At 40.0% G+C, this 288,358-nt stretch overlaps 4 protein-coding genes and 1 non-coding gene across 14 annotated transcripts; 3 read left to right on the top strand and 2 right to left on the bottom strand.

The window, feature by feature from the left end:
• The first annotated feature begins 17,006 nt into the window (after positions 1-17,006).
• On the top strand, positions 17,007-17,735 carry LOC131247113 (protein MIZU-KUSSEI 1-like). Its single transcript, XM_058247553.1, has one exon. It carries the CDS (start codon positions 17,007-17,009, stop codon positions 17,733-17,735), a length of 729 nt encoding a protein of 242 aa, XP_058103536.1.
• A 15,549-nt stretch (positions 17,736-33,284) lies between these two features.
• On the bottom strand, positions 33,285-50,079 carry LOC131246371 (uncharacterized). The gene is made up of 5 exons (XM_058246434.1): positions 49,671-50,079; positions 40,092-40,639; positions 36,276-37,187; positions 35,509-35,800; positions 33,285-33,630 (listed from the first exon to the last, which is right to left on the bottom strand). The coding sequence occupies exons 1-4, from the start codon at positions 50,058-50,060 to the stop codon at positions 35,533-35,535; spliced, it is 2,118 nt and encodes a 705-aa protein (XP_058102417.1). The 5' UTR covers positions 50,061-50,079; the 3' UTR covers positions 33,285-33,630; positions 35,509-35,532.
• Positions 50,080-66,447: 16,368 nt separating this feature from the next.
• Positions 66,448-217,183, top strand: LOC131246372 (eIF-2-alpha kinase GCN2). Of its 9 annotated transcripts, XM_058246443.1 has the most exons (33): positions 66,449-66,635; positions 67,189-67,460; positions 68,048-68,119; positions 68,227-68,286; positions 68,408-68,513; positions 81,167-81,271; positions 81,620-82,123; positions 82,712-82,843; positions 82,926-83,012; positions 83,102-83,188; positions 83,312-83,426; positions 95,852-95,969; positions 117,688-117,742; positions 121,130-121,296; positions 124,537-124,721; positions 135,033-135,181; positions 135,361-135,610; positions 146,387-146,669; positions 146,845-146,938; positions 155,586-155,666; positions 155,858-155,914; positions 164,433-164,564; positions 164,652-164,735; positions 175,161-175,269; positions 175,359-175,495; positions 180,855-180,962; positions 183,224-183,309; positions 183,413-183,515; positions 184,274-184,396; positions 199,292-199,430; positions 199,835-200,047; positions 200,170-200,221; positions 216,797-217,183. In XM_058246443.1, exons 2-30 carry the CDS (start codon positions 67,330-67,332, stop codon positions 199,400-199,402), a joined length of 3,831 nt encoding a protein of 1,276 aa, XP_058102426.1. In that variant the 5' UTR covers positions 66,449-66,635; positions 67,189-67,329; the 3' UTR covers positions 199,403-199,430; positions 199,835-200,047; positions 200,170-200,221; positions 216,797-217,183. The 9 variants fall into 9 exon arrangements, with proteins under 9 accessions (XP_058102419.1, XP_058102422.1, XP_058102426.1 ...); XM_058246436.1 differs by lacking the exons at positions 155,586-155,666; positions 184,274-184,396; positions 199,292-199,430; ... (1 more) ...; positions 200,170-200,221; positions 216,797-217,183 and having other exon boundaries at positions 66,448-66,635; positions 183,413-183,608; XM_058246437.1 differs by lacking the exons at positions 164,652-164,735; positions 184,274-184,396; positions 199,292-199,430; ... (1 more) ...; positions 200,170-200,221; positions 216,797-217,183 and having other exon boundaries at positions 183,413-183,608.
• Positions 217,184-237,048: 19,865 nt separating this feature from the next.
• Positions 237,049-237,120, top strand: TRNAT-UGU (transfer RNA threonine (anticodon UGU)). The gene has a single exon. It is a non-coding gene; the product is annotated as a tRNA-Thr (tRNA).
• An 840-nt stretch (positions 237,121-237,960) lies between these two features.
• LOC131246374 (serine/threonine-protein kinase-like protein CR4) lies at positions 237,961-241,789 on the bottom strand. Of its 2 annotated transcripts, XM_058246445.1 has the most exons (2): positions 241,450-241,789; positions 237,961-241,041 (listed from the first exon to the last, which is right to left on the bottom strand). In XM_058246445.1, exon 2 carries the CDS (start codon positions 241,028-241,030, stop codon positions 238,409-238,411), a length of 2,622 nt encoding a protein of 873 aa, XP_058102428.1. In that variant the 5' UTR covers positions 241,031-241,041; positions 241,450-241,789; the 3' UTR covers positions 237,961-238,408. The 2 variants fall into 2 exon arrangements, with proteins under 2 accessions (XP_058102428.1, XP_058102427.1); XM_058246444.1 differs by having other exon boundaries at positions 237,961-241,789.
• Between the last annotated feature and the right edge of the window lie 46,569 nt (positions 241,790-288,358).

Genomic DNA, 288,358 nt, shown 5'->3' on the forward strand with positions numbered 1-288,358 from the left:
CTGAAAGGGGCAACTAACTTGAACGGGGAAAGTGAAGGTCATGTTTTTAGGCCCGTGCGTCGTTACCAGTCGGGTTTCGCAGTCAATCTCGGCCCTCATTTCAATAAGCCAATCCATGCCAAGGATGAAGTCGAAATGGTATATCGTGGTGACAATCAGGTTAATGCATATGGTCCTGCTCCCTAAATCTATCAAGCAATTCTCACACAACTTGGTAACATCTGTAAAAGTTCTCGGTGCTACGATAACTCTCACCCCAACCATCGAGGTCGTATTTAGCCCTAAGCGCTTGACTACAGAACATGAAATCACTGAAATAATGGACCCGGTGTCCACCAACAGAAATATTGGGGTACCTTGGATGTGGGTAGTGACCTCGAAAGCTAAAGGCAGCGTAACTGCTGAATCAGACGCTTCGGCTGGAAGAGCATGTACTCGCGCCTGCTGAGAACGATTGGGCTACGACACCATAGGTTGCTGAGGCGGTGTAAATCGAGGTGCAGGCGGCTGAAAAGATGGTGTGCTGGTCCTGACCATAGAGGTAGAGCTACAATAGCTTGAGGAAGCTGGCGGTTGAACCTCTAAGGCGGCGAGAAGCCATTGTCCCTCATCTTGGTGAAACAATACGTATCAACGTGGCCAGACCTCTTGCAATAGGTGCACCACAAGTCTGGTCACATCAGCTGAGCCGGTGGAGCCGCAAGCCTAGGAGGTGAGTCTACACGGGGTCTCTTGCCGAGGAACAGTCTGTTCGGTAAGTCCGGTCAAGGCCTAGGAACCATAGGCACAAGTGTATGAGATAGCATGTCCCCATCCTACTTTGCGCATAGAGACATGCTCACCAGCTCAGCATAGTGATGCATGCTAGCACAGCACATCTTCGAGCGTATCTTGGGTTGCAGACCCTTAAAAAATCACCGCATACACATTGACTCATCCGCTAATATCAATGGAGCATACCTAGCCAGCTCCATGAATCTGTTCTCATACTTCGCAACTGTCATCCCTCCCTGTCGGAGGCGTAAAAACTCTTCGTCCTTCTCATTGCTGTAGGTGAGAGGAAAATACTTCTCGTGAAAGCGCGTCTCAAAAGCCTCCCACATCCATACATAATCAGCAGCCACGGTCTGTAGGATGCTATCCCACCGGAGACTGGCCTCCTTTTCAAACATGTACGTGACCACCTCAACCTGCTCTGGCTCAGTGCAGTGTAGCGGCTTTAGCATCTTAGAGATGAGGTCGAGCCAATACTCGACCTCCTCGGGTCTGTGAGTACCCGTAAAAGTAAGAGGTTGAAAGTGCTGAAATCGCTCGTATAGGCCACTAGCACTCATATTTCCAACAAGGTACACTGGCGGTGCAATTGGGACCATGTGTATATTCTTAGTAATGACCCCCACAATGGTGGCCAAAAACTGTTGTTGCTGCTGATGCATCAAGAGTATCATCTGCTCCAACCTATCAGGAGGAGGAGCCGACCAAGGCTCGTGTGGCATCGAGGTAGACGCACGATTCTACTCTTGAACCAGTAGTGCAACAGGTGTCGGCCCATTAGTGGGGCCAGTGGCCGGCTAAGAATCCGGCATAGTCTCGTGAATCGGGCCCAAACTGGGGTCCGTATGGTTATCGCTTAGGGGAGGTGTCCAGTCAATCGAGTCGCCAAGTGTAAGACGTGCCGTACTCCGTGTGGCCTTAGGTGGCATCCCCTATATACAACATAGGGTGCAACCCGTGTCAGATTCAACATAATGACATACAGTCACCCACACATCCTTCACATTACAAGCAGAAGAAACTTCGTGCATTTCATTTACCAAAATTATCACAATACATGGGATGCAGATTCACATGAGTCATGACAGAAGATGCATGTGAGCTAATTTTTTTAACAGGCTTTTAACCACTAAACATACTAACGACCAAACAAACCTGATTGAGTACTGGTGACCATTGAATTAAAACTGGTCCTCTACGGTCGATCCATAAATCCGGACTGAAAACTTAACCTGACCTAGATCCAATGTCAGAAAATTTTCTCTGGACCATATGCAGAAAATGGGCCTCCAGATGAGCTCCGCTAGACCGAAACAGCCGCTCTTTGGCTATAACCTAAGTATATCATGGCCTTGGGGCCATTTAGACCAGTTCTAGGCCTATATAAGGACCTAAACTCACCCCTCTCTCATTCTATACGAATTTCAAATCCTAGTAGAGAGAAGAAAGGGAAAAGAAAAGGAGAAAATGAGAAGAATAGAGGGAGATAGGGAGATCATTGCTGGGATTCATTCCCACGACTCCACACGTCGTTTTGCCTCCCCACCATCGCTACACTATCTATTCTAACTTCGATTTGGGTAAGGAATCCTAACACTACTCTTGTTTGAGAAGTCTAGATAGGGTGATCAGTGAAATAACTAACCTATTTTTATGATTTAGGTATTGTCATTCCGTATTCGGGTGCGTAGGAATCAAACCAAGTTCGAAACGAGCAATCCGATGAAAGGTGAGGACTATAAACGTTTAGGTTATGGTTTTCAAGGCTTTCAATGTCAGTAATGATTTATGTCTGACTTGATTGCCGCCATATGACCCTAGTTACGATGTATTCGATGAAATATATATGTGTGGACTATGTAAATATGAAATGCATTCTATTTGTTTGTTGAAATGTTTGAATGAATGAAAAATCCTGATTTGTACTTATTATGATTTTTAATTTAGATGCACGTATGTTATATACTTTATGATCGATGTGGTGGAATGAATTGTCATAATTCACGCCGCAGTAAGTCTAGCCTATATACTTGGAAATGTGTAGTCTAAGTGTTTGTTAAAATGTTTGAATGAGATTTTGTTGATGGATTGTACTTATTAAGTGTATTAGGATAGGATTCTTACATTCCTTAGTCATACAAATAGTTTCCTTCATATAATGTAAATTACTATTATGTGATATATGTATAAAATGCTTATGTATAATAACATATGTAATGTATGGGATGAAATGCTCAAATGATTATTGTATTTGAATTGTTTGTAACATGCTGTTATGATTAACGTATGTGATTCTTTATTGCATCTGAGTATGTTTGGGACTACCACCTAGTCCAGGCAATCGGTAACGGATCCTGATTGAGTGGCTGAACTAGTCTCAACACAGTTGATGCGTTCGGTGAATCCGAGTCATACGATGATCATCGATAGTAGTACCATGTCAATGAATTTAGCATACGCTTGTACCAGTCGAACCTATCTAATAAAGCGATTGGCCTATTGTGTGTTTATCATGTGTGGACACTACTTCTTGAATCTAAGGTACCACTTACCAATGTAAAACTCACTTCAACTATGGTACCATAATCCGCTAAGACTCATAAGTCGGGCAGGTGGTATGGGACACCGTGGTCAAGTTGTCGGCCTATGCTGGGGCGACGAGCCTCCCCGTAGTGACCAATGAGCAACTTATACTTGTGAGCCGAATACGGTGGTATGGGACACTGTATTCGACTTGTCGGCCTCCATTGGCACAGCCTGGCTGTGGTACCCAGTCGGGTTAGTGACGAGCCTTCGAAAATAGACTATCAGTTGGCAGGACATTGGTGGAGTAACCTCAAGTACAAAATAGGCTTACCCTGACGCAGGCTGGCTGTGGTCCCCAGTCGGGTTGGTGACGAGCCTTCAAAAATAGACTGTCAGTTGGTAGGACATTAGTGGTAGCGACCTCGAATGTGAATTAAGCCTATGCTGAGGTGACAAGCCTCCCGTAGCAACCTATGGTATAAACTCGTAAACTTGTCTATCGTATGTGATTAACTAGGACTGACGACCCTAAATGGATCATTGTTTGGGTAAATGATATAAAGGGAGGTACCTTAGCTTCCCAAACCTGCTATATGAATAAGTCTAATTAGGAACTTGGCTAATCACGTACATGCACTGCATTTGCATGTGCCTTTAGCGTTGGAGTTGAGCACAGAGGAAGGAGTGCATGCTGCGATCGTGAGATGATGTCGCAGAGGGAGTGCAGGCGAGGGCATGCATCATTAATACATATCATCCCTACATTAATAAGAATAGCTAGGATTGTTTGATGTATCACTTTATCATTACCGCTTGACTGAATTGATAATATGTTAACCTTTGTTTTATAGTTCCACTGAATTAGCTACTCATTCCCACCTGGGACGGTGTTCTAAAACACCACCCAGACTCTGGTTTAAATGCAGGTAATGGTGGAATCTATGCAGCTGAAACGGACTTCATAGGTGAGGAAGAAGAGTTCTCCTACATTCAGCTCTCCAGCGGGTCTATGTAGACCCCATGCTGATTTGACGAGTTTACAGGGACTTATGATTTAGTCAAACACCTTACATTTGATAATTTCTCTATTTTGAACCAATACATGTATATACTCAGCCCGGTATCATACTCATACTCTGAAAATTATGAAACACTTATATACTTTATATATCTATCTCAGTCTTCCGCTTGCCAAATTACATTTACTCTGGAGTATGACATACTATTTTAGTATAATCCCACTCATGTTTAAATGCATTAATATGGACAACATTCAAATATCATTATCTATATTGTATAAGTGATGTCCTGAACCTCAGGAGTTGAGATTTGCTCGACCTCTGATTTTCAGGGTGTTACAGCCCTTGTCCTACATGCAACACGGGATAGCCTTCAAGGTGCGAGACACCTTTTTGAACTTTTATTTCACGAAGGCCTAGGTCTCGCTGACCTCCTGTCGCAGGGCGACCTAGCCCTCCTCAAGTTGCGCTAAGCGGGCTTCGATAACAGCCCGACCAGTGTCACGCTCCTGTGTAGCTGGAGGAGAACCCCCATCAGAGTCTTGGGCCTCCTCTTCTTCTTCCTGATCCCCATCCTCATCACTACCCTCTTCTTCACTGCCATCCCCACCACTGCCTTCTTCTTCGTCGCCACTTCCTTCCTCACCATTGCTTTCTTCGACAGCGTCAATTTCTTCTTCTGAATCATCGCTCTGCTCCTCAAGGCGGACTCGACGTCGCCTCTGGCCAATGCTCATGTTGTCGAGCGTGCTTTCGCTAATAATGTGGATTAGGGCGACGTCTTCTATATGGAGTCAGAAACAGTAGTGGCGGGCAATTTTACAAACAAATCGACCAAAAGGTAGCGAGGAGCTTTCCCTTTCAGACCGCGCAGTGCGGATGATCTGGGATAGGACAAGCGTATGCAGGCACACTTTTTCTCCTTGCCTAACTCTATATAAGAAATCCACCATGAACCTTGTGCATTCAGTGTGATTACTCCACCTAAGATACACGTTATACGTGCATATGTGGAGCAGGCGGAAGTCGGCTGTCATCTTGGATGAAGCGAGACTATTTCCTCGCCTCCAATTCTCGAGTCAGCCGCATAGGAAATGCGTGCGGAGTCTCTTCTCTCACTCATTAGTGAGGTTCTTCTCACTTACATGCACCACACCTCTTTCAACTCCCATAATGAGGGCAATCTCGTCTACCCCAACTACGACCTCCTATCTTCCCAGAGGGATAGTAAACTGGAGAGGCTTCAATAGTGGATTCTGAATGAGGGCGTAGAAGGTGCGCATGGTGTGTTCACTCACATGAGTGTTCCCTTCAAATATGGGACCCCACCCATTTTTCAAAAGAAAGTCGATGGCTGGATACATCCTAAACATCTTCTCATCAACATGTGCCTCAAATATGACCTTGCGATTGTGGAACTTGCCAAGGTCGATGTTTGGAAGTAGCGATCTCTCCAACAGAATTTGAGGATCGAGGTCCTGCTTGGACCTCCATTCATGCTCAGCACTGGTAGAGGCTCCGGCATCCATCCTCCTCATAGCACGGCCTGGTCGGCTCGGCTCGGCCTCATCCGGGGCCGCTCTCTTCTTTTCCATGAGAGAAAGGAGCGTTGAGATTAAGAAGATGGCGGTGACTAGCTCAAAAAGAGCCATTGAGTTGACAAAGCTTGAAGGGTGAGATGGGTTTGTGAGTTTGGAAGGATATGAGACACCAAAGAGGGCTTTTGTGCTCAAATGTGGAGAAATAGGAAAGATGAAGAGATAAAAATGAGGAATAGCGAGGTAAGGTTGAACAAGATTGAAGATTTGAGGGTTAGAAGTGTATGGAAGAAAGGATTTGAGAGGTAATGGGAGCTTTAGAGTGTTTGAGAGGGGAAATAGAGTTGAGAGGGGCATGAAATGGGACAAAATAACCTAAAAGAGGGTTTAAGGAGTAGTGGGGTGGTCCCACACGTGTGCATAGGCCCACCTGGCCCGGCGGTGGGTGGCGCACCGCCCATCGGGCGGTCCCACCGACAGGGCATTGTGGAGCTGGGCGGTGCGTCGCCCGGACTCTGGTCCGACCGCGGTGGCTCTGCCTGGGGCGGTGTCCACCCCTCCCCGGGGTGCTAAAAACATGTGGGACATGCCTTGGGTCCCTCTGTAAATCATGGTGTGGCCCCCACTTCCATTTGAGACGCTTTCGGACTATAACTCGCACATATTCATGCTTTCAGTGTGTTTTGTGTGTGGAGTTCGCTAGATTATCGCCCAAACTCGTCGATTGACGGTTTAGAAAGGGATCAGGATCATATTTACATGATCTTATACGTGTACGGGGTGAAATCTAATGGTCAGTTTCACTTCAACGGTGGTAGGATCACCGACGGGCGAACTTGGGATCCTAGGATCGTTTCTATGTTTTCATCGCACCTTCCTAAATCAAAGTACGTCAGTGTGCATCGTGTTACCATAACACAGGTCCATTTTAATCCAAATCATGCTTTGATACCAACTTATAATGCCCTGAAAATCAAAGGTCGAGCAAAGCTCAACTCCCAATTTCCGACACATCACTTATGCAACATAGAAAATGATGATTTAATGTCGTCCATGTTAGTGCGTTAAACATGAACGTGATTAAGCTAAATCAGCATATCACACTCCAGAGATGATTAAATTTAAGCTAGCGGAAGACTATGATAGATATATAAAACATATAAACTGTTGTAGGCCTCCAGAGTGTGAACATGTTACTAGGTTAAATATATACATGTACAATTTCCAAAATATCAAAAATAAATATACATGTGTGTTCCAAAATACAAAATAATGAGTGTAATGGCATCTAGTCAACATCCCTATAACCCTGTCGATCAGAACAAGGTCTACATAGACTCGCCTAATAGCTGCATATAGGAGAACTCCTCTTCATCATAGAAGTCAGGCTCCATCACAAAAGCCTCGTCATCATCTGCAACTACAACAGGGTCTGGTTGGTATTTTAAAACACCATCCCAGAGTGGGAGTGAGTGATCAACTTAGTGGAGCTATAAGGCAAAGGTTAACATGTTATCAATTCAATCAAGCAGTAATGATAAAGCAGTACAACAATCATATCGTGAGTACTCTTATTAATACAGAAATGGTATGCGATAATAATGTATGCCCTCGCCTGCACTCCCTCAGTGACATCATCTCACGATCGCGGCATGCACCACTCCGAACACATGCATTTCCTCGCTAAAGCACCATGCAATGCGGATATATGATCGTGTTAACCAAGTTTTTATTTAGGCTTAGTCATACAGCAGATTTGGAAAGCTAAGGTACCTCCCTTATATCATTACCCAAATAATGATCCATCTAGGGTCATCAATCCTAGTCAATCACATACGATGGGCATGTTCCAGGTCACCATGGAGAGGCTCACCACTTCAACGCAGGCCTGGTTTATACGCAAGGTCACTACAGAAAGGCTCATCACCTCAATGTAGTCCTAGTGTATACTCGAAGTCACTATGGGAAAGGCTCGTTAACTTAGCGTAGGCCGACAGCTCGAATACAGTGTCTCATACCACCGTATTCAACTCACGAGTATGGGTTGCTCACTGGTCACTACGGGGAGGCTCGTCACCCCAGCATAAGCCGACAGCTCGACCATGGTTTCCCATACCACCATGCCCAGCTCATGAGTCTTGGCAGATCGTGGTACCACGGTTACACAGGCTGTCATTGGTAAGTGGTACCTTAAATTTAAGCAGTTACGTCCATACAAGTTAAGCATACAATAGGCCAATCGGGTTACTTAACAAGTCCACGAGCGCATATTGAATCAATCGATATGGAGCACGTAAGCACTCCGCGTGGCCTAACCATTGTCGACAATTAGCGTACGACCTGGATTCCTCGAACGTGTCTAGCGTGGCAAAACTAGTTCGGCCACTCGAATAGGAGCCATTACCAATTGCCTGGACTACATCATAGCCCCAGTCACACTCCAAAGTAGTAACATTCACATGTGATAGTCAAAGACAACATGTGATAATCAATCTAAATATAAATCTCGTTTGAGCATTTTAACAAACACATAGTGCACATATCATCATACATAAGCATTTCATACATGGATCACTAAGCCTAATGTAAATTACATTGAGAAATCTATTGGAATAGCTAAGGCAATTGAGAATATTATCTCAACATCTTTAATAAATACATTTCATCAAACAATTACTCATTCAGACAATTGATCAAACACTTAGACTATACATTACAACACATATGTAGTATATTAGTTATAACAAATATTATGGCGAATCCTTTCGCAAAGGAGTTGCCACGCATACAACGATCATATATTCTCAATTACTAAGCATGGCAAGCACAAATCATAATTCCATATTCATTCAGACATTTCTATAAACGCATAAAATGCATTATATTCAACATAGGTTATATATATGTGTAACATATGGAAACATCGTAACTAGCACATGTGATAATAAACAAGTTAGTCATAAATCATTAACTGACATTGAAAGCCTTGAAAACCATAACCTAAACGTTTATAGTCCGCACCTTTTGCCGATATACTCGTATCAAACTCAGTTTGAATACCACGTCTTTGTCTATGACAAAACGGTTACCTGAATCACGAAATAGGTTAGTTATTTCGTTGATTCTACTATTTGGATTCCTAAATCAGATTAGGGTTAGGATTTCTTACCAAAAAATGGATTCGGAATCGCCGGTATAGCGACACGGAAGCGGCGCTTCAGCAAGTGGAGCGGCAGAGAAGAAACCCAACAACTAACTCATACTCTCTTTCACTTCTCCTCACTTTCTCCTTTTCTTTTCCCTCTCTTCTCTCTCTTAGGGTTTGAAATTCATATGGAATGAGAGATGGGTGGGTTTAGGTCCTTAGATAGGCCCAGAACCAATGAAAATGGCCCCAGAGCATGATATACTTAGGTTATAGCCAAGGAGTGGATGTTTTGGTCCAACGGAGGACTTCTGGAGGTCCATTTTCTGCATACAGTCTAGGAAAACTTTCTTGACATTGGATCTAAGTCAGGTTAAGTTTTTGATCCATTCGGATTCATGGATCGACCGCGTTGGACCTAATTCAGTTCAACGGTCGTCGACACTCGATCAAGGCCACAAGTACATGACCTATGTAGGAAAATTTTTCTGATCTGAGGGTGTAGTTAGGTCAGAATCTGACAGTCTAAAATCTTAGGTTTGGCCTGTAAGCGAACGGCCTAGATTACTTAAGTTTGAATCTATTTTCTAAAGATACTCGCGTTTCTCACACACTTCACTCCAGGCTCAAGTTGTGCGTTTTGGGATACTATTTGGACTTGATTTCCAAGATGGTTGTCAAGTCTAGTGAGGCAATCATAAGCGTATGGTTTCGCGCTAATCGGACTTTCGACACGCGGTACAGGTCCGATACGGAGTTTCGTGATGCTCCCAAGAACAACCGGGTTTTAGGATTAATCCTAGGTTTCTAGGTAATGTAGCATTAGCGATTCTACTAGTTTTGGATCTTGTAGTTCGTATAGAAAGCAGTTCAAGCTAATCTGCTTATTAATTTAGTTTAATACTTAATTAATTTTCGTCTAATTCTTAAAGAATTTGGTCCTTAGTGATTTCTGCCTGAGGTGTTACTTTGGTCTTTGTATGGATTTTTTCGAGACATTACATCATTTGAGCATTTTATCAAACACATAGAACATGTTAATGTATATATGCATCTTCTGTAAAAATTACATAGTAGCAATATAAATTGCATGAAGGGAACTATAGATATTCGTAAGGTAGTTAAGAATCCTATCTCAATACCCTTATTAAATACAATTTGTCGAACAATTTCTCATTCAAACATTTTGTCAAACACTTAGACTACACTTTACTACATACATGACTAAGTTAGTCATAGCATATATTATGGCAAATCCTTTCACAATGGAGTTGTCATATATACAACAAACATATATTTTCAGTTAATAGTTATAGCAAGCACAAATCATAATTTCATATTCATTCAAACATTTCAACAAACACATGAAATGCATTATATAAACATATAATTTATACACATATATAATCTATCGAATAAGATCATATGGCAGCAATCAAGTTAGACATAAATCATTGCTAACATTGAAAGCCTTGAAAACCATAACCTAAACATATATAATCCGCACCTTCCGTCGGTAAACTCGTATCAAACTCAGTTCGAACACTACGTCTTTATTTACGGCACAACGACTACCTCAATCACGGAATAGGTTAGCTATTTCGTCAATTCCTCTATTTGGACTTCTAAAATGAGATTAGGGTTAGGATTCCTTATCCAAATCACAGTCGAAACGAATTGAGTACCGTAGCAAAGAGGTGATCTAGTGCGTATAGTCGCACGAGAGAAACAATGCCTCGATCTCCCTGACTTTCACTCTTCTGCTTACACTTTTCTCTTCTTTTCTCTCTTCTCTCTCGTAGCATTTAAGAAATTCGTATGGAATGAGAGAGGGGTGGGTTAAGGCCCTTATATAGGCCCAGAACTGATGTCAATGGCCCCAGGGCCATGGTATACTTAGGTTATAGCCAAAAGTCGTCTGTTTCGGGCCAACGGAGCTCATCTGGAGGTCCATACCTCACATACGGTCTGGAGAAAGTTCCTAGACAATGGATCTATGTCAGGTTAAGATTTCGATCCCATCAGATTTGTGGATTGACCATGGAGGACCAGTTTCAGTTCAATGGCTATCGTCACTTGATATGGTATGTCACCCTCAGTGTGCTGGACGTCAATCACTAGAATGTCAGGTTCTGGGATTGTAACGTCCTGGATTTTCACTGTTTTAGATTTCCAAAAATCCTTGAAATTTTTTTTATTAATTAACTTATAATATCACTTAATGACCATCAGCACTCAATGTTAGTTTATACAGGGGTGGTACCAGTAAAGAACCGCACAAGTCTGATTAATCAACCGTAGGAAGCCAACGAATTCGCCGATCACTTGAACATCAAGTGTGGCCCCATGATTCACTCACATAGGACCCAAATCTAAGCGACCCATCGCTAACTAATCAAGACAATCATGACTACATTAAAGATCTAACCGAAGCCGAATCAGATAAGGTCCAGATCTTGGCTAATAAACTAAATCAACCCCGTTACTCTTTTAGCCTAAAACCGACGGTTTAGAATAATTATGACCAAATCTCCACTTTCACTAGCTATAAATAGGCCACACTATGAACATAGTTCATCTAAACCCTAATCATTGCCCACGTGAAATCTCAATACCTAATTCATTCCAGAAATGCTCTGATTTTTCGAACAAGCTCTAAACCGCTCGTTGGTGGGCCATTAGTTCCAAAGTAATAGAATAATGTCCATCTTACTGGGCTCAACATCCATCGCGGGGACCTGGGTAGTATCCAAAACCGCTCAACTTGAGCCAAAAGACGAGTGCATAAAAAGTGCAAATACCCTAAAGGAAGAAGCTGGAACTTAAGTGAATTGGGTTGTCCACTCTTATGCAAAGTTGAGAATTTCAGACCGTCAGTTTATGACCAAACTTCACACGTAAAGTAAGGATATTTTCCTACTCATATCTGCATAGCCGCAGCCCCGATCGACCATTGATGACCATTGAATAGACTTCTAATCATATCTGTTGATCAGCGCATCCAAATAGTGGGCCAATCATGTCCATATATAGATCATCATTAGGACTAACTATCCTACGGTGTATATCAATATGTATACCCCATAGTGGGCCCTAAAGCTTAGAAAAATTCTCCCATAGGTCTAATATAGTAAAAATCTAGCCCTTGAGACCATTTGCACCAAATCTGGCATTATAAAATGGCTTCATTTGGGCACCCCCTCTCCCCATACGATTTTGCCCTAGAGAAAAGAAAGAGAGAAAGAAAAGAAGAAGAGAGAGTAGGGCGTGGGGGAGGCTTTAGTGCTCCCCTTCATCGGTCTCCTCCAATCAAGCCCTAGCGTCGATCATTTTCCTCCGCCAAATCCGCCTCATTTGCTATTGGAAGGTAAGAAACAAAACCTACTCCCCAACCTAGGTTTTTCTAAATTAAATTGCATGAATCTTACCTAATTGCTTTTTGATATAGGAATCATTTTCTCCAATTTTCTAACCTAAGGAGTGTCATGAGTTAGGCGAAACGTCACAAGGTGCGGACTATTATGCCTAAGTGGCCTAACACCAATTTTACTATGAATCTAATGATTATGATTGCTTGGGTGAAGTATTTGGATAATCTAGTGAAAACCTAGGCAAGACCTTAGCTTTTAGATCCTCCCAATTAACATGGAATGATTATGGCATGTTTGATATTTCTCAACATGATTGGGCATGAATTTGGTAACTTGCTTGTTCATTTCTTGCTTGATTCTTGCGCCATGATTCTTTATAGCATGTATGTTCCATTAACCCTTATTATAATTTTGTACTATGAGATATATATATAATGCTTGGTCTCTTCGTTAACCCCATACACTACACATACACATTTAATCATGTTATTGTTAGTAGTCGCAATTGTAGAGAAATCCGAAATCTATATTTGATGAATGAGTGCATGATGTCACCTGTGTTAGTTGATAAATTCTGAATTGTTAAAGCATTATTGAATACAATTAAACCTATGGGTTGGTCAGGAAACTGAGGTGAGAGAAGGTGGTCCTGCTAGTAAGACCATACTGCGGCTAAACCGGCAGGTTTGGGCGGATGCGAATGGGCGACAATAGTTAGACTAAGTGGGTCGCTTATACCCGATGTCGTTTGTCACGTACTCGCTTGGACTCACACGGTTTAGCCTAATTACTAACCAACTATGATTGTTAACCATGTCTGCTCACACCTGAATGGAACCTGGAACACCCTTCGCCCACTGAAGCCCATTGATAACCATTTGAAACTGATCTACCATCTCGAGAGCCGGGCATGGTGGAATAGGACATTGTGTCTGAGCTATCAGCCTACGCTGGGGTGATGAGCCTTCCTATAGTGACCGCGAGTGATTCCTTTCTCAGCACTCCCCATGTGCTTGAAATCGGAAATGGGAAACCCGATGGGATCAAGGATCGCGGGGTCTTAGCCTAGCGCATTGAGGGGCCTTGGCCTCGCAACTAGTTAAGGGCATTGATATCGTGGGGTGTACCAGTTTCTCCAATCTGCTAGATGAATGGAATTAACTAAATACTCGGTTAACATTATTCATGCATTACATTAGCTAGGTTTTAGCGACTCGGCAGTTGAGGTCGTAATGAGGAAGTGCTGGTCATGTGCGATCGTTAGATGGAGTCACTCGAGGGAGTGTTGTGGCGAGGTCATGCATCATATCATTTATCATGCATATGCATTAGCGAGATTAGTTAAGGATTATGGATGTTCGCCTTTCATTAAATTTAAAATATAATTGATGCTTGTTGTAACTTAAGATTAATAGCACCCACTGAGTTGATCACTCACTCTCACCCTGGGACGGTGTTTTAAAACACCAACCAAACTCTTTAGTAGTTGCAGGTGACACTGAGTACGAGGAGCCTTTTGGCGCGAGCCTGGATGAGGAGGACGAGTTGTCCTATTTTCAGTTGACGGGCGGTTCGTCGTAAATTTCGCAGGCGGACTTGAGTCACTAAGTAGTGGACTCAGCACACTATTCTTTTGGACGTATTATTCCTTTGTATTTTTGTTGGGCGACGCCTTATGCGTCCCATCGATATTTTTAGACATTGTATATATTTGGTCATTTCCCTTCCAGTAGACTAGTCGTGAATTGTGATTCATGTATCTAGTAATTCCATGCTGCTCAGTGAACCGGATTAAACGCAAAACAATAAAAATTGGTTTTAAGTGATACCTGGGAACTTGGGAGTCAAGTGTATACACGACCCCCAATTTCCAGGGCATTAGACCTTAGATTTAGCCTGCAAGCGAATGGCCCAATTCACTTAAGTTTAAATCTATTTTCTAAAGATATTCGCATTTCTTACACACTTCGCTCCAGGCTCAAGTTGTGCGTTTCTGGATACTATTTGGACTTGATTCCCGAGATGGTTGTTGAGCCCAGTAAGGCGGTCATAATCGTATAATTTCGGGGTAATCGGACCTTTGACGTGCGGTCCAGGTCCGATACAGAGTTTCAGTGTGCTCCCTAGAGCAACTGGGTTTTGAGATTTCTCCTAGATTTTTAGGTGATGTAGAGTTAGCGATTTTACTAATTTTGAGTCTTGCAATTTGTTCAGCAAGTGGTTCAAGCTAATTTACTAATTAATTCAGTTTAGTACTTAATTAATTTTCATCTAATTTCTACATAATTTGATCCTTAGCAGTTTCTGCTTGAGGTGGTACTCGGGTCTTTATATGGATTTTTTTGGAGATGTTACACTCTCAGTGAGCTTGATGCAGAAAAGTGAAAAGTGGCTATGGACGATGAGATGAACTCGTAGCACAAAAACCATACATGGGAGCTGGTGGAGCTTCTACGGAGAGAATATTCACACTAGCATGAATCCAGCAGACATGCTCACCAAGGTTGTTTCTATGGAGAAGTTCAAGTTCTGTGCAACTTCTCTGGGCTTGGGGATGGCGTAAAAGAAAAACGGAGTGTGCACGAGAAGCTTTAATTGAAGCTATGATGCAATGCAAAGATAAGAGGAGGTCAAGAAGCTACACAGTTGAAGATTGAAGACATGGTAGAGATTATTGAAAACGGATGTCTTAAATCTGTCTTCCACGCTGCTCGACCAGTCGAGAGGCCTGCTCGACTAGTCGAAGATCCCGTCGACCGGTCGAAGTCAGTTCGACTTGAAATCCAATAACGATGTATTTGGAGTTCTGCATGCTCGACCAGTCGAGGGACTGACTCGACTAGTCGAAGCCCTCCTTTGACTAGTCGAGGGTTACGCAAATGCTGCACGGATTCTGCGTGGACTGCATAAATTTGAGGCGTTTTCAGATGGGTGCGTAAGTGGAGTTTTCTAAACTATAAATAGGGGTCCTTAGGGCCTTTCTAAGGTGTTCTAAGGTTTCCTAAAGGTATTCCAAAGGTTTCTAAAATCATTCTAAGGTTATCAAAGGGTATAGCAAGGGTAAGATTCGAAGTTGTTCGAATCTGGTAAGTCCTCTCTCTTTGTAATTTCTATTTTCATAATGAAGATTTGTCGCTTTATGCCGTGATTTTTTCCTGCAAGGGTTTTCCACGTTAAATTTTTGTGTTCTCTTGTGATTGCTATCCTAGATCCATATCTGTGTGATTCCACAGCACAAGTCCCAACAGAACTCCACTCCTTCAGACACAGAAGAAAACAATTACCACTTTACCTTTAATTCGGATGTTTTACTGCATTTCAAACAGACGCTCAGACCATTGAAATGATGCAGCTCACTCTGATATGTGCATGACATTTAACTAGTGCATGTATGTTTTAAAAAAATTAAAAATTAAAAAATTAAAAATTAAAATTGTGTTGGATTGCATAAAAACATAGGCACTCACAAATCATACAAATGGCATTCTTAAATTTAAATTAAACCAACTAAATTATGAAACCACTCTTACTAAGTCATAGTCCCAAAGTTAAATTGGTTGAAATAAAACGATTGTATTTTTTTCACTTTTAACTGTCCAATAAATGTCCACATCAGTTAGATATTGCCACAATCCACACCATTCAATTGGATTACTTGCATGCCACATGCAATTTCCAAGTAATTTCTAGGTTCTTACTACTAGATCATAATGCCCCACACACGAACCAACGGTTGACATCTCATCCCCATCGTTCCCTGTGGTGGCCCACCCAAGATGTAGATCTAGATGACTTTTGTACTAAGAGCTTGCGCGCCTGACAGAGAGAGTGATTTCACTGAAACAAGATGGTAGCCCAAAGAGGGAAACGGATTGGTATTGGACCAAAATGATGTATGTGTTTCATCCATGCCGTCCATCTATTTTTGTAGATCATTTTATGCTATCGGCCAAAAATGAGGTATATCCCAATCTTAAGTCGACACATTATAGGAAACAGTGTTGAATGAACGTTGACCATTAAAAACTATTTGGGGGCTATAAAAGTTTTGGATCAAAAGCTGATCTTTGTTTTTTTCCCTTCATCCAGGTCTGTATGACATAATCAACAGATTGGATGTCAAATGAAAAGTACAGTGGGCCTTAGGAGGATTTTAATGGTGGATATCCAATCACTATTGTTTTTCAGTGGTGTGATCCACCTAAGATTTATATCCCTCTCATTTTTGGGATCAAGCCCTAAAATGATCTTTAAAAATGGATGAACGGAATGGATGAAACACATACATCATGTTGGGTCCCACAGAGCACCGACCACCAGCCATTGGGAGGTGGCAGGGGGAGTAGCCAATCCGGAAAGAGCTTGGGTGCTGTCCGGACCCTTTTCAATCCAACGTGGCAAACTCCCAACCATCCATACTCCAAGAGAAAAATAAAAACGAACCCAGCTAAAACAGCTCCTATATTTAGCTAACAAGCCTAAAGTTAGTTACAAAAACTAATCTTACAACCCTGTTTTCTGCACCAGGTTTCATAACCATGCAGAATCCATTCAAAACTAATACAATTTCATACCCAAACACCCATTTCTTCATTCTCATTTACAAAAACAAATTTAAAAAAAACATCCAAACATGGCGCATTTTCTATCAAAGTTCCGGCCAAAACGTCCGCAGCCTCAACCTCAACCCCAGCAGCAGCAGCAGCAGCAGCCACGCCCGCCCATCTCCCTCCTACAACCTTCGAAAAAACATTCATGGAGAACAGTACGGATACTGAAAATCTTCCGTTCGGCTTTCCGGTCATTCCCAATCATCGCACCTAACAACTGCAAGCTCCCTTCCAGGCACCCACGTGACCTCCACATCAGCGGCGGGATTCGTTTGAGCGGTACTCTCTTCGGCCATCGAAAGGCTCGGATCACCCTCGCAATCCAAGAGAACCCTCGGTGTCTCCCGATGCTGCTGCTGGAATTGGCAATCCCAACCGGTAAGCTTCTCCAGGAGATGGCGTCGGGTCTGGTGAGAATCGCACTCGAATGCGATAAACGACCTGCAGACAAGACCAAGCTTCTTGACGAGCCTATCTGGACCATGTACTGTAATGGCCGGAAAACGGGTTACGGTACGAAGAGGGATCCGAACGAGGAGGATCTCAATGTAATGGAGTTGCTCCGTGCAATGTCGATGGGGGCTGGTGTGCTTCCGAACGGTGAGGAGGGAGAATCTCCTGATGGGGAGTTTACATACATGCGGGCACATTTTGAGAGGGTTATCGGGTCTAGAGACTCCGAGACTTTTTATATGTTGAATCCTGATGGGAACAGCGGACCCGAACTTAGTATCTTCTTTGTTAGGGTATGAGGTTTGGAATTTCGAAACAGAGATGGGATGAAATGATGGCCCTCCATGTAAGAAGAAATCTTGTACGAGGGGAATTTCAACGAGAATTGTTTTAGGAAGAGAATGGACGGTGGTGATTATTGCAGGCCTAGTTTGGTCGTGATGCTCTTGCTCGGTCTTCGTGCTCTGGGTTTTTTAGGGGTTGAGAATTTCCAATAACATGATTGTAATTCAGGAAGTGAAGAAAATGAAATGAATATACGAGTTCCTCATGGCACTCATCGGACGGGCCGCATGTACGTTGGTGGATGTGGACGATGGTTTACGTGTGACAGGGCCTGTTGATACGCTTGCGTAGATTACCTCACCCAAAAATGAGGACGGCCCATTCATCGAGTACACGGAATTATACGCTGGCCATCTTTCGTATTAAAGGGTATGATGATGCCCTGGCCCACTCATCAAGTACCAGCCAGCGTACAATTCTAATTTTTCGGCCAGGGGACTAATGAACGGCTTAGATATAGTATGCGTGTGTCATACTGGCACATGAGCCAACAAGGTCCGTCCATTGACAAAAATACCCGTGTGCCATGCAAGAACTGGATGAAGGGAAAACATACGTATCAGCTTGATCCAAGACATTTGTTGCTCTAAGAAGTTTTTAACGGTGCACATTTAATTCCTACTGTGTGGTTCACTTGAGATTTTAATTTGCTTCATTTTTAGGAACATGCGCTAAAATGGGCTGGAAAAAGTGATGGACGGTGTGGATATACAACAAATATATCAAGGAGGGATTCACGGTCAGGGCAACAACCACTGTACGTGATACCGGGATAACACCTAATCCGCTCCCCTGAGAATATGGGAACAATTACCATTGTAGACCCCATCTTTTATCCAGCGTCTTTTGTGAAGAATCGAAACCTTACCTTTCCAACTTAGACTTTTCATGTATGGTCAACACATTTGACTATGAAAATACCCCTGCTCTTCACTGTCATTGCTTTCACTCTCTTTCTTCACTCAATTTCCACTGAGAAAGACAAAAAACCTTTTTTTTTCCCGCATGAAAATCTCTCTATTGGATCGCACCATTCTCCCATTAGATTGCATCCTCTCCATACATCAGCATTTTCTAATCTTCTAAAAATGGTCAGTCCACTGAAGAAAGCACGCACCACAAGTATATTTTAATATATTGCCTGTTGGATGAAGCTTGCATCTGGGTTTTTGGTTCATCTATGTATACATCATCCAATGAACATGATGGATTACAAATAAAACATCATTGTGGGGCGTAGCAAGCTTTCTACAATTGAATCACTTTCGTATGATCCACCTAATATTTGGATATGCTATGATTTTGGGCTCAAACCCTTAATATAGATGGAAAAATGGATGAATGTCGTGGATAGTCCACATACATTCAAGGTGGGCCCAAATCAGTTAACTCGGTACGATAAAAGCGTACTAATCAAACTGATTTCAAATTTCAAGAGTTCTTGGTCTATTTGACCTACTTCTCGACAATATCCTCGAGTTGTCGCCGACATTCCCGGTTCATGATTAGTTCAATTCCCTAAGTAATTCATGAATTTGACAGACAAATGATAAAGATATGACCGGGAACATCCATAGATTCATGTGATGTAACGGAAAATCTATCAACTGCTTTGTCATTTTCATTAATTGCTTGGTCAACTTCACCGAAGTACTCGTTGAATTTCATGTGAAGCTCGTTCAATTATGTGTTAAGCTAGTTCAATTTCATTTCAAGTTCATTGAAATTCATGTTACCCTTGCTGAATTTCATGTTAGCATCACTGAATTTCAAGTTAGTGTCGCTGAATTTCATGTGTCTCTTGCTCAATTTCTAGGTTGACTCACTCAAATTTCAATTTGCTTCGCTCAATGTTAAGTTTGCCCCACTCAATTTCCAGTTTACCCTACTTAATTTCTAGGTTTTCCCGCTGAATTTTCAGTTTGTCCCGCTCAATTTTCAGTTTTTCCATCTCAATTTCTAGGTTGCCTCACTTAATTTCAAGTTTGCCTCACTCAATTTTAAGTTTGCCCTGCTCAATTTTCAGTTTGCCTCGCTCAATTTCAAGTTCGACCTGCTTAATTTCCAGTTTACCCCGCTCAATGTCCAGTTTCCCCCACTCAATTTTCAGTTTGTCTCGCTCAGTTTAAATTTGACTTGCTCAATTTCAAGTTTGCCCCGCTCAATTTCTAGTTTGCCTGGCTCAATTTTTAGGTTGCCCCGCTCAATTTATAGGTCATCTCGCTCATTTTGTAGTTTGCCTCGCTCATTTTAATAGTTTGCCTAGCTCATTTTGATAGTTTGCCTCGCTCATTGATATTCAAGATAAACGTCTCCATCCCACATTATCTTTTGCTTAATTCCAGGTGTTCTTTTTGCAAATCTCTCAAACTCTACTCTCACGACACCAATAAATTTATTGACGAACATGTTCTCCCCAGGTCCATATAACATGAAGTTTGTGATGGTGCCATTAGGCAATAGAATTCGGAACTTGAACACTTCCTCTCCTGCTCATCCGAGGATTATACTTTGCCTCGCTCAATTTCAAGTTTGCCTCGCTCAATTTCAAGTTTGCCCCACTCAATTTCCAGTTTGCCCCACTCAATTTCCTTGTTTGCCCCGCTCAATTTCCTTGTTTGCCCCGCTTAATTTCCAATTTGCCCCACTTAATTTCAAGTTTGCCCCATTCAATTTCCAGTTTGCCCCGCTCAATTTCCTTGTTTGTCCCGTTCAATTTCAAGTTTGCCCCGCTCAATTTTTTGTTTGCCTCGCTCAATTTTCTGTTTGCCCCGCTCAATTTCAAGTTTGCCCCGCTCAATTTTCTGTTTTCCCCACTCAATTTCAAGTTTGCCCTACTCAATTTTCTGTTTACCTCGCTCAATTTCAAGTTTGCCCAGCTTAATTTCCTGTTTTCCCTGCTCAATTTCAAGTTTGCCCTACTCAATTTTCTATTTGCCCCGCTCGATTTTCTGTTTTTCCCACTCAATTTCAAGTTTGCCCTACTCAATTTCCTGTTTTTCCTGCTTAATTTCAAGTTTGTCCCGCTCAATTTCCTGTTTGTCCTGCTCAATTTCAAGTTTACCCCGCTCAATTTCTTGTTTGCCCCGCTCATTTTTCAGTTTACCCCGCTCAATTTCAACTTTGCCGCTCTCAATTTCCTTGTTTGTCCCGCTCAATTTCAAGTTTACCCCACTCAATTTTCTATTTGCCCCACTCAATTTCTAGGTTGCCTCGCTCATTTTTTCAGTTTGCCTCGCTCAATTTCTATGTTGGCCCGCTCAATTCATAGGTCACCTCGCTCATTTTCTAGTTTGCCTTGCTCATTTTGATAATTTATCTCAATTTATTTCTAGTTTTTCCTCGCTCAATTTCTATCTCAATTTCATATGAAGCTTATTCAAATTCATCAAGTGTTACATTGTTTTCAATTATGTCTGATTTTGTACACTATGATTCACTAAGTATCTTGTGAACTTTATGTTTAATATGTTTTCCAATTCATGTTTGCAGGTAACGAATCTTCTGTTGTAATCCTAAACCCAACCTTTAGGTGTACACTGAAATAGTGGTTTGAGAAGGTGAAGGGTGGAGTAGAGAAGAATGATAGGTGGCTAAATTTGTTTAGCCAATCCACATTTTCATGTTTATTGCATATTACATCCTTTAGATTTATAAGGGCTTTATTTCACATTCTTTTTCTCAGATATAAAGGTGATCTAGTATTTGAGATTAGGGAGAGACGATTGCAATTCATGAAGATGGACTTCACCCTTGTTATGGGGCTTAAGACCAGAGAGCTTACAATACCAAAAAATTGTCCGACTACGAGTACATTAAAAGACAAATACTTTAAAGAATATCCAGTTTTAAAGAAGCACTTAATGGATGTGTTTGAAAGATTAGTTGACACTAATAAGCATGAGGATGTCATGAAGGTTGCCCTACTTATGATTGTAGAGTGTTTTGTTAGGGGAACCGAACTGAAAACCATGTGTAACATGGATTATATACACCTAGTCAACTCACTAGATGATTTCTATAGCTATCATTGGGGTAGTTTGGCATACAATATAATGTCGCAAGAAATGAAGCTAGCATTGTCATATCAAGTGCCCCTCGCTACACTGTATGTGGCTGCGCCCTTCCTTTATAAGTAAGAACACTTCTTATTTTCTATATGATTACAGTCTATAGTCAATTGTGAATTTTTAACTTGGTGCAATTTCATTATAACAAATATGGGCGGTAGAGAGATTACCTGCCCTACGAGAGTGTGTTGTTTCGTATGTTACCCATTAAATTCCACGCTTCATTCAATATCGAGGCTGGAAGAGTTGGAGGTACAACAAAATACATGTTATTTTTGAGAGTAAAGTTGTAAGTATATATATTTCTCCGTCATTTACTTCGTTTAATTTGACATATATACTCTTTTTATTAACATTAGTCTTTGTTCTTTTGTAGACATTAGTAGTAATGACCTTAGAACCCAACCTACGAAAATGGAAAACGGATGTTGTTCGCTTGGTCCATGACAGTTGCTAGGTGAGATGTTATGAAAAATGAACAATATTTTTACTACTTTAATTCGGCCGGTCCATAATTCCAATGCCATTATAAAAGTATCCCGACTCTTACATATCCATTGATATATTTTGTAAGTCATTGAAACCCAGGAAGATGAGGAGGAGGGTAATGAGGATGATGGAGAGGATGAAAATGATGAAAAAGATGTGGAGGGAGAGGGACCGGAGGGATATTATGAAGAATGTTCTTTTTATGGATGAATTCAGGGTTGAGAGGGAAGAGTTGAAGAAGGAAAGAGAGCAATTGAAGAAGAAGAGGGAAGAATTAAGGAAAGAGAAAGAAGGGTTAAGAAGGAAAGAAGAGAGGCTCGATGAGAGGGAGGCGTTGCTGAAAGAGAAAGAAGCATTGAAGATGGAGAGAGAGTAGTTGAATAAGAGAGCGCAATTGAAGAGGGAGAAGGAAAAGTTAGCAAAGGAGAGAGAGGAGTTCAATAAGGAGAAGGAAGATTGTTGTACACAGAGGGAGCATTTTATGAGGGAAAATGAGAGTGAGGAGTTGGAGAAGAGAGGAGAAGTAGATGATATTGAAGTGGGTAATGTATTGGATGAAGCACCTATTTCTCCTCTCATTTATCGAAGGAGAACTAAGAGGGTACTAAAGCCGTCATATTATAAGGTTTCTCTGTACATGTCCCTGTCTGCACTTGATACAACCCCTGGTTTGGTTCCCCAAACCCGAGCAAGCAAAGACTTTTGCTACTTCCCCGATACAATTTCTTGTACAGATGGATCCATTCTGGATGTTATCAACAAAGGAATTGAAAGAACTAGAGGACTGGTATGAAGCGAACATGACCACGACGGTGGGTTGTTAGTTCAGTACCATATGGGTGAAGGATGCGTGGGTTGATAGCACGGTAAACATTACTAATTCTGATGTTATATGCATTGATTTACATATATTTATTTCTTATATTAAATTATGGCTAAATCATACTATCCTATGGATTAGGCTAATGACAAATATGTTGATTTCCTTGAGGAAAGGCAGTTAGACCTTTCAATAGCATATCCTCATGATTGCAAGTTCTGTCGCACATATTTTATAGTAACTGTTTAATTCGAACAATCCTTAATCTATTTTCCTTTTTTATCTTCTTACTTATATTGATCTTTGATCATGTTTGTAACGGTAATGTCTTGAGGCATGTTTGCCGATTTTGATCGCATACCGGCACTCTAAGTCAGCGTCAGAACGTGCCTCGCTAATAGGCGAGATGAGCACGGCCTACATAGTTGCTGGGCAACCGGACAAACTATATGGCAAGGTGATTTGGTGTTATGAACGAGTAATGCATTCGTCACAAAACATCAACTCAGGTTGTAATGTGTTCTCTCATATTTTGACTAATATATTATTTTCTGAATTATGGACAGGTGTATGCACCCGTGAACCATGATAATTCGCATTGGTTCTTAATGGTCATTGTAACGTATCGAAAAAAATCCGTACAAAGACCCGAGTACCACCTCAGGCAGAGATCACTAAGGACCCAATCCTTTAGAAATTAGGCGGGAAGTAACTAAGTGCTAAACGAGATTACCTGTGAAATTAGCACTAATCACTTTAAATACGATCTGTAAGACCCAAAACGAGTAGAACTATGAATGCTACATTACCTTAAAACTTAGAATCCAACTCAAAACCCAGTTGCTCTCGGGAGCACATTAAAACTCCGTATCAGACCTGGACCGCGCGTCGAAAGTCCGATTACTGCGAAACCATATGGTTAAGACCGCCTTACTGGAGTTGACATTCACCTCGGAAACCTAGTCCTAATAGTATCAAGAAATGCACAACTTGAGCCCGGAGCGAAGAGAAACGCGAATATCTTTAGGAAATGAACTAAAACTTAAGTGAATTGAGTCGTTCACTTGCGGGCCAAATCTAAGGATTCAGACCCAATTACACCCTCGGATCAGAAAAAAATTTCAACACATGTCAGTGCACTAGTGGCCCTGATCAAGTACCGATAACCATTGAACTGAAACTGATCCGCCACGGTTAATCTGTAAATCCGATCGGAGCGAAAACTTAACTCGACCTAGATCCAACGTCAGGAAGCTTAAGTCCGACTGCATGCAGAAAAGGGGCCACCAGAAGTGCTCCGTTGGACTAAAACAGATGCCCTTTGGATATAACCTAAGTATACCTTAGCCATGGGGCCATTTCCATCAGTCATGGGCCTATATAAAGGCTTAAAACCCCCCCTTTCTCATTCTATACGAATTTTTAACCCTAGGAGAGAAGAGAGAGAAAAGAGAAGGAAAGAGAGAGAAAGTATGAGGAAAGTTAGGGTTTTGCTACAGAGATCGTTCCCTGCCTCTCTAAGTATCGAATCACCACTACCGTGTCGCTATACCGACGATTCTGGTTCCATTCTTAGGTAAGAAATCTTAACCCTAATCTGTTTTAGGTTTCCAAACGGTGTATGAGATGAGATAGCTAACCTATTTCATGCTATAGGTTGCCGTAGTGCCGTAGACAAAGGCTTGGCATACAAACTGAGTTCGATACTTATTTACCGGTGTAAGGTGCGGACTACAAACGTTTAAGTTATGATTTTCAAGGCTTTCAATGTCAGTCAATGATTTATGACTAACTTAAGTGCTATCACATATGCATAGTTAGGATGTTTCAACATATTACACATATATGTAGGCTAGGCTATTTCGAATGCATTCTAAGTGTTTGTTAAAATGTTTGAATGAATATGGAATTGTGATTTGTGCTTGCTATGATTATTGATTGCTAATATATGATCATTGTGCGTGTGGAAACTCCTATGTAGGAGGATTTGCTATAACATATGTTTTAACTGATTTATTACGTGTATGTAATATGTGTAGACTAAGTGTTTGATAAAATGCCTGAATGAGAAAATGCTGGTTTAAATGTATGTAATGAGGGTATTGAGATAGGATTCTCAATCCCCTTAACTATGGTTATAGTATCCTTTATATAACCTATCTTACTACTATGTGTTGTATTGATGAAATGTCTGTGTATTGTAATATGTGTAGTATGTGTTTGTTAAATTGCTCAAGTAGGAATTATATCTGATTTCAGTTGTCACATGTTGTTTTGGATTACTATATGTAAATGCTATTGTTTGGAATATGATTGGGGCTACGATGTAGCCCAGGCAATCAGTAATTATCTGTGAACGGTGGTTGAACTGCTTAACCACGACAGACACGCCCGATGAATCTGAGTCGTACGCTACTAGTCGATAGTGGTTAGGCTACACGGAGTGCTTACGCGCTCTATGTCGATCGGCTCGACGTATGCTCATACCAGTCGAGCTTGTCAATCAACCCGGTTAACTTGATGTATGTTCACCATGTATGGACGCTACTGTTTAAATCAAAGGTACCAACTTACTAGTGCCAAACTCGTTTAACCTTGGTACCTTGATCCGCTAAGACTCATAAGTCGAGCATGGTGGTATGGGACACCATGGTCAAGCTGTCGGCCTACGCTGGGGTGACGAGCCTCCCTGTAGTGACCAGTGAGCAACCCAGACTCATGAGCCGAATATGGTGGTATGGGATACTGTATTCGAGCTGTCGGCCTACGATCAGGTGATGAGCCCGTAGTGATCTCGAGCATACACTAGAAACTACGTTGAGGTGATGAGCCTTTCCGTAGTAAACTAGAGTATAAACCAGACCTACACTGACGATGACGAGCCTCTCCGTAACGACCTGGCAACCATCTATCGTATGCGACTACTAGGATTGACGACCCTAGATGGATCAATATTTGAGTTATAATATAAAGGGAGGTGCCTTAGCTTCCCAATCCTACTGTATGAAAAGGTCTAATAAGAACTTGGTAATCACGCTCATGCACCGCATTGCATGTGCCTTTGGCATTGGTGTTGAGCACAGAGGAAAGGGTGCATGCCGCGACCGTAAGAGGAAGATAGCAGGAGTGCAGGTGAGGGCATGCATCATTAATACATATCATTTTTGCATTAACCAGAGTACTTAGGGATGCTTGATTGTATTGCTTTATCATTACTGCTTGATTGAATTGATAACATGTTAACCTTTGCCTTATAGCTCTACTGAGTTGATCACTCACTCCCACGTTCTGGGACGGTGTTGTACACACCAACCAGACTCTGTCTTAGCTGCAGGTGATGGCGATGCTTATGAGGCAGAGCCAGATTATTACGATGATGAGGAGGAGTTCTCCTATATGCAACTCTCTGGCAGGTCTATGTAGACTTGGAGTTGCGCTGGTGAGGCTACAGGGTTTTGGATAGAGAACATTACACTTTCTCATTTTATACATTTTGGAACTAAACTTGTAATTATTTATCCTAGTGACAATCATACTCTAAGGGCTTGTTATTACTCTTATACAGTTTATATACACATCACAGTTTTCCGCTTGCGTAATTTAATCTGTCCCTCGAGTATGATATGCTGTTTTGGTATAATCTTATTCATGTTGAAGGCACTAATACGGACAATATTTAATCATCATTATCTATGTTGCATAAGTGATGCGTTGGAACTCGGGAGTTGAGTCTATGCTTAACCCCTGATTTTCAAGGCATTACAGTCATTTATCCTAGAGAAAGAGATATCGTTATTATGGATAGTTTGCGCACAAATGCATTGTTAAAGTACAAGCAGAAGATTAAAGCGATGACTGAGGCGCTCCCTATTATCTTCCATGCCACTGGAGACAACACTGCGCTCGAAGAGAAGAAGTAGACCGCCAAAGTTGATGAATCGGCGCTGAAGCAGGACAATGGTTATGACTGCAGCATATTCGTAATGAAATTCATCGGTCGGATATAATAACAAGACCCGGAAGAGACCCTAACGCATCGTTAAGATAGTTAAGGAACCAATTCCAACTGCTGTTATTCTCGGATTTCCCGATGTCAAACGCAACTGGAAAAATATGATTGTCCACATCTAAGGCCGTAGCAATAAATAGAATACCCTTGTATTTGCCCATTAAGCGTGTCCCGTCGATGGCCAATACCCTCCGCATACAATTTTGAAAACTTTGAACGCATTGTGCGAGCGCTATAAAACATCTCTTGAACCTGAAAGTGTCTTGGTTAACAAGCGCAGCAATCACCGTCCCTGGGTTGGACATCCTCAACTCATGCAAATACAAGAGGAGTTTCTTCATAGGACCCCATAACGCAATTTATTGCAAGCTCCTTAGCTTTCCATGCCTTCTTATAACTGATAAGAATATTATATTTCTCTTGCATAGCGAAGATAATATCACTTGGCATCAACCCTAGGCGTTGCTCAATGCGGCTAACAACCAGATCACATGCTAACTGCTTGCTTGCCAGTGATTGCTCTTCATCCATGATATGCCGCACGTGTGTTTTGACGTATAATTTCGTATCTTGAATATCCCCGCATCATTCACCCGAGATGCGTGAACCCTCTATTCGCATGTATCTTCGAAGCACACTATGGTGAATCTCGTAGAATTTGAGTACAATACCCTATACTGGAAGTTATTGCGAATTGCAAATTAGCTCAAAACATACTGGCACCAACTCTTGTCCTTAAACATTTACCCAACGGCTATATCGATCGGTTCACCCAACGAATCCGTATATTCCAGCATTTCTGCATTTGTGAATGCAGCATCTTCGAACGGCATGAGAACTTGATGAGTGATGAAGTTTGATGTTTCGGTAAGGTCTGGAAGCAGAATGTTGCTTACACATACAGATCAGGTGGTGGATGATGATGGCAGATCTGTTATTGTTGCTAAACGTGGTGCCATGTATTCATAAATGAGGTTAAGGTCACGTGCACCACTGACTTGCCTAGTCACAACGTTTGATGTTTAAGGCGGCCCGGACAGTTGATCGTTACTTACTCCCACTTGTAATGGACCTGGATTATATTCAAATTCCACGCCATGCTCCTCAACCACACTATCCACGTGTATTGTCTTATTAATATGTTGCATTATCCCGATGACTAAAGGGATGAATTTATCCGAATGCTCTAACAGTGTTCCCAAGAACTCTCTCACGTCATCATCGTCTTCGATTTCGGCTGGAGGGATTGATTCGTTTGAGTAAGGATACAATACTTTCATCCTAATATCACAATCTGTTGGTCTACTCTTAATAATCCTGTAAATTCTAGATAGAAGCTTCTCGTACGTAGTCTCGACACATAGCATAATAGTTTTCGAACTTCCACCCGTGTACGAGTATCTCTTGTTTTCAAATTCTAACTCCCTGCCATAACAGCAAATGATTCTCATAGTCATTATCTAAAAACCAATACAATAACATATTATCAATGAATCGTTAAACAATGGAAGCTTGCCATAAGATAAAACTCGATTAAATAATAGAGGACCGAGAACTCATTTTCCATTATAGATGAGGATGATACAGAGCTTAAGGAAATAAAGAGTAAACAACGCGTTAAAATTTCAAATAAACAACTAGATCTTATACGGATTAGGCTTTCAAAGATACGAATGATTTCATGTGGTGCTCATTAAATTTAGCAACGCTATCTATCATGACATTGAGCAAGGCAAGCATGAAAATTGAGCGAGATAAACTAGAAATTGATTGAGGGAAGCATGAAAATTCAACGAGGCAAACATTAAATTGGGTGGGGCAAACTGAAAATTCAGCGAGCAAATAAGAAATTGAGCGGGGCAAACTAGAAATTAAACAAAGCAAACTAAAAATTGAGCAGGGCAAACTATAAATTCAGCGGGGCAAACTGGAAATTCGGCGAGGCAAACATGAAATTCAGCTATGCAGGCAAACAAGAAATTGAGCGAGGCAAACATGACAATGAGCAAGGCAAATATGAAATTAAGCGAGGCAAACTGAAAATTGAGCGAGCATATCATGAAATCGAGCTAGGAAAACATTAAATTGAGCGAGCCTAGCATGAAATCGAGTTGGGCAAATATTAAATTAAACAAGCATAACATAAAATTGAGCTGGGCAAACGTTAAATTGAGCGAGCATAGCATGAAATTAAGCTGGGCAAACATTAAATTGAGCGAGCCTAGCATGAAATTGAGCTAGGCAAACATTAAATTGAGCGAATCTAGTATGAAATTGAGCTAGGCAAACATTAAATTAAGCGAGCCTGGCATGAAATTGAGCTGGGCAAACATTAAATTAAGCGAGCCTGGAATGAAATTGAGCTGGACAAACATTAAATTAAGCGAGCCTGGCATGAAATTGAGTTGGGCAAGCATTAAATTGAGCGAGCCTAGCATAAAATTATTGAGGCGAACATTAAATTGAGCAAGCCTAGCATGAAGTTGAGCTGGGCTAACATTAAATTGAGCGAGCCTAGCATGAAATTGAGCTGAACAAACATTAAATTGAGCGAGCCTAGTATGAAATTGAGCTAGACAAACATTAAATTGAGTCAGCCTAGCACAAAAATTATCGAGTAAACATTAAATTGAGCGAGCCTTGCATGAAATTCATCGAGGCAAACATTAAATTGATCTTAACTAGCATGAAATTAAGCTAGGGAAACATTAAATTAAGCGAGCCTAGCATGAAATTGAGTTGGGTAAACATTAAATTGAGCGAGCCTAGCATGAAATTGAGTTGGGTAAACATTAAATTGAGTTAGCCTAGCATGAAATTGAGTGAGCCCTAACATGGAATTGAGCGAGTTTCATATGAATTTGATCGATCAACACATAAAATTGACTACGCCTAACATATGAAATTGATTACGCCTAACACATGCGCATCAACTTGCATTAAATTGACCTTAGCTAGCATCAAATAACTCTCCCATGAAATTCACCAATCCTAACATGGAATTGACCGAACTTGACATGCAATGAAATTGTACGAGCCTAGCGTTTTTTTAAACATCTATACCACAACCGTAGTACCGGTCAAATGCAAGTTGAAGAAGGTTGTTTTGGAGTGAGAGAATATTTTGAACCTTTTCAAGGATTGCTGATGCAACCAGTTTGTAGGATTTCACGTAACCCTAGCCAAGATGGAAAATGGCAAATGTAGAATGATAATATGTATATGTTAAATGGAGATTTTAGTAAGGAAAATGAAAAGAAAAACGTGCGTGCATGGATTTTTCGTTGCAAGGGAGTGAAAGGTAGGTATTTTGAAAAGGCGCGCATGGATTTTTTGTTAAAGGCAGTGAAAGCAACGCCAGTGAAAAGCAGGGGTATTTTTGTCCTCAAATGCTCTATCTGTGCATGAAAGGTCGAAGTTGGGAAGGTAAGTTTTGGACGGCTCATTAAAGAAGCTAGATAAAAGGTGACGTCTACAGTGATAATTTTCTCAAGAATAGGTGTAAGGTCTTAACACTCTTTAGTCATTACTGGGCGCGGCTTCGGTGTATCCCCGATCCACCGAGGTGGGTAGGACCCACTGTGATGTATATTCCTTGTATCTACGCCGTCCATCCGTTTTGAAAACTCATTTTAGGGTGTGATCCCAAAAATGAAGCAGATATAAATCTCAGGTGGACCATAATACAGGAAACAGTGATAATCAACCATTAAAAAATTCTCGTGGGCCACAGAAGTTTTGGATCAAGATCATATTTGTGTGGTCTCTTCATCCAGATCTTTGTGACCTTATCAAAAGGTTGGATGGAAAATAAACATTCCGGTAGCCCCCATGATTTTTTTAATGGTGGGGATTCAATCACAACTGTTTCCTTTAGTATGGTCCACCTAAATTTTGGATCTGCTTCATTTTTTTTGGATCGTACCATAAAATGATCTGCTAAAATGGATGGACGGTGTAGATGTAAGGCACATATATTACAGTGGGCCCCACAGTTAGAGATCCACCCAAACGGCGCCCCTCATTTCTAGTCCTTAGCTCTCTTTTTTTAATTTAATTATAAACGTCCACGCAACCAGTCATTAACTTCCTTTGCCCTTTTTTGTCATTCGCTGGTGACAAAAAGACGGTAATGCTTTATGATGACAGGTGTTTTACTGGTTGTGACGGAATCAGAACAGATTTTTAACTAGAAGTTACGAATTTGTAATTGTTCATTCATTTACAAACGGCAAAGGAAGTAGCCAATCCGGGCAGTCCGAATTACGTGGCAATGTACAGGGTTCAGGTATCACTAGGTATTGCCAATGTATCAATATTGCTAATTTTTTCAACTACCTAAATTATAGGTATCGCTTATATTGACAATGCATCAATATTATCAATATATCACTAATATTTTCTACTATATAAATTCTAGGTAATGTTTATATCATAAGAATATCGACGATATTTCAATAATATCGATAACGTATTATTATCATCAAAATTTTGTTTATTAAAAAAAAAATTATTTCATTTTTTTTTATGGGCACATGGTTGCATGCAGTGTTCAATTTGTCGTTGATAATATTAATAATATTTCGATATTATTGATATCGCAACATAGCGATGGATGGTTGGATGGAAGGTTGGATGGTTAAATAGGCCGGATGGAATGGTTAGACTGATTTCTTACAGCGGCACATGCTTTTAAGGCTATATTAAATGAAAACTTATTATATATGCATTTTTTTGTAAATTTTTTATTTCTAAATATGCAAATATGTATATTTTAACATCTCATGAAATTTTGTTGAAAATTCCACCATTTTTCCATGTTTCCCCGCATTTCCGATTATCAACGATATTATCGGCAACATCAATTTTATTTCCGTATCCGCCAGCAAAGCTTGAAGCGATACCGATACTCAAACACTGACCACATGTTCTAGAAATTGAGCACGAGCTCCCTTGTGTAAATATGAGAACAGAGATGCCACCATGCGTCTCCTTGCTGCATGCATCGCAAACATGTGCAATGATGGGGACCCGATGAACTGGTGGGCCATCATGTGGTGGGGGCATGGGCCAAAGATTTGCTCTGGCCTCTCCGAACATCCGGTTGTGAGTTTGCCGGTTGAATGCGGAGCCTTGTTCACACATTTACATTCGGCTAAAACATGTCCATCCTCCCCCCGGGCTTAATCTACATAGTGGGCCACCAGATCAACGGTCTCGATCAGCATGCGTTTCCTGTGTACTGTGAGGAGAGAGTTGCATTCAATACAACTTCTATGACTAAGAGGGATGGAGTTGGGTAGAGGCCTTGCACACATTCAATAAACCAACCCCTAAACAGTCTCCAGCAAAACTCCATATTTAGGAGACTCACCCCATAAACCCAGTGAGATATAGAGCGCGCACTTATCATGTGGTCGACAAATGAACACTGAATCAGCAATCAGATTCATTGGCTATCTTTTTCCCAAACATTTTTTTTTCTTTTTGGTTCCCATGTGGTCCACCTGCTGAGGGGCGCCAAGCATGTCTACCTGTGGACAACTAAAAATGAAATGTTCCACTTTGTCCACGTATGCCTTAAGTGCAACAAAGACATTGAGGCTTGGTGCGTCCCATGATACCCGGGACACCGGATACCCTTGACCTGTTCTTGGAACCTATTCTAATGCAATTACCTGGAATTGAAACCATTATTATACAATGATTATATGTCTAGAAATACCATTGTATTTTGACTGTCCAATCTCATGGTTGGGATCAATTTCTCCTCTGGTAAAAGAAAAACTATATCAAGTGAAACCTACATGTGGTGGAACATGGAATTGTAATCAATGGACCATATTTCACAACTGATGCCAGTCACTTGTATGCATATGCAACTCTGATTGTCACATGCAGTGAATTTCAAAATCCACTAGAAATCCCACCTATCCCCTACTGCGATTGGATGATATGATACCTGGATTAATTTAATTCTTCTCATCGGTTCCAAATGCTAGGTGGAATTTACATTGGACGAAATGCAATTCCATACCACCTAATCCCATGTTCCAAACAGCCCCTTTAAGTCTACGACTTATAAATAAATAAATAAATTTGAAAAGGATCCTCATCCACAACCAATTTTTCTCATTTTCTTTTCACAGGTACAAATGCAACTATGATATAATATCAGTAAGAAGTACAGCATTTACTGAAAATCGCTATTATTTGATATTTTCCAACATCAAGAAACTACTCAAGTTAAAGATAATATACTTCCGTACACTTGGCATGCATGGGCACACATCATCCATTTGTTAGAGCTTAGGCATACCCAGAATGAAAAAGTACCTCTGCGATTATCTCCTCCTCTTGCAAGGTTCCCATGTCATCTTCACTAGCACATGCAATTGGGTGCTTCCGCGTCCACATAGCATTTGCTCACAAATTCAATCAACCAACTAGCAGCCAGGAATCTGCAAAGCAATGGCCAGAGGAAGCTGGACCTTTGAGTTTCTGCCTATGAACTGAAAAAGGAATTACTGAATAATGTAGTCGAATTGATATCGACTGTTATAAATGGTCCAATGCTGAATAAACGAACATCTCCTCTTGATGGTAGAGGATCCAATTTGAAAAGTAGTTTGGTCCCATCTGCTAGAGCTTGAGGAATTCCCAAGGGACCAGCATATTCAGGTATCTTCTTAAGATAATGATAAAAAATATATATGGAGGGTAAACAAATTTTACATCTGTATTTATCTGTGAATCCGTTTGTATTTTAATCTAGTGCTCGGGTAAATCAGTATATTTCCACATTGAGTGTAATTCATCCACTAGACTCAGCGGTTCACCTTCAGCTCCAATCTCATTGCATGCATCTCTCTCCCTGTGATGTTCGGGTGAGTTCACAGATGTGCTCTTCTCACCCTCAATCAAATAAAATTCAGAACACTGGGTGTAGTTATGGGTTTGTTCATTAATTGCTTAAACCGAACTTGATCCCAAAACACACCTCTATCACGTGCATCAGATGTGGAGCAGCTACTAGTCAAAGAAAGCAAGAACTTCTGTGTCACACGCACAGCCTTTGCTGTCATTCCCCCTAAATGCTTTGGGTTACTGAAATAGTTTTCCGAGTTGATTTTTTTAGACTTAGCTGCTGTTTCCAATCACCAAAGTCTTACCACGATGCTAATAAGTGGGATCGTGTCTCCCAAAAGCTTCTTGACTGCAACATGAATTGCAGAAAATATTTAGGTATCCACAGAGCCATGAGTTTGTACAAGTGGGCCACATGCGTCAGAAAACCATACCATTGATACGATGTGTTACACAATGGATGGACCATGGCTCAACTTCAGTAAGTGAACTGCAAAATGGACACAGCTAAGAATACAGCAACAGTCCGCATCAGATAGAGGGAAGATTGGATGGGTAGGATCTGCTGCTATGGGAAATCTTTAGGCACGGTTCATCCACAGTGGGTCAATCTATCAACCGTCTGGATCCCCATGGCCCCCACATTACACAATTCCAGACCAGAGGATACAATTCATATACTTGACAGGGCTCATTGATCCAAGATTATAGATGTCAACGCAGACATTTTCCAAAGGGCATGTTTCGAAACGGAATCAAAGGGAAACGAAAGGGAGAAGGTTTTCCACTGATGTGACACTTTGGGATTTTTAGATAACAAAGAAGGATTCCACCTAGTAATCATTGTACTTTTCCATAATAGCAGAAGAAACCATGTGACTGGTTATCTCACAAATATGAGATTTTCATGTGCCAAATAAACAAGACCTCTAATGTTGGAATCCAAGAAAAAATAGTGCTCATCAAAATAATGATTAATTTCCTTTTCCTTTGCTTGACATTTCCAATGCAATTCAAACATGCCCTAAGGCCCTGTTTGGTAGACACCTAATAATGAGTTCATCCCATTTCAGTAAACAGTAATTATGTATTAGATATCTTGATCTCTAATGCATAATGAGTTTTAGTTAACAGTGACTGTGCAGTAGGGTTTTTTTTTTTTTTTTTAGATAGAGAGAGAGAGAGAGAGAGAGAGAGAGAGAGATTATGCATTAGAGATCAAGTCTCTAATACGTAATTACTGTTAACTAAAATGAGATGAACTTGTTTTTAGGCATCTACCAAACATGGCCCAACGTTTGAACTAATAGAGGTATTCGCTATAGCTAGAAATGCTCTAATGCATAATCACTGCTAACTAAAATGAGCTGAACTCATTTTTAGGTGTCTACCATGGCCTAAGGTTTCCACTAATAGAGGTATTTGCCATTGCTAGAAATGCATAGAGTAGGATAATCTCTAAAGATGCTGACCTGCATTAAGATCACCGGTAGAGATCATTCTTCATTGGCTTCAGCATTATGATCCATCTGATGGCCATCCGCATTGTCTCCATAATGGATCCACGGAAGCACCGATTCCAATAAGACCATCATTGGATGCCGGTTCAGGACTTCACGTGGAGCACGGGCTCCCTCAGGATTGGCAGCTTGGTCTACATTCTGCATGGCATGTGCCATATGTGGGTCAATCATCAAGTTCCGCAGGTCATCAGGCATTGTTGAAACTGAATCGGAGAAATCTGAGATCAGTAGATGGGAATACCTGCCAGATGAGGGAAAAAAGAACTGTTAGGGGACTGCTTCAAGTATAGCATCTCAAGAAAATTAACAATGACTTGGAGCAGAGAACTGAAGAAGTGTGAAGTGATGTCATATGTGGAAATACAATAAAAGGTTTGCTGGCACTGTTTCTCACCTCTTGCACCTTGCAGCATTGTGACCTGGACCATTACCGTTCATCAGTAGGTCCCACCATTGATGGGCCACGTAGCAAAAGTTCCTACTAATCAGAGATATTTACCATCCCAACAAAGAACTGTTACAAACAGCACCGTCCCTCTTGAGGATCTCTGATCAATGGGATTTTCCCCATGTGGCCCACCACTGTACAGCCAACCAGATGAATGGTCTGGATGACAATGAAATGAAGCATAATAAATAGGCAACAATGGAATGGCGAGCAATGCCAGAAAAATCTTAATTACAGATGATACGGTCAAAGATAGTCAATAACTTACTCATTTTTTTCTGATAGGAAAGTCTCTTTCCTGACACAAGCCCAATCTCTAGCTTCGCTGCCATTAAGATTCAAAGATTCAATCACTAGTTGAGCAGCCTTTTTCAACAATTTCTGCAGATCTGGGAACCTCCACAAAAGATAATTCCTTTCTACATATATACTAATCAGGTGATCCAAGGAGGGGCTTCCTGCCTTAGCAGATCCGAAAAAGGCATGCTTGAGTATTTCTGTCCATGCTGAATCCTTTAGGGGCACCTTCTCAACTAATTTTTTCAGGACTAAAGGGTGAAGCATCAAAGCCTGCCTCATGAGATCCACCGACGTAGCCTTTTCAGTATGTGCAGTGGAAGCTTCAGATGCAGCATCACGTTCGAGATAGAAACGACAAATAGCAAGGGAGTATGAGAAGTTGGGGAACAGCCAAAGAGAGTTGTCACTTCTATACTCCTCAGCAAACCGTTCCAACCATGCATATTCATCTGCCCTCAGAGAGAAGTAATCAATGCAAAAGATTGCTCCCATTGGATCATCCGAATCCAGTGAAAGCAACAGCTTGCAGACCTCGAGAGCTGATCGGTGGCAGCCACGCCTGTCCATGTTTTGCATGTGACTGAAAAGAGCAGAGAATATGGGTTTATTGGTGTCATGGCCATATTTCAATTGGCAGTTTCCCTGCAGCGGGCTGAACAATGGATGCCATGCACACTCCAATGCGAATAAACACTTCCCAATAGCATCAGCAGATGACTGATGTTCTCCTGAAAACTTTAACACATCTGCAATGGCTAAGAGCGACTCAATGTGGTAAGGGTGGTATGCTAAGATGCTTGCAATACCATTGAGATCATGAATGGCTTTTGCGGCTTCAAATGCTCTCTGTGCTTGAATGTAGGAAGATGAATGCACATATCTGTATGGTATACATTCACAGCCAAATAATGCTAATTAGAAAGAAAATAAACAATAATAAATCATTTCAGACAGACAAGTAATATGAATAAATTTCTGCCCAAAATGTTATATGATGTCTCTATATATTGCAAAAATAAGAATTAAAATGGAAATATGTAAATACTAATCTCCAAAAGAAGCAGGAAGGTGATTGGAATAAGTTTCTTCCCAAAAAAAAAAAATCATTGATGTTTCAAATCTTGCAAGATAGGGATACAACTTGGGTTGAGTCAACCCAAACCCGATTGGCCCAATCTGAACTTTGGGCAGTGTTGGGTTGGGTTGGGTTGCATTGGGTTGGGTTGGGATTGAGGCCTCCTGCAACCCAAACCCAACCTTATATGCAGTACATACATGTGGGTTATGACCAATATACATCATGTAAATGTAAAATCAGTGTTTTAAATAGCGGTAGCGTGATGTGTAGCGCTCAGCCCTCTATAGCGTGTAGCGTAAATACGTAGCGTGTAGCATAAGCTACACGATACTTCTATTTTTTTAATTTAAAAATAGGACAAATATAATAAATAGTGAAAAAAGAAAGAAAATATATATATAAATGCCTAAAAGATGATTCATTTTATCAATTATAAGCATGTACAAAAAAGTTATTAGTTATCATTTATCAAAAACCAATCTACATATATAAGCCAAATCAAATAATTATCACATCAACAACTTTCTAAGCAAACCACTTTAATTAATAATGTCTAATTGAAACCACAAGTCACAATTATGAAAAGAAATAAAAATCCCATAGGTTAAAAGTATCAAGTATAATATAAGTGTCACATTCCTCTACATTAGAAACAAAGAAAACGTGAAAAAAAATAATAATAATAATAATAAATAAATTAGTAAAAAAATACATTGTAGCTTACACTACGGACGCTACGAACTACGTAGATGTAGTGTACGCTACGACCCCTGTAGTGTACGCTTCAAGGGATTTACGCTATTTGGGACGCTAGGTAGCGCTACGGCCACGCTATGCTACGTAGCGTACGCTACAAACGCTATTTGAAACACTATGTAAAATCATGGCTAGAGGTGCACACGAGTCGATTTGAGTCGAGTTGTGCCTCGGCCACTAGCTGACCTCAGCTAAAACTCGACTTAGCTCGGTCCTCGAGCCTGACTAGCCAGCTCGGCTCAGTTCAGTCAGCAACTCGGGCCAATTCGAGCCAAGTTCAAGCCAAGATCGAGCCGAGTTCGCCTGTGCAGAATTTTCACAAACACATGGACTGCACCTTCAAATTCTCACTATATGTAAAACACCAGCAGCGGTTTTACATGTATTTCATCAAACACCTTGTAGGCAACATCAAAATCAAGAAAAAAGGGTATTTGTTTGATGAAACATACCTTCCTTGCCACCAGCCGACACTTCGTTGAGTCATTTCATCAAACACTTGGTGAGCAACATCAATATCAAAGTAACTGAGTCACCGAACTAGTTCGATCTGAGTTCGATTCGAGTTGGGTTCGATCCGAGTCGAGCTCGGGCAAGCTCGAACTGGGTTTGAAATTTTTTCGAGCTCAAAAAATCAGCTCGACTCAGCTCGAACTCAGTTTCGAACCGAGTTGAATTGAGCTTTTTCGAGTCAGTCGAGCGACCTAACCGAGCTAACTCAATTCGTGTACAGCCCTAATCATGGCATTGATAGAAAATAGAGTTCATGCTAGTTTGACCTGCATGAGTAATAGACTCCTATTATTTTTGGTCCAAGCATGTTTACATTGATCACTAGTAGATGAATGGCACAGATCTCTGACACATGCATTGCCATTGTCTTTTCATATCTTTCGCAGATGTTCCATCCAATGTATTCCATAATAGTAACAGTGGTTGTAAGTTGTAACAGCCATGTAAGTTGTAACAGCCACCGCTGTTAATATTATGATATGAGCCATCATGGCCGTTACAACTTATAAAAAAAAAAAAAACCATTTCGTCCATTTAATGGACCTTTACAGCTGTTACAAGATCATTAAGGGTCAACTTATCCGTAATGGCCGTTATGACTCCGAAACGCGTAACGGTTACCACCATTACCGTTAGAGAACAGTTTTGGGACACCTTGGTTCCACCCTCACATTAGGGACTCTTCATTGAATATTCATGAGTCATGACTCCGTTAGAAGGTGAAAATCATCTACAAGATGTTCTACACAATCCACAAAACACCCTAGCCTTGTGGGGCTCACCACGTCGTATATGTAACATCTACTCTATCCATTTCTTTAATGTTAGTTTTTTATTTTTTTATTTTTTATTTTTGAAGACACGGGGTGTCCCCACCTCATTTTTGAAGTGAGACTAATCACTGCGGATACACGCAATCACCACCTCGTTATTTATGAGGTTTATGAGTGGTGATTATAGACTTTATTTTGCTAATGTTATTTCAGTTGTTACATGTGTTACTTTAATGATGTTATTTGATGGTTAAAAGTTCTATTTTGGTGCCAATCTGACCCAACCCGAATTTCAATAGGGTCGAGTATTCAATAACTTGGGTTGGTCTGGATCTAGGGTTGGGTTGGGCTTTGGGCGACCCCTCTTGAGGTTGGGTTGGGTTGGGTTGACCCTCAACCAGACCCAACCCACCTGATTTGCACCCCTAGTTGCAATGGATATTCATCTAAAGATGGTAGAAAGACAAACATGTCAATCAAAAACGAAGAGGAAAGAAAGAAAAGAAGAAGAAGAAAAATGACAAGAGATATTCATTTTATGGTATATGAAGTACTAAACCACATCCAAATAAAAACTAGCATGAGATAGCTGACATCCGTCAGGTTAAATTCCATCTGGAACAGGTGAAAAGGTGTGCCCTAATAACTGAAGATTGGTAGTTACCTGAAAAAATGCTGGTCATCCTTAGTTTCCAGAAGTTCCATTGACAAAGATCCATCCCAGCGTGGCCAAAAGCCTGATGGAGTAACAAGAATAGTCTTTCTAGGGTTGTGGCTTCCACGTGGACCACGTCTTCCACCATGCATCTGCCTTGAGCTACCACTGTTGTGATTATTCTCAAAAGAACTCACAACTTTAGAACCAAAAATCCTTCGCAGCTCGTTTTCAGCCCTTAAAAATTTGGGTTCCACTGCTAATATGGATGATGCGCAATGCTTCACAGAGTTTGCCTGACCTTTTGCATTTGCTGTTTTGGTTTTCACAGACTCTGCCTGGCGATTTGTATCAATGGATAAACTTTCTAAAATCAGATCAAGTTGTTTTTCAGTGTTATTTTTAGCAGAAGTTGGATCCTCCTTGTTTCTCTTCTTTTTCTTCTTGGTTTTGCGATTAGTTGATTGAATTACATCAGAGGAAACTTTGGTCACAGATGATTCTTGTGCATCAGCATCTCCCGTCGAGGTTTCATCATCATTATCCAGTTCAACCTCCTGCAAAATGAAATTGAAGGTTGACCACTTGCAAGTGATAGTGATTTGATGCGGTCAAGAAAACTATCAACAAATCTCAATTCTGCATGATAACTCAGCCAAATATCAAACTTAGAAAATGGAAAAAGAAAGAGCACCTGCTGCCACTAAGAAGGAGAGGATTGAGAAGAATAAAATTTGTACTGGAAAATCTAGCAATGACATCCCAATTGGCAACTCAAAGTATGGTTTTAGATGATACAGTAGATCTTTTGTCCTTATTTTATGAATAGAGAAATCAACAGTCAAAGTGAAGCCAATAAAAGGAAATCTTTTGTCCTTACAAAGTGAAGCCGACGGTCAATCCTCTCTATTGATGTTTGAGAGGCGTTGTCATGCTCATGCATAAATACCGTGTTGCTTGCCAGGTGACCTCCTAAGTTGCATTAATCACGATTTCCATTGACATGCCCTCTGAAATGACTACATAAAACTGCTTCAGTCAAAGACTTGATATTGAACCATGGGACAGAAGATTAGGGTCCTCTTTGAAATTTGGATACTTGGGGCAGGTAACTTGACAGGTCACATGAATTAAATGTGACATTCTCTTCAGCTGCATTTCTACTATATATAACACCAATAGTTTTGGACTTCTGCCAATGAAATTAGCTTTAGGAGACTTTTTAAGCCTTGACGTCTAGAGGGACATTTAGAAGGGATTTCTAACATAGGTCAGGGGTATTTAAGGCATTTTTATATTTGCGTGCCTATAACAGACAGCTGGGATTTTACCTGCATTCATCGACCATGTAGTGTGGACGGGTGGGATTTTACCCACTCCATGTTAAGGCTTAAAGGATTCCTTTTCTTTCATGTGATTAACCCACTATAGCCAAGGAATGCCAAATCGGTTACGTATCGGCCGTATCGGCCGATACGTAACGGTAACGGTGCGAACCGTTACCCGTTTCGGGGCCGTATCGGCCGATACGATTTTTTGTACCCGTATCGGCCGATACGGGACCGATACGGGCGTAACGGGCCGTTACGGGCCCGTAACGGGCCCGAAACGGTAACTTTTTTTTTTTTTTTTTTTAGCACTGTTTTTGCTGTTTTTTTGAAATCTCTTGCTTCCAAACTGTTTCTAACTCCTTCTACTACTAATTTCGACCAACCTTAGCTAGGTATTTGATAGAAAAACACATTATATTATAGATTTTTTTGAATCAAAGCTCGGTAGGCCATTTTTCAGAAATTCGTCAAAAATAGGTATTTATACTTTTTTAATATATTTTGCTGTTTTAATCATTTCATATGATGTGTTAATCATAGTAGAACATGTTAATGTGCATTTTACAGATTTGGGGTGCCATTTAATAATTTTTTAATATTTTTTTCTATTTACGCATGAATTTTGGCCCCTTTTTTTAAAATTCGAAAAATCAGTTTTTAATGGTTGTTTTGCTGTTTTAATCATGCCATTTGATGTATTAATCATAGTAGAACATGTTAATGTGCATTTTACAGATTTAGGGTGCCATTTTATATTTTTTTAATATTTTTTTCTATTTACGCATTTATTTTGGTCCTTTTTTTGAAAATTTGAAAAACCATTTTTAAATGATTCTTTTGCTGTTTTAATGATGTCATTTGATGTGTTAATCATAGTAGAACATGTTAATGTGCATTTTACAGATTTGGGGTTCCATTTTATATATTTTTTATATTTTTTTCTATTTACGCATTTATTTTGGCCCTTTTTTTGAAAATTCGAAAAATCATTTTTTAATGATTCTTTTGCTGTTTTAATGATGCCATATGATGTGTTAATCATAGTAGAACATGTTAATATGCATTTTACAGATTTGGGGTGCCATTTTATACTTTTTTTATATTTTTTTCTATTTACGCATTTATTTTGGCCCTTTTTTTGAAAATTCGAAAAATCATTTTTTAATGATTCTTTTGCTGTTTTAATGATGCCATATGATGTGTTAATCATAGTAGAACATGTTAATGTGCATTTTACATATTTGGGGTGCCATTTTTTATTTTTTTTATATTTTTTTCTATTTACGCATTTATTTCGGCCCTTTTTTTGAAAATTCGAAAAATCATTTTTTAATGATTCTTTTGCTGTTTTAATGATGTCATATGATGTGTTAATCATAGTAGAACATGTTAATGTGCATTTTACATATTTGGGATGCCATTTTATATTTTTTTTTCTATTTACGCATGAATTTTGGCCCTCAAAAATAATTGCAAACACCTAAATGTAAGATATTTTCATATTACATTCATTCTAATATATCTATCATTGATAGTAGATAGTTAGAAAATTAAATATATGAATTTTGTAGTCAAATTCAGGTTATCTAGTTCATAAATTCATCAGACAGTCCGATACAACTTCTCACTAAAGAGTGGACCGTTACACCACCGTAAACATGTTCCAATTTATAAATGAATGCATATTTGGAATGCTTAGAATATTTCGGATTTAATCCATATTTTTTCATATTTTTTTGGCAAAAAAAAAAATTTGCGCCGTTACGGGCCGTTACGCCCCCGTATCACCGTTACGCCCCCGTATCCGTATCGGTTTTGGAGGTCACCGTTACGCCAACCGATACCGATACGGGACACGTTGACTATAGCTGATCCTCTTTACATTTAGCCCACATAGCGTGTATTATTGGGAGCCCATGCAACAAAGGCTCTATGGGCCCACCATAATGACTGTGTGAAACATACTCCATACATCTGTTGTGGTGGTTCATGTTAGAGAGTCATCCAAAAATAAGCGAGATCTAAATTTAGAGTGGGCCACAACACCATAAAAAGTTGGAATGGTCACCCACTCTTGAAACCATGAGTGTCATGTAGCCCGCACCTTTCCTCACATTTCTCCCTCTTTCGCTCATCCTTTTTGCCAATGTCAGTTCTTAAACTGGTGATTGTGCATGAAGATGAGTATGGAACATTGAAAAGTAACTTTTTAAATGGCTCATATTAAAAAAAAAAAATCAAATCCAAGATTCAAAGGTCAAGATCATGAGTGAAGCATGATTATAAGACCATAGCTTACATATGGTAGTAATGAGAACGTGAATGGTTCAAATCAATCTAAGGATGCAATCCGGGGTTGAAACTGACCACCATATGGTACTGTGGTAAGGGCCACAATACCCTATCAAAATCCTCTGATTTCTCTCCCTTTGTCTCTTTCACCCATCCTCTTTGCATGTGCGTTGGACGTGCCACATCCCCTAGTGCATTTAAATAGTCATTATCCAACAGCGTAACCTACTGCCGAAGTAGGTCAAAATACTGAATTGGTTTAGCTATGAATTGTAACAAGTAATTTCCAACATAGAGGAGCTAAAGGATTTGAAGGTAATTCTTATAGTGCTTACATACCAAAATTACATGTTTGTTCATCACTTACAACAGGCATAATACTAGTCCATGAATTATATGGCCTATGTCTTCTTTTTTTCCACATACACCATCAACAATCCAATATTTTTCAACCTAAACCAACCTTGTTGGCTGCAAGATGGAGGCTCTCTACAATTAAATCAAAACAAAACAAACATCGGACTCTATTGATGACACACAGGCTAAACGAAACATCCCGACTCAAAGACTAAATATGATTTAAGGAGGAGAGAAGCAGAGATGGAAGAGCTAAAGCTACATGCGTGTTCCCACATACAGTCCTCTCTTCTCTCGAGGGTTTGCACAAGTAATCCAATTGATCCACACACTTATAGAGTTGGTCAATCAACTCACGCATGTAGTAGGTAATCTCATTAACCAAGTAGGCAAACTTCGGCGTGAAGGGAATCCGGAGACCGAAGTTGGAGCAAGTGAACACGTAAGGGAATGTCCTGACCAAAGTCCTAACCAACTATGGGCAGCCCTAGCTTATAAAGACACCAATGATCGAATCCTTTGATTGTTGGAACATGGTAGAGAACAAGACATTGAAGTAGAAATTCCAAAAACAAGGAAAAGATCCATAGAGAAGGAAAAGTTGACACCCAAGGTGATCAATGCAGTGATGTTAGACCTACAATTAAATTCACCAATGGATCAATTGATGGATTCACTAATAACGACAGTCACATTGATAGACATGCAAATAGGTTTCAACAATCAAACTAAAGCACCTTGCAAAAGATGATCGTGTGGTAAACTACAACGAACAAGTTGGCACCCACAAAAGCATAAACGAAAAAGACATCATTTACAATTGACTCTAACAAAAGTCATGCCAAGCCGACACTTAGAGTTGCACCACCAACTTTCATTAAAGAAGAAGAAGATTTGGCATAGAAGTAGTACAAATCCAAAGGTTGAGATCGGTTTCCAACTTGATGACGAGCTCCTTCAAAGCCAAGGAAAACTGAAGCAGGCCCATGACCCGCTATACATCCCAACAGGTGCTGATTTTGAACAGTTTATTTAGAGATTTGGGGCTTAAATATCAAGATTTTCAATTTCCTATTTATGAAAAATATAGGGGCTGATTTAAAGGTATGATTGAAGATATGAGAAGGTGTGATTGAAGATTCGGAAGATTATTTCCTAAATTTGCTTTTACAATTATTAGGCTTTTAACATCTTAGGTAGATTCTCATTTACGATCTATAACGGGGGAGGTGGGTCGAAAGTAGGCATTGCAAAATTTTCCAAGTGTGAATTTTGCAAGTTTTGTAAGAGAAGAAGTTTGATATCAACAAAATTATTTCTCCCTCTCCACTTCATTATTCTCATGGGAGTACTCTTGTTCATTTCTTGCGATTCGGGTGTTGAGATCTCATTGACTCGATAACCGGGTTGCACCATTCCACAATCTACAACACATCATACATATATTGGGGATTACTATCTTCCTCTTTTGAAGATTATCTATCGTAAGCACCTTATTCCTACCCGCCAGCTAAGAAAATGCGACTACCTGGGGGAGCACCATAATACCAAAAATAAGAGGTGTGGCCTTTGCGCTCCCCATAGAATAACCCATGTAACAACATGTGGAATGAACAGACTAAAAATCAATCTGATTTTTCCTTATTCCCCACCATCTCATCCCTCTTACCCAAGAAGTACAACGGCATAAAAGCTGCACCGAGAGACAAATGAAATCATCCACTTCATCACCTGTCAAGTTCCTCCCTCCGATATGGATGAGACCAAACCACTACTTCATCTGAAAGTGAGAAGCATCGAGCAATAGAAATATTCTCTTCCAGATATAACCTTGCTATCCTCGACACCTTGGGTAGGAACTCATTCCAATCCTCTTAATATATCTTCTGATCTAGTTAGAATAATTTTTTCGTGTTGGTTCTCACAAAAGAGGAAAAGAAGAAGAAAGAAAGAAAGATAACAACTAACTCCACATGTTGTTGTCGAGAGCTTGAAGCACTTGTGGTCTGGTATGTTAGCTATCCGAACAGGGTACCCCGAACAACCTTGAAGCAGATCATGTCTCAAACAATAGGTTTTAGAAACTTATAGCTTGGTATTTAGTTGAAGTAAGAGTTCTTGGAAGAAAAAAGGTTGAGCTTCATAGTTATCTAGGTGGTTATAATATAGGTCTTTTGAGAGTGGCAAATTTTCAATGCACGTCCCTTTTATAATCTATTGGTCTCTCCTTTCTATTAGTGAGATTGTTTGTGGCTACCATGGACTCTGTTGAAAAGACTCAACTCTTCTTTCTTTTCCCCCATTCTACAATGCTTCTTAGAAGGGAATTATACAATGCACGGGCCAAGAGACAGTACAGTACATAAGGGTTGTCAGAAATTTTGATATGATGCAACTCACCATTGGAAGGGGCCATTCACCAAAAACCCCCTAGACCGGACAACCCTAGGTACAAAACATGACTTCTATTGGTTCTAGCAAGAACCTTTGTTGTATCTTCCTTTTGAATCATTTCTTTGTTAGCACCTGTTGGAAGGTTTGGGCCCTGTTCAGTTGCCACTTGGAGATTATTTCATCTCATTTCAATTAACAGTAATTATGTACTAGAGATCATAGTTTATAAAATTAATGCATTATAAACATAATTTTTTACCCTTACCAAAATCTCGAATACATGATTACCATTAACAAAAATAAGATGAACTCTTTTCTAAATGGCAACCAAACAGGACCTTACAATTTATCCCTCTGGCCAATTTTTGGTGCATGGACCTGTGCACGTGTACCAATCAAATTAAAGGGGAAATTTGAAGGATAGCTATAAAATCAGCCATGCTTTATGGACAAAACACCGGACATTTAAGAAGAAACATGTTCATACGTCATAGGATGAGTGAAGCTGAAATGAGCATGTTGATATGGATGAGTGTCAAGACAAGGAATGATATAATTAGAAACGGATGAGTTCAAGGGAACATAGGCGTAGCACCAATGGGTAATAAGATAGGGAAAGTAGACTAGGATGGTTTGGTCACATGCAACGGAAACCAAGAACTACACTAGTTAGAATGAGTGAGTTGGTGCAGGTTGAAGGCTCTAAAACGGCAAGGGAAAGGCTCAAGAGGATGTGGATGGAGGTGTTAAGAAAAGATTGATCGATAATCTACAGTGTAATTGAAGTTATGGCCCTTGATAAAGTGGAATGGTGGAAGAGGATTCATGTAGCCTACCGCATTTAGTTGGATAAGGCTTTGATGATGATGGATCTTTGCATGTTCGGAACCATAAGGGTCGTTTGGATGGTGGAAGAGGATTCATGTAGCCTACCACAATTAGTTGGATAAGGCTTTGATGATGATGGACCTTTGCATGTTCAGAACCATAAGGGTCGTTTGGATGCCTGTAATTTACATGAATAACAGGCAACTTAAATGGGGGAGGGGTGGGCATCTCTCTCTCTCTCTCTCTCTCTCTCTCTCTCTCTCTCTCTCTCTCTCTCTCTCTCTCTCTCTCTCTCTCTCTCTCTCTGCCCCATTGTGGCAAGCATCTGATGATCTCTGTCCCTTCCGGCTTCCGGCCCCTTGCAGCGAGCATCTGACGATCTTTGCCCTTCCTGCCCACTAGTAATGGGCGTCCGACGATCTCTATTCCTTCCAACCCCTTTCCAACGATCGTTGTTCCAACGTTATTTTTTTCAAGAGTGAGAGAGCTTTGAACAAGACGAGTGTGAGAGAGTGTGGGGTCATCATGGATCGAGCACATGTAAGTTGTGCAAAGCCAAAGCAATGTAGGGCCCCACCGCAATGTCCATCTAAAATCCATTCCGTCTATCAGTTTTGCCATATCATTTCAAGACGTGAGCTTAAAAATAAGGCCAATCCAATACTCAATGGGCCATATTACAAAAAAAAAAACAATGGGGATTGTACTCCTACCATTGAAACCTTGGGGACCATAGAAGTTTTGAAGCTGGTTGATATTTGTGTTTTCCCTTCATCCTGATGAGAATCACCTTATGGATTGTTTGGATAATAAATAAATAAAAACGGTTGTGGGCCCTAGGAAGGTTTTAATGGTGGGCATTTACCTCCCCACTATCTAGAATGGTGAGTCCCATTTGGGTCTTAGATCTGCCTCATTTCTAGTCTCCCAATCTAACATGAACTAGCAAATTTGATGGAGCAGATTTCAAGCAAACATCACAGTGGACCCAATGGAGCTTTGGACCATAAGGTCTCATGCATATAAAGGGTATCAACTATCAAGCATCAGGTAATATGATACTCAAGTTGCGTATGACACTTGATACTCGGGCACTCAAACATTGTACGTGTGACAGACATTTGTCTCCAGTTTACAGTTCCAAGATCATATTATTTGAACAATCTTAACCCCTATTTTGCGGGCACTTGTTTGATGTGATATGACCATTGGATGTTTTCCAATTTGCCTTTGGGGACACTTGTAAACTATGTGTTCAAGTTTTGATGAGATGCCATGTGTGCAATGTCTAAGTAACAAAAATGTTATTAATCAACCATTTGACGTCCATATTGAAAAGCTTGGCTTTGCCTTTAATCAAGCTCGACCAATTTGTAACATTGCCAAGCAAACTAATTAGCTCCACTAATCAATTATGTTCGGATTCTGATTTTTTTTTACCTTTTTTTTTTCTTTTAGTTGGTTTGTGTGCAACTAGGTTCATGGATAACTTAGATTTTAAGTGTTGCAGTTTTCATGATTTTTTTTTTTTTTAATAAGCATAATTGGATTGGCCCATGTTTTGGGCCATGGGCCCCACACAGTGACCTGATACAAGGCTTGGATGCGGCAACATGTGGACACTTATCTTAAGTAGCTGCTCAGCTGCTCAACATTACAGGTATTTTGAATCTGTGTGCCCACTTTAGCGGCTCACCTGATGAATGGTTTAGCCTAACCATCGGCTCATAGATTCTTCTAGATGTACTCAACCCAATAGTATATCTTATGCCAAGCTTTTTTATGTCATTTGAAGATTTTGGAGTGATTCCTACTCCAAGTTCTAGTTGGTGTGAATACAGAAACACTAACCTGTAAGTCACTTACACGGGTTACCCAAACATAAAATTTTTTTAAAAAAAAAAAAAAAAAAAAAAACAACTATTTACTTATAAGTGACTTACAGCTTATATCCAAACAGGCAGCATGTGAGTGACTTTCACCTGAAAGTGACTTGTTACAGCCTAGAGGCATCCAAAGATCCCTAATGTCAATCGTTTGGATACTGTAGAACGGCAAGACCCGTAGTACAAACTGAAAACCCCATGTGGTACTGTACAATCTCTAGGCCCGAGCATTGTATGATAGAATTATTTCAAGATACAGTTTTTCGAATTTATTAAAATAATAATAATGATAAATCATGCCCTTCCCTCTTTTCTATTGCTTCTTTTTTTTTTCTTTTTCTTTCAACGGAACATCCCTTTCCCTCTGAACACTCAAAAAAAGAAGTGGATATTGAATGACAGCAGTAAAAGTGGGCAAAAACCTAATTCTCACATGCAATAACACCCGAACCCTAATTCCTTCATCGAATTTGATATACATGGATGAAACGGACACCAACCTGATCGTCAAGTAGATCGAAGAGGTTGCGGGAAGGAGCAGGGCGATCGGGAGAGGTGTCCGATTCTTCGGCGTCATCGACTTCAGGATCCGCGAACTTCCGCAGCCGTTCCTCTTCTTGTTCTCTGAGGACTTTCTTCAGCAATCTACCCGACATAGTTGGGGTTTCGATCGAGAGGACGGTGATCTTTTGGGGTCCTTCGGTTCGGGAGACGGGCTGGAAATCAATGAAATGGATGGGTTTCAGCAAACAGAGGAAACGGGTTGAAGGGGAGGGAAGGTATTTATAGGGATCAGGTTCTAGGGCGGTCCAGGGGTACTCGGACCGGACGCGACCCCTGTCGGCCCGGTCCACGTCTGGTTTTGACCCGGTTTGAGAATATTCGGCCATTTTTAACTTTATTTAGTGATCGTCCGTGATTATTAACCGTTGGTTCGTTTGCTGGTCAATGGAACATAAACAGTGTCCATCCACGTGTCATCTGTCTCAAATTGCCATGTATGTACAAGATCCTATCCATCCATACGCCACCTGTCTCAAATTGCCATGTATGTACAAGATCCTATCCATCCATATGTCACCTGTCTCAAATTGCCATGCATGTACAAGATCCTATCCATCCATTGGCTCCTATCATACAGATTCGTTTGACCAGAAACTAAACATGGCCCACCGATCATGGGAGCTGTAATTTAAGAATAAATGGCCCAAAAATATTTACCATAGTTGTATACTCTATCGGCATCATGGCCCATTTTAATTTGGATGAGGTGGATCAGCTTGACTATCAGGTAGCCACTAAGGGGCTTGTATATAGTGGGCCCATTGATGAATGGCTTGGATCTTATCAAAATTTATTACACGTGGGGTTCATAATACATCTAAACTAGACCCATAATGTGGACAAGCTTATTTGGGTCACTTGCATGTCAAGTTGCCCAAGCATGGCGCGAGGGTGTGTGGGATCCCCTGACTGTGGACCCCACCGCGATGTATGTGCCTTACATCCATGCCGTCCAACTTCATTGGAAACTCATTTTAAGCCATGATCCAAAAAATTAAAGCAGATCCAGATCTCATATGGACCGTAGTACAGGAAACGATTGTGATTGAATCCCCACCATTAAAATCTTCATGGTCCAACGGAATATGTATTTACCATCCAACCTATTTATAAGGTCACGAAGATATGTAAGAAGAGGCCATGCAAATATAATCTTGATACAAAATTTTTGCAGCCTATAAGTTTTTAATGATAATTTACTATTATTTCCCATACTATCGTCTACTTGAGATTTGGATTTACTTATTTTTAAGATCAGGGCCTAAAATGAGTTTTCAATGTAGATGGATGGTGTTGATGTAAGGCACGTAACCAAGGTGAGCCCCACATTCAGTGATCCCACCCACCTGGGTGGAACAGGGATCCACAAGCCGCACTTAAAGTGCACCGTGTCATCCATTGCTAATCCCACTCTCCCAGGGGATCGATGCCTTTCTCATTCGACCAACGCATAAAGCTGTCCAATATAAGAATCATGTTTGACGTGGCGGACTGCCCACACGTGTTTATATAAACTGCTTCGGCACCAGCCAGCTAGCTAGTGTCTCAAAAGCATGTGGGCCCAACATACATCATGTGTTCATCAACGCATTTCATCCACTTTGCTAGCTCATTTTAAAGCATATGCTCAAAAGTAAAGTAGGTGCAAATCTCGTTGAACCACACCAAATGAAAACAGTTTTGATTAAACTTCCACAGGTGAAGAACTTACTAGGGAGCACTGTGATGTTTATTTGTCATCCAACGTGTTGATAAAGTAACACAGGCCTCCTGCAGAAGAAAACATGAATATCAGCTCGATCCAAAACTTTCATGCCTCATATAAGTTTTCAATGGCAAGCATTAATTCCTCATTCCTATTGTATGGTCTACCTAAGATTTAGATCTACTTTGTTTTTATAGTTGTGGTGGGCCCATAGAGCTTTGACACCTAGTCATTAGCCAAACCGGGTTCTTCATTAGCACATAGACTGGGTGGAGCTTTTTGGCACGTGGGGGATTCAGTGCCTTTTAGAAAGGAAATCTCACAAAACACTTTTTTTTAAAATGATATTTACGTCTTGATATCTGTTTAAATTATTTATCATCATGCTATCTTATTAATTATGTTAATTGTTAAAAGGTATTTTCCTGGGCTGATTGGTTATTGCCCCCATCTTGAGCTTAGCATGAGTAGGAAATATGAGTGGCCACCTTAATGCTTGGGTTGTATCCACGCAATCCCCTTATTTTGCCACTTCTTTTTAGAATGTAAGTCTAAAAATAAGTAAATCTAAGGCTCGAGTGGACCACACCATTAGTGGCGATAATGATGCCCACTGTTGAAACCTTTCTAAGCCCCACAATGATACTCATTTTCAATCCAACCTGTTCATGGTAGCCACTTATAGCCTCTTTCATGCTAAGCTCGAGATGTGCCGGGTGGTGCCTAATTTGGATTTGTAATTTCCATTATTTTTCTCTAAATTTCTTCGGATTTGGTCTTAAGAAATTAAACTTTTGGCCTTCATTTTATAGCTATTAATTTTTTGGCCCTATGAAACTTTTTGAAATTTTTTAGGACACAAATGGCCTTATGCCATCTGCTAGAATGTATGATAATAACTTGTTTTTGTTACAGCCCAGCCCCAATAGTAAGATATTGTCTGCTTTGCCCATAGGGCTCATGGCTTTGTTCTCGGGGCTAGCCCATGGCTCGCCTCAAAACGTGTCTGACCATTGAAGGCCGGAGCCCCACTTATAGCCCAGATCGATAGGCATTCCCTTTTTGATGTGGGAGGAGCATGCTACCCCCGACCAGCTGGAGCATTATTTTCGAAGCCCGACCGATCCACTTTGGGACCCGGATGCAACCCACGCTGGGACCACAGCCCGGCTGAGCAGGCACCCACCCCCCTCGGGAGACAGAGCGCTCCCGCTCTAATATCATCTGTAACAGCCCAATCCCAATAGTAAGATATTGTCCGCTTTGCCCCGAGAACAAAGCTGTGAGCCCTGTGGGCAAAGCGGACAATATTGTGTCCTTGGGTGAGGCGTTACAGTTTCAAAGCTGTAAATCATTTTTCAAATAAGGGATTGTGAGTTCTACTAAACCATGATTGGACCCACTCCTTAGGAGATCTGATCCGTTCATGTTAATCAGATAGTCGCGAACCTAGGTAATTGTGCATTTTTTTTATTGGAGCTCTTTGTGGCCCACAATAGCATTAACGTTGTTTGTTTATTATGAATTATTTCTTCAAATATAGTTCATCTATGATGATTTTTGCCCTCAAACTTGAACCGATGATATGAAATTAAAACCTCTATTTTTTATATAGGATGGATTTTGCTTCATGACAATTCAGTGGATCACACATAAGACGTTTATAAGAGCTTTATTATGGTGCCTTTCCATGGGAGAGTCATTTGCCCTTTTTTCTTTTCTTTCTCTTTCTTTTTTTTGGATGGGGACGATACCAGAGTTGAAGCTTCCACAACGGTTGGAAGTTTGTACAAGGGACCATCACAGTCTCTACGGGACCACCACCCTTTCCCAACGACTCTCTGATGACGTCCGACATACTCGCTGCACTCTCCGAGCAAAAAACATGTGTTTTTTAAAGATTTCTGACCACGCTCTCTAATATAAAAGCTATGACGGTCAAAGGTAAGTTTATGTAAGAGAGAAGAGTGTGATGGTCCCCCTCTATGGAAAGTTGATGTCGTTTTCAATGTAAAAGTGAGTTTTTTTTTTTTTTTTTAATAGCCCGGAGAGTATGAATCACTCATGAGATACTACAATCACCGATAGGGGTTATGGATCACCGATGAACATCAAGATTTCACATGGATCACTAATGGGGGGGTTCTATGGGTCATCGATGTGCATTGGGATCACGCTTGGATCACCGGTGAGGTATGTCGACCACCAATGTGCATTAAAATCACGCCGGGATCGCTAATGGGGTCTGTGGATTGCCAACGAGCATTGAGATCTTACTTGGATCGCTAATGGGGTATGTAGTCGTCAATGGGCATTGGGATCTCACTTGGATTGTTGATGGTCTATAGATCGCCAATTGCAATTGGAATTACACCCGGATTACCAATGGGCATTGTAATCACAAATGGAGCCTTTTAATCACACCTAGTTCACTCTGGATCACACCTGGACAGTGGGATTGCCGATGGGACATTGTGGATAACATATGAGTGCTATGGAAATGCACAACGGAGATCATTGGACTAAGTTCAACGGTGATCTTCTTGGATATGCACGACAGGGATAATTGAACTTAGCTCTGCATTGATCCCGTTTGAAATGCACAACGTAGATATTTGGACTAAGCTCAATGGCAGTATTGTTGAAGACGCATAGGGAAGATCCTTTGACAAAGCTCAGCGGAGATTCCCGTATATTTGATTATGATGTATATTCTTTCGTATTTATTCTTCATTTTACTAATTATATTAATCTGGAAGACGAAATTTCAAATTTTAGGAAAATCGTCTCATTTAATTGCCTTCATCAACTTAAGAGAGACCGAAATATTAAGATTTGTGTCCATTAGAAATAGAAATAAGGTTGAGGATGAAGTGGAGGAAGTAAAAAAGATAAGGTAGAGGTTGAACTGGAGGAACTAGAGGAAAATAAGGTGGAGGCTGAGTTGGAGGAAGTAAAGGTGTTAAGAAGCAGTCTGAATGTCTTAGTTATATTAAAGAGAAAGAAAATGTCCTCAAAACCAATGACAAGGATATTATTTTTTGAAAAGACAACTAAACTTTATTAGCATAGGAATTTTGCATTTTTTCATGATTTTATACTTCTACTTGTAAGTGTTACTCAGGTGACAAATCATATGTATGAGTGTTGTGTATTTTTTTGAATGGTGTTAATATAATTATTATTTTATTATAGTTCTTACATTTTGATGAGTGTTAAACGAATTTAGATGCAAGTCCCACATCAAGAGTGTAGTTGGGGACTATGGATTGCACCTGTGATCTTAGTACCCTAAGTGTGATCCCGATGCCTCAAGTGAGATTATTATAAGTTCACTTAAAAGTTTATCAAATTATCTTTCCAATTAACATAAAATCATTGACCCATAATAAGGGAGTTATGATTGTTTTCGTGGGATCTCTCCTGCTCTCATTTTCAAGTTCAATACATGTCATTATGAACTTTAGGCCAAATCTTCGTCTGTCAAATAAAGTCTGAAGGAGACAATTCCAAAGCCATTAAAATTTTATCAAAATATTTTATCCAATGAACATAAAATCACCATAATCGGACCTATAACAAGGGAGTTGTGATCATTTTTGTGTGATTACTCTCTCTTTATCATTTTCAGGTGCAATCCATGCCACAATAAACTCTGGGTCCACTTTTAGGCTATCAAATGGTGTTCAAACGAGATTATTCTAATTCCATTTGAAAGTTCATTAATTTATCTTTATAACAAGTATAGGATCACCCCAATCAGACCTGTAATGAGGTAGTTATGACCATTTTTGTGTGAATCATTTCAACCATTTAAACCAAGATCTCTAACAATCCGTCCATTGGATCATCAATCCAAGCCATGTATCATCGATCCAACCCATCTAAATTGAATACTAACCTACTGATTTTCAAATCTACTATTAAGTTTATTATATGATAGATGTATCATCAAGATATTGAGAATTGTCCATTAGACTACTTGATCTTCCTATAGATCGTCGTCTAATACATTATTTAATACAATATCAACGACAATATCATATAAAAATCTTGACTCAATAAAAAGTTAAGATCTAAGGCTAGGAATTCTTGGACTGTCAATTTTAACATGTTTTGTGGACCATAGTAGAGTATATTAGCTTCTTATTTCACGACTCTAGTAAATCTTCAAGAACATAATTTTAATTTATTTTTGCCTATGTAAAATCATATAAATTATCCATATGTATTATAACCGTACATTTAAGCATGCTATAGTATTGCACACATTTTATTTTTATTTTTTAACCTTGAAAATATGTTTTTCATGATATTTGTAATAAAGATTTCATTTTGATATACTTGCATATATACACTTGAATAATACACCATACTTCACATGAACGCAATTGCACAATAATTGGTATACTATCGCCTCTACGATCACCTGTGATTTCCCTACAATTAAACATGATCATTTTGATTAGGAAATCACTTTTACAAGATGATATAAGGTATGGACAATCTAATTATGTGCTTAAATAAAAGATATTGTACTTATAGGATCCACATCTCCATGGCAGGTATGCACGTATTGTTTGTAACCTCGTTCACCCTAAAACCTCTCTTCATTATTTCACACCCTTAAGATGATAGTTACATGTGTTTACCATACATGTGTGTTAATGCAAAGAGTATAAAGCATGCCAAACCACTCCTCATAAGCACTCACACTTTAAACATATATAGAGAGAGAAAAATAAATGAAAAGAGAAGTTCAGTGAGCTTATATTCCGATCCAAACCATTTATAAGTGAGTGTTCTAATACTATATCTTTTAAATATTATAAATCAAATCCAAGTGGACCCTAATATAGTGTAAAACTGAAACAAATCATGGACTAACCAAGAGGTTAGTATGTGTGGACCCCACAAGTTGTCACGTAAGCAACAATGTAGTACCCCACATGTTGCCTCACATGGGCAGATACATGGCCCCCTGTGTGGACATAATGAATGGCAAGGATGAGCTCTACCCTTTTATAAGATTTTGTAAGTGTTGATTTTTTAATTTGGATTTGAATTTTTATTTATTTAGTTATTTATTTATTTTTGTCAATTTTAAAATATAAATAAATTAGATGGTTGCGAGATCTCATCATTAGAATTATGGTGGGTCAATATAAAAGAAAATTGATACCTCTTTAGAAGGACTTCGCCATAAGATCATGGTAATTGGCAGTAAACCTATGTGTAACTAAGTTTATATATAAATCGTAATTTTGAAATATTGTTGTGATGTGAAACATTTACCTCAGGATGTAATGATGGGCCCCACATAAATTAAACACATTACATATATAGGTCCTACCACCAACCTTAATGTCCATGGTGAATCGTTTTATGGTAAAATTTTATATACTATGTAGCTACTCGTTATAAGATCATCACGTAATTGTGCGTTCACCCAATTATTTTCAATCAAAGCTTCATTTAGCTATATCATTTGCATAGTGCAATATTCATCACATCATTCAACGTACTGTGCATTAAATTGGCTCAAAAGTATGCTATAAGGCTTGCCGATTTAGTTGAATCCCACCCAACAGAAAAACTGCCAAATGCTTCGTATTTTTGTAAGAACTCCATTTAGTGGGCCTCACTGATCAACGGTCTAAATTGTCATACAGTTGGACTGGATGATTGAGTAGACCAGTGGGCCCCACTTTAGGTGATGCGCTGGCTCTGCGTACTAGGGCTGGAATGCTATCGCTGTCTTACGCAGAAAACAGTTTGAGTTGAACTAGGATACTACAATGTGAAGCGTGGGAGAGAGAGAGTTGTGATGGGTTTCAAACTCTCTCTCCACAAACTCTATATTAGAGAGCGGGGTCCCCGACCCTACACCACAGTAGAATTCGAGTCCCATCTATTGTATTGCAGAAAGGGTGTGAAGGAGAGGAAGATCCTAAGCTCTTCAAGAATTATCGGTATTCTGGTATTCTTATCCGGCTTCCATGGCGACGTCACAGCTAGGTAAGCTATCCGACCCCTGATCGCCATGTCCCATGCACAGACAGATCCGTGGGCCTATTCCGCATATAGATTAAATCCCACAGTTGGTATCAGAGACATCTGTGCATAGGTGTGGATGATCAGATCCAGCTACATTTGATCACATCAGGGATTTACGAATTCCTGAAACAGTTGTGATCAAGGATTTCCGAATTCCTGAATCCAGAAATATTCAAATTAGGGATTTGAATTTCGAAAACCCTAAAACCAGTTTTTCAAATTGGAATTTCGATTTTCAATTAGAGATTTTCATATTTGAATTCCGAAATTATATATAAAAAAAATTAGGGATTTCGAATTCAAATCCTCAGGTCCAGAGGTTAATTAGGGATTTTCGAATCCCTAAATTCATAAATAAGTTAAATTAGGGATTTAGATTCGAATCCCCAAATCCAAATTCTGCAATTAGGGTTTTCCATTCGAAACCCTAAATCCAGCTAAACAGGGATTATTCCAAACCCCTTATACAGCCTATTAGGGATTTCAGATCCTAAACCCTATATCAATTTGGGGATTTTATTGTATTCGAATCCCACATCAGTTCCAATTAGGGATTCCAGTTCTGTATCCCCAAATCCAGTGATTAGGGCATAGGGTTTCTTCCTAATAACCTCACCTGTCACTATTTGGGAGGCAGCCATGGATGCTGAGCCTTCGCCGGCATCTCTGATGGTCGGTTGTGCGCCTTCATCGCAGCAGGCCAGGATTCCGGTCATCTCCTTCTTCTCATGCATCGATTTCTCCCACCGGCGGAGCATGCTTTCCCTGATTCTAGCAGATCCATTGATTCCACCCTTCATTCACGGCCGATTGGATTTCTATCCAAAGCTCATCGCTATCGAACTGACCACCAGCCGCGATGACCATTGTCGTGCTTGGTGTCGTGCCTGGGAAAGACTCCGCTCGATCTGAGAAGGATGGTGGTCGCCCGGACCTTAGGAAGGAAATCGAGATTTCTGGATGGTGGTTGTCCAGACCCTTCAAAGGCTAGCGCAAGCAGGCCCTTTGTATCTGTTATCGGGTCAGCAGACCCGACTGACGGCTCACGCGTCCGTAATTAGAACCCGAACCCGACCTGTTTAAAAGTGGGCCCTGGACTTTGTTATGACCGCTCGATCATATTTTTCCGTGGGATTTGTTCCCACACTTGAATGTTGATCTGGTCAGCTGTTTGTTCTATTGTGAGCATTCAAGCTAGCTCATCTTTTAGGCAGATGAAAGTGACCCTTCACCTAATGGAAAATTTATAAATTTGGGGAAATCTGTCCCATATTATGAACATCCATGTATGGATGTTCCCATCTTATGGCTCCACTCAATTGGCATATTATAAGAATATCAGGAGCTCGATTTAGTTATGCCTATTTTCAGGAACAGATCAAATAAGAGTCCTGATTCGACCATATTATTGGCCCATCATCCATCTTTAAGTGTTGATGTGGACCCTTGGAATATAAGGTGTGAAATCTATTTATATGTTTTACTTTAAGGATTTCCAAAAGGTCAGTATCAACTAACTTATGGACCGCATCGGACTAATTAAGAATAATCCATAGAGAGGTGGGATTATAATAGCGATCCTAAAAGTCTATATTTGTAGTTTTGGATTCGGTTGTGTTAGCCACCATAGTGACCTCAATCGATGAAAACTTTACAAGTATAGACTTATAACATTGGGATAAAGCGGATTGTATACAGTTGCGTTCACGTTTTCATGCGTACGATAACGAAAACACAAACGATTATCGTATGACAGTCACGTGAATGGGTGGAGTAAATGGTGCTGGTAATGTAAAGTTAAAAAACTCATCTCACCCACAGGTGTTGAGTGTCTCTAATTTACATGACTTACATCACTTAGCTTCATGTGCAGGATGATCACTAATATGTTGTTATTACCATCCACAGGAGGAATGATGATGATGTAACAGATTCTCACCAGGATGAGATGGTTGGGCCCATCGTCATCCTGGATGATTCAGTTGATGCCTCCCTTAGCAACTGAATTGATTAACATTGCCTGATATTTGTTTACATTCACGAAATTGCTTTGTGAAATTATGAACTAATGTGAGTATAAATACATTTCTTTTATTTCAGTCTCAATTCCAACTAACCAGAATCAAGTCCCTGCCCTTAATGGATCTAATTACGCTCAATGGAAGAACGCCATTGAAGTTGTACTGGGCTGTCTTCAATTAGATCTTGCCCTGATAACACCAGAACCGCCAAAGCCATCTGATAATGCTACTGAAGCTGAATATAATCGATGGGTTGCATGGTATAGATCAAATGATACATGCTTGAAAGTCATTAAGTATTCAATTTCTGAATCGATGAAGGGTGCAATGCCTGAAACAGATAAGGCTAAAGTTTTCCTGACTGAAATGGGAAAACGATTCAAGAAATCTGATAAATCTGAAGTGGGCATTCTTCTGAATAAATTGACTCGCTCATCCTACGATGGAAAAGGCAACATCCGTGAATACATTATAGAGCAGATCGAAGTTATTTCTAAGATCCGTGCTCTATGGCTTGTACTCACTGATGATCAACTGGTTCATTTGATCATGAACAACCTACCTCCCCAATTCGACACGTTCCTGGTAAACTATAACACTCTGAAGGACATGTAGACATTGGATGAACTCATCACTCAGTGCGTCCAAGAAGAAGACAGGATCAGACAAATGATAAAAGTTCAAAATGTTAATATGGTGACTTCAGGACAAGGGCATGGGCAAGGGAATAAAGGTAAAAGGAAGAGGAAATGAGGTTATAATAATGGATTCTCTGGTCCTCTATCTGGAAACCATGAGAATCAATCTGGAAATGGATCTAGATGCAAACGGGTTAAAGGCAAACCGTGTTTCTTTTGTAAAAAGACGGGTCATCTAAAGAAAGACTGCGAAGGTTTTAAGGATTGACTCATAAAGAAAGGTAATCATTCTGTTCTTGTCTGTTTTGAATCTAATCTGACCGATGTGTCAGCGGATTCCTGGTGGATAGATTCAGGAACTACTATTCACATATTCACTTCTATGCAGGAATTACTACAGGCCAGGCTACCAATTGATGCGGAGCACTCAGTATACGTAGGCAATGGTGTCAAAGTTGACGTGGAGGCAATAGGAGTCTATAGGCTTAAGTTGAAGTCTGGTCATTTTTTGAATTTAGTAAATACATTCTGTGTACCGTCTATAATGCGCAATTTAGTTTCAATTTTCTGTTTGGATAATTTGAGATATTCGTTCCACTTTGGAAATAAAAGTTTTAGTATTTACTTTAATTCGATTAAAGTTGGAACCGGCTCTTTAGTAAATAACTTATACCATTTAGACTTGATTGCCTCTCATGTCTATAATATTAATACCTTGCATGGAAATGTAGTGGGATCCAAGCGAATACTAGATTATGAGAATTCTTTCATGTTGTGGCACAGGCGGCTATGCCATATATCTCGTGAGAGATTAGACAGGTTTGTGCGAGAAGAAATTTTGCATTCTCTAGACTTCTCTAACTATAAAGTATGCATTGATTGCATAAAAGGGAAACAGACTAGAACGAGAAAAAAAGGTGTAACCAGAAGTGTAGATCTATTAGAGGTTATACATACAAATATCTATGGACTATTCCCTACAGCCTCATGGAGTGGCCACAAATATTTCATTACCTTTATAGATGACTACTCTCGCTTTGGGTACTTATACCTTATCAGTGAGAAATCAGATGCCTTGGATGCTTTTAAAATCTATAAAGCCGGGGTTGAAAATCAACTCGATAAGAGAATTAAAGTTGTCAGATCTAACCGTGGTGGTGAATATTATGACAGATATGACGAATCAGGATGCAATCCAAGGCCATTCGCTAAATACCTGTAGGATTGTGGCATTGTTGCTCAGTACACTATGCCTGGTACTCCAGAGCAGAATGGAGTTGCTGAGAGACGTAATCGCACCCTTATGGATATGGTGCGAAGTATGGTCAGCAATTCAATATTGCCAGAATCTCTATGGGGTGATGCGATCAAAACTGCAGTTCATATATTAAACAGGGTTCCCGGCAAAGCAGTAAGCAAAACTCCTTTTGAGTTGTGGAATGAGAGAAAACCAAGTCTCCGATATCTACATGTTTGAGGTTGTTCTGCTGAGACCAAAATTTATAACCCGCATGAAAAGAAGCTTGATCCTAGAACCATAAGCTGTTTCTTTATTGGATACCCAGAAAGATCAAAAGGCTATCGATTCTACTGTCCTTCCCACTCTATCAGGATTATTGAGACTGAGAATGCCAGATTCATTGAGGACACTGAAAACAGTGGGAGCACGAATATAAAAAATTTTGTATTCGAGGAACAATGGACTGCGATTCCTGTCATAGTCAATCCACATCACGTGGACATTAATGATGCAATCGATTCTGCAGTCACTACAGAGCACCACGTAGAACATCATATACAAACCACTTATGAGAAAAATCAAGATCAGACCCAACAAGTTGAACCATTAAGAATATCTGAAAGAGAGAGAAGGCCTGTAAATCGAGACGATTACATCATATACTTACAGGAACACGACTTAGACATAGGGGTGGAAAAGGATCCTGAATCCTTTGCACAAGTCAAACAAAGTGCTGATCCTTCTCGTTGGTTTAATGTCATGAAAGATGAGTTGAAATCTATGCAGGACAATAAAGTATGGGATCTTATAAAGTTACCCACTGGAATAAGGCCGATTGGTTGTAAATGGATATTTAAAACCAAACGGGACTCCAAAGGTAATGTCGAACGATATAAAGCCAGACTTGTTGCCATGGGTTTTAACCAACGTGAGGGCATTGACTTTAAGGAGACTTTCTCACCAGTATCTAAGAAAGACTCATTCAGGATTATAATGGCTCTTGTAGCTCATATGGATTTAGAGTTACATCAGATGGATGTAAAGACTGCATTTCTCAATGGGGATCTGAATGAGAATGTGTACATGTTGCAGCCTGAAGGTTTTGTAGCTATTGGCTTAGAACATTTGGTTTACAAACTTAAGAAGTCCATCCATCGGTTGAAACAGGCATCGCGACAGTGGTACCTTAAGTTTCATGAAGTAATTTCTTCATATGACTTTGTAAAAAACACCGTAGATGAATGCATCTATATTAAAACTAGTGGGAGTAAGTTCGTTATGATGATTTTGTATGTTGATGACATTTTGTTAGCTAGCAGTGATACCAAGATGTTGAGCGACACCAAGAAATTCTTACCTCAAAGGTTTGAAATGAAAGACCTTGGTGAAGCTTCTTACGTCATCGGCATTGAGATTCGCCGTGACATAACACTTGAACTGCTCAGCTTGTCACATAGGGCCTATATTACTAGGGTACTCGAAAGGTATGGCATGCAAAATTGTGCTTCAAGAAAGTCGCCCATTGTGAAGGGCGACAAATTTGGTTTATTTCAGTGTCCAAAGAATGATTTAGAAAAAAATCGAATGAAAGAATTTTCATACGCATCAGTAGTAAGGAGCATCATGTATGCTCAAGTCTGTATGCGACCGGACATTGCCTTTGTCACTGGAATGTTGGGAAGATATCTATCTAATCCAGGAATGCAACATTGGATAGCTGCAAAGAAAGTATTACGGTATCTTCAGAGAACGAAAGACTTCGGACTCACATACAGAAGGTCTGATCAGTTGGAGTTGATCGGATATTCAGATGCAGACTTCGTAGGCTGCGTTGATACTAAGAAATCTACTTCAGGATACATCTTCATGATGGTGGGAGGAGCTGTGTCGTGGAAAAGCGTGAAACAGTCTACCACAACTTCATCCACTATGAAAGCTGAATTTATTGCCTGCCATGAGACATCTAATCAGGCACTATGGTTACAAAGTTTCTTCTCAGGTTTGCGGGTACTAGAGCATATCCCGAAACCATTGAAATTTTTTTGTGATAATTCGACTGCTATTTCCTTCTCTAGTAATAACAAGCATTCGTCAAAGTCAAGGCATATCAACATCAAGTATCTCGTTGTAAATGAAAGGGTTCAGAATCATCAAGTGTAGGTAAAATTCATCTGCACTAAGCAGATGATTGTAGATCCGCTCACTAAAGGGCTCCCTATCACGCCATTTCAAGAGCATGTAACATTCATGGGAGTCATTGATCCCACAAATGTTTTCAGTTAGTGGGAGTTGAGCGTACTTTGGTTTTCACAGACACTTAGAGATCTCGTTTTATACAGTTTGTTTGGATGATTTTGATATAAAGATTTATTTCTACTTCTCTATATATATGCGTAAATTTTGAGTAAGTAGAACTACAGTTGTGTCTCGTTGGAGACATGTAAAAGCTTCAGGGCCTCTTAAGGATAGACACATAACACACACTAAAGTGTGTAATCCTTATACCACATTTTCTAGTTTGTAATCTATGTCGTTAAGATTGAAAGTATTTGTGATCGCGCTTAGACTCACTTCGCCTAAATTAAATGTTGTGATGACTACCGCGTTTCGATACTGACTGTCTTGATGGACTAGATTGAATAACATTACTCATATTGTCTAATCTTTTTTTTTCATTGGTTAACCATTTGGATATTTTCTTAAAATATCAAAACTTATTTACAAAATTGTTATATATGACTATCATTGACATTGCTCAATGAGGCCCAAGTGGGAGAATGTAAGAACTTCATTTAGTGGGCTTCACTGATCAACGGTCTGGATTGTCATACAGTTGAACTGGATGATTGAGTAGACCAATGGGCCCCACTTCAGGTGATGCGCTGCGCAGTCTATCTGCACAGCTCTGCGTACTAGGGCTGGAATGCTATAGCTGTCTTACGCAGACAACAGTTTGAGTTGAACTAGGATACTACAATGTGGAGCGTGGGAGAGAGAGAGAGTTGTGATGGGTTTCAAACTCTCTCTCCACAAACTCTATATAAGAGAGCTGGGTCCCTGATCCTACACCACAGCAGAATTCGAGTCCATCTATTGTATTGCAGAAAGGGTATGAAGGAGAGGAAGATCCTAAGCTTTTCAGGAATTATCGGTATTCTGGTATTCTTATCCGGCTTCCATGGCGACGTCACAGCTAGGTAAGCTATCCAACCCCTGATCGCCATGTCCCATGCACAGACAGATCCATGGGCCTATTCCGCATATAGATTAAGTCCCACAATTTTGTCACAAAGCATTGCATACATTTATATATAAGAACTAAATACTAGCACCCAAGAACAATTAAATCTTGTGAATATCCATACCGATAGAGTGGGCGCTTAACAACTTTCATCTTTATAACTGGAGTCCCTTACTCAAAATCTCTTATTGCAAAACCAACTGTAAAGACAAATAAATTGGGTCTAGCCAACTTACGATAGAAAATCTTCGGATCCCCACCTTAACATTTATATAGGGTCTAGCCAACTGCAAAGACAAATAAATTGGCTAGTGTCGACTCTGGTCAAATATAATCAATGAATCACAGTGCAAATCCCTTAATAGATGCAACCCGTGGAGGAAGTGACTGGCCCGGGATCTCAACGTCTACGGCTGATGTGTCGGAATCAATTATGCAGCTAAATTTTAACCGAACAACTTTGACCCTAAGCGCCAAGATAGGTAGCTACGTCATAATTAAGCGTATATGACCGAGATATAAAGAGATCAATCACATATTCATCCATTTACAAGATGTTGTTTAAAACAATCAAACGATTGTTGAAGTGTAGAGTTCGTCTTCCACCCCGCATTTCGTACAAAATGACTTTTAAAATACAAAAGCAAACAAAAGTCAACCACAATTAGTATCTGCAAAGTACCTTCTAAAAGAGGAACCACTTGTATTGCAAATTGAAATCAATCCGCATATGAGGTAGACTTGCATAACACCTACTGTGTTACTGCTACTCATAATGTAAGATTAGACTATTTGTTATGCTAAGGAAAATAAAAAATTAATTATACTAAGGAACATAAATGATAATTGTTATATTTTATTAGGTTGGTATGAAATATTTTGTTATGTTGAACTTTTTTGCTATTTATAAATTTCTTTGCGATAATCATCCATATGCTTCTTCCCACGTGCAGTCAATTATAGGAATTACACTTTGGTCTTTCAGACTCTTGTTGTACACTTATCTTAATAATTGCTTTAGTACCATCTTTCTCTCGGCCATGCTCTCCTTTGGATCTCCTCAGTCACGCTTTGTCTATAAATAACGTGTTACACCTGGATAAGTGCCAACAATAATTCTGTTAAAGGTGCTCCAAATGCATGCTTAATATCTCCCGTGTTATTCCCTTCTTAATTTGGCTTAGGGTACGACAAGTGTGAGAAATACTTTGCAAATCTACTGTGTTGGCTCACGTTTGAAAATCAAATCAAAATTTACGTGGACAGAGAACCCGGCTGGACCGCAACAAGATCAACAGTAAAAATGAGTGGTTGAACGAATTTTATTCCTATTTCAAAAAACTGTACTTCGAATCCCTATCGCTGTTCTCTCCCTGCCTTAGCTCCGCTACTCGTCGAGTAGACCCGATGAACGCGACCGCAATTTCATTCACGGCCACCTCTCTTGACTTCTGCGTTTCGGTCGTGAAAACTTCTTTCTGCCTCCGTCGCGACTAACAGTGAGCGTGTGTCGCCACGCAAGTTGGCCCATATGCTGAGGTGCTACTATGATCCGAACAGTCCATTTTTTTTTTTTTATACCACCGTAAACAATATAATACCCATAGTTATACTTCAGAGACGGTCCTAACCTTTAATTTTAGAGTTGAATGCCAGCCGTTGAAAATCTTATTTTCTTTTATAAATTCATGCACAGATAGTGACGGTCAAAATCATCTCTTCACACCTAAGTTTCACACGGTGGCTCGTACAACATAGAGTCCACGACACGGACGGTTTCGATCATCCAAAAACTGGCACGTGTTCCCAGCTGCGGCAAACACACGCTGGATCCCGAGTAGCGATGGAGGGAAAACGAAGCTCAAATGAGAGCTTTTTAACCTTCCATCCAAGACGCTTTTACCGTGAATCCAAGTACATCGCCGTCTCTGATCTTCGAATAGCAGCTGATATCGCATCGCTTTCCTCATTCTAGGGTTTTTCAAGTCAATATCTCTTCGTAGGTTTCTCTCTTTCAAGTCAATATTGCAATTTCCACACGTTTTTAATTCCTTCCGATTTCAAGTTCAGAAATCGGAGCTGAATCCTTGAAGTTTGTAGTTTCGATGGTTTGAACTGAATATGGTATTTGAATTTGGTTGAAAGGGGAAATTCATGTGATTTCGAGAGATCGAAGCCGCTCATCACTGAACAAGCCAGGTCTTGGTGGAAAATAGACTTTCATGGTCCACCAGACGTGGGGACATGCCCGATTTATAATCTAGCTATTTGCATGGTGGGGCCTACCCTGATGAGCGGCTCGGATCTCACATTTGCATGTCAGCACCGTTTCAAGTTACAGAATTCACACGCTTGTGATTTGATTGATGTTGGAATTAATATATTTTTAGAATCAAGTGACTAGAGCACTGAAACCATTGACTATTTACAGTTCATAAGAACAAGATCTGTTTTGGTTTGAGGCTTTTGTATTGAATTTTACTTCAAGTAAAAAGAGACGGTGTATTAGTGAGCAGAGTGTGATTTCCTGAAGTGGGTCGCTGGTTTTTTAGGTTGGCGAGCGGATTGTTGAAGACTACGATGATTATGATGATGGTAACTGGTTTATAAGGTGGACTAGTGTAGGGGAATCGATCGTTTGCTTTTGGAGTATAGTATGAGATTGGAAGTGGCGAATAGAGAGGGTGGGACTCATGGGACATAGCTCGAAGAAGAAGAAACGGGGTGGCGGTGGTCGGAAGGGCAAGGGGAGGGCTACTTCGAAGGATCATCCATCCCATGCAGATGATGATCCCAATTTGCTTTCTGAGGAGATCACCGCCCTGTAAGTTGTTCTAAAGTAGTTTTTACATCTGTGGTTGGTATTTGGGTGCTATTCATGTGACTGGAGTTGAAATAGATATGTTACACTATTACACTTGCAAAATTAAGAGAAGCGGCTTTTGGTTTTTGCGATTTGATCAAGCCGTCAGTGATTGACATGACAATGCGGAGCATTTTTATATATATATATATATACATTTCATTTTACCCACAAATTGTACATGTGGAGCCCTCCTTTTCTTGATCCAGACGCTTCATCCCGGCCCATTCATTGATTGTTTGTGCTACAGAATTCTCCTTGATCGGATGATTGTAACTCTCAGGTCAGTGGTTTGCAAATGGATGGTTTTAGTCATCTGTCAACATTCAATGGAAAGAAATCCACCAATTCGTACAACCGCGGTTTTTCAACTGGGAAACTTTTTGCTGAGATGCATTTACTGTAATTCTCATCAGATGAATAAGGTCTTGATCAATAAAAAAGTGGGGCCAATGTGTACCCTGCTGGATGAACCAAAAATTCCATCTTGCAGGTCTGAACATTCTATGTTTTTTCCTTGCATATGTTTTCATTTCTTTTACCTTCAGGAGTGCTATATTTCAAGATGACTTCAAGCTTGTTTCAGAGTCACCTCACACTCAGTTCATTATAAACCTCAGGTACTCACCATCTAGTTGCATTTGTGAGTTTAGCTATACTCATTAGGTGTGTATAAAGTTTTTAGAAATGAAGTCATCTTTTGATGGCATATGTTGGACATGAACAGGCCTTACTCCAATGACATGGGCTCTGAAGACGTCAATGTTTCGGCTCTTCTTTTAGTGAGGTTCTTTTGGTTTACTCCAAACTCGTTGTCCTTTTCTAATGTGTAATATTTCTCTTTCCCGCCACTGACACCCCCCCCACCCCCCCCCTCCCCCTCTCTGGTTTCCTTTTGTTGCCATCAGATGCTTGCCGGGGTACCCCTACAGGTGTCCTAAGTTGCAGATAGTACCAGAGAAGGGTTTGTCAAAGGATAATGCAGACAGACTCCTCTCTCTACTTACTGATCAGGTCAGATGTGATACTTTGTTTCTTTCATCTGTGTTTGTGGATATTAATCACAATATGAGTGAGATATAAGTTACAACTAATCATGCAACCTTGCATGAAATTGTGTTTTAGTTAGCTAATTTTGTTAGTGAAGATAATTGAAAAAACGAAAAGAAAATGAAGATTGAAGTAAAATTAATTAACAAAAAAGTTTCTTAAGTGATTTGTAGACTGATCCAAGTTAAAGTGACCTCTCGTGGAAACTACAGGGATTGAATTCTACATAGTGTTTTCCTTCAATCTATCCTCTATCTTCTTTGGAGTGATCATGCAAATACATCTCACAGCTTCCCCTTATGTTCTCCCTTACCTCTATTGGTGGTATTCTATTTTATTTTCTGGGTGGAGCTTCTTTTTTTCACCTTTTAATTTGTTGCTATTCTTCCTCTTTCTCAATTCAAATAACCTCACAATTTTTTAATTGATAAAGCTCACTGCTTTCTCCACTTTAAAGAAAGCTCGTTGTTTCTTAAATGATCAATACATTCATATCCTTGTTCTTTGGAGTTATCATTGGGTAATGTGACTTCTTCTTCTTTTAAATAAATTCTGGTTGATATGGCTATGCCTACCTAAATGCATCATTCACATATGTCACTGAATTGTACATTTCACAGATATAACATGCCTAATTGCTTAGGTTGCGAAGAATAACACATGATCATATTATAGTCTTTGTTATAAATCAGGAGGTGAGATTCTGGCTCTTGGATGAATGGATCTAAGTTACCAAGTCACAATCTTTCAGATTGATGGTTGGGTCTGTTGGGACCATTTAGAGCTGGATCATGATTGTGGACCATCAGGTCTGTGACTGTGATGGAGTGTTAAAAGGACTAGATGATGTGTTTGGTTTGTTAGGACCCTCAATGATGGACAAAGGGTTTTGGATTGTGTGGATCTAGAAGCAGGTCACAATTGGGAACTCCATCGGGAAATATGGGCCATACACACATGTTCATGTGCTCGTGTGGGCATGCTTGTATGGGTGGGAATTTGGGACATTTTGGAATGCCGTATCAAATATCTAATTTCGTAGGGAGCATACTGATGCAGGACATGAAAATTAAATATGATATGCGAGATTTCAGGCTTAAGATCACGTTAGTTCAGAAACAATTACACAAATTCCATATCCCACATGAAAGTCCAAACATTCAATTAAGGGGTATCTATGCGGGTCCAGGCCTACACATGATAGGGCTGGATCAATAAAAATTATGAACCAAACAATACAAAAAAATAAGAAATAATCATCCACACATGCATAGTAATCAGTCCCTAATCCAAGGGATTCAGCAATTTCAAATCAAGGAACCCTAGGGTGAGAAAAGGGGCATAAATTGGAGATTTAAGTAATTTAGGGTTAGGTTTAGGGATTTTGGGTGAAAGCGGAGTGAAAGAGAGGAGAGAGACGAACCAGAGAAATACCGCACGCGTAGACAACAATAATGGTCCAGACGCACATGCGTGTGATCTCAGCCACATGTGTGTGGGGCTCACTATTCAGAAAAAGGCTACATTGGCCCTGGTCGGCCAGAGATGGACTCAAAAACCCTCAAATCTCCGCTCGATCCGATGTACGGTTTGTGTGTGGTGCTCCGCCGAAGTTTCAGCCCTCTTGTAGGGCTAGATTCTGAAATTCTGCTATGGGGAGGAGAATTGCTGCAATAGATGATTGATTCGAAGTGTAAATGATGGGGTGAGATGAGAAGAAGGGATGGTAGAAGATGGGTAGTAGAGATGGCGATGGATGGGGGCGAATCGGGATAGATGTGGTTCCGCACCACGGTAGTTAACCCTTCGATGAAGGGAGGGCTTTGCACCCAATCAGGCTTCACAACTCAAGAGAGTAGAAAAACGCAAAATTTTTATTAATCTTCAATCCATGAAAAAAACTACAAAGGGTGCCTATTTATAAGAAAATCTTATACCTCAAAACTCGCTCCATGTGCGCAACCTATTACTTGGCTATGAAGTAAACCAAAATAAAAACTAATCAAATAAATCTAAAGCGTCCATGATGTTCTAAATAACATTAATAAGCAAAACCTAAAATATAAAATCAATCTAACTAGTGGGCCACGATCATGAGATCGCATGATGGGCTTTCCTTGACTAACGGGCCCACTCTTTTGAATCAAAACTTCTTCTTCTAGCTAGGAGGCCTTCCCTGGACGTCGTCATCGATCCAGATCGACGGTGGGGCCCTCTTTCTGGCGTACTAGCGTAGGGGGGTGGTGTGCGTGCACGTATGGACGGCGTGCGCGGGATGTCCCCATCAATTCTCCTCGACCGCGAAGATTTCGCCACTGGCGAAATAAAACTCCTGAACTGCTCCGAGATGTAAGGATCAAGTCTCTGAAGCTCCTCAGCGAGCCATGTATTGGTTGAAGTTGGACGTGATTTTCACTTGACCAGGTACTTCTGAAACCTATCGTCCAACGTTGAAACTATCTGAAGGTCTAGGATATCCTCTATTTTCTCTCTGGGTGTGTGAAGGTTAGGTATGGGAGGCAGAGGCTGAGAAGAAATGTCAGAATAGTAGGTATGGGAGGTAGAGGCTGGGAAAATGGGTCGGGACGGATAGGTATGAAAGGTAGAGGCTGAGAAAATGGGTCGGGACGGATATGTATGGGACGTAGAGGCTGAAAAAGTGGGTCGGGAAGGGTAGGTATGGGAGGTAGAGGCTGGGAAGAAAGGTCAGGAAGAGTAGGTATGGGAGGTAAAGGCTAAGAAAATGGGTTGGGAAGGGGCCATGGTTCAAGGGATAAATATGGGGAATCAAGATGGGTGGGCGAAGGGCCGGACAAAGTATCAGTGGTCTCCTGAAAAGTAAGTAGATCCTCTACATCGAATGTGAAACTAATTCCCATGGAAGGTGGAAGATCTACCTTATACACATTGAGACTGTTTCGTTTTATAATTTTAAAGGGTCCAGCACTACGCGCGTGTAACTTACGAACGGCCCCCGGAGGGTACCGCTCAGGCCAGACGCGGACCATCACAGAATCCCCAATATTGAATTCTTTGAAACGTTTAGGTTGGTTTGCAGAAAATTTGTAATGTTCATTACTAGTAGTGATCTTCTGCCTGATTTCTTGATGCCATGAATGAATGTGATGCGCAAAAGACTCTGTAGGCTCTGACACCCTATGGGACAGTGATATAGGGACAAGATCAATAGGTTTCCCAGGTTTATAAACAGTAACGACTTCATAAGGACTGAGACCTGTGGACCTATCGACGGAACTATTAAACGCAAATTCGGCTGTAGGTATTACGGTGTCCCATGTTCTGGTGTGCTCCAATTCCTCCTAGGGGGAGACTCATCCGATAGATCATCAGAAAAGACATCACGTAACTCATCCATTACCGGAATGGCTTCAGTGGGTAACTCTACACTAGCCTCTGGTGCACTCTCTCCAGCCACAAGGCCGCATATGTTGTACCCCTCAAAATGGTGGTCTTGATGTCTCTCATGGGGTGGGTGCACGGGTACACACCCATAATTGATTCCTTGACCAACCCCATTCATTGGTCTATCTTCTTGGCCACCTGCCTGAGATTGGCCATCTTCCCTAATGGTGGGGTTTGTCTTGAGGGAGGTCTCTATTTGGTTAAGGCGTTGATCTATGTCTTGTTCCAAGCGCTTACCCCAAGACTCGATCTGTTGGGACAACTTGTTTAGTGACTCTAGCAGTTGTTCCATATTTAGTTTAGGGTGTTAGCCAAAATTCAGCAATATAATTGTCAAAATATAAGGGTTATTATTATTATTATTATAAAAGAAACAACATAGCTTCTAAAAACAAAAAAAGAAAGTTTTTAAAACAAGTTAGGAAAGTTTCTCAAAAAAAAGAAACAAAAAACAAATTAGGAAAGTTTCTAAAAAAAAAAAAAAGAAAAAGCAACCTAGTTTCTAAAAACGAAAAAGGAAAGTTTCTAAGAAAAACAAATTAGGAAAGTTTCTAAAAAAAACAACTTAGTTTCGCAAGAAAAAGAAAAAGAAAAGTTTCTAAAAATAGAAAGTAAGTTAGTTTCTAAAAAAGAAAAAGGAAAGTAAACTAGTTTCTAAAAAAGAAAAAGGAAAGGAAATTAGTTTCTAAAAACAGAAAAGGAAAGTTTCTAAACCTAGAAATAGAAAGCTAAGTTAATTTCTAAAATAATTCAAATAAGGGGATAACAGAAAATTTCAGTAGCTTATGTCAGGGTTTATGGACTTCTAAACAACCATATATGATGAGAATTGATGCGTAATGGACATAAACAACCAAACCCTAAACATGTAATGAATTCCCCTACAAGAACCCTAGGCTTTGATACCAAATTTGATGCAGGACATGAAAATTAAATATAAGATGCGAGATTTCAGGCTTAAGATCACGTTAGTTCAGAAACAATTACACAAATTCCATATCTCACATGAAAGTCCAAACATTCAATTAAGGGGAATCTATGCGGGTCCAGGCCTACACATGATAGGGCTAGATCAATAAAAATTATGAACCAAACGATACAAAAAAAATAAGAAATAATCATCCACACATGCATAGTAATCAGTCCCTAATCCAAGGGATTTACCAATTTCAAATCAAGGAACCCTAGGGTGAGAAAAGGGGCATAAAATTGGAGATTTAAGTAATTTAGGGTTAGGTTTAGGGATTTTGGGTGAAAGCGGAGTGAAAGAGAGGAGAGAGACGAACTAGAGAAGTACCGCACGCGTGGATAACAACAACGGCCCAGACGCACATGCGTGTGATCTCGGCCGCACATGTGTGGGGCCCACTATTCAGAAAAAGGCCACCTTGGCCCTGGTCGGCCAGGGATGAACTCTAAAACCCTCAAATCTCAGCTCGATCCGATGTACGGTTTGTGCGTGGTGCTCCGCTAAAGTTTCAGCCCTCCTGTAGGGTTAGATTCTGAAATTCTGCTGTGAGGAGGAGAATTGCTGTAATAGATGGTTGATTCGAAGTGTAGATGATGCGGTGAGATGAGAAGAAGGGATGGTAGAACATGGGTAGTAGAGATGGCGATGGATGGGGGCGAACTGGGATAGATGTGGCTTCGCACCACGGTAGTTAACCCTTTGATGAAGGGAGGGCTTTGCATCCAATTAGGCTTCACAACTCAGAGAGTAGGAAAACGCAGAATTTTTATTAATCTTCAATCCATGAAAAAAGCTACAAAAGGTGCCTATTTATAAGAAAACCCTATACCTCAAAACTCGCTCCATGTGCATAACCTATTACTTAGCGATGAAGTAAACCAAAATAAAAACTAATCAAATAAATCTAAAGCGTCCATGATGTTCTAAATAACATTAATAAGCAAAACCTAAAATATAAAATCAATCTGACTAGTGGGCCACGATCATGAGATCACATGATGGGCTTTCCTTGACTAACGGGCCTACTCTTTTGAATCAAAACTTCGTCTTCTAGTTAGGAGGCCCTCCCTGGACGTCGTCATTGATCCAGATCGACGGTTGGGCCCTCCTTCTTCTGGCGTATGAGTGTAGGGGGGTGGTGTGCATGCACGTGTGGACGGCGTGCGCGGGATGTCCCCATCACATACCCATTGAATTAGAGGTCCGTTTCTTATAGCAATGTACAACCAATCGTGTTGGAGAATAGAAAAGGCCTCTATACAGATTATATAAATCAAGTTGGAACATAATGTAATTGGGATAGGTATACATAGGAGTAGAGAGAAGGGATCCATCAACACATAAAAAGGGCTTGTCTCTCTCTCTCTCTCTCTCTCTCTCTCTCTCACGCATATGCATCATTGACAACCACTAGTTTCCAACATAACCCATTGGTTTAAGCTGGTTTTCTGATGAGGGCCACACTAGACAATAGAGAGCAACTTCCAGCTGCAGTTGACTGTTGGAATCGGCTATGTTAACTGCACAATCGCCGTCCAACAAATCTATAGTAGCTAGAACCAATGTTCGAAATATCGGTATCACGCTACGTATCGCATCTTGGGATACAAATACATATCGGTTATTGCACGGGATATATCATTTGTATCGGGTAATTTATCGGACTTTTTGAGAAACATGGGAAAACATTGGGAAAATGGTTGAATTTTTCAATGAAACTTTAGGGTTTGTTAAAAAAGACCTTAATACACACTTTTAAATCATAACATCTCAAACAAGACGTGCATATAATAGGTTTCCTTTGTTCAGGGTCCTCAGCTATGCGCTGTTTGACTGAACTAATGCAACTATATTCAATTTGAATGCACAATATTTAGAGTATATGTGATGATCATTTCATCAAACACTCTTAAATACTTCGAAATTAGTCTCAATTGACATCTGGTTGAAGTAAAATTTCGAAAAAAATTTAATATTTCGATAAATTGTTTATATTAATTTTTAATTAAAAAACGTTTTTAATTTTTTGAAAATTGAAAAAGACTTAACAAATCAATAGATCAGCCCTCATGCATGCTTGATTTCATGTTTGGAGTGCGGCATTGCAAGCAATTTTGGAGAAATTGGAGAAATTTTAACTTTTTTCCCAAATTGGACCACCTACACTCAAAATTTGAAATTAGAGTGTATGTGATGATCATTTCATCAAATACTCCTACATATTTCGAAATTAGTCTCAATTGAGAGCTGATTGAAGGAAAATTTCAGAAAAAAATATGGAAAACACGAAGAACCAATGAATATCGAAATCAAAGCTCCAACTCCATAATTATTCATGCAAAACATGAAGAACCAATGTATTTAGAATCATTTAACATTGATTTAACATAATTTCAACAAAAAAGGGATTAGAAATTGAAAATGCTCACTGAATCTAATATGTGGGATATATATTGGCATTATCTGTGCATTTCGTATCGCACTGGTGGGATACAAGATATATTGTGGGATATATCAGCCGATTTCATCGATATTTAAGGCATTGGCTAGAACATGTATGTGTAGGGCTGCACATCGAGCCGAGTCGAGTCGAGGTGGGCCAAGCTTGGCTTGACTCGTCCGAGCTCTCTTTGAGCTCGCCCTCGAGCTTACCATTGGAGCTTGGCTTGTTTGCCAAACCTTTCGAGGTGAGCTTACCTCAAGTCGAGGCGAGCCTGCTCCTAAACCAACCCAACCCGACCCGAGCCGACCCAACCCAGCCCCATCCCGATCCAACTTGACCTCCAAAACCCCAAATATCAATTTTGGGATTTGGGATTTTTCTATTTTGAAACAATTACATAAAAAAAAAATCAAAAAGTAGATTTAGATAGAGGTACATTGTTGTTGAGAGAGAGAGAGAGAGAGAGAGAGAGAGAGAGAGAGAGAGAGGGTTGGGTAAGGAAAGGAAAATGTAAGAAAGGGGGGTAGGTTTATATATATATATATATTATATTTGAGTCAGCCGTGCTTTAGTTTTGAGCCAAGCTGAGTTGGAATTGAGTTGAATCAAGTTCCACTCTGCTCAACCCCGACTCGTTTTCAAAATGAGCCGGGTCGTATGAAGCTTGGCTCACCTCGATTCGCCGTTCAAGCCAAGTCAAACCAAGTTAGATTGAGCCAAGCCAAGCGAGCTTTTCGAGCTACCTTGGCTCGTGTACAGCTCTATGTATGTGCGAGTGCAACAACTATGTTTTTTCTCTGTTAGACTCAAGAGACTATTGTGGAAGACATGGAGAGGAAGAAAAGAGATTTTTTCTTCATCACTCTCTCTCTCTCTCTCTCTCTCTCTCTCTTGCGCCATCTACTAACTCTTATTCATAGAGTTACATTAGCTTAAAATAAATGAAAATTAACTCTTAGTGATACACCATTATCTTCAAGAACTAACTGTATGTGTATTCACACTCAAATACACCATAACACATGTACATCAAAGACTGTGTACTCTAACACCCCCTCATGCTAGAGCATGTATGCCATACATGCTAAACTTAACGATGATACTAGAGACCGTGGTAGAAGTTGACTATACTTCTGATGATTATGGTGGCTGGAATTTGAATCGTAGGCACTTTCAGTGGCTGGATGTTAGTCATGGGCATTTCTGGTGGTTGCCAAAGTACCTATCACTCTTCTGGTGGCTGCCATATTATACAACAATAATTTCAGTGGCTAGAGGACATTTTGATAGCACTTCCAGTGGTAGTGGAATGTTCTGGCATTCTGGTGGCTGTAGAATGTTTTGGCAGCACTTTCGTTGTTTGTATGACAATCCAACAACACTTCCGGTGGTTGGATGATGATCTAACAACATTTCTAGTGGTTGCCAACGGATGATGAGGCCCTTTTCAATTCTGGGCAGATCTAGAGAGAGACCATTAGATGTGCCGGTGAGGGGAGCCCTTTAAAACTTCATGACAGGTTGTACAAAAGGAAAAAGGGGGAAGGAAAAACAATATATTGGAAAGAAGAATGGTATCATGGCTTTGATACGATGTTAAACTTAAGAGAATACATTGTGGAAGACGTGGAGAGGAAGAAAAGAGATAACATAAGAGAAAATTTCTTCATATCTCTCTCCATTGACTAGCTCTCATTCAAAAGATAAGTTTAAAATACATGCAGATCAAATCTAAAACAGAATTATTCAAGTGGTCATTCAATTGACCTACTCTCCAGTGTTATGTGGTTGTGGACCACGAAGTACGGGTATGGATGCCTGTGGGACCCACCTTGTGGATCATACAAGATTCTTTGAACGATTCTTAAGAGCACATGTAATATGAGGCCATTCATAGCCAATTGAATGGGTTGATTTAATAATTTGCAACAAAACCACAATTTAGTGAATTCATATGTAGATGCATACCTATATGTGTAACCCACCATTATGTTATCCTAACACCGATTGTGTGCCTGTATGGTTACCCAAACTCCTTGTCTTATTGTGTTATACCTTTTGGGAAATCTCATGAGTTCTATATTCGCGCAAAATTCAGATTGAATATGCATAAAACATGCAAATTTTCAATTATGATGCAATGTTGGTTTTATGCATGATGGTGTTTCTGCATAGTGCATTCTCATATATCGGGTGGTTGTTTACTGAAATGAGTTATTACTTCAGTCACAAATTTGTGCTTCTTCATGCATGCAAACGAGTAATAATCATTGGTTCGATATCCATGTTTAGCTCGTACTTAGTGAACATGGCCATGCGAGAGCATGCCCAAGTAGGTGGATTGCACGTTATGGTCTGAATACTTCTGGAATGGATTTAGAGAAGAAAGAGAAAAGGGATAGGAACTTGTAGTTTGAGATAAAGAAGAGATTAGTCGTCCAAGAGGTGATTAATCCTTTTCATATTAGGCTTTATAAAAAGTTACCAAAACACTCTTGAGAAGAGAAGCTATTACAAAAATACCCAAAAACAAGAGAAATAAAAGAACCATGAAGGTGTTCTGTAATGGTAATGGTGGCCGAGAAATAAAAGAACCATGAAGGTGTTCTGTAATGGTAATGGTGGCCGTAACGGCCACCACTGTTACCTTTACAATACGGGTCGTAATGACTGTTACGGCCCCCGTAACGGCCATTACGGTCTCTCTCTCTCTCTCTCTCTCTCTCTCTCTCTCTTTTTAATTGAAAAAAATCTTGAAAAACCTGTATTTTCCCCATAATGTTGATTAAAAAGTATGGAAAACCTGTATCTGCCCCATAACAGACAATTATGGGGCTGTTATGGCCTTTATAGGGGATGTAACGTGCTGTTAACGGCAATTACGGGTCATTTTTTTCCATAACGGCTGTTACGGCCTTTATGACCCCGTAACGCATACCGGTTGACATTGTTACCTTTACGTAACAACCTTTATGGCCCTGTAACGGCCTATACAGCACACCATGAACAATTCAACAATTTTTTAAAAATAAAAGATTTCACCAAAAAGTAGGGCAAATGGTTTTTGGTTGCACAGTGGCCTTGGACAAAAACCACCTGAAAATGTGGGGTTCATTCTTTATTTAATAGATTCTTGTTGTGTTTTTCTCATAAGGAGAATGTTTTCCATATACTGATTCACGACAGTTTTGCATGGAAGATGTGGGAAGCCATATCTTCCATATACTGGTTTATTCTTTATTTAAGAGATGTTTTTTGTGTTTTGTTCATGAGGAGAACATTTTCCATATACTATGCATTGCAGTTTTGAATGGAAGATATAGGCAGCCACTAGGGGCTGATGCATATTTTAGTAGTCTTAATGTGCCCTTTTTTTTTTCCTTGTATATTGAGACCGCTCAACAAGGGCTGATCCATATTTATTTATTCATCATTGTAAGTTGAGCTATAGATGTCCTTTTGGGGGGGGGGGGGTGGTTTGTTTTCAATTGTAGAAAATAAATTCATAACCGCAATTAATATTGAAATCTTGATTTCAATTAAGTCGTCGGACAACCTTTACATTAAATCTTAGGTAGGACAACCTTATTCCACGACGTCTTTGATTTTAGTATTTCAAGATGATCAAAACAAGAATAAGATTATCAATCACCACAATACACACAGAGTTATAGTGGTTCGGTGTTTAACATACACCTGCTCCACTTCCAAAATTACTACTCCACGTAATTTTGGCTTTCCAATATTTTCAAGGTTTTCACAGGCTAATCTCCATAACCTCTTACAGTTTTTGTGATTTTCACAAGCTTATCACAACAAAACCTCGAGTGATTTTCTCGTGCTTATCACTCCTCAACCCAATGAGATTTCTGGGCAATCTCAATCAAACCCAAACTGAAAGTAATTTACTAAAATTAAAAACTTATCTTCTTGAAGACGTGAGTCGAAGCAAAGATATCGATGAAGCCTTTGAAGTTGAGGCTTTAGTAGATGCAACGATCATTTTTCTTAGATGAAGATGAATCAATGTATGCAAAACCAAGAAGGATCTAGGGATATATGATTTTTTAAAGAATAAAAGCTGCAGATTCAATCATCTAATCTCAAGTTGAGTATCGGACACTCTCTAATTGAATTTATCACTACTTGAGAAGAGAATTGAAGAAGCTACAAAAATAATATAAGAATGATAATGCAAATATCTTGAAAAAGAATAAGATTTCTCTATTTTGTTTTTAGACTTTTCTCTCTTTTTTCGTGCTTTGAAATAGTGATAAATAATCTCTATTTATATTGAAAGATCTGGATCTTCGGTTAGCCTGAGAATCCCTTCGGCTGGCCGGAGTTCCTCGATTCTATTCCAACGGCTATCAGATTTCATGGGATTTGATTTTGAAACAAACTTAGGCTGACCCAAGCCAAACTTCGACTGGCCGGAGGCCGGCTTAAGATTTCGGGAAATAAAAAATTATGCATTGCTGTAAACTTGACCTGGGTCAATCTTAGGCTGACTTGAGCTGGTTCGGCTGATCGAAGGCAGGGTCAGGCTGGCTAAAGTTCCATAAGAATCAAAGTTATTGGTTGCTGGAAACGTGACCTAAGTTGATCTTAGGCTGACCCGAGATGCTTTGGATGGTTGAAGGAAGGGTTGGGTTGGTCGAACACCTTTGAATTTTCATGTAAAGTTGCCATAGGTAAAATCTCAGAAAACCACTAAGATGTAATCTAACCTAGGGTTTTTTTTTTTTTTTTTACTAAGGTCTTCTTTACCTGTAGGTTGGCATACAAATGATTATTCTCTTGAAATCTTTCCCAGCCTTCTAATCTTGAGATGTTGAGTCGCGCTCTAGTCTTGAAATGTTGAAGAGAGCTGAAGTGTGTTGAAGTTCCATACACTATATATTTTGTCTACGAAATTTGACAACCTACTGTGTACTTAAAACATTAGCACTTACGATAATGTCATTTGTTACTAACGCTTATAATGGACTACTATTTTTCTTGTGACTGGGATGTCCTAGATGGCTTGAATTATTACACCATCTGAGTTTTTTCTTATCAAGTCATCCTTTAAGATGTAGTTATTATTCACATTCCTGGCCACATTCTCGATATTAAATCTGTGCTTCTATATTTTAACTGTAATGCGGTCAATACAGTGGCAATGTACAAGGAGTGATAGGGCATATAAGTGCATGCCTTTGTAAGCCCTCTCATATGACTGTTTTGCATATTCTGAATTGTGTGGCCCAAGAAAACACATGAACCATGATGGCTTCGACTATTGAAACTTAGCACATCAATTGTTGGATATGACCAGGGTTGCTGGTATAAAGTACAAAGTAATAATTTGGCCTACAACATTTGTGGGCTACCGCAAGAACCCTAGGAATAGATAGCTATAACAAAACAAAGATGACATGCGCTTAAAGAGTGCTTTCATCTGACTGACATATAGAACACTAACTGGTAAGTTTACTAAAAAACGACTCTGTTTGAGAAATCAATAAAATGATATAATGGCCACCATGTTTCTGGGTGCATCAGGCCTATGTTCATTATGGTTTTGACAATTTATTGAGATATTGATGATTTTATCTTTGCTGAAGTTAAACATCACATAAACATGCATCAAAGGTATCATCTACATTGCAGTTAGTGTTTGCTTTTCCTTCAGTTGTATATTTGTATCTTTTCATGCAAATGTTTGTTTTAGCTCACTGTATTTTTTTTCATGCATGCGTTCTTTCACTAGTAATTTTCCAGCAATACCTGTCACAGGCAAATTTTAATGCTCAAGAAGGACGTGTAATGATTTTTAATCTGGTGGAGGTTGCTCAAGAGTTCCTATCTGAAATCACTCCAGTGGTGCAACCTGTTGAATGTGTATGTTGAATCTATCTTGTCACAAAGTGCTCATTAGTTGCTATGGATGTGTTTCGTGATCATCCCTATCTCTGTAACTCATGTTGTCTAATACTGGTCTCAGCAAGAAAACACCCTTCCTTCTGAAAAAGAGAAGTGAAAACAAACTATTTGTATCCAGCCGAAAAAACATGCTATATCCTTTGTTTGGTTTGGGCTCTAGAACCCAATCAAGCAGCTAACCATCCAGTAACTTTGTGGTTCTTCTTAAAAAGGAGAAGCATTCTTGAACTTAGTGGCGTGTACGAAGGTTTGCACTTGGTTTTCGTTTAGGTAGTGATTGCTTTAATATCCATTTATTCATGGCAGGTTCCAAGTTTGGGTGTGGATAAAAAGGACCAGTGGCTTCACGGCGATGTTGCAATTGTCTGTGACCAGACTTGCTCTTCGTCTGGACAATTTGTTTATGGTTTAATCGATCTTTTCAGCGATTTGTGTGGTGATGTTGGGTCATGGGATTGGAGCATTGGAACAAACACTATAAATGCAAGTTTTAGTCATATTTCCCAAGAGCAAGCCATTTCCACCTACAAAAGTGGAGACAAGAAATCTTCAACACACACGAACATGGGTGCTTCAAACACTGGATATGGGGCTCCACTAAATCATCACTCTCAGAATTTAAAGCCTGTTCCCTTATTTGACACAAAGGAAGGCTCAGTACCACCACCAATTGCAAAGCTAGATGTTGTTGAAGAAGAAACTGAAGATGATAGCAAGAGCATTTCTCCTACAACTTCCCACGTATCATCGAGGGAGGAAACTCTGGAAACTGATTCCAATGGTGACATGCCTGAGGATTCACCACAAAAGGTAATCGGTATGTTTCTACTTGATTTCTCTAATTTGAAATTGATTATGTTACGAACAATTATCATTTTTTTTTTTGTTATTTGAATTCTGTCTCAGACTACAAAATTACTAGAAAAAATTGTATTCTTTTGAAGACTTGAATCATAATGCTCAAATTGGAGTTTAATATCACTCCTATGCTCTCCGTTAAGTGATGCATTCTTCAGTGCTAACACATTGCTAAACTGCTTCTGGTTTCCCAATATTCTTTTCTTAATACATGCTTTCTTTAGATTATTTGATCGGACAAATCATTGCTTATTTTGAACTGTATCTGATACTAATTCTGCCATTGCTTACCACATGGCTTGTTTATTTGATCCTTGTTTCTTTCTGGTATCGTATTTCGTAAGGTGGTTTCTTGTCTGCTGATTGTTGGTAGCAATAATAAAAACATAAAGATCACATATGTAGTGTTCTATATTGAAGCTCTGTTGGTTGTATTGTGCAAAATGCAGTATTCTTTATTGACTCAGTGTTGGTTTTATTGTGCAAAATGTCATTATCGTTATCTGCTTATTGTTTGTTTATTCTTATATCTTTTCTCAGAATGTTGCCCTCAGGGAGAAAATGACAGAGGCTGACGATAGTGATTTAGAAGGCCGATCTTTGGATTCCTTTTCTTTTTTTTCAACAAGTGATCATCAAACATCTGAAGGCATGGAGCAGGATCTAGTTATGGTATTTATCTTTTTTTTTTTCCCCTTTTCCTTCAACAATTTTAGAAATTGATTCTAATTAAGGTTTGCGTTTCTAATATTAGGTTCATTTGCTTCGCCTTGCTTGCTCTTCCAAAGGGCCATTGGCACATGCTTTGCCTGACATAACATCGGAACTTTACAAACTAGGGGTAAGTATTGCATGTTCGATTGTGATTGCCCATATTCTTTCCAAGATCTGCACTATAGCATGTTTATTGCTATTGATAAATTTTATCAGATACTTTCAAAACGGGTGAGAGATTTGGCTATGGAACCACCATTGCTCTTTAACAAAGCTTTTGAGGATGCTTTTGGGCATTATACGGTGGGTTATGCATCCGATGTTAATGTCACAATAAATTTTTTTTTTTTTTCTAATCTAAATTTGACCCAAATATGATATTACCATTACTCCTTTGCTAATTGCCTACAAAAGATTGGTGATTAGGTTTCTTCCCCGATATCTCAATTCTGGAAAGCTAGTGCTGATTTTGTTGGGGAGAATACTCTGTCTCTTCCGAGTTCCCGTTATTTGAATGACTTTGAGGAAATCTCTTCACTTGGTAAGAATCCCCCCCACCACACACACACACACACACACACACACACACACATATTTTAAATTTATAATTCATTAATGTTGAATGGTTGCGCTCACACACCTTTTTTCTGGTATTAACTTTCTTTGCGATCAGAGTTTGTCTCAATATCTTCTTTAGGAACTATTTGTTTGCACATCTTTTTTTTTTTTAATGGAATAGCTTTATTCAATATCTTGATGGATAGAAATCAGAAAGCCGTAGGGAGCATAGATGAAGACATTTCTGGGTATGCATCCGTGGGGTCTTGGGTAATCCAATGACAAGGTTACTTCCACATATTAGTATGATTTCCAAGGAATGTTGGCCAGTCAAGGAACTATATGTTCATCGGACGAGTTTAGCTGAAATGAGGATGCTAAGATGGATGAGTGGCGAGACTAGGAAGGATAGAATTAGAAGTGACCATATTCGAGGGAACTTATGAGTTGCACCAATAGGATTAGAAGTAGACTAAGATGGTTTGGCTGTGTGTGATGGAGACTAGGAACTACATTTAGGCCTGAGTGGGTTCAAGTTGAAGGTTCAAAAGGGCAAGGGGAAGGTCCGAAAGGATGTGGGTAGAGGTAGTAAGAAGAGATCTGATGGCCTATGGTTTAATTAAGGCTATGGTCCTCGATAGAGTGCAATGGTGGAACAGGATTCATGCGGCCAACCCCAATTTGTTGGGATAAGGCTTTGATGTTGATGATATTTTTGTTAGTTAGTTTGAATTCCAACATTCCAAGAAATGAGAGGTGTTGTAAAATTTGAACTTGGTCTCATTCGATATCATTTGGTGGCATGTTGCTGCATTAATTTTGTTGAAATAACATGAAAGATTAACTGGCTGGTGAAGTTAAATTCAATTGTCGTGAGAGTATCTCGAATGTAAGCTGGCAGTGAAGCTTCCAAGGGGAATAATAAAGCTTTTTTGGAGGATGTTTGATGTAATCCAAACTCCCAAACCGCATTGACATTCCATTGATTTGTTCTGGTTTGAGATTCCTTACTGATACTTGCTTCGGGTTTTGGGCATTGATGAGATTCAAGAAATGCGAGGTGGTGACAAGGCTATAGGTTCCTAAAGATGTGGGTCTTTGGAGGATGTGCATTTTGTGCGTGACTCTCAAGATGTCTCATATTCATCGTATCCCCGCTGAAGCATGGGACAGCTGCTTTAATTAAGAACAAGAAAGGGTTCTAGTTTCATGGTAATCCTTGTATGGTTGATATCCTTAACTTTTTGTCAGACTTGCACAGAAGTTGGTTTCACCATCTGTTTGATACTTTGATCCCTATTTCCTATTCTTATGTTATCTATTTAATCAGTGTATCTATGAAACTGGCTTTGGAAGGCAATGCACCATTTTTGTTGGATTAGTATACTGAGTTTTGACCCACATAATGGGTTCAACTGGTAACCTTTAAAAGTTTAGACACTTGAAGAAGCCTGTATTAAAAAAAAGTTAATAATACTAAGCATAGTAAATTCAGTAAAGACACTGGGAACAAAATTATAGAAAACACTATATAAATTAATATGAAAATTATCAAACATAAGTTAACATTTAGCACACAACGTAATAATGACAGATATAAAAATAAGAAAATAATTGTTTTTTTTTTTTTTCCCATTCAACTCCATTTAAGTGCCACCAGGTTGATGAGGACATCGTGCACACACACGCCCGCACACCACGACCCCTACGCACGTACGTACGCAGAAGGAGGACTCCACCATCGATCTGGCTCAATGACGACGTCTAGGGAGGGCCTCCTAGCTAGAAGACAAGTTTTGGTTCAGAAAAGTGGCCCGATAGTCAAGAAAAGCCCATCATGGGATCTCATGATCGTGGCCCACTCGTCGGATTGGTTTTATATTTTAGGTTTTCCTTATTGTTATTATTTAGAACATCGTGCACGCTTTAGATTTCCTTGTTTGGTTTTTATTTTAGTTTACTTCATCGCCAAGTAATAGGTGTCACACATGGTGCGAGTTTTTGGGTATAGGGTTCTCCCTATAAATAGGCACCCTTTGTAGTTCTTTTCAATCATTGAAGTTAATAAAAAATTCCTGCTTTATTTTTCTGCTCTCTTCGTGAGTTGTGGAAGAATTCAAAAGTGGGTGCGAAGCCCTCCCTTTTCGAAGGGCTAACTACCATGGTGCGAAGCCACTTCGATCCCAATTCACCCCCATTTTCCATTATCTTTTTTCACATCTTCCCCCACCATCTGTGCTTCGAATTTGTTCTTTTGTTGCATCAGATTTCTTCATTACAACAGGTTTCCAGATTTCGGCTCGCAGGCGAGCTGAAACTTCGGCGGAGCACCACGCACAAACCGTACATCGGATCGAGCTGAGATTTGGAGGTTTTGGAGTCCATCCCTATCTGACTAGGGCCAAGGTGGCCTTTTTCTGAATAGTGGGCCCCACACACGTGCGGCCGGGATCACACGCACGTCCGTCTGGGCCATTGTTGCTGTCCACACGCGGGATCATCTTTTGGCTTAGGTTTTTATCCTCTTCTATCCTCTCATAGCCGTTTTTCATGAATCCTAACCCTAGATTACATGATCCCTAATTGATTTGCTTCTTTTTATCACCTTAGGGTTCCTTGAATTGAAATTAGGGAATCCCTTGGATTAGAGAGTGATTTTTATGCATGAGTAGTTGATTTTATTTCCCTTTGACATCGTTTGGTTTATAATTTTTATTGGTCCAGTCCTAGCTTGTGTCGGCTTGGACCCACATAGATTCCCCTTTTTAATTGTATGTTTGGATTTTCATGTGGGACGTGGAATTTGTGTGATTGTTTCTGAATTGGTAGGATCTAAGCCTGAAATCTTGCATATCATATTTAATTTTCCATGTCCTGCATCAAATTTGGTAGCAGAGCCTAGGGTTCTTGTAGGGGAATTCACCACGTATTTAGGGTTTAGTTTGTTTGAGTCCTCCATGCATTCAGTCCATCATATATAGCTGAATTTTAGTAACAGTGTGTAGTCTCCTTCATATAGAGTCTCGTAGAGTCATTTAGTTTTTAGACGCATATAGTTGTCATAGCAGGTCCTTAGGTTGAGCAAGTCAGTGTATGCCCACACGTACAGGTCGCGGTTTCGGTTTGCACTCCACACTAAACATGGAGCAACTACAAGAAACAGTGGCCAAGTTAGCCCTGCAAGTTGAGTCCTTGAATAAGCATTTGGAACAACACAGATAAACGCCTCGAAGAAATAGAGGCCTCCTTCAGGGCAAACCCCACCACTGGGGAGGATGCCCAATCTCAGGCAGTTGGTCAGGAGGTTAGACCAAGGAATGGAGGCGTCCAAGGAGCTGGTCATGGGCGCGCACCTGTGCACCCACCTCGTGAGGGACATCATGATCAATATGACCCAGATGCACAACTCCTCAAGGGAGTTAGGGTAGATGCCCCTACCTTTGATGGCCACTTGGACCCTAAAGCTTTTTTTAGATTGGTTGGCGGATATGGACCACTATTTTGAGTGGTATGATATGTCGGATGCTCGATGAGTCCGATTCGCCAAGATGAAGCTTGTGGGTCAAGCAAAGAGGTTTTGGGCGATGGTTGAGCGAAAAAAAGAAAGAGCGAGGGAACTTCCAATAGTTCATTGGGGAGAAATGAAAGAAACGCTGAAAGAGAAGTACCTCCCTTTCTCTTATCGCATGCGGTTGATTGAGGAGTGGCAGTCTCTTCGATAGGGTTCCATGAGTGTTGCTGACTATATTGAGAAATTCGAAGAGTACTCAACCCGCTGTGAGGTTGATGAGGACCCCGTACTCACCCTTGCTCGTTTTAAAATGGGCTTCCGTCCTGACATTAAGAGAGAATTGCTCGCTAAAGATATAGACACTATCGAACAGTTATACTAAGTAGTGTTAGATGTCGAGCAATACCTTAAAGCATCTGTGGGAAGGCGGTTTGACTTTCGCGAATCCGGTACTAAGGCCAACCCCTTTGGGGCTAGACCTAACACGTGATTCCAAAACAAACCTTCCCCTAATGTTCAGCCCAGACCTAAGGATGATAAAGGTAAAGAGATTGTCAGGTCTAGTTCACGTGGAAGTGGGGCCACTAGGTGTTTTAGGTGTCAAGGGTTTGGTCACTTTGCTCACCAGTGCGGCACGAGAGAGGGCACCAAAGTACTCCTTATTGATGGGCAAGTAGAAGTAGTGCCCCCAGAGAGTGATAGTGAGGAGGAGGAATATGAGCCAGTCGGAACCCCTAGTGATGAGGAAGAGGGAGCACAGGAGTCTTTGACCCTCGCAATCGTGCGTTGCGCCTTGGCTCAAGCCAAGAACACTGATGACTGGCGCCGCAACACGATCTTCTACACTTATGCAAAATGTGGGGAAAAGAACTGTAAGATGATCGTGGATAGTGGTAGTTGTGCCAACGTGGCATCGACTAGTACTGTGAGTCGTTTGGGCTTGAAGCTGGGAGCCCATCCTCAGCCCTATAGAGTCTCCTGGGTTGATGAAACATCCATTTCAGTCTCGCACCGCTGTCTTGTCCCTATTCAGTTTGGATCTTATAAAGACACAATTTGGTGTGATGTTGTTCCTATAGATGTGGGCCATGTCATTCTGGGTAGGCCGTGGCTCTATGACAGGGATGTTACCATATTTGGTCATTCAAATGTGTGTACATTCTGGTTTGAGGGGAAGAAGGTCAAGCTAAATCCTCTACCACCCAAGAATACAACTGGAAAAGAGTTTACCACACAGAATGGTGTGAGCGGCTCAAAAGAAGTGAAGGAGTCGAATTCCAAGTCCAAACCGCTCCATATTTTGAATGCCAACGACTTTGAGCGAGAGATAGAGGCGGACTCGATGATTTACGCCCTTGTGGCTAGGGAGAGTACTAGAGATTAGCGTAGATTTTACAGATTTGGGGTGCCATTTTATATTTTTTAATATTTTTTTCTATTTACGCATTTATTTTGGCCCTTTTTTGAAAATTCGAAAAATCATTTTTTAATGATTCTTTTGCTGTTTTAATGACATCATATGATGTGTTAATCATAGTAGAACATGTTAATGTGCATTTTACAGATTTGGGGTGCCATTTTATATATTTTTTATATTTTTTTCTATTTACGCATTTATTTTGGCCCTTTTTTTGAAAATTCGAAAAATCATTTTTTAATGATTCTTTTGCTGTTTTAATGACATCATATGATGTGTTAATCATAGTAGAACATGTTAATGTGCATTTTACAGATTTGGGGTGCCATTTTATATTTTTTTATATTTTTTTCTATTTACGCATTTATTTTGGCCCTTTTTTTGAAAATTCGAAAAATCATTTTTTAATGATTCTTTTGCTGTTTTAATGATGTCATATGATGTGTTAATCATAGTAGAACATGTTAATGTGCAATTTACATATTTGGGGTGCCATTTTATATTTTTTTTATATTTTTTTCTATTTACGCATTTATTTCGGCCCTTTTTTTGAAAATTCGAAAAATCATTTTTTAATGATTCTTTTGCTGTTTTAATGATGTCATATGATGTGTTAATCATAGTAGAACATGTTAATGTGCATTTTACATATTTGGGGTGCCATTTTATATTTTTTTTATATATTTTTTTCTATTTACGCATGAATTTTGGCCCTCAAAAATAATTGCAAACACCTAAATGTAAGATATTTTCATATTACATTCATTCTAATATATCTATCATTGATAGTAGATAGTTAGAAAATTAAATATATGAATTTTGTAGTCAAATTCAGGTTATCTGGTTCATAAATTTATCAGATAGTCCGATACAACTTCTCACCAAAGAGTGGACCGTTACACCACCATAAACATGTTCCAATTTATAAATGAATGCATATTTGGAATGCTTAGAATATTCCGGATTTAATCCATATTTTTTCATATTTTTCGAAATAGTTTTTGTTTTTCGTATCACCGTTACGCCCCCGTATCCGTATCGGTTTTGGAGGTCACCGTTACGCCAACCGATACCGATACGGGACACCTTGATGCCCACACGTACAGGTCGCGGTTTCGGTTTGCACTCCACACTAAACATGGAGCAACTACAAGAAACAGTGGCCAAGTTAGCCCTGCAAGTTGAGTCCTTGAATAAGCATTTGGAACAACACAGATAAACGCCTCGAAGAAATAGAGGCCTCCTTCAGGGCAAACCCCACCACTGGGGAGGATGCCCAATCTCAGGCAGTTGGTCAGGAGGTTAGACCAAGGAATGGAGGCGTCCAAGGAGCTGGTCATGGGTGCGTACCTGTGCACCCACCTCGTGAGGGACATCATGATCAATATGACCCAGATGCACAACTCCTCAAGGGAGTTAGGGTAGATGCCCCTACCTTTGATGGCCACTTGGACCCTAAAGCTTTTTTTAGATTGGTTGGCGGATATGGACCACTATTTTGAGTGGTATGATATGTCGGATGCTCGATGAGTCCGATTCGCCAAGATGAAGCTTGTGGGTCAAGCAAAGAGGTTTTGGGCGATGGTTGAGCGAAAAAAAGAAAGAGCGAGGGAACTTCCAATAGTTCATTGGGGAGAAATGAAAGAAACGCTGAAAGAGAAGTACCTCCCTTTCTCTTATCGCATGCGGTTGATTGAGGAGTGGCAGTCTCTTCGATAGGGTTCCATGAGTGTTGCTGACTATATTGAGAAATTCGAAGAGTACTCAACCCGCTGTGAGGTTGATGAGGACCCCGTACTCACCCTTGCTCGTTTTAAAATGGGCTTCCGTCCTGACATTAAGAGAGAATTGCTCGCTAAAGATATAGACACTATCGAACAGTTATACTAAGTAGTGTTAGATGTCGAGCAATACCTTAAAGCATCTGTGGGAAGGCGGTTTGACTTTCGCGAATCCGGTACTAAGGCCAACCCCTTTGGGGCTAGACCTAACACGTGATTCCAAAACAAACCTTCCCCTAATGTTCAGCCCAGACCTAAGGATGATAAAGGTAAAGAGATTGTCAGGTCTAGTTCACGTGGAAGTGGGGCCACTAGGTGTTTTAGGTGTCAAGGGTTTGGTCACTTTGCTCACCAGTGCGGCACGAGAGAGGGCACCAAAGTACTCCTTATTGATGGGCAAGTAGAAGTATTGCCCCCAGAGAGATAGTGAGGAGGAGGAATATGAGCCAGTCGGAACCCCTAGTGATGAGGAAGAGGGAGCACAGGAGTCTTTGACCCTCGCAATCGTGCGTTGCGCCTTGGCTCAAGCCAAGAACACTGATGACTGGCGCCGCAACACGATCTTCTACACTTATGCAAAATGTGGGGAAAAGAACTGTAAGATGATCGTGGATAGTGGTAGTTGTGCCAACGTGGCATCGACTAGTACTGTGAGTCGTTTGGGCTTGAAGCTGGGAGCCCATCCTCAGCCCTATAGAGTCTCCTGGGTTGATGAAACATCCATTTCAGTCTCGCACCGCTGTCTTGTCCCTATTCAGTTTGGATCTTATAAAGACACAATTTGGTGTGATGTTGTTCCTATAGATGTGGGCCATGTCATTCTGGGTAGGCCGTGGCTCTATGACAGGGATGTTACCATATTTGGTCATTCAAATGTGTGTACATTCTGGTTTGAGGGGAAGAAGGTCAAGCTAAATCTCTACCACCCAAGAATACAACTGGAAAAGAGTTTACAACACAGAATGGTGTGAGCGGCTCAAAAGAAGTGAAGGAGTCGAATTCCAAGTCCAAACCGCTCCATATTTTGAATGCCAACGACTTTGAGCGAGAGATAGAGGCGGACTCGATGATTTACGCCCTTGTGGCTAGGGAGAGTACCAGAGATTAGCGTAGAGTTACTGAGGCCATTCAGGTAGTACACGAGTTTCGTGATGTTTTTCCTGATGATTTACCGAATGAGCTTCCCCCTATGAGGGATATACAGCATGCCATTGATTTAATCCCTGGGGCAACTCTACCAAACCTCCCACATTACAGAATGAACCCGAAGGAGCACACTGAGTTGAAGAGGCAGATTGATGAACTCCTAGAGAAGGGTTTCATTCGAGAGAGCATGAGTCCGTGTGCCGTGCCCGCCCTTCTTATACCTAAGAAGGATGGCACATGGAGGATGTGTGTTGATAGTAGGGCCATCAACAAAATCACAATCAAGTATCGATTTCCCATACCGCGTCTTGATGACATGCTAGATATGATGGCTAATGCTACTATCTTCTCAAAAATCGACCTCAAAAGTGGGTATCGCCAAATCCGTATACGCCCTGGTGATGAGTGGAAGACGGCCTTCAAGACGAAGGATGGGCTATATGATTGGCTAGTTATGCCTTTTGGGTTAACTAATGCCCCAAGCACTTTCATGCGTGTGATGACCCAAGTGTTGAGACCCTTCATGGGGAAGTTCTTGGTCGTATACTTTGATGATATCTTGATTTATAGCATGACTAAGGAGCAACACCTCAACCATTTGAGGCAGGTTTGTGGGATCCTTAGGGCCGAGAAGTTGTACGCCAACCTAAAGAAGTGCGCGTTCTTGTCTAGTAGTGTGATCTTCTTAGGTTTTATTGTGTCAGCTGAGGGCGTATTGGCGGATCCCGAGAAGGTCAAGGCCATCGTTAATTGGCCTGAACCCCGCAATATTCATGAGGTGCGCAGCTTTCATGGCTTAGCCGCTTTTTATAGGCGGTTCATTCGAGGCTTTAGTTCCATTGTGGCTCCCATCACGGACTGCATAAAAAAGGGAGAGTTTCAATGGACAAAGGCTGCCTCGAAGGCGTTCAAGGAGATAAAGGTCAAGATGACCGAAGCTCCAGTTATGCGACTTCCAGATTTTTCAAAAGCTTTTGAAGTCGCATGTGACGCGTCAGGAGTCGGCATAGGAGGAGTACTTAGCCAGGAAGGGCACCCTTTCGCCTTTTTTAGTGAGAAACTGAATGAGGCGAAGCAAAGATATTCCACCTATGACAAAGAATTCTACGCGGTAGTGCAATCACTACGCCATTGGCGACATTACCTGTTACCACAAGAATTCGTCTTGTTCTCAGATCACGAGGCCTTAAGATACTTGAACTCTCAAAAGAAATTAAGCCCCAGACACGCTAAGTGGGTTCAATTCCTTCAAGAGTACACTTTTGTGCTTAAGCACAAGGCCGGTGTAGAGAATAAGCCTGCTGACGCGTTGAGTCGTCGAGTCGCATTACTCAACTCCATGAACGTTGAAGTTATGGGCCTTGAGCGCATCAAAGAAGAGTATTCTGAGTGTTCAGATTTTGGAGTTGTGTATATGTCTTTATTAGAGAGTCCGTCAGGAGCTAACAGTGAGTATTTGATTTTGGATGGATATTTGTTTAGGAGTGACCACTTGTGCATACCACGCACCTCCCTTCGCGATTTTCTTGTCTGGGAGTTACATTCAGGGGGGGTTGCAGGTCATTTTGGTCGTGACAAGACCATTGCCCTAGTGGAGGATAGATTTCATTGGCCAAGCCTCAAGCGGGACGTGGCCAAAATTATAGGGCAATGCCGTACTTGTCAACTGGCAAAGTAGAGGAAACAGAATACAGGATTATATACACCTTTGCCAGTCCCATTCATCCCTTGGCAGGACATCAGTATGGACTTCATGCTTGGACTTCCCAAGACTATTCGAAAGCATGACTCCATATTCGTTGTCGTGGACCGTTTCTCTAAAATGGCCCACTTCATTCCTTGTTCTAAGACCTCCGACGCCTCTCATGTTGCCAAGTTATTCTTTAGTGAGGTTGTCAAACTGCATGGGTTACCAAAGACCATAGTGTCTGACCGTGACGTGAGATTCATGAGTTGCTTTTGGAAGACACTATGGCACATGATGAATACTAGGCTCCAGTTTTCTTCTGCCTACCACCCTCAGACCGATGGCCAGACTGAGGTGGTTAATAGGAGCCTAGGGAGTTTACTTCGATGTTTAGTGGGGGAGCATACCAGGACATGGGACGCCGTACTACCCATAGCCGAGTTTGCATACAATAGTTCTGTCAATAGGTCCACAGGTCTAAGTCCTTTTGAAGTCGTTATTGGTTATAAGCCTAGGAAACCTATTGATCTTATCCCCATGTCACTGTCGTATAGGCCATCAGAGTCTGCAGAGTCTTTTGCGCATCACATACATTTATTGCATCAAGAAATCAGGCGAAAGATCACTACTAGTAATGAGCATTACAAATTTTCTACAGACCTACATAGACGTTTCAAAGAGTTCAATATTGGGGACTCTGTGATGGTCCGTATCAGGCCTGAGCGGTACCCTCCAGGGGCCGTTCGTAAGTTACACGCACGTAGCGCTGGGCCCTTCAAAATTATAAAGCAAAACGGTCTCAATGCGTATGAGGTAGATCTTCCACCTTCCATGGGAATTAGTTCCACATTCAATGTGGAGGATCTAGTTGCTTTTCAGGGACCCATTGTTACTTTGTCCGGCCCTTCGCCCACCCATCCTGATGTCCCAACCTTACCCTTTGATCCATGGCCTCTTCCTGACCTTTCATCCCAGCCTCTGCCTCCCATACCTAGCCTTCACACACCCAAAGAGGAAATAGAGGATATCCTAGACCATGAGATAATTTTCACGTCGGATGGTGGGTTTCAGAAATACCTAGTTAAATGGAAGTTACGCCCAACTTCGGACAGTGCGTGGCTCACTGAGGAGGAGCTTCAGAGACTTGATCCCGACATCCTAGAGCGGTTTAGGAGTTTTATTTCGCCAGCGGCGAAATCTTTGCAGCCGGGGAGAATTGATGAGGACATCGTGCATACGCACGCCTGCACACCACGACCCCTACGCACGTACGTACGCAGAAGGAGGGCCCCACCATCGATCTGGCTCGATGATGACGTCCAGGGAGGGCCTCCTAGCTAGAAGACAAGTTTTGGTTCATAAAAGTGGCCCGATAGTCGAGAAAAGCCCATCATGGGATCTCATGATCGTGGCCCACTCGTCGGATTGGTTTTATATTTTAGGTTTTGCTTATTGTTATTATTTAGAACATCGTGAACGCTTTAGATTTCCTTATTTGGTTTTTATTTTAGTTTACTTCATCGCCAAGTAATAGGTGTTGCACATGGTGCGAGTTTTTGGGTATAGGGTTCTCCCTATAAATAGGCACCCCTTGTAGTTCTTTTCAATCATTGAAGTTAATAAAAAATTCCTGCTTTATTTTTTTGCTCTCTTCGTGAGTTGTGGAAGAATTCAAAAGTGGGTGCGAAGCCCTCCCTTTTCGAAGGGCTAACTACCGTGGTGCGAAGCTACATCGATCCCAATTCACCCCCATCTTCCATTATCTTTTTTTCCATCTTCCCCCACGATCCGTACTTCGAATTTGTCCTTTTGTTGCATCAGATTTCTTCATTACAACAGGTTTCCAGATTTCGGCCCGCAGGCGAGTTGAAACTTCGGCAGAGCACCACGCACAAACCGTACATCGGATCGAGCTGAGATTTGGAGGTTTTGGAGTCCATCCCTAACTGACTAGGGCCAAGGTGGCCTTTTTCTAAATAGTGGGCCCCACACACATGCGGCCGAGATCACACGCACGTTCGTCTGGGCCATTGTTGCTGTCCACACGCGGGATCATCTTTTGGCTCAGGTTTTTATCCTCTTCTATCCTCTCATAGCCGTTTTTCATGAATCCTAACCCTAGATTACATGATCCCTAATTGATTTGCTTCTTTTTATCACCTTAGGGTTCCTTGATTGAAATTAGGGAATCCCTTGGATTAGGGACTGATTTTTATGCATGAGTAGTTGATTTTATTTCCCTTTGACATCGTTTGGTTTATAATTTTTATTGGTCCAGTCCTAGCCTGTGTTGGCTTGGACCCGCATAGATTCCCCTTTTTAATTGTATGTTTGGATTTTCATGTGGGACGTGGAATTTGTGTGATTGTTTCTGAATTGGTAGGATCTAAGCCTGAAATCTTGCATATCATATTTAATTTTCCATGTCCTGCATCACACCAGGTGTTCTAAATTGGCGTTACATCTGCAGACTCAAGTACTGTACTGTCTAGGTGACACCATTGTACAAGGAGCATTCTGCAACTATATAATTATGGTCGGTGTTGATTGATTGCTCTAACTGTTTTTCCAATGTAACATGGCAGCTTGAATATGGACATACTGAGGTTAGCATGACCCTTGGAATAATTTGTTTCCATCTTGTAAAAACATTACACAGATTGACAACTCAATAAGTATATAAGATTCCTAACTTCTAAACCCAATCATTTGAGTTGGTTTGATGAATTGAACTTGAATAATGGATATATAGTTATCTCGTCACAATATATTTATGTTCTAGAAGTTCACATTTGATTTGTTATGTTTATATTTAATTCTTTTAATGTTGCATCCACTTAAGATGTTGTAACTATTATTCTGACAGGTCATGGTGGCTTTGGTCATGTTATGTTGTGCAAAAATAAACTAGATGGGCGGCAATATGCAGTGAAGAAGATTCAGCTTAAGGATAGAAGTCTTCCAGTTAATGACAAAATTTTGAGGTAAACTATTTTTCAATAAAATCTATGAAGAAACACAAGTACGATAAACTTATACAGTATAGATGTCTGAATATCTGGACACAATGTGTGGGTGATTTGGATAAGAGCATCCTCTCTGCTCCTCAGTTCCTTTTGTTTTTGTCTGCACTTTTTTTTTAAAATTTTTATTTTTTAAAATTTTATTTTAAATATTAGAACTTAGAGCTTATAAAAACTATGGGTGATTTGCCTTACCCTAAAATCATATAATTTAAAGTCAGATAATTATGTGTTTACTTCATTTCTTATTACCTTTTGCCTTCTCTTTTTGGACCATGGGTCATCTCTTATTCTTCTTTTGTTTTACTTATATTTTTCTTTCTTTTGTTTTTACTCTTTTGTCCTTGGTTCCAAGGGTATTTTATGTAATTTGGGACATCAAAAAATATAAATATGGGGGCTGGACATCCAGCCTTAATTAGATTTTTTTTTCCCTCTAACATGGTATTAGAGGAAAAAAGCTCCTCGGTTTCTCTCCTCAACCTCCCTTCATGATTTCCCTTTCTCTTCTCTCTTTGTTCCTCTTCTTTTCTCTTCTTTTCTTTCTTCTCAGAATTTTCTCTTGGTTTGAGAGTTGTTGCAACTCATAACCTAATCAGCTGTTGAAAGTGGTTAACGAGGAGGGATCTTGCGGTAGTTTCTGATTTTCTTTCAAGGGGTGCTGGACATTTAGTTTGATCAGATTTTTAGGGTGTTTTTCTTTAATTATTTTCAAAAACTGGTTTGTGGCAGCTAGGGTTTGCTAGATATTTTTAGTTTGTACAGGTTTTTAGGGTTCTTTTCATCCTAATTTGCAATGATTCTTTTGCGGCCAAGAATTAGGTATTTGAGATTTGTTTTCTCTTTGAAGATCATCAAGATTTCTTGGTATCTAGTGAATTTAGCCATAAGATCCTCTTCTCTTGGGTGGTTTGATTTAGAGTTATGAGGATTGATGCCTTTCCGAATTTTTTGGGTCTTTTTTAAGACCGCTACATGCTGTAGTTGGTTATAGCAGTTTTTTGGGTATTGGCTACTGCAAAGTCTTGATATTTCGTACTCTTTTAAATGTTTGTGATTAGATATGGTTTCATCATCAACATCCGAGACAGTTTGTCCTATTACTGATGCAGGACATGAAATTCAAATATGATGTGCAAGATTTCAGGCTTTAGATCACACTAGTTCAGAAACAATTGCACAAAATTCCACATCCCACACAAAAGTTCAAACACTCAATCAAGGGGAATCTTATGCGGGTCCAGGCCTACATATGCTAGGGCCAGATCAATCAAAATTATAGACCAAACAAGAATCAAAGGAGGGTAAATTCATCCACACATGCACATAAATAATTCCCCCAATCCAAGGGATTTATAAATTTCAATTCGGGGAACCCTGAGGTTTAAGAAAGGGCATAAAATTGGGGATTTGAGTAATTTAGGGTTAGGTTTAGGGATTTTGGGTGAAAGAGGAGTGAAGGAGAGGAGAAAGATGAACTATAGGAGAAGTACCGCACGTGTGGACAATAACAATGGCCTAGACGCACGTGCGTGTGATACTGGCCACATGTGTGTGGGGCCCACTATTCAGAAAAAGTCCACCTTGACCCTGGTCGGCCAAGGATGGACTCCAAAACCCCCAAATCTCAGCTCGATTCGATGCACGGTTTGTGCGTGGTGCTCCATTGAAGTTTCAGCCCTCTTGCAGGGCCAGATTCTAGAAATCTGTTGCAGAGAGAAAAACGGCTGCAATAGAGGATGGATTTGAAGTGTAGATGATTATAGGAGAAGAGAAATATGGATGGAAGAAGGTGGAGGTGAATCGGGATAGGCGTGGCTTCGCATCACGGTAGTCAGCCCTTCGAGGAAGGGAGGGTTTCGCACCCAATTGAATCTCCACAACTCAGAAATTTAGAGGAGCAAAAAAAAAAAATGCACAATTTTATTAATCTTCATTGAATTAAAAAAGACTACAAGGGGTGCCTATTTATAATAAAACCCTGTACCCTACAACTCACGCCATGTGCGCTACCTATTACTTGGCGACGAAGTAATAAAAAATAACAACTAATCAAAGCAATCTAAACCGTCCATGATACTCCTAATAATAATAATAAGCAAAACCCAAATTACTAAATTAATTGGAATAGTGGGCCACGATCGTGAGAACCCATGGTGGGATTCACATGACTATTGGGTCCACTCCAACGAACTAAAACGGAGCCCTCTAATTAGGAGACCCTCCCTAGACGTCGTCATCGATTCTTATCGATGGTGGGACCCTCCTTGCCTACGTGTGTAGGGGGCGTGCATGTGTGCAAGATGTCCCCATCAATTACCCCCAAGATGGAGACATTGAGTATTCATACGAGAATCATGGGTTGCAGATTACGACCTATAAACTTAAGTCCAACAATTATCTTCAATGGCCAAAAGTTGTTGAGATGTTTGTTGGAGGAAAACAAAAGTTGGGATATGGAAGTGACAGTATATTGATATCTTCTATGACTGATCCTTTCTGATGGAGAGTGGAAATTGAACAATTTGTAGTTATGTCAGTAGAAATTGTATGCAGGAGAAATCTGTATAAGGAAGGGAAGAGAGAAAGGGGGAAGAGGGAGAGACGGGTAGTCCAACAAGAGTTGTGTTGGTTCGTTCCAAGATGGCTAGTCCAACAAGAGTTGTGTTGGTTCGTTCCAAGACGGCTAGTCCAACAAGAGTAGTGTTGGTTCGTTACCCACATACATACATATATATATATATATATATATATATATATATATATGTTAATTTTGAAGGAAAGTTATAATGCTCCACAGGAGTACACTACAGACATACATGCACATACACAAAATTACATATATTTCCACTCCCCCTCAACCTAGAGCTTGTATATCGATCATGCCCAACTTGGAATACATAAATACAACATGACGGGATATAGACTGTAGCTTGAACTTCCTTCATCCATTGAATCTTCTCTTCAAGTAGGAGGCCACAACTAAATTTGACAACCATTGAGTCACAAACTTGTCATCCACATGCAAAATTCTCTCACAAATGAGTGCAACTCGCACAATAAATGAGTGAACTACACTTACATTTTAAAGAACACACACACAATAGCATGTGGAGACTTATGCGCATCATGTGCAACACAATGTGAGTGAAATACACTCACAACTAACAACATGGGCCTAATACAGGAAGAGATGATGAACTGAGACAAAAAGATCAACCACATGTAAAAATTCCTTATGTCAAGTTGAGTGAAGCAATACTTCGAACACCTTGTGTGCGCAGTATACTTGTAGGCATAGAACAAGTGCAATCCCAACAATATGACTTTACACCGCAACCCCATAACATCAGAAAAAGAGGGAATAAAGAAATCCCAACAAAAGATTAAAAAAGGGTTGATGGAACCCACTTCTCACGAAACACGCCATAACACAATCAAATCTTGTTGAAATTTTGTGATACTTGTATCTGGTGATTGCTCTTGATTAACCACACCTACCCCTTATAGAAGATCTGCTAAAAAATCCTTTGAAAAAATAATACAGTGGAAAGAATGAAATTTGGAAATTTTTTGATTTTTCTTCAATTTTGCTGAAACACAACGAAAAACTTATTCAAAAAATGTAGAAAAATCTCCAAGATTCCTTTAAAATCTAGATCTATCAGATCCCATACTTTCTACTTCAAAAAGACTGTCAAGCCGTACATTGGTGATGTCACGTACGGACATATGACGTCAGCAGTGAGCCCCACTGTTGTAGGCTATGATCAAGTCCTGAATCAGACACTTTGATACCAAGTAGAAATCGAATGCGACAGAAATCTACAAAAGGACGGGAAGAGGGGAGAGGGAGAAACAATTAGGGCCACGAGAGTTATGTTGTTTCGTTTCAAGACTAACACACACACACACTAATTCTGAAGGAAAGTTACAATGCTCCACAGGAGTACGCTACAGACATACATGCACACAAAATTACATATATTTCCAAATCATCCTGGCTCTTGAATCCTATGGAACCAGATGTTAGTGAAGGATTTTTACTATCGTCCACTATGTGTGAGATTTGGTTGACTTCTTATGAATTGTCTTTAGATCAAAATAGTATGAATCAAATTTACAATATTTATTAGAAGATAAGTCATTTGAGACTGGGGGAGAAATCAATGTTTGGTTATTATGCTAAGATGAGTGGTTTGTGTTAGGAATTATTTTTCATGGATGATTTTCAATTTGTTTGTTCTACAAATACAAAGACATAAAATAAGTGTTGAGAAGAAAGGGATATTTGAATTATTGGCAGATCTTAATTATGAGTTTAAGCCTGTTTGAGCTCACGATCTTAGTTCTTTTACTTCGCCTTCACTCGGCAATGTATATGCTTTGCTTTAATGAGATGAGAAGCATCGTACAACTATAGGGGTCAACTGTGGTTGAGAAATTTGTCCCGGTGACAAGATTAAGAATTTTGATAATGCTAGTGTTAGCTGAGGCAATGGTGCAGTTAAGGGAGGTCATGGTATGGATTGTATGTGCGCTCATTATGGTAGATATGGATGTTCTCTTGATTGTTATTGGATCCTTTATGGTTGACCTCAAGGACGATCTACTAATATTGCAACTACAATGGCATGGATTCTTAGGATACTTTTGGGGGCGTTGTACCACTGGCAAATTCACCGTTGGTTCTATCAGCTAGTGATGTGGTTAATCTTTTGAAAAGTGAGTATGATGCCTTCTTAAGGGATGCAACTCAGAATAATGTACCTTCATCTATGTCTTAGGCTCGGATAGGTATACTTTCGCAACATACTTTTGTGGAAATATATGTAATTTTGTGTGTGCATGCGTGCGTGCGTGTTGTGTACTCCTGTGAAGCATTGTATCTTTCCTTCAAATATGTGTGTGAGTTAGTCATTTGACTAACCAACACAACACAAATTGCCTAGCTGTCTCTCTCCCCTTTCTCTCTTCCCTTCCTTTTACAAATTTCTTCTACAACATATTTCTACTTGGTATTAGAGAAGACTACGATTGTTGGTACCTGATCGCAGCCTACAATAGTGGGGCCCACTGTTGACGTTGTACGTACGTACGGATGATGTCGGCAATGTACGACCTAACAATCTTTTTGAAATAGAGTATGGAATTTAGAAGATAATGTTTTTAGAGGAATAATGGTGATTTTTCTGCAATTTTTGGATATGTTTTTCGTAGTGTTTTAGTAAAAATAGAGAAAAATCGAAAAAAGTCCATGTTTCGGTTCCTTGCTGTGATATTTTTATCTAGAATTTTTGAACAGATTTTCCACATGGAGTAGGTGCGGTTGATCAAGAGCAATCATTAGAAACAAGAATCGTAAAATTTTGTAGAGATTTGGGTGTGCTATGACGTCTTTTGTGAGAAGTAGGTGCCATCGGCCCTTGTTTTTTGGGTTTTTGTTGGGATTTCTTTATTCCTTCATTTTTTGATGTTATGGGACTATGGAATACAATGTTGAATCATGTTAATGGTGATTTTGTAGCTAATGTTCTCGATTATGTGCTTAGAGGTGCTAGGCACAGAAGGTGTTCGATGTAATGCTTGACTCAACTAGACTTGTGGGATTTTTACAAGTAGTGGATCTTTTCTCTTCACTTCATCAACTCTTCTTTTATCAGGCCCTTGTTGTTAGTTGTGAGTGTAATTAACTCACATTGTGTTGCACACGTCTCTAAATGTTGTTGCGTGTGTATTCTCTCAAGTGTTGTAAGTGTAGTTCACTCATTTATTGTGCAAGTTGCACATGTTTGTGAGAGAATTTTGCAGGTGGATGACAGGTTGGTGACTTGATAGTTGTCGAGTTTGGTTGTAGCCTCCTACTTGAAGAGAAGATTCAATGAATGAAGAAAATTCAACCTACATTCTATAGACAACCACCAATTGAAGATCTTGTATCCTGCCATGTTGTGTTTGAAGGGGAGCAACGGTCATCACCACCATCATCATCTTCTTTGTATATATTTCAAGCTGGGCATGATCGATATCCATGCTACAACTTGAGGGGGAGTGTGGAAATATATGTAATTTTGTTTGTGTGTGTATCTATATCGTATACTCCTGTGGAACATTGCATCTTTCCTTCAACGTTTGTGTGTGTGTGTGTGTGTGTGTGTGTGTGTGAGAGAGAGAGAGAGAGAGAGAGAGAGAGAGAGAGAGAGAGAGAGAGAGTTAGTCATTTGACTAACCAACACAACACAAGTTGCCCTAGCCATCTCTCTCTCTCCTCCCTTTCTCTCTTCCCTTCCTACTACATATTTCTTTTACAACATATTTCTACTACTTTTGCGTCAAATCCTTGGGTAATTGATATGGGGATTACTGATCATGTGACAAGAACATTTATTTCTTTTTCTTTATTTACCCTAGTCCTAATTTAGGTTGTGTGAAATTAGTATATGGTTCCCTAACACTTGTTGGGGAAAGGGCAATGTTTTTTTCACCATTATTATCCTTTTCCTCTGTTTTATTAGTTATTAATATTGCCTCTAATTTGTTATTCATTAGTTAGACTACAAAGGACCTAAATTGTAGTGCGGCATTTTTTTCCTAATCATTGTGTCTTTTAGGATATGAAGATGAAGAAGCTTTTTGGTGGTGGACGCAAGAATGATGAATTATACATTCTTCATTCAAATTCTTCAAGTCAGTTTAGCGTCTTAGTGTAAAAAGGAAGCACTTTATATTTGACATTGTCGGTTTGGTCATCCATCTAGTTTAGTTTTACGATCTTTGTTGCTTTAGTCAATTGAGTCTATTGATACCAAGGATTTACAATGTGAGAAGTCTATTTGTCTTCATGTGGAGAGAAAGTCCCGTAGAATTTTTTGCTTTGGTTCATTATGATGTATGGGGTTCAATTCCCATTAGTTTTAATGGATTTGAGTATTTTGTCTCTTTTATTTGATGATGCTTTTCGTATGATGTGGATTTATTTCATGAAAAATAGAGATGAGATTAGCTTCATTTTTAAAGTGTTTTATAAATGGGTTAAAAATCAATTTAATATGAATATTGGTACTCTTTGTATAGATAACGGAAATGAAGTTCTTTTTCATTTTATGATTTCTTATGTTCAGGAGCATGGTATTAATTCTCAAACCACACGTGCGTATACAATAATACCCCACAGCAAAATGGTATTGTTTAAAAAAAAAAAGGCATCTTCTAGATGTTACTAGTGCTTTTCTCATTGCTGTTTGGTACAAAATCATTTTGGTCGGATGATGTCATTACTATATGTTATTTTATTAATCGTTTGGCTACTAAGTAGTTAATCTCCTATTTAATATTTTTTGCGCTTTATTATATCCTTGAAATCCTGTTGTGGGTCTTTGTGTGTGTTTGTTTTATCTATAATATTGATCCTCATCAAAAAAGTTGTCAAATTGGATCGTTAAATGTATTTTCTTAGGATATTTGTCTCCACAAAAGGGGTAAAGTGATGGGGACATCACGTGCACACGCACATGCACGCCGCCCCCCTACGTACGTACACTAGAAGCAGGGCCCCACCGTCGATTTGGATCGATGACGACGGAGTTTGGTTCATTGAAGTGGGCCCGATAGTCAAGTAAAGCCCATCATGAGATCTTATGATCGGGGCCCGCTAGTCAGATTAAGTTCATATTTTAGGTTTTTCTTATTTATATTATTTAGAACATCATGAACGTTTTAGTTATTTCTTTGATTAGTTTTTATTTTGGTTTACTTCATCGCCAAGTAATAGGTTGCGCACATGGCACGAGTTTTGGGGTATAGGGTTTTCTTATAAATAGGCACCCCTTATAGTTTTTTTGATTTATTGAAGTTGAATACAAATTTTTCCGTGTTTTTTTCTGCTCTCTGAGTTTGAGTTGTGAAAAAATTCAAGTGGGTGGGAAGCCCTCCATTTTCAAAGGGCTAACTACCGTGGTACGAAGGCACGCCTATCCCAATCTGCCCCCCACCTCCTATCATCCATAGTTCTCACATTTCACGACTATCCTCGTTTCAAATCCACCTGTTTTGCAACCGTCCTCCTCCCTACAGCCAGTTTCCAAAATCTGGCCTTGCATGAGGGCTGAAACTTCGACGGAGCACCACGCCCCGACCGCATATTAGAGTGCGACGAGATTTGGAGGGCTTGAAGTCCCCCCCTGGCCAACCAAGGTCAAGGAATCAGTTTAGGGATTCGGGCCCCCATCGCATGTGCGGCCAGCCTCGAGCGCACGTGCGCCAGGCCTTGGCTCGCTGTTCACACCCAGGAGCTGTCCCAGGTTCAAGTTTTCTTCATATTTTCCTCTTTTTATACCTAATTTCATAAACCCTAACCCTCGATTGCATTATCCCTAATTGATTTGCCCCTTTTCTTACCCTAGGGTTCCTTGAATTGAAATTGGTGAATCCCTTGGATTAGGGACTGGTTACTGTGCATATGTGGATGATTTTTATTTCCCTTTGAACATCATTTGGTCCATAGTTTTATTGATCTAGTCCTAGCCTGTGTAGGCCTGGACCGCACAGATTCCCCTAGCTTGAATGTTTGAACTTTTGTGTGGGATGTGAAATTTTTATGTTATTGTTTCTGAATTAGTATGATCTAAGCCTGAAATCTTGCATATCATATTTAAATTTCATGTCCTGCATCAAATTTGGTATCAGAGCTTAGGGTTCTTATAGGGGAATACATTACATGTTTAGGGTTAGTTTGTTCAAGTCCTTCATGCATCCAGTTCATCACATATAGCTGTTTAGAAGACCATAGTCCCTAATATTAGTTGCTGAAATTTCTGGTAGTAGGAAGTTAACAATTTACATTGCTGTAACTTTCTGTTATTCCCTTATTTCGACAATTATATTGCTGGATTTTAGCAACTGTACATAGTTCCCTCATATAGAGTCTCATAAGATCATGAAGTCCTATTTAGTTGCATGTAGTCGTCCTAGAAAGTCCTTAGGTGGAGTTAGCAAGTGTATGCCCACACGTATGGGTCATGGTTTTGGCTTGCACCCTGCACTAAACATGGAACAACTGTTAGAGTGAGTCACTAAACAAGCCGTCCCAATAGATCGAGTCTTTAGGTAAGCGCTGGGAACAACATATAGACCAACGCTTTGATCAATTTGATGTGCGCATTACCCAACTAAAGGCCTCTGCCAGGATAAACCCCACCATTGGAGTAGATGTCCTATCTCAGGCAGGTGGCCTGGAGGATAGATCATTGAATGGAGTTGGTTAAGGAATCAGTTATGGGCGTACACCCGTGCACCCACCCCATGAGGGACATCAAGACCACTATTTTGATGGGTACAACATTTTGCGGCCTTGTAGCTGGAGAGAGTGCACCAGAGGCTAGTGTAGAGTTACCCACTGAGGCCATTATGGTAGTGGATGAGTTTCGCGATGTCTTTCCTGATGATCTACCGGATGAGTCTCCTCCTAGGAGGGATATAGAGTATACTAAAACATAGGACACCATAATACCTACAACCGAGTTTTCTTTTAATAGTTCTGTCGATAGGTCCACAGGTCTTAGTCCTTATAAAGTCGTTACTGGTTATAAACTTGGAAAACCTATTAATCTTGTCCTTATTTTATTATCCCATAGGCCGCCAGAGCCTGCAGAGTCTTTTGCGCATCACATTCATTCATGACATTAAGAAATCAGGTAGAAGATCACTATTAGTAATGAACATTACAAATTTTCTACAGACTAGCATAAACGTTTCAAAGAATTCAATATTGGGAACTCTGTGATGGTCCGCATTAGGCCCGAGTGGTATCCTCCGGGGGCCGTTCGTAAGTTACACGCGCGTAGTGGTGGACCCTTCAAAATTATAAAACGAAATGGTCTCAATGTGTATGAGGTAGATCTTCTACCTTCCATGGGAATTAGTTCCACATTCGATGTGGAGGATCTAGTTACTTTTTAGGAGACCATTGATACTTTGTCCGGCCTTTCGCCCACCCATCCTGATTCTCCAGATTTATCCCTTGATCTATGGCCCCCTCCCGACCCATCTTCCCAGCCTTTACCTCCCATACCTACCATTCCCGACCCATTTTTCCAGCCTTTACCTCCCATACCTACCCTTCTCGACCCATTTTCTCAGCCTCTGCTTCCCATACTTAACCCATCCCAACCCATTTTCCCAGCCTCTTCCTCCCATACCTACTCTTCCTGACCTTTTTTCCCAGCCTCTGTCTCCTATACCTAACCTTTACACACCCAGAGAGGAAATGGAGGATATCTTGGACCATCAGATAGTTTCATCGTCGGACGGCGGGTTTCAGAAGTACCTGATTAAGTGGAAGTCACGCCTAGCTTCAAATAGCACGTGGCTCACTGAGGAGGAGCTTCAGAGACTTGATCCTGACATCTTGAAGCGGTTCAGGAGTTTTATTTCGCCAGTGGCGAAATCTTCGCAGCTGGGGAGAATTGATGGGAACATCACATGCACATGCGCATGCACGCTGCCCCCTACGTACGTACGCCAGGAGGGCCCCACCTTCGATCTGGATAGATGACGACGTCTGGGGAGGGCCTCATAGTTAGAAGGCAGAGTTTGGTTCATTAAAGTGGGCCCGATAGTCAAGTAAAGCCCATTATGGGATCTCATGATCGGGGCCCGCTAGTCGGATTAAGTTCATATTTTAGGTTTTACTTATTTATGTTATTTAGAACATCATGAACGTTTTAGATTTCTTTAATTGATTTTTATTTTGGTTTACTTCATCGCCAAGTAATAGGTTGCGCACATGGCGTGAGTTTTGGGGTATAGGGTTTTCTTATAAATAGGCACCCCTTGTAGTTTTTTTGATTTATTGAAGTTGAATAAAAATTCTTGCGTATTTTTTATGCTCTCTGAGTTTTTGAGTTGTGGAAAAGATCAAGTGGGTGTGAAGCCCTCTCTTTTCGATGGGTTAACTACCGTGGTGCAAAGCCACGCCTATTCCAATCCGCCCCCTACCTCCTATCATCTATATTTCTCACATTCCACGACTATCCTCATTTCAAATCCGCCTGTTTTGCAGCCGCCCTCCTCCCTACAGCCAGTTTTCAGAATTTGGCCCTGTAGGAGGGTTGAAACTTCGACGGAGCACCGCGCCCCGACCGCACATCGGATTGCGACAAGATTTGGAGGGTTTGAAGTCCCCTCCTGGCCGACCATGGTCAAAGAATTAGTTTGGGGATTCGGGCCCACACCACACGTGCGGCCGGCCTCGAGTGCATGTGCGCCAGGCCCTGGCCCGCTGTCCGCACGCGGGAGCTGTCCTAGGTTCGGTTTTTCTTCCTATTTTCCTCTTTTTATACCTAATTTCATAAACCCTAACCTTCGATTGCATTTTCCCTAATTGATTTGCCCCTTTTCTCACCCTAGGGTTCCTTGAATTGAAATTGGTGAATCCCTTGGATTAGGGACTGGTTACTGTGCATGTGTGGATGATTTCTATTTCCCTTTGAACATCGTTTGGTCCATAATTTTACTGATCCAGTCCTAGCCTGTGTAGGCCTGGACCGCACAGATTCCCCTAGCTTGAATGTTTGAACTTTTGTGTGGGATGTGAAATTTTTTGTTATTGTTTCTGAATTAGTATGATCTAAGCTTGAAATCTTGCATATCATATTTAAATTTCATGTCCTGCATCATAAAGTGTTTTGATCTGGTCACTAAAAAGCCTTGTCTCCATGAATGTCTAGTTTTTTAAAGATGCTCCATATTTTTCTATAGGTCAAAGGTAACATAATTCTATGGTTCTACCGGCTCCTGTTCTTAAGCCTGGTCCAATTGTTTCTGTTCTATCTAAAACCTGATAGTGTTAAAGATAAGGTTGTTTTTCATTTACAATCGACTAAATCAAACTCGTAGGTGTATGAAAGGAATGTTCAAACTCTAGTTCTTCCTCAGGTCTTCACGAGTGTGCTCCTTTGGTGATAGGTATTGATAGTGTTCTTCCTATGTTGCCTATTTATATTTTATACTAATCCATATCTAGAGCTTTGATTCGTTTGTTGCTATTAGAAAGGTTAGAAAACAATGTACTTTTCATCTTATTGAATACTTTGTTTCTTATCATTCTGTCTCCAATTCACAAGTCCTTTGTTTCTACTGTTGAGTGTTTTTCTTTCACTCTTCTGAAAAATCTTAAAAGGCTCTTAATTCTCTTCTATGACGATTTGGTATGGAGGAGGAGATGATCACCATTGAGAGGAATCGTACATGAGAGATGATTTATTTATTAGTCGGAAAGAATCTGGTGGGTTGTTGTTGGGTATATGTTCTTAAGTGCAACCTTGATGGTAGTATAGCCCAAAATAAAGCTCGTCTTTTAGCTAAATGATTTACACAAACATAGGGTGAGGATTATTCTGAGACTTTTGCTCTTGTTGTTAAGATTAATTCAGTATGAGTGATAATTTCTCTCGTTGCTAATTTGAATTGGTCGTTGTAACAATTAGATGTTAAGAATTGTTTTTGGAATGGCGATCTATTAAGGAGATTTGTATACTTCCCCCTCCTGATTTTGTTGGAAAAGGAGAGGAAAGAAAGGTATGTCAACTTAAGTAGGCTAGATATGGTTTAAAGCAGGCTCCTGGAGCCTAGTTCGAGAAGTTTACTAGGGCCCTAATTCATATTGGATTTACCCGCATTCACTCTGACCATTTTGTGTTTATTAAGTGGCGTGTACAAAGTATCATCATCAAGGTATGCCGTAATGGTAATAGTGGGAGTAATAGTCCCCATTATTATCGTTAAGTTACGACTATTATGCCCCTTGTAGCAGTCAAAATTGTTCTTGTCAAAAAAAAGAAAAAGAAAAAAATAAAAAAAAAGGAAAAATCCTAAATATTTAGATGATTCCAAATATGTATTTTTTTTTTTTTGGTTTGACCATGTTTATGATGGCGTAATGATCCACTCTTTAGTAAGAATATTGTCTTGGCATGTCTGATGATTTTATGAACCTAATAGGCTTACGTAGTTCATTCTATGGCACTCATCCAACTAATGCTTATCCCTAAGCATTTGACATCATTTCCCAAGTAATTTTAAGAAAAAAACGAAATTAAATTTGGATAAATAGTGTCACCAATTTAGGGGACCACTCAAACACCCCAAATCAGCCCAAAATTCATGCAATCTATGGACTCATCCCCCACTAATACACCCCCAATTAATTATAAAAAATAAAATAAATTCGGATGAATAATGTCGTTGATTTGGGGGACCATTCGAATGCCCCAAATCGGCCCCGAAATTCATACAATCTATAGCAATTATCCCACTAATGCATATCCATAAGCATTTGATGTCGTTCCCTCTAATTTTTTTAAAGAAAATATTGAAATTATATTAGGATGAATAGTGTCTCTGATTTAAGGGATTGCTAAAATACTTCTAAATCGACCCCAAATTTGTGCAATCTATGAAATTAATCCTACTAATGTTTATCCTTGGGCATTTGACATCATCCCTCGAAGAATTTTAAGGAAAAATTGGTATTAAATTTGGAAAAATTGTGTGGCCAATTTGGGGACCACTCGAATGCCCCCAAATTGGCCTCAAATTTATGCAATTTATGGCACTCATTCCACTATTACAATCAACCCTCAATTATGCTTATTTCATCATCCGACTATCTAATTAGTGGATATGTATTGGATGGTGAAGAATAAAAAATGTCAAGCGGTCATATTTCAACAAACCGGTGTCCACAAATCAATGATTAGGATCATTAAAAAAAATCTAATTTAGGACTGTCACTTAGCAACAACGGGTCCTGCATTTTAAATTGTTTGGTTGGCTTTAATATATGCCACATGTACAATTTTTGACTAGTGCAAGTATGTCAAGCGTCATATGCCATCGGAGTATCATATAAATGACTTAGCCATGTTTCAGAGAGAGAGAGAGAGAGAGAGAGAGAGAGGACTTCTCCTAGGTACTTTTTTATTTTTCTTACGTTGAACCCCATCCCACCCCTACCCCCTCCTTGTTTTTTAAATTATTGTGTAACGGCCTAGGGCCGCTACGCTGGTCTGTTATGGCCCATTTTGGGCTTGTGACGGCCATTGCGAGGTTGTTATAGTACAAATTTTTTTTTTTCTTTTTTTTTTGGAATGGCCCATTGCAATCTCATAATGTGTAACGACATGAACTGTTTCTGCTACGTAAAGACATTATATAACGCAGATGACACACCTTGATCATCATTGCAAGTGTGTATGTGGATGATATCATTGTTACAGGTGATGGTGTCAGTGCAATTTTTGAGATGAAACTCTATTTGAGCAAGGTTTTTGATATCGAAGATTTGGGACCGCTAAATACTTTCTTGGTCAAAGGTTCGAGGAGCTAAAGTCAACATCTTCAAAATTTTTTATTCTTGGAGTTGGAAGTCTCTCATTCTAAGAAGGCCATCATTTTTGTCTCAACAAAAATATACCCTTGATTTATTGACTTCAACTAGTAATTTTGGTGTTAAACCTATTGATTCACTGTTAGAGGTTAATAAGAAGCTTCATGTTGATGATGGAGAGCTTCTTGATGATCCTCGTACCAATGTTTAGTTGGTTGGTTGATATGTTTGACTATTATTCATCCAAATCTATCTCGTGTAGTGAGTTTAGTTAGTTAGTTCATACATACTCCTCCATCTAGTCACTCTGAGGTAGTTGCATTTTATGCTACATTAAGTCTTATACAAGACGTGGTATTTTGTTTATCGGTCATAATAATCTTGATATTCAAGGCTATTCGGATGCAAATTAGGCAGGTTCTCCAGATGATTGACACTCTACGGCATGATACTATACTTTTTTCAGAGGCAATCTTGTCATGTGAAAGCCTAAAAGGCAGACAGTTGTTGCACCATAATCATTGTGTGCTGTAACAACTATTACAGCAATGGCCGTTACATATAGGTAACAGTGCCAATCGTTACACGTTACGGGGTCGCAACGGCTGTAACAGCTGTTACGGAAAAAATGACCTGTAATGGCCATCAGAGCCCATGTAACAGTCCATTACGTCCCCCGTAAAGGCTGTAATGGTCCATTACGGGGCCAATATAGGTGTTTTGGGTTTTTTTTTTTTTTTTCAATAAAAAAGAGATTGTAACGGCCGTTACGGTGGCCGTAATGGCCATTACAGCCCGTATCGTAAAGGCAACGATAATGGCTGTTACAGCCACCATTACCGTTATGCAATACCTTGATGATAAATCTGCTAGTGTTAGATCATTGATAGTTTATGGGACAGCTGTATCCTAGGCTGTTGTTCTTAAGGAGTTAGTATGTTTTTTGGAGGGAGGACTTTTGTGGGGAATGGAGAGGTTTCTCAATTGTTTATGGATTGTCCTGTACGAGTGGTTTCCCAATTGTTTACGGATTGTCTTATTTGGAAAATGCTCATGTTTTTTGTATTTGTTATTAGTTTGTGGTTTCTTTTAATAAAATACAAAAAGTTCATTTACAATTCCATGTTGTTGAACTAAAGTCCCACACAGGCCTGATACAGTAACAATTCCAAGTAGTCATACAACAAACCAAGTTTCAATACAAGATGCACAACATCATGTTCATTATTCCTAAATATCTAGAGTCCAGTAGTCCACACTACCCTCAATAACTACTAGACTGATTAGAGTATGCTTCTCTGTCTACTGTTGTCTGTTTAGTAGAAAGGCCCTTTTGTCTTGAGGTACTATGGATAACTTGAACCCTTAATGAGCCTTCATGCTGAGATGGTCAATACTAATGCAGTGTTGTCAGAAATTTAAGCATTTGCATGGCTAACTTATTCTTCAGGAGATTCTCTTTTTAGTTTGTTTAGCTTCACTTTTGGAAACTTTTGAGCAGTTACTTTGTGGATCATGGATAATTCACCCCATAGACTCGGCTGAAAATTAATCATTTAGCCTAGAGATGTATCTTGTTCCCCTAATGGCTGTTTGTGATTTATATTTATATTTTTTCTCTCTTGTAGTTTGTTATGATTCTATTTCTTAAATCATGAAAAGATAAGAATTTCATTTTCTCCCTGCTTCGATCCACATGAACATTGTTAATGCAAGGTCAATTATTTCTTAGTCATGAGTTGCACATGTTCGTTCAGGACCAGGACTTGAACCAATTTAATGGAGTATATCTTTCACTTGACTGAGGAATCTCCCCTTTCTTTGGTCTCGATATTTAAGTGATAGTCTGCCACAATGGATGAAAAATGATTAAGTTGCTGTTTGATGAACTGAAAAATAAGCTCTGAAAATTAATTTAAGTGCTGAAAACTTAAAGTGCTGAATTGTAATTTTGAAATAATTTTAGGGATATTTAAGTCAAAAGTGAAAAGAAATTTTAATGCACCACCATTTCAGCATTCAACCTTCAGCATTAAGTTAAGGGAGGAAAGCAATAAAAAGACTCATATTTTTAGTGAAAATTAATTTGAGTGCTTAATTAATAAGGTGCCATTTGGTGAACTGAAGAATAATGTCTGAAAATTAATTTAAGTGCTGAAAACTTAAAGTATTGAATTTTAGTACTTTTAAGTATTGAAAAATCAGTTTGGTAATTTGTCTGAAAAAAGTACTGATATCTGAAAATAAGCACTTTTTTCATAAAAACTTGTTTGGTAAACAAAAAAAAAAAAAAGTCTGAAAATTAGCAATTTGTCATATTTGCCCTTATTATCTCAAATTTTATATTTTGTAGAGTATAGAACCAAGCTGTTATTGTCACGCTATCAAATTTAGCATATCCACGCACCATCCAATGAAATTTTAATAATTTTCCCACCAAGTAAAGCCTAGTGAATGAATGGTATGGATCTTTTATGTCTGCGCAGTAAAATAAATTATTGGGTAAGGAGGCAAGTAGATATACTCATATCCTATATGTTTAGGTCTTCAGTTTCTACACTGTTTATTGCTTTTAGTTCTATGATCAAAGTGCTTGGTGAAACAGGTCACACCATTGATGGACCATGAACTATATTCTTCTTGATAGAGTAATCATAACCCTTTGATTGGTGTCACTATGGGACAAGCACACCAAGCGAGTGATATGAACCATCTGATCTTATCCGTTGAATATGAATAACTTTATAAGTGTGACAAAGATAAAGACCATTACTTAGAAAACTCCTTAGATTAGAAGATTAGTTGCCACCACGATGTTTGTTTGTCATCCAACCAGTTCATAAGGTCACACAAACCTGGATGAAGGGAAAACACAAATAGCGGCTTGATCCAAAACTTCTATGGCCCCAAGATGTATTCAATGGTAGGCATTCAATTCCACAGTTTTATGTGGTGTGGTCTACTTGAGCTTTAGATTTGCCTCATTTTTTGGCTCATGCCCTAAAATGATCTAGCAAAATGGATGGGTAGTGTGGATATAACACACACACACAATGGTGGGCCTATAGAACCTTGCCGTGTCATGTCACCACACTATTGACCTCGTGGCGTGTTAAGGTGTGCCAAATCAGTAACAACCGATACGTAATGGTAACCGCATATACCATTACGCATTACGGGGTTGAAATGGGGTGGCCTTGAAAAAGCAAACCGTAACGGCTGTTACGGAGCCGTAACGGCCGTTACCTCGTATCAGTGTTTTCAGAAAAAAAAATTGAAAAGAAAATGAAAAATAAAAAACTAAAAAAAAAGAAAAAAAAAGAAAAAAATAACTTACCTTCTTCATTTCTTCTTCTTCTTCTTTTACTATGGCTGTGGCTGTGGCTGTGCATGCTACTGCTGTGACTAAGCATGCTGCCGCTATGGTTGCGGATCCTCGTCCGCTTCTTCTTCTTCTTCTTCTATTGGCTACGATGCTCTCTCTCTCTCTCTCTCTCTCTCTCTCTCTCTCTCTCTCTCTCCCCTCTTTAAACGAGAGGAGGCTACATGGCTGTTTTACAACCATGCTTTAAAAAAAAATTAATACTCCGATGGTATTTCATGCTAAGTGAATGCATTGTTTTGTGGGACCCACCTTGATATATGTGTTGAATATCCATGCCATCCATCAGTTTTTCCAACTAATTTAGGGCATGATCCCTAAAATGAAGCAGATCCAAATCTCAAGTGACCACATGGATTGAATTTCCATCGTTAAAAACTTCTCGGGGGCCACAAGTTTGCATCAAGTTGTTATTTGTGTTTTCCCTTTCATCTAGGTCCATTGGACCTTATCAACATGTTGGATGGCAAATAAACATTACATTGGACCTTGGCAAGTTTTAATGGTGGGTGTTCTACGACAACTTTTCATGTGGTGCAGTCCACCTGAGATGTGTATCCACTTCATTTTTGGGACCGTGCCATAAAATGAGATGGCAAAACAGATGTACAACATGGATATACAACACATACATTGAGGTGGGCCCTATGCTCACAGCCTCACCCACACAAATTGCCTAGACGCAATCCCTACTGGACGGTGCTATCTGGGCCCCATCATGATGATTGGGTTTTATCCACACCATCCATCCATTTTTCCAGATCATTTTTTGGCATGAGCTAAAAAATGAGGCTGGTGGACCACATAACAAGAAACAGTGGTGATTAAACGCCAACCGTTAAAAACTTCTTGGGGGCCACAAGTTTTGGATCAAGTTGAGATTTGTGTTTTCCCTTCATCCAGGTCTGTATAACGTAATCAATAGGTTGGATGGCCAATAAATATTACAGTGGACTATAGGAAGTTTTTAATAGTGGGCATTCAGTCACAACTATTTCTTATTGTGTGGTACACCTGAGATTTGAATCTACCTCATTTTTTAGACGATGCCTTAAAATGAGTTAGCAAAACAGATCGATGACATGGATATACAATACATACATCAAGGTGGGCTTCGCGTTCAGGGCCTCACCCACTAGTGGTCTACCTGAGATTGTACGGAGATGTTAGTTACCATATGCTCTCTTCGATACAACTTTCTCACCAAAGAGTGGACTGTTACACTACTATAAACATGTTAAAAATCATAGATGAATGCATATTTGGAATATTTAGATTTTTCTGGATTTAATGGATATATTTTTTTAAAATATTTTTATTTGTTTTTTTTGACCAAATAAGAGATTCTAACCGATACAAGGGGTGTAACGACAGTTATTGCCCTATATCGGCTGTTACACAATTACACCGTTACACCGTATCGGTAACGGTAGGCACCGTTACACCCACTGTTACCGCAACAGGACACTTTGCGTGTTTTATGCTATGCGATGGATGCCCATTGCCTTTTAAAGCCTTCACATGAACTTCTCGTGACACAATGGGAAGCTAGCTGAGGCTTACTGTGAAATCCACCCTGTTCATATGTTTTGCCACATCATTTTAGGACATGGGCTAAAAAAAGAGGCAGATCCAAAATTCAATTATGCCGCATGACAGAAAAAAGTGGATTGTGAAATGCCTATTGTTAAAGCCTCGTTGTGCTCCATCATGATGTTTATATGCCATTCATACCATTCATAAGGTCGTTCCTATTGGGATGAACTGAAAACACAAAAATATTAGCCTCATCCCAAACTTTGGTGGTCCAAGGAATGTTTCAACAGACTTTCAATCCTCACTTTTTCTTATGGTGTTTCAATTCTCACATTTTCTTATGGTGTGGTTCACTTGAGATTTGGATATGCTTTATTTTTGGGACCATGCACTGAAATGATTTAGAAAAACTGATGGACAACAAGGATATAAAATATTTATCGAGGTGGACCCTACGGTCACGACAACACCTAGTAAAGTGTAACCCGAGTAACACCTAATCCGCTCCTATGGATTGCTGAGGACGCGGATTGCTTTCGCAGGAAATTCCTATGCTGGATGCTACGTGGGGTCTACCATGATGTTTTTCCATCCATTTTGCGAGCTCATTTTAGGACACGCGACAAAGAATGAGATGGATCCAAAACTCAAGTGGGCCACACGAGAGGTAAAAATAGGAAAACAAATGTCCACCGTTGAAACCTTCCTAGGCTCCACCTTGATGTTTATATGCCATCCAAACCATTTATAAGGTCATTCCCACTAGGATGAAGTGAAAAAAACGAAAAACTTTGCTTGATACAACTTTTGTGACCATACAAATGTTCCAACAGTGATCATTGAATACACACCGTTTCCTCTCGTGTAGCCATTTTGAGTTTTGGATCCAACTCGTTTTTGGACGCATGTCCTAAAATGAGCTTGCAATTCGGATGGACGGGGTGGATTTCTCACAAACATCATAGTGGGCCCCACCTAGCATCCCAGCGTAGGACTTCCTGTTAAAGGCTTTTGCAGGAAATCCGCGTCGATTGTGGAACCCATGACACGGCATCTCCTTGGTTACCGTGTTGATGTGTCAAAGTTTTATGGGCCCCACCATGATGTATGTGTTAGATCCACTCCGTTCATCTATTTTTTCATATTATTTTTGGTCATGAGCCCAAAAATGAGAAAATCCAAAGCTCAAGTGGACCACCACATAAACCAGTGGAGATTGAATGCCTGCAATTGAAAACTTCTTGGGGGCCATAGAAGTTTTGGATCAAGCTGATATTTGTGTTTTCCCTTCATCCAGGTCTGTGTGACCTTATGAATAGATTGGATGGCAAATAAACATCATGGTTGGCCCTAGGAAGGTTTCAACGGTGGGCATCATTGTCCCCACAACTTTCTGTGGTGTGGTCCACTTAAGATTTGGGTCAGCCTCATTTTTTGGTTCATGCCCTAAAATGATTTGGCAAAATGGATGAACGATGTAGATACATACATCATGATAGGGCAAAGAACTTTGACACATCAGTTAGGCTTCTACTCTCTTGTCAAAGTCGGCACAACCAGTCGGCCCCTTTTAGTTATAAGCTCAGGAAATAAGTTTTACGAAACAGGCCCTAAGTTGGATTTGCCAAAGGATCTGAATCAGTGAAATTACTGAAAGTATCAAATTTCAGTGATAGGTGATGAAAATAAGTTTTATTGAACGTCCCCCAAGTGTTTAGAGATGTTCTCTGAAATCATATCATGTATGTTTTACCTAGTCCTATTTTGATGCAGTAATCTATGCTGGATTGCATTTATTTTCTGGTTATCTCATTTCTAAGCTAGAAAGTATATGTTTTTAATTCGCTTCTCATTTTCTTGTTCTCTCTTTGGTTCTCTCTCTCTCTCTCTCTCTCCCCACAACCAACCCCCTCCTCTCTCTCTCTGCTATGGGAAACTAGTCATATCCTTATTTATAATCGGGGAAAAGGAAGGTACTCTGATTCCAAGTTAATTTAGTTCTTGTTGAAGCAGGGGGCTTCTTTTGGTTGAATTATGGATGAACCCAATTTGAAATGATGCCCTATCCGTGCATTGTGTGGGCCCCCAAGTGAATACAGGCAGATTCCATCAGCTCCTCATCAATGTGAGCCCTCAATAGTTACTAATTTGGCAATCCAGCAGAGCACCAACAGGGACATGTTTGGTGTTTCCGTGAAATTTTTGTTTGACTAAATATAGTGCTGGTGGAAAGTATTTGTCTGGAAACTGAAATCATGCTCCAACTTATGTATCCTTTCTTCTTTCCTAGCTTTCTCAACAAGTTAAAACCTTTTATTTCGTTGAAATCTTTGTTAAAAGTTTTGATATGTGTGCCTTTGTGACAATGTGCTCAGGGAGGTAGCCACACTTTCCCGCTTACAACATCAGCATGTTGTTCGCTACTATCAGGTCAACACTGCTTATATACTCTTTTTTTTTTTTTTTTTTGGGCACATCACCTTTACATTGGTCAAGCATTAAGATTGTTTCACCTTTATTACGAATGTCATAATTACAACTAACACTTACATTTAATCTGGATCCCTTTTAACTACAACTTGTCTTTGTTTTAAAATATTTGATTAACATTCCATGTGCTTTATGCCATTTGATTGGATTGCTTTACAAAATCTTGTAAATATAGTATTGCTGTACTGATATTCTCAACCTAATTTTTTGCTGCCGCTAGTGGAATGCAATATATCTTGCTATTCTCAAACTAAATGCAATTGTTTCTCCCTCTTTGCTATAACTAGTCCAAAATTCTTGTCATTATTTACAACTTCGCAAAGCTATGATATATTTGCCCCTTCTATTTGTGCTAGGGTATTTGTGAAGCATCCTAAAAAATTATCGTGTGTGCATGTGCCTGTTAATCTGTGAAAGGAATGAATCAAAGTTCCAACGTATGTTAGATGCACTAGTTCTTGCAGAAGCACTACAGTTCAGCCCAAATTGTTGGTGAGATGAAAATGGGCTGGACCTGTTTTTATCTCATTCCTTCTTTGGGACAGAAATGAAGAAGCGGGTGCTTCTGTCTTAGGATCTCCCTGAATACATAGCAGAATGAATGCTTATCTGTTCTGTGAAGTTATCTCACTAAAAGTCAATTTGGTATACTTCCAAATGCTACCTTTGTTCCCTACATGTTATGACAGTAGTGATGGAGATGTAGATCATACCATCCTGAGAGAGGAACTTTAGTTCTCAATTCCAGTCTGAAGTCCGCACAAGATCTACCACACTGTGAAGCTTAGTAGCAGAAACCTTTTACCTGATGTGCTGCTCGTGCTGTAAAATTCCATTCTCTCCACTCTCACATTCATACTGATGTGGACAAGTGGCCATGGCCTACTTGGATGGCTTGGATCACACTACCGGCGCCCGGGTCCTGTGAGACACATGCGAGACAAATGAGTTCAAGTGGGATATTTTTGAATTTGGGGGGTATTTTGTAATTTCCTTCCTGTGTTGGTTAGTTTTTATTGCTGGTTAGGGAGTTATAAAATGTTTGCTACAGTTAGTTTTGGTTTGTTGGGATTAGTTGTGATTAGCAACTAAGCACCATGATTAGTGTTAAGTATACTTAGGTGATTAGTTGGGGAAATTGGAGTTTGTTGTAAGAGGTCGATAAAGGCATTGCAACAAGCATTGCAAGGGTGCTTTTAGCTTTTGTAATAGAAATTGAGAAGCAAGGGCTTGCTTCTTCTTCTTCTTCTTGTGTGTGTGTCTGTCTCTGTCTCTGGCTCCGTGTTTGCCAAATTTCCCTGCCCGGGTCCTGCGAGAGACATGTGAGACAAATGAGTTCAAGTGGGGTATTTTTGAATTTGGGGGGTATTTTGTAATTTCCTTCTTGTGTTGGTTAGTTTTTATTGCTGGTTAGGGAGTTATAAATGTTTGCTACAGTTAGTTTTGGTTTGTTGGGATTAGTTGTGATTATCAACTAAGCACCATGGTTAGTGTTAAGTATACTTAGGTGATCAGTTGGGAAATTGGAGTTTGTTGTAAGAGGTCTATAAAGACATTGCGATAAGCATTGTAAGGGTACTTTTGGCTTTTGTAATAGAAATTGAGAAGCAAGGGCTTGCTTCTTCTTCTTTTGTGTGTGTGTGGATGCCAAATTGCATTCAATTTCCCTTAGGTCCCCTGATCTTCCCTCCCTCCTTTTATAATTACAAGTCAAGGCTCCTTTGGAATCTGCCAAAGCAAGCGATACAGGTTACACTATGTACCTACTCTTGCACCTTCTACCAACTATTGCTACCATGATTCCAACAAGACCACTAGTGAACTAAACTTTTAAGTAATATTAATTTTGTCAATTATAAATGTATATATTCTAATCATCTTTAGACAAGTCCCTTGGGACTTGTTCTCTGGCTGAGGCTGCCCATGACTCATCTGTGTCTGACAGTGTAACTGGATTGTGTAAAATAAAGTTTTGGACTGACTCAAGACTTGTCCGAGCCACAGTCATTTCAACCGCATGATTCATCGGTGACTGAAATTGTGGGTTCAAACCTTGGTTGAGAATTGTGCCAATTTAGTCTGAGTCAACCTAGTGTTGCCAAGTTTAACTCAATTATGTGTGAGGTCTTGAGCTGAATGGTCTATAATGTTGAACTGGGTTTTGGATGTGCTTAGCTGTAAACTCTTGGAACTTCTGACTTTGAAAAGCTATTTTCAAGCTTTCTCGTATGTTTTATGCTTGTTTTAATAAGGTTGGTGTTGAAAGGGGTTATCCTCCTTATCTCTAGTCTTCCAGCTATCAAAGTCAGCAGATGTTGCCAATGTTAGCTTCCAATTGTTTTCGTCTTTTTTTGAGTGCTCCATCCTTGTGTTGATAAAATTTTTGTCAGTCGTCTACTTCATTGTTAGCTCGTATTCATAATGCTTCTACTTTTTTCTTCCTTGATTCTTTTGCTCAAGTATGGGTTGATTTCGATGGCGACTTCTTGCAGGTGAACATTTTGCTCACAATATGCATGGCCATCAGATGTCCTGTTATTAACTCCTAATACTAGTTTTAAATCGAGCATATTATTTACTGTTGATATGATTGCATGTGCATGGCCTATTTTTAATCGGTTATTGTTCTACTAATCAATTTTCATGCATTACAATTTATAATGATGATGAGGTTTTATCTCTATCTAATTGTATCTGCCAACAATCAGAAAATGTTGCAACCAGTATTATATCCCTGAGAGGTTTTGTAAACCAAATACATGCACTGATGGAAATCTCATGACGCTCGAAGAAACCAGCTGTGTAAGAACTGGTTGGTAGCTCACACCACTTGAATGAGTGGTTTGTCCTGATCTCCATTCTGCATGTGGCCTGATCAGAGCCAATTCGTATGGTTTGCTTTACTATACATTGGATGCCGTGGCCAATACATCTATCAGGCGATCAACTATTGGTCAATGGACTTCTGTTGTTCAGTTGAACCATTAGCATTCCAATTTTTTAGCCATCCATTGGAGGCCACAAATGTGAAGGTTAGGATTCTGGTTGGTGAGTTTTTGGGCCATGGCCCATCCACAATAGGACTTATGCACAAACAGTTCCAATCATGTACACCAGCAAGTGCATGTTGGAGAACCTATTGACCAGGAATTTTTTGTGGTCCATCTGGCTACACAACTGTTCTTGTTTGGAGTTACAGAGCTTATATTCCTGGTTCTCTTGCACTATTGACTATTTCTCATGGAATTTAGAGTACATGAGAAAATTCTATTTCCTCAAAGCTGTTTCAAATATTTTGATTGTCATAGCTGTATCTACAAATTTCAGGCATGGTTCGAAACTGAAGTTGGTGGTTATGGAGATACCACCTGGGATTCATTGACAGCAGGGAGCTCTAGTTGCGGCTACAAAGGAGATACCTCAACAAATCCTATTGGGCCTGACAACAAACTAGAATCAACCTTCTTGTATATACAGATGGAGTATTGCCCTCGGTAAATATTCCTTTCCCCCTGCCCCTCTTTGTTACCATATCGCAGTAAGGGTAAAACTTATTTTTTGTTATTCCTGTAATTGTCTAAATTTCAATTTTGGGATGATTAGGTTTAGTGCTAGATATTTTATTGTCAGGAATGTTTAATAAGCAATAATACTCTGAAGTTGGCTAGAGGAACCATGGCTGTGCTTTCTTCTTTGTAAGCCATCATAAAGCCATTAGTAATGCTAAGATTCTCCCAGAATTTCTGTATGGGCCTCAAGTGGATTCCTCTTGCATATCAACAACATTTGCCACATTACATTAACCTATAGCTTGCAAGGGGGTAAAAGAAGTGTGATTCTAACATCAAGAGATCACTGAACTTTGATTATGTATGCATCAAAGATGTGACATGGCTCAAAGCAGTCCTCCCTCATTAACCCTTGAATAGTCCACTTTTTCTAGCTTTACCAGTATTTCCTTTGCTGCAACAATCAGAGTGGATCATTTCTTCTACCCAGGTTGAAGTGAACTGAGTCCTTTGTTGATAAGCAGGCAGTTAAAGAATCCCCAAAGGACTCAGCCTTGGATCCATATATTGAAGAAGAGCAGCTGGGCTGAAATTTCTAGTCTTTATGCAAACCTATGTGGGGTTAATGGAGATGATTCTTTCTATGCGTACCATGTCTTGGGAGAAATCCATTGAGGACAAGCTAGCATGCATGAGAAAGGTCGTGAAAAGTTAAAGTTTTGTACCTGATACATGAAAGCAAACTGAATGAGGAGATTGTGAATGGATTTTGCTGCTGAAGGTGTGCTTTTTCTTGTGGAGGGCATTATTGGGTAAAATCCCAGTTGATATATCTGTTCGGTGGAAGGGGATTCTGTTAGTTTCCAAATGATTTTTTCGTTCTTCAAAATCGGATACTCTGGAACATCTTCTATGTAAAAGATCCCCCACCTATAAGATTGGGGGCTATTCCAATTTGGTCTTGATTGTTTGTTCCTTCTCTGAAGGTCAGACCCTTTATCAGAGTGGTATTATATGCTTCAGTAGATCCTATTTTTTTGAATCAATGTTGTTGTTGCATTGGCTTATTTCCAGCCTAAGTGTCTTGAAATTTTGAAAAGAGTGGAATTTTAAAAAATATGAAGGTTGTTTCCACTCCTGTAAATCAGTTATTTACAGAGTCCTTAAATGGGCTGAGTCTATAAAAAAGCGATCTTCTAATAGTTGCAGTTTCTCACAGCTCCGCTTCTTACAGATATTCAGTACTCTAATCAAGGCTTCTCGTGCTAAAATGTTATTTTCACAAGATGGTTTGTAGTGAAGATGGGTTAAAATTGAATTTTGATGGGGCTTTAGGAAGTAGTCTAGGTTGTGGGGGAGGTGGAGTTACGAGGACTGACAGGGGGGAATATGTGCAAGCATCCCCCCACCCCCTTCTCCCTGTTTGTGACGTGCGTGAATACTGTTGCTGAAGTGGTTGCCTTAATCTTTGCAAATCTTTTGGTCTTATGAAAATTATTGTTGAAAGTGACTCCAAGCTGATGGTAGATATTTGTTTTAAGGGTGTTGTTCCATGGGCTGTCTGGCATTGGTGGGTTCTATTTTAGAACTTTTGCAGATTTGGAAGCTGAGATGAGTCGTGTTTTTTTGTGAAAGTAATGATGTTGCTGATGCGCTGGCAATTTTTGCTTGTGAGATGGACCAGGATGATATTTTCTGTACAGTAGTGAGCTGGTCTGTTCCAAAATATTTGGCTGAAACAGCCTCCATAACAGACATATCGGTACCTTTACACCATACACGTACTCCAGGCGTTACACGTGTGTAAAGCCCTTAAGAAGGCGTTGTTTTCTCCCCCATCCATTTGACTGCTATGGGATTGTAGAAATCCCAATTTTGACTAGATTTACACATATTTGCAAGATCAAACCACACAATTTGAGATGAATCGACAAATTAAAGCTCCAGAGCTGGTCTTGCAAAAATCAAAAAAAGAGGTAAAATGCCTTTTTTTTATAAACTTGTATCTATCGTGATATGGTATCAAATTGACCCAATCTTGCTAGATTTAGGCATATTTGCATCATTTTTCTATTTCTTGTTTTTCACTAATTTTCCAAAATTTCCAGGAATTTTCAATTTTTTATTTTTTATTTTAATTGTTTCTTACATTGATCCATGAATAAGATTATAGTATAGATCTGTAGATGCATGCATTAAGTCGGTGGTTTTGAGTTATTATTATTATTATTATTTTAAAATTATTAATTTTGGGTATATTTGACCATTTTGAGCCGTTTTTTGGATGAATAGTAACCATATTAGATATTACTCATTAAAAAAAATTCCTTAAATATCTTGAGAGAAATAGTGTATAATGATTATAGATATACATCAGTGGGATGAATCCACAGGTTGCATGAATTTCATGTTCATGCAGCCCCAAAATAGGCCGACACTATTGATCTGAACTTTATTTTTATTTTTTATCAAATTTCTTAAGGGAGATGGTATATGATTTACTCATCTGTGGACGTATAATCTTAATTATTTCTTGACATTAGATATCGAGAATACTAAATATTTTTCATTTCCCTTTAAAAAAAAAGTGTACTAAATATAATATTAGAGTCAGTGGGGTACTTAGGCAGCCTGAGAGGACATTCTTACCAAAGAATGGCCCATTACACCATCAAATACATGTTCAAAACCAAAAAAAGAATACATATTTGCAATCCTCACATTTTTCCGAAATCTCCCAATATTTTTTAGATTTTTTTTTTTCCTTCAGAAATTTTTGGCCATTACAAAGCTGTGACGTTACAAATATCTTGATGGGACTTCCAAATATTAGAATTAAATGATTTTTAAGGAGCAGTTTTTTCTTAAGTTTGAAGGGTAAGCTTTGGTCTCCCCCAGTCTTTTGATGTATTCTGTTGATTTTATGGTATTACAATTTGGAAGCAGAAATGAGAAGAGTGATGGAGTGAGAGAGCTTGATAGTTCCTCTTTCTCAACCTCTTTATTTATAGGCTTAAATGGTAAAAAGAGGCAACAAGACTAGTGCTCCTTCCTGAAATAGTTTCTGTTGCTATCATGATAATTAGTTTTTGATGTCTGACGAGGTGCGTTTAAGTTGGTGACACCTTTGTTTATTTATTTAGATCAAAACTTTCGTTTAATCTATACTGTTTAAATTCTCATTTATTGTTTTATTCTCACTATTATTTTTGCTGTTGTATGAAGGACACTACGCCAAGTCTTTGAATCATACACTGGTTTTGACAAGGAATTCACATGGCATCTATTTCGCCAAATTGTAGAAGGACTAGCACACATACACGGACAAGGAATCATCCACCGTGATTTGACACCAAATAACATCTTTTTTGATGCTCGTAATGATATTAAAATCGGGGACTTTGGTCTCGGTAAGATTTGAATTCATTGCACTTAAATTACTGTTTCATGGTATACAATTATTAAAAAATACGCATGTTCGTTCATGTTTGTTTTCTCATCCCAGATTCATGTTCTGTTTCCATACTGTAGATAATATTCGCACTGTATCTTCAGCTTCTTGAATCGTGAAAGTGATGACCTTATATTTTTAGCCATTCCAAAAAAAAAGCTGTAATTTTTATATCTTTGTACTTTATATTCACCATGTGCAGATATTTTATATTTACCATTTATAGTTTCTTTTTGTGCCTTGTGGTTGTTCTATGTTTTAGATCAGAACATGTACTTCATTCTTTGTCCATTGTTCTTTGATGCCGCTATACCCGTGGGTTATCATTTTTTTTTTCTTTTTATAAATGGTTGAAAGGTTGTGGTGGGTATTGGATTTATGAATCACACTCAACAAGAAATTTTTATTTATTTATTAAGTGGAATACTAATGTGGCATATGTTATTCTTGTTGAGTAATGCATGGAGATGATAAATGTATGCCATATAGGAACTGAATTGGCATTTAAAGGATCATATCTAGAGCTGAGACAAAGGGTGGAAAATTCTCTCAGGGGTGATGACCGTAAATTCTTACCTATTCACTGAACAAATGGTTGGCATGAAGTTACTTGAAGCTCTGCATCATAGCAGATGCGTAGAAAGTATGGTCTTCAATTTTTTGAACTTAGAGAAGTTATAGTCTTTGATTCTTGATATGTACAAGGTATGGATGGTAAAACATCATTGACAAGGACGTTGCAAATGCCAAATTGGAGGTTTGGAGGAAGAGTCACAAGTCTAGAGCTCAAAAATTAGTAAAGCCAAGACAACATTCTTAACGCAACATTTTGGTAGGAATAGTTAATGAGAAAGAGATTCCTTAAATTGCTTGATTTTGTAATGTTGGCCTATCATTCAAAAGGATGAAGTGATTGATGAGGATGTTTCCAATTGAATTAGAGTTGGGTGATGAAGAAGGCATGTTCCTCTGGCATGTGTAATTTCTGCGTGTTTATGGAACGTCATGCAATATTTTACAAGATATTCAAAACGCTAGGATGCAGCAGTGTTGGCCTGTTAGAAGGCAACATGAGCAAAGGAAGAATGTTGCAAAAATGATAATGTTGAGATTGGTGTCTGAGAGTCAGAAGACTATGAAGGATAGATGAATGTAGTAATCTAAAGCAGCCCATAGTCCGAATAAGAGACAAAGTGATGGATATTGAGATCGTTCTTTCATGTGCGATGAAGGCTGCGATGGGTCTAGTAAGGAATGGATCTTTGTTTAGGATTGAAGGTTTTGAAAAGAGGATGCGAGGAAGATTTAAAAGGGACTTGGATCAAGGTGGTGAGAACTGAGAAGTGATATGAAGGTTTGTTCACTTAGTCAGGATGGGTCCTTAGATGAAATGATTGGCTAGGCATATTCATAAACCAAACACCAAATAATTCATACAAGGTTATGATTGGTGTTTTCAATATCGACAATATTGACTGATATAATCCCACGATATATCGTTTATCCTACCTGGGCAATATGAAACCCCAATGTAGTATATGAAATTCTTCATATCGCAAAAGATATCGCAAGTATCACATAATATTACAGATATTGCGAAATATTGTGACCCGTTCCTTTTATAAAATTCTCGATATTGCACATAAATGTGGGAAATCCAGGGCTTTCTTCAGAAAATTCGAAAAAACCCATTCTAAATCTCTTTTTCTTGATTCCTCTCCACTTTTAACTAGATTTATTGTGGATTTCGACCCTTTCTTTTGAATCCCTTCAAAGAAAAACACAAATTTGAAGTCAAAATCAAGATCTAAGACGATTTGGGATCGTTTTCGATCCAGTAAGCATTTTCGAGTTTCAATCCTTTTTTTTTGTGTGTAAAATTATGTGAAATCAGTGTCAGATGTTTAGAAATCCATGATTCTTCATGTTGTGCATAAAAATTTATGGATTTGGAGCTTTGATTTTGAGATTTGGGGAGATAAAGTGATTCTTGGTAATTTACTGTCCAAACACGAAATAAAACATGTAACTTGATTTAGTGATTCTCGGTAATTTGGGAAATTTTTAGAAAAAAGTAATTAAAAAATATTACTTTTTTTTATTATTATACAAAATTCCACTTTGATCAAGGGTCAATTGCTCCCATTTCACAGTATTTAGGAGTGTTTGATGAATTCATCATCACATGCAGTCTAATTTTGGAATTTCTGGGAAGATTGACCGATTTGCGGAAAGTTGGGGGAAGTTTGAAAATTTCCTAAATCGGTTGCAATCTTAGTGTCCAAACATGAAATCAAATATGTATGTAACCTGATCTAGTGATTCTTGGAAATTTGGAGATTATATATATATATATATATATATATATGATTTATTTTTTCAATATTCCACTTTAAGCAATTGGTCCCTATTTTAGAGTTTTTTTTTTTTTTTTTTAATTTTTTTTTATTTTTCCTTCAAAATTCCACTTCTAATGTATGCGTGGCTTTATGTGGGTTTAAGCCACAACCAATGTTCAAGTTGTCGATATCGATAAAAGTTTCACTGGCCGTTGGCGATAATTGTAAATGCAGAGGAAACATGGCGAAAATGGTGGAATTTTTCAACGGAACTTTAGGAGATGCCTAAAGACACATATTTGCATATTTAGGAATAAAAAAGTTGCAAAATGAATGGATATATAATAAGTTTTCATTTAATGAGGGACTTAAAAACATGTGTTATTGTAAGAAATCACTCCAATAGTAACCAAAATGCATTATATAATACAAATGCAGTTACCATACAATAACTAAGACAGTTAAAAGTAAATGAACTAAAAAAACACACCTATTTGGCCATCCCTCATTAGGTGGCTCGTAGTTGTCATCCCATGCGGTTTAGCATAGTACTGCTGCTCAGCATGTTGGTAGTACTATTCCCAAGTAATCTCTGCTTGTAGCAATGAACTCTTTTGTTTCTTTGATACCTATCTTCCCCCAATTGTACGAGTACACCCAGATGTGGGTACTGCTGGACATACATTGACGGCATTGGCTGAGGGAACGGATCGAGTCCAATCCTGACTCCCTGATAGTATGGTTGCCAGTCATGTGGGTACCCCGAATATCCTCTATAAAAAAAACCATAACTCGAAGAGCTATCCACCGGTTGCTCGTATCCATGGGTGGATGAGTATGAGGGAATGTTGGAGCCGCCATGCCCATACCCATGATATTCTCCATGTGTATAAGGTGGGATGGAGGTGGAGCTCCCATGCTCTGAACTGATGTACATAGATGACAAGCTGCATGAAAGAGCATCTACCATGGGGTGTTTGGCTTTCTTCTTAGAATGATGCTCAAAATGATGTGTATGGTCTGATGCTCTCACTGAGGATGGTGGACGAGAACCATGGTTGTCATCTTGAGTGGCATGGTCGAAGTATTGCTCCTCGGTAAGTTGACCAATGGATTGCTAGCTCTGACCCGTTGTGTACCACCCACTACTGTCGCTTCCAACCCTACTAGTACCATTACCACCTACATCAGTGTCGGTGCCTCGATCCCCTTATCACGGCCATCGTTGTTGTCGTCCCTACGACCAGTGTTGTTAAAATCCTACGATTTACGATATACGATTTTAGTTGAATCTTAAGAAAATGATTTGAATCCCAACCTTGAATCCCCTTTTATATGAATCCTACAATTCTATGATTTGATTCCTACGATTTACGATTCAAATTATACTTGTTCTCTTCTATTTTAAGCTTCACTTCACTTGGCTTTCGTTTTATGTTTTTAAATTGATGGGGGCTTTAAGAATTGTTTAGAAAATGTAAATTAGTTATTGTTCTTTATAAGAGATTAAATGATATATATTCTCTTCAATGTTAAATCATGCAACTTTATTTGTGATTTCTTACTTCGTAACTGGTCAAAACAACAAATTGATGCGTGACTTACCTGTAACGTTTTCGTGGATGGTTACAATCATGCTGATTATGTGCATTATGGAATGGTGTTTAGAAATCTTTTTTATTTTGGTCGGTCTATAGTATCAAAGGCCACTTGTCCATTGTGATTCTACATTCAAGAAAGGTAACAAGAACATAAGTTATTAAACGACCCTTGTGAAATTGCGGTTTATACTACTGATGCTAAAGAATGAATATGAGACATTGTCCTAAAGGGGGGTGAATATGACTTTTTAAAATTTGTTGCCTATTTAAAAATCCTATTTGCCTTACTTAAGCAATCATTCAGTTTAAAGCGAGCAAGGCAATATACCTCTAAAGGCTTGCAAGCCAATAGAGGGTCCAATCACAAAGGCTATTCAAGATACACAAATAAAACAACTAGCCTAGTGATGTGAGCTTGTGTGTGGAATGTGCTTCCTATCAATCTTAAGCATTCATCAATCATGCATAAACAATCAAGTATTCAAACTTAAATAATCATGATAAATGCGCAAGTGATAATTCCAAACACAAGTATGTATAGTGGTTCGGCTACGTGCCTACTCCACTCTCGGCATCCACACTCAATCTCAGAGTGCATCGGATTGCACTATTAATGGTTTTAAAACAGGTTCACCAATAACCTTTACAGTCCTACACTAAGGACATCAATTTATGCTCTTCGCAAGAGCAAAGGTCCTACACCTAGAACCCACGTTTAGGCCCACCGGCCAAGGTCCCACACAAGGCATTTACGTTTAGGCTCACCGACCAAGGTCCCACACTAGGAACTTAATCGAGTTTGTTGATACCAAACTCTTAGCCTCAATCCTATGCGAGGAAAGAGACTAAACTCTGAACTCTTAACAATGACACTTGTCGGATTGAGTTCTCTTTTGTAGCTCGTCTTGGGTTGTTTGATCTTCGCGCTCTCATGCTTGAATCAGCTTCCCGGTGCTCCCCCGATTGCATAGCTTAGATTTTCTTGTTGGCTCAGCTTCACGATCAAGAACCTTACGTAAGATATACCTATAAAGGTGACCAAGGTAATGGGAGTTGGTTGAATCTCCTATCTAGGATAATGAGTGGGTTTCCTAAGGGATTCAACCCGTGGATGCTCTAGAGTATAAAAAGACAAAGGATTTTCCTATTGGTATAGTCTTTGTACTTTAGAGAAGACACGAGTTCATGTTCTTCATTAAAAGGAGCTTTGAATGCTCGTAGAAGTAAAAGATTACAATGAAGAGAGCATGAAACTCGATGGATAGAGTCTAGGTAGGCTAGGATAAGCTTGGGATACACTAGAGACTCTAAGATGCATTTTCCACTAATTTTGCAAGTTTCTACGAGCCGCTTTTTAGAGAAAAAGTTCCAACGGATAGAAAACGGCTAGTTTGTGGTGGTACTGAAGCCAACTTCGGTATCACCGAACTTGCTTCGGTGGTACCGAAATATCATTCGGCAGTACCGAATTAATTCCTCAAGTTGCTGAATGAAAAAGGTCCCTTTCGGTGGCACCAAAATTTGTTCGTCGGTGGCAGTCAGTGTCACGGAAATATCCAGTCGGTGACACCGAATTATCTTTGTAATGTTGCTGGACAGTTTTGAGCCCCTTCGGTAACACTGAAGGTATCTTCGGTGATACCGAAGGTGCTATTCGGTGGCACCTTCATCCTACTGAAAGTGGACAGGTTTTCCTATTTGTCCATTTAATCATTCATCAACTTGGGACTTTCTAAAGCCAAGACTAAAGGATAGAAAATATGAACTCAGAATTGGCTTTGAATAGATGACCTAAGTAAGTTTTCTTATTTGGGTTGGGATCGTCTATTTGCAAGGTCAAGATCGTAGAAGCGGTTCTTTGTTTTCAATGTGGCTTTGATGCTTCTGATTCAGTTGCATCGCCGGTCTTCATTTGCCAAGAACTCATCCGACTACTAGACACAACTAGTCACGTGATTGACAAACAAGTGTGGAAAGTTGGGTGCACTTACACCTTGTATGTTTTTTAAGGAAATTTCTTGAAAGACAAAAGAAAAAAGGGAATAAGAATCCTTTAACACTCTCATGACATGGTATTACTTAGTGCACACTGATGGCAAAAGAAGATTGATGAGTTAATTTTTTTTGATTTATTTATATTTTAATATATTTTTTCAAAAATTTAAGAAAATTGTAAAATATGTTTAAATTTTTTAAGAAAATTGTGCCTGTAGCTGCCTCTCTTTTAACTTCATATGATAATGGTAGTAAATGAGCTTCCATAGCTTCTCAGATGTTAGCTGCTTCCTCATATTGGTGTATATAACCGGGACATACCGCGGATCAAGAAACAGTGGTCATTGACCATTAAAATCTTTTTGTGGGCCACAAGTTTTGGATCAAGCCGATATTTGTGTTTTCCCTTCACCTAGGTTTGTGTGACCTTATGAACAACTTGGATGGGAAATAAACATTACGGTGGACCCTAAGAAGTTTTTAATAGTGGGTGTTCAATGATTGCTGTTTCTTGTGGTTTAGTCCACCTGAAATTTGGATTTGCTTTGTTTTTTGGCCTATGCCCTAAAATGACATGGCAAAAAGAATGGATGGTGTAGATATACGATGCATACATTGAGGTGGGCCCCACAGAGTTCGACACATTAGCTAGTAAAGACGTTGCATTCGTCTGTAACTATAAACAAAAAGCGAAATGAGCTATTTTTTTCCATATTTTTTATTTTTTATTTTTCAGGATTTATGGTGGATGTGGCTCGATTTTATTGCTGATAATCGATGAAAATGTTGAAACTTTTGCAAAATTTATAAACGATAAAAGGAGATTGTTGGCTACAGTGTCTGCCATGTAGTTGGCAACATGAACTTATCAATGATATTTTCTAATTACCAAAAAAAAATTGGTGAAATTTTGACGATTTTTAGATGAGATACGATATTTGTGTTGTTTAGTGTTGGAGCCCCAACGAAAATGAAATTATCGGTGACAATTCAATATTGTCACCGATAACTAAAACACTCCCCACAGCCACACACATAAATCACATGTATATGTTTAGTTTTATACTTCTTTTGCTTTTGAATGTATTGCTTGTGTCTCCATATATGTCTTTCTTACATTTGTAAATTATATGCATTGACTTTGAATATACTTGCATTAGTTCAGTTAGACAACGTATAGATTAGGTCCCTATACAAAGGAATGATATTATTTGCATTTTTTTTTTGTGATGTTTTGATTTCTAAGTGTGTATTGATGTCTTTTTAACAATCCTGAAGTTTTATTTAAAAATTCGATCAATTTTCCAATGTTTCCCCATATTTCCCAACAAAAGTGATACATTATGTGATACAATTGATGTTATCCCATGCGATAACCGATATGTATCCATATCCCAATTGAATGGTCGAGCTATAGATGTCCTAGAGGGGGGGGGGGGGGGGGTGAATAGGATAATACAAAATATTTCGATATAATGTGGAATAAAAAAACAATTACTCTCAATTGCTTAGAGCATTGAAATCCTGATTCCAAATAGTTTGTAGGACAACCTTCACCTAAAAGATTTAGGAAGGACAACCTTTGAGATCAAAACATCAAACTTAGTAAGAGACAATCAACACAAGGAAAGCAATAAAGAGATAATCAATCACCAACAATGCACATGGATATATAGTGGTTCGGTGCTTAAACCCTCACCTACTCCACTCCCAAAATTACTACCCTCGTAATTTTGACTTCCACTATATTAAGGTTTTCACAGGTTCACCTTAACAACCTGATATAGTTCTTGTGATTTTCACGAGCTATCACAACAAAACCCAATTAGTGATTTTCACGGGATCACCACAAAACAACCTGCTGAGATTTTCAGGCTATCTCAGAAAAACCCAAAAGACAATAAATGAAAGTATAATACTTATCTTTTGATGTCGAGTCGAAGACATAATTGTAGCTTGATTGTAGCGATCTTCTTTCTTGGGAAATCGATGAAGCAGTATATGTGTTCAACCCAAAAAGAATATAGGGATCTAATGTATTTTCAATATTATAAACAAAACCCTAGTTGCTGCAAATTCTATTATCTGAATTTCAAGTAGAGTTTAGATAACTCTCTTAAATACAATTGAAACTAACTTGAGAAAGAGAATAAAATAAGCTAAAGAAAATTAGAATTACGGCACAAATAGCTTAAGGATGGCTTGACTTTCTTTTTGACTATGAAGAGGTATTTCACAATTTTTTGCGTTGTAAATGAATGAGAGAAGGTCTTTATTTATATCCAAAGGATTTGGAAATTCGGTTGGCCTGATTTTTGGTTCGGCTGGCCGGATTCCAACAATTGTGTTCCAACAGCTCTTGGATTACGCAGGATAAGATCTTTCAAAAATTCGGCTGGCCCGAGCCAAAATTCGGCTGGCCGAATACAAGGTTCAACTGGCCGATTCTCCCTGAATTCTGAAGAAATGCATCGCTGGAAACTTGACCCGCGAACTCACGGGCTTGCCCAATCCCAAGTTAGGCTAGCCGAACTAGCAGTTGGGCTAGCCGAACTTCAGAGAATTTATACTATGCATATTATATTTACGGCCATGATTGATAAACACCTAACCTAAGGTCATTCTAAGGTTATACCACCTAATGGTTGACATATGTAGAATACTTCAATCTTGAACCCTACAAAGTTTTTAAGGTTTGAGATGTTGAGCCGACCTTCAGATGTTGAGCCTATCTTTAAGTGATCTTCATAAGTTGTCGAAGAATACTGGGTATGCTTGTGATCCATTCGGAACTACGAAATTTGACAACACTAACTTACGGGCTGGCCCAATCCCAAGTTAGGCTGGCCAAACTAGAAGTTGGGCTAGCCAAACTTTAGAGAATTTATACTATGCATATTATATTTACGGCCATGATTTATAAACACCTAACCTAGGGTCATTCTAAGGTTATACCACCTAATGGTTGACATATACAGAGTACTTCAATCTTGAACTATGCAAAGTTTTTATTGTTTGAGATGTTGAGCCGACCTTGAGATGTTGAGCCTATCTTTAAGTGATCTTCATAAGTTGTCAAAGAATACTGGAGTGTGCTTGTGATCCATCCGGAATTACGAAATTTGACAACACTAAGTGTGCTTTAAATATAAGCACTTACACCAATGGTGCGATACATTATGTGATAACGATATGGAAAACATTGGTTAGGATGATGATAATGTTTCCTTTTGACAATCCAGGCCTCCCTTAAAGGAATTACTACCCCGTTGCATTTGCATCTTAATGTGTCCTATCACTTAGTGAACAAACACTCTATGGCTTCCAATTGTCAACCGTGCATGTATCAATACCATGTGCTTTCCATTTCAGTTTCTTGTTCATCCTTTGCGATGGAGATACGAATAAACTGACCTTGAATGAATATCCTTTTGTGATCACTTCCAAATTTTTTGAATTATCCACACGAATTTTGTGGTGGCATAGGCACATTTGCCTATTGAGCAATAGTCCTCAATAACGACTGGTCCTGCTGTGAAACATCTTCTGATCTTCAGCATTAGGTTATAATGTCTTCCTGTATTGATCAATGCATGTTTTTTTTTGGTTGCATTGTACATCAGGGTATTTCTCTTGCAACTTCTGTTAGTTTTCTGCATGTAGAATTCATTAAAATAGTCAAATATACAAGTTGAAGACAAATAATCTTTGAACAAAAGCAGGAAATTGGGAATAATAGTTCATCATCTGGGTTGATGGAGTTTGAGGTTATGGCATAGGAGACCATCAAAATGAACTACAGGCCTGAACCTATGATAATAGTAACTGTTCAATATTTAGCGAATCATGGGATATTCTGTTAGATAAACATATGGATCTATCAATCAATTCTATTGTGCAATCCATAGCCTGTGCCACTTGTGAAATCCTTGATGATTAATGCTTATGAGGTCTCAATATGATTATGAAATCACCTGATCCTTGTGGTATATATTTTCTCAGGGCAGCCATTGCCTCGATAATTCACGTTCTGCAAAGGTCTTTGCTCATCATTTGGTGGATAATTCTTGCCTTGTACTTGCTTAGTTTCTTCACGCAATCTCTTTTTCTTTGTCAGTAAAAGTAATCTGGGTTAGACTTGGCATTCATTGTCATTGTATGAATTGCATGCAACTTTCTTTGTTGGACCTTAACATCCCACGCATTGTCATGTTTATCCCTTTGTGTGCATTCCAGGTCCTGAAAAGGGGTTCCTCGTAGATTTTGACCAGATCCATCTTTATCTGCTTTGCAGGAACATGTTTTTAAATCTGTGTTTCTTTTTGTTATTTTCAGCCAAATTCTTGAAGCTAGAGCAGGTCGATCATGACCCATCTTTTCAGAATGAGACAGCTGGGGCTTCAATGGATGGAACTGGTCAAGTGGGTACCTATTTCTACACTGCACCTGAAATTGAGCAGGGATGGCCACAAGTGAATGAAAAGGTTAGTGTTTATATGATTGGTTTGGTTGATTCCTGCCATACTGTGTTTGTTATTTCATTGACTAGATATTTCTATGAATCCACATTGTGCAAACTCTGAGAAATTTTGTGCTTGATATACGTTCTTGTTCTGCAATACTGGTTAGGAATGCTATTCTCACCTGTGTTTTTCATCTAAAGGTTGACATGTATAGCCTCGGGGTTGTTTTCTTTGAGCTATGGTACCCTTTTTCAACAGCCATGGAAAGGAACATTGTTCTTTCGGATCTTACGCAGAAAGGAGTTCTTCCTGCTACTTGGGTTGCAAAGTTTCCAGGACAATCATCTTTACTTCAGCGCTTAATGTCTCCAAGTCCATCTGATCGTCCATCTGCCAAAGAACTTCTACAGCATGAATTGCCTCCACGAATGGAAGATGAGTGGTTAAATGGTAAGAGTTCCTTTTTTGAGATCTTTTGGGGGCTGTGTTATCACTTGTTTGTTTAAAACAGTTTAAAGAGGAGAGTAAACTTATGATGCCCATATAAAAAAGGAAGCTAAGGATGTTTGGATTAGTGTTCAATCTTTCCCTCGTATTTTCACTTTAAAGGAACTTCCTCACATTGCTGTATCATGGAAGCAACATTTGTGGCTGTTGACTCATTGAACATTTCTGAATGTTCTTTTCTCGTGGAAATAATGGGGGCATAGATGTCCTGCAGTTGAAGCTAGATCAATCTTATTTTAATATAGTGCTTTAGAGTAGATTTAATCCCAATGGTTTTGCTTATTTATTTCGGAATTTTTATGTCAAGTCTTTATTGTTAAGCACTGGATTGACAATCTGATAGAAAAACTTCTCTTTAACTTTCAGTCAACTTAGTGAGTTTAATATTTCAGGGTATATTGACAATAATGATGTGGTCGACCCTAGTTAGTCGGCATAAGGCTTAGATGTTGTTGAAACTTTTTTCTTTCTTTCTTTCTTTTTTATAGTAACTAGAATTGATTGCATTGCAATAAACTAGTGAACGCAAGGAAACAAGAAGACAAACGACATGGGATCATATTTGATACAAAGTTAACTCTTTCCAAATGACTATAAAGATCGATCAAGCAAATTGGTCAAAGCTCTCCCCAACTACACAAGTCTCCCAAAATCCATCCACTGTATAGAGTAAAATAGTAGTTTCAATCGACATGAGCATAAGCCTTTTCTGTATTGATCTTCTAAAAATTTCCCGCTTTACTTGATTTCTTCCTTGAATAAATGCACTCGTTAACTACTAAAATGCAATCCAAAATCTCTCTTTCACAAATGCACCTTAATAATATGATTCATGGCCTCCCTTAACTGGAGAGAGACAGTTAGCAAGAATTTTGCGTACTCCAATGAAGCTTAACAACCTAAAATCTTGAAGCTAGACCGCTTCTTCAACTTTGGGAATTGAGTAAGATGAATTGGCATTAAGACCTTTGCTAATAATGGTTTGTCTTGGAACTCCTTAATTAAGGCTATAAAATTCGTCTTTGATAATTAACCAACACTCTTGGAAGAAAGCCATAGGGAAACCAACCGGCCCTGGCACCTTATCTATTAACCATGCCCATCACAGTTAATTGAACTTCCACTTCATCAAAATCTCTCTCCAACTCTCACATGTTATCGGGAGAAATCGTGCTTGAAAATTAGCCCATCAAGCTTTGTTTTGAGGGCCTCATGTAGTTTCATGAAGCATGAAGTGGAGTGGCAACAGCTTCGGGCGCGGGTGCAAGAGTGGGGAAGTGTCTGTTTCAAAATGTTAGCAGGTATAAATAGCTAGGAAGTAGGATTGGGAGCACGAGTTTGAAGTGGGAGCAGAACCTAATTAGAAGGATTGTACAACTAACCTAATGCAGGACAATTAACCACTTACTCTAAAAGCTCGAACTGTTAGAGTATGACGAATCAATCCCTTTATCTCATAGCCCAGGCCCCACATCTCATGGGTTTAGGACTTCGGCCGAACCCCTTTCGTGGCCCCAAATCACATGGGCCGCCCACCCCGAGTGTGTTCCCGCATCCGACGGGTTACCTCACTCGAGCTTGGTGTGAAATGCGCATTAATCACCCGCGGTGAGGAGTCTCGAACATGAGACCCCCCCGTGGGCCCCAAATCACATGGGTCACCCACCCTGAGTGTGCCCCAACATCCCACAGGCGACCCTACTCGAGCCCGGTATAAAAATGCCCCTGCATTAATCACCCCCGGTGAGGAGTCTCGAACACGAGACCGCCCGCTCTAATACCAATTTGATGCAGGACAATTAACCACTTGCTCTAAAAACTCGAACTGTTAGAGTATGGCGAATTAATCTCTTTATCTCATAGACCAGGCCCCACATCTCATGGGTTTAGGACCTTGGCTGAACCCCCTTCGTGGGCCCCAAATCACATGGGCCGCCCACCCCGAGTGTGTCCCCGCATCCCACGGGCTACCTCACTCGAGCTCGGTGTGAAATGCACATTAATCACCCTCGGTAAGGAGTCTCGAGCACGAGACCTCCCCCGTGGCCCCAAATCACATGGGTCACCCACCCCGAGTGTGCCCCTACATCCCACAGGCGACCCCACTCGAGCCTAGTGTGAAAATGCCCCTGCATTATAACCTTCTTAGAATATAAGCAAGCGTAGTAATTCACAACAATCACTCTAATTTGAGTGGTTAGGATATTCTTAGTTTCATCTACGCCATTATTTATTTTCTCCACCACATACTTGATAAGGGAACCTTAATTAGCTGGGATAACGCTTAGATGGGGGGATTTAAGAGTAGCACCAATAGGTAATAAGATGAGGGAAGGTGAACTTAGATGGTTTGGTTATGTGCAACCGAGACTAAGAAATGCCGGTTAGGAGTGAGTACAAGTTGTTAGGCTTTAAAAGGCTGGATGTAACAAGAAAAGACTTGATGACCTATGGTGTAACCGATGTTTGCAGTATCTATATCACGTTACGTGTTGCTCCCTTAGGATACAGATACATATCGATTATCACACGGGATATATCATTTGTATTGGGTAATTTATCACACTTTTTGGGAAACATGAGGAAACATTGGGAAATTGGTAATTTTTCAATGAAACTTCATGGATTGTTACAAAAGACCTTAACACACTTTTAAATTATAATATCTAAAAAAAAGTGCACATAATAGGTTTCCTTTGCATAGGTTCCTAAGTTATGCGTTGTCTAACTGAACAAAAGCAAGAAGACATGTATGAAAGGCAAGGTACTACATCCAAAATAAATTTTCGTTAACAAAGGTACGGTACATGTTTAGTTTCATGTTTGGAGTGCAACATTGCAAGCAATTTGGGAGAAATTGGGGAAATTTCAAAATTTCACCAATTTCCCCAAATTGGGCCACCTACGCTCAAATTTCGAAATTAGAGTGTATGTGATGATCATTTCATACAACACTCTTAAATACTTTGAAATTAGTCTCAATTGATAGTTGGTTGAAGGGAAATTTTGAAAAAAAATAATAATTTAATAATTTTTAATTAAAAATAAATTTTATTTTCTTAAATTTGACAAGAACTTAACAAATCAGTAGATCATGCCTCATTAATGCTTGATTTCATGTTTGGAGTGCAACATTTCAAGCAATCTAGGAGAAATTGGGAAAATTTCGAATTTCCCCATTCTCCCCCAAATTGGGCCACTTACACTCAAATCTGGACATTAGAATGCATGTGATAATGAATTCATCAAAGACTCCTAAATAGTTTGAAATTGCACTCAATTGGTCATTGCTAGAAGGGAAATTTTGAAAAAGAATGACATTTTAATAATAATAATAATAATAATAATAATAATTATTATTATTATTATCATTTTTTTTTCCTTCTGAAAATTGACAAAAAGTTAACAAATCTGTAGATCAGGCCGCATAGATGCTTGATTTCATGTTTGGAGTGTAACATTGCAAACACTTTGGGAGAAATTGGGGAAATTTCGAATTTTCCAATTTTTCCCAAATCGTGCCACTTACACTCAAACCTTGAAATCGATGGTTGAAATCCTTAATTTTCCATGCAAAACATGAAGAATCAATGTTTAAAAAAAAAAAATGATTTCACACTCATTTTATATGATTAAAAAAAAAAGGGATCAAAATGCAAAATAACTCGTCAAATGAGAAACGGCCCCAAATGTGAGAAAATCTTGATTCTGATTTCAAATGTGGATTTTTCTCCCAAATCCAAGCAAAGGATGGACCAAAATGCACCTACCCATAGCTTAGAAGAGGGAAATCTAAAGAAATATGGGAAAAATATATCAGTTTTTGGGGTTTATTGGGAGGGCAACATGCATTTCCTGGAAAATATTGACGATATCTGTCGATATTGATAGATATCATATCGTCGATACTTGTTGAAGCCCTTTAGAAAAAAAGTGACGTCATCTTGCGATATTTCGCAATATCATCAATACTTTATGACACAGTGATAAAATGAGATATTATTGTCGATCCTCAGGAATCTGGCCTTTTGCAGTGTTACTCCTTGTGGATTTTGTATTTTTGACATGCGATATCAATAATATCGACTACTATTATCGATATTGCAATCACTGGGTCTCACTAAAGTTACGACCTTTGATATAGTGAAATGGTGGAACAGGATTCATGTAGCTGACCCTAATTAATTGTGATAAGGCTTAGATGATGATGATGATGATACCTGATTAGGGCGCTTGAATAGTCTGATCAACATGGCCAAATAGTCTTCTTCCTAGAAACTGACCGGAATTGTTGCTTCCATTCAACTTCTGCAATGCAATTGCCAAATTTGGATTCTCCTCAAAGGTAGATGACAATGTTAAGAACCTAACCAATATGCCAAAAGCCTGGGACTAATTGAATGCGTCAAGCCATGCTCTTTATACCATTGTGATTGTAACATTCTACCACGCTCCGCTGCCGATGTCTGTGCAGCCCACTCTATGGCAGCCCTCACTCTGGCCTCTTTTCTACATAGACTTTCCACTAGCCCTTGGAGAAGGCATGGTGGCTACACTTTGGTTATGCAGGTAGCCCTTTCCATTGGCGACTGCACTCTAGTTGTCCAAGTAGCCCTTTCCACTTGCAGTTGCACTCTGGTTGTCCAAGTATCCCTTTCCACTTGTGGATGGACTCTAATTGTCTAGGTAACCTTTCCACTTGTGTTTGCACTCTGGTTGTTGAGGTAGCCCTTTCCACGTCATGGTGGCATTCGCTCTAGTCTTGGTTGCCCTATCCATAGGTTTCCCCTTCTTTGACTTTAACATGGGAAGCGGTGTTGGCTGTTCTGATACCAATTGTTAAGAACCTAACCAATACACCAAAAGCCCCAAGGCTGATGGAACATATCAAGCTAGGCTATTTAAACCATTGTGATCATAACAGACTGCCTAAATACACCCATATTCATTTTTAAAATTATATGTTCTAAAGGGATGTCTCCAATTGAACCTTCACTATCAATTGTAGCAATGATCAACACGGCTTGTAGAAAACTGTTTTTTTTTTTTTTTTTTTAAAAGAAGACTTGCTGGCTTCACAGATAGATCAACATCTACATGAAGATCTACAAGTGAACCAATGATTTAGCCCCTACAGACACTGTAGTAAGCATCAGCACATTTGGGGTTCCAGTCCTTGCCCGAGTGGTAGACTTTGAGGAGTTTCAACACGAGGTCTTGGGTTTGAAACCCATAGGTGGTGAAATCCCACTATTGTGTGCATGGGTGTGTGGCGGGTGCGTGTGTAAAAAAAAAAAGCAGCATCAGCACATTTGCAAATCTTCACACTGAAGAAAAATTGTTGATCTTTTCTTTCTTCTTCTTCTTTATTTATTTATTTATTATTATTTGTTTTTTATCAAGCCACAAAAGCACTCCACACAAAAGGGCAGTTCTACAAACTGATTCAGCAAACCTTTCCAAAAAAAAAAACAAAAAAACACTGATTCAGCAATGTGCCAACCTGTCCCAAGCCTGGTAATGGTTGGGTTGATTGAAAGAGAGAGATGGTCATTGAACTTTTGCCTAACAATCATGAGAATTCCAGTTTGATTGTGCCTGGCAAAAGCCAACCCCAAGTAACAGGGTTAAGGCTCTGTTTGCATGATGGTTTCAGGAAATACAATCCCTGTTCTGATTTTTTATTTTAATATTTCTTTTATGATTGTTTGGTTCTGCAGTCTGAGTGCTTTCTATTTCAATGTTTGACCAGTGCACCAGCAACACAGTACTTCCTTTGACCCTATCCAAATTTAGTAGTTCTTGAGGAATCAGACCTTGGGCTTAGAAGCCTAACACACCCTTGAGCTTAGTCGAAAAGAAGCCTTGATACATGATGCAGTTATGGATGGTTCCCACCCAATTACATTGGTAATTGGGACCCATCATCTATTTTCTCAAATATACTGTGCTACAATACTGTGCTTTGTAACTGCTACAGTTCCTATTACAGTAATGCTTTACAGCACTGCTACAATAAGGCACAGCAGTACTTCTAGATAGGGTCTATATGGAGTTTCTTCCTCAGAAAACAGATGGCTGATATTAGAATAAATGGAGGGTTAAAATCTAGTTGGGTTTTCATGGTTGTGTTTAAAGAATTTAAAATTGCGATGGTTTTTTCAATGTTATTTCTGGATTACATATCTTTAGAGAATTTTCTTCTTTCTTGTGAGTTCAACTAAACAACTGTCATATTCCTTCTCTATCTCCTATTCTAGTTTGTGGATTTTTTATTATTTTTTCGGTGTAGGATTATCTGTTGATTATAAGACTGATGTACAATCAGTCCCTTAGTTTGCACCGATACTCTTGCCCTTTGCAACTCACGAAGTTTACTAATTTTGCTTTCCTGTTACCATGACTAAAATGAAGTGTCCAGTACAGATCCCTACTGAGATTTCTGTCTTAGCTAGCTCAGGTTATATGCTGAGTTGTGCCGCTTCATGTTTTAATCTGATACCATGTTATGGAATGTATACATGTATTATGCATAACATGTCATACTTTTGAGGTTAGGATTGTCTGTTTGACTTAATTCGATCTACTCAGATTGCTTCTAGGAATTGCAAGTGCCACTTAGATTAACAATTCAGTGGTTGTTTCTTGCTGTGCCTCCTTTCAGACTTCTTCTTCTTCTTCTTCTTTTTATTTATTTATTTATTTTATTTTATATATATTTAAATTTCGGGGTGGGGCGGGGTTGGGGGGACTAGGGAGGACTCCAAGACTCTTAACTCCGACATCATGTTGACTTCTTTTATGAGGGAGGGAGGGATGGATTCCAAGACTCTTAATTCCATCTTGACTTTGAGTTTCCCGAGGTAGAGAGGGCCTCCAATATTTCACAACTGGACTTTGATTTCTTTCCTAAAGGAGGAAGGGTCTCCGAGACTCCTAACAACTTGACTTTGACTGCTTTCCTGAGGGAGGGGAGGGAGTGAGGGCTTCCAAGATGCTTATCTCCAACTTGAATTTGACTTCTTTCCTGACTTGAATCAAGTTTCTATACTTCTCTTAATTATTCTAATATACTAGTTGGTGGCTAGGGTTTTTTTCTTTTCTTTCGTAGACGTCCTATAGCATGTAAAAGTATCTACACAAACCAGAAAGGAGAACTTTTAGGGCTGAAAAATCAATGAATGTAATGGTTTTCTATATGATTAATTTCCCCATTCTCATCTTTCCGACCATACTAATAGTTCCTTATCCCGTGATGGAAGGAGGGAGAGTGGGCCTCCAAGAGTCTTAACTCCAACTTGACCTTGACTTCTTTCTTATCTTGAATCAAGTTTTTGTACTTATCGTTATTATTCTAACATAATTTGGAAATAGAGAAGCTAAAAACCTTGGACCATTTAGCGTAGGAAACAAGTTTGTCGGACTTAACTTGCTAACCAACAGTCCTAAGTTTACTAACTGATATCAGATGCTGGTTGATTAGAAAGTTGGATCCATTAATTTAAAGTTTTGCTAATCATTGAAAATTTCAATTAATATTGGGATGAGATTGATGGCATTAAAATTTTGTTAAGTTCAATCTGTGCTAACCATCATTGGCCAGTGCAGGATGGTCCATGCTCATCTCTAAGTTAGCGCAGGTCCAGATCATGTACTGACTAAGGTCAGCGCAAGATCATTGATCGTACTAATGGTCAAGGCCAGCGTGGGTTCATCATTAACACTCTACACCAACGATGAAGGCTAGTGAGGCACCCTTTCGACATGCTCTGCGCCAACGGTCAAGGCCAAACACTGGTCCTTGAGCTTCCACTCCTTGCTCATTGTCTAAGAGCAGCTTGGAATTGAGTATGATGCACTGTGCTAATTGACTACAAGCCAACTTGACACCAATCTCTTCAGCAGAAGTCCGCTCTGCACTAAGGGCAGCGTGGAACCGAGTATGACGCACCGTGCTAATTGATTACAAATCAGCGCAACACCAAGCTCTTCAGTAGAAGTCCAATTTGCACTGTGCTAATTGACTACAAGCCAGCACAACACCATTCTCTTCAGTAGAAGTTCTCTGCACTAATCGCCTAACCAACTTTTAGGTGGGAAATTACTGTGTAATCTCCTCGAGGGTGGGACATAACCATCTCCCCTCACTATAAATAGTCCTTCGGGTCTTCATTTCCATAATTTATGCACAACTTATCCTATTTGGCTCTTGAGATCGCCAAAGAGCTCTTTGGATCTTTTGTAAAATGTGTTGATCCTTCGCACTAGGCTTTGGACACTCAATAGTGGCTCCGTTCCAACTGTTCGAATACTAGCTGTTTGGGCCCGCACAAACTGTTTGGGAGATTTAATTAGTGGCCTAGCTGACTGTTCAGGGCTTTTGAGGTGGCCTCGCGAACTATCCAGAGCCCCAAGTAGTGGCCTCAAGCTGACTATTTGGACTATTAAACTTAACCCCCATGTGGTCCCGTGCTAATTGTCAAGTCAATCTGCATGGACCCCTGGTTTTCTCCAGTAGAATGGCCTAGTGCAGTTTCTGCCTAAGGTCTTTCGAACGCCTCAGGGCAAGGTAGACATGTTGCCAGAACTTTTGAACTTCCTGAAGCTATATAGGAATAGGACATGAAAGCCAAGGCTATTTGAGTCCTTAAAGCACCGGGATACTTTTGCCTAATCAATGATCTGGACACTCTGAAGATGGACTATAGATTAGGGCTTTATGCATCATTTGCCTCTCTCTACTCCGTACTATGTGAAAAGGACAATGCCAAATAATCGAAATAAATGCGGAATATATAAAGAATATAAAAATCTCAATCGCCTGAGTATTGAAACCTTGATTCTAAATGATTCGTAGGACAACCTTCACCTAAAATATTAGGCAGGACAACCTTATTTCACAAATATCTTTAAAATCAATCTTTCGAACTAGCAAGAGAAGATAAAAGAATTACAACATTCACCACCAGAATGAAATAGTAAATAGCATCCATCACCAAAAGATTAAAGCATTAACCACAAGGCACAAGGAGTTATAGTGGTTCGGTGCTTAAAACAACCACACCTACTCCACTCCCAAAATTACTATCCTCATAATTTTGGCTTTCACTATAATATGGTTTTCACAGGTTCACCTTAACAACCTGATACAGTTCCTTGTGATTTTCACGGGTTATCACAAATAAAAACCCCACTAAGATTTTCATAGGCTATCTCAGAAAAACCTAAAATGAAATACAGTAAATGTACTTATCTTCAAATGAAGATTCGAAGATGTGAAAGAAGCTTGTAGCAGAAGAACTTCTTTTTTGAACGTAGATGACATAATGTTCAATCAGACAGAAAGAGTCTTCGGTTCTATAGATTTTATAAATGGAAAACCCAAATGCTACTTGATTCAATTCTCTTAGATCTCAAAGAAGAGTATAGATTACTCTCTTAAAATAAGATTAAAAAGATCTTGAATAAGGGAATTGAATAAGCTATAAATTAAAATTATAAATACCACACAGATAGCTTGTTGAGGACTTGAGCTTTTCTCTCTCTCTCTCTCTCTCTCTCTCTCTCTCTCTCTCTCTCTCTCTTGCAGAAGGATTATAGTAAATTTTCATTGTTTTTTAGGATGAGAGAAAGCCTCAATTTATAGGCAAAGAGGTTGGAACTTCGGCTAGCTGAAGACTGGCTTCGGCTGGCCGGATTCCACTGGATTCGTTCCAACGGCTATCAGATCGCGCGGGATAAGATCTATCCAAAATTCGGTTGGCCCGAGGTCAAATTCGGCTGGCTAAATTCCCGCAAAAAATCAGAGATTTGCATTGCTGGAATTTGACCCGAACTTTCTCAGGCTAGCCGAACCAAAACTTAGGCTAGCTGAATTTTCAACAGAATTTGTTATTTTGCTCGGGCTTGAAGTTGGGCTAGCCAAACCAGAAGTTAGGCTGGCCGAATCCCAGAGCAAAAACACTCATTAAAACCCTAGTTAATGAATTTTTGAAATTGCCTTAACCTAAGGTCTTTCTAGGGTTATAACACCTGTATTTTAGCAAATATATGAGACACCTTGTCTTGAACTTTGACTTGATCTTGTCTTGAATTTGGGCGTCAATTTCTTGAGAAGATATGCCGATCTTGAGTTGATCATAAGCCGATCTTGAGCTGACCTTCAGGCATGTACAGTAGTTGTGATTCCATACTTGTGATCTGTCCTTGAAGAACTTTTGTCTTACGAAATTTGACAATCTATATGTGCTTAACATAACAGCACTTACACCATGTAACATACAACTCTATGGTTTTTACCTTTTAAACAAAGGTTTTTCGCCAGGGAATGTAATCAAGGGCCTGTGCTAGACCACAACCTGGAATGTATTTTCTTTCTCAGATCAATGAAAGCCTCTCGACATGGCATATTTGGGTGCATATCCTTGTAATGGAGTTAGTAATTGAAATAATAAAATCCTATCAATCAATAGACATTCTTGTAAAACAGCGACTAATGCAGTAAAAAGACGTTATCAGGGTATATCATTTAAGAAGACAAACTTTATAATTTGAATTTAACAATCAGTTATTCCTTGACATGGACCATTTTCCCCCATCCATCTTCTTGTAAATGTTGCTAAAGGTGGATATGTTTCCTTTCAATTGCCATGTAAAATTTTAACTCCTCTTGTACTGAAGATGCACAAGTTATTTATCTTTGCTGAGTATTTTCTGCAGATATTCTACGGACAATACAGACTTCTGAAGATACATACGTTTATGAACGAGTTGTATCTGCTGTTTTTGACGAGGAGAGAGTAATCATGAAAGCCAACCGTCAACATGGTGGAAGGGAGAAGATGACAAGAGATGAATCTTCCTTTATCCAATATACGGAGTTAGATACTGAACTCCGTGATCATGCTTGTGAGGTTGCACAGGAAGTGTTCAGGCAGCATGGTGCAAAAAGGTTGGAGATAACACCAATGCGCATATTGGATGATTGTCAGCACTTCAATAGGTCTGTTCTGTACTGCATATTTTGAGGTCATCATAATGTATATTGGATGATTGTCAGCACTTCAATGGGTTTATTTCTTGTACTGCATATTTTGAGGTTATCATAAAATCGATTTCATTCAGCAATGTCCATTGCTTGTTGGAATTGGCTAATTGTTTTCATTTACATTGAGAAGGAAGGCTGTCAAACTTTTGACTCCCGGAGGGAACATGCTGGAGTTGTGTCATGAGCTACGCTTACCCTTTGTTAATTGGGTTATAACAAACCAGGTATATCTCTTGAATTTTTATTCGAGAAACTCAAATCTTTTGAATTGCTGATGTTAAGGTTGTCAAAATGGTGTGTTAGACACTCTTCTTGTGCACTTCCATTTACTAACTTGCACAATAATTTTTTCTTTGTTAGACACTCTGGTTAACATTTGCTTATTTTGTTAATATGTTAACATTTAAACCAGTGGAACTCTTTATATTCACATATATTGCTTTGGTATTTAGGTGCAAGGGAAGTTGTGGAGAAGTTTGCCCTCTTATCTTTCTTGTGTTTTAATGTTCTGCAATGGTGATTTTGCATTCTTATATACCTAGTTCTTCATTTTTGTTCACCTTTTTCAGCAATGTCATTTGTTGGTCTTTGCAGCGATGTGGAACTATTTTGTGCAAATAATGTGGTTTTTTTTTTTTTTTTTGGTGTATAAGTGATGATATGGAGTAACTAAATTCTCATCAAAGAAAGTATTTTGAGACATCGCTTTGTATGAATTATTCTTCACGGTTCTGTTTCCTCCTGAACCGTTCATTATTTCGAGCATAGTTCATCCATTAGAAAGGAGAGGGAACCATTTTGTATTGATAGATCAATGCTTTTCAAACTATTGTTGCCTCCTGGTAGGCTTTTTTTTAGTGTTGGAATTTAGGAAGTTTGGTTTTTTGTTTTGTTATTCCTTATTTTTATGTTGTAAAATTGGTTAATTTTTGGGGTTTTTACTCTAGCCTGTCTGTAAAATTAAAAAACTTCTCTTACATCCCATACAAAGTAGAGCCAACAAATAGTGGGAACCATTGCAGATGGATTATATCCCCAAAACTAGATCTGTTATACAGCCCTGATCTAGCTGATAAGCGTCTGTTTGTTCAATTACCATTATTATTATTATTATTATTTTTCATTTCAACTGTCAACTAGATGCCCACCAATCTACCACTTAGGTCTACTTCCAGTGTGAATTTTTGGTTGTGAGCCATTGAAGGTGGAGCCCATAATTTGGATGGTTAATTTTAAATGTATCCCAAGTATACAATGGCTCTACCCATGAAGCATCTCACTTTAGCGTATGGAAGTTTTAGCCTTTAGAAAGAGTGGAATTATATGATAGATGCAATGTTTTAAATATCGACAATATCGGCTGATATATCCCACGATATATCTTGTATCCCACTTGTGCGATACGAAACGCATAGGTAGTGCCGATATATCCCACATGTTCGATCCGGTGAGCATTTTTAATTTCCAATCTTTTTTTTTTTTGTTGAAATTATGTTAAATCAGTGTCAAATGGTTACAAATCCATTGGTTCTTCATGTTTTGCATGAAAAATCATGGAGTTGGAGCTTTGATTTCGATATCCATTGGTTCTTTACATTCTCCATTTTATTTTATTTTTTCAAAACTTTCCTTCAACTAGCTGTCAATTGAGATTAATTTCGAAGCATTTTGGAGTATTTTATGAAATGATTATTACATACACTCTAATTTCGAAATTTGAGTGTAGGTGATCCAATTTGGAAAAAATTGGGGAAAATTCGAAATTTCCCCAATTTCTCCCAAATTTCTTGCAATGTTGCATTCCAAACATGAAATCAAGCATGTATGAGAGCTGATCTACTGATTCGTTATGTCCTTGTCAATTTTCAGAAAATGAAAATCATTTTTAAAATTTTAAATTAATAAAAAATATTAAAATATTATTATTATTTTTTCGAAATTTCCCTTCAACTAGTTGTCAGTTGAGACTAATTTCGAAGTATTTAAGAGGTGTTTGATGAAATGATCATCACATATACTCTAAATGTTATGCATTCAATTTGAATATAGTTGCATTAGTTCAGTCATACAACGTGTAACTTAGGACCCTATACAAAGGAAACCTATTATGTGCACTTCTTTTTTGAGATGTTATAATTTAAAAATGTTTATTAAGTTCTTTTTTAGTAATCCCTAAAGTTTCATTGAAAAATTCAACCATTTTCCCAGTGTTTCCCCATATTTCCCAAAAAGTGCAATAAATTACCCTATACAAATGATATATCCCGTGCGATACCTGATAAGTATCTGTATCCCAAGGATGCGATACGTAAAGTGATACCGATATTTTGAACACTGGATAGATGGCGAGCATCTTTGTATGTTATCCTTGGATTTTTAATAGTGGGGCCCCTGGTTTTATGATCCAGATCATTGGTCTCTTCAACCCCATCATTTATGGGCTGTATAAAAATTCATCGATAGGACAATCTTAACCTTTCAATCTGTTCCCTACAGATAAATGGTTTGGAAGAGAAATATGACAATGGAGCCACCGTCAAATGAAAAAAAGTCCTAATATTGGCTGTCGGGATCTTCCAATTTGGGAGATTTTGGGGCTTGCTCCATCCACATGAAAGTGAAACTGAATAGATCAATGGTGTAGGCATGCTTGATCCATAGTGGGACTCGGTAGACTGATGGTCTAGATTATCGAACAATGGTCCCACTTGTCAGACTTGAAAATCCGTATATACCATGGAAAGATGCGTGCAATGGAGCATATAATTCGTCCCTAAAATAAATCTTGGTGTTATGATATTGTTAATCAAGGCCAACTCTGGCCCATTGAGCAATAAATCAGTACGGTTTGTCACCAGTCCACTATAGTAGTGGTTGGATGGTTGGTGAATCTGGCCGCTCTGTTTTGGAGTGCCGTATTGTTAAGGCTCGTTGTTGAAAAAAAAAAAAACCCTGAACATGCAATTCTAGTTGCTTGTTGTGTGGTCTTCAAATAGATGGAAAAAATGAAAGGAAGTTGTCTGTGTTCAAAATGGAGAATTTTCTAATTACATGACTATGGATTCTTCAACCATGTAGTTTATGTTACATGGGCCACCCAAAGAAGCACCCATCGGATAAATGGTCGTGATCTACAAATTTTACAATCATGTGTGATGCAGGGACACATGATTTAATCCTAGCATGCAACGTGGAGATTATGAAAGATTCCATAAAGTAATTCAATTAAGAAAAGATGCTAACCCACCACATAATTAAGAGTAAATAATAGGAAACAAAATCTGATTTAACCTAAATCACATGCTCGCATTCTAAGAAATCACATAAATCAGTTAAAACTAGGCTTGATGGAAGGATAAAACTTCCAATTTAGCATAGGCACGTTCCACACTAAAGGGACTGACATGTAGGTTCTATGATTAGAGGGTTAGGAAGGGAAAAATCTGAAATTTGGAAAATTAGGGTTTATGGTAATTGAGGATTTTGGAATTATGGTTTTTTAGAGTTTGGGGAAAAAAAATGAAATTAGGCCTAAATTGGGTGAATTGGTTAAGGGGATTGATGAATTTATGTATTGGTAGAAGGGAATTAAGGTTTTGGTTGAAGGGAAGTTAGGGATTTTGGGTCAATTAAGGAAATTAGAGATTTAGGATTTGGGAATTTGGGAAAATTAGGGAATTAGAGAATATAGGGTTAGGGTTAGGGTTTATAGGTAGAGTTAGGAATGAGGAATCAAATGGTTTTGATGTGGGAAGCAAGGGGAAATCAAGGGATTGTGGGGTTGTTCGTTCGGTTAGCTTAGGGGCTCACACATGTGGTTGTACAGTCACACGTGTGGGTCATTGGTTAGGGTTTTGGGGACCTCAATGGTTGATTTCGGTTGGGGTTGAAGTTAGATGATGAAAAGTTGAAGAAAAAGATGATTTAGATGGTTTTGGATATGAAGGGAAGAAGAGAGAAGAAGTTTTTGGAAAAATACCTGTTTTTGGATAGAAAGGAAGAGAGGAAGATAGATGGAAGCCTCTCACCTCTTTTGAATAGGGAATGGAATCACACCACACCTAAGTTCCAAATAAGATGGAGTATTCTTCAAATCACGTGAAGAAGAGAAAACACAACTTTTTTTTTTTTCAAAATAATGACATTAGGACTCCACACACACCCCTTTCTCTTTTATAGTCTTAGAAAATACATTTTACAAAAAGGCGCTCTCAAATATGATTCTCAACATAAAGACACTTAATAAATTAAAAGTTGTTCCTAACTTCCTAATCTCAACAAAAATATAAGCTATAGAAAAAATAATGAAGCATGTAAACAATCTAAACAACTAAACTATTTTGTGGCCCATGGGGGTCCACGATCAAGATGTCCGAAGATGATGACCAACGGTCCGATCATTGTGTCCACCCGATCCAACAGTCCAATGTGTCCATCAAGCTCCTATATGCAGCCCACGTGCATCTTCCTAGTATGGGTCTTCAAATATGCACGAACATGCACGTGTGGACTTCAAAGTGGCTAGGAATGTGAATTAGGCCAAGTGGGCCCCATGTAATGGTTGTCTAGCCATAAGAAGACATGCTCATCCCTCCTCTGGTATGATGCTTGGATGTCTTCATTAATGTATATAGCCAAGAGGCAAAAAACTAATACTGGTTTATTTCAACCAACCATAGGGTTAGCTCAATGTGGCCGGAATGCTCTTTTTTGTTTGGTGATCACAATCCCATTCAAACCTGATTTTTGCAATTCTATTCGATGACCAAATTTTTAATTTTTGGTGAATTTTGCTCTCTTGATCTCATGAAAATGCATACAAAAATAGGATTAGCATCATTTTAGGAAACCACCAACTTTTCAAACCTACTAAAATACCCTTATAAATGATCCTAACTCCTTCATGCTCATTGGGAATTTCATGGCTTCTGGTAATTCCTTAAGGTACTTTTGACTTCCCAACAACCAATGGAAACTAGCAAATGAGGTCAGGCTTCATCTAAGCACATGTGAATTGTGGAATAATGTGATTTTTGGATTGTTTTTTTTTTTTTTTTGGATGCTGTTGAATGCTTGTGAGCTTTTGTGTCTTCGGGCTTTTGTTTTTGCCTTCTTCTTGGGGGGATGATAGCTCATCATCTCCCTTTTTTGTGTATTTTTTCCTTGTTTTTGGTTATTTAATAAAATTTGGTTGGCGTTTCAAAAAGAAGGAAAAAAAAAAAACGTGTGTGAGATCTGTAGCATTAATCAGGTGGGGCCTAGAAGGAACATGTGCTGGCCCGATAGTTAGGTTTGTCCATTCATCAGGTGGATCACATGTATGCTAACAATTTTTTCTTTTTCTTTTTATTATTGATTTGTAGACAATGTCCACTTGGTGAATGAACTTGCCTGACTTTTGGTGTGATAGGGCATGTTCATGGTGCACACAAGGTCCAGGATCTAAAACACGTGTGCCACAACATGCCGCCTAACATCCCCTCCATTTTGTGCAAGATCTCCATTAACTGGGCTGGCTTAGCAATTCTACATGCTTAGAAAGGGGTGTCCAGAGCTGGGCATAGCATCTTAACATCCTTGTTGAGTTTCACAGGGAGAAAATTGAGGCATTCTGGGGGGTGTTCTAGGCATAGTTTATTTTATGATTTCTTTTCATCTTTGTCATAGTCATGGCCTTTTCGGTCTTTGTGTTTTCTTTTTGTGTATATATATATATATATATAAATATATAAATATCAGTTGCCTTTTGAGAAAAAAAAGGGGTTCAGGGACTTGTGGGTAGGATTGGATTTCTAGGAGGGAGGTGCCGCTGATTTTGTTTATGAGAGGGAGATAAAGAGTAATTATGTGATTTTACTAGGTGGCTAGAGTATAAATCCCTTAATTTTTCATTATGGTTCTATGCTCTTGGTCTATAATACCTTGTAATGTCAATCTATATTCAAAATGTAGAGATTTATACTTTGATTTATTAGGTAGTATCAACATATATAATATTATGTGTGGGGGCCTATAATATTAATATTCATCTCTTCATACATAAATTATGATGTCGCTTAGTGAATAAAACTATATTATATATACCAAGTGTATGAGCTGGAGTAATTCACATGATCCCCTGCCACATTGGAGGAAGTAGCATATCATGTATGTGTTCCGATACCATGTACTGAAGCAAACTGCGATCCAAGTAACACTAGTACAGACGTGCAGGAGGATCAGATGTCAAGGAAAGAAGATGGAAGAAAGCTCACTTGCCTATGATACATCCGTTTTTCTAATTTGTGTTCAGAGTGTTGTTATCATTATGTATTGATGACCAGAGGCAGAGGGATACAGAAACATGCATCAATGTAGCTGATATTATCGCCGATACTTGGAAAAATATCATTGACTAAGGGAAACATTGTGAAAAGGTGGAATTTTTCAGTGAACCTTTAGGAGATGTTAAAAGACACATTTTATGCATTTAGTAATCAAAATATTGCAAAAAACAACTATACATGATAAATTTCCATTTTATAAGGGCCTAAACCATGTGCTGTTAGAAAAAAGGCAATGTGATTATATAAAAAATTAGTTTGTATCATTTAAAAACCATACATTGCAAGTAATAAAATATCCATTCTTTAGGTAAAAGTGGAGGGAAATTAGGATTTTCTCAATTTCCCTTGTTGACTCACTTAAATGTTGATTTATTTGCCAAAAATCAATTTTAATGCATGAGAATCACGTGTAGACATTGCAATCTATGCTAACATTTGAAAAAATGAAGTTCCAATGGATGTTTTTATCACCTTTGAGTTCCGGCTCGTCTTCCTTTCCAGTTGAGATTTCTCCCCCAAATCCAAGCTTTGATTCAACAACAACCATAGTGGTCGGAATCACCTAATGAACAAAATCCCCAAATAATCCGAATGATGATTTTTATTTGTGTTTATATTTTTTTACTTTTGCGATCTCTCTCAATTTTCTTGTCAATTTCCGACGTTTTACAAAAGTATAGTTAGTTTAATGATATTATGCCGATATTACCGATGCCAAGGAACTTTATATTGTTTAGAGACCAAAATATCACTGGTATCACTCAATATTGCTAATAATATTGAAATTATTGGCGATATTTGGAATTTTCTATATTACTTGGTGTTTCAATATCGGTGACCCGAAGATAATGATAATATTGAGGATATTATTAATAATTGCCGATGTTTGGAACTATGGTTCTAGTAAATGGAACTATTGTTGGTTTCTTTAGGAGTTTCCATTGGTTTAAGACAATGGATCTCCCATTCAGTTTACAGTTATTAAAAAGCCGCATGCTAGACCAATGATGCATGCAAATACCATAGGTAGATGTGGTGTTGCGTCAACCTATCTATTTTGCATCTTGCATGAAGGCAAATTGAGTTACTCTTTTCTTTCTTTCTTTATTTTTTGTTCTAGCAGGAGGCTTGGATTGATAGTATATTTTGTGGAGACTACTATCGAGCATACCAGAAATATCCCTGATACCAGGGAAACATTTGTAAATAGGGGGAACATTGATAGAAAATTGGGAAAATTTTCAAGAACTTAAAAATTCCCCATTTTTTGGGTATTTTTTAAAGAGAATTAATTCTCCATTTTTTGGGGTTTTTTAAATATAGAATTAAGTGATTTTGAACACTCTTGGTTTTTATTGAATCAAAGTTTGGATTTGAGGAGAAATCTTGACTTGAAACGAAGACGGGCTGGGACACAATGGTCATGCAAAATTCATATGAACTTCAAATTTTTTTTTTTTTCAAATGTTACCGTGGAGTTGTGGTCTACAATGGAAATCCATGTCTATGCATGAATCTCATTCATTGACATAGATTTGTTATGAAAAAATATCATTTAATTGAAAAAAGGGGGAAATTGGGGAAATCCTTTTTTTTTTTTTTTGTCATTTTTATATTTGGAAAATATGAGTTTTTCACTGTTAATTAATATGAAAATTTTATATATTAATGTGTTGGGCAATCTATTGATTGGCTACAAATTTTATACTGATATTTTCGATAGTACTTGGTTAGGCCCCTATAAAATATGTATAGTTGTTTTTACAATATTTTGAATCTTACATGTGTAAACATGTGCCTTTTAATATTTCCTAAAACTTACTTAAAAATTGAACCCATTTCCCAATGTTTTCCCAATATTTCCTCCAGATAGCTATATTTTTCTGAGTATTAATGATAATATCAGCGATATAGATACATGTTTCTGTATCCTTGGTTATTGATACACGTAATGATATTGATACTCTGAACGTTGCCTATGTCCGAGGTTTCTGTATACAGGAAACAAGACTCACTACCTTCATTATTTTTAATACTATTGGAGTGGGATTTACCTCCAAATCCTTATAGACATAGTGATAGGAAGTGTCTATAGAATGTTTTTACTGTGGGTATGATAGTACCTTACTTTTAGGAGTTGTATTGCACACAGTAATTCAAGTGTTTAATATCCCATTTACTTCAATGTCACTCATCAGGATTCTGGGAGTGATAGTAGGTAAGGCAGAGAAAAAGTCAAATCCATGTCATTGGACCATTTTATATAGGATTGGCTTAATTTCTTTCACATTTCTTTAAGAGGTTTCTGTTGATCATTTATCAAAAATAGAAGACATTATCTACCACTGATTAACTGGATACAGTTCGACCAGCAACTGTAAACGGAAGCATTATAAAACTATAACAGCATATGAATACATTATTGATTGTTAAAAAAAAATACTTTCCGTTGACTACTATATTCCAAAATGGGAACCTTCATAAGTCTTAGCTAATAATTATGTATGTACTCCATGTTCTAACATTTATTGTAACGACATTGCAGAAATTGTCTTTTAAGCGATATGAGATCTCATGGGTTTATAGGGGAGCAATCGGCCACACAACTCCAAACCGCTTTCTTCAGGTGCAGAAAATCATTTAAATTTATTTAATGCAGTTTTTATGGTGCTTTTTAGTTCTTTTCTTCACCAGAAAACATTGTTGTAATCATAGTTGTCATTTGTGAGTGGGACGATGATATTACGTTATGAGTGACATTTGGTCTATTTGGTCTATATGTGCTATTGCATCTTAAATCATATCATCTGTCATCAGGGAGATTTTGACATTATTGGGGGCGTGCCTGCATTGACGGAAGCAGAGACTATTAAGGTATGATCATTTCTCATGTGTATCTTACATTCTCCCTATATTGTTTCATCTCATTGATTCTACCATGAAAATGAAAAGCTCTTTTATAATCTGGTTCAATTACTTAGTTCCCTAGAAGATTTGATTGGTGTAAAACTGTTTTTTACTTGGAAGGAATCTTGGAGTTGTGATCTTAGTTTTGGGTATATCGTGAGTTACTAGAACATTCATGAAACGTGAAATCATCATCAACTTCCATTAGGTTGGATTTAAAAGATTTGATGTTTAAGCTTCTTAATAATGATTTTGCAGGAGCATACTGTCTATGCAGGTCTTTACTTAAAAGTGCTTTACTTTGAAGAATCAATGTTTTCCATATCGTTATCACGTAATATATTGTACCCTTGGGATTTGGATACATATTGGTTATCACATGGGATATATCAGTTGCATCGCTTAATGTATCGTTGTTGTTGGAAACATGGGGAAACATTGGGAAATTGGTTGAAATTTTCAATGAAGCTTCATGAATTGTTAAAAAAGATATTAATATACACTTAGAAATCAAAACATCACAAAAAACACTGCACATGACAACATTGCTCCTGGGCCATAGGGCCATATTATGCGATATATATATATATATATATATATATATATATATATATATATATATATATATATATATATATATATATATATATATATATATATATTTACACACCCCCACACACTCACGCCGTAGTGGGCTTTCACCACCTATGGATACTCGAACCCTTGACCGGGTGTTGAAACTCCCGAGAGTCTACCACCCGAGCAAGAGCAAGGATCCTATCTATGCGATATCTGACTGAACTGAAGTAAGTATATTCGAAGTCTATTCATAGAATTTGTAAATGTAAGAAGACATGTTTGGAAACACAAGCAATACATTCAAAATCAAAAGAAGTAGAAAACTAGAAATATACCTGTGAACAGTGTTTTAAATATCGACGGTATCGGCCGATATATCTTGTATCCCACCTGTGTGATACGAAACACACAAGTAGTGGGATATATCCCACATGTTCGATTCAGTGAGCTTTTTTTATTTTATTTTATTTATAATTTCGATCATTTTTTTTTCTTCTGGAAATCATGTTAAATCGGTGTCAAATTGCTACAAATCCATGATTTTTCATGTTTTGTATGGCATGAAAAAACATTGATTGGGAACTTCGATTTCAAGATTTGGAGGAGGACTGAGTTGTGGAATTTTTATTTATTTATTTTTTTTAATTTTATATTTTTAAATTTTAAAATCAAAATCAAACATGTATGTAACCTAATCTAGTGATTCTTCTTTTGCTTTTGAATGTATTGCTTGTGTTTCCACACGTCTTCGTACATTTATAAATTATATGAATAGACTTTGAATATACTTGAATCAATTCAGTTAGATAACACATGGATTAGGACCCCATACAAAGAAACCTATTATGTGCATTTGTTTTTTGTAACGTTTGGATTTGTAAGTGTGTATTGATGTCTTTTTTAACAAGTGCTAAAATTTTGTTGAAAAATTCGACGAATTTCCAATGTTTCCCCATGTTTTCATCCGCGACCACATGCGGATTGGTGCCTTCATCTGTCTCGTCTGCTCAAGTTGAAGTTGTTCCCACCAAGCTGAAGCTCTGCCCGTCAACTTGTAGGCCACGAGTTTAACTTTCTTTTCTTCCACGATGTTCATGTAGTCGAAGAAACGTTCGAATTTAAGCAACCATTCGAGGAAGTCCTTGAAGTAGAGTTGGCCATTGAAACTAGGAAGATCGACTTTCATCTTGAATTCTTGATCTGTCCGATCTATCTGATCAATGCCTCGTTTAGGATGTTGTAGAATCATGTCGCTGGATCCCACCTTCTCAGGAGTGATCTTATGGTTCACTGCTAGCATCGCCCTATGATCAGTGCGATTACGAATTTAAACAGTTGCTGGTAGTGGATCACCACCATGAACACGGAGCTACCCTAAGGCCTTCGTTATGCGATCCGTCATGCGATCGATGGAAGCTTGCAGCCCTTGCATGGCTTGCCAATTCTTTCGCTGCGCTGCTTCGAAAGCTGCCGCCGTTAAAAGTAAATTCCCTTGAGCACCGTTCATGGGATTGTTGCCCAACCCATCGTTAGAAACTATATATCCAAGAAAAAAGCCTCGCTCTAATACCAAACTGACGCAGGGGAGGACGTGAGGTCGAACACCGTCTTCCTCAAGGGGATAACTGTTCCAAATCCACAAAACTTCTTTGGACTCCTCAGAGAGACTCCTCGTATCCACGAGGAAAAGAACAAGAAAATAGAAAATAAATTCTATAAAATTCGAAATTGATTGATGAATTGACTAATCTATATGTACTTGTTACATCATTAATATAAAAAAAAAAACTAAAATTCGTAATTACCAAAAATAGCAAATTTCTAACTCTAATAAAATTCCTAATTCTACTAAAACTCTTCTAAAGCCTAATTTCTAAAAATAGAAATTCCAAATAAACTTTGCTAGAAGAGTCCTTGCATTATTACAAGTTATTTCTAAAAAGGAAGAAAATCTAAAACTCAAAAAATAAGAAAATATTAAAAAATTCAGAATTACTAAAAATTGTATTAGTTTTTTTTTGAAAAATTCGTTTTTGAGTTGAAAAAGCGCGTTTTTTGATGAAACGGACAGATACGACCAACTTTGTGGGGAAAAATTCGGATTTGAGCTGAAAAAGCGCGTTTTTTGATGAAACGGATAGATACGACCAACTTTGAGCTGAAAAATTCGGAAGGCCCATTTCAGTAAAGATTGATAGGTTGTGCGCCCCGTCACGTTACTCGGATCAAAAGTTACAGTCAATTTATGGTCCACCTTTTGGCCCAACAATGCTAGGAACGTATTTGTGACACGTTCTATATCAATCTCACATACACATCACGGTGGACCCCGTAAAAAATCAACTTTTGTGCTTCATTCTTTTGCAGGTTCCCAAGAAACAACAATTTATTGCTAAAAAAGTAGTTCTTTCATCTAACCTGCTGGACCGCAAGCTATGTACACCTATTTGCTAACTTCAAAAGTATTACTTGCACGTAACATCCAATCCTTCTAGCAAGTTGGCCCCACCACGAGGATTGTGTGGTGCAATGTTCAGCCTTATTTACACATCAACTAGGCCACACTATGTAAAACAACGTCTAAACATTGGTAAATAGCAAAACACAATTGTGGTCCATTCATTGAGTGGCCTTTACCAAGTTTTTTAGAAAGTGATGATCATGATGGGGTTAATCTATTACATGGGTTGGATGTTGCATATGCTTGAAAGGCTAGAAGTTATCTCTAGTTGGACCTTAAACTATATTACAACTAGTTGGACCTTGGACCTTAGACCTTCTCATTTTTTCTCGGGTGAGTTTTCGGATACCTTCTTTGATTTTTATGGGGTCTACCGTGATGTGTATGTGAGATCCATACTGACCATTAGGTGTGTATTCTCATTTTAGGCCCAGATCCAAAAAAACAGGCTGACCTGTGATTCAAGTGGGCCACAACAATGAAAACAGTTGAGCGAGTGATGTCCACCCTTGATTTTTATAGGGTTGATTGTGATTATTATATTGAATCCACTCTAACAATTAGATGCCACACTAAACATAATGTAGGGTCCCAAAAATCAGGCTAGTTTGTGATTCAAGTGGGCCACACCAAAGGAAACAGTTTGGAGAGTGAGTTTTGATCTGTACACAATCACAAATGAGTCTGATTTGTGAGTCCTGTGCCTAACATGGAGTGGCGCACATGGTGGTCCGGGTGGATTCCACATAAACACCATGGTGGGGTCTACCCAAGCTGAAGACCCTTTTCCTTCTCTCCCTCTGCATTTATTAACTGTAGTAATTAACGTGAGTTTCTATGCTGGTTGGACCCAGTGTTTTAAATATCGACAATATCGGCCGATATATCCCATGATATATCTTGTATCCCACCTGTGCGATACGAAACGCACAGGTAGTGCGGTATATCCCACATGTTCGATCTGGTGAGTATCTTTTAATTTTGATCCTTTTATTTTTTGTATATCATGTTAAATTAGAGTCAAATTGTTACAAATCCATGATTTTTCATGTTTTACATGAAAAATCATGGATTGGGAGCTTCGATTTCGAGACTAGGAGGAGATGGGCTGAGTTGCGGAAAATTGAAAAAAATAAAAATTTCTAAATTTCTCGCAAATCGTTTGTAATCTTTGTATCCAAATTTAAAATCAAACATGTATGTAACCTAATATAGTAATTCCTCTTTTGTTTTTGAATGTATTGCTTGTGTTTCCACACGTCTTCTTACATTTATAAATTATATGAATAGACATTGAATATACTTGCATCAATTCACTTAGACAACGCATAGATTAGAACCCCATACAAAGAAAACCTGTTATGTGTACTTGTTTTTTGTTATGTTTTGATGTCTTTTTTAACAATCACTGAAGTTTCATTGAAAAATTCGACCAATTTCCCAATGTTTCCAACAATAACGATACATTACACGATACAACTGATATATCCCATGCGATAACCGATACGTATCCATATCCCAAGAATGCGATACGTAACGCAATACCGATATTTCAAACACTGGTTGGACCTAACCTTATGTCCATCTGGGTGGACTTGAGAGTGCCTGTGTGTGTGTGTGTGTGTGTGTGTGTGTGTGTGATATCCTGAGGCTTGACTAGGGGTGTCAATGGCCTGGGCTCGGGCTTGAAAAATCAAAATTTTGAATAGGACTAGCCCGATGGCCCGGCCCAAAGCAGTTCAAAATCCGGGCCAAGACCTACCCTAGGCTTGGCCCGTCGACAGCCCTAGGCTTGACCACTAAGACATCTTATATGTAACTCAACCACTAAAAACTCAGGTAACTGAAACACTGCTTTCCAGGAGTGATTTCCGAGCATCAAACTGAATGAATTTAAAACTATTTTACTAGTATCTAATGATCAAAGATATCTTGTCTCATGTCTTATTATACTATATGCGTTGCTTGGGTCCTATTTTAGTAGTGTCATGAGTCAATAGTTTCTTATCCATATGCAAGTACCTAGTCCAGATTTGATTCGTCCACTGTCCTTTGAGATTGTAGAAGCAAAGGGAAAGTTTATTATTGGGTTCGTCAATTTTTTGGATTTCTAGCTTCCTCCATCTGCTACAGCATCCATCATTTCCAATCGTGTTTGTTGCCTTCCATCTGAAAAAATTATCCACATATTGCTTCACTTCATTAAAGTGCATGGTGGTGATGCAGGGACATGTGATGACTTAATCCTAGATGCACGTATAATCAGGTTAAAGAATATTCAAATAAACACATTAATCAACTAACCCTTTCCAATCAAAGGGATTAGGTAAATCTCAACACAAAGATGAGGTCATTCTCTCCAGATCATGCCCCTTAGCATAGAATCATGTAAACAGTAAAAAAGGGAGGACCTAGGGATATGAGGATATCCCAGATCTAGCATAAGTCAGTCCACAGTCAAGTTTGTATCTGATTATACTGACTAACCATCCCTCTTTTTCATTTAAACCAAAAGTGGAATATCCAGAGAGGAACGAAATGGGTGAAGAATGAAGGGTTCGAGATGATGAAAGTACATGTCCTTTGTCATCAAAAGAAAAGAAGGCGGATGATTCTTACCTTTTCCTGCACCTTGAAGATCTAGAAAGAAGGAAACCTGAAATTGGGTGGAATCCTCAACTCCGAAGGGCTAATCTTGAAACTAGAGGTGGGCATGTTGGACCCGATCCGACCCGACTCGGTACCGTTCCGAACAGAACCGACGGCATAGATTGGCCTGATCGAGTCTGTCCATCTAGATCCGATCGTTTTTCGGATCAGGTTCGGATAGTAGTGTATCCGGACAGAACCGATCCGAAAATCCGGACCGAAAGGGTCCGAACCGACCCGATCTGACCCGACCCGGGGATGTAAATATCCCTCTATTTTTCAAAATATCCCTGTATCTTTGGCTTTTCGTTTGGTGCCAAAAAAAACCCACTTAACATACACTTAGCCCCCAACTCTCTCTATCTCTCTTTATATCTGTCTCTCCCTTTCTGTTGAAGATGAAGGCGAGTAGAAGACTAGTTAGATATGCGGTAGATCAGATACCTCTCTTTCTGCCGTTAGATTTTGGAGATTTCTTTGTTGGAGAGATATACACTGAGATACGATGGATAGCTGTGGACAAAAGAGAGAAAAAAACTGATAGCAGACATTGATCGAAGAAGGTCGGCACAGCTGTTTACAGGCGTCGTCTTGATAGCCAGACCCTAAGACATAAGCGGATTGGCTAGTGTAACGTTAGCAAGTTCTGTGGCTCTAATCACGAGGTATGTGTTATATCCAAACCGTCCATCCATTTGGCAATATCATATTAAGGGTTGGGACAAAAATAAAACAGATCTAACCATTAAGTGGACCACACTACGGAAAGCAGCGGGGTATTGAACGTCTACCATTGAAACCCTTTTTGGGTTCACAGAAGTTTTGGATCAACATGAAATTTGTTTTTCCACTTCATTCAGGTCTTTGTGACCTTAAGAATAGATTGGATGGAAAAGAAACATCATGGTGGCCCTACAAATTGTTTAACGATGAAAATCATCATCTCCGCTGCAATTTATGGTGTGGTCTAGATGATGTTTGGATGTGATTCATTTTTTTGGATAATGCTCTAAAATGATCTCTAAAAATAGATGAACGGTGTAGATATAGTAAATAGGTCACTGTGGGGCCATGTAACGTGGATCTCCTTTGAACCGTTCGTACAACTCGGAGCTCGAGGAGTGTCAGTGCTCGTCTTCGCACGACACGTGCCTAGATCAGCTAGCTTGCTGGTGCTAGCTGTACTTGGAGGGAGACGGATCGGCTACTCCCCCCCGTGGCTGATGGTCGGTGCTCTGTGGGCCCCACCATGATGTACGTGTTTCATCCATTCCGTTCATCCATTTTTACAGATCATTTTAGGGCTTGATAAAAAAAAGTTTAGGGATATATATCTTAGGTGGGCCACACCACAGCAAAACAATAATGAATGGATATTCACCATTAAAATCCTCCGAAGGCCCACTGTACTGTTTATTTGAAATCTAATCGGTTGATTTGGTCATAAAGACCTAGATGAAGGGAAAAAATAAATATAAGCTTGATCCAAAACTTTTATTGCCCCCGAAACGTTTTTAATGGTCAAAATTCATTCAACACGTTTCCTGTAATGTGGTCCACTTAAGATTGAGATATACTTCATTTTTTTTTCATATCATAAAATGATATATAAAAATAGATGGACGGCATGGATGACACACATACATCATGGTGGGCCCCACAGAACACCGACTACTAGCCACTTGGGAGTTACCATTTACAAAGCTTCTTCAAGAAGCTATCTCTGTTGTGTAAAGCTTCTTCAAGAAGCTATCTGTGGTGTAAAGCTTCTTCAAGAAGCCATCTCTAGTGTAAAGCTTCTTTAATAAGCTAACCGTCCGTTTTTTTTCCTACTGAGTAAATTATGTGGGGCCATTTTGAACTTTTTTTGGTTTATCCACACCGTCCATCAGTTTTTATCTGAACCTTACTCAATCCGATCCGACTCGGTTTTTCTGACCGAGTTGGAGTTGGATCGATTCAGGCCACTACGAGTTCGGATCTGTTCGAGTTAAATGACCCGGATTCGGTCCCAAATCAGATCGAGTTCGGGTCGGGACCTACAAATTTCGAACTTGGTTGAGTTGGACCAAATCCGATCCGACTCGGTCCGATGCCCAGCTCTACTTGAAACCCTAATCTCTTGATAAAAGATGAAGAAAAGATACGAATTTCTACTCATTCAATAATAATTAAAATAGTATTTCTCACAATGTCTATATAAGTCATGGAAAAAGTAAAAGTGCACTAAAGCTCCTTAAAAATAAAAAAAAAACAAAAAAAAACAAAAAGACGAAAAAATGAATAAAGTGCAATAAAGCCCCTGAAACAAGAAAAAGAACAAAAAATGTTTAAAAATAAAACACCCGTGTGGTAGGGTGTAAAATCCAACCCATAGATTTGTGGTCAGGGTGCGGTCATGCCGCTCCTGCACTCGTAGTGCATTAGAAAGTGGGTCTGATGGACCCAGTGTCCATCCACATCAACTCCTTCGCTCCGGTACTCTGTCGGCAATGCCTCCTCCTCTGGTATACTCTAAAGGTTGCACTACTGATGTTTGCATCAGCTGGTCTTCATTATTTTGGCTTCGTTTTACTCATCCATTTTGTCGGTTTTAACTGTAGATTACTTACCAAAGAAATCATAGTAACTATTTACTTGCATGCTTTGTTTGTTTGTTTGCTTTTTTTTTTTTTTTTTGCATTGAGACTTTCAATTTTAGTTGTTATTTTGCTGCCTTGTTGATGGATGATGAAAAATATTTTGACAAAATGCTTTAGTTAATGTATTTAGCCAGTTTAAAGTACTTTGTCGCAGGTGGCTACAGACATTGTAACCCGATATTTTCATTCAAATGCATACGAAATTCGGTTAAATCATGCCCAAATATTGGATGCAATTTGGTCTTGGATAGGAATTGAGGGTGATCTTAGACAGAACGTGGCAAAGGTATGGTTATAAGAAGTTTTTTTCTAAAGTATGAATGACTGAGTACATTATACGATAGCTAACGATTTTATTTTTGTCCAAATGAAGCTTCTCTCTTCGATGGGTTCTTTACGCCCTCAGTCCTCTAGCCGTAAAACAAGATGGACTTTAGTTCGGCGGCAACTTTTGCAGGTCTTACATCTTGGTCTTCTAGCCATAATGACTGAGTATATATATAATTGATTGATTGAACATGGCTTGCAATTACTATTCTAGGCTGAAACCTTAATAGCATGCTCTTACATCTTGGTCCTTTGATGAATGTGTGTACCTTCTATTTTTTCGTCGTTTGAACTTACTAATAAGACTCTGCATTTGCATTACATCAATTGAATTGCACATGTTTTCCTTCTATTGTTATGTTATTTGTACCTGGAAATGCACTTTTGGGGCTGATTAATCGTTAACCATATAGTCATAAGATTCACTTCTTTCAAGGTTGATATGTCATTAAGCAAATGGTCACTCAGACCATAGCTTTTACTACATGAATATAGCTTGTTTGTTCAATAATTACGTGATGGATTCCTTCACCATGCATCGCGTTTTTTCGGGCCCAACCGATGCGCCTCGATATCGATATTTGGACCATTGGACGAGACTGAGAGATGATTGGTAGTTGCAGAGAAAACCGGCTACTCCTTAGTATTGAGATTGCGTGGATTGTGTACCATGGCATGTGTGGAAGCTTGGTGGAGCTTAGAATTATGGCTAAGTCCTAGAGGGAGGGTGAATAGGACCACTTAAAATTTCTTGCCTAATTAATATAATTTACCAATTCAAATGATTATGGCAAATAACATTTAGGCTTTCAAGCTAAGTGGGTCCAATCACATAGAGTACAAAAGATGCAACAATTAACAACTAGTTTATGAGGAGATAGTGAGCTTGTGTGTGCTTACAAGTTAAGTGCCTAACATACAATTGATGCAGGACATAGAAATTAACTATGATATGCAAGATTTCAGGCCGTAGATCAAACTAATTCAGAAACATTCACATAAAATTTCCACATCCCACACAAAGTTCAAACATTCAAGCTAGGGGAATCTGTGCGATCCAGGCCTACAAAGGCTAGGGCTGGATCAGTGAAAATTATGGACTAAACGATACCCAAAGGGAAGTAAACATCATCCACACATGCACAACAATCAGTCACTAATCCAAGGGGTTCACCAATTTCAGTTTAGAGAACCCTAGGGTAAGAAAAGGGGTAAACAAATTGAAACAATGCAATCTAGGGTTAGGGTTATGGAAAAGAAGTACGAGAGGGGTAAAAGAGGCGGAAATTCTGAACCTAACGATAGTCCACGCGTGCGGACAGCGGGCCGGGCCTGACGCATGTGCGCATATGCCTGGCCGCATGTGCGAGGGGGCCTCGAATCCGGAAACCGCCTCCTTGGCACTGGTCGGCCAGGGGAGGGCTTCAAAACGTTCGAGTTTCGTGGCGATCCGACGTGCGGTCTGTGCGTGGTGCTCCGTCAAAGTTTCAGCCCTCCTGCGGGGCCGGAATATGAAATTTTGTTGTAAAGAGGAAAACTATTGTAATAAAGAACGGATTTGAGTCGTAGTTGATTATACGAGATGAGAAGTATGAATGGTAGAAGATGGAGGCGAATTGGGATAGATGTGGCTTCGCACCACGGTAGTCAACCCTTCAAAGAAGGGAGGGCTTCGAACCCAATTGGATTTCCACAACTTTAGAACGCAGAGGAGTAGAAAACGCAGGAAATTTTATTACTCTTCAATGAGTGAAAAAAACTACAAGGGGTGCCTATTTATAAGAAAACCCGATACTCCAAAACTTGTGCCATGTGCGTAACCTATTACTTGGCGATAAAGTAAACAAAAATAATAACTAATCAAAATAATCTAAATCATCCATGATATTCTAAATAACAATAATAAGAAAAACTTAAAATATGAGATTAATTAGACTAGTGGGCCACAATCATGAGAACCCATGATGGGCTTTACTTGACTATCGGGCCCACTCTAACGAACCAAAACTCAGTCTTCTAACTAGGAGGCCCTCCCTGGATGTCGTCATCGAGCCAGATCGATGGTGGGGCCCTCCTTACGTACGTGCGTGTGTGAGTGCGCGTGATGTCCTCATCAACTCTCCTCGGCTGTGAAGATTTCGCCACTGGCGAAACAAAGCTCCTGAACCGCTCTAGGATATCGGGATCAAGTCTCTGAAGCTCCTCCTCAGTGAGCCACGTGCTGTCTGAAGCTGGCATGACTTCCATTTATTCAGGTACTTCTGAAACCCGCCGTCCGACGTTGATACTATCTAATGGTCCAAAATATCCTCTATTTCCTCTTTGGGTGTGGGAAGGTTAGGTATGGGAGGTAGAGGCTGAGAAGAAAGGTCGGGAAGAGGCCATGGATCAAGGGACAAATCTGGGGAATTAGGATCAGTGGGTGAAAGGCCGGACAAAGTATCAGTGGTCCCCTGAAAAGCAAATAGATCCTCCACATTGAATGTGGAACTAATTCCCATGGAAGGTGGAAGATCTACCACATACGCATTAAGACCGTTTCGCTTTATAATTTTGAAGGGTCCAGCGCTACGCGCGTGTAATTTAGAAAAGGCCCCCTGAGGATACCGCTTGGGCCTAATTGCGGACCATCAAAGAGTCTTATACATTGAATTCCTTGAAACGTTTATGCTGGTCTGTAAAAAATTTGTAATGTTCATTACTAGTAGTGATTTTTCGCCTGATTTCTTGATGCAATGAATGAATGTGATGCGCAGAGGACTTTGCAGACTCTGATGGCCTATGGGACAGTGACATAGGAATAAGATCAATAGGCTTTCTAGGCTTATAACCAGTAACGACTTCAAAAGGACTTAGACCTGTGGACCTATTGACAGAAGTATTGAATGCAAAGTCGGATATGGGTAGTACGGTGTCCCATGTCCTTGTGTGCTCCCTCACTAAACATCTGAGCAAACTCCCTAGGCTCCTATTGACCACTTCAGTCTAACCATCGGTTTGAGGGTGGTAGGCAGAAGAAAATTGGAGCCTAGTATTCATCATGTGCAATATTGTCTTCCAAAAGTAACTCATTAATCGCATGTCACGGTCAGACACTATGGTTTTTGGTAACCCATGCAGTTTGACGAACTCACAAAAAAACAGCTTGGCAACATGAGATGCGTTGGAGGTCTTAGAACAAGGAATGAAGTAGGCCATTTTAGAAAAATGGTCCACGACAACAAATGCTTCCGAATAGTCTTGGGGAGTCCAAGCACGAAGTCCATACTAATGTCTTGCCAAGGGATGAATGGAACTGGCAAAGGTGTGTATAATCCTGTATTTTGTTTCTTTTGCTTTGCCAGTTGACAAGTACGACACTGCCCTATAATTCTGGCCGTGTCTCGCTTAAGGCTTGGCCAATGAAACCTATCCTCCACTAGGGCAATGGTCTTGTCTCGACTGAAATGACCTGCGACCCCTCTTGAGTGTAACTCCCAGACAAGAAAATCACGGAGGGAGGTGTGTGGTATGCACAAGTGGTCACTCCTAAAGAAATATCCGTCTATAATCAAGTACTCACCGCTAGCTCTTAACGGACTCTGTAACAACGACGCATACATAACTCCAAAATCTGGACACTCAGAATAGTCTTCTTTGGTGCGCTCGAGACCCATGACTTTGACACTCATGGAATTTAGTAATGCGACTCAACGACTTAATGCGTCGGCGGGCTTATTCTCTACACCGGCCTTGTGCTTGAGCACAAAAGTGTACTCTTGAAGGAATTGAACCCACTTGGCGTGCCTAGGGTTTAATTTTTTCTGAGAGTTCAGATATCTCAAGGCCTCGTGATCTGAGAATAAGACGAATTCTTGCGGCAATAGGTAATGACACCAATGGCGAAGTGATTGCGCTACCGCATAGAACTCTTTGTCATGGGTGGAGTATTTCTGCTTCACCTCATTCAATTTCTCACTAAAAAAGGCGACAGGGTGCCCTTCTTGACTAAGTACTCTTCCTATGCCGACTCCTGATGCGTCACATGTGACTTCAAAAGCTTTTGAAAAATCCGAAAGTCACGTGACTGGAGCATCGATCATCTTGACCTTTATTTCCTTGAAGGCCTTCGAGGCTGCCTTTGTCTATTGAAACTCTCATTTTTTTATGCAATCCGTGTTGGGAGCCATAATGGAGCTGAAACCTCGAATGAACCGCCTATAGAAGGTGACTAAGTCGTGAAAGCTGCACACCTTATGAATATTGCGGGGTTCAGGCCAATTGACTATGGCCTTGACCTTCTTGGGATCCGCTGATACGCCCCTCAGCTGACACAATAAAACCTAATAAGATAACACTACTAGAGAAGAACGCACACTTCTTTAGGTTGATGTACAAATTCTCGGCTCTAAGGACCCCACAAACTTGCCTCAGATGGTTGAGGTGTTGTTCCTTGGTCATGCTATAAATCAAGATATCATCGAAGTATACGACCAGGAACTTCCCCATGAAGGGCCTCAACACTTGGGTCATCACACGCATGAAGTTGCTTGGAGCGTTAGTTAACCTAAAAGGCATAACTAGCCACTCGTATAGCCCATCCTTCGTCTTGAAGGCCATCTTCCACTCATCACCAGGGTATAAACGGATTTGGTGATAACCACTTTTGACTTCAATTTTCGAGAAGATAGTAGCATTGGCCATCATATCCAACGTGTCATTAAGACGCGATATGGGAAACCGATACTTGACTGTGATTTTGTTGATGACCCTACTATCAACACACATCCTCCATGTGTCATCCTTCTTAGGTGTAAGAAAGGCGGGCACGGCACACGGGCTCATGCTCTCTCAAATAAAGCCCTTTTCTAAGAGTTCGTCAATCTATCTCTTCAACTCAACGTGCTCCTTTGAGTTCATTCTGTATTGCGGGAGGTTTGGTAGAGTCGCCCCAGGGATTAAATCAATGACATGTTGTATATCCCTCATAGGGGGAAGCTAATTCTGTAGATTGTCAGGAAAGACATCATGAAACTCATGCACTACCTGAACGGCCTCAGTGGGTAACTCTACACTAGCGTCTGGTACACTCTCCCTAGCCACAAGGGTGTATACCATTGAGTCCGCCTCCATTTCTCGCTCAAAGTCTTTGGCATTTAGAATATGGAGAGGTTTGGACTTGGACTTCAACTCCTTCAATTCTTTCGAGCCGCTCACACCACTCTATGTGGTGGATTCCTTTCCAGTCATGTTCTTGGGTGACAGTGGATTTAGCTTGACCTTCTTGCCCTCGAACTAGAATGCATACACATTCGAACGACCAAATATGGCAACATCCCTATCATAGAGCCACGGTCTACCCAGAATGATATGGCCAACATCCATGGGAACAACATCACACTAAAGTGTCTTTATAAGATCCAAACTGAATAGGAACAAGACAACGGTGCGAAAATGGAATGGAAGTTTTATCAACCCAGGATATCTATAGGGTTGAGGATGGGCTTCAAGCTTCAAGCCCAAACGGCTCATAGTGCAAGTCGATGCCACGTTGGCACAACTACCACTATCTACGATCATCTTATAACTTTTTTCTCCAGATTTTACATAAGTATAAGAGATCGTGTTACGGCGCCAGTCATTAGTGTTCTTGGCTTGAGCCAAAGCGCAATGCACAATTGCGAGGGTTGCAGACTCTTGCGTTCCCTCTTCCTCATCACTAGGGGTCTCTACGGGCTCATATTCTTCATCTTCACCGTCACTCTCTGGGGGCACTACTTCTACTTGCCCATCAATAAGGAATACTTTGGTGCCCTCTCTCGTGCCGCACTGGTGGGCAAAGTGACCAAACCCCTGACACCTAAAACACCTAGTGGCCCCACTTCCACGTGAACTAGACCCAGCAATCTCTTTACCCTTATCATCCTTGGGTCTGGGCTGAAAATTGTTAGAAGGTTTGTTTTGGTATCCAGTGTTAGGTTTAGCCCCAAAGGGGTTGGCCTTAGCACTGGACTCGCAAAAGTCAAACTGCCTTCCCATAGACTCTTTGAGATATTGCTCGACGTCTAATACTACTTGATACAACTGTTCAATAGTGTCTATGTCTTTGGCGAGCAACTCTCTCCTAATGTCAGGACAGAGGTCCGTTTTAAAACGAGCAAGGGTTAGTACGGGGTCCTCATCAACCTCGCAGCGGGTCAAGTACTCTTCGAACTTCTCAATATAGTCAGCAACACTCATGGAACCTTGTCGAAGAGACTGCCACCCAATCAACCGTAAGCGATAAGAGAAAGGGAGGTACTTCTCCTTAAGTGTTTCTTTCATTTCTCCCTAATGGACTACTAGGAGTTTCCTCGCTCTTTCTTTCTTTTGCTCTACCGTCGTCCAGAACCTCTTTGCTTGGCCCACAAGCTTCATTTTGGTGAATCGGACTCGATGAGTATTCGACATATCATACCAGTTAAAATAGTGGTCCATATCCGCCAACCAATCTAAAAAGGCTTTAGGGTCCAAGTGGCCATCAAACGTAGGAGCGTCTACTCTAACTCCTTTGAGGAGTTGCGCATCTGGGTCATATTGATCATGATGTCCCTCGCGGTCTAGGTGCACAGGTGCGCGCCTATGACCAATTCCTTGGCCGCCTCCATTCCTTGGTCTAATCTCATGGTCACCTGCCTGAGATTGGACATCTTCTCCAATGGTGGGGTTTGCTCTAAGGGAGGTCTCTAGTTGGGTAACGCGTTCATTAAATTGATCAAGGCGTTAGTCCATACGCTGTTCCAAGCGCTTACTCAAAGACTCAACCTGCTGGGCTAACTTGTTCACTGATTCTTGCAGTTGTTTCATGTTTAGTGTAGGGTGCAAACTAAAACCATAACCCGTACGTGTGTGCATACAATTACTAACTTAACCTAAGGACCTTCTACTAAGGTTATATGCATCTAAATGAAACTAAATGATCCTATGGGACTTTATATGGGGAAAACCACACAACGTCACTAAAACTCAGCAATATAGCTATTAAATAAAGGGATAACAGAAAATTCCAGCAATATGAGTTGCTAACTTTCTGTTAACAGAAATTTCAGCAGCTTATATCAAGAATTACGGACCTCTAAACAGCTATATATGATGAGAATTGATGCATGATGGACATAAACAAACAAAACCCTAAACATGTAATGCATTCCCCTATAAGAACCCTAGGCATTGATACCAAATTTGATGCAGGACATGAAAATTAACTATGATATGCAAGATTTCAGGCTGTAGATCAAACTAATTCAGAAACATTCACGTAAAATTTCCACATCCCACACAAAGTTCAAACATTTAAGTTAGGGGAATTTGTGCGAGTCCAGGCCTACACATGCTAGGGCTAGATCAGTAAAAATTATGGACCAAACGATACCCAAAGGGAAGTAAAAATCATCCACACATGCACAACAATCAGTCCCTAATCCAAGGGGTTCACCAATTTCAGTTTAGAGAACCCTAGGGTAAGAAAAAGGGTAAACAAATTGAAACAATGCAATCTAAGGTTAGGGTTATAGAAAAGAAGTATGAGAGAGATAAAAGAGGTGGGAATTCTGAACCTGACGATAGTCCACGCGCGCGGATAGCGGGCTGGGCCTGACGCACGTGCGCATAGGCCTGGTTGCACGCACGAGGGGGCCTCGAATCCGGAAACCGCCTCCTTGGCTCTGGTCGGCTAGGGGAGGGCTTCAAAATCTCTGAGTTTTGTGGCGATCCGACGTGCAATCTGTGCGTGGTGCTCCGCCGAAGTTTCAGCCCTCCCGCAAGGCCAGAATCTGAAATTCTGTTGTAAAGAGGAAAACTACTGTAATAAAGAATGGATTTGAGTCGTAAGATGATTATACGAGATGAGAAGTATGGATGGTAGAGGATGTAGGCGAATTGGGATAGATGTGGCTTCGCACCACGGCAGTCAACCCTTTGAAGAAGGGAGGGCTTCGCACCCAATTGGATTTCCACAACTCAAGAACTCAGAGGGGTAGAAAACGCAGGAAATTTTATTACTCTTCAATGAATGAAAAAAACTACAAGGGGTGCCTATTTATAAGAAAACCCTATACCCCAAAACTCGCACCATGTGCGCAACCTATTACTTGGCGATGAAGTAAACAAAAATAATAACTAATCAAAATAATATAAACCATCCATGATATTCTAAATAACAATAATAAGCAAAACCTAAAATATGAGATCAATTAGACTAGTGGGCCACGATCATGAGAACCCATGATGGGCTTTACTCGACTATCGGGCCCACTCTAATGAACGAAAACTCAGTTTTCTAACTAGGAGGCCCTCTCTGGACGTCGTCATCGAGACAGATCGATGGTGGGGCCCTCTTTCTCCTTGCGTACATGCGTAGGGGGCGGCGTGCGTGTGCGAGTGCGCGTGATGTCTCCATCAACAATCCAATTCAAGCATTCATATGATCCAACTAATCAAACACAAGCATGAATAGAATTGTGCTCAAATGACAATCGCAAACATAAGCATGTATAGTGGTTTGGTTTCCCTACTCCACTTCCGACGGATGCATTCTCCTCGAGTGTACCAGATTTCATTTTCTTAGGAGTTTTGAGTAAGTTCAACCCTAACCTTTGTAAGCATACACTCCCGCTGGAGGCATACACAAGCACGTGATGCACATACACTCTCGTGTCGGAGGAACACATTTCCACTTGTGTTGGTGGCTCCCGAAAGAGATTTTAGTTGGTTTTCTATCGGTTAACCAACAGCCACTAACAGTCCTAATCCAAGGCGCTATGTACACTCCCATCGGAGGCTCCCTTGGAGACTAATGCGTACGCACCCGTGTCCAGTGAATGCGGTCCTAATTCAAGGCCCTACGTACAGTCCCGCCGGAGGCTCCTCATGGAGACTAACACATACATACCCATGTTCGGTGAATTCAGCCCCACACGAGCCTAGGTCCTACATAAGAACCTATTCAAGTTTGGGTTACAAACTCTACACTCAATTCTACATAAGGAAGAGTGTGAATGGACTCTAACAAATGACAACCTTACTTGTCGGATTAGAACTTCAAGGTGCACAAAGTGCTACAGTGCTCACACACTCTCCGCTGGACTAGGTGACTTGAGCCCTTTATATAGACAGGAGTTGCAACACACTTTTCCACAAGTATACGATGCAGGACTTAACTCGAAAGAAAATAAATATAAAAAGAAATACAATAAAGGCTGAGTTTGTATTCTCAACAGACGTAAAGACCTCTCACTTTATTTTAGGGAAGTGATGAAGCCTTTATTTTAAAGAGAGGGCATTTTGGTCTAACAAAGATTTTTCTTCGATATGTACTCCCCATAAGGATCACATGTTGAACACTTCTCCTCCTCTCATTTCTCATCTTAAGAATTCTTTTAGGGGGGTGTTCAAGAGAGAAAAGAGAGATTCATCACTCTTTTATAAGAGAGTGAGAGATTTGGTGCTTTGGGTATAAAGTTCTTTGAAGGCCAGAACTTTGACTGTGGTGACTTAGGGTTAATCTCATCTATTTATTCTATTAAGGTAATCGAAATTTTCAGATTATCTTAAGCTGTTCAAGATCTGTCCTTTTGTTTTGCTATTGTTTCTACCTGGGAGGCCCCTTTTGTTGCTGCTCATCAGTAGCATCTGTACTTGATTAGCTAACTGTTGTTAATACTGGTGTCATGCTTTTGATTTGGTTAGCCAGTATCTCTTGTGCTTCTTTTTTCCCCCTCTTTTTCCTCCCACAGATTATTGCCCCATATCCTTGAAAGTAGTTGAGCTTTTGTGATGTCTGTTTGCCTTTGTTATGTATGTTGCATTTTCAAAACACTGGTATAAGGAAATTTCATGCCAAGATTTCAGTTTTTGGGTGAAGTTATATTTCAGATTGTTTTTACCAATTCAGACATGGTAGACTGCATTTGTAGTAGTTTTAGGGTCTGTTTATTAAATCTGTAGTCCGAAGTCTGGATCAGAATCTGAATCTAAAGTCAGAATCTGAATCTGAATCTAAAGTCAAAATCTGAAGCTGGAAAACTAGTAGTGAATCTGGAACAACCTATTTGTTAACTAACGTCTGAATTGTTTGAAATATGTTAATTTGACACATTTATCCCTATGAAACAATTGTGATTGAATCCCTACCATTAAAAACTTCATGGATTCTAGCGGAATGTTTATTTGCCATTCAACGTGTTGATAAGGTAAAAAAGAACTAGGTGAAGAGACCACACAAATATCATCTTAATCTAAAGCTTTTGTTCCCTGCAATATATTTTTAATGGTCATTTACCATTGTTTCCCGTACTATGGTCCATCTAAGATTTGGATCTGCTTTGGATCATGTCCAAGAATGAGCTTTTAGTAAGGATGGACATCCTTTTTACGAGCTCATTTTAGGACACACAACAAAAAATGAGGCAACTCAAGTGGGCCACATGAGAGGGAAAAATGGAGAAAGAAATGCCTACCGTTGAAACCTTCCTGGGCTCCACCTTGATGTTTATATGTCATCCAAACCATTGCTCATGTATCCTATTTTCTTGTTCAGGATCTTAATCTTTCAGAAGCTGTTGTCAACAGATTAAAAATAGTAGATTTAAGGTTCTGTGGATCTGCTGATCAAGCCCTTGCTAGATTGAGGGGAGCCCTTCCTTCTGGTATTCATGTGTTCACCTATTAATGTTGATTTTTCATATAGAGCATCAAGAGGATATCATGGTTATCTTGAAGTATAATAACTTTGCAGATAAATCTACACGGAAGGCACTTGAGGACTTGTCTGCCCTTTTTAGTTACTTGAGAGTCTGGAGGATTGAGAAGCATGTTACTATAGATGCACTTATGCCACCAACAGAGAGTTACTACAGGGAATTAATTTTTCAGGTAGCAGATTTTTATGTAAATTTTCCCTACATTAATTAATTGCTTGATATCATATTCAAACTCAAAAACAATCTAACTAAAGAATAGTTATTCTGATTATACTATGTAGATCAAGGACTGCTAGTTAGGTTGATGTTCTTTCATTTAGTTATTTTATTGTAAACAGAGAAAAATATTTAACCAACTTATAGCATTGATGCATACAAATTACTTAACGAGGACATGCCATCTTCTAGAACTTGTGTCAGACGCATGCTGCATTCTGTTGGACATAGGTGTTCAACACATTGATACAACCATCAGAAGAATGACTATTTTGTTTCTCCTTTTATTTTCTGTTCTTATATGGAAATTTCTTTATGTATTTTATTTGCTACAAGTGCTTTTCTAATATACTTATTTACACACATTGCTATCTGTAAAGTAGCATATCTTTAACTATTATCATAAAAAAGAACAGGTGTTCTCATCTAAGATTTTCTGAGGTCACCTCTCCAGCATATTGTGTCTGCATATGATACCCATGCTTCTCTTTTTTAGGCCATAGACAGATACATTGTAGATTTGGGAATGGTTCAGCTTTCTGATTCTTCTTTGCCCCAAGGCTTGGTTAAGGGTATGGAACTATAGTTTTTCCACTCAAAATGAAGTAATGTGGATAACAAACCGATATTGAGGTATCATGGACCATGAGATTTGGATAGCTGTAGAAACATCAGTCCATGGACTTGACTGCTAGAATGTTGCTTAATTATATGTTTCAAAGTAGAACCGTGTGCCCGTACCTACATAGTTTCATTTGGAAGTACTACTGAAAACTATTTTAATTGGATATCCTAGCCCTGTTACTTCTCCATGTCTGAGCTATCAGTTTCAACTGTGTTCTGATATCTTTGCAAATTATGAGGGCAGAGCTAGGGCCACAAGTATACCAAGTTTTGTTCGATCAGTTTCTTCATTCTTTAGTCTTGATCTTTCACACCAGTAAGCTTAGACTCACTAGTCATAAAGTGATGTAGAGAAAGAAAAGATGATTTCTCCCAATAAATTGCACAATTCTCACAAACATTTCCAGAAAACAAAAGGAGAACAATAGATTATAGCCAAACCAACTTTGTCTATTCTTAGAATATTTTATATTTATAAAGTTCTAGATCTGTATGACTCCAAACCAAAACCTCAATGTGGATATCCTCCTCAAACCACACAGTAGCCAAACCGTGCTCTTAGCAGAACTCACCAGCCACTGTGTAACCATTGTTTTATCTCCTTCCTATGTATCAGACTCCCACTATGGTACTGCATCCTGACCTTTTTTTTTATTTGTCATTTCGTAAACAAATGGAAACGGAATCACATGAAGTTGAGCTAATTGAAGATGTGTGACCTTTCAAATGGGGCCTTCAAGTAGAGCCGTACTCTTGGGCAACGAAAATAGAACATTGTCAACATTGTGCATGACATGCACACCTTAGCGGGTACATTTCTCATCCACAAGGCCATATCAGTTTGTCATGTTCACTTTTCCATTCCCTCTTCAACCCTTTGACCTTTGACACACGTTTTATGGAACCCTAGATCCATCCTGCAATAGATTCTCCCTTGATAGCTCAAAATGGGCAATGGATCCACTTCATATCCCGTTCCTTCAGGTTCAAGTGTGTGTGAATGCCATGTGCGTGTCCCTGTTGCATCCTTGCCATATCCGGGTATCATTAGAGATTTGAAGAAAGATACTTTTGAAGTGATCTATTCACACGAATTTGGTTAAATCCTATGCAAGGTAGCATGTAGGGGTTACTCATTGGGTTTACTTATTTCATTGCCTTTGACACATTGAAGTGGCACAATCGTATTAGGGATTACTCATTGGGTTTGCTTATTTCATAGCCTTCGACATATTGGAGTGGCACAATTGTATTGCAATTGGTACATGTGCATTGGGCAAGTTAAAATTCCACGTTAGGGTTGGGTCGTGGGTTGTTAGGGGTTCAGTAGGTGACTAGATTTTTGTCAGGGTCATTTGATTGTTACTCTGTAATTCTCATTTCATTACGTTGTTTCTGAAAGCATGCAATCATTCATTCCTACTAACAATGGTGTCATATCGCATATGCGATCGTGTGCGATTGCATATGCTTGCGTGCATATCTGATCTCACAATCGCATATGTGGTCGCATATAAAAAAATTTTCTTTAATTTTTTTCAATTACAAAAAAAATCAGAAAAATAGGCGGAAAAAATGAAAAAAAAAAGAAGAAGAAGAAGAAAGAAAGTAGAGGGAACTTTCCTAACTTAATAGATAACTACTTTTATATGTTTAAAATATATTTGAGTGAAATAAAACCAATTAAACATTAAATAATCGGGGGTTGAGTCCTTACCTCAGTGGTAGACTTTGAGGAGTTTCAACATGAGGTCTTGGGTTCGACACCCATAGGTGGTGAAATCCCACTACGGCGTGCGTGGGTGTGTGTATCGGATGCGTGTGTAAAAAAAAAAAAAAACATTAAATAATCAACATTTGACAATATAGTTAACAAATATCAATTAACACTAAATAAGTAAACAAAATGAAGAAGCTATTTATTTATTATTGATTGTAGAAAATTGAAATATAATTTATAAGTTAACAAGTCATACACTAAGTCACTAAAAAAATAATACCAAATGGTAAATGTCACTATATACATTGATCTATTTGCCATCGTAGCATTTGATCACCACCACCACCATCATCATCGCCGTCATCATACAAGTCCTCTCCTTCTTCCACATACACTTCTTCTATTTCTTCATCATATGTATGTACTAATACTTCACCATCCAATTGTAGATCTTTAGTATGATCATCATCTCCTCAATCTCTTCCATCGGGTTGACTGCTACTACTCGTCCCCCTCCTCTGCCTTCGAGTGGAATTAGAAGTACATTCTCCAAGTGTTGATCTGTATACGACATCTTCAACTTGCGCATATGTCAGGTCATCGCTAGCAAATACTGGGTCCTTCTCTGCGAAGCCACTCATTATCTGCATCCAGCTTATCTAAGCAGATAGGGTCAAAGAAATTAAGCTTTCCTTTCCTAGTTTGGAATCGTTCTCACAATTTCTGATTGTATTGGACGAAGACCAAGTCGTTGAGCTTCTTTTGCTCAAAGCGATATCTTTTCTCGGTGTGAATATGCATGAAAGAAAGTGCATTTGGTATTACCTATTTAGCTAATTAGCTTACACTTAAAAGTTGAAGTTACAATCACCAAACTATAAGTCTGTAAGATACTAACATATTAACATTTTTATTCCAAACTTACCACCTCGAACGTGCTCCAGTTGCGCTCGCAACTGCTGGCAGAACACGTGAGTCCAAGAATCCTCATGGCCATCTTCTTTAGAGCTGGATCCTTCCTGTTGGGTCTACGCCATAGGCAGCCCACCAGTCAGCTGAGAAAAACATTTCAAGTAGGTTAAGACTTTTTAGATTAGATCGTAAAAAAACCTATTTGTAATAGAGCTAAGACATTCATACTACTTACTGGGCAATTTCATTTTTTGATGCCCTATGATGACATCCCTTGAGAATATGCCCTCACTCTTTGTATAAAAGTCTAGTGGAGCTGAGATCTTGTCCTGTTCTTCTCTATCTGGAATCATTCTTCCCAAGATGTCAATAAATCCAATCATATGTATAGCAAGTGCTTCTGCCAGATCGGGAGAAGCGAATAAACAGGCTAGGTTAAAGATGTAAGCAGCCGAATATAATGAAGATGACATTTGACTCCCCCATCTTCTATCTATAATATATATGGCGGGCTTGTAATCACACTCTTTATAGTTAAAATGGTCCATGGTCTTATTTCTCGTCCTCTCCATCGCATTATATATATAACCCATTGGAGGCTTCTCATCCCCTTCTTTGAACTCTTACTTGATTCTTGAAAGTTGAATCTTATGAATCTTCTTATAAGTTGTAATAAACTAAAAATAAAAAATGTTACTAGTCTCTTGACTCTTGAATGTAAAGAAAGAGATATAAAAAGAGATAGAGAAATGTAGAGATTAGAGAATGATGAATGAATGCAAATTGGTAGAATAGAAATGAGAATGTAGAGAGTGATTAAAGAGATAGAGAAATGAGAATAGAGATTAATGAATAATGACTAAAGTAATGAGTGACTAAAGAGAGATAGAAATGAGAATGATGATTGATGAATGAATGTATTTAGTAGAAAGAATGTAGAGATTAAAGAGATGTTGAAATGAAATGAGAATAGAAATTAATGAATAATGAGTGACTAAAGAGAGATAGTAGAAATGAGAATGATGATTGAATGTAGATGTAATTATTACTTGTTAGTTATGTAGATTGTGATTGGTAGAATAGAAATGAGAATGTAGAGAGTGATTAAAGAGATATAGAAATGAGAATAGAGATTCATGAATAATGACTAAAGTAATGAGTGACTAAAGAGAGATAGAAATGAGAATGATGATTGATGAATGAATGTATTTAGTAGAAAGAATGTAGAGATTAAAGAGATGTAGAAATGAAATGAGAATAGAAATTAATGAATAATGAGTTACTAAAGAGAGATAGTAGAAATGAGAATGATGATTGAATGTAGATGTAGTTATTACTTGTTAGTTATGTAGATTGTAGATAGTAGAAACAAGAATCTAGAGAGATGTAGAAATGAAATGAGAATGAATGTAGAGAAAATGTAGAATGTAGAGAAAGAGAGAGTGTATGATTATAAATGGAGATTACGTAACTAGAGAATGAATATAATAAATAAGAGAATGTAGAAAATGAAATGAATGAGAATTATGAGATGTAGAAAACGAAATGATATCTAGAAACTAGAAAGAGATAGATGTAGAAAATGAAATGTGAGACTTGACTTTGAATTCGATTTCGATGTATTCTTGCTTCTATTTTCTTGAATCTTGATTGAAACTTGAAAGAAGATGGCGCTTGGGCCTTGGAGACTTCGAATTTGAGAGTTGAAAGATGGAGAATGTAATTATGTAAGAGAGAATGAGAGATTTGAGACTTTGAAAGTATACGAGAGTAGAGAGAGAGTTTGAGTGCATGTAGAATGCAAATAGGGGGGTATGAATGCCTTTTTATAGGGAAAAGGCTGGATTTTGAAATAATAAAAAATAAAAAAATAAGTTTCAAACGGTCAGATTTCTGATCGCATATGTTGTATGCAATCGCATATGCTGTATGCGATTGCATACATCGCATATGTGCAGGGATCGCGTATGCGATTTTTCCTGGACTTTGCGCATATGCGAATGTGAGGTCTCACATTACAACACTACCTGCTAACCAGGTTAAATATTTCTTGGTGTAGATCTACTTGATTAAAGACAGTAATGCCAGTTCATTTTCTGAGGGAACTCTGTTTGCTGTTGGCGGTCGCTATGATTATCTGGTTCAGCATATGTGGTATCAAGAATATGTAAGTTCTGCATGTGAAACTTCATTACTTATTCTCATTTCTAATATCAGCATGTTATCGTTTATTGAGATCTTACATGGTTGTCAAATGCTATTTCTGTTCTATGCATAAATGTTTATGATTGAATATTAATTGAAAACTCTCTTTTTTTTTTTGTTTGGGGTGGGGGGGGGGTAAAACATTTGACATATATTGTTCACTCATGTGTTGGAAGAAATGTAGATCATGCATTACTCACACTGCCCTCTGGGGTCAGTGTGAGTAATGCTGGGATATGCATGATGGTCTGTACACTTCAGTTACCTTATCTTAGATTTTTAAGTTTTTAACATAGGCCAACTAAATCATTTGCTTTTAGTAAACTAGGTTTTGTATGTACTTCCCCTTAAGAGGGTGTTAGAGATGTTGTTGGCTCTCTAATCTGGGAACATGAAGCATCTACTGATCATTGTTTTGGTTGTAAAATCGTGGCATTAGTCCAAGTACAATTTCTAGGTGGGCTCTTGCGAGATCCAAAGAAACTCAATGTGCGTGATGGATTTGAACTTTGAAGTCTGTTGCCAATGTACAATTTCAATGTTCATTGAGAAATCAAGGAGCCAAGCATGCTAGTAATCACATAAGACTTTGATGATATTTTAAGTTTATCTGATCCAGATCTCCAGTTACGTGCAAGGGCAGTTATAAAACTAATCCTGCAAATTATTTTGGTTAACTGCTTTTGTCAGGTATTTTAATTGTAAGGTTTGCCATCTGTCTGCATGCCAGGTGACATCTTCTTATGCATTTGTGTTCTTCTTTTAGCAGAATTCTTTGTGAAATTTTAAATCTAAATTCTAAGTGCTTCATTTTGCAAATTTGATGCCCAAAATCGAAGTAAAAGGTAAATCATGTTCCATAGTAACCTCTTCTGAAAGCCGGTTTATCTATCCATGTGTTCTAGCAATCTTGTGTGGCACCGCTATCCATGCAGATCTATTTGTCCGAGTGATAGATTTCGTTATGGAACCCATGGGGCATTGGCCTTCTTTGTTTCAGTTTAGAGAATCAGAATAGGGTCATTGTCACATTCCTACATGAACTGAATGCCGAAAATGCCACAAAGGATTAAATCCTGTTTAGTTTATTGACATCCCTTTGACTTTCTCCTGCATGTTTGCATAGCTTTTCATTTTCGTTTTCTTTTGTTTTTGTTTTTCTGTTTGTTTTTGGGTTTGGTGGGGCAGTGTTGAGTGTCAAAGGTGTTGCTCTCTCTCTCTCTCTCTCTCTCTCGGTTTTGGTGGGGCAGTGTTGAGTGTCAAAGGTCTCTCTCTCTCTCTCTCGGACTGTTATGGGGCTGGCCGTCATGGATTTTATTTTATTTTTTTATTTTTATTTTTCTGTAATGGCCATAACGAATGCGTAATGGTGGCCAACATTATGGTGTCCATGAGTGCATAAAATAAACTGTTTTGGTCCATACCTGCATCTGACCTCCGTAAACCCTTTCCAGAAAATAAACTAGTATCTTATGGTGTCAATACTAGCAATGGTACCTGATAAAGCACAGATGCTTGTAAGGTATGGTTTAGCAGTCTTCTATTGAATAAGGTTCATTATTTTGAACTCAGAGCAATTTTCTCATGGCATTGAAGCATCGGAGAGATACCTTTATTGGTATCCTCTTTTCAGATTTCACGAAATGTAGGCCTGTTTTGTCTCTTCCATGTACGTGTATTCATATCCATATCTGGGCATCAAAGAAGGAAACTGTATCCGTCAATATGGAAACAACTCATTTTATCTTGCACCTTTTCAAATCTCAGAGAACCCTTTTATCTTGCACTTTTTACACTAAGACTTGAATTCATTATTACATAGTTTGAGATTAAGCATCAAACTTCTATTAATTGTCAACCTCCCAGTAACTAGTATAAGTAGAAGATTTTTAAAAAAAGGATGAGTAAAACACTGTATTGCGCCTATCATGCAAGTGCATCTTTAAATAATTTTGTATGATTTTCCTTTTGCCATGCAGTCGTACTTATCAAAAAATGGTCGTGAGGAATGGTATTAACTGTTTCAGTGGCTGGACAATAAGAAGATTTCTGGCTATTAATGCAACATTTTTTTTTTTTTTTTCATCTTTTTGGTAATTTACGGCCAGTGCAGTGCAAGTGCCTCGAACAAACCAATTACAAAATTGATGGATGTCTAAGAATTATTTTGAAGTGCATAAAGACTCCAATCTTTTGTTACCTACATTATCATTTTTTCAACAGAAATCAAGCCCACCAGGTGCAGTTGGAATCAGCCTTGCTTTGGAGAAGATTCTTCATCATTCTTCAGTAGAATTCAGACCCTCCAGGTTGAATCTCTTTGAACCTTTCATTTCCTCCCATCTGTAGCAAATTATTCTTTATTCTGAAATACTTAAAGATTCTTCCTTACATGCTGATGTCCTGATGCAGAAATGAACCTAGCACTAATGTTCTTATATGCGCAAGAGGTGGGGGTGGGTTGCTGAAAGAGCGCATGGAACTAGTTGCTGAGCTATGGCAGGCACACATCCAGGCGAGCATCATAACACATGCTGCCACTTTGGCACTTACCTTCCATTTATGTTCTTTTCTTGTCAGAAGTAGAGAATAAAATTATAGTAGCAAAACACACTAGAGGTTTGGAAGTGATAAGAGGGTTTAGACTTAAGAGCTTTTCTACGCCCATGTGCCTGTGCAATAAAGTCATGTTCACGCCACATGCGCCAGCAGGGCATCATAGGTCTGAGATCCAATTCATCTGTTAGAACAGCACCACTATATTGATGTCCTAGCCTAAGAATCAGGTTGATCTTCATCGACCTGTTTTTAGGGCCCACATGCTAAGTGGACCAGATTTATTTTTTTGGAAATGTGTACAAGGTTGGACCAACCTGATGGATGGATTGGATCTCCAATGTGCTATGCTGGCACGTGTGGCGTGTACATGAGCTTTAATGCACACACGTGCGCTTCGCAAAGTTCTGGACCTAGATATATAAAGTAGAAGAAATCCCGTGTTTATTCTCTATTCTTTTTTCACTTCTTCCTAGAACATCAGTAATTGGAAAAAAAAAAAACTGTGGGAAGTTTACGCCCTGATGATTTCTCAGTAGCAAAATCGGCTACCACACTCAGATGTCTATTACTTATTTCTTGAGGGAAATTGGTATTCATATCCTCCTTTTTCTACACATGGGTGGTTATGTATTGCCAAAGTGGAAGAAAAGGGCTAGAATAAAAGGAAATGGTGTAAATAGTGCCTCTGACCAAATGAATGTTTATTTCAATCAGGCTGAGTTTGTGCCTGCATCAGACCCAAGCCTCACAGAGCAGTATGAATATGCAAATGAACATGATGTAAAGTGCCTTGTCATTGTAACTGAAAGTGGGCTTTCTCAAACAGACTCTGTTAAGGTATTACTGCTATTCATTTTCTCAAAAATCAAATGTTCAATTTATTTATTTGCTGAGCTAGTTAAATTGGTATTTAAATGGAGTATATTGAGCTAACTTATTCATAGTTAGCCTATTATTTTCATCTGTTACTTATGAAACTCCATTTTCTCCAACTGCTACTACTAATATGCTTTCAATTATTATTCCGATCACTGATTTGCATCTAGATGGAATTCTTGAGTTTATTCTTCTCATTTCCTGATTCAAGAGCTGTTGATAGACTTTGGATCAAATCTTAATAACCTGCACATACGTGTGCCTGAGGTGAGGGCATTGGGTTGTTTCAACTGCAGGAATTATAGTGGGTGTTCAGAGTACATATGATAGTGGGAGGTGTATTTTTGTCTTTCTGTTTGCAATGGTCTTCTACAAGTTGTTTATTTACTCCATGATCGAGATGTAGTGATATCCACTACAGGTGTACTGGGGTTGGGATCCTCAAAATGCTTGGCGTGGAAGGCTGCACATGTCAAAGGCCTTGTATTAGCAGTGCCAGCTGAACAAGAAAGCTTTGGTTTTATTTAAGAGAACTTCACTCTGCGTCTACTCATTGCAAAGATGTGGTTATTTCTTTCCAAATTGTCCAAAGGATGCCAAAAGGGAGGATTTGCCAAATAATCCTCCTAGTCTTAGTGGAAGGCAATAGATTAGCAACTGAATCAGCACCACCTGAGTGCCCAAGAACGGAAAGCAAATGGTGGAGGTCGTTATTCAATTGAAGAGATAATCAACTGATTCCAGCAGTGCCTTACACACTTGCAAATAGTTGAGAAGTTAGGAACAAGGTTTTCAATAATTGTGATGGTGGCTGTAACAGCCAGCCTTATGGCTGTTACAGTACGAGCCATAAACCGGGGGGGTGGGCTCATTCCATGCAATTCTAAGAGTTGTGAAGAATTCTTTTGAGGGAAAATCCCCTCAAGAAGATGTCGTGCCCTGAATCTGGCACCCGGATACACATGACCCCAACACCGAGCCCAAAGGTGCAGCTTGAGAGAGTTTTTTTTTTTTCTTTGTCAAGTATTAAGTATACAACTACTCATTCAATCATTACAACATTCACCTAATAGTAACTAGCATCAACCTCGTTTGATGACTATTCGAGCTTGGGTGAGCTTAATAAGCCTAGCGAATATGTCTCTATGCATGTGAGATAATTATGAATATGATGCTTATGAATGTAATAACCAATGTCTTAAATATCATTATCGCATAATGTATCGCACCCTTGGGATATAGGTACATATCGATTATTGCATGGGATATATCGGTTGTATCGTGTAATGTATCGTTGTTGTTAGGAAACATGGGAACATTTGGAAATTGGTCGAATTTTTCAAGGAAACTTCGAGGGTTGTTGAAAAAGACATCAATACACACTTAGAAATCAAAACATTACAAAAAAAAAAAAGTGCATATAATAGGGGTTTCCTTTGTATGGGGTCCTAATACATGCATTGTCCAACTGAACTCATGCAAGTATATTTAAAGTCTATTAATATAATTTATAAACGTAAGAAGACATGTATGGAAACACAAGCAATACATTCAAAAGCAAAACAAGAATCACTAGATCAGGTTACATGTTTGATTTTGTGTTCGAATACAACGATTCGAACTGATTTGAAAGAAATTGAGAAATTTCAATTTTTTCCAATTTTTCGCAAATTTCCCCATCTGATGCAGGACATGAAAATTAGATATGATGTGCAAGATTTCAGGCTTTAGATCATAATAATTTAGAAACAATCACAATAATTTTACATCCCACATAAAGTCAAGCATTCAACAAGGGGAATCTACGAGGGTCCAAGCCTACACATGTTAGGGCTGAATCAATGAAAAATTATAGACCAAACAATGCTCAAAGGATAGTAGATTCATCCACACATGCAAAGGATTATTTCCCAATCCAAGGGATTCTCACGTTTCAATTCGGGAAAACCTAGGGTTTCAAAAGTGGAATAGAACTTGGGGATTTGAGATGATCTAGGGTTAGGGTTATGGAAACAAGGCGAAAGAGGAGTGAAATAGAGACAAGAGGGAACTTGTGATCAGCCCGCATGTGTGGACAGCAATTGACCTGACGCACATGCGTGGATGGTGGCTCGCATGTATGTGGGGCTCACAAATCTGGAATCGGCCAGCTAGGGCTTGATTGGCCAGGGATGGGTCACCTTCCCTCCAAATTTCAGGCCAAATGAATGATCGGTTTGAACACGGTGCTCCGCTGAAGTTTCAACCTTCCTGCAAGGCTAGATTTTGGAAATCTACTGTAAGGGAAAGATTAGCCACAAACGTAGGTGGATTTGATGAGAGTATGACTGTAGGAGATGAGAAATATGGAGGGTAGGAGATGGGGGCAATTTGGGATGGGTATGGCTTCGCACTACGGTAGTTAGCCCTTCGAAGAAGGGAGGGTTTCGCACCCAATTAGGTTTCCACAACTCGGAGAATTAGAGAAGCAGGAAAACGCAGAATTTTATTAATCGTCTTCAATGAAAAAACCTACAAGGGGTGCCTATTTATAATAAAATCCTATACCCCCAAAACTCGCGCCATGTGCGCACCCTATTACCTGGAGACGAAGTAATAAAAAATAACAACTAATCAAAGCAATCTAAACTGTCCATGATATTCCTAATAACAATAATAAGCAAAACCCAAAGTACTAGATTATTTAGAATAGTGAGCCACGATCATAAGAACCCATGGTGGGATTCACATGACGATCGGGTCCACTCTAATGAACCAAAACACGGTCCTCTAACTAGGAGGCCCTCCCTGGACGTCGTCATCGATCCAGATCAATGGTGGGGCCCTCCTCCTTGCGTACATGCGTACGGGGGCGTGCGTGTGCGCGGGATGTCCCCATCACCATCTCTCCCAAATTTCAGAATCAAAGCTTCAAATCCATGATTTTTCATGGAAAACATGAAGAATCCTAGATTTGTAACCATTTGGCATTGATTTAACGTAATTTACAGCAAAAAAAAAAAAAAAGGATAAAAAATCAAATATGCTCACTGGATCCAATAGGTGGGATATATCGGCACTATCTATGCATTTCGTATTGCACAAGTGGGATACAAGATATATCGTGGGATATATTAGCCGATATCGTCGATTTTTAAAACACTAGCAATAATCAACACTTCTTAGTACAGTTAACTTCATCGAAGAACTGGGGGTCATTTTACACCCGTTGGTCAAAACTTTCCCAGCCTCTATTTGACCTTGATGATGGGAACCTGTTGCACACTCAACGTAGCCCCACGATAGGGAACCCCTTTTATCGCAACATATGCTATATAGGCTTGTTACACCTCTTCTCCATTCGACCTTAGCAATGGGGGCCTCTTGCAACTTATGCTCACCCCACCCGACTCGACAATGGAGGTCCCAATTGATACAAATGCTCTAAGGTGTTGTTGTTGCAAGGCTTGAGCTCATGCTGAAGCTTGAGTTGAAGGCTCATTCTAAAGCGAGAAATGGTCACTAATGGGTCCTCCCTAATGTTACATTTCATCATATACTCATCAAATTTTGCGCTGTAATCAACCACATGCATAAATCCCTAACGAAAGGACTGCCATTGATCTGCGAACCTCTGGTGGTAAGGGTGGGGAAGATATTTTCCTTTAAGATCTCTTTCATCTCAGTCCACTATGAGATTGAATCTTCACCAGACCTCTCAATCTTCTGCTCAACATTCATCCAAAATAGTTTCGCTTGGCCACCAACTTCATCTTGGTGAGCCTCACCTGATGGCTATTAGACATATCGTACCACTCAAAATAATATGATCCATGTTTGCAAGCCAGTTGAGGAATGCCTTTAGTCCAAGCGATCGTCATAATTCAACGCTTCAATGTTTACTCTCGTCATCACTCACTCATCGGGATCGGGGTGGGTGTGGTACTCTCCAAGGGGCGGTTGGGTACACCCCCAACATGGCCAACACCTCGACCACACCCTGTCATGTGCTCCACCTTGAACTCTCGCCTGGGATTAGTCATCTTCCAAATTTTCATGGTCTACATGGAGGGGAGTTTCTAATTCGGTCATGCGAGTATTGCTCTCATTCCAGATGGCTACCAGTTGGTTATTGGGGGTTCTACTTTGGGCCATGACGGTTATTGATGGCATTAATAGCCTCAACAAGCTATTCCGATTTCATTGTGGGATGTAGACCAAAACCATGCTCACTATGGCTGGGCATCAATTGGGCATCTTAACTGAGAAGGACTGACAATTAAATTCCTTAAATGAAATGTGATGAAGATGGAAAAAGTTGCTAACTCTATACATAACAATATGAAAACCCTAGACTCTAAATGTAATGGACTCACTAAACCCTATGCTAACCTTCTCTGATACCAAAATTTGATGCAGGACGGATGGCCTAAACTAGGATGATACAAATAAATTAATTAACGGATTACCAACGTAAATCAAAGCATAAAATAAAGCCAATCTACCACAAGTTTAGAGAAATCAAATATTCAATTAAGCTCAAGTTCAAGACCACATCACAATCCCGCAAAATAGACCCTTAAGGTTATTGATTGAACTTGGCCCAATGGAAGGTAGAACTTCCATCTAGCATAAGATTCGTTCTAGATTATAGGATTCACTTGCTCTCTGCTAGGGTTTGAATGGATTAGGGTTTGGGTTTGGAAATCAAGAAATTGAGAATTTAAGGTTTTATAAAAGGCTAAGGTTAGAGTGAAGGTTTATAAAATAGGGAAGGAGAAATGATCAATGAGGGGAAGGTCATTTGGCTGTATGGACGCTGTACGGATAGGTCTGTGCAATGTATGGGCACGTTTGTATGGTCGTTCAGGCAGTGTGGTGGGGCTCGGTCGGTTTGGTCGCTGATGAGGCTGATGATGATGGAGTTAGGGTTTCAAAAAGAAAAGATATTCAATGGAAAAAGAGGGTTTGAGAGAGAAGAAAGAAATAACTTGATATGAATAAGAAAGATAACTTGGAATCACTCCAATGGCTTCACACCAAATTCCACTCACAGGAAGTTTTCTTGCTCAAAAGAAGCAATGTAAAGAAATTTCATTCAATGTCTATCATTTCCAATCTCAAGTCTTAAACACACACACACACACACACACACACACACACACACACACACACTCACAAAAGAAAACCTTAAGTCTTTAACTATTCTTACACACACACACACACACACACACACATACACACACACACAAGAAAACCTTAAGTCTTTAACTATTCTTGACCATTTGAATCTATTAACGGTCAAGATCAAAACATAAATATCTAATAACCTAAAACAAAACTAAAAAATAAAGCAGAAGGAAAGATGTGCCACATGGCACGAGGATGATCTTCAACGTGTAATAGGTACGTCCACTCGTGATCAATGACGTGGATGAAAGTGGTCCGACGTGTCCATGGCTCAAATGTGCATAATAGACCTAAGTCACCGAACATGTCCAACGGTCCGGATCGCCAAACTAATGTGTCCAAGATATCCAATGGCATGGTTTAATGTTTGTAACATCTAGATGTGGTCCAAGTCAAGCTGGGTGACGTCCAAACAGTTTAAAGATGTATTAATCAGTTCCAAATAAGTAGCCCACATACATCTTCTCGGTGTGGGGTCTTTAAAGATGCACAACCATGCATGAGGGGTCTTTAACGTGGCGAAGTACTCAAATTAGATCCACTGGGCCCTATGTAATGATCATTCAATCATAATGAAGCTAAGACTGAGGCCTCAACTCTCCTCCTCCTCCGATAAACTCGTGTAAGTGCTCGGATGCCCTCATTAGAGTGATGCATGATAATTAACTACTTGCTCTAAAAGCTTGAACTGATAGAGCATGGTGAATTAATCCCTTTATCTCATAGCCCAGGCCCCAAATCCATGGGTTCCACCTCACATGGGCCCCAAATCCATGGGTTCTGCGGGCCGCATGCCCCGAGTGTACCCTTGCATCCCATAGGCCACCCCACTCGAGCCCGGTGTGAAAATGCCCCCGCATTAATCACCCCCGGTGATGAGTCTTGTACATGAGACCTCCCGCTCTGATACTAATTTGATGCAAGACAATTAACCACTTGCTCTAAAAGCTCAAACTGATAGAGCATGGCGAATTACTCCCTTATCTCATAGCCTAGACCCCAAATCCATGAGTTAGGTCTTCTGCTGAACGCTCCTTGTGGGCCCCAAATCCATGGGTTCCTCACACGAGCCACCTGCCTCACACGGGCCCCAAATCCATGGGTTCCTCACACGAGCCACTTGCCTCACACGGGCCCCAAATCCATGGGTTCCGCGGGCCGTCCATCTCGAGTATGCCCCTGTATCCCACAAGCCACCCCACTAGAGCTCGGTGTGAAAATGCCCCCGCATTACAAAGAATGAGTGAGATGTACTCACCTGTTTTGTTTTGTGCGGTGTCCCTTTGATGAATGGTTTGGACGGCTTGAAGTGTGGCTCCTCTGCCTCCCTTTCCCTCTCCTTCTCTTCTTTCTCTCTTTCTTTCTTTTCCAAGCTTGAGTGTGTGAAGGGCTAACAATGGAGGAGTGGGCCTTGCTTATGTGGAGAGAGAGGGATGGGAGGTATGGTGTGACGTGGTAAGAGAGGGAGGGATGGAAGGTAAGGTGTGACAAGGTAAGAGAGAGGGGAGGGATCGAGAGAGCATTGGAGAGGGATGGGAGTGGAGAGGAGTTAGCATGGAAGAGGAGTGGGGGGCTACGGGGGTAATTAAGAGTGGTTGGGGGTGTGAGAGGCCTTGGCCTTGCTTGGTCAAGGGGTGATGTGGAGGTATATGTGGCATGTGGGTCCCATAATCAAGGGTCAATGGTGAATGGTCAACGGAGGCATGTGTAGGTTTAGAGTGTGAGTAGTATTGTGTAATGGGTGTGTGTGTGTGTGTGGCACATGGGTGAGAGTACATGTCTAGGTGGATGCACATGTTTGTGGGCATGCATGGGTGAATGCAAATGTGTGAAGGTATGCATACATAGTAAAATTCAAGGTTATTACAAAAGACCATTTCCAAATTCACTTATTCACTTTCCCTAGTAACATGCACTCTAGTCAAGACTGAAAAAAGTTCCAAAAATCAACAATTTCCTCTTGCTTCCTTTATTATCAGTATTATTTTTTGTTGAAGATGACATTCTGAATTTCCCTTCAATGAATTAATAGTAACCTATGATGTGAACTTTCCTAGAAGAAGTGACACTGAATCGATGAGGGAATCAACAGTACTTTCCTCCACCAAATTTCCTTCCAAAACAACATTCTAGATCTATCTCCGACTTGGAATCTAATTCCATTCTTGGAAAGCATTGCCTTCCTTTTTGGTCATGTTCCCAATCTTGTACTTATTTCACAAAACTGCCATCCTAAGATTCTGTTTGTCATTCCCCAAACTTGAAAACTGGGCTCACAAGATTCCCGATTGCCGAATCCGGTGCCGACAGTCTCCGTAGTACCCCATTCTCGGCTTCCAGCGCCCATACGCCAGATTCCGATCCTAGGATCCTACAAGGAGGATTTTTCCAACGTACATTTATCTCGTAAGAAGCATAACCACAAGTTTACCCAAATCAAAAAGGCAACATCATCATCACATATCCACTAATATAAACAGTTGAATACAGTGCTGAAAGGGAAATACAAGGTAAATTTCAAAAGCTTCAGAAGCTTTGCTACACGCTCCTGCCTCAGCTCGATCGCGTCCTATCATCACTTGCACGCATCTATCGTGCATAAGCTTATAGAAAGCTTAGAGGGTGGTGTACGTGTGTGCACAAAATAAGTGCTAAGCACACAAATATCAGCGTAAGCGGAATACTGGCAAAACTATAAGTCATTCAATATTAGAGTAATGTGGAAACATGCCGGTAAGTCCATAAATACTATCAGCCTTATCCAGGCTATGCGAAAGCCAGTATCATATACTGAGGAAGCAATGTAGATCAGCTATGCAATGCGGAGACATAGTAAGCCAAATATCATATACTGAGGATGCAATGCAATATGCAAATCCTGACGAGTCCACGAATACTACCAGTTTCATCTAGGCCATATAAATGCAGAAACATAGCGACCTAAATGCCTTATGCCACGGATGTAATGCAATATGCAGATCTTGGCGAGTCCATAATACCATCAACCTCATTCAGAATATGCAATACATGAGCATAGTAAACCAAATGCTATGTGCTGAGAATGCAATGCAATACACGGTGCGAATGAAATGACGAAGCTAGAGTGTGAAGTCGGGATGATAGTACGTAGTATCGCAAGCCGTGGGGTCCATCACAAGGGACTTCTATCCAAACCAGTCCCATATCTAAATTTGGATATGTAGACTTAATGTGGTAAACTCTTGATCTTAGGTTAGTCACGCGCTTAATTGAAATCCTGGCCATTGCGAAGGTACACATATCAAATTAGTTATGCACCACCAACCCGAGTGGATAGTGAATGAATGAATGAGTAAAATGCTGAGTATGCAACTCCTGCTAAATAAGTCCACATATTAGAACCGTACATATCTGGGATCATCACCGGGTTCTAGTACACTCTACGCCACCTGTCGCCCCATTAAGTGCACAACTGTGTAAGTGGAAGAGACCTCACTATCCGCCGGCCATTATCGGGCCCGACTCGTCGATAGAGGACCCATTTATGAGCTGGTCAGACTCAGCCTAACATTGCCTACTCTCTCAGGCGGGTAAGGCCACACCCCCTCTCAACCGACCACGACACAGTGGGAAACGCGGCCTAGTGGTATACGGCCCTTATGCGCTCATATATATCCACTCGATCTAGACGTTGGAGCATCCTCTGGTACCAAGAGGGTTTAGGGACTTTCACCCAGGGACATCTATGACACCTTATGTAGAAAAGATTTCTAATGTCCCATCTAGCCATCTACGATATGCCTGTGGAGGCTATGACCCTGATGTCGCTAGGGCGTACGGTAGTCATATCACAAAATGCGAGATGTATGAGTCATATTATTCAGTCATGCATCAAACCTGCGCGTACCGCGCGCTCATGTGGGGCAACTCTGCCTATAAGGGAGTCTCACAAACAACCTGCCCAATAGCATATGCAATGGTCAACCTATCTCATATCAAACATGCAGATGATGCGTATGGGCATGTAACATGATGCTATGCATGATTATGGAACATAACAATGATTGATCTCACACAATCATAATGTGCCTCTCACATCGCAATGGGCCTCATCCAATCACAATGGGTCTCATACAATCACAATGGGCCTCATACCATCATAACACATTGGTCCTCACACTTCGTAATGGGCGTCATACATTCTAAATAGGCCTCATATCATCACAACACAATGGTCCTCACACTTCGCAATGGGCCTCATACATTCTCAATAGGCCTCATATCATCACAACACAATGGTCCTCACACTTCGCAATGGGCCTCATACATTCTCAATAGGCCTCATCATCACAACACAATGGTCCTCGCATTTTGCAATGGGCCTCATACATTCACAATAAGCCTCATACCATCACAACACAGTGGTCCTCACACATTATAATGGGCCTCATACTATCACAATGGGCCTTACATGGTCATGATGGGCTTCATACAATCACAATGGGCCTCACATGGTTACAATGGGCCTCAGGTAATCACATTAGGCCTCACATGGTCACGATGGGCATCATATAATCACAATGTTATGCTAACACATACTCAGTGCGTATACCAACATAGTCGTAATCGATGATCGGCCTATATATATGGCGGGGTCCATAGAAGGACAGCAGATCTAATCCATAATATGAGGATCGGTCCTCGACAGTGAATATACCAAATCAAATAGCACGGATCCCTCCGTCTACGGTGATGTTGTACTCTCCTCATATCAAGGTTGGGCTTAGGTGGCCTGTCTATATTCCTAAGTATACGGAGCGGGCTTCCTTCGCCATACTATCATATGACCCGCTAGATGCCCTAGGGGGCCCAAATAAGTCCTAGATGGACACTAAGATTAAAAGGAAATAATCCTACCAACAACCAATGGGGCCCAACGTTATGGGTTAACCCAATATGAATAGGTGGGTCATGCAGACATCAGTAGGGCCCAATGATTAAGGTCAACTTACTTAGAGAATGATGAGAATAGGCCTAACAAAGGCCTAAGGGAAGGTCACAATGTGGACATTTAACCATCATTGCCCATCAATGTGGACATTTAACCAACATTGCTCCCAAAAAGTGGCCCACATGGAGCCTTACATATAATGGGTCCATGGCCTCACATAAGGGCCTAATACACATCATAATGAGCCTCACATGGGCCTCAAATACATCACAATGGGCCGTATCACATGGGCCTAATACGTATAACAATGGGCCTCATACAAGGACTTCATATACATCGCATTGGGCCACACTCATGGGCCCAATATAGATCACATTGGGCCTTATACTTGGGCCTCATATTCATCGCATTAGGCCACATCCCATGGGCCTCGAATACATCACGCTGGGCCTCATTACACGGGCCATAAATGCATCATAATGGGCTTCAAATACGGGCTGCATATACATCACAATGAGCCTCAAGGACGGGCCACATATACATCATAATAAGCCTCAAATACGGGCTGCATATACATCACAATGGGCCACATCTCATGAGCCTTATATACATCGTAATAGGCCATAACAATAGGCCCCTTATACATCAAGTGGGCTGCATCAATGGGCCGCACCAATGGGCCTCAAATACATCGAGTGGGCCGCATCAATGGGCCGCATTAACGGGCCGCACCATCTACACCATTCATCTATTTAGATCATTTTAGAGCCTTTCCCAAAAAAAAATTGAATCATATCGACAGATCATCTGGACCACACTCCAAATAGCGGCGGAGATGATGATTGGAAGATCATCTGGACCATACCACAAATAGCAGCAGAAATGATGATTGAAAGATCATCTGGACCATACCACAAATAACAGCGGTGATAATGATTTTCACTGTCAAACTTCACAGGGCCCACCATCACGTTTACTTTCCATCCAATCTGTTCATACGGTCACAAAGACCTGAATCAAGAGGAAAAATAAATATCATATTGATCCAGAACTCCCGTGATCCCTAAAGGATTTCAATGGTAGTCGTTCAATCCTCCACTGTTTTCTGCAGTGTAGTCCACCAGATATACGGATCTGCCTCATTTTTAGTCTGAAGCCTTAAGACGAGCTCATCGTTTGGATGGACGGTTTGGATGTAACACATACATCAAGGTGGCCCACTTGATAGACAGTGTGGATGTAATATATACATCAGCGGTGGGTCCCACCGTCCAGCCATTTGGACGGTGTGGATAAGACCCATACATCAGGTGGGATTCCCACCATCCCAAGCAGTGGACGGTGTGGATGCACCGCATACATTAGGCCCCACATGGCATTGTCTAGATGGACGGTGCTGTTATAGAATACATGCATTAAAGGTGGGTCCAACGTGGGCCCACCAGATATATATATAAATACACACACACACACACGCATATATCATATAATACTATATTATTATTATTATTATTATTATTATTATTTTGAAAACGTCTAATGTCCAGATGGTTGGATGTCCGTTCTAGATTACATACATCAAGGTAGGGCCCTACATGGCAGATGGACGGCGTGGCTACATACATCAGGTGGAGTCCCACCTTGGATGGACGGTGTAGATATAAACGCATACATCACGTTGGGTAGGTCCCACCGTCCAGCAGGTTGGATGGTGGATGGCATGGAATGGGAGAGAGATGGGTTGTTTGTACTTGTGATAGGATGTGTACTTGATTGATTGATGTGATGGGTTGTAGAGATTCTCTTGGGATTTGCAATGCACAGTGTTTTTCTAAAAATAAACGCGGGCCCACAACTCATGGCCTGGGTATCACATCGGCACGCGAGACACGGTGTTGGAACCGTGGCGACGACGCGGTCACTAGGGTACAAGTTTCGAGTCGAGCCGACTCAGATCTACGGGATGCGACTTAGGATCGCGGGCAAATGCTGTCTACAGATCGCAGGTTGCCGGAATTCGATCGGGAGGACTGCGGAAGCCTACAGAATGGTACGGTATAGGATATGGGCCTTACATTATATCATTCCTCAGGTGTTCGTTCCCATCTTTAGTGCCATATTGTGGAAAATAATGTCTACATAAAGCCCCCTGCCCTATTTGATAGATGCCTAAAATTGAGTTCATCTCATTTTAGTTAACATTATTTATGCATTAGAGATCTTGATCTCTAATACATAATTACTATTAGCATGAACTCATTACGTATTAGATATCAAGAGCTCTAATACATATTTACTAAGATGAACTCATTTTTAGGCGTTTACCAAACGGGACCTTAGTTTTGAATCAAATCTCCACCACCATTTGGAGAGGCACGCCTAATTCTTCTCATTGAGACGCCTTATTCTGAACCACCGAATTTATGAACATCAACCCATTTGATCAAATAATAGTGTTTTCTTTCACCTCTTTCCTCAAAAAGGAAGTCCTTCTAATTCTTTTCTGAAGTTTTATCAATTGAACGAGCAATTTGGAAAAAAAAGAAGAAAAGAAGAGGTAATAGATAGCTGGGCAGGATTCAATTAAGGTAATGTGTTTCCAAAAGAAAGATAATTGTGCTTCTAGTTGTCTGGATATTTCTTGAACTTAACTACAATCAAATCTCAAATCGATTTCAAGTGAGGCTCAGCCCCAATCGGGAGACTGAGCTAAATCAAAGGTTGCAAGAGCTACATCCCAACAGATGCACTAGATTACCACAACTTCATTGTTGAGGCCAATCCCAATAGATTACCAATGTTAATGACTAGGCCCAAGACCACGGATCCATTTGAGATTTATGATCTGAATATTGGATGCCCCACATGGACAAATGTATGATCTACGAATTGGAGCTCCTCTACCTTAAGAAAAGCTTCCTGAGGCCTTCCACCATGATGCCAATGTGAAAAAAAAGTGGGTCTGCCTTGCTGAGGGCCTTGCAAGCTATAGAAGAAACCGATTGGCAAGTCACTTAGGGCCTGTTTGATTTTCCAAATTCAGGGTAAATACCCTGTAAATAGCCAATTATTACAATTTCACCTGTTTGAAAATACCAGGGTATTCCTGCTTTGAAAAACGGTCCAAAATGATTGGCATAAATTTGTGGACCCCACCGTCATGTATATGACGTATCACATATCCGCATTGTCCATCCGTTTTACCATAACATTTTGAGGCATGAGCTGAAAAATGAGAAAAATCCAACATTCAAGTGGCCCACACCAAAGTAAACAGTGGCCCCAAGAAGTTTTTAACGGTAAGTGTTCGATTACATTTTTACTGTGGTGTGGTCCACTTGAACTTTGAATCTGCCTCATTTTTTGGCTCATGCCCTAAATTCAGTTGGCATGATGGATGGACGGTGTGGATAATCCACATACATCATGGTGGGCCCCCCCTATATTTGGCAGCCTCAATTTTTGCGTTGAAAAAAGTAAGAGTCAAATCAACATAGGTAACGATGAAGGCAATTACCCAAGGAAATAATTATTGCCCATTTCCACTGCATTTGCATTTACCTGAGAAAATCAAACATGCCCTTAGGTGAGTAGAGAAGTGGAAGAAATGCACCCTCAAGTTCATCACTTCCATGCATTCTCAATCCATTGGCAATCAGAATACCATGTTGATTGGGACTTTGTTGATTGTATGTTTGGCTGTATGTGATTTAAGTATAGATGGGACATGATGGATACAAAGCCCCCATTGACATAGTGTAGCTAAATGTATTGTGTTTTGAAAAACGTGCCTTGGAAACAGGAAATGTGCTCGTGTTAAAATATTTTATAAAGACTAGAAATGAGAAGAAAAGGTCTGAGGTCCTCGTGTGTAGTATGATAATAAATCCTCTTGAAGCTGGCTGACATGGTTTGACAGGGGCCAGTCTAAGCCAATTTTTTTAAATAAATAGATTTTTTTTTTTTTAAAAAAAAAAAAAGAAAAGAAAAGAAAAGAAAAGAAGCTGAGTTCTTCAAAGTCTATTAGAGCATGGCAAAAACGTGGATTCTTTTTTTTTTTTTTTATGAAAGATGACTGCAATTTTACTATTAGAATGCGCCAAGGTGGTGCATGAAACACAGAACCCTATAATGAAAGGAGAAAAGAAAAATTACAAGACTCCGTCATCTTGGAGGAGGCCCATTCCACAACATACAACTTTGCCTTACAAAAGACCTCAAAAGCTGAGGTCCTCACATCCTGAAACCAGCTTCCATTTCTCTCCCCCTACACAGCACATGGGGAAGCTACAAGGGCCAGCCGCCAGCCATCTTTGTTTTCTCTTCGGGCCCTATCCCATGCCAGGCCAGAAAGTAGTCCCCAACTGAACCTGGCATCATCCCATGGACATGGAACAGACCACCGAACTTCTTCCAAATTTCCTGGGCAAAAGGGAAATGTGTAAAAAGGTGTTTGACCGATTAAGCATCTCCCATACAGATCGCACGTATGGGTTGATTATTTCAAATGCATCTAATGGTGTCTTCCAAATGCATACAACCAAAATCATGGTGCAGTGCAGTTACAGCACATTACATGCACTGATGTGAAAGCAATGCTAATAGAAATAAGTGCATTTGGGTTTCCTTTTTGGTAAATGCTTATATGCATATTCTTTTATTCATCGCACATCTTATTTAATGTGACAAAAAAAAAAATTTACACCCATCAAATATGCAAAATATTCATTACATTGCTGAGTTGATTTTTGATGCAGGTCCGCCATCTTGAACTTAAGAAGGAGAAGGAGGTTGAGAGGGGGAGCCTTGTAAAGTTTTTGTCTGATGCAATATCAACACAGTTTAGGAATCTCTCAATCTGGAATTGAGCATGTTGGTAGTCACGCCTTATCAGTTGTAAGGATTCTTGTTGAACTTTGCCATAAAGCTTTTATTCTTAATAGAGTAACCATATGTCTTCAAGTACATGTTTCAAACAAGGTTGGCCGACTCGGCAAGTTGGACTCGGGACTTGCTTGAGTTGACACGGTTTTGATGCCCCACCAAGTTTTTTAAAAAAATGGTGCAAACTCTGTGGTGGTGAAAAAGTAACAAGGATAGAGCTATTTTTCCTAAGTTTTTTTGACTGGGAGACTTTCCTGAGTCACCGAAGTGTGAATCATGTAGTCTAAAAGCTAAGGTTTTGTGCACATAACTTGCCCGAGTCCATGGTGTCAACTTGGAAGTTGGGGTTTTATGTGTTTAGTTTACAGCTTTTTAAGTAAATCCAACTATTAAGGAGTCAATCTCTCTCTCTCCAGGGTGATGCAACGACTGGCACCATCCATCTCTCGACAACACATGGCAGATGCAACAACTGTTACCATCCATCTCTCGACAACACATATGGCCTGGTGATGCTTCAATCTGTGTCGTCCATCTCTCAACAGATAACTTGGCATACTGATGCACTAATCGGTGTTGTCCATCTAATGATCTCTGGAATGTGATAATGGAACATGACTTGTGATTTTGTAAGTCATACAGTAATTTTTAACATCTGCATGTAGTTTTTATACTTACAAAATTATTTGATTAGAAGAAATCATGACTTGCTCTAGTCATTGTGTTGACTTGCCCAAGTCAAATTTTGTAGGTGCACCGAGTCCAAGTCTGAGTTTGCCAAGCTCGATTCCAAATATGAGAAGGTACTAGTCCTATTATTGACAAGTTTAATATTTTTGCTTATTTTTCTTATAGACAAATAATTCATGTTTTTGGTGATTGTATGAATAGACTCATCTGTTATCAACTTGTAAAATGGTTTTTCCTGATTTTTTATTTTTTTTTTCGGGGTTGGGGGTTTTAAATTTTCTGATGCAAGAACAGGAATCAGAAAACAAGCCATTTCATTTTTACTCGGTTCCCAATGGCTAAACTAGGTCTTGAATCCCGAGTCTTGGCAGGAAGTTGTTTATGTACGACTGAAGTGCACTACATCTTGCTAATATCAAGAACCTCATCTAGGTAGTCTCACCTACCTCCATAGAGCTACACCTTTACAACTTGCCCTTTAGTTAATTGCCTTCATTTCCTAAAGTAATTAGAATGCTGGAAATACTATGAAAACTGTGTAAAGCCTTCAAGAAACTGGAGCTTTTACTTGAACCCTTAACTCCCAAGTCCCAACAGCACCTGCATAGGCTACTCTCAAGTCTCACCTGATTAGTTTTGTCTCCAATCAAATTGTTGAAGTTGTGATAGTGTTAAGAGTATTGTCAAGTTCAAGCAGGAGTCTTGTGTAGCTTAGGTTTTACATTTCAAATGATAAGTAGGTGATGAGGACATCACATCATGTACACCTTTGCATACATATCAGAGGAGGCGGTGGGCCGCACTGATTTCTCTGTAGCTAGGCGAGTGTCCATGTTCATGTTGAAGACCCAATGTGCATGTGCGAGCATCTGGAGGACCCCACACTGGGAAGATGCAAATGGGTTGCTTTAGGGAGTAATTTGGACCGTTGAATTTTAGGGATGTGACGATTGGACCATTGATCGTGAACCATTCTCAGCATTATAGGACATAGTTATGTTTTAGGATTTAATTTATGATTGATTTATGCTTTGGACACCTTATGAGTGATTTTATTTGTTTTTTCATTAGACTATGGTTATTTTGGTCAAAGTCATTGCAACAGGGTTTAATTTATAAATTTGAAAAGTCTTGAGGGGGGGGGGGGGGAGGGGTTGTGTCCTCTTTAATGGTTTTTGCTAAACAAAAAAGAAGAATAAGAAGAAGAATTTCATCTTTCTTTTTTCTTTTTCTATTCTTCATGAGATGTGAAGAAGCCTTCCACGTGATTTGGAAGAGATATTGGTGCGAGGCCGATCTTCCATCAACGAGGGTGGGGTTCTCATCTATCCCTTCGAGTTATTCATTACAAGGTATTTGTTACAATTTTCAATTTCTCCCATCCTGATTCCTCATAACCCCTTGCAAACTTTTTCAAATATTCTCCTTCATAGTCCTCACATCAAACCCGAATTTGGGAGCCAAAACCCTACCCTACCGAACCCGCATGTGTGACCGTACGGCTACACATGTGAAGGGTTGGCCATACGATTCCCCTTCATTCCATTTGTTTCCTTCTCTTTTCTCATCAAAACCCTCTCCATTCCCCCATCCAAACCCAAACCCTAACACCCGATTCCAAAAATCCCCAATTACAACAATAATCCCAAAGCCTAATTCCCACATTCCCTTCATTCTTCTTAAATCCATAGCCCACAACTATCCAAAACCCTAATTCCCCTCTAATTAAAGCCTAAACAAACAATCCCTTTACCAAATTTACCCAATTAAACCCTAATTTCAAGTTTTCTCCAATTTCCCTAAATCCTACCTTTACCCACACCCAAATCTAGTAAACCCTAGGTAGTATTGGACTTCCCTCTTTAAAATAGGCCTAACCCTATGCTATGTGGATGTTTCTACGTCCATTAGATCCTATTTTCCCATATTTAATGGTCTTGCAGGATGATGTTTGGCAACCTAGGCATAAACTATGCATGATCTCCTTTTGGAATCTTGGTATTTGTGACGATGGTAGTAACTTTGTGATTTTCATTAATTAATTTAATTTTGCAGATTTAAGTCTCACATTATTTGAGTTCGTGCATTGGTCCTACATCAAATTTGGTATCGGAGACCATTTGTTTAGCATAGGATTTTTGTGTTGCACTTAGGTTACAGTCACATCTATGATTAGTAGAGCGTACATTGCATATATGATCTAGGATCATATTGCTGATTTTTGTTCATAGTTTGGAGTATTCGCGTTTTCCACTTATACCAGTGCTAAATTTTTAGCGTAGTAATCTCAAGTTGTCACCTTGCTGAATTTTCAGTTTGTAACTTTTATATTACGCTCTGAATTTTTAGTTTGATACTTTTATATTACGCTTTGAATTTTCAATTTGGTACTCAGATTATCGTATTGCTGAATTTTCAATATGATATTTGAGGGTGACAACTTGCTGAATTCCTAGGTTAGTGTTTCTAGTGTCCAGTTTAATCTCTAGGTTGGTTTTATCTTTATCATAACATTATCCCAGAATTTAGGTTTTCCTATTAGAGTTTCCTTGTGTATGCCTACTCATTTTGGACGTGGCTTTGGTCTACAACCCACAATGAATTTAGCGCAAATGGCCGAAGCCCTTAATGCTACCAACCACCATTTGATAGCCATTGAGGTGCACAATAAAACCACCGCTACTCAATTGACCGTGACCAATGTGAGCATCAATCAACTTGAGACCTCCCTACAGGCAAACCCCGATGTTGGGGAAGATGTTCAATCTCAAGCTGGAGATCAAGTTGATAGGTGAGGGCATGGTCGAGCACAAGTACAACCACAACGTGAGGAACATCATGACCATCACGATCTAGACGCGCAAGTCATGAAGGGTGTAAAAGTTGAGGCTCTTAATTTTGATGGTTGCTTGAACTCCAAAGCATTCTTGATTCGGTGACAAACATGGACCACTATTTTGAGTGGTATCATTTGTCCGATGCCCGTCGAGTGAGATTTGCCAAGATGAAGCTGGTGGGCTAGGCCAAACTTTTTTGGACCAACATGCAGCGTAAAATTGAAAGGAGAGGAGAATCCCCAGTTGCGCACTAGGATGAGATGAAAGAGGTCCTTAAAGAAAAGTATCTCCCTCTCTCTCATCGCTAGAGGCTCCTAGACTAGTGGCAAGCCTTGCACCAAGGATCTATGACTGTGTCAAATTACATTGCCAAGTTCGAGTAATACATAATGCGATGTGACATTGAGGAGGACCCGATAATTACATTGTTCATATTCAAGATGGGCCTCCGATTTGAGTCCAACGAGAACTTTATTCTCGTGATGTTGGCACATTGGAGCACATATACCAAGTGGTGCAAGATATCGAGTACTATCTCAAAGCACCAGTTGGTAGGTGTTATGACTCTTGAGATTCAAGTGTCAAGACTTATCCTCAAGGGACTAAGCCTAACATGGGGAGTCAATCCAAGCCCTAAGTTGGTTCCCTGTCCAACCCTAGAGATATCAAAGGAAAATGGATGACAAGTGCTACCTATAGGGGAGTTGAGCAAACGCGATGCTTCAATTTCCATGGATTTGGTCACTTTGTGCATTAGTGTCCCTTGAAAGAGAGGAACAAGGCCTTAGTATTGGCAAAGGTGAGGAAGATGGAGATGAACTGGGCGATTTCGAAGAAGTCTATCATCCTAATTTCACTGGTGCTAGTGATGAGGAAGTAGAGGAAGAAGAGACCACACCGCTTGCAGTAGTCAGGTGCGCCTTAACCCATGCTAAGGAGAGAATGATGACTAGCGTCGGACTACGATTTTTTACACCTATGCAAAATGTGGGGAGAAGAATTGAAAGTTGATCATCGATAGTGGTAACCGTACAAATGTGGTCTCCACTAGCACGTTATCCCATTTGGGTTTGAAACCCGAACCGCACCCTCAACTTTATAGAGTTTCATGGGTTGACGGAGATGAACTAGCGTTGGACTACGGAGATGAACTGGGCGATTTCGAAGAAGTCTATCAGCCTTATCACCGATGCTAGTGATGAGGAAGTAGAGGAAGAAGAGACCAAAGAATGATGACTGGCGTCGAACTACGGAGATGAACTGGGCAATTTCGAAGAAGTCTATCAGCCTAATATCACCGGTGCTAGTGATGAGGAAGTAGAGGAAGAAGAGACCACATCACTTGTAGTAGTCAGGTGCGCCTTAACCCATGTTAAGGAGAGAATGATGATTGGCGTTGGGCTACGATTTTTTACACCTATGCAAAATGTGGGGAGAAGAATTGAAAGGTGATCATCAATAGTGGTAACTGTACAAATGTGGTCTCCACTAGCACGTTATCCCATTTGGGTTTGAAACCCGAACCGCACCCTCAGCACTATAGAGTTTCATGGGTTGACGCATCTTCCATGCCTGTTACCCAGTGATGTCTCATGCTTGTTCACTTTGGATCCTATTCAGATTCGTTGTGGTGTGACGTTTTGCCTATGGATGTTTGACACATCATTTTGGGATGACCTCGGTTATTTGACTGCAATGTGACGATATATGGTCTCTCGAATGTGTGTTCACTCATGCATCAGGGCAAGAAAATCATTGTAGTTCCTCTCCCACCAAAAAGCAATGCAGAGAAGAAGGCTGAGGGAAAGTCGAATAATCCAAGGGATACGAGGAGATCCCAACCTAAGTCTCTCCATGTTATCAACGTCAAGGAATGAGAGAGAGAGAGAGAGAGAGAGAGAGAGAGAGAGAGAGAGAGAGAGGCTAAGGTGGATTTGATGGTGTACACCTTAGTGGCTAGAGAAGTTACACTTGAGGTTAGTGTAGAGGGACCACGTGAGGTGAATCCAATTATGGATGATTTTCATGATGTATTCCTAGAGGACTTAACAGATGAGCTCCCACCCACGAGGGACATCCAGCATGCCATTTATCTTGTCCCTGGGGCGACTTTACCAAACCTTCCTCATTATCGAATGAACCCTACGAAGCATGCAAAGTTAAATAAGCAGGTAGATGAGCTCCTTAGGAAGGGTTTCATTCAACAGAGTTAAAGTTCGCGTGCCTTGCGGCATTTCTTACACCTAAGAAAGACGGCACATGGCGCATGTGTGTGGACAGTAGAGCTATCAATAAAATCACGATCAAGTACTGGTTTCCCAAACCGCGTCTTAATGATATGTTAGACATGATGGCCGGTGCCACCATCTTTTCGAAGATTGACCTCAAGGGCGGGTATCACCAAATACGTATACGCCCAGGAGATGAATAAAAGGCAACCTTTAAGACAAAGGATGGGCTATACAAGTGCCTAGTCATGCCCTTTAGCTTGACTAACGCCCCAAGCACATTTATGAGAGTGATGACCTAGGTGTTGAGACCCTTTACAGGTAAGTTCCTTGTGATATATTTTGATGACATTCTTATATATAGCACATCGAAGGAACGGCATCTCCACCATCTGAGGCAAGTTCACGGGGTCCTCAGAATTGAAAAGTTTTATGCTAACCTTAAGAAGTGCACATTCATGTCAAAGAGCATTATCTTTTTAGAGTTCATGGTATCATCTGAGGGCATGAGAGCAGATCTCGAGAAGGTCAAGGTTATAATTGAGTGGCTTGAACTGCACAATATTCACGAGGTGCAAAGCTTTCAATGCTTAGCAACTTTTTATACACGATTCATTAGAGGGTTTGGTTCCATCATGGCTCCCATCATGGATTGCATAAAGAAATGAGAGTTTGTATGTACTAAACTGCCTCTAAAGCATTTAAGGAGATTAAGGGCAAGATAAGCGAAGCTTCCATCATGCGCCTTCCAGACTCTTCTAAAGTCTTTGAAGTTGCATGTGATGCATCTAGAGTAGGTATAGGTGGATGCTTAGTCAAGAAGGGCATCCTGTTGCTTATTTTAGTGAGAAGTTGAATGAGGCAAAGCAACAGTATTCCACCTATGACAAAGAGTTCTATGCAGTCGTCCAATACTTGCGCCTTTGGCGGCATTATTTACTACCGCAAGAATTTTTCTTGTTCTCTGACCACAAGGCCTTGCGTTACCTCGGTTCCCATAAGAAACTAAACCCTAGGCATGCTAGATTAGTCCAATTTCTTCAGGAATATTTTTTCGTCCTTAAACATAAGGTCGGGGTCGAGATCAAACTTGATGATGCCCTTAGTCGTCATGTGGCGCTAATCCAGAGTATGAGTGTGGAAGTGACTGGGTTTGAGCAACTGAGATAAGAGTATCCTACATGTCCAGACTTTGGTAAGTTGTATACTTCACTACGTGATGGTCAGTCGAGCGAAAGTTGCGGGTTTTTCATCATTGAAGAGTTCCTATTTAAGGGTGGTAGACTCTACATTCCTTGTACTCCCTTCGTGATTTCCTAGTTTATGAACTTTATGCAAGAGGGGTAGCCGGTCATTTGGGAAGGGACAAGATCATTGGCCTTGCGGAGGATAGGTTTTATTGGCCAAGTCTCAAGTGAGATGTAGCCAAGATAGTTGGGCAGTGCAAGACTTGTCAACTCGCGAAGCAGAGAAAGCAAAATATAGGATTGTTTACGCCTTTGCTAGTGCCCCATGCTTCGTGGTAGGACATTAGTATGGATTTCGTGTTGGGTTTACCTAAGACATTAAGAAACAAGATTCCGTATTTGTGGTTGCGGACCGTTTTTCCAAAATGGCTTATTTTATTCTGTGCTCAAAAACGTCAGATGCCCCCAATGTGGCTAAACTTTTCTTTGGGGAGTTAGTGCATTTACATGGTCTACTATGACCATAGTATCTAATCATAATGTACGTTTTATGAGATTTTTTTAAGACACTTTGGCACATGATGGAGACAAGACTTCAATTTTCATTTGCCTATCATCCTCAAATAGATGGTCAAACCGAGGTCGTCCATAAGAGTCTTGGAAATTTGCTTAGATGCCTTGTGGGTGATCACGTCAGAACTTGGGATGCTATAAGCAACTTGGGATGCTATTTTGCTTATAGCCGAGTTAGCATATAATAGTTCCATTAATAGGTCCATAGGCCTGAGTTTGTGCATGGTTATAAACCTAGAAAACCCGTAGATCTCATACCTATGTATGTGTCTCATAGGCCATCTGAGTCAGCACATGAGTTTGCACGTCACATACATGAGTTGCATGGTGAGATCAGGAAGCAGATTAACTTGAGTAATGAAAAATATAAAGCACTTGTTGATTCTCATTTCAAATTTCAGGAATTTCAAGGAGGAGATTATGTCATGGTTTGTATGAGGCCTAAATGTTTCCCATGTGGCTGTTAAAAAATTGCTAGTGCATAGTGTAGGACCATACAAAATATTGTAGAAACTGGGTAGTAATGCATATGTAGTAGACCTTCCACCTACCATGGGAATAAGCTCTACTTTTAATGTGGAAGATTTAGTACGATAGAAAGGTCTTGCTATTTCACCTTCTGATATATTTTCAGACCCTCCCACCGACCATGATCCAATCCCTAACGTATGTCCCCTACCTAACCAATCATCCCAGCCTTTGCCACCCTTACCCTCCTTGCATGCTCAAAGTGAACAAGTCGAAAATATACTGGATGCGCAAGCGGTTTCCACTCGCCATAGGGGATTTCAGAAATTCCTCGTCAAGTGGAAACACAAGCTGATTTCAGATAGCACCTGGATTACAGAGGCAGAGCTGCAAACTTTGGATCTTGACCTCCTGGAGTGTTACAGGAGTTTTTTTCCACCAAAGGCGAACTCTTCTGAACTAAGGAGAGTTGATGAGCACATCACATCACATACACCTTTGCATACCAATCAAAGGAGGCGGGCCGCACCGATTTCTCTATGGCTAGGCAAGTATCCATGTTCATGTTGAAGACCCCATGTACATGTGCGAGCATTTGTAAGACCCCACATTGGGAAGATGCACATGGGTTGCTTTAGGGAGTGATTTGGTGCGTTGGATCACATGGATTACATGATCGTGGCCCATTCTCATCATTACAGGACATACTTATGTTTTAGGATTTAGTTTATAATTGATTTAGCTTTGGACACCTTATGAGTGATTTTATTTGTTTTTCATTAGACTAGGGTTATTTTGGTTGAAGTCATTAAAGAGGGGGGGGGGGGGTTTAGGGTGAAGAAGCCGAAACCCCACATGAGATGCGAAGAAGCCTTCCATCAACGAGAGCATGAGGTTCTCATCTATCCCTTCGAGTTCTTCATTATAAGGTATTTGTTACAATTTTCAATTTATCCCATCTTGATTCCTCATAACCCCTTCCAAACTTTTTCAAACATTCTCATTTATCATTCTCACATCAAACCTGGCCTTGGGAGCCAAAACCCTACCCTACCAAACCCACATGTGCGACCATATGGCCATACATGTGAGCACGTAGGGCTGGCCGTACGATTCCCCTTCATTCCATTTGTTTCCTTCTCTTTTCTCATCAAAACCCTCTCAATTCCCCCATCCAAACCCAAACCCTAACACCCGATTCCAAAAATCTCCAATTACAACAATAATCCCAAAGCCTAATTCCCACATTCCCTTCCTTCTTCTTAGGGCGTGTTTGGGCAGTGGGATTAGAAGGGATTAGGTGGGATGGGATTCATCTAGTCCTGTGTCAATTCCACTCCATGTTTGGGAAGAATGGAAAAGCTTGGAATTAGATTAGATGGAATTACATTGGGTCCCATGCCAATTTCACTCAATGTTAGCAAGTTGTGTAGGTCCCACCATGATGTGTGGGCTATATCCACACTATCCACCCATTTTTCGAGATTATTTTAGAGCATGGGCTAAAAAATCAGGTAAATCTAAAGCTCAAGTGGACCCCACCATAGAAAGCAACGGGGATTGAATACTTACCGTTGAAAACTTCTTTGGGGCCACATAAGTTTTGGATCTACCTCATTTTTAGGCCCATGCCATAAAATGAGGTTACAAAACAAATGAACGGTTTAGATATAACACGTGTGTTATTCTCAGTAATTTCAAATGATGGTGGGTATATCCATTCAATGTACCATCGTATTATCAACAAAGCATGGCATTAATCTTATCCCATGGCAACAGGGGACAATCCCTGCCATGGGTAATAATTATGTTTTTTGAATCCCATCCCACCTAATTCCTTCTAATCCCACCGCCCAAACACGCCCTTAAATCCATAGCCTCCAACTATCCAAAACCCTAATTCCCCTCTAATTAAAGCCTAAAGAACCAATCTCTTTATCCAATTAAACCCTAATTTCAAGTTTTCCCCAATTTCCCTAAACCCTAGGTAGTATTAGACATTCTCTTTAAAATAGGCCTAACCCTATGCTATTTGGATGTTTCTACATCCATTAGATCCTAGTTTCCCATATTTAATGGTCTTATAAGATGATGCTTGGCAACCTAGGATTAAAATATGCATGATCTCCTTTTGGAATCTTGGTATTTGTGATGATGGTAGCAAACTTTGTGATTTTCATTAATTAATTTAATTTTGCTGATTGATCTCTCACATTATTTGAGTTCGTGCATTGGTCCTACATCAGTAGGTGCTTCAAATAATGTTGGGTTTTTTTTTCTTTTTTTTATGTATGTAGTTGATGGTAAGTGGTAGGGTGATTGTATTGGGCATTGGGTAGCTTGGTGAAAATTGTTTCTCTTTCTTTTCTTTTCTTTTTCTTTCTTTCTTTCTTTCTTTATTTGTTATTTTTTTGTGCATGCTTTCAACTCTCTTCAGCTTCTGTTTAACAATTTCTTAGTCTCTTCATATCAAGGTGTCCCGTATCGGTATCGGTTAGTGTAACGGTGCCCTCCAAAACCGATACGGATACGGGGGCATAACGGCGATACAGGGCGTAACGGCCCGTAACGGCGCAAAATTTTTTTTTTTCCCAAAAAAATATGAAAAAATATGGATTAAATCCGGAATATTCTAAGCATTCTAAATATGCATTCATTTATATATTGGAACATGTTTATGGTGGTGTAACGGTCCACTCTTTGGTTAGAAGTTGTATCGGACTATCTGATGAATTTATGAACCAGATAACCTGAATTTGACTACAAAATTCATATATTTAATTTTCTAACTATCTACTATCAATGATAGATATATTAGAATGAATGTAATATGAAAATATCTTACATTTAGGTGTTTGCAATTATTTTTGAGGGCTAAAATTCATGCGTAAATAGAAAAAAAAATATAAAATGGCAACCCAAATATGTAAAATGCACATTAACATGTTCTACTATGATTAACACATCGTATGGCATCATTAAAACAGCAAAAAAATCATTAAAAAATGATTTTTCGAATTTTCAAAAAAAGGGCCGAAATAAATGCGTAAATAGAAAAAAATATTTAAAAAAATATAAAATGGCACCCCAAATATGTAAAATGCACATTAACATGTTCTACTATGATTAACACATCATATGGCATCATTAAAACAGCAAAAGAATCATTAAAAAATGATTTTTTGAATTTTCAAAAAAAGAGCCGAAATAAATACGTAAATAGAAAAAAATATAAAATGGCACCCCAAATCTGTAAAATGCACATTAACATGTTCTACTATGATTAACACATCATATGGCATCATTAAAACAGCAAAAGAATCATTAAAAAATGATTTTTTGAATTTTCAAAAAAAGAGCCGAAATAAATACGTAAATAGAAAAAAAATATAAAATGGCACCCCAAATCTGTAAAATGCACATTAACATGTTCTACTATGATTAACACATCATATGGCATCATTAAAACAGCAAAAGAATCATTAAATCATTAAAAAATGATTTTTCGAATTTTCAAAAAAATGGCCAAAATAAATGCATAAATAGAAAAAAATATTAAAAAAATATAAAATGGCACCCCAAATCTGTAAAATGCACATTAACATGTTCTGCTATGATTAACACATCAAATGGCATGATTAAAACAGCAAAACAACCATTAAAAATTAATTTTTCGAATTTTAAAAAAAGGGGCCAAAATTCATGCGTAAATAGAAAAAAATATAAAAAAAATTATTAAATGGCATCCCAAATCTGTAAAATACACATTAACATGTTCTACTATGATTAACACATCATATGGCATGATTAAAACAACAAACATATTAAAAAAAGTATAAATACTTATTTTTGACGAATTTCTGAAAAATGGCCCACCGAGCTTGATTCAAGAAAATCCGTAATATAATACGTTTTTATCTCAAATACTTAGCCAAGGTTGGTCGAAATTAGTAGTAGGAATGAGAAGCAGTTTGGAAGCAAGAGGTTTCAAAAAAAAGCAAAAACAGGGCTTAAAATGAAAAAAAAAAAAGTTACCAATACGGGCCCATAATGGGCCCGTATCAGTTGATACGGGTACAAAATCGGGTAATGGCCGATACGACCCCAAAACGCGTAACGGTTTCCATCGTTACCGTTATGTATCGGCCGTAACGGCCAATACGTAACCGTTTTGGCACACCCTGCTTCATATTCTACAGCTTTGCAAATGGCTTGTAGTCATTGTTTCACCTATCTTGCGGTCATGGTGGTTATTCGCGATGCAAGTTTCCCTGTGTGTAAATCCAAGCACTGCTGCTATAACCATGAATGTGAGCTCAAATGCAACTAGTAGTATTAGAACGAACCAATTCTTGGGAGAAAACCATACAAGGGCTAGGTACGTGATTGGATACTCTTGGACCAGTTGAAGTGTGCATCATAGCATAATGCTCAATATTTGGGGAATATTGAATGATGAAGATGGGAGATGCAGGTTTCATGTTGCTAAAGAGACTTGACAACTGAAATTATGAGCTATGGAAGTTGCGTTTGGAGTTGTATCTAGACATCACATGCGGGTTGAACATAAAGCCACCGTATCTTGTGCAGAAAACCAAGCGTGATGCCAAGGCTGGGAAAACATTGCATACCTTGAAGCAATCAGACTTGGTAGATGATATGCTACCATGCATCTTGGAATAACACAAAAGCAAGTGTATGATACTTTTTTAAAAAAGATTGAATATTATTAAAGAGAGCAAAAGCAACCCAAAAGATAAACAAAATAGGTAGACAAAAAGAAAAAAAAAAAAACCGTAGAAGAAAACCAACTATACAACTCGAAAAACAAAAACAACAGAAGAAAGCAATCAAACCAAAAGCCTCCCACTCGTCTAGCATATGAGAGGTCAATGAACTCTCAAATAGATTAAGAATCGAAGACCAATCTTTAATATCATGTATGATCAGCCCTGAAACTCTAGAAGAGGGAGCAAAAATGTTGTGAAAGGTTTTGGAATTCCTTTCTTTCCACATCTCCCAAAGGATGGCCATAACACCCAGATGCCTAACAACTTTGAGATCACTGTCGACTCCACCCCCATGTGAAGCGTTTAAAAGACCCGACACCAAATCAGACATGACCCAAGGCGTGTGGAATTTGGCCAGGATAGAAGACCAGAGTTCCAAAGTGAAAGGGTAATGGAGACAGTTTCTTCATTGGCAAGGCATAAGATGCAACATTGGGAAGAATCATGCCCTTGCGCTGAAGATTGTCGACAATAAGTGTTCTCCCCCCAGCAAGGAACCAAACATAGGCCGCAACTTTAGGGGAGTTGTTGTAGAACTAGAAGAAGGAATGAGAGACTGTCTGAGTAGGAGACCTTGCAAGTGTAGGAGCCAAAAGAGGACTTCATCCAAGATAGGGAGTTGGGCACCTCGGGATTAGGCTGAACTCCTTGAAGCATCTTCAGAAGCTCCAACAATTCTTCAACTTCATCCTCCAACAAGAATCTCCTACAAAGAAGACGCCAAGCTCCTAAACCCACATACGAAAAATAGTCAACCACCTTTAAAGAAGGGTTGGAACTGATCCTTAGAAGGCGAAGAAAAACAAAAGCAAGAGGTTTGTCGAGGATCCAACGATCAACCTAGAATCTAATTTTGCTACCATTACCCAGGCTAAAGGAAATTCCTTGAAAGAAGGCTTAAGACTCATAATGGCTTTCCACATGGAAGAGGCTTTATACAAGGAGGATGGTTTGGTGAACCACCCTCCTTCATTGGTGTTGTATTTACAAGCTAAAGTGGTTCTCCACCAAGAGCCCTCATCGTTTCCAAAGTACCGTAGCCATTTACCTAGGAGATCAGATTTCACATATGAGAGGACTTTAATGCATGCACCCCCTTCTAAGTAGGGTTTGCAGACTTCGGACCAGCTAAGGAGGTGGAATTTGTTGTCGTTTGAGTTGCCATTCCACAAGAAATCTCTCCTAAGCTAATCAATTTTGTCTAAAAAGCCTTGGGGTAGCGAAATAAAGAGAGAGTAAAAGGGAAGGTTCGACAAAGCCAATTTGACGAAGGTAAGACGTCCCCCCAAGGATAGGTAGCGGCTCTTCTATGAAGGAAGTTTCCGTTTCAATCCTTTTGATGACAACATCCCAAAGGTGCTTTGCCGGCTTACAAATACGACCAAGAAGACCTAGGTAAGAGAAGGGAAAGGTTCCCACTTTACAACCAATTAAGTCAGTAAATTAGAAAGGGAGGTGGATGGAATATTAATATCCAGAATTTTGCTTTTAAAAATGATTGATTTTGAGACTAGAAATGGCCTCGAAATAACACAAAACCTTCCTGAGGTTAATCACAACGTCGATAGAAGCTTCACAGAAAAGGAGAGTGTCATCTATGTATTGAATGTGGGTAATAGAAGGGCTAGAGTGGGCCACCTTGAAACCCTAGAACAAACCTGTCTTCCCCTTCCCTCAGCATATGACTGAGATCCTCAACAGCAATGGCAAAGAGAAAAGGAGAGATCGAATGACCTTGTCTAAGACCTCTAGAGGATTGGAATAAAAAAAATCCTTTAAGAGAGCCATTAACAAGGACAAAAATAAGTTGAGGAAATACATGATCGAATCCAACCACGCCATTTCAGACCAAAGCCCAAGCGACCTAGGATATAGTCTACGTAATCCCAATCTACCCAATCAAAGGCCTTTTCAATATCGAGCTTGCAAAGTAGCCCTCCTATACCTTCCCTGTAACGAGAATTGACACATTCATGAGCAATAAGGGTGCAGTCTAGGATCTACCTGTTGGCCAGGAAGGTCGCTTGGGCTTCAAAGATGACGTTGAGAGAGCTGGCCTAAATATAGTAGCCGGGACTTTTTACTAAGATTTTGGAAGGGGATCCTAGCAAGCTGATGGGATGAAAGTCCTTAAGGTTCACAGCGCGTTCAATTTTTGGAATTAAAGCTATAACGAAGCTCCAATGGCCTAAGAAATAGAACTCGAAGAGTGAAAATCTGAGAGAAAAATCCACCACATCCTTAATACATCCCAAAACAAATGAAATAAAGCTAATGAAAATCCATAAGGGCCAAGAGATTTGTCACTGTCGAGGGAAAAAAGAAAAACTGCCAATTTAACTTACTCCTTAGAGAAAGGATATTCATTAGCAGAGGCTTCCTCAATTGAAATGTGAGGAAAGTCAAGACAATCTAATCTAGGCCTCAACCGATTCTCAGCAACGAGTAAAGACAAAATAGAAATATGGCAGCGGTGTATGATACTGTATCACAGAGGCGGAGTTTTAGAGATTGGATCTTGACCTTCTTGAGCAATTCCGTAGTTGTGCTTCGCCAGAGGCTAATCTTTCTCAGACAGGGAGGATTGATGTGAACGTCAAACCATCATATAGGGTCTATCAGAGGAGGAGGGCTCAAATGGCAACCCCAGTTTTGTTATGGATGGACGACATCTATATTGGGCCCAACGGGGCACTTTGAAGACCCCACATGCATGAATCGTGCATCTGGAAGACCCCATACTGGGAAGATATATGTGAGTTTCTATTATAGGAACATTAGACCGTTGGCCCATCTGACCATCAAATCATCATTTGCGGGCCATCGGAGCATTGGTCTACTCAGATTTTGGACCACATTGGTCCCTAGTTATAGGTAGGCATTTTTATTTTTATTTTATGTTGGACGTGATTGATAGTTTGGATTGAGATTTGATGATTTAGATTCATTTTTTTGGGTTTGCACATTTTTAATACTAAGGGCATTATTGTAAATTTTACTTTTTGAAACTATAAATAAGAGGGGGGGATGTCCACACCCTAGTCCAAGAATATTGAAGAAAAAAACTCTTTTGTTCTCTTTTCTCTTCCTTGCATGAGATTTACAGGTGAAGGTTTAGACTCTATACGAATTGGAGAGGAGGTGCGAAACCTAGAGGGTGATCCTCATTTATCCCTTCTTCTTCTTCAAAGATAAGTTACAATCTCTCTCTTTTCATTCTCTTCCTATTCAAATCCTAAACCCCATCTCTTCTCTCTATTTCTTCTTCTCAATCCTCCAAACACCCAACCCATCCAAAACCCTAAGCCATGCATCCTTTCCCATGGCCGTATGCACATGCGCACACACGCAAGGCTGTCCATGTGGACAGCCACTTCCCCTTTGTTTTTGCCTTGTTTTTCCCATAAAACCCTCATCCTAGCGCCCTATTTCATCCCTCTTTGAAACCCTAACCCTAATCTTCCCCTAAACCCTAACCCTATGTTTCCTATTTTGAACTCTTATCCCTAAATTGTGTCCAAGACTTGAAAACATTAATCTAGTTGAGTGTTGGGACTATCCTATGCTAGAACGGGATTCTCACATCTCATAAGGACCAATCTTTCATGGTTTTATAGTGATTATGCATGGTGGATGATAACTTTGGTTTATAAACTAGCTAGTTAAATCTGAATTTTCTGATTTGTGGTAGAATACATGGTTTTTAATGCTTGATTTAATTGTAGTAATCTGGAAATTGATCTCATTTATCACTTTAGCTTGGACAACCTTCATCCTACATCAAGTTCACTTGCCCAACTGAATGTAGCAGGCAACTCGGTATCTACTCTCATGTAGCCCAAATTCTTGAGTTCTAATTCATGTGCCAGTATATGTTTGCACTAATCCAACCTGTTGGTACATGTAATTTAAGGACTATAGTTACAGTTGTTTGTTTTTAAGCAAGAAGTCTCTGCCATTCTTGCATTCAGTGTTATCTTGGATTGCTTGCTTGCATCATCGTGACATCGCAAACCGAGGGTATCAACTATTCTCTGTGCCTTTTCTGCCATGTAACTTGTTTCGGCATGCTGTATTCTAGTTTTTTCTTCTGTATTTCAGGTTTGATCAGGTTGGTTAGAAACAGGATAAAAACCAAAACCTGGGTGCCTTCGTAACACTTCTACCAGTGATCATGCTTCCAACTCACCCAATAAGATATTTGACATTCCTGATTGTTTTAGGCTAGTGTGGCAAAACTTGACCCAACCCGAACCCATCCTGGAAAGTCAGGGTTTGGGTCAACCCATTTCACATATGGGTTAGGTTTGGATTTGCTAGGCTGGACCCGGCGGGTCATGAATATTGTCCACCCCTTGCTTCCCCGCTAAATACTAACTAGATATAATATTATAATATAATGTAAGTTATAAAATAAATAAATAAATAAAAACACTAAACTTGGTTATGGTGGCTGTAATTTGGTTAAAGTATGGGTTTAGTTTTATATTGATTCATCCAACCACAACCTCAAAATTTTCTACTTTTCTGTTTTAGTTGGGAGAAATAGAAACCCAAGTGCTTTGCATTTGCTATCACTAATTGTCAACATTGTTTCATTGCCAGTTGCTACAAATATTCATCCATCAAATTATTGAAACTACAAGCATTCAAAGTTACTAGTGTTACTGAAGCCATCATTTTCAAACAGTGATTGGGGTTCCATTGCTGGTGGAGGGATTCGATTGCTAGCCACCGGCAGAGCTAACGCAGCAATCCGGACCACATATTCTGGTGAGATAGTTAGTACACCACAGTGCTCTTTTCTCTTTTATATATGGTTGAAATGTAGTTAGGTAGTTTACTGCTTTTTTTCCCTCTCTTTTTGTTTAGTCATTTTCATTGAAAGAATTAGCCCCAATTGAAAGGGGGGGAAAACAGCAGTGCTGATTTTCTTGTGATTTTGTGAAAATTAGTGTACAGTTGATAATGATGGTTGAATATATATATATATATATATATATATATAAACTTATGTGGATTGAAATCCAGCTTTTCAGCTCATTTGGTGCTGCTTTGTCAGCCACCAGATGGCCACATAAATGGGACCCGGATTTTGCTGGTTGTTGAATGACTGATCACCACAGCCCTGGCACAAGTGGGTTACAAGTTTAGCACATTGGGTGACCGTAAGCAGATGCATTTCATTTCGTAAGAGGAAATTATATTTACACCTGACACCTGATACATACTCCCATTTCCATGACCAAATCCCTCTTTCACTATGAAATAACAAAATGAAATGAAGAAGGGGTGCTTGTAGTGAAAACAAAGGGTCTAAATATGAGCTCCCCAAAATTAAATGTTTGCCGAGGACTTCCTCTTCTTTTTTTTCAACCGTTTGCTGAGGACTTGTTTGGCTCTCTGGAATCTTAAAAGGGGCCATGATCTGTTGTGAATCTGTCTTCAGGGAACAGATTCCTGGGGAAAGAGATGATGCTGTCTATGGTGTTTGGGTACTAGAGAAAGTTATTCTTAGGCATCCAGTTTTTGTGTTTGGATATTGGGATAGGAGAGGTGGCTTTTTGTCTTTTTGAAAAATATAACCCTAGGACGAGAATCCATCCCATGATTTTGCAACCCATCTTGAAGATATGAACCATAAATCATATTTAAACACCCCCCCTCCCCGAAAAAAAATAAAAATAAAAAATCGACTGGATATCCAGACATGTCAGGTTGACTTGAGGACTTCTCGATTCAATATGTAATTATCAAGTTAAGATATTTGAAATAGAATTAGTACTTAAAAATGGCTAAACAAGCAACAGCTACATGGCAGAGCCAGTTGTCAACAATGCATCCATTCCATTGCAGGGTGATACGAATACCCTTTCATGTGTTTTACTTTTTGAGTTTTGCTGAGTCGCATTGTGTTGAGTCGACCTAGTTGTTTAGTCATCTTGACAACTCTCACGGAGTCAAAACTGAGTCTTGCTCCGTAGTGAGCTTCTCCGGTACTTTTCTCAAAATCTTGTGGAGTTGAGTTGAATCAAATGAGTTTCAAGTCGGCTCACCAAGTTTCAGAACTATGACATAAATCCCCTTGGGACCCAAACACAAATTGAGCCCCTCACTAATGGAATCCCATTCTTAGAAGCCAAACGACTTTTAAATTTGTGGTTAATGATTATTCTGTTTAAACCCAATCCTTGAGCTAAAGATCCGAGCCTGACATTGAGCGGCCCCGGCCTACCTGATCTGTCTGCAAGTAGGAAATCAACTTCAACAGTGTACATTAGTTTGGGTCTGGCTTGGATGATTTGATGGGCCTATAGGCAGATATGGACCTGTGTTTCGATCTTATCATTTGTCAGTCCTATGGGCAGACTGCACAGCTGGACCGCGCGCCTAAAAGCAATCCAACTTTTCAGGGGTGGGCCCAACCAAGTCACTGGCCTAAAAGCAATCCAGCTGTCCCGAAAACTTCTCTGTTGTGGACATGGGAAAGTTCTGTGTGCACCTCTCTCCATCCAATAATGGCGGGTGCGAAGGCGTTCGCTTCAAATGGGCTTTCGAAGATTTGTGTTTTGAAATACACGTCTAGTTTCACCGTGTTTAAATTGGAGGGACATGGAGGCACTGGCTCGCAGCATGCACTGGGCCTGTGGGTACTGAATTTGTTCTGATTAAATGCTTGATCTTCTCTTTGTATGTTCCAAACTTCTTTCATGTGGCATGGGTGCAAGACCTAGACCATTCATTTTTTGGCTCTCCAATGTAGATTTTTGGGCAAATATTCTCGATCAATTTCTGCAGCAAAAAAAAAAAAAAAAAAAAACTCTTTCAATGCATGGTCACCTTTTCCTGTGTGCTGTGACCTTTACATGGTGGGGCCCACCGGATGAATGAGCACTTTATATGTATCCTTTGCCACTTGAGTGGCATTCATGAACGTCTGTAAGTGATTGGGCAGTAATCGATCTCTACTGCAACCTTCACTTGTGACAATGGTGTCTACCGAAAGTAAAAGGCTTCAACTGTTTGGATGCCGTGGAAAAAGGCTTGAGTGGTCCAACGGTCTCCTAAATTTTGAATATTTAGGTGTCAGAAATGTCGTTATCCCAGGGAACCGGATTCCACCAAAAACGGCACTGCATTCCTTTTGCATCTTTATTCCGTTGTATCCGAACTTGGACGTCCACCAAATCTCTTATCCAGGATTTAAGATCCATTGATATAAGACTTTTTCTTTTGCATTCAATCAGCCCTGAACAGTACATGGTTGGGTTGCATATACGTGCAAATGCAAAGCACATTCATGAACTAATAATGCATTTGAGTGGGAAGTTACTGAATGATCATTTTTAAATGTGGACCGTTGATCCTTTTTCTTCCTCTTTGATAGTTCAATGAATGTGAACCTTTAATGCCCCATCTTAGGTAGGGCCACAATCAGGACTCTGGAGTGGGGTGCATGTACCCACAGTTAGCGTGGTTGGGTGCATGTGTATGGTCCATGAGAGACATGCTTAAGCATTCTATCGTTTGTCCTACTGTAACTGCGGCCTTTTACTCCATACATTTGTAACATAAATATCATTCGTTGGATCACCTAACAGGATCCTTTTTCTTTTTCTTTTTCTTTTTTACACACACACAAACACACCCCACATAAGCACTCGATCCCATGACGTCAATTTCGAAGGGCATTCTTGCCTACCACTAAGCCATGGGTTGGAGCCCACCCAACAGGGTCCTCTTACCGACAGCTTTTGTTACCTGTTGCATCCTTTTGCCTTGCATACAATGCTCAGGGTTTAGTCTGTACTGGTGGGGCCATGGTTCAGTAATTTAAGAGGTTTATGTGATGGGATTCGCCATCAATGACTGAGATTTGGCAATAGAATATTTGGGCTATCATTGATTGACTGGGTAACAGCTGTTGTATTTTCTACCTTGGCTGATTCGTTGTTGGTCCCTGTTTGGGAGCTTGGAAAGTACATTCCAGGAAAATGGCATTTTCTTGATTGGGAGTATACTTTTTGGTGGAAAACATTTTTCAAGAATGCTTTTTTCATTTTAAAAGTCTTAAAAGATTTTTCCCTGCCTTCCCTCTGTTATTATGTGTTCTCTAAATGCTCTCTTTGAAAATTACTCTCAAAGACAATGTCACTTTCTCTCATTTTATTTTCCAAGCTCTCTAACAAGCCCTCGTGGAAGTTTTTTTTTTTAATCCGTGGACCATTTACAGCGGGGCTGTAATGTCGTCCACTGGCCCACATGCACAATCCAGTGAGCCTAACTGTGCCTTAAAACAGCGCCTTGTATAATACCTCCTTTCTAAAGCTGTACATGAGTTGAACCGAGTCGATCTTGGCACGGCTCGACTCTGCTCAGCCACTAGCTGACCCCAGCCCGAACTTAGCTTGGCTCGGTCCTCGAGCCTGACTGGCCAGCTCAGCTTGGTTCGGTCAGCAGCTCGGGCTAGTTCGAGCCAAGATCAAGCCTGTGCAACATTTTCACAAACACATGAGTACACCTTCAATTTCTTACGGTATGTAAAACAGCAGTACAGGTATTTCATTGAACACTTAGTAGGCAACATCAAAATCAAGATTCAAGGGTATTTGTTTCATATCCATACCTTCCTCGCCACTAGCCGACACTTCATTGAGTCATTTCATCAAACACTTGGTGAGCAGCATAAATATCAAAATAACCGAGTCACCGAACTGGTTCGATCCGAGTTCAATTCGAGTTGGGGTTTGATCGAGCCAAGTTGAGCTCGAACAAGCTCGAACTCAGTTTCGAGCCAAGTCGAATTGAGCTTTTTCCGGTCGAGTCGAGTCGAGTGAGCTAACCAAGGGAACTCGGTTCGTGTATAGCTCTACTCCTCTCCCTGCCATTTTCACCAAGGGAGATATTTGATACTCTGGCAGAGGGTGATGTGGATACACAGGCACTTAAAAATTGTATAGGTGGTGTACATCACAAAAATTAAACCGTCCAAAGGATTGTGGTCCCACTGTAAAAAGGTCCTCATTCCAAACTCAAATTGCTTAAATGATTTTTAAACTCCGATTGGTGGACCGTTTTTTGGTTGAATTTAGCCATCACGCTCTTTAATTTCTCTTTCCTTCATTCATTTTTTTCCAACACAGCAAATAAAGGCATCCTTCATTTGTGCGTCACACCACAGGAAATAACTAGGACGAAGACGCCCACCATTAAAACCTTCTGGATTGTGTGCAAGCTCCCCTGTATTTATTTACATGCTATCCAATCCGTTCATAAAATGAGCCCAAACATGATAAATAGGTCCATCTAAAACTCAAGTGGGCCAGACCATGTGATTTTCTTAGTTTTAATCATATGATTTTACATGGTATGGCCCACCTAAGTTTTTTGGTAGGCATTATTTTAAGTTCAAAGGAGAATACTAAGGTGCTTACATGATGGGTTGATTAGATATCACTGAAACATTACATTCCAGTGGACCCCACACAGAACATGGTAGAATAAGTTTATTCTACAAATGTTATAGAGGGTTTTGGCATTACCATATAACTCAAATTTCTTAAATTGTTGGATGACTAAGCCACAAAAAAAAAAAAAAAAAAAAAAAATCTTTCACGAGAATCTACAGTATTTTTGTCATCATTCATCATTAATTGCAATTAAAGGGCTCCAGCAAGATTGAAGATAGAGTCATGATGCAGCTAGCCCCTTCATGTGAGGTGTGAGGAGTAGAATATGTTTCTAAGATCCGTGTGATGACATAAGTGTCAGGGCCCATTTATTGGGTAGCATGCTCTGTGATAATGACATGGTACCAAAAAAATCAAGGTAGTACTTCTCCAAGTGGGCCATAAATGTACTTTGCATTTTGCTATTGTCTAATTTCCCAATTTTAGAGCAGACTAACATTGTTTTTTTGTCCATAGCATGCTCATGATGTTCCCTACCTGATGAATGGCTTGGATCTCTATGTTTTGTCTACATCTATTCTGCCAAAGGTTTCACACATCAGGCCTGCCATTTTGTATATGGCACTGTCTAAAAACATTATTATACCCTGAAATGCAGAAAGAAGGTGCTGACTATAAAGGGAGCTTGGGATGGAGCCGGAAGCTCCTGTACGGAAACAGTTGGCTACTCCCCCTGCCACCATCTCTGTGGGCCCCACCATGATGTATGTGTTTCATCCATGCTGTTCATCCATTTTTACAGATCATTTTAGGTTTGATCGCAAAAATGAGAGGGATATAAATCTTAGGTGGACCACACCACAGAAAAACAATAGTGATTGGATATCCACCATTAAAATCCTACTAAGGCCCACTGTACTGTTTATTTGACATCCAATCTGTGTTGATTAGGTCATACAGACCTATATGAAGGGGGAAAAAAAAAACAAAGACCAGTTTGGTCCAAAACTTTCATGGCCTCCAAAAAGTTTTTAAAGGTCGATGTTCATTCAATGCTGTTTCCTGTAATGTGGTCCACTTGAGATTAGGATATACCTCATTTTTGGTCTCATACCCTAAAATGATATAATAAAAAAATAGATGGACGGCATGGATGAAACACATACGTCATGGTGGGGCCCACCGACCACCAGTCATTGGCTGGTGAGTGGTGGCAGGGGGAGTAGCCAATCTGTTTCCTTCCCAGCTGTCCACGCCTCCGTGCTTTATTAAAACGCGCGGTTGTGACTTTCCAATTGTACACATTGCAATAGTATACGGCAATCCAGACCGTACAAATTGCTGACCTAATAGCGGATGTAGCACATCCCAAACATTGCTTTTAAAAGATGAAAGAAACCATCTGATTTTGCCCCTGAAATTCAGACCACTAATTATCATTAATTTTACCATCCATTTCGTAATAGTAAATTGAATTGTTATTGCTCTGATTAAAAGGCATGTACTCCATCCACCATGCACATGACAATTTGGACGGTTTGTATAGCTGGACATGAGTAGCACATGAGAGGAGATGGGTCAGAGTAGTTTTCTGAGTATTTTCAATATTATTAGATATATAAGAGTATAAATAGTATAGAAATAATGTTGAGTGGTGCCAAGTTCAATTTAGTTTAGCCGAGTTTTTTTAGTCAAGGTTTTATTGAATTTTGACTAAATCATGATTTCTCGAGTCTTGTTGAAATCTGGGCAAGTGAAGTCTAGCTTTTTCTATTTTAAAACTACGGTTTAATAATTACAATCAGCTAATATGTGGGCCCTGCCTTAGAAGTTACTGGTCTAAAAATCAGGCCGATCAAATTATTACATGAGTCGCAATGTATAATGTAGATTGATGGTAAAGAAGAATTATATTTCTAGATACCTAATTGTTTTGTATTATGTGGGCCACCTGTAGAGTAAAATTGCCCAAGTTTTACGTTGGAAGATTTAAATAGTTTATTGCATCTATGAAATACTCAAATGTGGCATGGGTATTCCAAACGTGCCGCTGCAACGTTTGTATGTACGACAGCTGCACCACGTGGTATGATTGACCCCTATTGTAAATTTGAATTATGAAAGGATGAAAACTACATTTTAAGGATATTTTTGCATTTTTTGGTAAGTGTTGGGAATTTGCATAAGCAAACCCTGAATTCGGATCACATGAGATTAAGCGAATGTAAATAAAATAATCATAGGTGTATATGATTTTTACATGAAAAAACTTTTGTCAGAAAAAACCATAGCCAACAATGAAAAACTTCACCGTCTTTTGGTTTAGCTTATCTCTCTCAACGGACAATATATAAAAGTAAGCATCAAAACAAAAAATGCGTTGCCCTGAGTAATTAACTTCATGATCACTCCACAATTCTTTTGAAATTTTATAACCGATCGACGTAGACGGAGACTAATTCACTAAGTAATAAGACATGTTAACATCCTCAGTTCATAACTCCTTACCTAACCCAGCATTGTTTAACATGCTTCGGTCTCCCTCCAAGAGAATCTGATTCATTCTTTTAGCTACACCATTTTGCTTTGGTTTATGTCTGACTATGTTATGCTATACGATCCTTTTATCTTTACAAAACTGATTAAAATCCTTCGAAGTGAATTCACCTCCATTATATGTCTTCAAAACTTTCAACTTATGCCCCAATTATTTTTCCACCATCATTTTTCACACTTTGATGGTGGCAAAAATGCTTAACTTGTACTTCATAAATTACACCGAAACATTTTTAGAGTAGTCATGTATGAATGATATAATGAACGATAATCCTCCTCCAGAAACTACGGGCGATGACCCCATATATCAGAATGCATATAATCTAGAATATCCTTAAAAACATGTTTACGCAATTTAAAAGATAATTGAGACCGTTTACCATATATACAATGCTCTGTAGCATCCTAAATTTTCACCGTTTTGGATTTTCGAAAAAAATCCTTTAAAACCTTCAATATAACTAGCTTATGTTGTCGCTTATTGGCCCTTGACGCTCGAAGTGAGCCTATAAATGGGTGGTACTGGTAAAGAACCGCACGAATTCAATAAATCAACTGTAGAAAGCCAACAAATCCGCCCGATCACTTAAATCTCAAGTCTAGCCGCATAATTTGTTCACATAGGGCCCAAATCTAGCCAACCTATCACTGACTAATCAAGACGACCACAACTAAATTAAAGATCTACTCAAAGCCGAGACAGTTAGGGGTCAGATCGTAATTAGCAAACCAAAGTAACCCAATTATCAATATAGCCTACGAACCAACGATTTAGAGTGATTATGACTGAATCGTAATTTTCACTAATTGTGAATAGTCCACACTATGAACATAGTTAATCCAAACCCTAATCATTGTACATAAGAAATCTTGTAACGTAATTCATTTCAAAAATGCCTTGATTTTTCAAACAAACTCTGGACCGCTCATTAGTGGGCTACTAGTTCCGAAACTATAGAATAATATCCATCTTACTAGGCTCAACGTCTATCACGAGAGTCAAACCCGAATAGTGTCTAGGATTGCTCAACTTAAGCCAAAGGGCGGGTGCATGAGAAGTGCAAATATCCTAGGGAAGAACCTGAAACTTTGGTGATTTAAGTTGTACACTCTTTTACGAAGTTGAGAATTTTGAACTGTCGGTTTAAGATCAAACTCAGGGTACGAGTGAAGGATATTTTCCCACCTGTATCCGCATAATCATGACCCCGATTGAACATCGCTGACCGTTGATCTAACTTAGGCTCCCCATGGTTGATCTGTGTGTCCAATCATGTCAAGGTTGTGTCTTAACATAGATCCATTGGTAGGGGACCTACCCCATGGTGTAGATGAGCCCGCGAGCCCTCCTGGGGGCCCCATTAGTTAGAAATGACCTCTTATAGGGCATAGATGACAAATGAAGTGGCCCTAAGGCCATTTGTGCACCATCTGGAGCTATAAATACCTCCCAAATTGCACCCCTTTCTCCCCATCCGATTTTAGCCAGCCTAGCTTGGGAGAAAGAGAAAAGAGGAGAGAGATTGGAAGAGTGGTTGCTAGAAGAGATTTCCTCTATTCCCTTTGGCTCACAAGCCTAGCTTCTACCGTTTCCATTGTCAGAATTCCTCCAATGACAATTAAGGGTAAGGTTTCGGGCCTTCCTTGTAGATGTAGGTTTTCAAATGGATTTCGCCCAACCCTTACGAACCCATGTACTTGTGTAAGTGGTCGATGATCCTTTCTTGGAAGCATAACCCTATAAACGAGTCCGAGTCGGACGTACTAGCAAGAAGTGTGGACCATAAGTGCTTAGGTTACGATTTATCAATACTACTGCTCCAGTTAATGATTTATGATTGCTAATGTAGTATGTACATGATAACTTATATATATTTCAATTTATGTTCAATGGATTACAATTTGTAGTATAGCAACACCTACGTGTTCGATGAAATGCCTGAATGAATAAGTTATTTATTTTAATGATTGAATGTGAATCCAATCATCTTTAATGCTCGTTGACTTGATTAGATTAAGAAGTAAGACTATAACAATAGTCTACTTAGTCGGTAAATTTCTGAATATGGGTTGACCAAATTAGGTTGGCCACCACGGACACGTTTGATTATTCTGGGTCGAATACGGACGACCGACAGTGGTTGGGCCATGCGGGGTGCTTTTACACTCCATGTCCTTGTTGCCGGTGTTCACCCGTATCAATCAGAATTATCCAAAGAATCGACTAACCTTATATATGTTCACCATGTATGATCACAACTGTTTCAATCTAGAACACCCCCTTACCAATTGCAAAGGTCTACTATGAACCATTACTATTGCGATCCTCAAGACTCGTGAGCTGGGCATAGTGGTATGAGACACCGTGTCCATGCTGTCGGCCTACGCTGGAGTGATGACCCTCCTCGTAGTGATCGCGAGCATTACTTTTACAACTTGCCTTTTGTATGTATTCAGCTGGGACTGACAAAGCGTAGGACTGTTGTGGTCGTCCTGCGTCTAGTGATTCAGTTGAGACCAATGACTAAAAGGGAGGTATCCTAGCTTCCCAAACTGTTAAATGAATATGCATAATTAACCACTCGGCTAACATAATCATTCACCGCATCGCATTAGTTTATAATGTGGTGAAACAAGCGTTGAAGTCGCATGTTGAGGAAGTGTTAGCATTTGCAAACCAGGTGGGCGGAGTCACATGTTGAAGGAGTGTCGATTGGTGAAAGCATGCATCATTTCATAAACTCCATTTTTGCATTAACTGGAGAAATTAGGAAGTGATTGTTTTATATTGCCGTATCATTACTGTATTGGTTGACTTGATAACATGTGTAACCCATGCTTTATGGAACCACTGAGTTGATCACTCACTCCCACTCTGGGACGGTATTTTAAAACACCAACCAGACATTATTGTACATGCAAGGACCACCGAGGCCTATTCATTGGACCAAGCGGGCATGGATGAGGAGGAGTTCTCTTACTTTCAGCTTTCCGATGGGCCGATGTAGGCTACGCACTTCTCAACAGGGAGAGTTGGGTGATCAGGCTTAGCTAGACGCCACATTTACACATTTTTCTTGATTTTCGAATTGTATATTGCTGGACCCATACTCTGGATAATCATACTACATGCGTTTTGATTTAATTTTTTGCTTTAATCGTGTTTATTTCGGAGTATGATACACTGTTTAGTATAATTCTATACATGCTTAATTGTCTAATGTAAAAATAAACGAGAAATCAGCTTCTGCAAAGCATAAGTGATGCTCGAAATATCGGAAGTCGAGCATTTGCTTGACCCTCAAAATTCGAGGCGTTACATGCTCACTTGTATTAAAATCAACACTTTTAAATGCATGAATTAATGAATGAGCAGAAAGTACCTTCATGTTGCTCTTATTCATGTGGCTTAGACGTCCCTGCCACAAACATAACGATGTGGACTCCACTACAAATGCTACAGCTCCACCCAATATAGTATTCCCGATTGACTTGTAAAGGTCACCGTTCCGTTGTGCTTCATCACTACGAGTACCCTATTTGAAACCTCTAGGACACGATCAAAATCGATGAATTTACACCCAATTGCCTTAAGAGCACCTAGAAATATCAGATTCTTTCATAGGTCATGAACATATCTCACATCTGTCAGAATACATTACATCCAATCAAATATCCTGATGCACACCAATCCAATTCCAATGACTTTACAGGTAATATTATTGTCCATAAACATCTGGTAACCATTATGTTCATTGTATGTAATGAACCAATCCTAATGCAAGGTCATGTAGTATGACGCTTCCGTATCCAAAATCCACTCATTGCTGAGATAACTAGATTTAGATGCGATCAGAACATCACTAGTGCACACATCCTCACTCGATTCCGCTACGTTGGCCTCCTCTGGCACTTCATTTTCTTTATTTCCCTATTAGCCTTTAGATTCTAGTAATCCTTCTTCATATGCCCCTGTCTTTCATAGTTCCAAAACTTCATCTTTTCCTTGCCCTTAGACTTAGACCATGAACGCAATGAATTTTCCTTATCTCAATTTTAATTCCTTCACCTAGCTACCAACGCATCCGTAGAGGAACATGCGTTGTTGTCCTTCTTTCTCAACACCCTTAACTGAAGGGTTGAGATGACAGTCTCAACATCAATGGTCTCTCTACCGTGACACATGGTGTTGATGAATCTATCGTAAGACTCTGGAAGAGAGTTCAATAGAATTAGGGCTTGGTCTTCCTCGCTCATCTTCACACCCACGCTCTTTAATTTGCAAAGGATCTGATTGAACACATTGATGTGTTCATGAAATCCGACCCTTCCGCCATATTCAGATAATAGAATTCCTTCTTTAGATACAGATGATTTGACAACGATTTCGTCATGTACATGCTATCTAACTTCTTACAAAGCCATGTGGTAGTCTTTTGATGAAGGACATTGTAAAGGACATCGTCCACCAAATATAGTTGGATAGAGTGTGTGTTGCACCCTGGCTGAAGTAGGAGGCCTTTTATTCTCATCTTCCATAGTTTGAAGTTATTTCTACTGGTGAACTTCTTCATTTCATATTTCACGTTTGATCCCTTAATTATCATGACGCAAATTCAAACTCGAAGCCTAACCTAACTTTAATACCATTTGTTGACAATCCACGGAAGTAAACCATAAATTTAGATTACATGAGATTAAGAAAATATAAACATAGTAATCATAAGCACACACAATTTTTATGTGGAAAACCCTCGTAGAGAAAAACTATGGCACAAAATGATAGTGAATCACTACGAAAGCAAAAGTACAAGAGATTGAATCACTTACAATGCTAAAAAAAAAACTCTCATTGTCACCTCCTCAAACCCTATAAATGTTTAGTCCTCAATTGGAATACCTCATAATCCCATTTATACCCATATATATAGTGTCACACCTGGAATAGGAAACAAATTGTGCACTTATGCATAACCGCGCACGTCGTCGATAGGACTTTCAATATGAGCGACTACCATAGATGCATGTTGATGGGATCGACGAATGCTTTAAAAATTGTCTAGCGAGCAAATGCCAAAATTCAGAATTTTCTCGGTATGATCGAGTGGTCTGTCGAAGGCATTGACAAACCCATGTTTCTATATATTCAAGCCATCTGACAACAGTAAGGGCATATTTGGATTCATGGAAAGGAAAAGAAAGAATATATTATTTTCCATGGAACTCATTTTCCTTATTTGCTGAGCCTTTTTTTGTTGGAATTTGTGAAAATATCATCTCCCACATTCCATCTTTATTGGAAAATAAACAAATTTACTTTCCCACCTTCACCCTTAAGAAAGGTATTTTCATATGATTGAATGAAATCAATTTCTCAAGGGTTAAGCCCAAATGTGCCGCCATCCATCTTTAATCACCTCAAATGTGTCACATGTGCTATTATACCAAATGAGCCATTGTCTATCATCAGTTATGCCCCACCCGTGCTATTGTGCCACATGTGCTACCATTCATCTTCCTTATGCCCCACGTGTAAAGTACCTCACATGTGCTCATATGCCCTATGTATCACCATTCATCTTTTCTTGCACTCCACATGTGCTAACATGCCACATGTGCCACCATTCATTTTATCTTGCACCTCACATGTGCAAAGCATTCTACATGCATCAATGTGCCACATGCCATTGTCCTTCTTTAATTACTCTAAATACACCACATGCAAATGGTGCCAATGTACCCAAATCCTACCTTCTAGCTTCAACTATCCACATATCAAATGTGCCAATGCACATCTTGTGTTGATGTGTCAATTCAATCAAACACGAGGCCAAACGTGTATTCAAGGGCCTGTTTTAGATTTTGTGCGTGTTTATAATGTGCGGTCATGCCAGAGTCTACTTGACTCAATATTTGATTGAATCGGTGATGTCTCTCATGCTAAGTTAGACTAATTAAAAACTAGATGCCGGATCCAGCTATCCTCTTAACCACTAGTGATGATCAGAGATCAGGCGATTTGTGAAAGGGTAGGGGTTATCCCTTCCAAATGGATTCTTTTTGTCTTATGTTAATAGACTTGTTCTTTTAATGGTACTTTAGCTTGATATCTCTCAAAGGAATAAAGATGAATATATACACAAAAGAAGGGTAAACAATGTCAATTTTCTTAATATTTGAATGTATAGACCATTACAATCGACAAAGTATTAAATAGCCAAAAAAATAAAATAAATGAGAGATAAATACCTGATTCGCCCATCGGAATAGACGATCAACACAAATGATCAGCAAGATGTGAGCGGATAGGTATAATCGCCTTAATTGGAACTTAGTTAATTATGATTCAACAACTTAAGGTAGGGGGTGCACACAGTTCGATTTGGTCCGGTTCTAGGGTGAAACCAGAACTGAATCGTTCCTTACGGTTCCATGATTTTCGGAACCGGAACCGGATCGTTAGCACCCTAGAACCGAACCGGAACCGGACCATGAAAACCGGTTCGATTCCTTTATCGGTTCCACGATTCTGGGCTTTTTATAATCCGGCCCAATTGCATGTTCTATTTTATAATTTAGCCCATGTCCATTCATGTTGTGATCCACTTGATGAATGATTTAGATATTATATATGGTGTGAAATAATACATTTATGAAAACAAGCAAATGATGCATTGTAAACCATAAATCATGAGTCAAATATACAACTAAAATATATTGTAAACTCATGGTTCCAGGTTCAATTCCACAGTTCGATTCCAAGTTCGATTCCATAGATCGGATCCACAATTCGGATTCACAGTTCGGATCACGGTTCAGTTCGGTTCTACATACCCCCAAACCGAAACCGAACCGAATTAAATGGTTCTTTAATTTTTAGAACCGGAACTGGAACCGATGCACTCTAGAACCGGACCAAACTGGACCGCTTGGTCAGTTCCAATCTGGTTCCATGGTTCTACCGGTTCGATGTGCACCCCTAACTTAAGGTTGCAAACATTTAATCTAATCCTATAGTACTATAGCAAAAGTCATTTTGTAGTAGCGATCGATCCTAGAACTAGGTTAAGCTATGCTAGAACGAATGATAAAGTGAAAAGTAGATAAATGCATTTAGCGTAGGGACTCGATCTCTTCTTTGCATGCTCCTTTTTATAGCTTGTCAACGCGGCAAAACCTATCTAGGTTTATTTACTGATCCTGAATCCTTCGCAGTTATAACGTGCTTTCCAAATAAGAAAATATTCTAAATGAATCTAGAACTATTGGTTTCTAAGATCTTCTTATATTTGATCCCTTTACGGAGATCTTTGTGTCTCAGTAATTGGATTCAGGATCAATCCAGGAACATCGATGGCTTATCCCGGACCTAAAATCGATCATGGCTACTAATCAGATTGGACTCTCTGTCTCTTCCACTCAAGGTGTTGGACGGTCCAAATCAAACCACCTCTTGCATTTAACCAACTACTCTATAATGGTTTAGAATATTGGAGAGGATAGATAGACAGGATCCAACAGATATCGATCTCTTATTAGAGATGAGTCAAATCATATCTTCCATCTAGTTCTCTCATTCTCTTGATTCCAATTGAACCATGATCACAGGATTGGGTCCTCAAGCTCTTCTATTCTTTTTATTCCGTTCAATGCATGGCTTAGGACTTGATCTAATCGATGTTTATTTTCTCCCAATTTGGGTCCAAACTATAGCTAGATTCACTTGGATATTGGTCCGATCTTCTGATATTTGGAACCTTCTCGAACTTTACAGACTTTCCAAACGTCTCTGTGAAGATCTTCCATTTTGAAATGACTATGAGAGAGCCTCGCTGAGTGTATCATAACAAGATATGTAATAAGATCCATTCTCTCAACGGATCTTTTATATATTTGTCGGGTACGCTGCCTTATTAATTGGCACATTAATCGTAGCCATGTGGTATTCATCGATTTGTTGTCTCAAAGTCATGCATAAGGGCATGTGCCTGTGTATTAATAACGGAATGTGTAACACCAATGGAAGATCAAGTGAAGATACTTATAAGTGTGAGTATGATTCTGCCACTATTATTCCTGTAGTGTTAACACTTGGCAGCATTTCATTGGTTTACGTCATGGCACCGAAAATGAGTGTAAAGATGTGTTGCCAACTTTAAGCAACTCCCATGTACCATGTGTGTCACAATTCGACTTCAAGTTCTGCATGTCCCGTGCATATCACGTGTCATTATCCCTCTTTAAGCATCCCATATGTGCCGCATATGTCAATTTGGCACATGCCAATGGCTACCTACCTACCTATATATATATATATATATTGCTAAATATTAAATTAGAAAATAAATCTTAAATTAGAAAATAGATCTTAAATTTATAAGAAAATTTTGTCAAAAAATGAATAAGAAAAATAATGTTTCATTTCCCATAGTTTTTTTGAAAATAAAGTTTTCCAATAAACAGTATTTCCTTTCTTATGCTTTCCATGAATAGTTGTTTGGTGATCGAACTATTTACAAGATGGGCCTCACTCTCAGTTTATACCCATCAATGAAACTCTCCTGTTTGAATATCATAGCACTTAATTTATAACTTTTTAAGATGAAAAATCTAGGATTTTCCAAATTTGAAAATCCTCGAGGCATCCACCTTTGTCATTATATTTCATCAAATCAATAGTTTAGACCCCTGAATAAAACTCAAAATCCATCCAACAATTATAATTCTAGCATATCCTATAGCAATACATTAGGATGTTTTATAGGAAACCTCTTAATAACAATAAAAAAAGAAAATTTTCAATATATTGCATTCTACTCCAAACATCAAAGATTTAGATCATCAATGGACATTGATAGTTCAAATTGTTAGACCATCTCATCTATGTATACATCCCAATGTATTATAATAAGTTACGTAACAACTGCGGCCATTAGATTTGGCCTTATTTTAATGTCAAACCCTTTTTTTTTTATAGGGCTCACCTTGGATGGGGAAGTCACAAAAAAAATCTTAAATTGAATATTTCAACCTATTAATTATGCAAAGATTATGATAACCGATCATGTGCAAAGCTAAAGAGACAATTTAGGGTTGAATAATCCAATTGAGAGCTGTAATTTTTTTATTTTCCCACTGTACAAAGTGAGACTTTCTTATAAACAGTTAGGATCATTGGAAGATGACCAAATCCAAAGTCAAAAGTACCTCGCGGTGTGTTCGGTTGGATCCTATGGTATGTGTATGGAATCCAAACCATCTAAGTTGGTCACCCCAAATGAAACTGGGATACCTGAAAACTAAGATCAATCCAACCATTGCATGAGCCACCATGTGGATTTTGAATTTTTTGGGTGGATGTTCATTGTTTTCCATGGACCACCTAATGAACTTGATTTTTTGGGGCATCCTATCATCACGGTTGACTCACTTGATGCATATGTTGGATGGCATGAACACAACACATGGTCCCACACAGGGCAGTTGAATAATATTTATACTGTAAATAAACTCCACCCATGTTGATAACTTTTACAGGCATGTTAATAATCTTTACATGCAAGTGAATAAGAGTTGAGAGAAATCCATCTGCCTCTTTTGCAGTGGATGTATTCAAACAGTCTCTGCAACCTCACTCATGGATCAGTGCAGCTTGTGATCTAAATTGTGGACCCACTAGATATAAAGCAGATCCCAAAAATAAAAGGAGACCATCCTAACCACAAATCCCAAAAATAAAAGGAGATCATCCTAACCATTGGGCCACTGACTATTTTTTTTAACCATTAAGTTGATGTCCAATAATTAGACCGTTTTGTGTTTACACCTAATCTGACATTGCCAGATCCAATGGCTAAGAATCTGACACGTGCCAACACCATTATACAGAAAATCAAGGCAAGATCCTTATAGTTGAGGTGATTCGCATGAGGAGATCGTGAACAATAAGGAAAATTGTCATCAGAAGATGCGTATCACAGGCCCAAAAGAATTCGAGTGAAAGCCATCACACCGATATGTGGCAAAATAAGAAAGGTCATATGCTCTGTAATAGTTTAAGGAAGGCGCATAGGACTACTTTTCAACTAGTGGTATACTTCTCATAACACATGGGAGAAGACAAGCAACTACACTTATGTGGAGGTGTGAATAAAATGCTCTGAAAGGCATTATTAGCTAAGGTGGTGATCTACAACGGAAAGTAGGTTGATTATGGGATGATCATGTAAACTTGTCTTGAGATAGAAATAAAATCAACTACGATTGCTAGATGATTGAATGATTGAAAAAAATCATGAAAACTCATTTTAAGTAAGAAGTGTTATCAGTCATGTCTGCTAATTGATCAATTAATCCGGAAAAGATCATGGAGATTGATTTCAATATGAGTCTCTTACTACTGCCTTACACCTCTATAAATTCAGCAGAGAATAAAGAGCTCCGAGTCCACACTATTCCAACACAACACTACTCTTTTAGTGCAACATTATCTATCATTCGTCTGCTATGGACATTTATATTAGTTTTTTAATTCAATCCAACTCTTTCATTTTTAGCTAACGCAATGATGTAAATAAGCCCATATCGATTATATTACAATAGGTAGTTTGTTATCCTATGTTCGTGACCATGCTGTCGTACCTCTATGAAGATTTCTAAGTTTCCAACAGAAGACTAGCAAGGCCTTCTTACCTAGGTGCTTAGAGATTCCGTGGGTCATCTCGTCATAGGGTTCGACTAGAGTGACAAGCAGACTGCCACTAACTATGGTTGTCTTGCCAAAGAGTTCAATTTGTACGTGGAACAAGTTATCAAATCATGGCAGTCTTGCCCATAGAGTGAGGTCTCGAGCATTGAATAGATAGTTGTTCTACGACAATCTTGAATACAAAGTTTGGTTCCATGTGATGAACAAATTATCACCCTACCGACATTTTCACCTACAAAGTAGGTGATTGAGTAACGAACAATCGATCATTTAATTATGACTGACTTGTCGAAAAAGCTCAGACATGCAAGATAACAAATGTATTGTCATTTCTAAAGATCGTCTAGCCGCAAAACCCAGTCGTATGATGAACGGATTGTTGAATATTCGCCCACCATCGGCCGTCTTGCCATAGAATGCGGTCCCAAGTAATGAATAGGCAATTGCCCCAACAATTACCTTGCCACGGAGCCAGTTGTGCAACAAACAAATAACAATTTCCACGAACCACAATTATCTTACATAAGGAAGCCTAGCTACATGACAAACAAACTATTGCTTCTGACAACCATCTTGTCATGAAGCCTTAGATATAGACAATGGAAACTTCTTGCCCAATGACCTTTTTGCCTACAAAGCCTGGTATTTCACCGGATGATAAATGGATATTTATTAGTTATTCTTTTATTTTTATCTTTTATTTACTGTTTAGCAATTGTAATTATATTTAGATATATTAATGTTATTGACTTCGTCTTTGTTTTTTTTCTTTTGCAATATTCTTTTAGCATTGATGAGTGTAAACTATTATATGCTTAATTGAAAGTCTTTTCTCCGTAGAAAAATATAAGTCATTAAAAAGATAAACCCTCTTCCTCACCAATCGCTTGATTCTCCAATCTATGTCGATACAAATTCAGTTTTAAACAGTCCATTTAGACACCTAGGGTCATAGGGCGTTCAGTCCTACATATAGCTCAACAGCTCTAGTATACTCACCACATACACATCCCACAATCCCACAAGCTACTGAATTTGAGCTAAACACTGATTTTTATTTATTTATTTATTTATTTTTAATGCTATCTGCTGAGTAACTCATGTACAACATTTTCAACCGATCGGATTGATCTACAAGTATTCCACGTGGACGGTTGATGTTGAGTTGTTCATTATCCACCCCAGGATCTGATGGCGGAATTTTTTATAGCCACATGCAGATTGACCATATAATGCTACTAGGAACATGAATTACACACGCAGGCATCTTCACTCCACTGTGTCACTCGTACCAATGATCCAGACCATTGATATCTAGGCTACAATGAAGATGAGCTATGCAGAAATCGACACAATCAGAGACTGTAATAACCACCGAAGAAACCGAACGTAGATTGCCTGAATACCCGGTAATTTTGGGGCCCACCATGATCTATGTGTTTTATGCAGTCCGTCCATCCGTTTTGTCGGATCATTTTAGGTCATGTTGCAAAAATTGATGCAGATCCAAAGCTCAAATGGACCACACAACAGGAAAAAGTGGGGGTGTTCAATCCCACTCTTTCACGTGTGGTGGTTCACTTGAGCTTTGGATATGCCTATCTTTTGGCCAAAAATGATTTAGAAAAATAGATGGACGGCATGGATTTAAAAAAAATGCATCACAGTGGGCCCCACAGGCAATCCGGGTCCCCATGGCTGTAGATGAACGGATACGATGGAGCTGTTAGCACTTTGTACCGGACTATGGTAGTGTCGTCTCTCAACGGCAAGTGTGGCACGATAATGTGTCAATCAGGACCGTTCACTCAGTTTCCCATAATTTTTATGGTAATGGTTAAAAAATAAACATCCATCAGATGATCTCAGCTGTCCAATGAGTGGCCTTTGAATCAACGGTGGTAAACGAAAATAGTCAAGTCTAACGTTCCGGCAGGGAAGTGAAGATCGTCGTTTTGAAAGAGAAGCCTTCCATCTACGGTCAAACAGTAGATAGACGGCGTACATTCTGCATCCAAACGTGTGATGGATCTGCCACATTCTAGTCCTTTTCGTTCCAGCGTATTATCTCTCATACTTGAGTAAGAAAGAGCAAATGTACATATTCAGCAAGAACGGTCAAGATCGATCCAATCACTATAATTATATATCTTATAATTTTATTTTCAAGAAGATTTCAGCAAGCCCTTATAGCTCAGTGGTAGAGCGTCAGTCTTGTAAACTGAAGGTCCGTAGTTCGATCCTGCGTGAGGGCATTTTTTTAATCTTTTCTTTTTCTTTTTTCTTTCTCCATTGAAGTGTCCCACCATTATACACGGCTTGGATTTTATTTTATTTTTTCTTTTTTTCTTTTATTTTCTTTTCCTTTGAAGGGTCCCACCTTTATACACGGCTTGGATTCATGGGTCTATTCCGGATAGCAACCAGGACGCTAATCTGTCCGGGCTATGTGGGCCTACCATGATTTAAGTGTTATATCCATTCTGTTCGTCACTTTTCTCGGATCATTTTAAGTACAATCCTAAAAATAAAGTAGGTCACGGCTCCAGTGGACCACACCCTGCATTGATAATGACACCCACCGTTGAAACCTTTCTAAGGGCGACCGTGATCGGTTTTTACCATCCAACCTATTCATGAGGTCATGTAGACGTGGATGAAGTGAAAATCCAAATATTTCTTGGGCCCATCACGAACGTGATTTCCACCTAGATGAAGGTAAAACGCCCATACCATCTCCCCATGTTACCGTTGATAAAGGTAATTTCACCTGTCAACGGTGGATGTTCAATCCCCGCTGATTTTATTTATTTTTATTTTATTTTATTTTATTTTTTGTGGTGTGACCTACTTGAGTTTTGGATCCCCATCATCTTTAGCCTCATTTCCTAAAATGAGCTGGCGAAACGGACGGACGGAGTGGATCCCCTTCATCTTTGGGCTCACAGTGGGCCCCACAGCTTGGGGTTAGAGGGGATTCCTGTAAGCATCTGTATGGTTCAGATCACGGTATACATGATACGTGTACGGTGATTAGAGAGGTAAAGAAGCAAACCAACATCAACACAATCCAACAAATGACAAAACAAGAAACAGAAACAGAAACTATACATGAATTCATTCAATTGCTGTTGAGAAATAGGAGAAGAAATAGCATCACATCTGATTGCTATTTCCTCCTCCAATTCCCCATGAAATGCAAACAACACACACAAAGCAAATTCCTCTCAACCCTTGCTTCAATCCCCCAAAATACCCAAATCCGCCGGAAAACTGCCAAAGATCACAAACTACCCAAATATCTCAATGACTCAGATGCTGAAATCCAGTCAACCGGAGAGGAGACCGGAAAACGCCTAATACCCAAAAACACCCCTTCAAAAGATACAATAGAGAGCATACATTAGTAGCAATTCATGAAACTACATCCACCATTGCATTTCTAACAACTCCCATCTCCAACCCAAAACCTAGATTGATGAAATAACAACCACCTTCCTTTTTTCAAACCATCTTCCCTCCAAGAACTGTCCTTTTGAAAATTCAAAAGTTGTGCTGTAAGAACAAGTCCTGTTGAGGTGATGCTGGCCCAATTTCTTCCTCCAAACATCTCAAGCCGTCGCCAGCACTACCAGCATTACCTGCATTCTTCGCCTCTGTGTTCTTCGCATCAACATCTGCATCCGACAACGATGATTTCCGCCTCTGGGATGACGCAACGCTCGGGAATGTTATCCATGAGGGAGCTCTGAATTCAAACCTTTGGTCCTCTGTTTCGACTGTATCGGTCTCAGATGACCGGTTCGATGACCTCTGCGATGTCTTCTTATGCAGCCGACTGCTACCCAAGACCACCTCTGTGGGAAGGATCGGATTCTCGTTGCAAGGACTCCCCATCAGAAGAGCAAGAGCTTGCTCCAAGGCTGTTGTGACCTTATCCATCGACGGCCTCTCTTTGCCCCTCATCCTAACACACTTACACGCGACATTGGCGATCCTCTTCAGAGCCTCGATATCTGCTGGAGGTTTCAAAACTGGGTCCAAGACCCCCAAAATATCCCCAGCTTTTACCAGTGGGACTGCCCATTCCACTATATTTCCTTCTTCAAACTGCATATCTATGGCTTTCCGGCCGCTTAGAATTTCCAAGAGTAGAACTCCAAAGCTGTAGACATCAGACTTTGTCGTCAGGTAGTGGAGTCTATAGTATTCAGGGTCAAGGTAGCCTAGAGTTCCAGCAGGGAGCTCAGATAATGGAGAGCTACTGTCTGCAGGGCCCAACAAAGACAGACCAAAATCAGCAACTCTAGCATTGTGTTCTTCATCAATGAGTATGTTTGAAGATTTGATATCTCTGTGAATTACGGGCGGGCAGGCATAGCCATGCAAGTATTCAATCCCACGAGCTGCTTGGACAGCAATCGTGACACGCCGGATCCAATCCAATTGCTCTTTCTGAGCTGGGTTCTTTCCATGGAGGTGTTGATGTAAAGACCCATGAGCCATGAATTCATATACCAGTAGCCTTTCGCCACCTTCTTCGCAGTAACCAAGCAAATTGAGCAAATGGGCGTGGTTTAATCTCGAGAGGAGATCGAGTTCTGTGTGGAATTCCTTAGAATTCTTCTTCACATCAGATACCATTATGGCCCGTTTAACCGCAACAATGGTCCCATCCTTCAAGATCCCTTTGAAAACGCACGAGAAACTACCCTTCCCTACCTGTGTTTCTTCTCTAAACCCACCAGTGGCTTTCTTCAGCTCTTCATAAGTAAACATTTGAGCTCGTCGGATCTTCAGCTCTTCCAAATCAGGGCGGATTTTTATGGACTCTTTGTGGAAAGAATATGTTCTGTTTTTAGCATTTTTCTTCGATGATGTGGAACAATGACACGTCTGGAGTTTGTAACGAACATAAAGGCATGCAATTAAGAAAACGGAGCTTACCAAGAACACCGCGAAAATAAGCTCTGCAACAAAGATTGGCATCTGAAGAGACCATAGCCGTCGGTTCTTCTTTGTTGTCAGGGAAGAAGAACAGCTAGACTCGCACTCCAGAGAAGCACAGATCGAACAGTTGAATTCGCACCTCCGATCGGATTTGGCCATGCAACCAACAGACTGATACATCCCATCTGGGCACCCAATGCTGCAAGGCAAGCAGACCCTTGAATCAGATGACTTGCAAAGCTCAACATCTGAGTTATCATGGCTAAATTCATAGAATCCCGGCCCACAAGGACTAGAAATGCAGAGGCCTGGTGAGACCGCCATGGGAAGTGAGGATGGGAAACTCGAGCCCCAGCAGTCCGCCCGAAGAGAATTCTCCTCAAGGACTCCACATGTGAAGTAATCCCCAGCTGCAATCTCATAGAACTTAACTTGATTTGGGACCGGCGTGCTGTTCTTGAGCCTAAAACCCCAGCAAATCACACCATGATCAGACCTCTTTATCCCACAGGCATGAAATCTCCCACCCACAACAGAAACCATGGGGTTCTGTGGGGCCAAATCGACATCTCCACCACCATCACCCGAATTAACATTCGGCTCTTCCAAGCTCAAGCTCCTTCCCCAGCAAAGGACTCTAGACGCCCTGCCTTCCAAAACACCACAGACATGAAACCCACCAGCTGAAATCATCTGAAACCTTGCATGTTTGGGAATCAAGCTCAAAACCCCACTTCCAGTTTCATCACCCCAACAGAAAGCAGTCTTGTTCTCAGCAAACAGGCCACAGCTGAAATCAGACCCAGATGTGATGGACATGATCTTGCCTCCCAATGCATGAGAAGCTGTCATGTTGTAACCCCAACAATCAATCAGAGAGGTGTTCATGTGGGTCCCTTTGGTGAGCCACCTCAGACCACATAGATGGTGGTCCCCAGCACTGATTTCTTTGTAGGAAGACCCTTCCACCATAGGCTGAGGGACACCCATCTGGATATAGATGTTGTTTCCCCAGCAATAAGGCTGGCTTGATTCTAACAGAAGGCCACAGACAAATCCATCACCAGCAGTTAGTCCTGAGAATGGGAATCTAAAAGGAGCTCCATAGACAACAGCTGAGTCTGCCCCATAGCAGCTGACAAGGTGGGACCCATCTGAGCTCAGCCCACAGAAGACTGGGCCATTCTCACCATAAGAAACAGCAATAGAGGACATGGAGCCCAGGCCTGAAACAAGCAGCCTTGAATGAGAGAAAACAACCAAGATGACAACTTCAAGAAGAAATCCAGCTCTTCTAGATCTCATCTTCATAACCGCAATCGGGAAAACACCCTCACAGATTCTGATTGCTTTGGCTCTCAAAACCACACAAAAAAAACCCAACAGCATTTCAACAGTTTGGAAATGAAATCCTGCCTTTCTGCTATTTGGTGGGGGTGAAAACGCAGTTTCAACAGAAACGGATTGCTTTGGACTCTCAAAATCAAAGAAAAACCAACACCATTTCAACAGCTTGAAAACGAAATCCTGCCTTCCAAACCTCACCCTTCAAGACCCACATAGCAAAATCCCCTTATTTCCATCATCCAAACCAATCCATGCTTAAATAGCAAAGGAAGACAGAGTATTCAAACCTGAGAAACAGCACTCCAGGCCTCTTATTTTCAATACCCAAATGCCAAAAATCTCTTTAAAGAGCACCAACGGTCAGAAAAGAGCAGAGCTAAAGCATGCATTTGAAGACCCATAAGAGAAAAAACAGATTTTCTCTATTCCATCCAAGGAATTTGATTGCTGGGATATCAGTGGAGAGAGGAAAGGGTGAAGAAGGATTGGAGGAGGTGGGCCACAGGTTTTGGTAAGGATGGTGGTGATGATGGTGAGAAGGAGGAAAGAAAAGGAAGGCATTCAATTGCATTAAAGTGGAACTTCTGATTATGGGCAGGTGTAGGTGAGGACTGTGAATGAGAATTTAATGCATTTGATCTTTTCATGCCTGGATTTCTGCATTTTTACGAATTTTGATTTCCTGTCCTGCCTCCTATGTTTCCTTCTTAAGAAATGACCAGTAACTCAGACCAGTGGATGGAATATGCCTCAAAAATCTCCTTCATATACAATCTCAGCCACTAGATTTGTAACCTACAGATTAACGGTTGAGAAGAGGATTACAACAACGGTCCACTTCAATTGGAAGGGATTCAGAAATAGGTTGTCAGGTCCAATGTGGCCCTTAACAGACAATGGCCCACCTTATCATTATTCCTCTCTAAAAAGGTAAGGTGAGGTAGGGCTGGGCTGGTGGGGCCCACTCTTCTTTGGGCTGCACTAGAAGCCCACAAGATGGGCTGGGCCTGATTTTACAAAGCTGATAAGTAAGTGGGCTTAAGTTAATCAGGGCCGTTGGATAATGGGCTTATAGGGCCTAGGCCCATATTGTCAGAACTTAGACAGACAAGGTTGCCCAGCCCATTTATTTCCACCCCCCTAAAGTTGTTAGCTTCCACCTTCTAGGGGTAGTTTTGTCATTTTACTTCCTGTCATACGAATATTCCACGTGTTTGGCTTGGTTTGGTCATCCTGGCTGTTAGTTGGATGGGCCTGATTAGGTAGGCCCTAGAATTCCCAGATTGGAAGATCCCAGCTCTTCGATCAATGGCCTACCAAATGGATGGTCCACAATAAAAATTCGAAAATAGGTCGAGAGATCAAACGGTCAGGATCTTCCCATCCAGGGGATTTTTGGGACACGTCCCATCCACGTGTGGGCCCATGAAATCATTGGGCGACACGTGTACGGACACATTATCTCTTCGTTTCTATAATGACCGATTTACCCCTGCGGGTGCAACTCACAAATCTCTGTGTTGTTTTTTCACGTGCCGTTGAATCTTTTGCTCATTTCCCTTTCTCTATAATTTTTTTTGAAAATAGTTGATACTCTGGTGGAGTGTGATAGATGATACACGGTCATTTAGGAATTGTATATGTGGCATGCAAGTAGTTCAAAATAAACTGTAAGAATTATGGGCCCCAGTTTATATTTTATATAACTAAAAATGAAGTTTATTTGATTATCTGACTATTGGATTAGTAAACATATATTAGATGGTTAAAAATGAAAAATCCAACGGTCCTGTTTCAAGAAACAAGTGTCCACTAATCAGGGGCTAGGATTTCTTAAAAAATCCTCGATTTGGGACCATTACTTATCTAAAGTGGATCCACAATTTAGTCTGTTTAATTTTAGATTAGGTGTCATAGTATCCAATGTCCGAGTGCCTGTGCATCAAGTGGAATACCTAGCAAGAGTATCAAATAACTTTCCTTAGTTTTACGATGCTCCGGCTGCGTACGACGCTTTATACGCGGGCACTTAGAAATAATATACACGTCATATATTAACTCACTTTAAACCGACTAAATTGTCGGGTCCACTGTCTTTAAGTAACAGACGGTAATTCATATTATTTGAACAATTCCAACCTCTGATTCGTGGACGCTTGTTTTTGCAATAAAACGATTGGTACTTGTCATTTTAACCGTCCAATAAATGTCCGCCAATCAGACATTGTGATGAAAAAAAATAAAAAATTTGATTGATGGCACATCTCAACTGGGATCTATACTTTGTGGTTTATTTTTACTTAATCCTATGCCACGTATGCAGTGTCTACGTAATTTCTTAGTGCCTGTGTATCATCTATCCCACTTAGCGAGAGTATCAATTTTTTTACTCTACTTTTATTCAAATCCTTGTCTTGTAATGACTAATTTTTTATTGGGATTTAATAATCAAAACGATCACCACCGTTGAAAATACCTATATTCTTACGGTGTTTTACCTCTTTTCCTGCGAATTTCCATGGATATCGGATCCGTAGAAGGTTCGTCCCAATACGAAGATCAGATCTCTTGAAAATGAGGCTGATCCACTCATTAGATCGCCCAAACCATTCAAATAAATGTAAAGACGTAGGTCATGACCCAATTAAAATGTGATTCACCTAATAAATATATTAGCATGATTTTCAGCCCAGATTATTTTCATAATGTTTATAACTTTTTGAACGGTTCAGATTTCTTACAAGTGGGACAGGTTGGTAGAAAGAACATGTAATATATGAGCTTATGGAAGTGCGGTATAACTACTGCTGATTTGTCTTAATAAATGATGTGATTAGATAATAAAGTATGTTATTAATGTCGTAAATGCTTCGTCTTTTTGGGACAATATTCACATTTTCCAATGAAAGACTGTGAACATGTGAAGGACATTTGTAACATTTAGCTTTGTAGATGACCGTTAATTCCACACACGTGTGGGACGTGGATTCCATCATCTGGGCTACACTGTTTAGATGTTCTATTTAAAAGTTAAGTGGGCCACAGCATACGAACCAAATGAACGGCTGGGAAAATTCGTATCCAATCAGATGGAAATCTCAGAACTCGCACACGTTTTCTCTTTATATAGGAATTTGTGCCAGATGGGATGGGCCGCGCTGCGGACGCGGATTAGCTACTGACAGGCTGAGGGCGGACGCGGTTTGGCTATGACGCCGCCACGAGCCAGAGGCTAATGGTCGGTACTATCTGGACCCACCATGATGTATTTGTTTTATCCACGCCGTCCATCCATTTTTAAAGATAATTTTAGGGTTTCATCTCAAAAATGAAGTAGATTTAAATCTTCGGAGGACCACACCATGGGAAAACAGTAGTGATTGAACGTGCACCATTAAAAACCTCCTAAGGCCCGTTGTAATGGTTATTTCATATCTAACCTGTTGATTAGGTGATACATACTTGGGCGATGGGAAAATATATATATTAGCTTGATCCAAAACTTTTGTGGTCCCAAGAAGTTTTTAACGGTGGTCGTTCAATCAACACTGTGCGGTCCACATTAGATTTGGATCAACCTCGTTTTTGGGTTAATACTATGAAATGATTTGAAAGAATGGGTGGACGGCATGGATGAAACACATACATTATGGTGAGAGAACCGACCACTAGCCGGAGTAGCCAATCCCTTTCCCAGACGGAGCAGCGAGACTCGATATCCAAGTGATGTCACCAAGCTCTGTGGGCCCACCATGATTTGTGGTGTGAATCCACACCGTCCATCTATCTGGAAAGGTCATTTTAACGCATGATTCAAAGAATGAGGAAGATCCAAAGCTGGAGTGGAGCCCGTTACATAAAACCGTCGGGAGAGTGACCCGACCACAGAACTCGTCACTTCAGCAGTGAGTCTCGCTGCTTAACCTGTCAGCAGATAATCCGCGTCAACCCGCGTTGAGTTCGCAGGACGCGGTTTGGGTAGTGGCCCTCGATACTGGTCGGTGCTTATGAGCCCCACCATAATGTATATGTTTTATCTATGCGGTCCATTCATCTGTTTTCCTGTCATTTTAGGTTTTGTTGGTGTGAAATTAGGCAACGTAATACACATGTGTATAATGTGATGATGCAAGCGTGTCAAAATCGAATTAGATTCAAACCGAAACCACGTACACTTGAGTAGGAATAGTAGTCGAAAGGTCGAGAAACCACCTGTATATTTAGCCAACTATTAAATTGATGTAGAGAGGGTTGTGGAAATTTTTGTGTTCAGGATGGACCAGAGAGGCCCGATCAGAGGTGGAAGCGATTCAGACGGTCAGAACCTTAAAATAGTCCTAATTCACAAATAACAATGAGTTATTAGACATGCCATATATGATTTTAGAACGGAAGAAAGCTACTTTATCTAACCAACTTAGCATTGTTGGGTTTCCCACTTTGAATTTGCGAGGTTCAATTAGATCGACAATCAAGAATCCTTTTTAATTTCGTTTTTACTATTTATTGTAAGTTTTAGTTTGATTATACCTCTTGATCATTCAAGCTTTAAGATTTGTGTCTAACATGAAAAGTAAGTGCTTAGAAAAAGTTGGAGAATAATGTGGTTGGTTGGACACTTAATATAAATAGTAATGAATTTTAGGGAGTTTGAGTTGGAGTTTAATTCTGAAACTTCTTTCAATGTGTGATATCACTATCTAAAAGGTTGTAAATTCATTTTTATTTTTCCTCGTGAATTCAAGGCATCTCTATGAGGAGTTAAGAGAAGCTTCGTGATTTCAGAGTAGTTATCCCCGTGAAGAAGACCGTGATCAATCTTATCATGTTCATCCTCACAAATGTATTATTAGGTGATTAGTGGAGGTTGGAAATAATCATCCAATAATTTTTTTTTCTACCTTGAAAATTAAGAATTTTCAAAGTTGCAACAATTGTAAAATTGAACCATAATAAGTCAAAAATGGATGCAGAGAAAATAACACTTATCACCACAAACAGAATCACCAACCTAGCTAAGAGTAGTAAGGTGCTTTGTGTATCAATGCACTGATGACCGAGGACTGAACAATGTTGAGATTACAAGCTAAGGTAGGCCTAATGTCCGGCATAAATGAACGATTCTTAAGGCTATGGTCTTCATTTGGATCCGGTGTGTAGGAGCAGATGGAATGGAATCATAGTTATTGACTACTACTAAGTAGGTTCGGCATAATCGCAAGAACGGACTGAGTTAATCCTAAGCTAAGGGCTCCACAACTGCTAAGTGGTGGAGAGAGCTAAGCTAAATATCCCAGAAGACTGAAAAAATAATGTCATGCTGAAGTTGATTTGTTTAATTTTGTTTGACTGATCGTGGACCATTTGCTCCATGTCTTCTTCTACTATTTATATAGTGTTGAAATTCTGAGCTCATAACAAATCCAGATCAATCCTAGATATTAGAAATTCAAATTTAATACCAATATCAATCATGCGCTTTGCGGAAGCATATTTAGCGAAGATAGAATAATCAAACTAGAATCAACCTATCAAGCAATCACAAACTCACGATTTTACTTTACAAATCATTTCGGAAAAAACTACGGCACAAAGCGTTTGAGATCTCTACTATAATAGAAACATTTGAGTTATACCACTCCCATTTTCCTATTACAGAAGCAATCCGATCCCTCTTTATAATGCACACCTCTAACAAAATCCTTAACCCTTGAGAAAAACTCACCCCACTCAAGCCCCAATCAAATTAAAATTTAAATACCCCGACTTATGCAAAACTAAGTTGTCAACATCACCTTCGGTCGGACCAACAAAGTCTTGCTTTGCTCTTGACTTCTTATTGAGAAATTATGCACTCAATAGGTTGGACCGAACCCATGTCTTCTCAAAATATGTAGAATTCAAGACATTCACAAAACATAGAGTTTCTAATGCAAGCGTGAGAATGGTCATTACCTACATGACGACTTGTCATGTTGCTAATTGTAAAATAGCGGTTTTTAGAAACCGCATGATTTTTAGAATCATGTCCTATTGTAGTATTGAAAAATAGATGAATTTAGTAGATTTGTCACCAGCCCACACAGCCCCGAGCACAGTAATATCTTGAGGTGAGCAACGAGTCAAGTCGGACCGAGTTAGGTCCAACCCGACTCGATCCGGTTTTGAAAAATGCATGACCCAAACTTGATCTAACTCAATACCGAGTCTAACATTCCTGACTCGATCCGAGTCCTGGTCTAGTCTGGGCTGATCCAAATCGAGTCCGACTCGGTCAGAAATATCAAGTCGGATCGAGTTAGCACCGATTCGGATCGATGGAGGGGTTAAAATGGATGGATGTGTTGAGATGGTTTAACGCCCTGAAAATTGGGGGTCGAGCATAGACTCAACTCTCGAGTTCCAACGCATCACTTATGCAACATAGATAATGATGATTAAATGTTGTCCGTATTAGTGCCTTACACATGAATGAGATTATACCAAAACAGCATATCATACTCCAGGGACAAGTACACAAGCGAAAGAATATGATATGTATGTAAACTGTATAAGGGTAATAGTAAGCCCTCAGAGTATGATTGTCACTAGGTTAAATAATTACAAGTTTAGTTCCAAAATGTACAAAATAAGAAAGTGTAAAGTTCTCTATCCAAAACCCTGCAGCCCCGCCAGCGCAACTCCAGGTCCACATAGACCCGCCAGAGAGTTGCATATAGGAGAACTCCTCCTCGTTATCGTAATAGTCCGGCTCTGCCTCATAAGCATCGCCATCACCTGCAGTTAAGACAGAGTCTGGTTGGTGTGTACAACACCGTCCCAGGACGTGGGAGTGAGTGATCAACTCAGTGGAGCTATAAGGCAAAGGTTAACATGTTATCAATTCAATCAAGCAGTAATGATAAAGCAATATAATCAAGCATCCATAAATACTCTGGTTAATGCAAAAATGATATGTATTAATGATGCATACCCTCACCTGCACTCCCTCTGTGATCTTCCTCTTACAGTCGCGGCATGCACCCCTTCCTCTGTGCTCAACACCAACGCCAAAGGCACATGCAATGCGGTGCATGAGCGTGATTACCGAGTTCTTATTAGACCTTTTCATACAGTAGGATTGGGAAGCTAAGGTACCACCCTTATATCATTTCCCGAACAATGATCCATTCTAAGGTCGTCAGTCTTAGTAAATCTCATACGATGTTGCGGTTCTAGGTCACTACAAAGGGCTCGTCACCTAATCAGTGTAGGCCTAGTTTATACTCTAGTTGTTATAGAAGGGCTTGTCGCCTCAACGCAGTCTCAGAGTATACTCGAGGTTACTACAAAGGGCTCGTCACCTTATCAGTGTAGGCCGACATTTCGAATAAGTGTCCCATACCACCGTATTCGGCTCACGAGGTGGTGTTGGTCACTGGTCACTACGGGGAGGCTCGTCGCCCTAGCGTAGGCTGACAGCTCGACCACGGTGTCCCATACCACCATGTCCGGCTCATGAGTCTTAGCAGATCGAGGTACCAAGGTTAACAGGGTTTCAACTAGTGAGTTTGGTACCTTAGGTTCAAGCAATAGCGTCCATACATGGTGAACATACATCGAGTCAATCAGGTTACTTAAGGAGCCCGATTGGTACGAGCGCACATCGAGATGATCGACATGAAGTGCGTAAGCACTCAGTGTGGCCTAACCACTGTCGACAACCGAGGTACGGCTCGGATTCATCGAACACGTCCTGTGTGGCGAAAACAACTTCAGCCACTTGGTCGGAACCTATTACCAATTGCTTGGACTATGTAATAGTCCCAAACACCTTCTAAATAATAGCATTCACATATATTAAGCAAAAAAAATATGTGGCGACTGAAATCAAATACAGATCTCACATGAGCATTGCAATAAACACATAGGGTACATGTTAGCATACATAGGCATTTCAACCATAAAGCACGTAGTAGCGATATAGGTTACATAAAAGAAACTATGCCATGGTTAACGGAATTGAGAATCCTATCTCAACACTCTCATTACATGCATTTCAACAAGTATTTTCTCATTGAGGCATTTTATCAGACGCTTAGACTACACATATTACACACATGTAATAGTTCAGTTAAAATACATATTATAGCAAATCCTTTCACAAAGGAGATGCCACGTATACAACGATCATGCATTTACAATCAATAATCATGGCAAGTACGAATCATAATTCCATATTCATTCAAGCATATCAACAAACACATGGATTTCACTATATTCAACATAATTCATATATATGTGTAAAGTGCGGGAAACATCGCATCTAAGCATGTGCTAGCATCCAAGTTAGTCATAAATCATTAACTGACATTGAAATCCTTAAAAACCATAACCAAAACAGATTAGGGTTAGGTTTTCTTACCTAAGAACGGAATCGGAATCGTTGGAATAACGATACGGGAATGGTGGTTAAGCATGTGAAGCGGCGAGATTGAATCCCAAGAACAAACTCCAGCTTTCACTCTCACTTTCTCTCTCTTTCCTTCTCTTTTCTCTCTCTTCTCTCTCTAGGGTTTGTAAATTCGTATGTGGAGGGATAGAGAGGGTTTAAGGCCCTTATATAGGCCCAGAAGTGATGAAAATGGCCTCAGGGCCATGGTATACTTAGGTTATAACCAAATACAGACTGTTCCGATCCAGCGGAGCACATCTGGGAGCCCCTTTTCTACATGCGGTCGGACTTAAGCTCCCTGACGTTGGATCTAGGTCAAGTTAATTTTTTGATCTGATCGGATTTACAGATTGGCCGTGGCAGACCAGTTTCAGTTAAACGGTCATCGGTACTCAATTAGGGCCACGAGTGCACTGACATGTGTTAGAAATTTTCCCTGATCCGAAGGTGTAATTGGGTCTAAATCTGACGGTCTGAATCCTTAGATTTGGCCTACAAGTGAACGACTCAATTCACTTAAGTTTTAGTTCATTTTCTAAAGATATTCGCGTTTCTCACACACTTCGCTCCGGGCTCAAGTTGTGCGTTTTTGGGTACTATTAGGACATGATTTCCGAGGTGGTTGTCAAGTTCAGTACTGCGGTCATAATCGTATAGTTTTGTAGTAATCGGACTTTCGAAGTGCAGTCCAAGTCCGATACGAAGTTTCAATGTACTCCCGAGAGCATCTGGGTTTGGGGATTGATCCTAGATTTCAGGGTAATGTAGCGTTAACGATTCTACACGTTTTGGGTCTTGTAGTTCGTATTTGAAGTGATTAGTGTTAATTCCACAAGTAGTCTCGTTTAACACTTATAATTCTCGTCTAATTTCTAAAGGATTTGGTCCTTAGTGATTTCTGCCTGAGGTGGTACTCGGGTATCTGTACGGATTTTTCTGAGACGTTACAATCTACCCCCCTTAAAGAAAAATTTCATCCTCGAAATTAGTACCTTTTCATACTCATCGAGAATATGTGGGTAGTTCTTACGAACTTCAGCTTCTATTTCCCAAGTAGCCTCTTCTTCAGTGTGGTGTGTTCACAAAACCTTCATAAGTGGAATCACCTTACTACGCAGCACCTGCTCTTTCCTATCTAAGATACGCGTCAATCGTAGTACATAAGTAGCATCCTCACTCAATTGCACCTGCTCTCACTTGATAATGTGGGAAGGATCGGGAACGTATTTTTCAGCATGGACACATGAAATACGTTGTGCACGCCTACGAGTGGTGTGGATAAAGTAAGGCGGTATGCCACCACACCCACTCGATCCAGTATCTAGAATGGGCCAATAAATCTCGATGTGAGTTTCCCCTTCTTTCTAAATCGAAGGACTCCCTTCATCGGGGAAACCTTCAGGAATACATGGTCCCCAACCTCGAACTCTAGCTGTCGCCGCCTCATATCGACGTAGCTCTTCTGTCTGCTCTATGCTCTTCTGTCTGCTCTATGCTGCCAGAAGTCGACGCCTGATAATGTCAATCTTCTCTGAGGTTGCCTGAACTAACTCTGGGCCAATTAGGCTCTTCTCACTAACCTCTGTCCAGCCATGCGGTGCCCGGCAGGGGCGCTCATACAAGGCCTCATAGGGAGTCATGCCAATACTAGCCTGAAAACTGTTATTATACGCGAACTCTGCATAAGGAAGACAATCGTTCCAACTGTCCTTGAAATTTAGCACGCAAGCTCGCAACATATCTTTCAACACCTGATTTACCCGTTCCATCTGCCCGTCAGTCTGTGGGTGGAACGCGATACTGAACTTCAACTTCACACCCATTACTTCCTAGATACGAGTTCAGAAGATAGATGTGAATCGCGTGTCTCGGTCCGACACGATCTCCAGAGGAACTCCATGTAGATGCACAATCTCCTTGATGTACAACCTGGCCAACTCGTCTATGGAGTTCGAAACTCTGATAGGGAAGAAATAGGCCGATTTCGTGAATCGGTCCACGATCACCCATATGGAGTCATGCCCCTTTCACTTCTTCGGTAGCCCTGATATAAAATTCATAGAGATGACGTCCCATTTCCATTCAGCTATGGGCATGGGCTGAAGCAGTCCAGGAGGTCGGTGATGTTCAGCTTTGACCTGCTGGCACATAAGACAACGTGATACATACTCTGCTATGTGGGCCTTCATGTTGTCCCACCAATATGACTTCTTCATGTCGCGGTACATCTTTGTACTGCCAGGATGCATTGTCATCCTCGAATCGTGAGCAGCCTCGATGACTTCCTTTCTCAAGTCAGGAAGATTTGGGACGCATAGGCAGCCACAGTAACATAAACCCCCATCCGTACCAACTCTCTACTCAAAGTCTGCATCGTCACTAAGCTGCTCTCTCATCTTCGTTAATAGCTCATCGTCTGTCTGAGCCATAATGATCCTGTCATTAATGGGTGGTTGAACCCGAATATGTGCGATGCTCTCGAACGGCTCCTTGACCGTAAGCTTCTGCTCAAAGTCTCGCATAAACTCAACCATATCACATTCTGTTATCATCAGCGAAGCCGCAAATGTTATCGTCTTCTTGCGACTCAATGCATCTGCTACAAGGTTAGCCTTGCCAGGATGATAGGAGACCTCGAACTTGAAGTCTTTTAAGGTTTCCATCCATCGTCGTTGTCTAATATTCAAGTCCCTCTGGGTGAAATGTACCTGAGGCTCTTGTGGTCGCAAAAAAGCTCGAACTCCTCTCCATAGAGCTAATGTCTCCAGAGCTTTAATACAAAGATGACAGCTGCTAACTCCAGGTCATGTGTGGGGTAATTTTCCTCGTGTTTCCACAACTGTCTCAAGGCGTAAGCAATCACCCTGTCCTTCTGCATAAGGACACAACCTAAACCGACACGAGACGCGTCGGTGTATATAGTATACTTGACCCCTTGCTCTGGCAATACTAGCACAGGGGCAGATGTTAGTTTGTCCTTCAGCTCCTTAAAAGCTGCTTCTGCCTTCTCATTCCAGGCGAACTTGAGATCCTTCCGAGTCAGCTGTGATAACGGCCTGGAAATCTTGGAAAAGTCCCTAATGAATCAACGGTAATAACCTGCCAGACCAAGAAAGCTACTCACTTCAGTAACTGAACCGGACTACTCCCAGTCCTGAATTGCGCCTACCTTAGCAAGGTCTACAGTTATCCCTTCCTTGGACACCACATGTCCCAGGAACTTGACTTCTTCTTTCCAGAAGTCGCACTTCTTATACTGTGCAAACAACTGGTTCTTCCTGAGAATATCGAAGACTGCTCGCAGGTGTTCCTCATGGTCTTCCCGACTCTTGGAATATATTAGGATGTCATCAATAAATACGATGACGAATCAGAATAAAAACGGCCGAAACACCCTGTTCGTCAAGTCCATGAACAGGCTGGTGCGTTCGTAAGGCCGAACGACATAACGAGAAACTCATAGTGTCCAAAACTTGTCCTGAAAGTCGTCTTCTGCACGTCCTCATCCCTAACGCAACTGGTAATACCTTTACTGCAAGTCGACCTTCGAAAAATATTGTGCCCCCTTCAACTGATCGAATAGATCATTTATCATAGGCAAAGGATATTTGTTATTTACCATCACCTGATTCAGCCTACGATAATTAATACACAATCGCAGTGAACCGTTTTTCTTCTTCATAAAAAACACAGGTGCTCCCCAAGGAGAGACACTAAGTCGTATGAAGCCCGCATACAATAAGCTGTCAATCTGTCTGTTTCCTCAATTCCTCCATCTCACACAGAGGCATACAATATGTGGGCAACGAGATGGGTGTCGCACCAGGCACAAGATCAATCGTAAAATCGATCTCGCACTGAGGAGGTAATCTAGGGATCGTCCTGAACACGTCCTCAAACTTCTGGACTACTAGCGTGTTTCCTAACGTCGACCCATCAACATGCTCTAGTAAGGTAGTGTAACAACCAACACGACAGGGCCAACTGACTTGAACTGAAAAAATAAAGACTGTGCCCTCAGGTCCGTAGGCTGTCACTACCCGGGTATCGCAATCAATCTCCGCTTTCATCTCGGTAAGTCAATCCATACCGAAGATAACGTCTTAGTGCCATAGTGGGGCGACAATCAGGTCAACGAGCATCGTTCTGCTACCCAAATCTACTCTACCACACACTAAGCCTATCAAGGCTATTCATGGAAACAAGAAAACAAGCAACCAAGCAAAACTAAAAGACGATCATATGTACAACTAGTCGTCAGAATCTGGCAATGAGGGAGGTGCACCCTCATCCTGCAGATAACATAGGATGGCCCTCAAGGTGCGTGACACCTTCTTGAATTTCCATTTCATGAAGGCATCGTTCTCTTTAAGCTTGGCTCGGGTCTCTCCAAGTTCGGCCCGGACCTCATCGACCTCCTATCGCAGGGCGGCTTGGCTCTCCTCAATTCGAGCCCAGCGGGCTTCTGAAGAAACCCGATCCATATCAGGCACCTGTATGGTAGGAGGAGGTGCCACATCTGGCTCTTGTGCCTCCTCTTCTTCCCTCGCCTGTCCTTCCTCCCCACCACCGCTCTCATCTTCACTGCCTTCCTCACCACTTCCTCCTTCTTCATCGCCACTGTGTTCCTCACCTTCGCTCTCTTCGATCTCGTCACTTTCCTCTTCGACATCAACACTCTCTTCTTCTGTATCATCACTCTGCCCCCTAAGGCGGGCTCGGTGTTGCCTTTCACCAATCCCCATGCTGTCAAGTGTGCTTGCACTGATAACATGGATTGGGGCGACATCATCCATATGGAGTCGGAAGCTGAATTGGCGGGCGATCTTGCAAACCAATCGGCTGAATGGCAACGCAGTGTTTTCCCTAATGGACCTTGCCGCTTTGACCATCTATGACAGGACGAGAGTGAGCAGACACACTTTGTCTCCCTTTCTAACTTGAAATAGGAAGTCCACCATGAACCTCGTGCACTCGGTGCGATTTCTCGCTCGGGGATACACGTTAAACGTGCATATGTTGTGGAGCAGACGGAAGTCGTCTGTCATCTTGGATGAAGCGAGGTCAGTCCCCCGCCTCCAATGTTCGACCTGGCCACAGAGGAATTGTGTGCGGAGTCTCTTCTCCCACTCACTAGCGCAATCCCCCTCGCTAGCATGCACCGATCCCTTCTCAATACTCATGACACGAGAAATCTCATCCACACCAATCATAATCTCCTGCCTTCCCAAAGGGATGAAAAACTGGAGAGGCTTCAACATCAGGTTCTGAAAGACGATGTAGAAGGTGTGCATAGTGTTCTCGCTTGCAGGCTCCTTTGCCTCGAATATGGGACCCCACCCACTATCCGCAAGAAAGTCGATGACTGGGTACGTCCCAGATAACTTCTCATTGACGTGTGCTTCAAATACGACCTTGCGGTTGTGGAACTTACCGAGACCGATGTTCGATAGTAGGGATCTCTCCAATGGAATTCGAGGATCGAGGTCCCGCTTGGAGCTCCGTTCTTGCCCGGCACTAGTACTTGCTTCGGCGTCCGCCCTCCTTATAGGACGGCGTGGTCGGCTTGGCCCGGCCTCATCCGGGGCCGCTCTTTTCCTCATCGTGAGAGACAAGAGTGTAGAGATGGAGAAGATGGCGGTGACCACTGCAAAGAAAGCCATGAAAACAAGATGGGTTGGTGGGTATTAGAGTTTTGAGAAACACAAAGGGGTTTGTGTTCTCAAATGGGAAGGAAGGAGGGAAATGATGTAAATAAAAAAAGGGGAAAAAGGAGGTGTTCTAGAGGTATGGAAGGAGATTTGAGAGGAAATTGAAAGAGGCAGTAGGGTTTGAAGCACTTAGAGTGACAAAAGGGAGAGTTGTGATAAAGGAGAAGGAGATTTAAAGCTTGGAAGGTGGGTTGGTGTAATGGATTAGAGAGGAAGAAGGATTTGAGAGGTTTGGGAGAGAATATGAAGTAAAGGGGGTTGAATTTTTGCAAAAATGACCCCAATGAGGGTTTTTAGAGTGGGAGGGGAGGTCCCACACGTGTGTGGGGGCCCACATGATCGGTCAGCTGGCGGGGCCCCGCCGATCTGGCCGGGGCCCCACCGGGCATCTGCCACGCTGGCGGTGGGTCTACACGGGGGCGGGGTCCACACCCCCCCGGGGTGCCGAAAAGTCATGGGACCCACCTCGGATCCCATTTTAAGTAGCGGTATGGCCCCCCCCGCATTGGTTCGGTACACATTTGCACTCCCACATGCAAATATTCATGCTTTAGCGTGTTTTGCACGCGGGATTGACTGAATCGGCGTCTAAACTCGTCGATGGATGGACTAAGGAGAGATTTGGTTCGTCTTATCCACGGGGCCTACGGAGTTAACTGCGAAGGTTAGTTTCGGCCGAATTCGACGTCCAACAAAACTGGAAATCCTATAACTGTTTCTACATTCTATCGCACCCTCCTAAGTCAAAGTACGTCAGTGGGTGTCATGTGACCATAACCCATGACCAATTTAATCCAAATCATGCTTTAATACCAACTTGTTATGCCCTAAAAATCGAGAGTCGAGCATAGACTGAACTCCCGAGTTCCAACGCATCACTTATACAACATAGATAATAATGATTAAATGTCGTCCGTATTAGTGCCTTAAACATGAATGAGATTATACCAAAACATCCTATCATACTCCAGGGATATATATGTAAACTGTATGAGGGTAATAACAAGCCCTCAGAGTATGATTATCACTAGGTTAAATAATTACAAGTTTAGATCCAAAATGTACAAAATAAGAATGCGTAAAGTTCTCTATTCAAAACCCTGCAACCCCGCCAGCGCAACTCCAGGGCTACATAGACCCGCCAGAGAGTTGCATATAGGAGAACTCCTCGTCATCGTAATAATCTGGCTCTGCCTCATAACCATCACCATCACCTGCAGCTAAGACAGAGTCTGGTTGGTGTGTACAACACCATCCCAGAATGTGGGAGTAAGTGATCAACTCAGTGGAGCTATAAGGCAAAGGTTAACATGTTATCAATTCAATCAAGTAGTAATGATAAAGCAATACAATCAAGCATCCATAAGTACTATGGTTAATACAAAAATGATATGTATTAATGATGCATGCCTTCGCCTGCACTCCCTCTGCAATCTTCCTCTTACGGTCACGGCATGCACCCCTTCCTCTGTGCTCAACACCAACGCCAAAGGCACATGCAATGCGGTGTATGAGTATAATTACCGAGTTCTTATTACACCTTTTCATACAGTAGGATTGGAAAGCTAAGGTACCTCCCTTATATCATTTCCTGAACAATGATCCATTCTAGGGTCGTCAATCTTAGTAAGTCTCATACGATGTTGCGGTTCTAGGTCACTACAAAGGGCTCGTCACCTAATCAGTGTAGGCCTAGTTTATACTTTAGTTGTTATGGAAGCGCTCGTTGCCTCAACTGCTAAGTCTCAGTACGTGTTGAGGTTCGACTACAAAGGGCTCGTCACCTGATCAGTGTAGGCCGATAGCTCGAATGCAGTGTCCCATACCACCGTATTCGGCTCACGAGGCGGTGTTGCTCACTGGTCACTACGGGGAGGCTCGTCGCCCCAGTGTAGGCCGACAGCTCGACCACAGTGTCCCATACCACCATGTCCAGCTCATGAGTCATAGCAGATCGAGGTACCAATGTTAACGGGGTTTTCACTGGTGAGTTTGGTACTTAGGTTCAAGCAATAACGTCCATACATGGTGAACATACATTGGGTCAATCAGGTTACTTGACAGCCCGATTAGTATGAGCGCACATCGAGATGATTGACATGAAGTACGTAAGCACTCCATGTGGCCTAACCACTGTCGATAATCGAGGTACGGCTCGGATTCATCGAACACGTCCTGTGTGGCGAAAACAACTTCAGCCACCTGGTCTGAACCTGTTACCAATTGCCTGGACTATGTAATAGTCCCAAACACCTTCCAAACAATAGCATTCATATATAGTAAGCCAAACCAATATGTGGCGACTGAAATCAAATACAGATCTCACATGAGCATTTCAACAAACACATAGGGTACATGTTTACATACATAGGCATTTCAACCATAAAGCACGTAGTAGCGATATAGGTTACATAAAAGAAACTATAGCCATAGTTAACGAAATTGAGAATCCTATCTCAACACCCTCATTACATGCATTTCAACAAGTATTTCCTCATTGAGGCATTTTATCAGACGCTTAGACTACACATATTACACACATGTAATAATTCAGTTAAAACACATATTATAGCAAATCCTTTCACAAAGGAGATGCCACGTATACAACGATCATGCATTTACAATCAATAATCATGGCAAACACAAATCATATTTCCATATTCATTCAAGCATATCAACAAACACATGCATTTCACTATATTCAACATAATTCATATATATGTGTAAAGTGCGAGAAACATCGCATCTAAGCATGTGGTAGCATCCAAGTCAGTCATAAATCATTAACTGACATTGAAAGCCTTGAAAACCATAACCTAAACATTTATAGTCCTCACCTTTCGTCGGTAGACTCGTAACGAACTCAGTTTAAAAGCTAAGTCTTTGTCTACGGCACCACAACGACCAATAACTGGGAATAGGTTAGCTATTCCACCATTACACTATTGAAAACCCTAAAACAGATTAGGGTTAGGTTTTCTTACCTAAGAATGAAATCGGAATCACCGGAATAACAATATGATAAGGGTGGTTAAGCACGTGGAGCGGCGGGATTGAATCCCAGGAACAAACTCCAGCTTTCACTCTCACTTTCTCTCTCTTTCCTTCTCTTTTCTCTCTCTTCTCTCTCTAGGGTTTGCAAATTCGTATGTGGAGGGAGAGAGAGGGTTTAAGGCCCTTATATAGGCCCAGAAGTGATGAGAATGGCCCCAGGGCCATGGTACACTTAGGTTATAACCAAATATGGACTGTTCTGATCCAGCGGAGCACATCTGGGGGCCCCTTTTCTGCATGCGGTCGGACTTAAGCTCCCTAATATTGGATCTAGGTCGAGGTAAGTTTTCGGTTCGATCAGATTTACAGATCGGCTGTGGCGGACCAGTTTCAGTTCAACGGTCACCGGTACTCGATCAAGGCCACGAGTGCATTGAATGTGTTGGAAATTTTCCCTAATCCGAGGGTGAATTGGGTCTGAATCTGACGGTCTGAATCCTTAGATTTGGCCTACAAGTGAATGACTCAATTCATTTAAGTTTTAATTCATTTCCTAAAGATATTCACGTTTCTCACACACTTTGCTCCGGACTTAAGTTGTGCGTTTTTGAGTACTATTAGGACTTGATTTCTAAGGTGGTTATCAAGTCCAGTACTTCGGTCATAACCGTATAGTTTTATAGTAATCGAACTTTCGACGTGCGGTCCAGGTCCAATACGGAGTTTCAATGTACTCCCAAGAGCATCTAGGTTTAGGGATTGATCCTAGATTTCAGGGTAATGCAGCATTAATGATTCTACACATTTTGGGTCTTGCAGTTCGTATTTAAAGTGATTAGTGTTAATTCCACAGGTAGTCTCGTTTAGCACTTATAATTCTCATCTAATTTCTAAAGGATTTGGTCCTTAGTGATTTCTGCCTAAGGTGGTACTCGGGTCTCTGTACGGATTTTTTCGAGATGTTACAGATGTGGAGCCACATCTGGGGGCCGCTCGACCAGTCGAGCAGCCTGCTCGACTAGTCGAGGTTACGCAGATTCGTTTCTGAATTTGATGCGAATTGCAGATTTTTTATTCAGTTTTTGTAGAGCTGCATAAAGGAAGTTGCCTAAACTATAAATAGGTGTCCCTAGGGCTTTTTTAGTATATGAAAAGTAATTTTAAGGTGTGGGAAAAGGGTTTTCTCTGTACTTCTAAGGGAGAGGTTAGTATATTGTCTTGTAATCTTCATTTTTCTTGATAGTAGAAGTTTACATCCGTAGTTTTTTACCCTTATTGGGGTTTTTCCACGTATATCTTATCTTGTGGTTTGTTTGGAATGCTTTGATTCTGTTTCTGGTCTATATTTCTTCTTGTTTATCGTTTGTGGGTGAGACTGGAGATTGGATCTCGGTTCACTACGTTGTTGGCGTGCTACGCAACAACTAGTATCAGAGATATTGGTTTAGTTCTATTGGGAGAGATGACGGAAGAAGGGAAGAATATAATTGAGAAGTTTGATGGTTCAAACTTTGCCTTCTGGAAGATGCAGATGGAGGATTATCTGTATCAGAAGGACTTCTATATTCCTCTAGGAGGGAAAGAGAAGAAACTAAAAAAGATGACAAATGATGAATGGTTTTTATTGGATCGGAAGGCTTTAGGAACGATCTGACTCTCTTTGTTTAAGAGCGTCGCCTTCAATATATCCAAGATGAAAATTACAAAAGAATTAATGGAAGCCCTAGCCACCATGTATGAAAACCTGTAACGCCCTGAAAATTGAGGGTCGTGTATACACTCAGCTCTCAAGTTCTCGGGTATCACTTATAATCGAATTTTATCAATTTGCATTTAATTAAGTTCAAATGCGCAGCGTGGAATTTCTTGGAACATGAAACACAATCATAACTAGTCTACTGAAATGACAAAGATCAAATATATACAAGTCCAAAGAATATATATATATATATGAGTCGCACAAGGCGTTGCCCAACAAAATCACAAAAAGAATGACAAGTCCAAAAGAATACTGCGCTGAGTCCACCACTCAGCAATCCAAAATAGGCAGCAAAAGTCTATGATGAGCCGCCTATCAGCTGGAAGTAGGATAGCTCATCCTCCTCGTCAATGCCAGGGCCGCTCGGCTCCTCGAACTCATCATCACCTGCAGCTACTAAAGAGTCTGGTTGGTGTTTTAAAACATCATCCCAGAGTGGGAGTGAGTGATCAACTCAGTGGGTGCTATTAGTCTTAAGTTACAACAGACATCAACTAAATTATGAATTTAATGAAAGGCAATACATTCATAAAAACTAATTAATCATGTTAATACATGTGCATGTATAATGATATGATGCATGCCCTCACAACAACACTCCCTCGAGTGACTCCGTCAAACAATCGCGTATGACTAACACTCCCTTATTGCGACCTCGACTGCCGAGTCGCCACCCTAACTAGTGCAATGCATGAATAATGTTAACCGAGTATTTAGTTAATTTCGTTCATCCAGAAGATTGGAAAAACTAGTACACCCCACGTATCAATGCCATTAATTAGTTACGAAGCCTAAGCCCCTCAACATGCGAGGCCAGGGCTCCGCGATCCTTGATCCTGTTGGGTTCCCCATCCCCGACTTGAAGCACATGGGGAGTGCTAAGAAAAGGGATAGCTCGCGATCATTACAGGAAGGCTCATCACCTCAGCATAGGCCGACAGCTCGACTACAGTGTCTCATTCCACCATGTCCGACTCATGAGTCGGTGGATCAGCTCCAATTGGTTATCAATGGGCTACAACGGTTGTAGGGTGTTCCAGGTTCCATACATATGTGAGCAAATAGGGTTAATAAATAAGGATGGTCAGTAAGTAGGCTAGACCGCACGAGTCCAGGTAAGCACGTGTCAAACGACATCGAGTACGAGCGACCCGTGTAGTCTAATTACTGTCGCCCACACGCACTCGCCCAATTCCATAGGTTTAGCCTCAGGATAGTCCTACTAACGGGACCACCCTCACTCTCCTCATTTTCCTGACCAACCCAAGGGTTGATGGTAATTCATAACATGCCACAAACATGGTTATCATCTAATATAAGTGAAAGCATGCGTCCATATCTTTCAACATAGAATCTCAATTTCTCTACCAAGCAAAGATAATCATGAGGTGAACTAAAGGTGCAAGTGTATTGTGCGGGTTAGTGAGGAATGTAAGCATTTCATACATCATAGGAACACAAGCACAAGTGTTAATGAGTCAAACATGCTATACGAGACATCATATATGGATAAACAAGTCATGGGCATGCAACCATTAGATTCCTACCTAATCATACGAGAGGCAACAAACATGCTATAAGGAACATCACACACGAATCACAAGACATGAGCATACAACGTTAAATTCTTACCCGAACAGGAGAGCAACAACAATATTCCACAACTACTCCATGTTGAATTTAAAGAATCAAAGGTAAGGTGCTTCCTAGGTTTTTTCTCTAGATCATCCAAGCATTCAAAATCATTAAACTCAAAATAAAATTGGTGCTAAGCCACCTAAGGATAATAGTCCGCACCTATGGATCGTTGAAGACTTGGAAAATGACCTAGAAATGCCGAACTCGGTGTCGATCGGCCGGAATCCTACGACAATGTACTTGCATGTTAGAATCTCATGTGAATCCACCCTCAACATGAGGAATTTCAAAGAGATGAGGGTTTAACTACTCAATCGGTGGAGAGGAGCTCTTCCGGTTGTGGGTGAAGGATTTGTTGAGGAAGAGGTGAGGAGTGCAAGAATCGGTCTCCTTTAGGCCCCACTAGAGCTATGGCCTACCCTCCCTCTTCTTCACTCTCCCTTCCTCTCTTCTTCCTTTCTTCTTTCTCCCTTTTCTCTCTTCTCTCTTTCCTTTTTTCTAGGGCAAAATCGTATGGGGAGAGGGGTGACCAAAAGAAGCTCCTTTTATAATGCCAGATTTGGTGCAAATGGCCCCAAGTGTTGGGTTTTTACTATATTAGGCCTATGGGAGAGTTTTTCTAGCCTCTAGGGCCCACTATGGGGTGTACAAGTCGATATACACCATAGGATAGTTAACCCTAATGATGATCTATGTATGGATATGTTCGACCCGCCATTTGGATGTGCCAATCAACGGATATGATTGGAAGTCTGTTTAACGGTTACCGAAGGTCAATCGAGGCCGCGGCTATACAGATATGAGGGAAATATCCTTACTCCATGTGTGAAGTTTGGTCACAAACCGATAGTCCGAAACTCTCAACTTTGCATTAGAGTGAACGACTCAATTCACTTAAGTTTCAGCTTCTTCCTTTAGGGTATTTGCACTACTCATGCACTTGTCCTTTGGCTCAAGTTGAGTGGTTCTATATCGTTCATAGGTCCGACTCCTGCGATGGACATCAAGCCCAGTAAGACGGACATTATTCTAAAATTTTGTAACTAGTGGCCCATCAATGAACAATCTAAAGCTTGTTCAGAAAATTAGGGCATTTCTAGAATGAATTAGGTATTAAGATTTCTTGTAGGCGATGATTAGGGTTTGGATTAACTATGTTCATAGTGTAGCCTATTTATAACTAGTGAAAGTGGAGATTTAGTCATGATTACTCTAAACCGTCGATTTTAGGCTAAAAGAGTAACGGAGTTGATTTGGTCTATTAGTCAAGATCCGGGCCCTATCTAACTTGGCTTCGGTTAGATCTTTATTTTAATTATGATTGTCTTGATTAGTTAGCGATGAGTTGATTAGATTTGGGCCATATGTGAGTAAATCATGGGACTAAACTTGGTGTTCAAGTGATCGGACGGATTCGTTGGCTTCCTGCAGTTGATTAATCAGACTTGTGCGGTTCTTTACTGGTTCCACTTGTGCGTAAACTAACATTGAGTGCTAATAATCAGTAAGTGACAATATAAGTTAATTATAAAAAAAGAAATTTTAAGGATTTTCTTTTTAAAAATTCAAAACAGTGAAAATCCGGGATGTTACAAAAACCCTCATCGTTCAACAAGGTTCATCTTATGAAATAACTATTCAACATGAAGATGTCAGATGGTGGGATCGTGGCTGAACATCTAAATGATTTCAATATAGTCACGAGCCAGTTGGAATCCGTTGGCATTGTTTTTTAGGACGAGGTCAGAGCGTTATTGATATTGTCCAGTTTGCCAGAAAGTTGGGATGGTTTAGTGATTGCTGTGAGCAATTATTCAGGGTCGACAAAGCTGAAATTTGATGATGTGGCCAGTCTAATTCTAAGCGAAGAATCTAGAAGAAAAACATCAGGAGTTTCAGAGGATTCAGGGAAAGCTCTAAACGTTGAAGGAAGAGTAAGATCGCTGAACAAATGAGGCAATAAACACGGACGTTTTAAGTCGAGGAAGAAGTCCAAGGGACTGAAAGATAAAGACGAGTATTGGCATTGCGACAAGAAAGGGCACATGAAACGTGATTACAGGATGCTCAAGAAACAAGAAGAAAACTCTCAAGGTGGGAAGGATTCAGTGAATCTATCTAAGGAGAGTGATATAGATGCGTTGATCTTGTCTCTTGATGCGAGGAATGAGTCTTGGGTTATAAACTCGAGTGCTTCGTTTCATATCACTTCGTGTAAAGAAGTTCTGCGTAATTATATATCAGGTGACTTCGGGAGAGTCTACCTAGGTAATGATGAGTCGTGCAGTATCATTGGAAAGGGAGACGTTCATATAAATTAGAAAGACGGAACGACTTTGAAATTAAAGGATGTCAGACATGTACCGAGTTTGAAACGGAACTTGATCTCAGTGGGGCAATTGGCCGATACCGGTTATGTGATGACATTCACCAGTGATTCCTAGAAGATCACAAAAGGTGTCTTGGTGATATCTCGAGACAAAAAGGAAGATACTTTATACATGACTTCAAGATTGTATAGTTCACTCACGTCGCATCAACTGGAGTGAATGGGTAGTTATGGCATCAGAGGTTGAGACATATGAGTGAGAAGAGGATGAAAGTGTTATTGTCAAAAGGGAAGCTACCAGGGTTGAAGTTTATTGACTTAGAATTCTGTAAGGACTGCATATATGGCAAGCAAAAGAGGGTAAGTTTTAAGAAGACAGGAAGCGCTCCAAAGACACATCTGTTGGAGCTTGTACACACTGATGTGTGGGGACCGACATAAGTATCATCTCTTGGTGGCTCACGTTATTTTGTTTCCTTTACTGATGATGCTAGTAGAAAACTATGAATTTATTTCTTAAAGCACAAATCTGATGTGTTTGATGTATTTAAGAAGTGAAAAATAATGGTAGAAAACGAGACAGGTAAAACAATAAAATGTCTCGAATCTGATAATGGGGGAGAATACTGTGATAAGAGATTTGAGGAGTATTGTGCAGCAAATGAAATCAAATATCAGAAAATAATTCCAGGGACACCACAACAGAATGGTGTGGCTGAGCGCATTAACAGGACCATCCTTGAACGCGCCAGGAGCATGAGGTTACATGCAAGGTTGCCCAAGACCTTTTGGGCATATGCTATGAATACTGCCGCATATCTCATCAATAGAAGTCCCTCAGCACCATTGGATGGTGGGCTACGAGAAGAAACGTGGACTGGAAAAGAAGTGAACTTTGCACATCTCAGAGTGTTCGGTTGCACTTCATATGTTCACATTGATGTAGAACACAGAAACAAGCTAGATGCAAAGTCCAGGAAGTGCACGTTTATAGGCTTTGAGCAGCATGATTTTGGCTACAGGTTTTGGGATGCAGAAAATAGAAAAATCATCAGAAGCAAGGACGTAGTCTTCAATGAAAAGTGATGCATAAGGAATGTGCAGGAAAATAAGGACGAAGAGAAAGAATTCGTAAAGTTGGAAAAGTTACCGGATACGGGTGTTACAGCACCACAGGATGATCATGCACAAGAGTATTATGAGGCAGAGCCACAGACACCAGTTGTGAGGAGGTCTACTCGGGAGAGGAGACCCACGGTCCGATGCTCACCCTCCTTACATTATCTACTGCTGACAGATAATGGTGAACCAGAGTGTTTTGAAGAGGCATTACAGTCAGATACATAGGTTAAGTAAGAGCTAGCCATAGATGATGAGATGGACTCTCTTGAGTCTAATCGTACATGGGAGTTAGTCGCTCTACCCACAAGTAAGAAAGCTCTTCATAACAAGTGGGTTTACAGACTGAAGGAGGAGCACAATGGTTTGAAATGGTACAAGCCTAGACTAGTTATGAAAGAGTTTCAATAAAAAGCAGGTATCGATTTCCCTGAAATATTTTCACCTGTGGTGAAAATATCTACGATTCGCATGGTCTTGAGTATAGTGGCTACAGAGGACTTAAATCTAAAGCAGCTAGATGTTAAAACAGTTTTTCTTCATGGGGACCTTGAAGAAGAGATATATATGCATCAGCCAACAGGATACGTGGCACCAGGAAAGGAGAACAAGGTGTACAGACTAACGAAGAGTCTATATAGCCTGAAGTATGCCCCGAGGCAGTGGTACAAGAAGTTCGACAATTCATGTCGGGAAACGGTAATAGGAGATGTCACGCAGACCACTGTTGTTATTTGAAGAAGTTTGATATGTCGTATATCATCCTTCTTCTGTACGTTGATGATATGCTTGTAGCCGGTTCAAGCATGAAGGACATCTCAGATCTCAAAAGACAACTGTCTACAGAATTTACCATGAAGGATTTAGGAGCTGCAAACAAATCCTAGGCATGAGGATAAAACGTGACAAGGAAAACAAGAAACTGGTTTTGTCACAGGCAAATTACATAGCCAAGGTACTTGATCGATTCAATATGGGAGGTGCTAAGCCGATTACACTCCATTAGCCAACCACTTCAAGCTATCTAAGGAGCAAGGTGCAAAGACGCAGGATGAATGGGACTAAATGGCTAAAGTCCCATACACATCAGCTATTGGGAGTCTTATGTATGCTATGGTGAGCACGAGGCCAGACATTGCTCATGTAGTGAGAGTTATTAGTAGGTTCATGAACAACCCCAGGAAGGAGCATTGGGAAGCTGTGAAATGGATCCTCAGATACCTGGTAGGTACTGTGGATATAGGGTTGTGCTATGGTGGATCGAAAATCAAACTACAAGGCTACGTAGATTCAGATTTGGCAGGAGATATCGACAGCAGAAGAAGCACTACAGGTTATGTCTTTACTCTGGGTAGTGCTGTAATCAATTGGGTCTCTCAGTTACAGAAGATGGTATCTATCAGTATGTCAGAAGAAGAATATGTTGCGGCTACAGAAGCGTGCAAGGAGATGGTATGGATGCAAGGTTTCATGGTAGAGTTGGGTAAGAAGCAAGTAGATTGCAAGCTGTGCAGTGACAGTCAGAGTGCAATATACTTGGCTAAGAATTCAGTCTTTCATTAAAGGACCAAGCATATTGCCATCAGATATCACTTCAAACGTTCGTTACTAGAAGATGGATCGATTGCTCTGGAAAAGATTCATACAAGTGAGAATCCTGCAGATATGCCCACTAAGGCGGTCACACGGGAGAAGTTGAAGCTCTGTTTAGCTTTGATTGGTCTTCAGGCTTGAAGACGAGAAGGTGATACACTCCGGATGTAGAAGACGAAGGTTTATGGTGATGTATCTCTAAGTAGAAGATTATTGAGATGTGGAGCCACATCTGGGGGCCGCTCGACCGGTCGAGTGGGGCACTTGACCGGTCGAGCGGCCCACTGGACCAGTCGTGGACTAGCTCGACTCAAAGTCCAGCGATCATCAGTTTTTGGGTTCCGAGGTGCTCGACCGGTCGTGGCCCATGCTCGACCGATCGAGGGGTCTAATCAACCAGTCGAGCAGTCTGCTCGACTAGTCGAGGTTATGTAGATTCGTTTCCGGATTTGATGCGGACTGCTGCTTTTTAAGTCAGTTTTTGCAGAGGTGTGAAAGGGAAGTTGCCTAAACTATAAATAGGTGTCCCTAGGGTTTTTCTAGTGTATGGAAAATAATTCTAAGGTGTGGGCAAATGGTTTTCTCTGTACTTCCAAGGGAGAGGTTAGTATATTGCCTTATAATCTTCATTTTTCTTGATAGTGAAAATTTGCATCTGTGGTTTTTTACCCTTGTTGGGGTTTTTCCATGTATATCTTGTCTTGTGGTTTGTTTGGAATGCTTTGATTCTATTTCTAGTTTATGTTTCTTCTTGTTTATCGTTTGTGGGTGAGACCGGAGATTGGATCTCGGTTCACTGCGTTGTTGGCGTGCTGCGCAATAGGACGAGAGAGGGGTGGGGTTAACATGGATGGACGAAAGGGGATAAAATGGATAGATGGAGGAGATAAAATACATAAATAATACTGGACCTCAAAAAGTTTACTCAGTACGCTAAGCATACTGAGTTACTCAGTACGTAGCCCACTTCCTTCCATCTCCACCATTTCTTGTGTGTGGTCCATCCTCTTAACATTAAAAATAAATAAATACATAAATAATTAGACACACCTAATGGGGCTGCTGGTTGCCTCCTACCGAATGAGAGAGGAGAGAGAGAGAGAGAGAGAGAGAGAGAGAGAGAGAGAGAGAGAGAGAGGAGGAAAGCCGAAGGGTTGCTGCCGCCTGCTGCCTGTCAGATGAGACAGGATGGCCGATGGGTGCCAGACAGGAAGATGTTGGATTTTTCGAATCAGAGTGTGCGATGGGTAAGGTAGAGAGGATTAGGAATTGGGTTTTTTTTATATATACCATACCCGACAACCTGAGTCGATTCAAGTTTCAGATCGGGTCAATTTAACGGATCGAGTTTTAGGTCGAGTTACTGGGTAACTCGAACTCGTCTCGATTTGAGTTCGGATTGGGCAAAGCCTACTCGGTTCAGACCGACTCACCCATTTGGTTTGAGTCAAGCCAGTGGGGCTAGTCGAGTTAGGCGAAGTCCAGTGGGTTCGTGCCCAGCTCAAGACTAATACCTATAACCCGGGTTAAAGGCAATCCGCTTGCTTGAATTACCTATGTTTTAAATGAGAAATTATCTGATACAGCGACTGTATCATAAGTTAAGATACAGCCTATTTTTTTCCTGCACACATTTCATATGTGTGGAATATCCAGTCCGTTAAAAAAGTGGACAGAATCATTGTGATTATCTGACTTGAAAATTAGGCTGATCCACTCATCGATCCAGACACAACCACAAAATCAAAGTGCATCCAGTTTTATGATTAAGTGTGGTGGTGTGGCCCATCCGATGAGTGGATCGATCTAGTTTTCATACATTATCATGTTGCGGACCACCTTTTGTTGGGATTGGATTTTCCACACATATGATACGTTGGCGAGAATACAAGGAATTATTATGACTTATTTATGAAACAACCCCTTCGGCTTTAGTAATATCTCCATTGCTACTCCTAGTAGCACTGGAACACTTAATACATTTCAATCCATTCATCTATACTATTCATTAAGTCCAGCACACATTTCGTGGACCACCATACAAGAAGCTCACTGATTTGACATATATTGACCGTTTGATCAATAAACTTTAATTTAGACGGTCAAGATCACTTACAAAAAATAGGTCCATCCGCAATTTGGTCCATCTATTTTTAAGGATGGATTAGATCATCTGATTAGGAAATGTGTTATGGACTTAATGGACGGTTCAGAATGCTTGATTGAATTGTTTAGGTGAACCGATGTAATTAGGAGCAGTACCATAACTTAATGTGCTCTAAGAGCACTGGATTATTTCTCCTCTTCGATAATCAATCTAATTACTAATAATCAAAGATTGAAGAAGAATTAAGTGATCTTTGGCCTGATGGTATGCGTATTATGGACGATCCAAACCGTTGATCTCGTGGTGTCAACGGTGGATGGATGATCTCGTAAAAGATTTTCCCAAATGCTGCCATAGATCCTTTGAACGTGAACCATTGGTGTACTTTCGTCATTATTAAATGTTGGCATGACACCAATTTGAAGGGTTGAGATTGTCCCACGGAAGAGATTTTGGCACGATGCATCCAAGGTGGTGGGTCCATCAGATCAACGGTATGGATTAAAGACGTGATGCATTTGTGCATGCCCTTCAGTACACGGAAAGGTTAGTATTTCCACCGCCACCAAATTATCCTGGGTTGAAATTTCAACTTCCAGGGTTGAAAGTTTTGCCTCTGTCGCGACTAAATTTCAAGCATGTGTTGCCTCCAACTGGGGCACACACGTTGAGTAATCTCACAATCAGAAACGTCCATCTTGTGGGATACATGTATATATTCTGTCTGAAGAAATTTAAGTTTAAATTATTATCTTTACCATCAAAATCTCTATATGAATTTCAAAAAATTAAATGAAACTTTAAACGGTTATCATTCAACTCCAAAAACCATAGATTATAAAAAAAATGATAGTTAATTATGTTAAATTAGCTTTTTTAAGGAAGTAATAAGAATATGGACGGTTTAAAATTACCTGACCGCTCAGCATGTTGTCCTCGATAGCTAGCGGTACACACTAGATTGTAAGTCGCGACAGATCCAAAAACGAACTCGGTTTCTCGAATTGTCGGGCACCGAGCGTTACATGCTGGAATTGTAATGACATGCTATGGCTACTCGCAAGAAAAGCCACCCGAGTAATTCTCTCGGGACATATTCTAATATCTTAGCTTTCTTCAAGATCCAATCCGTTATTCATATGGACCCCATTATTGAAATTTTATAATCCAAAAAATCAGATGATTTTATAACAAATTCCATCCACATAAATGTGATAATTTTAAAAATTACAAAAGAATCACATTAGTTAAAAAAATTAAATATTATAAAAATATGGAGGCCATTAGTTTTTTCTAGATAATAATTTAATTGAATATATCGAACGAATGGTCCAGATCTTTCATATTATATATTTCTTAGCAAATGAGGTACGAAGAAAATATTATTTTCATGCGAGAGAAGACATAAAACTTCTTCTGAATTTTAGTGGCTAAAGGAAATAAATAACGGGGGTTGTTTGATACTCTGGCCACGGATGACGCTTGATACGCACGTACTTAGGAATGAAAGCGGATTGCCTGTAGCACACGCCACTAGAGGGAAGCGGATTGGCTGGTGTACCACACACCACCAAAATGGCTGGTTTGTACGAACGGTTCAAAGGAGATCAAAGTTACATGGGCCACACAATGATATAATTATTATATCCAACCCGTTCATCCATTTTTCGAGATTATTTTAGATCATAAGCCAAAAAAATGAGTCATGTTCAAAGCCTGAGTGGACCACACCACAAATAGCAGTGGGACAATGATCCTCACCGTTAAAACGTTTGTAGAACCCACCATAACGTTTATTTTCCATCCAATCTGTTCATAAGATCACAAATACCTGGATGAAGAGGAAAAACTGATATCATTTTGATCCAAAACTTCTTAGACCCCCAAAATGGTTTCAATGGTAGACGTTCAATCCCCCACTATGTTTTGTAGTGTGGTCCACTTGATATTTGGATCTGTCTTATTTTTCGGCTCAAGCCTTAATACGAGGTCGCCAAATGGACTGACGGTTTGGATATAACTCATACCTCATGATGGGACCCACAGAACTTGGTGACGTCAACACATTAGCCATATTGGTGGTGTGTGACACACCAGCCAATCCGCTTCCCCACAACCACCAGAGACATCCGGTGGAACGACCTGGCCGAGCTCTATGGGGCCCACCGTGATGTATGAGTTGTTTCCACGCCGTTCATCATTTCAGGGCATGAACCTAAAAATGAGGCCCGACGCGACTCACAGGTGAATGCTTTTAACTGGATTAGCATGTTCGGGTGTGGTTGATATTTTCTTGGGTTGATGCCAGAGTCAAGGCCACCCTTGCACCCAAGGGTTTCTATAATAATTACATGTGCGTGTGTGATTTAGCAGGCGTCTCGGATTTTACTCACTTTAAAGGTTTTGACTAAATTAATCAGTACCACTGCATGATGACGGACAAATTAAAGATTCGATGGAACCTGAAGTCTTCTCAATCACTGACTTATTTAGAAGTGTACACTGCACTCAAGCAACTTGAATAGCGAAAGATGTTAACATTCATGGACGGGTCCTTTTTGCTTTGTACCAGTGATTATCGGATCATTCCGTGTATGGATTTTTATCTCACCGGTATTTTGATGTGGCATTTTTCAATTAAAGTAAAAGATTTATGTATGATAGAATAAAGAGTAGTATAAACCTGATTGATTTTTATTAATATATCGACCATGTTACAATTGTCATGCCTCACCCTCTTAATATTAAAGTAAAAAGAAAATAAAAATAAATACATAATGCATGTACCAAAATAGGCAATTAAGGTGATTGGTCAACAAAATGTAACCGAGGTATATACAATTGAATTGAAACTCAGATGGACATAGAGACTTTGCAACTTAGGGTTGCAAATATTTAATCTATTCATAAGATAAGCGTACTGCAGCATGAGTTGCTAGGCAATAGCAAACTAAGCTAGAAAAAATAAAATAAATATGAAAGTAAAGTAGACATGAAGATGCATGTATTAAGCACGGAGCCTTGAGCTCTTCTTCGGATTCTCCTTTTAAAGCTTTCTTCAGGCAATAGAAGCCTCTCGTTGGGCTTTGGGAACCTTCTGGATTTTTCGTGCGAGCTTCCCGAGCACGCGATCTCTTCCTTCATGGAACTGGAGGTTCTCAAACAAGAAGATCTCCAAAATGTAAGTAGCTATTGGATCTCGAATTTCAACTCCTACTCATAGATGCTCTCATATAGGACTCTCTTGATTCGATCAATGGAGCATCTTTCGTTTAATCACATCCGTTGACTGTGCTGATCTGATGCAAATCACCTAATCTTTAGTGGGAGTGGGATTTAACACCCGATACTAATCTATTATCGAACTAGGTTGGATCTACTTCCCCCATTCGTTTGATCCCAATGGGGTCACGGTTGTGAGCCCAATCTGAATGATGTTTTTTGCTTCTCACGACCGTGGCTCAAACCTAGATTGGGTTCGTACATAAATTAACCCGATATGCGGATCTTTGGAATCCTCTGGATCGTTGCTAGTTTTCTAAATATTTATGAGAAAATCTCACATTTTGGGAATGCCAGTAAGAGACAGCCCTTCGGATGATATCATATCTAGTTGTGAGATAAGATACACTCACTATGTGATGTGCCAGGCACGTCCCTCAATTAATGGACACGTTCATTGTTGCCACATGGCGTGTGACAGTTTATCCCCCTACGGGAGTTGTACCATCAAAATAATGACAAAATGTGTAAAGCCGAAGGAAAATCAAATGCCTATCTCTTTCAAGTGCGAGTATGATTCTGATTGTACCAAACACATGGCGTATTCTTATTGGCCCTAGTCACGGCACAAAAAATGAGTGTAAACAATGGCAACCATATGTGTATTGTTTATTTAGCCTATTTTTGTTTCCTTAGTTGTGTAATACATTTTCCAAGATGATCCTGAAGGTGTGATCGACGGACTATAGTCGCCACCAGTCGATTAGGTTGTTATGTGTTTATGGTTGGTTAGAGCCCGTGAACCTACCTTAGGTTGGGGAATTTGGAAATTCTCGTGCCTGAATGACTCCTATATGTGGCCTGCAACCATGGAGGCTAGGGTAAGGGTCTCGATTAGGAGGTAAGAAGGGGTTAAGCACCCTCTCTTGCCCACACTATGTGCGGCCTTTACTTTAAGGTGCATACTTTTCAAGAAAAATCATATATCTACAAAAAAAAGTTAGTCATCTGACCATGATTCGCATAACCCTATGAGACGGTGGAGCAGGCAAAATATAAGGAAAAAAAAAAAAGATCTCAGCCTTGCTACTCAGGGTCAAGTGACCCAGGGCAGGTGAACAAAATAAAGTAAATTGAATAAATAAATTGATGTAAATGAAAATAAAGTAGCAGTTGTTATAGTGGGTGTGCGAAATGGACCACGTACTTAGCTTGATTGATATGCAAGCGAGAAGAAGGAAAATCAAACACCCTTTTCCTGCTCAAAAACATGAAGGGCTCAACGTTCCTGAATCTGACTCTACCCTTGAGGTGACTGTCTTACTCTGATGAGTTAACTTTTCGTGGTTATCTTGTGATGGGACAGAGTTTAGGCATAGATAAGTTGGCTTCTCGGGATATCCTAGGTTGCAGGGCTTTTTTTTTTTTTTCAAGGGCAGGGTTTAGGCTACGAGGGGATTTTCTATATCTTGCTCGAATCTTCTCTCGGTACATTGGTCTAGTTCAGGGATAGATGAAGGGTATAATTCCAAAATGGAGAGTTGGATGGTGGAAATAGGCTTGGGGAAGTCAACCAACCAATTAAGAATAACATTTTGTGTTTGGATAGGGCCTTTACAAGCATATCTGAGAGTGGGGACGCCGCAGCCCACCGATGAAGTCTTCCTGGGGCCATCACGATGTTTATTTGCGATCCAGCCCGTTCATAAGGTCACCCAGACCTGGATGATGGGACAACACAAATACCAGCTTGATCTCAATTCGGTGGCACCTAAGAAGTTTTAACTATGGGCGTTTTAATCCCCATCATTTCCTGAGGTGTGAATTGGCAAAACGGATGGACGGTGTGGTTGAAAGACATACATCATGATGGGCCCCACACAGCTTAGGCCACATGGAATCTGCTTTCCTTAGAAATGGCACATGGAAAATATTTAGTCAAATTAAACGGGCGCAGTTGGGTACTACCCTAGATAGAGACGGTCATGTCAGGGGTTTGTAGGGCCATCATAATGTATACATTTTATCCGGGCCATCCATCTATTTTGATAGAAAATTTTAGGGCATGAGCCCAAAAAAAAATGTAAATCGAAGGCTCACGTGGACTACACCACAAGAAGCAGTGGAGATTAAATTCCTACCGTTGAATTTTGTTGGGCCCACCATAATGTTTATTTGCCACCCAACCTGTTCATAAGGTCACGTAAACCTGTAAGAAGGGAAAACATAAACATCAGCTTGATCCAAAACTTCTGTGGCCGTCGGGACTTTTCCAACGGTTAGCTTTCAATCCCCACTGCTTCCTATGATGTGATCCACTTGTGCTTCAATCTTCCTCCCTATTAGACTCATGCCGTAAAATGATCTTTTAAAATGGATGTCTCTGGCTAGTTCACGTTAGCAGGTGTTACCCTCACTGTGGGGCCCACCTTCATGATGTGTCGTATATTAACATCGTCCATCTGTTTCTCTAGCACATTTTAGGGTGTGATCTCAAAAATAAAGAAAATCCAAATATCAGATGGACCACATCACAGGAACAGAGATTATTGAGTGCTTCACCGTTAAAATTTCTAAAGGAATAGTAAGGATTTTATGATGTTTACTTGTCATGTAACTCGTCGATAATCCAAGAAGAGTTGGGCGAAGGGAAAATACATGGATTAGCATGAAGCCCACAAAAAGTTATTAATGGTAGTTGATCATTAGTTCTCGTGTCGTGGTTCACCTGAGCTTTGGATCTTCTTGCGGTTTGGGATTGCGTAGTAAAATGAGATATAAAAATAGACAGATAGCACGTATATACAAAACATTAAACAAGGTATGGCCCCACATGGTTAGAATAACGGTTAGGTGGGGATGTTAATTAAAATAACCCTTGATTATAACATAATAAAAAAGTTAACACTAGATTTTTAATATATATCTTTTTAGCCCCCGGGTATTTTTTGTCTTTTAGAAGGATAAAAATACCTCTCTACTAGCTGTAACCTCATACGATGTTAGATTGTCAAGGAAGTTGAGAGAGCCTTTTGATAATATAGTGTGGTACCCACTAAATCATTGATTAAGGTCATCCCTCGGCTGATCTGATCCATTCACTTTAATCGAATAGTCGAAAACCCAATGTAAGATTGTTTTTTAAAAAAATAGAGTTATATGTAGCCCACAACCACATTAACATTGTGAATTAATTTTGAACTGTTTCCTCCGTTGTGATCCATTCGTAATGAGTTTTGCCCCCAAACTTGAGAAGATGGTATGAAATTAAAATTTCTTTCATATGGACGGTTTGGTCTGCTACAAGACAATCTAGTGAGATGGGTTCAATAAGTGGATCCATTGCGCAGAAAAGTCATTTAACATTTTCTTTCTCTATCTTATTCATTTTTTCCCATAGAAGTGGACCATTTGGCCGTTAGGACCATTGCCACCTCTGTGGCACCCACTCTAGCAAGGTTCCGTCGTGCATCCTGCATCATTTCTTCTATTTTGGCCAGTTTATGAGTGTTTTTTTTTTTAAAGATTTTTTATCACTCTTCAACGTAGAAGTTATGATTGTCAAATGTAGATTTAGGGTTAGACTGAGTGGAGATACCTCGTTTCAAAACTTGAGGTCTTGGTATCGATCCTTAATGGGGGTGGCTAACATGGAGTGTGTGTACTGACATGGGTGTGTACTAACAAGCTAACCCAAAAAATAATAATAATACTAATAATATATATATATATATATATATATATATATATATATATTTAAAGGTTAAAATAATAGTGGCTTTTGTGTGTTTTTTTTTAGGTATCAATGATGGGAGTTTATGAAAGGGAGAGAGTGTGGTGGTTTCCTTTATACTTTTTATTTTTATTTTTATTGGATATAAATGGTAAGAGTTTGTGAAATGAATGAATTTGTAATAGAAGAATGTTGTAGTGAATAAATTTTGAAATGGAAGAATGTTGTAATAGATAAATATTATTATGGATAAATGTTGAGATTGAAGAATATTGTAATGGACGAATGTTGTATGGTGGATCACCGATATTCATTGTGGATCACTGATCATTATTGTATATCGTCGATATTCGGTGAAGATCACACAATATTAATTATGGAACGTTGATATTCACTGTGGATCACCGATATTCGATGAGGATCACTGATATTAACTATAGATCGCTGATATTGTCGTAGATATTTAATGAGAATTACCAATATTAACTGTGGCTTACCAATATGCACCATGAATCGCCGATCCAATGAAAACGGTCGATACACATTGTGCATCATCGATCCGACGAAAACGGTTATAACTCCGTCGTTATGACAGTTATGACCATTCATCAGTTTTAACATTCTTCTACTATAACATTCATCCATTACAGCATTAGTCAATTTCAATATTTATCCATTGCAACATTTTTCCATTTCAAAATTCATCCATTATAACATTCTTTCATTACAAAATTTATTCTTTCACAAACTCCCACCACTCATACCCAACAAAAAAGAAATATAAAGAGAATTACCACACCCCCCTCCTTTTCACAAACTCCTACCATTAATACCTTTAAAAAAACAACACACAAAAAACACTATTATCTTAACATAAACCTATCTTTGGCAACCATGGCTTCTACGACGGAGAGTGTGGTAAAAAATCTTCATAATAATAATAATAATAATAATAATTAAAAACTCGTCAAAATATAGGGAATGACACTGGATACACGTCATAAACTCGGCGGATTGGGTGACACGGAGGTGGCAACGCTCTTAACGGCTAAATGGTCCCCTCCTATGAAAAAATGAAGAGGAAAGAGAAAGAAAATACTAAATGGTTGTCTTGCGTGCCCACCATATCGTCTTGTAATAGATCCAAGCTGTTTACATGAAAGTGATTTTAATTTCATGCTATTTACCCAAGTTTGAGGGCAAAACTTATCATCGATGGACCACAACAGATGAAATAGTTCAGAATTAACTCAGAACATTAATATAGTTGTGGGCTACAGACAACTCCAATTTTTCTTAAACAATCTTACTATGGATTCACGACTATCTGATTAAAGTAAACAGATCAAATCGGCCGAGGGGTGATCCCCATCATTGATTTAGTAGGGCCCATGCCTATTCTTAGAAGTCCCTCTTAACTTTCATAACTTATATGAGCGGACAGCTGGCAGAGGGACATTTTTACCATTCCAAAAGTCAAAAAGTACTCAGGGACTAAAAAAGATATATATTAAAAATACAATGTAAACACCTTTATTACACCACAATTAAGGTTTATTTTAATTAATTTCCCACTAGATTTGGTGAGACCGAGACTCACTCATGATGGTGCAACCCTTACCTTGGGGCTCACACTGACCTGCCATCCATTTTTCCATATCATTTTAGCAAATTATTCATAAAATAAAGCACATTCAATTATCAAGTGGACCATAACATAAGAAAAAGTGGTGATTGAAAGCTCTACCTGTTGGGGGCCTTGCACAAAACCTTAGGATCTAGTCTCTCAAATCAAACCAGAATTATGAGATAATAAAGCAATGAAATAAATCAAAGCATTAAACCACACCACACAAGAGATTTTTACGTAAAAAACCCTCGAAGAGGTAAAACCATGGGACCTCATCCAGATCAACAATCCAATAAGAGAATAAAAGAAAAATGGAGAGATTTCACCAATCGCAAGGACGTAGAAGCGCTTAGATGTCGAGTGCACAGTAGATCACATCTACGAGCATAATCTCCCTTTCAAAAGCTTCCTCTCTCTCTTTCTCACACCTTTGATAGCCCTAAACCCTTTAGAAAAGCTTTAGGAAACCCTCTTACATTGCCTAGAAAGCCCTAAGTACCTCCTATTTATAGTTTAGGAAACACTCTTTCGCACCTCTTGCGAAATCGCCTCAGATTTCCGCAGTCCACACAAAATTCGGACTCAAATCTACGTAACCTCAACTGGTCGAGCAGAGTCCTTGACTGGTCGAGACTATTCACTCGATTGGTCAAGCCGATCTCTCAACTGGTCGAGCACTGTTCATTGAGCTCACTGAACTTTGAGTCAAGTGACCCTCGACTGGTCGAGCATTGTTCACTCGACTGGTCAAGCAGCGCGGTAATTCCACTGTTTGTGGCATCTGAACCGCACCACATCTCCTCTGACCTGAGGAGGAAAACCCCACGAAATCTCTCTCTTTCCGACTCAGGAGGAATTCACCTTCTTCAAGCCTGCCTGGTTTCTACAAACCTTAAACTTGCCCTTAAGCAAAGCCTTGGTCATCATGTCTGACCCATTATTATCCGTGTGGACCTTCTCAAGCTGTAACACCTTCTATTCCAAAGTATCCCTGATCCAATGATACCAAATCTCTATATGCTTCGACTTGGAATGCTAACTTGGATTCTTGCTTAAGTGTATAGCACTTTGGCTATCGCAATAGACCACGTGCTGCTCCTGCTTCAGGCTAAGTTCCTGTAGGAACCTCTTCATCCAAAGCATTTCTTTACATGCCTCTGTGACTGCAATGTACTCAGCCTTTATCGTCAACAATACTATGACTTTCTGTATCTTATTCTGCCATGAGACTACTCCCCCTACAAACGTGAACATGAACCCCGATGTAGACTTCCTAGAGTCTATGTCACCTGCCATATCTACATCTGTGTAACCCTCTAACACAAGTTTTCCATCACCATAGTATAGGCTCAACCTAGATGAGCCTCTTAGATACCACATTATCCACTTCACCATATCATAGGTGTGGTTCTTATGTAAGGATCTCATCTTCTTTTGCATAGCTCTCAACCACTCCCCCTTATACTCGTCGACTAGGGCCTCAGAATAATCTTCTGGCTCTCCCCCATCAGTGAGCATAATGTACTCATGTGGCAAGTACCTCTTGGACGGCTGTCTGTCCCTAGATGACCTCCTCACCTATGGCTCAACAGGTGGATCAAGTGGGGGCTGCTCCCCTGGTCCATCTTCTGTATAAACTCCCTCGTTCTCTGCATCTTACTGTACTCCCCCGTTATCAAGCATCACGAGAGGAATAACCGGATTCATGTCCTCTAACTCACCTGAACTAAGCTGGTTCTTCTCTAGCTTACCAATGTCTTCTATACACTGATCTTCAAAGAATACTACATCTCTGCTCCTGACGAGCTTCTTCTCGGTCGGATCTCACAATTTGTAATCGAACTTTTCATCACCGTACCACAAGAACACACACACTGCCTGATCTTCTTATCTAGCTTAGACCTCTCATCCTTTGATACGTGAACGGATGCCCTGCATCCAAATACCATGAGATGACTATACGATAGATCATGTCTAATCCACACCTTCTCAGGCACTTCTCCATTCAACGGAGCTGATGGAGACCTGTTTATCAAATACACTTTTGTGTGCATTGTTTCTCCCCAGAACGTCTTGGGCAACTTCGCATGGGATAACATGCATCTGATTCTCTCTACAATGGTGCGATTCATTCGCTCAGCCACACCATTATGTTGAGGGCTCTTGGGAACCGTCTGTTCATGCCATATCCCCAGGGACATACAATACTCATGAAAGTCGCCAATGTATTCACCACCATTGTCAGTGCGGATGCACTTCAATGATCTACTTGTCTCTCTCGATTATAGCATGAAACAATTTAAACACGCCAAAGACCTCGTCCTTGGATTTTAAAGCATAAACTCAAATCCTCCTAGATGCATCATCTATAAAGTGACAAAATACAATGCCCCACCCAAGGTTTTTATCCTCATAGGACTACAAACATCATAATAAACTAAATCTAATGCATGCACTTTATTAACATAAGAAGCAGTTTTAACAAATGAAACTCTAGGCTGTTTCCCTAATAAACAATCAATGAAGGTTTTGAGAGGTATACCTGTCACGTCTGGAAGGAGCCGCTTCCTTGCTAGTACTTGAAGCCCTTTTTCACTTATATGGCCTAGACGCCTGTGCCACATATTAATAGCTGAATTTTCCGCTGCGTTCAACCCACCCTTGCACACACTGACACTTGCCTTGTAAAGGGTGCAACACTTCTTTCCTCTGGCTATGATCAACGAACCCTTGATTAGCTTCCAGCGCCTACCAGCAAACCAACTTTCATAGTCATCATCATTCAACCTTCCTATCGACATCAAGTTGAGGTGAAGGTTTGAAATGTGCCTCACATCCCTGAGACACAATGTGCAGCCCACATCGGTCTTCACACAAATATCACCGACCCCTACGATCTTCGATATGCCAGAATTTTTCATCTTCATGGTCCCATAGTCACCTGACTTGTAGCTTGTAAAGAAGTCTCTGCGTGGAGTCGCATGAAAATTGGCTCCCGAGTCAATCACTCAGTCGGTGTCCTGACTCGTAGCCGGGAGACAAACATCATGATCTGCTGAAAGAATAACTACAATGTCGCTATCTGAAGTGACCGCAGTAGAATCTGATTATCTTCCTTCTCCTTTCCTTTTCCTTTCTTATTGTTCTTATTCTTACGACATTCATGATTATAGTGGCATTTCTTGCCACAATTCCAGCATTCAACATCCTTCCTGGTACTCGACTTGCCTCTTGATTTATCTCAGGCCTTCCTGCCTTTCCTGTTCTTTTCTCTCCCCTGTTCCTGTGTCATAAGGGCCTCTTGCTGAGTAGACCCCTAAGACTTCCTCATTGTCTCCTCATTGAAGAGACAGCTAGTTACCTGTTCCATAGATACCTTTTCGTCTGACGCAGAGTTACTTAGAGAAACCACCAATGTCTCCCAACTATCAGGCATTAAGCTAAGCAATAACAAAGCCTGTAATTTATCATTCAGGACCATCTTCATAGCGGAGAGCTGGTTTAATATATTGCTGACCTCATTCATGTGCTCAACCATACAACCACCATCTTTGAACTTGAGATTCACAAGTCATCTTATCAAGAAGATTTTATTATCGGCTGTCTTCCTCTCATATAGCCCTTCCAATTTCAACCATAGGCTAGCGGATGAGGTCTCCATAGACACATGGTAGAATACAGAATCATCCAGCCATTGTCTAATAAATTCCACCACCTTCTGATCTAACTTCTTCCAATCATCATCAGACATATCTTTGGATTTTACTGATATGCCTAAAATTAGAGAATATGAGTCTTTGTTATAAAGCAAGTCCTCCATCTTAGCCTTCTATATGGTCTAGTTAGAACTATTGAGGCTGATCATCTTTGATGAGCCACCTTCCATAATTCAAAACCGATCTCACTTTGTTCAATGAACTTAGCTTTGATACCACTTTGTTGGGGACCTTGCACAAAACCTTAGGATCTAGCCTCCCAAATCAAACCATAATTATGGGATAATAAAGTAATGAAATAAATTAAAGCATAAACCACACCACACAAGAAATTTTTACGTAGAAAACCCTCAAAGAGGTAAAAACCACGGGACCTTTTCTAGATCAACAATCCACTATGAAGTAGAACGATACAACCTTCTTTACTCACGCAGGAGTTGATAAACAATAAGAGAATAAAAGTGTAACGCCTTGGAAATTGGGGGTCGTGCATACACTCGACTCCCGAGTTCCCAGGGTCACTTATAACTGGTTTTCATTAATATGCGATTAATCTAGTCTAAATGCGCATTTTAGAATTTCCTGGAACATGAAGCACAACCACACAAGTTTACTGAAATGGAAGAAAATCAACTGTACTTATGTATACATGTCAAAAAGAATATAAACGGGCGCACAAGGTGACGCCCAATAAAATCACAAAAAGAATGGCATGCCCAAAAAGAATAAAGTTGAGCCGCTGCTCGATGATCCAACGACCCATCAACTGATCCGACGGGGTCCCGCTCATCAACTGGAAGTAAGGGAACTCGTCCTCCTCCTTGAGACTCGCATCATCAAGCTCCACGTAATATGTATCTCCTGCAACTACGAGCGGGTCTGGTTGGTGTTTTAAAACACCGTCCCAGAGTGAGAGTGAGTGATCAACTCAGTGGGTGCTATTAGTCTTAAGTTACAACAAGCATCAGTTATAATAAGAATTTTATGAAAAGTAATCATTCACAAATACCTAACTAATCTTATTAATGCACATGCATGGTAGATGATATGATGTATGCTCTCACCATAACTCTCCCTCGAGCGACTCCGTCTAACGATTGTATATGTCAACACTCCCTCAGAGCAACCTCGACTGCCGAATTGCCAAAGTAGCTAATGCCGTGTAATGATGATGTTAACCGGGTTCTTAGTTAAGTTCATTCATCCAGCAGATTTGGAAATCTGATACACCCCACGTATCAAATGCCCTGAACTAGTTGCGAGGCCAAGACCCCCCAATGTGTGAGGTCAAGACCCCACGATCCTTGATCCCGTCGGGTTCTCCGTCCCCGACTTCAAGCACACGGGGAATGCTGAGAGAAAGGGATCGCTCGCAGTCACTACGGGGAGGCGTGTCACCCCAGCATAGGCCTACAACTCGGACATAGTGTCCCATTCCACCATGCCCGGTTCACGAGACTGTGAATCAATATTTCATCCGGTATCATGGGTTACAATGGTAGTAGGGTGTTCCAGATTCCATACATAAGTGATCAAACATGGTTAACAAACAGGGTTGGACAGTAAATAGGTCAAACCGCACGAGTTAGGCGAGCATGTGATGAATGACATCGGGTACAAGGGACCCATGTAGTCGAACTACTGCCGCCCGTACACACTCGCCCAAATCTATGGGTTTAGCCTCAAGACGGTTCTACCAATGGAAGCACCTTCGTTCTCCTCATGTTCCCGACCAACCAAGGGTCCAATGTTAATTCATAACATACCAACCACCAATATAACCAACTAGCATAATAGTATCATGTTTGCATACATCACAACATATGGTTTAATTATTCCTAACAAGCATGCTACAACAACATGAACAAGGTGCATGTGAGTGGTGTAGGTTAGGGAGGAAGTTAAGCACTTCCTACACCTCAAGGGATCAAATACACAAGAGTAGTGAATCATGCACATCATGAAGCAACACATGTGAGAAAAAGAAATCAAACAAACATAAGCATGTAATCATCCATATACTAGATTATGAGAGGCAAGATTTAACATCAAGGAGAACTAAACATGTCATTCCATACAATCCTAACAACATACCATTTCTAGGTTCTTCTAAATTCTTCCATACAATATACTAAGCAAACAAAATCATTAAACTCCAATTATAATTGGTGCTAGGCCACCTAAGGATAATAGTCTGCACCTATAGATCATTGGAGACTTAGAAAATGACCTAGGAATGAGGGCTTTTGGGGGCGGATGGCCGAAATCCCTACAGCAAATGTTTGCATGTTAGAATCCTAAGCAAATCCCTCCTCAACACATGGGTTTCATGAAAAAAGGGATGAAGGGTCTTACCTAAACGACCAATGGATGAATGGGCGGTCAAGGAGGAGGGTTTTTCCTTGGAGAAGAGGTAGGGAGTTGTAGGGTTTGATTTTCTTGGGCCCCACCTCGATCTAGGGTCCGCCTTACTCTCCCTCACTCTCTCTTTCTCTCCTTGCTCTCTCTCTCTCTCTTCTCCCTTTACTCTCTCCCTCTTTCTCTCTTCTCCCTCTTCCAGGGCAAAAATCGTATGGGGAGAGGGGGTGCCCAAATAAGCCCCTTTTATAATGTCAGATTTAGTGAAAATGGCTCCAAGTGTTGGGTTTTTACTATACTAACCCTATGAGTGGGTCTTTCTAGCCTCTAGGGCCCACTATGGGGTGTACATGTCGATATACATCGTAGGATGGTTAATTCTAATGATGATCTACGTATGAATATGATCGGCCCGCCATTTGGATGTGCCAATCAACGGATATGATTAGAAGTCTGTTTAACAGTCACCGATGGTTGATCAGGGCTGCGGTTATACGGATATGAGCAGGGAAATATCCTTACTCCACGTGTGAAGTTTGGTCGCAAATGGACGGTTCGAAACTCTCAACTTTGCAAAAGGGTAGACGACCCAATTCACTTAAGTTTCAGCTTCTTTCTTTAGGGTATCTGCACTTCTCATGCACTCGTCCTTTAGCTTAAGTTGAGCGGTTCTGGACAGTACCCAGGTCTGACTCTCGTGATGGACGTCAAGCCTAATAAGATGGACATTACTCTATAATTTTGTAAGTGGCCCACCAACGAACGGTTTAGAGCTTGTTCGAAAAATCAGGGCATTTTTAGAATGAATTAGGCATTAAGATTTCTCATGGGTGATGATTAGGGTTTGGATTAACTATGTTCATAGTGGGAGGCTATTTATAACTAGTGAAGGTGGAGATTTAGTCATGATTATTCTAAGCCGTCGGTTTTAGGCTAAAAGAGTAACGGGGTTGATTTAGTCTATTATTCAATATTTGGGCCTTATCTGACTCTGCCCCAGTTAGATCTTTAATTTAGTCATGCTTGCCTTGATTAGTTAGCGAATGGTCGGTTAGATTTGGGCCCTCTAGCCTTAAGTTTCAATGAATTTCCACAATGGCCCTCTAGGACTCTCATTGGCTTTGGGGCGGACCTAACACCCCCCTAGCCACCAAATTTGGTGGATAGGTGCCTCATGGTCTGATGAGAGGTCATATAAAATTTGGGAACAAACGGATGAACGAATATGAGATTTGAGTAAACGGTTCCGATCTTTAAATGGCCCTATGGGGCCCATTTCGTGGATTGGAGTGGTTCTGGTGGCCCTCTGGCCCTGAAACTTATAGGGCAGGTGCTTCATGATCCGATGAAAGGTCATGCAAAATTTGAAAATGATCGAAAATGGAGTTTGGTCGTACGGGTCTGATTTGCGATCAACGGTCACTGTACCACGATCTGGACCCAGATTTTGTGGGCGGGCATAGACAAATACATTAGACCTTTATCTTAAATTTGGAAGAAATCCAACGGCTGAAATGCCTGAAATCCCAGTTCTATTTACCATTGCCAGATTCCAATTCTTGCATTGGTGGGGTGCATTTGGCAAGTACCATATTCCAATTCTGGGTGTCCACTGGGTTTGTGGTCTGTGATGGACCACAAGCCCAGTGAGATCTTTAGTTCCCTAAATTTTTAGATTTTTCTAACCCTCCTCGGTAGCTGGGTGGTCGACACGGGTTGTCGTTAAGTGTAAACAGGCCATTTAGCTTGACTTCAGTTAGATCTTTGGGTCCAATGTGAGTGAATCATGGGGCTAAACTTGATGTTCAAATGATCGAGCAGATTCGTTGGCTTCCCACAAGTGATTAAACGGACTGGTGCGGTACTTTACTGGTTCCACCTGTATTTAACCTATCATTGAGTGTTAATGGTCATTAAGTGATGTTATAAGTTAATTAATAAAAAAAAAATTTAAGGATTTTTTTTTGAAAATCCAAAATAGTGAAAATCCAGGATGTTACAAAAAGAAAAACAGAGAGATTTCACCGATCACAAGGACGTGAAGTGCTGAGATGTCGAGTACACAATAGATCACCTCTACGAGCATAATCTCCCTTCCACAAGCTTCCTCTCTCTCTCACACCTTTGATAGTCATAAACCCTTTAGCAAACCCTTGCAAAGTTTTATGAAACCCTCTTGCATTGCCTAGAAAGCCCTAGGTACCTCCTATTTATAGTTTAGGAAACTCTCTTTCGCACCTCTTGCGAAACCACCTCAGATTTCCACAATCTGCACAAAATTCGGACTCAAATCTACGGAACCTCGACTGGTCGAAACTGTTTACTCGACTGGTCGAGCTGGTCTCTCGACTGGTCGAGCACTGTTCACTGAGCTCACTGGACTTTGAGTCGAGTGACCCTCAACTAGTCGAGCACTGTTCACTCGACCGGTCGAGCAGTGCTCTCGACTAGTCGAGCAGCGCGGTGATTCCATTGTTTGTAGCATTTGAACTGCACCACATCCCCTCTGACCTGAGGAGGAAAACCCCATCACTACCATTAAAAACTACTTAGGGTGTACCTTCATGTTTCCGTAGTGTTTATTTGCCATCCAATCTGTTGATAAGGTCACATAAGCCTACGTAAGCATGGATGAAGGGAAAAAAAACAAATATTAGCTTCATCCAGAACTTTTGTAGCTCGTTAATGGTCAATCACCACTGCTTCCTATAGTATGTTCCACCTGATTATTAAAACTGCTTCATGTTTTGGATAATAACTTAAAATGATATGGAAAAATAAATGCATAGGATGGATACAAAATAAATAGATCAAGGTGGGCCTCATGGTAAGGGCCGCACCATCTCAGGTGAGGCCGGTTTCTCACCTAATTGGTCCTGGTGAGGGTAGTGCCCAAATCCGCGCCCAAATTATACTGATTAGAACGTGGATTTCGGACGCGAATTGCGTCCTACCCCCGCATGTCTCCCACCGGGGACGGGTAGGAGTTTTTAGTCTCCACTGTGATGTATAGGTATTATCTACACCGTCCATCTATTTTTTTATATATCATTTTAGTGTACAAAAATAAAAATGAGGTAGATCAAAGTCTCAAGTGGACCACACCATAGGAAGCAGCATTGATAATGATTCTCACCATTGAAACGTTTCTAAGGCCCACCGTTATATTTATTTGCCATCAAAACTATTCATAAAGTTAAAAAGACCAGAATGAAGAGTTAAAACAAATATCACCTTCATCCAAAACTTCTATAACCCCGAGAAGTTTTTAATGGCAAGAGTTTAATCCCCATTTTCTATTCCACATTGGGCCTCTGATCTGCATCATTTTTTAGTTTATATCCTAAAATGATACTAAAAAAATAGATGGACAACGTGGATAAGACCTATACATCACGATAGCCACTAAAATCTCCTGCCCGTTCCCAGCTGGAGACGGACGAGGGTAGGACGCAATCAGCGTCCGGATTCCACTTCCTCTCGTAATAGTAACAATACGTGATAAAAGAGCGGGGAAACACGTATCGTTTAAACCTCCGTTGGGGAAACGGATTGGCTACTCCCCTTGCCACCAGCCCGGTGGCTAGTTGTCGGTGATCTGTGGACCCCACCATGATGTATGTGTCTCATCCATTCGGTTCATCCATTTTTACAGATCATTTTAGGGCTCGATCCCAAAAATGAGAGGGATATAAATCTCAAGTGGACCACACCATAGGAAAACAATAGCGATTGGATATCCACCATTAAAATCCTCCTAAGGACCACTGTACTGTTTATTTGACATACAATCTGTCGATTAGGTCATACAGGCCCAGATGAAGGGAAAAAACAAAAATCAGCTTGATACAAAACTTTTATGGCCCCCAAAAGTTTTTTAATGGTTGGTGCTCATTCAACACTGTTTCGTGTGACGTGGTACATTTGAGATTGTGATATAACTCGCTTGTGGTATTACATCATAAAATGATCTGGAAAAATAGATGGATAGCATGGATGAAACACATACATCATGGTGGGGCCCAAGAACACCGACCATCAGCCATTGGCTGGTGGCAGGGGGAGTACCCAATCCGTTCCCTCCGTCGGATCCACCGTCATGTTTATATTCTATCCAGAGAAATTTGTGACTGTACGACCCATTTATGGCCCATTCAGGAGACTACGCCCACTTCATTTTCCTTTGCGAGAATATGCCCCAGCTGTATGGATGACTTGCCAAAGGTCGAGAATGCCCCTACTTGTTCCTTCAAGCGGATAGGTGGAGCTTGAAGACGAGCGCTGACACTCCTCGAACTCCGAGTTATACGAACAGTTCAAAAGATATCAAAGTTATCTGCAAGAAACACTCTAGTGCATGGGAATGATCATGGTTTGAAGCGATTTTTGTACAACTCGGAATTCGAGGAGTGTCAGCGCTCGTCTTCGAGCACCACCTATCCGCTTGATGGAACAAGCAGGGGCATTTTCGACCTTTGGCAAGCCATCCGTATAGCTGGGGCGTATTCTCGCAAAGGAAAATGAGGTGGGCGTAGTCTCCTAAATGGGCCATAAATGGGTCGTACAGTCGCAAATTTCTCATTCTATCCATGCCGTTCATAAAGTCATTTCTGCTGAGATGAATTGAAAATATATATATATATGTATATATATATAATCTAAAACTTTATGGCCCACCAATGTCTCAGTTTCAGCGGTGAACGTTCAATCCTCACTCTTTGATTTTTGAATTTACCGACATCCATTGAATCGAAACCGTTGCTTTTGTCACTTTTTTTAAAGATAAAAATTGCTTATTTGCAGTTCTGTACATCGTCGATTTCAAGGCCAACATGGACACGTGTATAGTGAGA

Source organism: Magnolia sinica, chromosome 5 (genome assembly GCF_029962835.1).
Source record: "Magnolia sinica isolate HGM2019 chromosome 5, MsV1, whole genome shotgun sequence".
NCBI lineage: Eukaryota > Viridiplantae > Streptophyta > Magnoliopsida > Magnoliales > Magnoliaceae > Magnolia > Magnolia sinica.

Coding starts and splice junctions, on each gene's coding strand:
- LOC131247113 (XM_058247553.1), top strand. CDS start 17,007: ATGGCGCATTTTCTATCAAAGTTCCGGCCAAAACGTCCGCAGCCTCAA.
- LOC131246371 (XM_058246434.1), bottom strand. CDS start 50,060: ATGGCCGAATATTCTCAAACCGGGTCAAAACCAGACGTGGACCGGGCC. Junction 40,640..49,670: donor TCGATCTACTTGACGATCAG/GTTGGTGTCCGT, acceptor TTCATTTTGCAG/GAGGTTGAACTGGATAATGA. Junction 35,801..36,275: donor TTCCTATCAGAAAAAAATGA/GTAAGTTATTGA, acceptor CTCATCTGGCAG/GTATTCCCATCTACTGATCT.
- LOC131246372 (XM_058246443.1), top strand. CDS start 67,330: ATGGGACATAGCTCGAAGAAGAAGAAACGGGGTGGCGGTGGTCGGAAG. Junction 68,287..68,407: donor TCGGCTCTTCTTTTAGTGAG/GTTCTTTTGGTT, acceptor TGTTGCCATCAG/ATGCTTGCCGGGGTACCCCT. Junction 81,272..81,619: donor TGGTGCAACCTGTTGAATGT/GTATGTTGAATC, acceptor TATTCATGGCAG/GTTCCAAGTTTGGGTGTGGA.
- LOC131246374 (XM_058246444.1), bottom strand. CDS start 241,204: ATGCTGTTGGGTTTTTTTTGTGTGGTTTTGAGAGCCAAAGCAATCAGA.